Source organism: Bufo bufo, chromosome 2 (assembly GCF_905171765.1).
Source record: "Bufo bufo chromosome 2, aBufBuf1.1, whole genome shotgun sequence".
NCBI classification, from domain to species: domain Eukaryota; kingdom Metazoa; phylum Chordata; class Amphibia; order Anura; family Bufonidae; genus Bufo; species Bufo bufo.
The window spans coordinates 656764208-657035421 of record NC_053390.1 but is presented as its reverse complement, the minus strand read 5'-3'; the positions used below and the strand labels follow the sequence as shown (position 1 = coordinate 657035421).

Here is a 271214-nt window from a genome sequence, read left to right as displayed (position 1 = left end):
CAAGTGCCGGCTCCATTTAAGTGAATGGAGCAAGTATTTGTAATTACATTGCGCTTCCGAGACGACGGACCGTGTAATGAAGAGGAAGCAGTGCTCGCATGGAGCTCTTCCTCCTCTTCAAACAGTTGCTTGGCGGGGGTGACGGGTGTCAGACCCTCGCCGATCGGATATTGACCTATCCTGAGGATAGGTCATCAATACAAACAGGCTGCACAAGCCCTTTAAGTTCCCAGTCCGTCATGTTTGTATCTCTATACTGATCACCGTATCACAGCTGTGCACCCACAAAATGGAAGTTTGATGCATTGAGGGGACTCCTGAGCATGTGCACATGATGAAGAAGACTCCAGGAGCAGGGAAACAGATGAGGATAGAAATGCAAACTATGGATCTGAGCTCAGCGGTGGCAATGCTATTCATACAGTACTGTAGTAAGGTGCCTGGTACCCTCAAGATGTATACAAGAAAAGAATAATACAGTTCTATATGGAAAACGGACACCAGTCAAGCTAAAAGTATTAAGGATATCTCTAGGTCCATTTCATATATCATGAGCTATCATACATCACCGGTTCATAAAAAAATGGTGAAGGAACTGAACAAAAAAGTAGAAAGAGTTTAATAATCACTGAAGGCAATAGGTGAAAAATGATATAGGTGTCAAGGGGAAATGATAAACAGTGTTTAAAAGCCAGTACTTCCCTTTAATTTCAGCTTCAGATCATCAATCCATTCCTTCATGACTCTGTGGGTGACAGGAGATTGACTTCTGCTTGGATCTGTCTATTCTGGCCAGAGGCCACATGCCATAATAATGTAATCTTCTGTCCTCTGTATATAAATCCTGCACAGTGATTTGTTACACTGCACAACAGTTATTCATTTTTCAACCCACCCAGGACTCTTACAAACTTTACAATGAAGTTAGAGGTGTAACGATGTAATAGTTGCCCCAGGTGCTGGGAGCCAAGGGGGTGCAAACTATATCTTTAGCATAGTAGAAGGAAAGCTTAGCTATAAATCTTTATGTCTGCAGTACTTTCCTTATACCTGTTTGATAAGTAAATTTTTTTATTGAGTACAGCCCCACCTACCAATTCATCTATTCTGTAATATGCCCAACCAAAGTACCCAGGAGACAAGACACGGTTCAGTATTCTTGATCCTGGTGGCAGACTTTCCAGTGGCAAGCAGTACCTATTTAATCTTCTCTGTACTCTTGTGCCAGTTTGTTGTAGCAGTAATGGTTTTGGATGCTGGCAGACATGGTGCAGTAAATACTGACTGGGGCATTATCTGTTTTTTCATTTTCATTTTTCACTCCTTGTTTTCCCAGAACCATTTTTTATTTTTTCATTCATATGGCCTTAAGAGGGCTACATTTTTGAATAAGAAGTTTTACTTTATAATGGCACAATCTAATATTGCGTAATATGTACTGGAAACTGGAAAAAAAAATCCAAATGAAGTGGAACTGGAAAACACAATTCTGACACAGTATTATAGATTTCATTTTTACGGCATTCCTTATGTGGTAAAACTGACATGTTACCTTCATTCTCCAGGTCAGTAGGATTACAGCAATACCACATTGATATACTTTTTCTTGTATTTTAAAACTGAAAAAAAAAAAACTTTGTAAATTTCTTTTTTGCATTGCCACATCCTGACCCCCATAATTTTTTTTAGAGTTTTGTCTACGGAACTGTATTAAGGCTCATTTTTTTGCATTGCGATCTGAACTTTTTATTAAAGGGTTTCTGTCACCCCGCAAAACTCATTTTTTTTTTTTTGGATAGTTAGATTCCTCATAGTGCGATATAGCAGAATATAATGCTCTTACTTACTTTCATGCGGCCGATTCTTTATAAAACGAACTTTTATAATATGTTAATGAGGGCTCTACCAGCAAGTAGGGCGTCTACTTGCTGGTAGCTGCTGCAGAAATCCGCCCCCTCGCCGTGTTGATTGACAGGGCCAGCCGTGATCTCCTCCTCCGGCTGGCCCTGTCAGTAATTCAAAAATCGCGCGCCTCGCGTCATTCGGCGCAGGCGCTCTGAGATGAGGAGGCTCGTATCCTCAGCACTCCCTCAGTGCGCCTGCGCCGATGACATCACCGAAAGAGAAGACGTCATCGGCGCAGGCGCACTGAGGGAGTGCTGAGGAGACGAGCCTCCTCATCTCAGAGCGCCTGCGCCGAATGACGCGAGGCGCGCGATTTTTGAATTACTGACAGGGCCGGCCGGAGGAGGAGATCACGGCTGGCCCTGTCAATCAACACGGCGAGGGGGCGGATTTCTGCAGCAGCTACCAGCAAGTAGACGCCCTACTTGCTGGTAGAGCCCTCATTTACATATTATAAAAGTTCGTTTTATAAAGAATCGGCCGCATGAAAGTAAGTAAGAGCATTATATTCTCCTATATCGCACTATGAGGAATCTAACTATCCAAAAAAAAAAAAATGAGTTTTGCGGGGTGACAGAAACCCTTTAATACCATTTGGGAGTGTGTATGATTTTTTTTATTACTTTTTATTCGATTGTTTGGAAGAGATGAAAAAAAGGCGAATTGGCTATTTTTATTTTTTTCTGTTATGGCACTAGCTGTACAGGATAAGGGCTCATGCGCATGACCGAGTGCTGGCCTGGCCCGTGCTGCGGACCGCAAAATTCACGGGCACCGACTGTGGGGCCGCCTAAAGCGGATCGCAGACCCATTCACTTGAATGGGGTTCCCAATCCGCATCCGACGGTCCGCACCGCAAAAAAGTAGTGCATGCACCACACTGCATCTCCCGGATTGTGGACCCATTCATGTGAATGGGTCCGCAACCTTGATGCGTGGTGCACACACAATACGGCCACGGCCGGGCACCGTTTATTTTTTAATAGTTTGAGCATTTTGCCGCGGTGCAAATAAAAAGATTTTTTATAATTTTTAATGTGGGGAAGGGGGTTATTAGAATTTCTATATTTTCAAAGAATTATTTAAATATTTTGTTACATTTTTAACATGCGATCATATGATTACTTCTCCCATAGACAGCAATTAATTACCATTGCAGCCTATGGGAGTTCCATTATGTTCATATGGAGCCCTGCTTCGGATGGACTGAGGCTACCACAGCAAACCAACACTTACCTCGATCGCTGCACGAGGTAGCAGTTCATACTCCCAGGAGAAGCTGACTCAGATGCCATTGTCATAATTGACTAAGGTATCTAAGGGATTAAATGTCTGTGATTTTTGCTGTGCTCCGGAGCGGGCACATCTTTAAAGACCCGTCCAGTGTCGTACATGTATAGCACTGGTCAGGAAAGGTTTAAGACAAGTTTGCTATTTCTCCATTTTATAGATAATTGGGGTCATTTACAATGGTCCCTACTCCAGAATACTGGTGTAAAAAAAAAAAGATTTTTTAAATGCCATTGCATCTAAATTTAGTCACAACTGGCATTTCTATGCCGCCCTTTCCACTGAAAAGGGGGCATGGCGTGGGTGGGGCCATTGGCTGCAGCAGAATTATCATCAGTTTTCTGACATAAATGATTAATTAAATCTACGCCAGCTATGAGATGGCATCAATTTTATTATAGGCGCACTGACTGAAGGAGGATGTTCTTAACTCTGATGAGGCATGTTGTCATAAATTAAGGCTAGTTTCACACTAGCGCTTTTAGATCTCTCTGCGTTCCAGCATTGCTGGAAGCTACCACATCGCCATCCGGCCCCGTTCACTATAATGGGGAGTGGCGGAGATACGGCTGCAACCCAGCAAATATGGCAGTTTTTGTCTGGGCGATTCTTGCCATGTTTGCCGGGTCACGTCTGGATCACCACTGGTCTCCATTATAGTGAATGGGCTGGCGGGTGTCAGGTAAGGTCCAGCTTGCTGGAGATGTCTAAAGCTAGTGTGAACCTAGCCTGAGTGCATCATCCGAAGGCGCAGGAAATATCAAAACCAATACAGCAAATGTAGGTCTTTGATAAATAAGCCCCATTATCTTTCTCACCCTCATGCACCTAAATTCTCTCATCTCCAAGGGAACAGACAAGAAAGGAGTCAAAAGGGGACACCAGAGTAATTTATATAAGGAGTAATTGGCTTAGGCTACTTTCACACTTGCGTTGTTGTTTTCCGGTATTGAGATCCGGCAGAAGATCTCAATACTGGAAAAAACTTTAGTCCTCATACATTCTAAATGGTAAGAGATCCGTTCAAGATGCATCATGGGATTATAGATTATACTGAACCCCATTCACCCAACTTGAACCTACTAATAATAAAATAAAATAAAAACACACATGGACACACCATATAATGGATAAATTTAGGCCACGGACAACTTTATTAAAGAACAGCTCAATATTATATAACCATATACATTCAATTAATAATAACTACTGATTAGACCAGCCATAAGCTCGGCCTAAATACCTGAATCAACTCGTCCACTCGCCACTTATTGGTGAACGACCTTACCCCTCCTTCTAATAAAGTGACAGTGACAAAACAAACAAATAAGGGGGGGCGGGCGGGGCAGCTGAATCCTAAAACACAGCTTGGCAGACAGCCAAACCTCCTTCCAAGTCCATGTGTCTAAAAGAAAATCACCAAACTAGTGGCATAAAATGAGCCATAATCCTGTTTACGCAAATTCTAATTTTGTACAAAAATATTTGCATAAGGCAGCCATAATAATTTCAGCACCATTTCAGAAAAAAACTGACTCGCGTCGGGAAACAGCTGCCTGACTCTGACTAGGGTACGTTTCATACTAGATGCCAACTCAATAGTGCCTACCTTAAACACATCATTACCACCCGCATGAAAAATAATAACATCCGGATCAGGATATAAAGAACGCATCTCGAGGATCACATCTACCACACCTTCCCAACGAAGTCCTCTAACACCGTTCCAAAAAATCCGAACATCATCTGTGGAGCATGAAAGGTTATCACCATATGATCTTCCTAAGGCTCTTCTTTGGGCCCAGTGTACAAAGGAATGGCTGACGATCCATACGGTGATTCCTGTAAAAACTATCAAGAAAACAAACAGCATTAAATAACATGAAGAGATGGTCGAATATAGAGCTGAAAGTGGTTAGAAGACCACCTTCCCAATTTTTTAATCCGTGACTTACTCATCCCCAAACAAGCCGCTGTAGTCACTGCCCCAATCCTGAATGAATAAGACGTGAATTTAAAACCCTCTAAATCCAATTCCTTCAAGTATTTGTACAAAACTGCTCGAAATTGATATTGCGTTACCGGTGAGGAATCAGCATGAATAAAAAACAAAACACTGCTGGTCGACAGTGCCAGTAGCGTGATAGTATACTTACAGGGCAGATGTCACCCGACTGGATTCTGCCCACCTGGATCCACGAACCCTTACCTGCCCGATCTGTCTTAGGATGAGGAAGAAAACACAAAATATAATTACTATGCATATGCACGTTCACCCAGGCAAAACCCAAATCAGATGCTCTACTTTTAGGTAAAATCTCACTGATCCTGAAAGCACCAAAAAACATGCATGCAAAAACTGAAGAGAAAAACAAAGCCTCATATGCATTAGCGTAGATCAACAACGTTACCTAACATAACGAAGACAACAAACTGGGAGAGATAGGACACCTATTATCAGGAGAACAATTACCCACTTTATACCCCTTCAAAACTTGCCTAACCATAAAATAATCCATAAAAGCAGGAACACCCAAGACTCTAAGAAAAAAGGAAACAACTGACAAAACCCGCACAACTGTTGCATGCGCCAAATGCCCTTTGCAAAGAGACAAACAAAAAGAATAAAGCCGAACTTTCATCACCTACAAAAGGGGACCAACCCATAAAATTCACAAAACGGCACCACTTACCCCACGAACGCACATAATCTGACCAAGTAGCTGGGGCCAATGAAGACTGCAAAGAAGACATACCTAGGACTAAATCAGATTCCAAAGATATAGAGGACATAACTCCCCTTCTAGGTCGGCCACCCTCGCCAATGAGCGAAAAACCTGAAACTAAAAACGAAAGCAATCGTCAGCAATAGAGTTATCAACACCCGGAATATTCCTAGCTTTAATCCAAATATTCAATTTCAAAGAGAGCAAAACTAAATGACCCAACAATTTAACAACTAATGGACACTTGGACGACAAACAGTTAATCGCAAACAAAACCCCTTTATTGTCAGTATGCAGAAAAATCCTCTTATTAGCAAAAAACTTACCCCACAATACCAAAGACACCACAACGGGAAACAACTCCAATAAAACAATGTTTTTTGTCACACCATTCGCAACCCATGACGGATGCCTTTTAGATGCACACCAATGACCTTTACAATAAGCTCCAAATCCACAAGACCCCGCTGTGTCTGTAAACAAAACCAAAGAAGGAGCTGAAACAAAATCTTCCTGCCAATACGAACGATCATTATACTGCTGAAAAAATTCCAACTAAATTGACAAATCTTCCTTAACTTCCTTTCATAAACGCACATGAAATACCGGGTTACGTACACCCACGACTTTAGCCACCAATTGCCTACAAAAAACATGAACCATTGGCATAACTCTAGAGGCAAAAGCTAAAAGACCTCATAATGTCTGAATTTCCTTAACCAACAAAATAGTGATAGCAGAACATATTCTATTCACCTTCTGTCCCGGCAGCCGAAACTCACCGAAACAATGCCCAAATACTTCAAACAATTAACCGGAAAAAACGTCTTATCAACCGCTAAAGGAACACCAAACTCAGAACAAATAATAAAAAAGGATTCTAACAGATCTGAACAAACCAAGCGTTAACTGGACCAATGAAAAAAAAATTGTCTAAATAATGCGTTACAGCTCCCCGCATGCTCCTAACCGCTACCACCCACTCTAGGAAGGAGGAAAAAACTTCAAAATAAAAACAGGATAACGAGCACCCCATCAGTAAACAATAAAATGAACCCTGAAAATGAAAACCAAGAGAACTAAAAGCAGATGGATGTACCGGCAATAAGCGAAAAGCAGACTGGATATCCGCCTTTGGCATCAAAGCCCCGTTGCCATAGTTACGCACTAGATTCACCGCTGAATCAAAGGTAGCATACTTAACGGAGCACAATGCCTTATCAATTTCATCATTTAGCGATGCCCCATAGGGAAACGACAAATGATGAATTAAATGATAAGTACCCGGCTCCTTTTTTGGTACTACCCCTAATGGAGAAATGTGAAAATTAGCAAAAGGAGGGGATGGGAAAGGACCAGCGATCCGATCCAATGCCAACTCCTTCCCAAACTTTGCTTGGACCACCAGCGGAAGCTGCGCCACCGAAGATAAATTATTCACCCACATATAACCTATCCATAAAACTGGTAAGTGGAAGCCTACCCCAAAACCCTCAAGGAGCAGATCCGCCATCCTGCGACTTGGGTATTGCTCTAACCAAGGGCGCATGATCTCCAGCTTTACTGGCGTCTGCGCTCTTTGTTATAAATCCCATGGTAGAAGGCTTATTGGGCAAATTGGCTCTCTTAAAACAGCAGACCATGGGGTGGATACCCCCACAAAATGTACATTCGTGTCTGTATTTACAGGATGAAGGCCATCGGCACTACGCTTCATTAAACGCAAAGCACGCGCCCTTCCTCAGCCCAGATTGCTGTCCTGTCAAAGTTGGCTGCTGCTTAGGGGCAGAAGAAGACGTACACTGTGGCACCAATAAATTAAACCACAAACCCATGTCCCCATTGCATACTAGGGTATACCGCCAGCCTTTGCCTAACTCCCTCATCATATGTAAACCAACCAAATCCCCCAAAATTTGTATAGGCTTCCAAAACATTCTCTAAATGCTGAAATAAAGCCAAACATCTTTAAGGGGACTTTTCGCCCATCACGCTGCAAAATATACAATAAGCCTGCAACCAGTTATTAAAAGTCTGAGGGTTCAGACGTCTCCTATCCTCCTCTGCCTTATCATCTCGCTTTTCTAATTTAGCAATAAACTCTTTTGATGCAGGCAGCAAGGATAGGATGTCGACAAATTCATTTCTCCATATCTTTTCTTTAACAGACATGGACAAATGAAAACCCAGAGGTGTGATATCACATGGCAGCGTTTCTTTATAGTAAGTCTCAGCTACCCCTCTACCCCTAGAAGGTAACGGCAAAGGAAGTGAGTCCTCACTATCAGAGTCCCGTCCCCCCCGGTCACCCGAACACCATGCATCAGCAACATCACCCGCCAAAGCAGCCGGACTAACAGGTGAAGGCAAAGGGGGGACCAAACTCTGCAAGGAGGACAAAACTTTAGACAATGATGCTAGCACAGGGGCTAAACCAGCGGTAAACTCGCCCCCAGACGCAGCCACAGGTTGATCCGTAGATAGACCGGAGTCTTCATTCGGCTGGAAAAGATCTTCTTGGCACGCATCACCCAGCTGCTTAACGCCAGAGCGGAGCTGCTGGGCCGAACGATGCCCTGAAGAAACGCGACTCCTGCGCTGCCGGTTCTTCTTACGATGCGGTGCAGTAGAAGCTCTATTGTTTGGACCGCCCCCCTGCAGAGTCGGCTGGGAACTTCTTTTCCTTGAAGGCAGACCGTAACCGATCTTCTGGACAAAGTTTCCGGGGTGCCCTGAATATTGGTGCACAGCCGGACGTGACGTCATCTGCTTGAGGCCACTTCGTGTTCTGGCATCTGACGCTGGCAGCTTCTTCGCCGAGCGCTGCTCCGGTAAGGACATGCAGGGGGAGGGAGAGAAAAATGTGTGCGGCCTCCTCCTCAGACACCGACGACGATCCAGCAGCCGGGACCGCACTGCATGGCTCCAGAACTTCAGGCGCAGAGGTCGAAAGGTCCACCAAGCAGGCATCTAACCAGGCAGCCGTTTCTCCATCTTCACGCCACTTGAGCTCCGCAATAAATTTCTCCATGGTGAGTGAGACGACCGGACGCAGGCAGGGAAGCAGTCTTGACTGGCAGCAGGAGGGCAGCTGAATCCTAAAACACAGCTTGGCAGACAGCCTAATGCCGGCCACCCCATATTATATACAAAATCTACCCCACCACCCCAGACCTACCCTCCAATGCCCTACTTGTTGCTGGGCGACCAAAACTTCCTAGCCTCAGCAACCATTACTCTATAGGATATCCTAACTAGCCAGTCACCTGTATTCTTCCCCCACCCAGCAACCATGCTAAATTTAGCTGACTTTGCCACTGAGTTTTGGCGGGAAAATTCCCGCCAAAATGCTCTACACTAACTATGGGGGTAATCATAATTCACATGTAGATTCCTTTCAAATGGGATTTACGGGATCCTAAGAGGATGTCTTCCGTTCCGGCAGCATTCCGTTTTGGGACCTGCAAGCTGCGGTTTTGTGTCCGGTCATTAAAACGGTTTTGTCACTAAAAACAATATAAGTCAATGGTGACAGATCCGTTTTTTAGGAGCCTAATCTGTCACCCATTAACTTTCAATGTATTTAGCACCAGTTCCATTTTTTTCCGTTTTGATTTCACACAACCGCATCCTAACTGAACCGATGCATCCTAATGTGCAAAATCAAAACTGATCCATTTAATTCCAGCATTTAAGATCCTCTGCCAGATCTCAATTCCGGAATTAACAACGTAAGTGTGAAAGTAGCCTTACTAATAAGAAATGCTGAACTGATATTCTAGCACGTAGCTGTAAAAGATAAAGTGCAGAAGCCCACATTTAAAATAAAATGTAAAAATAAAATTAGAAACGTAAAATAAAAATGACACGCAGTGCAGTCCGTGCAATGAGCTTTATACATACTTTTGATAAACATGTAGGAACAGAAAAATAGGGCAGAAAACTTTTGGTCTATCATGCGCTGTAAAAATACCATGCAGTTTGTAAGTCTTGAAAATTGGTGTTTAATAAACACATATATTTATACTGTATTTATATATCTATATCCTGTATACACATTATATATATATATATATATATATATATATATATTTGTGTAAATTACTGATTTTATTATGTTTTACATATTACCATATGGTTTTCATCTGCAATTATTAAGGAGTTTTCTAATAAAATGTATATTACACTAACTAAAGCTTATGCCACTCAGCATGACCAAGTAAACTATACAAAGTGACACAAAAAGACAATATGAGGCCTGCTGTGCTGAAGCATAGATTGACACTGCTGCACAGATTTATCTCATCACAGTATTATGGTTTGACAAATTAGGTAGAAAATGTGTTTGGCTCATTCCTTTCACCCTGGCAGTGACAAATTACATCCGATATGCTACAAGCCTGTACACGTCATCTACTTAAGGTATGATCCATTGCTCCTTTGATGCATTACATGAATTTCCCTTTTACCGGATGCTGATAATGTGTTTGTTTATAGCAAGGGAAAAAAAGTATTATCTGATAAATGTCTTTGTCAGAATCATCTCCATGCTTCTATTCGAGTCATCATGAAGATGTCACAATCTCTCGCATAAAATATTGTGTCTCATAGCCCATAAAATGAGAACAATATTATAATAAATGGCATAAAAGGCGATGTGACAGGCTATATCTACTTTACCAGCTTCTAATGATGCTTAGGTGTTAAATGGAGCTTTTGATAACAGAAAGGGTTAGGCAAGGGGCTCTAAGATACATTTGACAAGTAAAACCCTTAGTCACTGTATTACTGCATGCAAGATAGAGAACACCATAGAGTCCAGCAGTACACTTTCCTCTGTCAAAGGCCTTCCTAGGCTTTAAAGCAACCCTTCGGATCAAGAAAAATTCCACATAAACACTTATCTGCTGCCCTCCTTATCACCTTTTTAGTTGGAGATCCGCTAAGTCTCGGGCTCCTCTCCTGCCATCAGACTATCTGTGTATCGATAGCCCAAACCGTTTCCTATTTATCCAGCCCTGCTCTTGGATTGGACAGCACTGTTCAGCAAGAAGTGTCTTTGGCTACCAAATGCATCAGGCAGTCTGAGAAGAGGAGGATGCACCATTTCTTTCCTCGGGGCACAGCCTTGTGGGTTTGGTGCGGGTGCGAGGTAGGAGATATAAGTGCTGTGGCCGGCGAGTGGTGCTGGAGTCAGTCACCAGGCCAGTTGTAGAAAAAAGACAAGTCTCTCATTATTAATCTGCATAATAGGAGTTGTAGTACATCCATTGGTATCAAACACAGTTCCAAACAATTCACAGTGCAAATCCTCCCAGATAGCAATGTATAGATAGAGGCCAGAATGGGGATTGTAGTACTCCTTCCCTCTATCTCCCCAAAGTCTCTTTCTGCAGAATTGAAGGCTGACCTTAAGGTTCTTGCAAGCTTGACTGTAATTCCCAGCTGAGGGCCCGACCGTGTCCAAGTGTGAAGGGTGTCTTAGCAATGTCCCTCTCACTGCAGTAAAGTCTTAAACAGCACAAGCCTTACTGACTGACTCCAATGCTCAGCCATGCAGATTCTGGAACTTCTAGTTCTTCTTTTTCTCTCTATGGAGTGCTGTAAAGTAGAGATGGCTTTCTCTCTGTGGATCTCTCAGAGAAAGTGATTTTCTTTGGTGTAGGCATAGTACTCCGAGGAGTGAGCACGTGTAGCTTCTTTTCACTTCCTCAGCTAACACAGTAGTGAACTAGGAGCAGACCTAAGACCATCTCCCAGCCTTCTACAGGGGCAGAGACAGGATTATTAACCCCGACTGATCCATATAGAGATGAGTTGGTACATTACAAGGCATTAACATGTTAAATAAAAATAAATAAATAGCATTGCATAACAATAACAATTTGCAAGTACCCTATTATGGGATACTGCACTAACAAAATTACTATAATTCGTTTTTTGTACAGCGTTAGTGTACGCTTAAAGTGGTAAATCAAATTTCATCCCTACACTCATTTTCTGCAGAAAAATAAACATCCCTTCTTTACTTCTCATCATAATTCACTTCTGTTTCCAGTTCGATTAATTCAGCCTTCTACCTTTTTGTGGTGGTCATTCCACTAGCAGTTACCATAGCAACCATTCCTTTAAACCAGCGATACTGTATGTGCATCAAACATTTAATAATTAAACAGTAGAATATTTCACAGTTCGTTGCAATGTATGCCGTTGCTGTTTTTTTTAAGCAGCTACTACGTAGTTTGGGCTATATGGTGACAATATTACACATACTTATTTCCTGGATTGCCAGCAGTCTGGGCACTAGGGAAAGCTTGCTACATTTGTTTTTATTCTGCTGCCACTGACTCGTCAAACCTAGCAGGCTGCATGGTCTACTGCTGCTCCATTCAAACACCTCCTCACTGCAGTCATGTAATGAGGAGGAATGGGTGGCTTGGGATCCCAGTTCTAGTATTAGACAGACATACAGTATCTCGCTTATCCACTGTAGAGAAAACCTATTTAAAGAGGCTCTCTGGGACTGAACAACTGATGACCTTTCCTTAGACTAGGTCATAAAAATCATATTGGTGGGGGTCTGACTCCCAGCAGCCCCGCTGATCAGCTGTTCATAACAGTCCTGGGGCTGGAAATAAGTACCAATACTACACAGCTTTGTCCTCTGTGGCCGGGATCGGTTACTACAGCGCTGCTCCCTTTAAAGTAACCAGGTACATCCACTGCACTGTGGACGGATTTGTGAAATTCTGGTGCCTGTTTCTAGCACCCAGGAAGCAGACAGGTTGAAACAGCTGATCAGTGGGGGTACTAGGCAGGGGTGGACTAACCATAGGCCCTACATGGAAAATTACCAGTAGGCCTCTGGCATCCTCCACAGTTCCTTCCTGTTATTAATACTATAAAATCTGCAGCAAAGTTAATTGAATTTGCACCTTATGTCAAGTTATCTGCATATTGGATTAAGCAATCAGGTCTCTCTTTTTAAAATGTATTTTACTTACTTAAATAGCACCAACATATTCTGCAGAGCTTTACAGACACTATCATTATTATCATTAAATGTTCAGTTCTGGAGAATTCCTTTAAGGGTCTATTCGCATCAAATTTTTTCCCTAAGTTTGGAAACCTCCCAACATACATGTTAAAGGGAACCTGTCATCACCTTTATGCTGCCCATACTAACGGCAGTATAAAGTAGAGACAGGCGAGTTGATTTCAGTGGTCTGTCATTTATAAGTTAAAAGTAAGTGGTTGCCAAGAACCAACATCACAATCATTGCAGATTGAGCCTGGAAAAGAGTCACGGCCACCTGAGAAGAGTCATAAATTCCTGCTCTCCCTGCCCACCTGCTGATGATTGTCTTCTACCTGGTTTTCTCCTTTTCTCTCTAGGAGAGAACTGCCAATCACCAGCAGATGGGTGAGAGAGCAGGAGATTAGGAATAACCAGGACTCTTCTCAGATAGATTTGACTCTTTTCAAGGCCTGTGCTGCAATGATTATGATGCTGGTTCTCAGCAACCACTTACTTTTAGCTCATGAGTGACACACCGCTGAAATCAGCATTTCTGTCACTATTTTATGCTGCCCTCAGTGAGGTCAGCATAAAGTTGATGACAGGTTCCCTTTAAATGTGTCCATAGGGCTCCATTAGTCAGATGCAGACTAAAGGCATATCTGCATATTGGAAAAAAAGACAGTATGGAATAGCGTAGAAGATTGGGTTATTCCATCCTTCAAAAACACATTTAACAGAAGCAATAGTCTATGAGTGACATGCCACTGTATGGCATCTATAACTGGCCTCCATTAAACGCTCCAGGGTGCTCCAGAGGCAACTATTTCACTTTCTGATGCAGGCAAAGGATAGGCTAGAACCTGCCCCTATGGTCAAATGTCTATAATAGGTGCAAAAGCAATGCAGCCATGTGTCATGGGTGAAGTTTGCAGATAGCTTGAACTTATGAATAAACGAGCGACTGGCTTGATCCCAAACTAAGGAGCTTATAGGTGAGCCCTATAAAACCCTAAGAGCTCTCCCTGACTGCTATGCACATGCAAGGGTCTAGATGGTAGACGATTGCATGCCCACGTACCTAAGTCTGTGTGACACCTGAAAACCCTATAATAGTGAGGGGACACGACCACCGGCTCCCTGCACTTAATACGGACGGAGTCAGGGTCACCTAGAATCAAGCCAGCAAGGAAACAGAATAAAGTAAAGGACTTATCTGAGCAAACAGCAGAAGCAGCCTCCAGCAGTGAACACTTAATCCAGGAAGTAGTATAAACCGCAAAGTGAGGCAGTATGGGAGGGAATATAAAGGAAGACGATTAGTCTAAATAAGTGACACCTGGCAGAAGGAAAGGAGATGAGAAAATGAAACCAAAACAAAGAACATCATACAAGAGGTAGAGAAGAACGTCTGCCAGACCTTCTCACAGAACTGGCGGTGACAGTACCCCTCCCTCTACGGGTGGACTTCGGACACTCAGAACCCACCTTCTTAGGATGAGACCTATGGAAAGCCCTGATGAGACAAGTGGCCTTAATGTCCGCCACTGGGACCCACATCCTCTCCTCAGGACCATAACTCTCCCAATGAATGAGGTACTGAAGAGAACCGTGGATAATGCGAGAATCCACAATCCTAGAGACCTGAAATTCAAGATTACCATCAACAATAATTGGAGGAGGAGGCAAAGAGGAGGGTACAGTGGTTTGGACATAAGGTTTTAATAGGGACTTGTGAAAAACATTATGGATCTTCCAAGTCTGAGGAAGATCAAGACGGAAGGCAACGGGATTGATGACGGACAAGATCTTGTAATGCCCATTAAACTTAGGACCCAACTTCCAGGAGGGAACCTTCAGTTTGATATTCTTTGTAGACAACCACACCAGATCACCCACATTCAGGTCCAGGCACACGTCTCTTATCCACCACACGCTTATATCTCTCACTCATCCTCTTCAGATTACTCTGAATCTTTTGCCAAATAAATGACAAAGGCGAGGAAAATCTCTCCTCATCAGGTAAACCAGAAGACCCCTCTCCAGAGAATGTCCCAAACTGCGGATGAAACCCATATGCACCAAAAAATGGTGACTTATCAGAGGACTCCTGGCGACGGTTATTTAAAGAGGACCTTTCACCGATTCTTACCCTATGAACTAAGTATACAGACATGTAGAGCGGCACCCGGGGATCTCTCTGCACTTACTATTATCCCCGGGCGCCGCTCCGTTCTCCTGCTATGCCCTCCGGTATCTCCGTTCCCTAAGTTATGGTAGGCGGAGTCTGCCCTAGCGCTGGCCAATCGCATTGCAGAGCTCACAGCCTGGGAGAAAATAACCTCCCAGGCTGTGAGCTCTGCGCTGCGATTGGCCAGCGCTAGGGCAGACTCCGCCTCCCATAACTTAGGGACTGGTATCTCCGCCTACTATAACTTAGTGAGCGGAGATACCAGAGGGCATAGCAGGAGAACGGAGCGGCGCCCGGGGATAATAGTAAGTGCAGTGAGATCCCCGGGCGCCGCTCTCCATGTCTGTATAGTTAGTTCATAGGGTAAGAATCGGTGAAAGGTCCTCTTTAAAGCAAACTCAGCAAGGGACAAAAAAGAATACCAATCTTCCTGATTCTCTGCCACAAAACAGCGCAGATATGTCTCCAGATTCTGATTGACGCGTTCGGTCTGACCATTCGACTGCGGGTGAAAAGCAGAAGAGAACGACAACCGAACCCCCAAGCGAGAACAGAAGGCCTTTCAGAATCTGGAAACAAATTGCGTGCCCCTATCAGAAACGACGTCTGAAGGAATGCAATTCCCAGGAAAGGGAATGAAATGTGCCATTTTGCTAAAACGGTCCACTACCACCAGAATCACAGTCTTCCCCGAGGAACGAGGCAGGTCCGTAATGAAGTCCATGGTCAGATGCGTCGAAGGACGGGAAGGAATAGGGAATGGGAGGAGAGAACCCGATGGCCGTTAATGAGGGACCTTGGCACGAGCGCAGGTCTCGCAGGCTGCCACAAAACCCTCAACCGTCTTACGAAGAGCCGGCCACCAGAATCTCAGAGCAATGAGATCCACTGTGGCTCTACTCCCCGGGTGCCCAGCAAGGACAGTATCGTGGTGCTCCTTAAAAACCTTGTGTCGTAAAGCGAGAGGCACAAACAACCTCCCAGGAGGACAAAGATCAGGAGCCTCTGCCTGGGCTGCCTGAACCTCTGCCTCCATATCAGGATAAAGAGCAGAGACGACCACCCCTTCAGCCAAAATGGGACCCGGGTCTTCAAAGTTCCCCCCTCCCAGAAAACAACATGACAGGGCATCCGCCTTCACATTTTTAACCCCAGGGCGGAACGTAACAACAAAATTAAACCTAGAAAAGAACAAAGACCATCTGGCCTGTCTCGGGTTCAGACGCTTGGCCGATTCCAAGTAGGCCAGATTCTTATGGTTGGTAAACACAGTAATAGGGTGTCTGGCTCCCTCTAACCAATGGCGCCATTCCTCAAAAGCTAATTTGATGGCCAACAACTCCCTATCTCCCACATCGTAATTTCTCTCTGCAGATGATAGTTTCCTTGAGAAAAAGGCACACGGTCGCCATTTGGTAGGAGAGGGACCCTGAGATAAGACCGCACCCACACCCACCTCAGAAGCATCCACCTCAACAATAAAAGGTAGAGAGACATCAGGTTGTACCAAAATGGGAGCGGAAGCAAAACTCTCTTTAATACTAGAAAAGGCTTTAAGCACATCTACCGACCACTAGGAAAAATCCACCCCCTTTTTAGTCATATCAGTGAGTGGCTTAACAACAGAGGAATAATTCAAAATGAACTTTCTGTAATAATTGGCAAAACCCAAAAACCGCATCAGCGCCTTCTGATTCTCAGGAAGCTCCCAATCAAGCACAGCGCGGACCTTCTCAGGGTCCATCCGAAAACCAGAAGCGGAGAGAAGAAAACCAAGAAATTGAATCTCCGGAACTGCAAACACACATTTTTCCAATTTAGCGTGCAATTTATTCTCCTGCAGAATCAGCAAGACCTGACATAGGTGGTCCCGATGAGTCTTAAAATCAGGAGAAAAAAACAAAATGTCATCTAGATACACCAGTACAAATTTCCCCATTAAATGATAAAAAAAATGCTGTTCACAAAATGTTGGAAGACGGCCGGAGCATTCATCAAACCAAAGGGCATAACCAAATTCTCGAAATGACCCTCAGGGGTATTGAAAGCCGTCTTCCATTCGTCCCCTTCCCTGACCCTGACTGGTTGTATGCCCCTCTTAAATCCAACTTAGAAAAAAACTTTAGCCCCAACAATCTGGTTAAACAGGTCCGGGATCAGCGGATATGGGTCACGAATCGTGATACGGTTCAGCTCCCTGAAATCCAGACAAGGTCTTAAAGAAGCATCTTTTTTCTTAACAAAAAAAAACAAACAGCGGCAACAGGTGACTTCGAGGGTCGGATGTGTCCCTTTCTCAGGTTCTCAGAGATATAAGTACGCATAGCGACCCTTTCAGGTTGGGAGAGATTGTATAGTCGTGATTTTGGCAGCTTGGAGCCTGGGATGAGATTAATAGGGCAGTCGTACTCCCAGTGCGGGGGCAACTCCTGGACACCACTCTCGGAAAACACATCCGAAAATTCAGAGATAAAAGATGGCACAGTCTTGGTAGAAACCTCTGAAAGAGATGCCGTGAAACAATTCTCTCTGCAAAACTCACTCCAACCATTTATTTGCCTTGCTTGCCAATCAATGGTGGGGTTATGTTTAGTGAGCCAGGGTAGCCCCAACACTAGAGGAGTAGGTAATCCGCTTAAGACGAAACATGACAAATCCTCAACATGAGCCTCACCCACAGTCAAACGGATATTGTGAACTATGCCCTTTAACAATCTTTGAGAAAGTGGAGCGGAATCGATAGCAAAACCAGGTATATCCTTTTCCAAAGTGCATACCTGGAAACCATGCTTTGTTGCAAATTGATTATCAATGAGATTGACAGCTGCTCCACTATCTACAAAAATCTCACAATGTTCTTGCTGTCTAGCGCCACCCTGGCAGGTAGGAGAAAATGGGAACTACAAGCAAACGACAAACCTTTAATTTCCGCATCAACCTTGCCAATAGTAGCAAATGGAAAGGTTTTAGAGTTTTGTTTTGTTTTTATTACCCTCAGAAAACTTCATGAATCTCCTAGAGGGGCAAACTAAATGATTTATACCCCCACAACAGAAACAAACCCTCCTCTGAGAGCTGAATCCACTATCAGAGGCAAGCAAACCCAGCTGCATGGCCTCCTCCTGAGAGGGGATTGAGACAGACTGAGACCCCTGCGCACTGAATGAGACAGCCCCACTGTCCTTGGGCTGAATATGACAGGAAAGAGTAGTCTCCTCTCTCTCTCTAAGACGCCTGTCAATGCGAACAGCTAGAGACATGGCTGACTCTAATGAGGCTGGTCTCTCATGAAAAGCGAATGCATCTTTCAATCTTTCCGAAAGACCATGGCAAAATTGACTTCGGAGTGCAGCATCATTCCAACCAGTATCAGCTGCCCATCTCCGAAATTCAGAACAATATACCTCTGCGGAGTGTTTACCCTGGCATAAAAAACGCAGTTTAGATTCAGCCAGAGCAATACGATCCGGGTCATCATATATCTTCCCCAGGGCTACAAAAAATTAATCCACCGATCGAAGGGGCCGTGACCCCACTGGCAGCGAAAAGGCCCAAGACAGAGCGTTATCCCTGAGCAGCGAGATGATGATCCCTACCCTCTGCTCCTCATCACCAGAGGAATGGGGAAGTAGGCGAAAATGGAGTTTGCAAGCCTCTCTAAAGCGAACAAAATTCTCACTACCCCCGGAGAACGTATCCGGAAGCAAGATCTTAAGCTCGGAACAAACGCCAGCAGAACCGGTCACCTGAAACTGAGACACAGTTTTACGGAGATCTGCTACCTCCAGCGAAAGACCTTGCATGCGGTCAATCAAGGCTGAAACCGGATCCATGCTTAAGACGGTTATGGCGGTTTATAATGTCACAGGTGAAGTTTGCAGATAGCTGGAACTTATGAATAAACGAGCGACTGGCTTGACCTTAAACTAAGGAGCTTATAGGTGAGCCCTATAAAACCCTAAGAGCTCTCCCTGACTGCTATGCACATGCAAAGGCCTCGATGGTAGACGATTGCATGCCACGTACCTAAGTCTGTGTGACACCTGAAAACCGTATAATAGTGAGGGGACATGACCAGGGTCACCTAGAATCAAGCCAGCAAGGAAACACAATAAAGTTAAAGGACTTATCTGAGCAAACAGCAGAAGCAGCCTCCAGCAGTGAACACTTCATCCAGGAAGTAGTATAAACCACAAAGTGAGGCAGTATGGGAGGGAATATAAAGGAAGACGATTAGTCTAAATAAGTGACACCTGGCAGAAGGAAAGGAGATGAGAAAGTGAAACCAAAACAAAGAACATCATACAAGAGGTAGAGAATCCAATCACACCAGAGCTTATTATTTTCCATTCATCCCCAGAACGTAACCCCTTTGCTCCAGTAGTCCACATAGCAATTTTGGCGGCCAAGCGTTGTCTTCTGAGAAACTGGCTGCAACCTCAGGTTCCGACAGCTTCTGAGATATTCATACAAATCAAGAAGTGTTTTGATATGGAAAGAATGGAGGTGGAGCAGGCTGGAGGGTCATTAATCAGTTCGTTCTTTAAAAAATGGAAGACTTTCATGTCAACGGTATACTCAGACAAAGAATTGAAAACACTTATGAAACTCTTCTTGGGTTCAGAGTGGTGCCTAAAGAGTAAGATAGCAGGATCCTTGGGGAGGCTATTGGTCGATTAGGTTGTTAATCTTACCTGTGTTGAAGGAGGGACACCCCATTGTTTAGGGGGGAGGGGGTAAAAGTTGGAAAATTAAGATGACTTATGTGAGGTAACAGTAGGTCAACTTTATTCATATGACTGATTTATTTGATAATGGATGGTAATGATATTGTGTGCAAATCTCATTTGTATATGTTTCATGCTATTATATATGTGATTCTTTGAAACTGATTAACATTAATGGAGGCATTATGTGTGTACTTAAACCCATTACATGGCTATGTACTAATAAATATGAATGATAAATAAAAATTTATATTTAAAAAAACAAAAAAAAAAAAAGAGGTAGAGAAGAACGTCTGCCAGACCTTCTCACAGAACTAGCGTTGACACCATGATGCTATGGCATTGTGAGAAATACAGCTCCTGAAACACCCAATCGGGGCAACATGTTGCAGCAATGGGCATTGGTAACCAAATGATGTGGCAACATTCAGCCACTGTAAACACATATACTAATGTATACTTAACAAAAAGGGCAAAGCTTTTCATGTACATTGTGAAAAGATGAATGTAATGTTCGAGACAAAAAAAATAAAAAAATGTAACATTTCGTATATTGATAATTCTGAATAGAAAGACATTTTTGTATTTTTGATGAGACTACAAGCCACAGTTTGATAGTAGGTCTAAGTGCGGTGTAGTCTAAATGAGTGGAAGCGTTGTTACATAAAGCAGTCAATGGCCTCTCTTGTTTGTCACTTGTAGTGCGCTACGTGAACGCTCATTTGTCTCCTCCAGGCAGTGAATGGGCGCTGACAGTTGCTATGATACCTATTAATATGAAGCAGAAGGCTATAGATAGAACCTGGAAAATCAGAGGAGGTTGAGTAAGCTGATCTCTAGAAAGTAAATTGCGTTGTGTCTTCTGTAGAAGGGGAAATTTAGTTACCTAAGCTCAAAGCAGATGCTGCGTCTCCTGTGCTATATTTAATTAAGGAACAATACTTCAGCTTTAGGATCTGCAGAAACCAAATACTCATCTGTACCTGCACCTACAATGAATTAATGTCAACTAGTTGTGGTGTGGAAGGAAGAAAGACCATCAGAAAACATGTCTTGAATACACATGGTTTTGCAGTGTTTTTTTTTCTTGAAGAAGCTATAGTTTGTGTACTCCATTGGAAAAAAGGGAGGTTCTGTTTTTCATGGCCAATCCTGTATATCCCCATTCATTAGTCTCCCTTTGACAGCCCGCAGTCTCTCTGGAAACATTCAGGAACCTCAGTTTCCCAAAAATCTGGGAGGAGGGGCTGAAGCTTCAGCAGTTCTTCTCAATCAGTGAAGCTGCATGCTGTAGGTTGGGGGTAGGGGAAGACAAGTTGGAAGACATAATTGGTACATGCATCACACCCCGAAATAAAAAACTAGTATATGAGATAGACTCATTACATTCAAAGTGAGATATTTCAAGCCTTTATTTGTTATAATTTGGATGATTATGGCTTACAGCTTATGAAACCCCAAAGTCTCAATTTTGAGGTCCCCTTTGCTCAGGGGGTATGGATTAATTAGCTGACTAGAGGGTGACACTGAGCTTAGAATATTGAACCTTTTCACAAAATTCTAATTTTAAGCTGCATTAATGCAATTCCTTTTAATTTGCATTACTGAAATAAATGGACTTTTGCACAATATTCTAATTTTTCGAGTTTCACCTGTACTGGAGAACCACGAAAGGTATTACTATGCAATAGGGCATTTTAAAGCGAACCTTTCACCTGGATTTCACTTACTAAACTATCAAAAGTACCTTTTAGATCATCCTCATTGTGTTAGCACACGGTCTTGTCCCGCTTTTCTGGCATGTATATGCATGGAAAAATCGCTTTATAAAGTACTCTTCTCCAGCTCCACAAGTCACGGTAGAAGTCAAGGGGGTAGCCCTTCCCTCACTCCAGGCTGTAACTCCCCTGCCCTAACCCCGCCTCTATGCAGTCTAATTGACACCCGGCTTAGTCGCCGGGACCGCGCTTGTACAGGCGGCGCATGCGCCGTCGGACTCAAGCGCGATCCTGTAACTGAATCGCGCGTGAGGAAGAGAAGACAGGCAGGCATCGGGGACGGCGCATGCGCGATTCAGTTACAGGATCGCGCTTGAGTCCGACGGCGCATGTGCCGCCTGTACAAGCGCGTGGCCGGCGACTGAGCCGGGTGTCAATTAGACTGCATAAAGGCGGGGTTAGGGCAGGGGAGTTACAGCCTGGAGTGAGGGAAGGGCTACCCCCTTGACTTCTATCGTGACTTGTGGAGCTGGAGAAGAGTACTTTATAAAGCGATTTTTCCATGCATATACATGCCAGAAAAGCGGGACAAGACCGTGTGATAACACAATGAGGATGATCTATAAGGTACTTTTGATAGTTTATTAAGTGAAATCCCAGTGAAAGGTTCGCTTTAAGTTAAACAATATACATGCAATAAAAATACTGTTAAGCTTTTTATGTAGATGACATGTTCCTCACTGGTAGCACCCCCTGCTGTTTCTCCTGTAGCCTCTTTTCTAGTCCACTTTCTCCTGCATTCAGTGGTGGACCAATATGCTCAGTAGCTTCCCTGCTCCCTTCCTCCTTTGCTGGCATAGTAGTGTCATATTGTAACAGGTGAAGCAGGCCCGACACCTTACATTCATTCAAATTTATTTCTAAATTCACAGAAATATATATAGATATAGGAAGCAGGTAAGTCATCTTTCTTTTACAGCAGGGGCCAGTAGCCTCCAGCACTCCAGCTGTTGTGAAACTATAACTGTGGGCATACTCCATTCACCTCTATGGGAGTTCTTTGAGCAGCCAAGAAAGTGTGCATTGCTGGGAGTCATAGTATAACCACAGTCGGAGTGCTGAAGCTTGCTGATACCTGCATTACAGGTTGGGTAAAATGTGTGTGTGTGTGTGTGTTGGGGAGTGGGGGGTTGCCCCTTTAACATTTGACATACAGAGTATTACATTCAAATTCATTACATAAATACAGTGCCAGAACCAAGATTATTACATAAGTACAACACCAGAACTAAGCATAGTATATAAATCCAGCATGAGAACCAAGCTCATAGTACATATCCAGCACCAAAATCATTCTCAGTATACAAATACAGAACCAATATCAGTACATAAATCCAGCATCAGAACCAAGCTCATTACAAATACAGCCCCAGAACCAAGCTCATTACAAATACAGCCCCAGAACCAGGCTCATAACATAAATACAGCCCCAGAACCAGGCTCATTACAAATACAGCCCCAGAACCAGGCTCATAACATAAATACAATGCTAATCAACTATTCCCAATCCAGTGCTACTCTCCTTGCTCTGGTGATTCTGCTTCCTCTGCAAGGTTTTCATGGCAAGCCAACATCCAGCAATATCATCACGACTGTGGATTATTTAAACCTTCTTCTGACAGCACGACCCCTTCTAATTATCCAGGTGGTCGGCCTTCCTGCTGTCCATTGTTTGCTCATTTGGACTTGCTACTGTTGCTACTCTTTTACACTGATCTTGCTACTGTTGCTACTCTGTTACGTTAGATTTACTACTGTTGCTATTCTATTACATTGGACTTGCTACTGCAGCTCTGCTACTCCAACTGTATTTCAACTCTACTTCATCACGGAACGTACACAGTGTACCATTGTACTGCATTAGTAAAGCTCAACTACTCCAAATCTGTTTCAGCTGTGCTTCATTACTAAATGTCTACAGCTCAGTTTTCTATAGCAATATTACAGCTCTGCTACCCCATGTGTGTTTCAACTTTCATTCATTGCTGCACAGCTACAGATCAAGATCAGCTGTTTCCACTGAACAACTACCTCTCTAAATCTTCTAATTCCATGCTTCTTCCCTACATCTGTATGAGCAGTGTAAAGCGGTGCATGATTTTGTCATGCACCAGACCTGCTCAGCACAGAGCATGTATTATCTTGAGGTCAGGCAGTGGCAGCTCATCAGAAACACCATTTGCATACTCAGGCCCTTCAAAGAGGCCTCCATATTTCTCAATAGGGACAACTACGGCATCAATGATATAGAGGGAGAAGTGGAGGATGAGGAGATACTACTGGAGGAGGAGGAGTCAGTTGTGCAGAAGGATGAGGCTGATGATGACAAGTACAACATCGAGTAGTTACAGCAAAAGCAATACTGCAATAACCCCATCTTATATCCATGTTATTGAATGCATGTTTCACAGACATTTTACAGCAAACATTGCATTGTTATACCTGTGTTAGTGAATGCATTACTGCATCAGACAGTGTAGTTCAAAGAAATTTTACTTAAAAAATGATATTGCTATAACCATGTTAGTGAACACATTACCGCATCAGACCGTGTAGTTCAAACACATTTTACAGCAAAAATGTTATTGTTACTAAAGTAAATTGTCAATACCAGTATGCAGTGTGTTGTAAAAGACACAGGACATTTAATTGTGCCTCTGCCTTTAAACTACAGAAAAAACACTTGCAATTTTGCTAGTGATGTTTAATAATCTGTGTACCAAGCCCATGAGTTTTCATTTACAGGAAATGTGTGCCTTTTCATTTATAGGTCTTAAAATGTCTAGAAAATGGCAAAGTGCAAAACGAAAGATGCAGGCTTTTGGACTGCCATGAGAAGGAGGTTTAGGTATTGATGGGGTACCCCATGCATAGCTGTGTGGGTGGGTGATGGTGGTGGTAGCGGCACTTGTAGCCATGGTAGTGGTTGAAGGGGCAGTGGTAGCGACAGTGGCACTCGGGGGAAATACAGAGCAAGGAATCAGGAAGAAGCCAAGGATCCCGCTATGACATCACAGTCTGATAAAAGTTGCCTCAAAAGTGAGGATGATGATGATGATTGTGTGTTGGACAGGACTTGGGAAACAGATCAAGGTGCTAAGGAGGAGGTAACGTTGAGGAAGAAGATGGTGGCTGCAGCAATGGTAATAAAGAGCAGAGGCAACGTACCACCAGAACCTCTCAAAAAACTGCCAGGGCCAGATCTGCTTCTATGATGGACCTGACACTCTGGGCTTAGGCTAAAACTGTGCCAAACCTAAGCCAAACTCGGTTGCTGCGCGCTATATGCGGAGTGTGCAAGTATCACCCGTCTGGCAGTTTTTCCCACAGTACTAGAAGACAAAAGCATTGCTGTGTGCAAGTTCTGAAGGATTAAAATATGCCATGGGCATGCACACACAAAATTGGGTACAACAGCTTTCTTGCAGCAAATGATGCAGCATCACCAGTTACTGTGGGAAAATAGAAGTGGCTGCCAGCTAGAGGAACAATAGTGTCCTCCTTCTCCTAGTTTCTTTTGCGGCAGCTAGGCTGCATCCACTTCCAGTACCGTGTCTCTGTCATCATCAGGTACTGCTTCTCCCACTCAGACTACTGCATTCCGTTGTCAGCCATCGATAATCAAATGTGTGGTCAGGAAACAATTCTACATGTCCAACAATCCACTGGTGTGCGAGCTTACCTCCCATCTGCAGTCACTGCCATATCACTCAGTGGATTCTGCTGCCTTCAGGGAACTGATGGCGTGCGCTCAGCCTTGCTGGAAGATACCTTGTTGGCATTATTTCTCAAAAAAAACATTGTTGCCTTGTACTGTCACATGGCGGGCCGCTCCTTGAAATTCTCTTTGGGTGGCAAGTTGCACACCACCGTAGACAACTAAAGCATCTGTTACGGGCAGGGACAGTACATGTCTTTCACAGCCCACTGGGTCAGTATTTTTTGTGGTGAAGCAGCACCGCAGCAACAAGGCCAGGTCCTATTGATACCTCAATGTTTGTGTCAGTCTGGTTCTCACACCAGGCACTTCTCCTTCTCTTCTTTGGACATCCCTCCCGTCCCCAACAGCAGCAGGACAGAGCGTCGCTCCCACTCTTCCTCCCTACAATCATATGTGTAAAATTAAGCGTTGCCATGCTGTGTTACAGCTGATCGGCCTGGGAGAGAGTAGCCACATACCCGATTACTTGCTAGAGTGCATCAAGCAACAAACTTCCTTCTGGCTGTCTCTCCACCAACTCCAACTGGGAAGCGTGGTCAGTGGCAATAGCACCATAATACACTTCTATCACATATTTGTTATATTATAATATGATTTTGGTATGTGGGCGTATTTGAATGCTATGTATACACCCCACTTAGGGAACTATAAAAAGATGTATCTAACACCTTATCACTTGCTCGAAACGTCGCTCTGTTATGATGTTACCTGGTGAATAAACACACTTGGTGCTTTGAAACTACAAGTAGTAATGCACATCATTTATGGATATCATCTCTGGGACCATCAAGCCAAGGCCCTATACTGCGTGCATTGACAAATCCCTATGAGAATTATTCCCTTGGAGGATCACCTTTTATGGACGGACTGAAACTCACTGGAATTCCATCTTGTATATGGTAGAGCATCTGTATGAGCAGTGTAAAGTGGTGAATGATGTTGTCATGTACCAGACCCACTCAGTATTATTTTGAGGTCAGGCAGTGGCAGCTCACCAGAAATGCCTGTCGCATGCTCAGGCTCATCGAAGAGGCCTCCACATTATGTCAATAGGGACAACTGCAGCATGAACAATATCATACCCCTGATATTTATTTCAGAGCAGATGCTCTGATGCAACAAGGGACGACGGAACTTTAACAGCTTACGCATCTTGCTGGCCACCCTGTAGTTGTTGGGGACCCACAAGGAGAAAGTCCTATAGAGGAGAGGAGGAAGTGGAGTATGAGTGGCTACCACTGGAGGAGAAGGAGTCACTTGTGCAGGAGGACAAGGCTGAAGATGACCATAACACCAGCCATGATGACCAATCATTTCAGAAGCTGTATGCTTGCTTGCTTGCTTGCTTGCTTACAAAATGACAGGCGCATCCTTACCATCAATCGATCTGATGCTTACTGCATAATCATGCTTTCAGACACTCGTTATCAAAGCAAAATGGAAAATGTTTTTTTCTGTTGCCAAAAGGGAGGCCAAATTACTTTAATACCAGGATACAATGTGTATGCAGCTTGCATAGTTTTCAGTGAGCAGAGGCCTACTGCCCGTGTGTCTGACCAGGAGGCCCTGCTCCACAGAGTCAACCACCACAGTAGCAGCAGCCAATTCAGTATCATCAACATAATGGAATTTTTTTTCCATTGCCACTCCAGGCTGACACAGATCAGAAAACGGAGACGTACCGCCTGAACACCTAGATTCAGTCCTAGCTGGACTTTGGCCTTTCTGCGGCGTATACCGAGTTCCCTGATACCATGGACTTCTGGGTAGGCAGATTGGAATAGTGTCCGGAACTGTCCCAGTATGCTCCCTCTGTAGTGTCTTTGTCCAGCCTCCAGTGTCGTTTCAGAGGGTAGAGAGCCGCAGGTAGCATCCTGACATCCAAAAGGACAAATTTGTCCTGTGCAAATGTACAAAACATCACTTTCATCAAGATGAACAAGGCATGGATTTGTAAAGATTTTCACACACTTCGGCCACTGCCTGCCTGCCATCATGTTCCATACTATATGGCTGCTACTGTTGGCATCATTCCACTGCTGCTGTCTGCCTACTGCAACTGCTAGTTCCTGCTGCTAATCCCCCTACTGCCACTACCATTACTGCTACACAGTTGTATCTACTACTACCCTAAACAGCTGCACATGCATCTACTGACTTGTCTGTTCCATGCTCTGCTGCTATTCCTGCCCCTATTATTGCGGCCACATGCCACTATTACCGTACCCTTTCCACATCCACTATGTACTGCTACTGCTCCCACTTAAAAGGTCCCAACAAGACAGTTTATTTCTAATATGAAAAAGCATATCATATGTGACAGTGCAGTGTTTTTAAACACTCTGTTTAACACCATCAACCATGCGTTTACCCATAGCTATATATGTCAATGTCATGCTTACATTATTTGCTACTGCTGTCATTGCATTGAAGAGCATATTTGATTTGTGTAGAACAGATTCGGACACAAATAAAAAAATAAAAAAAATTCAGAATTAGAATTTAAAAAATTTGCTCATCTCTAGCGCTGACGTTTCTCCTCCTGGTCAGTCAGATAAAAAGAGCAAGATAAAGCATCAGCCTTCGTTAAACAAGATGAAGAAAAATAACCTTCGAGCTTGATGTAGGTTGAGTCGCTAGGTAGACTGTATGTAGGTTAAATTCTTGTGGTCAGTGTAAATCACTACTGGTTGACTGACTGGCCCCATCCAGAAGGTGACAGCACTCTTCAAGTGCCAACTTAACTACTGCATCAGTGACCGGTAGCTATTCGCCATTAAAGCAGTATTCCCATCCCAGCCATGGCTGAGATTGTAATACCGGTCTTACAGTTAAGTCATACATATTTTGACAGAGACAATATTTTTCAAATTTTTGTTCTGTACATTACCACATTGGATTTTGAACAAAACAATTCAGATGCAGTTAAAGTTCAGACATTCAGCTTTAATTCAATGGTTGAGCAAAATGATTGCAGAAAAATGTGAGGAACTAAAGCATTTTTTAAACGCAATCCCTTCATTTCAGGGGCTCAAAAGTAACTGGACAAACTACTTACGAATAATTGTAAATAAAATGTTAATTTTTAATACTTGGTTGAAAACCCTTTGTTGGCAATGACTGCCTGAAGTCTTGAACTCATGGACATCACCAGACGCTGTGTTTCTTCCTTTTTAAAGGGGTTCTGTCACCTGAAAAATGGGTATTAAGCTGGCTGACATTAGCTCATCGCTAATGTCAGCTGAACATAACTATATTAGTGTCATCTCACTGCCTAAAGCCTTTATTGAGAAAAAGAAACTTTTATAATATGCTAATTAGCCTCTAGGAGCAGGGGGGGTGTTGCACCTACTCCTAGAGGCTTCGTTTGCCCACCTCTTTTAACGCCTTTCTTCTCTTGATTGACAGGGCCAGGGCAGCGCTGCTCTCCTCCCGCCGGGCGTGTCTGCAGTGTAAATCTCGCGCCCTGTCAATCAAGAGAAGAAGGGCGTTAAAAGAGGTGGGCAAACGAAGCCTCTAGGAGTAGGTGCAACACCCCCCCTGCTCCTAGAGGCTAATTAGCATATTATAAAAGTTTCTTTTTCTCAATAAAGGCTTTAGGCAGTGAGATGACACTAATATAGTTATGTTCAGCTGATATAAGTACATCGCTAATGTCAGCCAGCTTAATACCCATTTTTCAGGTGACAGAAACCCTTTAATGCTCTGCCAAGCCTTTACTGCAGTTTTCAGTTGCTGTTTGTTTGTGGGCCTTTCTGTCTGAATTTTAGTCTTTACCAAGTGAATTGCATGCTCTAATGGGTTCAGATCAGGTGACTGACTTGGCAATTTAAGAATATTCCACTTCTTTGCTTTAATAAACTCCTGGGTTGCTTTGGCTTTATGTTTTGGGTCATTGTCCATCTGTATTATGAAACGCCGACCGATCAGTTTGGCTGCATTTGAGCACACAGTATGTCTCTGAAAACTCCAGAATTCATCTGGCCGCTTCTGTCCTGTGTCACATCATCAATAAACACTAGGAACCCAGAGCCACTGTGTCACGGTCCCTCCTGTGACAGAGGTTAGAAGATCTGAGAGACTGGCTGCACGTTAGATTATCTGACAGCCTGTTTTCACTTGTTGCAGTGTTGTTGTTGGTAATGACCACACCTCTTGTCTCAGGTGTAGCTTGTGATTATTACTGCTCCTCTATTTAGTCTGGACTCACATTTCATACCATACGGTTGATATTATCTGCCTGGAGTAGGAAGAGCTGGTGTGTGGTCCTCATCTGATTTCCTGCTCATCCATTTTCTATTGAAGATAAGTGTACTTCTCTTTGTATTTTGTTGTTCCCATTTGCTCGTTGTTTACTAGGCTTCAGGGAGATGCTGGTTTGTTCATCTGGGAAGGAACCAGTGGTCTCAGACCCTGTCACCACTCCTAGGGCTATTCAGGGTTACTAGGGCCTAGGTTTCCAGTGTATGAATATTCCCACCTTCAGGGTCTATTCATACTGACAGGAGTCAGGGCTAGGTTTAGGGTTTCCTAGTTGGTGACCGTTTCCCTTTCCCTATCCGTGAGGCCTAGTTTCTGGTCATTTTCCTTCAGTTGTCATTCTATGTACCTCCCCTCCCCCTACATTGTGACACGCTGGCAGTCATGAATGCCGAAGCCATCACACTTCCTCCGCCGTGTTTTACAGATAATGTGGTATGCTTTGGATCATAAACTGTACCATGCCTTCGCCATACTTTTTTCATTCCATCATTCTGGTAGAGGTTGATCTTGGTTTCATCTGTCCAAAGAATGTTCTTCCTGAAGTGTGCTGTTTTTTTAAGATGTTTTTTTTTTTAGCAAAGTCCAATCTAGCCTTTTTATTCTTAAGGCTTATGAGTGGCTTTCACCGTGCAGTGAACCCTCTGTATTTACTTTCATGCAGTCTTCTGTTTATGCTAGATTTGGATATTGATACGCCTATATCCTGGAGAGTGTTGTTCACTTGGTTGGCTGTTGTGAAGGTGCTTCTCTTCACCATGGTAATTATTCTGCGTTAATCCTCCACTGTTGTCTACCATGGGCGTCCAGGTCTTTTTGCATTGTTGAGGTCACCAGTGCTTTCTTTCTTTCTCACGATGTACCAAACTGTAGATTTTGCCACTCCTAATAGTGTAGCAATTTCTCAGATTTTTTTTCCCTGCATAGAGAGCTCCTTTGACCGCATGTTTACTTCTCAGCAAAATCTTCAAAATGCAAGCACCACACCTCAAATCAACTCCAGGCCCTTTATGTGCTTAATTGAGAATGAAATAATGATGGAATTGCCCACACCTGCCCATGAAACAGCCATGTCTGATTACTTTTGGTCTCTTTAAAAACAGGGTGCCACATGTAAAGGAGCTGAAACTTCTAAACCCTTCATCCAATTTTAATGTGGGTACCCTCAAATGAAAGCTAAAAGTTTGGACTATAACTTGAATATGTTTTAGTAAACAGGTAATAAAAACAAAATTTGTGTCACTGTCAAAATATATATGGACCTAACTGTATGTGTCCATAGAAAAAATGGAAAATGCACTCCACTAAGGGGAGGTGCCGTGGTATAAGGGTGTACACCCACTATAGTTAATAAGAATGAAACCACGCACTCTCAAAATAATATGCAAAGGTAGGTTTAATGTAATGCTCCTTTATACCAAACCAGGTATATATCTCAAAATGCAAAAAAGGGGAATTTTTTCAATCAAAAATAAAAGATCCAAAAATCTAAATCTCCGTTTGTAATTTTAATGAAGAACTATATATTGCGATGGCTGGGGGAGATGTTTCGGTCCGTTAGACCTTTATCAAAGCATTGCTGTAAAAAAAATTGTATAAAAATATATTAGTAATAAGAATTGGTAGTAAATTATAGGTATACATAGTAAGGAGGAAGATAAAGTTAAACTAATTACATTAAACCTACCTTTGCATATTATTTTGAGAGTGCGTGGTTTCATTCTTATTGACTATAATGGGTGTACACCCTTATAATACGGCACCTCCCCTTAGTGGAGTGCATTTAAAAAAAATTCTATTTGACCTTATATATTTTTGGGAGATTGCACCCTCATCCTAATGTCTACAGGAATTTTCGCATATAGCGATGATGCGGCTGATACTATACTTTCACAGATAACCACTTCTGGTGAATTTCTGCGCACCCCCACGCATGATCTTCGCTCTCGCGACTTGGAGCGCGAATCCCAAAAATTACTTGGATAGTGCCACATTAGCGGAATACCATAGGCTAAGCAGAATCCAAAGGGGTCTTAGATGCCATTTACGTCCCACATTATTTGCGGACGATAAGGAATTTAGCGACCGTTTTCAGCAGATCCAAAATAAATGTTCACTGGATCTGATTCTACTAAATCTGGAATTTTCGCAGAAATCAATAACCAAAACGAAAGAAACTCTTGTAATAATTGAAACACAATTAAATTCTATTCTTAGTCCCGAAGATCTTACAGCACTTAAGACAAAGTTTGATTTGACTTACTGAGCAACGTAAGACCATCCAGGAGATAAAACTTCCAAAATTCCAAAGTGATGCTGAAGATTACACCACCAATAGGGTATACAGATGGCAGGACTCCCGATCCTACAACTTGGCAAGATCCTCAAGGGATGAACATCACTTCAACTCCAGCAGCGACACCTCATTGAATTACAGACAACTGGCACCTTTTTTACAGGTCCACGCAGAGGACAAGGAAACCGACATGGAGGTCGCAGCACAGCAGACGAGCGCATCAGGAACATTCAGACCAGATCTCAGGTAAGACACCTGATTTAGTCTTTAATATTTTGTCATGTACATTATCACCATCTGAACTGGCCATTCTACAGAAAGGCCTGTCATTTTGCCCGGTACCAGAGTTGGACACTTTCAATCTGAAACAACAGCTACGCAGGTTCTACAGAACCTTGCGGTTAAAAACCCATTTTGGACTACAAGAGTCTCTATCTATCTACACGTAAGGACACAGCACAGAGAACACTACATCACCACAGTTAACCATCAACACACTAGGCTTGAGAATACCTAGTAAATTCAATCCACCACAGACCTATCATGGCGTTGAGACTTACATCTCAATTATTGAACGGGATATACAAGTCATCAAAGAATATAAACACGGTGATTACTCAATTAAACAGAATCTCATCAAACAGGAGAGTGACGCCCTCAAGTCAGTTAAGAGTAACAAAGACATCGTAATCGAGCCAGCCGACAAGGGCAGCGTTATTGTGGTAATGAACCGCATGAATTCCATGGAGGAGATCCACCGCCAACTAGCTGACGTGACTACTTACATTGCATTTCCCCATGACCCTGCTACCAACATACGTTCTAAAATCCTACAGACTTTAGATAAACATCTAACTTTAGGTACCATTGACAAAAAAACTTACGACTTCTCATACCATCACTTCGGTGTTCTATATATTACCCAAAATTCACAAATAACTAGAAAAACGTCCAGGAAGACCCATAGTTGCTTCCACAGATTCCATCCTCGCTCCTCTGTCTGTTTTTCTGGAAAAATATTGACACCTCTCACTCGTAAGGCACCATATTTCATTCTTGATACAGGACATTTCTTGACCATCCTGAGTAACTTAACACAAATTCCTTCAACTAGTTTTCTTGTCACATTAGATTAGACAACAGTCTCTATACTTCCATTAGACACGTTCTGGGTATAGAAGCTACTCATGGAGCCTTAATTAGCAGTGCTACCTTACCCCCTGATTCCATCTCCTTATGTCTTGATCTCCTATCTCTGGTACTCAGAGAAAACAATTTTTTATTTGGGGACACATTTTACAAACAAACGTTTGGCACCGCTATGGGGTCCAACATGGCGCCACCGTACGCCAACACATACATGGCTCAGTTTGAATCTGAATCTTTTTCAACAATACGCCCTTTGTTGGCATCGATATATCGATGACATTTTCTGCGTCTGGACAGGCCCTCCCGATACACTTATGAAGTTCATTGACACCATTCATTGACTATTTCGATTTCATAAGCTTCTTGGACACTCTGATCATTAAAGATGATATAGGTCACCTTTCTACTGATTTATACAGTAAACCTACAGACAGAAATAGCCTTCTCCAATACACCACTTGTCACCCTCTTAACACTAAGAAATCTTTAACACGTTCTCAGTTCACGACAATACACCGTATAGTCTCGGACCCGACACAAAAAGAGAGACAAATAGTACAAACGAGCCACAAATTTAGTGACAGGGGTTATCCAGAGACATTACTCAACACAGAAAAAGCTTGGTTCAATTCTTCAGTCACCTGAACGAGAATGGACAATACCAACAGAGTTGCCTTCATCCACACTTACCATCCCATTGCACCGAAAATACAACAGGCTGTTCGCAAACACTGGCCCTTAATACATAAAGCCTACCCTACGGTCAAAAATTTCGAGAAACCTGCCCTCATGTGCCTCAAGAGACCAAGTAACATCCGGAACCATCTAATTAGGGCTGACATAGGAAGCCAGTCAAAAAGATCCAAACAACTTTTTCTTCTGACCAAAAGACAAGGGACATTCCCATGCTTACATTGTGCGAGTTGCACAAACATATTAAAAGGCAAAGTTTTCCAACATCCACACACAGGTAGAGCATATCCAATTAAGGACTACTTTACATGCGACTCCAACTTAGTGATATATGTAATTAAATGCCCTTGTGGTCTCTTATATATCGGCGAAACCACCCAAGCCATAAGAGAAAGAATCTCAAGCCACAAATCCACGATCAGATGTGGCAAAACTTGGCTTCCTCTACCAGACCATTTCAAGACACAATGCATCACAAATTAAATAGGAGGGAACCATATTGCGTTATTCAAAAAACTCGAATCCTATTGGATTAATACGCTTGGCACACTTTCACCCCGTGGACTCAACCGAGAATACAATAGCCTGTATTGACAGCCTGAGTTGATTATGCTGCATTAAGAATTGATTATTTCTCCATCCCTTTACGTCAGGTAGTATGAGGTCTCTTCCATTCCTCTTTCTCTTCCTTTTCTTCTGTTCTCATTTTCTTCTTATATACATTTATACTTCCCGTTTCTTTCTACCCTTTCTACCGCGTTCCACACTTCACGGCATATTTTCCCTCTACTCCACATATACTTACTACATAGCATACATATTTCAGTTATACATTTTTACCTCTCTTAGTCCTCCTCTATCTTTAGTATTTTCCCTTCATACACCCCCTTCAATTTCCTACCACATCTTTATATCCTAGTATTCCCCCCTCCCCCTTTCTTATATATTTTCCCATATATTTTCTATCATTTATCTTTCCCTCTATTTTTTCCCAATTTTCTTCATTACTATTATTTTTTTCAATTCTCCTTATTTTAGTTTCTTTATTTTATTTTTCTTTATTTCTTTTTATTTTCTTATTTTTCTCATTATCTTTTTTTTTATATTCAATTAATTTTTATTTTATATCCAAAACATAAAAGTTTAACATACATGATGTTACACAGATACAGTAAATATCCACAAATTTGCTTACTTTTTCCTATCATGAATGCAAAATTAGTGTCCGAAAAGAAAAGAAAAAGAAAAAGAAGCTGTTTGGTCCCATCCCCCCCCCCCCCCCCCCCCCCTCATTGTCGTTGTCTCGGAGCACATCCACGCTGGAAAGACAGGTCCTTATGACAACGTCGACCAAGTTCTATCCCATCTGATTTTCTGGCTCTTATTATAGATAGCAAGTTTCTCATATTTCCTCACTTTGTCAACAAGTTGATACCATTCAGATACCGACAAAGGGTTATTTGAGCCCCAGTTCCTAGCAATTATCACCCTAGCCAACATAAGTGACTTCATCCAGAACAAAATTTCCTGTCCCTGGTCATGAAATAAGGAGGCACCTAGCACAGCAGTAATTATATCTACTTCATAATTATATGAGGAGCATCTCCGGAGCTCTGAGAAAACATTGGTCCAGAAATCCTGAATCACAGGACATAACCAGACAAGATGTATAAAATCTGCACGTTGGGCCTGACACCTACGACATTTATCTGAGACATCCTTATAGAACCGAGAAAGAGAGAGGGGTGTGTAGTATATGCGGTGTAAAATTCTAAACTGAATTAACCTATGATTCCCAGATATAGAGATTTTCCGAATATTCCTATAAATTAGTTCCCAATTTTTCTCACTATCTTAATTGCATCAATTATCTTTCTCTTCATCCTACACTTACATGACATACCATCTTCTACTTCCCCTTTTCTATCCTAGCTCTTTCCATACACTTCAGTGCCTTTACTTCCTATATACATGCCCATTCTCGAGATGGCCACCCCTTCATTTGTTGCTACTGCGCTTCTTCCATTCTGTCTGCACCCAAGTGCCCTAATCCAATATGGCCACCGCTAGTGTTGGCATGCATTGCCTATTCATAGGCTGGACATTCGGTCTCTCGCGTCTATTTCTTCCTGCGGCGCTTACCAGCAGCACACTGCTCCCTGTTTAGCGTCCTCCATGTGGGACATCATCGCTACAGCCCCGACCACTCTACCATTTAGGTAAGCCTGAGTCTTGATCTCTTAGGTACTGCACCATATATGCACTTCGATCACATTCTATGTGTTCCATTTTTATTACAACCCTTTCTCCCTGTGAAAGTATTCCAGTTCATTTACTATACATATAATCTTCCCTGTATACCATACATACCCCCTGTATCCTATCTTACTACTATCTTTGCTCTTTATGGCCTCACCTTACTGTTCATACCTCTACTCCTGATCCACCTATACCTCATGACCTGTGACATTATTTTAGCCCTCTAGCTATATATTACCTATACCTTATTGCCCATTGGACCTTGTTTCTTATTTCCCTGGATTTATAGCTAATTTACATGATTTTTATGATTTAGTTCAACTTTATCTTCCTCCTTACAATGTATACCTATAATTTACTACCAATTCTTATTACTAATATATTTGCATACAATTTTTTTTTACAGAGATGCTTTGATAAAGGTCTAATGGACCGAAACCTCTCCCCCAGCAATCGCAATATATAGTGCTTCATTAAAAAAAATTACAAACAGAGATTTGTTTGAGCTTTAGAATTTTTGATAATTTATTTTTTTCTTTTTTTTGTATTCTGAGATATATACCTGGTTTGGTATAAAAGAGCATTACATTAAACCTACCTTTGCATATTATTTTGAGAGTGCGTGGTTTCATTCATATTGTCCATAGATATGGAAACAGCTGAGCAGGCTATGGTAAGCTTTTTTCTGTAACTCCCACATAAGTGAAAGAGGAGTAGCTACATCTCTGAGCTACTTTCCCGATACATCCCCACAAGCACTCTCCGATCCTCACAAGATCTCCTTCTCTCCTCTTATCTCCTCTTCCCACAATCGACTCCAAGATTTCTCCTGTGCATCCCCCATACTCTGGAACTCGCTACCCCAACATATCAGACTCTCACCTACAGTGGAATCCTTCAAAAGAACCCTGAAAACCCACCTCTTCAGACAAGCCTACAACCAGTGACCCTGCTGGCTCTATACCGCCATGACCAACTTCACCCGCACCTACTGTGTCCTTCTCACATACCATGTAGATTGTAAGCCCTCACGGGCAGGGCCCTCTCTCCTTCTGTACCAGTTTGTAACTCGTCTTGTTCATGATTAGTGCAATTGTCTGTATTATGTATGTGCACCCCTTATAATATGTACAGCGCTATGGAATGAATGGCGCTTTAATACTAAATAATAATAATAAGAAAACTGCATAGCACAGCCAGCTCAGCGGTTTCTGTAACTGGAGGCACTGTGGCTGCCACATAAGCACAGTATCCATATCATAAAGAATGGTTGAGATGGCAATACACTTTTATTGGCCAATAGCTACCGGTCACCGATGGAGTAGTAGAGTTCTGCTGGGAAGAAGGTTTTAGAAAAGAAGCCACAGGTATACATCGTCCCTGAATCACCTTTTTTGGGTGAGTACTGTGCCGGCACCTACAGAGCATGTGTCTACTGCCACAAAAAATTGCTTTGAGACAACTGGCTGATAAAGAATAGACATAGAGGTGAAGGCCTGTTTAAAAGACTGATTCAGCCTCAGGAGTTTCTTAGGACCCACTCTCTTCCAAGGGAGACCAGTGATGGGAGCAGTCAGGGAGGAGAAATATGGCATGCACCTTTGGCAAACCCGACAAATCCCTGATTAGCTCACAGACCGGTGGGATGGGGCAACTCCATGACCACTAACAACTTCTCGGGATCCATTGAAATACTTGTGAAATAATATAGCCCAGGAAGGGTAAGGATGTATTGTCAAACACTTTTCAAATTCGGCATATAGCTGGTTTTCACACAGGCACTAGAAGACTGTGTGGATGTGTCTGCAGGGCGTAGTCAAATCAGGGAAGAAGACCAGGATGTCTTCCTGGTAGACCACAACACAAACGAGATCCTGGAAGATGTCATTAATAAATTCTTGGAAGACGGCAGGATCCAGATTAAACTGTAAGCCCCACAGAGATCCAGCTTCGCCAAGAATCAAACAGCTCAGAGATCACCGGCAGGGGATACTTGTTCTTGATGGTTATTTTATTCAAGTCAATATTCAAGTAGTCGATGCAGAGCTGAAGAGAGCCATCCTTTTTTTTGACAAAGAAGAACTTAACTCCCGCCAGAGAAGATTAATTTCCTAAAGCCCCTTTTCCGCTTCTCCTTGACATATTCAGACATGCCTGGGTCTCACCAGAGACAAATGATAGACCTGGCCATGATGAATTTTTCCTTAGAACAGATCAATGGGGCAATCATAGGGGCAAAGTGAGGGCAGCGTCTCAGCCTCCTTCTTGTCAACAACATTATGTATCTGGCGTAAGGAGAAGGCAATCCTTATTTGAGGAACAGGTGGAACACTAACAGACTGTACAGATGTCTGGCAACGAGAATGACAGATTAAACCTCAACAAAGAATCTGCTTTGAGTTCTAAACTAGGACAGGGCAGTACAGATGAAGCCAGGACAGTCCCAGTAGAAGGGGACTAGTAGACACATGCAAGACATAAAAAGAACTCTTCTCCGTGTGAACTGCACTCATCAAGATCCATGATCATGTTGACATACTGGATGGATTCGGGAAGCGTCACCCCACTGACTGATGTCACCACGACTTGTCAAGACCACAGGTCGGTATGCTGTACTGTTTCACCAAGGGCTAATACAGGAAGTTTCCTGCCAAGCCAGAGTCCAGGAAGGCCTGTACAGTAAGCCGAGTATAACAGCTGGACACTAACACAGGTAGGGTCAATTTTGGAGAGAACTTAGCTTCACCTAGGGTCATCTCTTCTCCCGACCCTAGGCTTTGGAGTTTCCATCCATATAGCGAGCTTGGCTCCACAGTACAAGTACAGTTTGTTGGCACACCTGTGCTGACACTACTTCTCAGTCAGCCTGAGTCAATCTACTTGCATGAGTTTCTGGGCTGGAGCCAGAGGCATTAGGGGTCTCTGGAAGGATAGTGCCAGTCTGGAAGCTCTGCTCTAATGGGCAACCTCCTTGGCATGCTCCCTGAATTAGAAGTCAGTGCAGAAATAAAGAGAAATCAGGTCATCCAGTGTAGAAAGTATATCTCGGCCTGCCAGCTCATCTTTAATTCAGCCAGCCAGACACTCCCAGAGCCTTGTTCAAGGACAGTTCAGAAACCAGAATGATGAACTGTATGGTGTACTGGCCAACTGTGAGGTTTCCCTGGCGCAAATGCAGAAGGGAGGAAGCAGCAGATGTAGTCTGACCAAAAACCCTGCAGAAAGTGGTCAGAAATTCCTGCAGGTTGCTGGTCAGAGGATTGCTTCTTTCCCAGAGTGGGGTAGCCCAGGTGAGAGCTTCTCCTGTCAGGATATATATGGACAAAACAAAAACATACAGCTCCTAATGTGCAATATCGCCTTGAAAGATTTGCAGATATAGCAAGGCATATGCGCTTACCAGATGCTGTTGTGAGTAGTCACAACAGCTATGACGGCTTCGCTCGTTTTTAATTCTTACCTGCATAAGGTGATGCTGTGCTGCTGGCTCGAACAAACGAGTAACAGGATGATTTTGTAGAAAATGTGAAGAAAAGAATGGAACCCACTGGTCGGCGCTGCCAGCAATATGAATAGAGAAGCAGTGTTCTTTAAATGTTCTTCTTTATTTTGAAAAAAATACATAATAAACGGACGAGTTTCTGGGTCGGAGCATACCCTTCTTCAGGACAATAACAAAGTGACGTACACAAGGAAATTTAAGATTACACTCACCGGTAATCACTTTTCCATGAGCCCATGACAGCACCCATGAGAGACCGCCTCCATCCAGGACAGGAACTTTCGTGGAGAGCTCTTAAGGAGGGGCACTGCTCCTATACCACTCTTTTTGGATCAGAAACTTTATATTCTCATTTACTGGAAAAACCCTGGTTTTTCTATGTTCAAGATCACCGAACATAATATCCTGAACAGATTTTGGATCTCTGGATTCATCTACTTTCATAGTAGCAAGGATTGCCTTTAGTATAGAATCTGTATCATCAGGAGAAAAGAGTGGCCTGCCTGTGGTTTCTTCATCCGCCGACGAGTCTGAGCGATCTAAGATTTCTCCTAGCTCACTTTCTTCTGAGGAATCTGCTGCCTTGGTAGACATGGCTTGTTTGCCTGAGGTTGTGGAAGGGAGGCTCTTTTTAAACATTTTCATGGAATCAGACACTTTAGATTTCACCATATCCTTAATGCTTTGAATTAGAGATGGGGACTCCTCTTCCACCACTTTGTCGACACAATGCTGACATAACATTTTTGGCCAGGAGGGAGCAAGCTTCTTTTTACAAATAGCGCATTCTTTCCCTCTGGTCTTTGAGATAGCCTTTCTAGGTTTCTCTTTTATTGTCTAAAAACAGAGACAAGAGAATCCCTTTAACTTATTAGAGAAAGAAAAGGTTGGGGAACAATCTCCCTTACCCCACCAGGAGTACCGCTCTGACTTCATGACCCTCCTGCGGTTCAGCGCGCTGACTGCTCTCATCCTCCATGGTAGAAATCCAGGATAGAGCGCTTTCCAAAAGAGAATTCTGGGCTCCCTGTAGGCTGGCTGGTCTGCTTCTGACAGCGCGCTTCAGGGACTACTGTATCCCTTGGTCGGGTCCCTGCTGATGCTCCGTGCGGCCTTTTAGTAGGAGAATTACTTCCTACTTCCGGAACGCACTCTGCATGCGTTCCAAACACCGGAAGTTGTACAGCGTACTTCCGTTTCTAGCCTGCTCACACAGGATTTCGCCTCTCCCCGATCCCTGTAACGTGTCCAGCAGGAAGGAAGGAGAGGGAGGCCACACCTCACAGTGCCGCCGGGAATGCACCTGAACACCAGCCCGAAAGGATTTCCAGGACCCAGAAGGCAGGACCAGACTTTCTCAGCGGCTCCTAGAGGAGGCTTACGCCGAACCAGGTAACCCCCATTCAGAAGTAATCCGGGGTCCTGCAGCCTAATGACTTTGCTTTCCACTAAGTAGTCCTGTCCATAGGACGGAAAACAGGAACTGGTGGTATAAGAGCAGTGCCCCTCCTTAAGAGCTCTCCACGAAAGTTCCTGTTTCCTGGATGGAGGCGGTCTCTCAAGGGTGCTCTCATGGCGTAAGGGAAATTTAAAAACACTTTTGGTGGGCTGGCCAGGGGGCAGGAAGGGGAGGGGAGCAACATAGGCGTGTTCTGCATAATTAACTAAGTCAATAATACATTGTATATAGTCCATGGTGTAAGGTTACTTTGTAGTAATAAGCATTTACATATTTCATGCTTGTTTTATTGGTTTACAATCTTACAAGGAGCGCTTGCAGGGAACAGCTGTAGCGATTGCGTCCAGCACTTGTTCTACAAGGCTTACCCTTGCAAGCTCTGCGCTGTGTTTGTTACAATATTAATGGCCATTATATCTAAAAGATATATACCTAACTGTTACTTGATTAGTTAAAGGTATGTGCAGTGAAAGTGATGATATATCCTTCGTTCCTCAGTGTGGGTCGTTCACTCTGTAGCAGTGTGAGCAGCTATCAGGCGGTGCCGAGTCCCGTTCCCAATAAAAGTGAAATCGGCCCTTTGGATGGCTATTCGCAGAACTTCTTAAGGCAGAGAGTAACAAAGACAAGTAGCTAAAAGGAAAATGTAAAAAATGTATAATATAGGTAAAGCCAGATAATAAAGAAATAACTCAAAAAATTATAATAAATAATAAAGAAATATATTGTAATTTTTTCCCCAACAAATTAGATCAGCAAGTGGATTTGTGTGGTCAAAGAAGAAATACTGAGCTGAGAGTATATATATATATATCTATAAAAAAAACTTGCTTATTTTCTAGTAGGAACAATAGAGGAATGGTCACAAGGGTACAAAGTATGACAAAAATAGCTGGAGATTATAAAATGATTTCACTGATTTCATTAAGAGTAAAGATTTGTCATTATTAGGGTATTGGTGTAATCTATTTTCTAGTAGGAAAAATAGAGGAACGGTCATTGATCCAGGGAGTATTCTGACTGCTTAAATGGAGTCGGGAAGGAATTTTTTCCCCTAAAGTGGGGAAAATTGGCTTTTACCTCACAGGGTTTTTTGCCTTCCTCTGGATCAACTTGCAGGATAAGAGGCTGAACTGGATGGACAAATGTCTTTTTCAGCCTTACAAACTATGGGGGAGATTTATCAATACTGGTGTAAAGTAGAACTGGCTTAATTGCCCATAGCAACCAATCAGATTTCACCTTTTATTTTTCACAGCGCCTTTGGAAAATGAAAGGTGGAATCTGATTGGTTGCTATGGGCAACTAAGCCAGTTCTACTTTTCATCGGATTGATAAATCTCCCCCTATGTTACTATGTAGAATTAGGTGACATTCAATGAAGAAGATTTATAATATACACACAGGACACAAGCACCCAGACCTGCAACAAAACATACGGTGAGTGGAGTGGCGCCCATGCCCGCTCAAATTAGTGGGGCAGCAGCAGTCTTCATTTGTAGTTATGCCACTGACAAGAGCTGACTGCAATGCACTACGGGGACATGCAGGTCACGTGGGATCCCACCCACAAAAAGGGAAGAGACAAGTCTTCCATATATAAAAGGGGGGAAAAAAAGCTAAATAGGTGAAACTCTTCAGAGCAGAATATTTCTGCACTGAAATAGTTAAAATAATTTGCGGGATAACCTTTATAATACACAGCCAGTGATTTTTTTTTTAATGATAGGTGTTACAGCAGTGGGTGTGGAATCACTGTGTCAACTAGCAGATTTGCATTTGGGCTATCCCTAAGGGTGCGTCATGGACATTCCCACGACAGGTGGCTCGAGATCGGTGAGACTGGCAAGACGTGGTTTGATCTGACGTTTTCCATTTGGATCAAATGACGTCTGTGTTGTTTCTGGTGCTTGCCACACTTTCTTTCCCCAGGTGTGGCTATTAGGGTAATTTTACCTTCTCTATTTATAGTTGCTTCTCCCACAATGCTGTGCGGTTTATAGCTTGTGTTTGGACCTTTGGATAGATTGCGGTTGGATCTCGGCTGAGTTCCTGGTGCTTCCATTGCTCCTTTGAAGTTAAGTCTTTCCTTTGCCTTTTGTATTTTTTTGGGGCTCTGTGTGTTACATTTCCCTATTGTTTGTATTAGGCCTGAAGGAGACTCCTGTTTGTCCTTCCTTTTGGAGGAACAGGTCGTCTCGTCCCTGCCATTAGTACCAGGGTCCTATAGGGCTAGATAGAACTATAGGTATTCCTGCATATGAACTCACCTACCTTTGGGGTCTGTTCATATTGGTAGTCAGTCAGGATTTTGGTTAGGTTTTTCACTAGGAGGTGTCCATCTTCCTTCCCTAGTTCTCAGGCCTGATTCCCTCTTTCCCTATGCTCGGTGTGGTGTTTCCCTCCCACACCGAAGCGTGACAGGGTGTTATCCATGCATTCCCATGGTTTTCACCATTTAAGCCCTAAATAGGAATCTGGACTTCACTGCAGTGGAGCCACCAGGTGTAATAGGTGCAATAAGGTAACAGTCCAAGGTCAGGGCAGGCAGTGAGGCGTTACTATGGAGGGCAGGCAGTGGAGCGTCAGAATCTGGAAATCAGGCAGTGGTCAGTACACGGTAGACACATAGATACAGCACACCTTTGAAGGAACTAGCAAGCTAGGAAACCTATTGCGCCAGCACCCTCCCACTGGATTAAGTGCATGAAATACCCCAGGGTTACCAGCCATCGGCTGGTGAAAATTAGGACATATATGAGCTGGCTCTTCAAGACCTGGGGAGAGAGCACACATGTGCCCTATTGGCAGAAGAAAGAGTGCTAGCTGGCGAACGCAGGCTGAGGCCTGCCACAGAGGAGGGAGAAGAGGACATTGGCGGCCAGTCTCGCTGCAAGGAAGCTAGGATATTTTTCAAAGACTGACAGTGAAATTCTGACTTGAACTTCAGGATAAAGCCACTTGCAGGTTTTCTGCTGTGAACCTATTACAACAGATCTGGTGGAAATCCGACAAACAAAAACCCGAAAGGAGCTGGATTCTGCTACAGCATTGCTGTGGGCTGCACTGCAAAAAGATAATGGCAGAACCCACAGTATAACTGACAAGCTGCAGTTTAAAACCAGCAGTGCAACTCCGTTTAGAGAGAAAGCATGTGGATGAGATTTTTAAACTATCATCCACTTGTACTGTAAATGCTGAGAGGCTTCTGCCTGAAATTCCATGGCAGAGAATACACTGCATTTATGCCATGTGTGTTTGGCCCTAAAAGAGATACTGCATCAGTACTTGAAACAAGCAGTATATGTACTAGAAAGTAATAGCAAAAGGTGAACATGATGAGAAACTTAGCATTAAGTATTCAATTTCCCTGCAATGCCACCCCAAGTGAAATGAAGCATTACAACATGCCCTATCAAATCAATGTGCTGTCCGTGTAATGCAAGACAGGACAGGTCCTCCAAAGCAAGAGATATACCCAATGTCCACTATAAGAAATGAGGATCTTGAAATCATGATTCATGAATTCCCTAATGAGGTATATGAGCACGTGTTTTTTAAACTGCACAACCTCTTCAAAATGTCCTAACTCTATTGGTGGTATACAGGTACAATTTACATTGCATGTATTCTTTGACTAGAGAGTAAAGAGCTATACTTGGGAACAGCATCAGTAGTTATGTGTATATATGGTGAAACTTCAGATTAGCATGTGTACCCCACTGCCTTTACGACACTGAAAAGACAAGTGCTGTCCTTAATTCACCAGAGAATAGCAGCGTCCGCCTTAAAGGGGTTCTGCAGTATAAAGTCAGTATAAAACTGAGTCTGCTTATAAAGAACCTACCATTAGCCATTTGGCTCCAGGAGAAGTATATGGTGGGCTCAGCATGCATGTTGGTACTTGCATCCCTGGATCCGATGAAAGCTGTAATGGCACCGGACGGGGTTACAAGCAAAGTGTACTTGGCTGGCATGCTGACCTGCATTCCCTGGACTTTATGTGGCTGTCATGGCCCATAAACTGGTAGGAACAAGAGTTAGGGACCACTCAAATGAGACGACCTTGACGCGGTGAGTGGCTTAAATGCGCTTTGGCCAAAATGTACACCAATGTCTCATCCAGCATGGAGGGCAGAGTGCTGGATGTAGTGTGCGATCACATTTGCATTTTCCGTTTGTATATGTATTTCGCCATAGTGATCTGCACCTACAGGCAGGTTGTGCGGGCTCAACCCCCCACATGGGTTCTGCACTTTGTTTAAACTGATGATCTATCCTCTGGATAGATCATCAGCATCTGATCGGCGGGGGTCCGACATCCGGGACCCTCGCCGATCAGCTTTTTGAGAAGGTAGCGGCGCCGCAGGCCCACGACTAGTATCAACTGGCCTGGGCGGGGCTAAGCTTCATTCAAGGGGACGGAGCTTGGCCCCGCCCAGGCCAGTTAATACTAGGTGTGACGTCACTGGGCCAGCGGTAAACAGTGAGAAGGCTGCAGTGCACCTGGAGCGCCAATGCCTTCTCAAACAGCTGATCGGCGGGGGTCCCGGGTGTCAGACCCCTGCAGATCAGATGCTGATGATCTATCCAGAGGATAGATCATCAGTTTAAACAAAGTGCAGAACCCCTTTAAGACTGGGCAGTGCCTTCAAAACCTGATATTTAAATTAAAGGGGTTCTCTGGGCTTTTAATATTGATGACCTATCCTTAGGATAGGTCATCAATATCAGATTGGTGGGGGTCCGACACCTGGCACCTCCGCCGATCAGCTGTATGAGAAGACGACGCGCGCAGTGTGCATGCGCCGTCTGTCTTCCTGTCCGCTGCTGTATGTCTATGACAAAGACAATAAACAGCAGTGGGGAGCAGAAAGAGAGATGGGAGACGGCACTGCGTGCGCCGTCTCCTCATACAACTGATCGGCGGGGGGATAGGTCATCAATGTTAAACGCTCAGAGAACCCTTTTAAGAAAAGGGCAAGCTGACAGAAGTGCATCATAGATCTGCAAATGCTTCAGCTTTTAGTTTTTTTTTTCAAATGTATAATGAACTAAGACAAATGTCAGCTGTCAATCACTGACTAGGACCGCCCACTTGACTACTGAGCTCAGTTTAAGCAGAGATTTAAATGAATAAATTACGAGTTTTACTATACATGAATTGCTTAGCTCCTCCTGCTCTATAACAAGCTTCCTGCACTGCATTTATATGGTGACAGGTTCTCTGAACATTGGAAAATAAATTACTAAATTATATGTGATCTAAATTCATATAATTACAGTCAAAAAAGTATCAGATTTTACATCATATTTAAGTGTGTTCGCAATTTTGGAGCTCATAGCCACAGCATTATTGCCCATAAGTGTGGATTCACATGTTGCGTACTGTTACATAGATGACAAATCATCCATGAAATCCAAGCAAAGTGGCAAATCGGCAAGAAGAATAAAAAACATGCAAGAAGTGCATTTTTGTGGGCAGAGTTGATCAAGGAGTGAAACTGTGAACTGTATGAATCCACGCTTATTATCACACCTTACCAATTATTCCAACAATCGAATTTTCAGAAACCGCTCAAATGTTGCTCCAGTTGGAGCAACATACATTGGGATAGCTTTAGGGCAGGTATAATGCTAAAGTAATTAAGACATGCGGTTTAGGATCCATGCACATACCATCGCTGAAAAGTTATCACAGACCTATAAGAACACTGTAAGGCACTGTATTCTACACGGGAACATGAATGCATTATTATTTTAATGGGTCCTTGCTGAATCCATGAGAAAAAAAAACCTCTTTGTACCTACAAATAAAATCATAGGCATATGGAGGCACAGTATGACCCCACAACAGGGTACCGGCAGCTCGTTACAGACAACACGGATCTACAATAAAGCCATATGTATGAAATCTTAATGTTTAAGTTCAGTTCTAAAGCAGCTTATTATGGACAATTTTATGTGTCTATGATGAACATGTTTCCCGGCCCGGCTGTCCTGAACTTTCAGCATTAGATCCATGATGTTGTTAGTTTGAGTAAATAAACCCATGGTCGATCTAGGGCTGTGGGTAATGTCCGTGGAGTCTGGGTTTTCTGTACTATCCAGTTTATCTTTCGTTCTGCTCAGTGGCCATCTCAGATCAACACATTAGGGCCGTTTCACACAAACGAGTCCATTGTGGGAATCACGCTCCGTGTGTGAGCGTGATCCTCCGTTCTAGACTTGCAGAAGCGCACGCCATTATCATGATTTATAATGCCGTGTGCCTCTGCATGACCTTACTTCTACAGAATCCCAGTGAAAGCTTTAGGTCAGTATGATTCTGTAGAAGTAAGTTCAAGCAGAGGCACACAGCATTATAAATCATCATAATGCCATGCGCTCCTGCAAGTCCAGAGCAGAGGATCACGCTCACACCCAATGGACTCACACGCCCTAAAATGTCCTTTCAGGCAGTCTCTGCTACTGCCTGTTGTGACATTAAGCGTCCTGATAAATAGGACCCATGCAAGATACTCGTTGAGTGCTGAATGGTTGCTTCACCAACTGTGGCATCAAAACGTGCAATTGCATCACTTCATGCTGCATGTCTGACTGGGTGGGAGAGTATGCCGGGAGGACCACTTTAATATTTTTCACTGATTACATCACAAATACATTAGTTCTTTTTGCATCTTTTATTTTATTAGAAACATTTGTTCACCCATCCTCATCACTGCTGCTCCAGGTATCTTGAAATGCAGGATGAAGATGTACCTGTGACCTTGGATTTTCACTGTCATCATCAGGAAGAGGTTCCCGTACTGCAGGAATCCATGCTAGAACATTGCAGTCTTTGCTGCCACTGTAAAGCTCCTGGAAGTGAGGCTGAAACACACAACAGTTCACGTCATTATAATGCCCCCTCAGTACACTTATCTTTTGACCAGAATGGATGGTATACAAACCAATTGTACTGTCATATGGTACAAAGACAAACTCTGGGCTACAGCCCACTGAAACGGTAAACTTGACACCTTTTCTACTGTCATTTGAAACTTTGCCATAATTGACCAGAGTGTTTTCCCCTGTGGCGCTGTTCCACAGACGCATCCTGTCATCTGTGCCAAGGGTCAGAAGATGCAGCCCGTCACTTGTAAAGCACAACCCATTCACTCTTCCATTGTGGGCAGTGTTTGTAGCTTCTGATGAAGATTTGGACTTTTCACCATTGTGCTGGTCCAACGTTATCAGGCAGCCAGATGCTTTGCGGACATCCCACAGTTTCACCCGGCTGTCGGCACTTGCAGTAGCCAAGATATAGTCATATCTTGGAGACCAGCAGACAGAGAGGACTTCCCCTCTATGACCCTGTAATATATGTGTACTGGAGCCAGATTTCAAGTCACAGAGCTGCACTTTAGGGTTTTTTGTCCCAACGGCTATTAAGCTATGCTTCGTTGCCACTGGAGACATGTGGTGGCTATAAACATTCCCATCGAACTGAAAGACCTCTGCCAGTTGTAAGGAATTGGTGTCCCAGATTTTCAGAGTCTTGTCAAATGAACTTGATGAAAACATGCCAGTGTCATGCGAGTACCACTGGACCGTCTCTACACTAAACTTGTGGACATCGGGATGGCCTTTGCCCACTTTACCAACCGCTCTGCATGTGTAAGAGGGCGTCTGACTCAAACTTTCAAGGTCATAAAGAACAATGATCCCATCCGCGCCCCCGGACAGCATATATCGCCCTTCCACTGCTTCTATGTCAAGAGTGTTAATTCCATTTTCATGCATTCGTTCAACATCTCGGTCTTTATTCAGCTCCAGGCTCAGCACCCTCCGTGTGCATTCTGCCCGCCTGAGACGAACAGGGCTATCTATACCGCAGACTCTGGACCAGAGAAATCCTATCATTTTCTAGAAAAATGTCATGAAATAATACGATAAATAATACAGAGCAAAAGAGACGGAAGCATGCCAGTAAAGCCCAGAGGAGGTGATCGCCCGCAGGCAGCAGCTTCTTCTTGTCCCCTGCAAGAAAAAACAGGAATGTCACATAATAAGAGACCAGACATAGAAATCAGTAACTTCATAACCTACTTGGTAAAAAAAAAATTATCTCCCGAATATTCCAGCAAGTCACATATGTGATATTGATATAGGTCTCCGTCAGTATTTATAAGCCAAAACCAGAAGTGGATCCGAAACACAGAAAAGGCACAAATATTTATATTATACTTTTCTCTGTAGGCTCCACTCCTGGTTTTGGCTTTCAAATACCGACTGTGTGAACGTGGCCATAAGCACCCAGTACACACGAGGAGCCCCCTGCACGATACCTCCTAGAGTCCTGCGGCCACACTCATAGTGAAAACAACGGCAGGCGAACACTCTCCTTTTCCCGCTCCGCTTCCGGCTCCAGTGGATGACGTCACTCCCCCTGCGCCAAGACAGCACTAGTTGTTGCCGAGCGACTGACGTCATCCCGGCGCGCCCTCTCTCCTCCGTGCTTGTGTCTCTCGGCGAGCACCTTCCGCTAAGTGTGCGTGTGCCAGTGTGTACTCCAGCCGCGGCCGGACTCCGTGCTGATACGTAACCCCTAGCAGGTGACTCCCGCTCCGTGCTTCCCGGTACCGGCCAGACTTGCAGGGTGTGTGTATATGTGCGTCCTGTCTCAGTGTGTTTGTGTACATATGTCTGCCCCACGTAGTGTGCGTGTGGGGATACATTCATTGCGTGGGTTACACTCTTCCACGGTTTCGTCTGGTACCACTTACAGGCTGTAGGCATCAGTCCACACACTGCTCTAGAGCTGGGAGTACCGCCGTAGTCAGCAGTGTGGCTTCCATACTCCACGTTTGAGAAGGGGTTGTAAAGCTGACATCACACATGTGCTAAGCCCCCAGTCTACAAGGCAGGGGGTAGGTGGAGACCTCAGGGGATGGGTCCCCTAGCAGTTGGGAAGAGGGTGTGCACATGAGCTCTTAAAGGGGTTGTCCAGGCTTTTTAACATTAATGACCTATCCTCAGGATAGGTCATCAATGTCAGATTGGCGGGTTACCGCCACCAATCATCTGTACGGGGAGATGGCGCGCACGTGCCGTCCCACCTATCTCTTCCTGTCCGTTGCTGCGCTCCTATAGACATACAGCAGAGGACAGAAGGGAGATGGCACGTACCCACTGTGCGCGACGTCTCCTCATACAACTGATCGGGGGTGTCGGAGCTCCGCCAATCTGATATTAATGACCTATCCTGAGAATAGATCCTCAATATTAAAAAGCCCGGAGAACTTCTTTAACAATCTCTGCCTCTGATGCCTCCAGATGTAAGGCGGCTATCCTATAAGTCAGTCTATTGTTGGTGAGAAACTAGAGAGGACATATGAGAGCAGTGATGGCTGTAGCCTTCTGTGTGTAGGGGCGAGTGTCCAGGTCTGTCAGATACCTTCCATGTGTATTCCACATTTGTCTCGCTCCCATCAATAGAAAGGACTATTATCCACAATGTGGAACAAAATAGGACCACAAAAAGTGCCGCCGTGTGCATGGCTCCATGGAAGTGAATTGGTCAGTGTCTACCGGCAGAAAGCACAGAGATGGAAAATACGGTTGTGTGCATGAGGCCTAGGGGCTGCAGTTGTGCATGGTAACGTGGCATGCTGTGAAACAGTGGTGGGCAACCTCGCCTCCTCCTCTTTTGGACAATACTAATTCCCAACATCACTGGACTGTCTCAGGTTCTCTGGGCATGCAGGGAGTTGTGGTTTTACAACAGCTGGAGGGGCAAAGCATGCAGACCACTGTGGTGAAATAAGCCTTTTTGGTAGTACTATGTAGTGGCATGACACTTTAACGGTTCATTAAGACGAACTATAGTCCTAACTGGGTGCTGTCCCAGTGTAGGCTACACTCCGAATGAACACTGACTCAAGTCAATGGGTCAGCTCACAAGTGATTTTCAGCAGTGTATATGAGGTCACTTCACAGGCCAGTGAGCTGTTAGTCTGTAAGGCTGGGTGTCCTCAAACTTGCCCAACTGCAGTAGCCAAATTTTTGTGGCTGTTCGTTGCAGGTGGGCAGGGTCTTGCTGCATGCTGCCGCCTCAGCACAACCACGAGGTGGAAATCATTTAGCTATCCTACAAGCGATTTTTGGGAAGGAAGTGTTCCTTCTGGGCAATCGCCTGCTCGCTAGCAGAGGAGACAGCTGCATTGAAATGCAGTGATCTCCTCCACAGCATGGGGAGGAGCAATCTTTATGCCATCGCTCGTCCCCGTTCTGTCTAGTGGTTTGTTGGCAGCAGACCGTGGTTAGAGAGCACGATCTGCTGCTGGCAATTTTTTTATAATAAGCGTATTGAAAGATCACGATTGCCTGATGAACTAGCGTTTGCTCGTTCATTCGGTAATTGGTGTCAATATTAGACTGCCCTTAGGAAAGGTCATCAGTATCAGATAGGTAGGGATCGGACACCCAGCACCCACGCCGATCAGCAGTTCGAAGAGACCGCAGCGCTTGTAAGAGCGCTGTCTTCTCCATTGTTTACTTGCTCGCTGTCGACATTACAACGGTAAGCAGGTATAATTAAAACTGTCTCATTCACGTCTATGGGATGGTGCCTTCCTATTCAAGTGAATACTACAGAGCCGTCCCAATGGGACAGCTTACTTGTAATAACACCTGCTCACCATTGGAGTTGCGACAGCGAGCAGGTAAACAATGAAGAGAAAGTAGCGTTTGTATGAGCGCTTCGTTCTCTTCAAACAGCTGATCGGCGGGGGTGTCGGGAGTCGAACTCCTGCCAATCTGATGTTGATGACCTATCCTGAGGATAGGTCTTCAATGTTAAAATAGCATACAACCCCTTTAAGAAATAACATCAAGATCACAAGGCTAGGTTCACACATATTTACAAGTTTCACCAGGAAAAAAAAAAAAAAGCATGGCTAGTGACCCAAATTACAAAACCACGGTAAAATACATGTAGAAGTTTCCTTTGCAGCGCACTGTGAACCCTGCCTATTGTGCCAGCAAGTCTTCGTGTAGTTTAGTCATTAAAGGGTTTGTACCAAGATAAAAACGTCTGATCAGTGCGAATCCAACTGCTGTGACTACCGCCAGTTATTAAACCAGGGTTCCTGAGTCTCCCTAACAACTGGAGCAGCAGCTGAGCAGGTGTGCTGCCTCTCTATGGGACTGCCAAAGATGGGTGAGTACAGTGCCCGTGTGTACGTGCTGTCTACCTGCCCTCTGCTGTATGTCTAGTGGACAGGAAGGGAGACGGCACGTGTGCCCTGCGCGCGCCGTCTCCTCATATTGCTGACCGGGTGCTGGACCCTCGCCGATCTGATATTGATGGCTTATCCTTAGGATAGGTCATCATATCTGATTGTGGGGGGGGGTCTGACTGAACACCCCTGCCCATCAGCTCTTTGAAGAGATGTCAGCACTCAACTCTTCCTAGGCCAGTGATGTAATGTTTATCTGTCATGTGACCTAGGTGCAGCTCAGTCCCCTTCAAGTGAATGGGCCTGTGCTGTAATACCAAGCATGGCCCCTATCCAATGAATGCCGCTGTGCTTGGTATGCTGTGAGGAGCCTGGAGTGCCACCTCCTCTTCAAACAGCTGATTGGCAGGGGGTATTGGGCGTCAGACCCCCACCGATTAGATATCGATGACCTATCCCAAGGAAGGCCCAGAAAACCCCTTTCCTTCGCTTTCCTCAGAAGTCACTGGTGCAGGCATGGCAGAGGCTCAGCAGTCGCGTACCGCTCTTCAGTTCTTATCTGGAAGTGGCAGTTATGGGAGCCACAGTATTTTCAAAGATGATTTTTATTTTTTTAAACTGGTTTTTGGGGTTTTGATCAGACAGACAACCCCTTCAATGGGCTTCTGCAAGCAGATGTGTACCTATAAAACTGGCTGACCTGTTCCATGTACGTGGTCACTTTAGTGGAGCTCAGCTACAATACCAGACACGGCCTGGACAACCCATTTAAGATAGGAAACACTGTAAAAACAAAACCCATAAAGCGATTTCAGAATTCAGTTTTTTTTCCTTCTCCGATTCCACCCCGTTTACAATTACTTTCCATCTTGCTACTACGTCCTATGCAATAATAAATTATGCCATCAGAAAGTACAACTTGCCCACAAGAAACAGTGGCACATATGGTTATGTGAACTGGAAAATAAAAAAGTAATGGCTCTGGGAAGCCCGGAAGTCAAAACAAAAGAAAATTGCTGTGTCAGGAATGGGTTAATCTAATCTATCACTGGACCCTCTTGATGGATGCCTGATCAGAGTAATTTCCCTCTACTAGTTTGCTGACCGTTAATGGGTTTTTCTATGTTATTGATGACCTATGCTCAGGATAGGTCATCGGTATCAGATCGGTGGGGATTTCGGGTCTTCCTATACATTTGAATAGGAAGGAGCCGCCTCATTGAAATGAATGGTACGTCTTGTAGTTGCATCTGCTCACTGCTGCGAGGTCGATGGCGAGCAGGTAAACAATGAAGGGAAGGCTGCGCTGGCACGACGTCGGACCCCTGGCAGTCTGATATTGATGACCTATCCTGAGGATAGGTCATCAATATAAATATCCCGGAAAACCCCTTTAATCACTAAGCAATACTATCTGTATCGGTATTTTTCCTGGCCTTTTACTGAGACTGAAAATTCATTTCTCTGCGTTCCTCTTTTGCTTTTTACTTTAACCATCTGCAAGAAGTTTTAACAAGACCGATAGGGAGCTGTGGGCATGTGCTAGACCGCTGAGTCAGCGCGTTTTTTACCTCAAAATGGGTCATCTATTAAGTCTAACCTGTCTGTGGGTCACGGCAGGAAGTGAATCGCGGTCTGTAATAGGCAATGAAGAACATAAAGCCTATGCAGATGTCATCATTGAAGTGATGACGCTAGGAGATGCATGTAGTTATGAGGATGGTGTAGGCTGGTATTACTGTTGTGTAACTGTGACCCGCAGCGTTTGGGTTACGGGAATTGATTTCAGGTTTCTGTCTTCTATGTTAGGGTTGAGTTCAAGGTTGGTACACACCCTCTGATAGCACCAAATGAGGACAGCCACATCATCGTCTGCCACGCCGTTTCTGAGGAGTTGTTACTCTATCGATAGTATTTCTTTATGCTGGTGATTGGAGATGCCATGTGTTTGTAGACATTTGGTGTTCCTCAGAAACTACAGGGAAAGTATGAATGTTGAAAACTGGCGTAGCAGATTTGATATTTGACCCTCAGTGTTAAAAAGGTTCTCTGCTCTGGATAATTCCTACTTGTTAGGAGTCCATTGACAGTCAGCTATTAATGGAGCGTCCCCTTGCTGGAACCCTAATGATGATTTATGTTCAGGGGGAAAACCTAGCAGTAAGTATTCTATTTGGCTGTAGCACTGTGTAGAAAGGATCCATGATGACTCTGGACTTAAGCTACTTTCATATTAGCGGATCAGTCATGGATCTGCAAAAACACTTCCGTTGCAATAATACAACCGTCATGAACGGAACCAGTAGTATTATGTCTTCTATAGCCATGACGGATTCGTCTTGAACACCATTGAAAGTCAATGGGGGACGGATCAGTTTTCTATTGTGCCAGATTGTGTCAGAGAAAACGGATCCGTCCCCATTGACTTAGATTGTGTGTCAGAATGGATCCGTTTGGCTCGGTTTCGTCAGACAGACACCAAAATGCTGCAAGCATCTTTTTGGTGTCGGTCTCCAAAGCAGAATAGAGACGGACCGGGGGCTGTGCAGTTAGGCAGCCTCTGGCCCAGACAGCTCACAACGCTTGAGGCTGCCTGACTGCACAGGCGCAGCGCAACCCCCCATATGTTTTGTGTTGAAGTTGGTCTAGGATCACTTGATCCCTGAAGTGCCCGCAATGGACTTAGACCTCGCCCAATGAAGAACTATACATAATAATAAGTCACTTCTTGTAAGTGTGGGCATGTTAAGAATACAAAAAAAATTAAGAATTAGTGTCCATTCAAATCAGGCTCCGTTCTAGAGAGAGTCATGGTGGGGAGTGGGGGAAACCCCCCACCGTACAATGTCAGGGATAAATAGGATGCCACCAGGCCAGACACCACGGATAAGGGAGCAGGTCACCTCCTAAAGCGTCCCTGATCCTCACCGTATGAGCAGACCTGGATGGTAGGACGGATCATACCTAGGAGCCTGAGTCGCCCTGATAATCCCTCACATAAAAGCAGGGGAGAAGACGACCTGTTCTTCCAAGACACGGAAGAACAGGAGTCTCTGCAGGCCTAACAGCAAAGAGAGGAAGCTAAGTGGAATGGCAGGTAACCACTGAACCAAAAACCCAGGAAGGCTTGGTCACTTACCTGCCGCAGCTGCTGGGCGGTACAACAGAAGACCACACCAAGGTAAACTGGAACCCATACAAACATAATGCAATCCAAACACCAAACGGATGCAGTACGTACTGACACACAGGAACCAGCACTCCAGCAACAGCTCCCAAACTTGACTTTTGGTTCACCCCTCCGGGAAACCATGCAGCAACCATGGACCTTCCAGAGGACACAGCAGGCAAACAGGGGAACATCTAGCCTCCATGCCGGACATAAAACACCAAACACTGACCAGACATGGAACAACAACCCCAGAACATATACCCACACCAAACATAACAACAGGTAAGGTAGGGAAAATGGAGGAGACATAAGGAAGACATCGTTGTCCCACTAGGTGGCCCTTACATTGGAAGATGGAACATCCAGACAAGGAGCATAACTCCAGCACACACCGAGGCTGGAGTACAACTGACTCCTGACCTTAAGCCACAGGTAAAAGAAGCGCCTAGTGACCACACCCATCAAGGTAGTTAACCCCTCCAGCACTAAACAGGGGAGGAACCAGGAGAAGGGGGAAAAAGGCACATACAAGCTGAAATAAATGCATTGCCCATGGCAACCGGCATGCACGGCAAAGTGTCACGCGCACAACACAGAGGCCGTGACAGATAGGTGGGACCTGCACGTATCAGACATTGGGGGCATAAGCTTGCAATATGCCCCCAATGTATGAGATGGGCCAACCCCTTTAACTGCAGATTCCCTAATTGGCTATGTGGAGATGGGTTTTCTTCCACAGGCTGCTGACCAGTGCCCTGCATGGTCATCATGAGCAGCCCCCGTTAGAGAGAAGGGGAACCTGCTGGTAAAGTATACCGTCGGTTCGGGGGGTATTCTAGATGAGATTAGAGTTGCAGCAGTTCCTTATTCTTTATGCTTTGGAAAGTTGATTAAATCTGTATGATTTTTCATTATAGCTGTTTGTTGGGAAATTGGTAGACAGGTACGGTAACCGCCCCCACAGGGATTGATGATGTAGAGCTATTGCGGAAGTGAAGGATGTATCTACAGACCTGCTCTGCCATTCAGTGACTCTCTGTGGGAGTTCTCACAGTTGTTAGCTAGCTTTCATGGAAAAGGATATAACAAGCTGCCAAGTGGAGTTTTTTTGCATGATGGAAGAGAGTCAGGACTTAAGTGTGTGTGTGTGTGTGTGTATATATATATATATATATTTTTTTTTTTTTAAGTTTGGCAGCGTATTAATTTTTCATTTTTTTTCCTGTAAGACTGACTTATTCCTTATTTTCATATGATTTTATGTTTGAATTCTTTTTTAGTTTTTCTTTATATCCCGATTTACATTCCCATGGAATGCATTAAATTGCTGTAGTATTAAATGCTATTCTTTTTTCCCCCCTCCACAGATCCCACCTTATTGGCGGTTTTGTACATCAGCCTCCAGAAGTGAGGAGTTTTAGTCTTAAGATGCCTAAAGAATATGAGCAGAGGTGAACTGAATGAGGGGTCTCTGACTGACATTGTCCAGGTCCTCCACTTTCAAAGCTCCAGATGGGAACCCAGCTTTCCGTTTCTATGTAAAGAAGCCAACTTTTAACCAAACGATAAGTTTCCTGTGGAAAACAGCAGAAGACACTTTGTGAATTTTAAAATCCTGTTTCTGGTTATCCCAGCTATGGATCAGTCCTTATCGTCCTGACAGGAGCACAACTGAAAATTGGTTATATTGAAAAGGGAATTGGGAGCGTCCCCAGCAGCTGCTCTTCACGGGGCTGTCTGCTCCAGCAGGTGAGTTTTTGGAGGGTTCTCTGACTGGCTATCTACCCCTTTATTTAAATTTCTTATTGTCGTTCTATCTATTAGTTATTTGTGCTTGTGTCACATATGTGAGTAACAATTTTTTTTATTGGTGTATTGTTACTTTTGTGTATATGTGTAAAGAATTATTTCCGTGGGTTAGATTTGTGTTGTGTAGCTGCTCCCTGTTTGTCTGGGAGGCACTTAATTACGCAAATGTGGACGAGGCCTAAATGTCGTGTCAGTGACAAGTCCGTGAAAAAAGGATACGAGTTTCATCCGTGAAAGATCCGTGGTTGGTCAGTGTGTCAGTTTTTTACCATACATTTGTCGATCGTAATTCACTGACGTTGCTCAGCTGAAAATTAATTTCCAGAGTCTCTCCTATGATTTTCACAGACCCGTAGACTTCTATGGGCGTGCTTGGTCCGCATCACGGATCAAAGTAGTGCATGTCTCCTTGATTATTTTTTAAGTGACCCATGGTCAGTTAAAAAAATTACTGAAATGTGAACAGACACATTTAGGTCAATGGATACACGTGCTGTCCGTGGGAAATGCAGACAGCACAGTGAAAAACGGAAACGTGGATGAGGCCTTAGGGTACAGCCACATGTTTCATACATACTTTGGATATTCTGCAATAGTATTAGGCCTTATTCACACGTCTGTATTTTTCTTCAGTGATTGTGAGCCAAAACCAGGTAGGGGTCAAAAATACCGAACAGGAGCAGATCTTTCCCTTATACCTTATGTCTCTGTAGCTCCACTCCTGGCTGTGGCTCACAATCACTGATGGAAATCACTGATCAAACACTGACGTGTGAATGAGGCCTTAAGCTTTGGTACTACAATTTGTACTTTGGGTACAAATACAATTTTATACGCCAAGAAACTGTAAGATCTGATTAGTTTATCAATACCACACATCTCTACATTCAGTGCTGCTTGTGTTAAATATATGAAACTTCAGCAGGGTGCTGGATCTCCTCGAAGACCAGTCCTGTGTGGAGTCTTACTAGAAGTACTCCATGGTATGGAGACTTATTGGCAATACGCTATGGGAAAAGGATATGCAAAGAGGTATCTATCCTCTGCATAAACAGGAATGTACCAGCCAACATTCGCATGTATTTTTTGGAAATTGTGCAGTGCCATACGTCCGGTTGTTCCATCCATACCAATACACCGGCCGGCACCCCCATAGAACTGCCTATTCTTGGCCGCAATTGCGGACAAGAATAGGACATGTTCTATATTTTTCCGGAGCTGCGGACCGGAAGCACTGTGTGCTTTCCACATCCATTCCTGCCTATTGAGAATGAAAGGGTCCGCACCCGTTCTGGATATTGCGGAACGGATGCGGACCCATTCCACGGACGTGTGAATGGAGCCTAAAGCTGCCTTTTTGGGAAAAAAAAGACCTCTCCCTGTGTGACAGAGCTAGTATGCTTTCTGATTTGATGGGGAGGTGGATTGATTGCATGCTCATAAATGTATTTTACCCGTACTCCTGTAGTAATGTCCACTTGATATAAATGTATCCGGCCCAACAGATATCGCTGTTATCTCTTTCCCCAAATACCACAATTAATCCAAAGTTCCTTATTGTAAATAAATTAGCCAACCATTTTTCCCTGTGGAAAATCTGTTTTGATATTCAGTTGAGGCTGGGTTTGTTCCAGCATTGTATCTTTGTAATGTAGGATGCACAAGCGTCTTTGGGATGTACAAGGGAGTGGTTCTTGTCACATGTCCTGCTGATGTAAAGACACATATCATGGAAGAGCAGGTACATGATAAACAGAACGTAGGATTGAAGCATGGGAGACGAGAGAAAACTGCAAATGAGGTAGATTTAAAAAAAAAAACAGGGAGGAATGTGAGCCAGAGTACTCGATAAAAAGTAGTCTATGGCACAATGGAGATGAGGATCAAGTTTTCTCCTCTTTGCTGCAGCCTGTCACCACCTCACCTACTGACCCTCCTCTCCTCCTCCACACTGACTGAGACGATAGACTGAAGGGGGGGGGGGGGGTATCCTGTATGTGTTTAAATCGCTATAACATCTAGAAATACGAGTCAGGTCTTGATTAAAATACCAGGGTTGCCTTAGGCCCCTTTCACACGGGCGAGTTTTCCGCGCGGGTGCAATGCGTGAAGTGAATCCGGACCCATTCATTTCTATGGGGCTGTGCACATGAGCGGTGATTTTCACGCATCACTTGTGCGTTGCGTGAAAATCGCAGCATGCTCTATATTGTGCATTTTTCACGCAACGCAGGCTCCATAGAAGTGAATGGGGCTGCGTGAAAATCGCAAGCAAGTGCGGATGCGGTGCGACTTTCAGGCATGGTTGCTAGGAGACGATCGGGATGGGGACCCGATCATTATTATTTTTCCTTATAACATGGTTATAAGGGAAAATAATAGCATTCTGAATACAGAATGCTTAGTAAAATAGGGATGAAGGGGTTAAAAAATATAAAATAAAAAAATTTACTCGCCTCATTCACTTGTTTGCGCAGCCCAGCTTCACTTCTGTTGTCTTCTTTGCTGTGCAGTAGGAAAAGGACTTGTGGTGACGGATCATGTGATGAGTGCAGTGACGTCACCACAGGTCCTTTTCCTTGAAGAGAAGAGAAGCCGGGTTGCGCGAACAAGTGGATTAAGATGAGTTAAATTTTAAATATATATATATTTTTAACCCCTTCAGCCCTATTTTACTAAGCATTCTGTATCAAGAATGCTATTATTTTCCCTTATAACCATGTTATAAGGGAAAATAATAAAATCTACACAACACCTAACCCGAACTTATGTGAAGTTCGGGTTTGGGTACCAAACATGCCGATTTTTCTCACGCGCGTGCAAAACACATTAAAATGTTTTGCACTCACACGGAAAAATTGCGCATTTTCCCGCAACGCACCCGCATCTTATCCGGCCCAAATCCTTGACGCCCGTGTGAAAGAGGCCTTACTGCCAATGTACATCTAGAGATACAACCTTTAGAAATCGGGTCAGGCTTGGGAGCTTCAGGTATACGCGTGTTATACGTAATATTGTTATAAACCTTAGGTTCTTATCTCTGTTTATACTGCCTGAGATGCAGCCATCAGTAGAGAGGACGTATGAGGTATGTCCTTGTCTAAGTGCTACCCTTTAAGGGCATATAGAATACATTCTTGCCAGGGAAGGGGTTAAAAATGTTATTTTGCTGTCCCAGCTCATTAGATTGTGAGCTTCATTGGGGACAGCAAGAGATGATAATATTCATAAGGCTGTGTGGAATATATCAGCGCTATGAGTATAATAAATAAAACCACTTACTGTATTTTGCTGTCTTGTGGCCATTGTTATATTTGTTTATGGAGTTATCTCTGCTGTAATATCCATATTATTTATCCTGTAACTCCTCCTTCTTTGAGCTCCCAACCTGTGTCATTCAGTCTTTTTCACAGAGCTGGAGAGAGGATTTTCCTTTGATCTCTATCATCATTTCTCAAGTTACATTGAAATAATTACCTAAAGACATATCCATTGCATCTCCCTCACTGAAATTTTACATGCAACTGGTGTCTCTAGGGGAATGATTATAGCGAGTTCACTATCCTCCATTGCTTGTAGAAGAGATTGGCACTCGCACACATCAGAGACTAATTTCGCGTACATCGGTGGCAGAATGCATATCTTTAATCAACCTGCCTATTTTTGGTTCTGTCATTCTTCTTGAAACTCTTCATACTACAGTATATAAAGGGGTATTCTGGTTGTTTGAAGTCATCCTCTATCCACAGAATAGGGTATAACTATTAGATCGGTGGGGGGGTCCTGCCGCTTGGACCCCCACTGATCAGAAGAACAGGGGCCCTGTACTCCCTGCAGCCCCCCCTGAAGTGAATGGAGTGGTGTACATGCGCTCATCCATTCCATCCGTTGTACTCGGCTATCTCCAGAACTCCCATAGAAATGACAAGTTTCTCCATTCATTTGAGGGTGGCTTCACGGGGTGGGGGTGCCTGTGGATAGGGGATGACTTCAAGCACCCGCAATACCCCTTTAAGTAATTGTTTGTTTATACTGAATGTGAAGTACTTGTCTGTAGTGAGATATAATATATGATAAGGTAGATGCCTCCGTTACAAGAAAGGCATCGTTTATGTAGGTTACTTGACAAGAAAGAAAGGAAGCTGTGGTTGAGAAATTATGATCTCGAGGCGTTCATGCTGTAAAAGGTTATTTTTGTCCATTCGGTTGTAACAATGTGCTCCATTTGGAATCTTTAATCATTTTCTATTTTGGTTGTATTGAATAAGCAGCATGTAGCTGCTACATGGGGAGTCAGTCCAGGATTCTGCCGGAGAAAATGAGAGAGCGTATAGGTCACCTTCTTTTACTGTTCGGGAGTTAAGCGAGGTCAAAGTTTCATGAAGTGTTACCATGATGTGTTCTGTGTGTCCATCATTCTTCAGGAAGCTCGTTCTGTCTGATCTGATTTACCCATCTATCTAATCCGCCTAGAATTCATTTAGTCCAACCTCCATATACTGTGCATTCAGTTGCTGAATTCCAGTCTTAAAGGGGTTATCCAATTTCACAAACCGTGAAATGCTAGAGAGGCTCGTCCCTGTCTGCCATTGACTGCTCCCCCCGACACCGGATGTTTTCATCCGTGTACAGGGAGAAGCGGGGTAAGTATATTACCTGTGAGGGGCCTGGCACATGGGGAGGCTGTTTGTGAAATTGGATAATCCCTTTAAGGGTCCACATGTGTGCGGTGTGCAGACATGGGTACTGCGTTCCAGATCTCTAACCACTAAGGTGCTTATAAAGAGAGGATATTTCGTACTGCTCTGTTGCTCTTGTCATTGGAGACTTTCATAGGTAGTACCTTTTTGAAGTAGTTTTCTAAAACTTCAACATTGACGACCTATTCTTAGGTCATCAGTGTCAGTGCACTGAGCGTCCGGCGCCGGGCACCCCCACCAATTTAAACTGTAGCTTGAATGGGGAATTAGCTGCAGTAACCCAGCATGGCCCCTACACAGTGTATGACACTATGTATACGGAGTGCACACGGCTGTGCCCATGTTTTATGGACCACCAGTTTGCAGGAAAAAGAATATTGTGCAGCGTTTTCTCCGATCATGCCCATATCGATGGATCCCTAGATCTTTCCCTGCGTGCCTCATACTGTACACTACGTGAACTGATTGTACGTAGGCTGTTTCTAATGCAGTGTCAAGCTGGCCATACACATTAGATGCATATTGTCCGACCCTCTCATTTTGACAGGACCAGCCAACTATCCAATGTGTATCTGAACCTCTGCCAGCAGGGGAATAAGAATTGGGCTGTTGGATTTCATTTTTGGGAAGGTAAACCAAAACCAGTGACTTTTTTTCCCCTTGCATGCTATTGGTTGAGCCTAGAGGCCATGTTTATGGGGGAGGCAGGGGAGAGCTTATGGCCAAATGCGTTTGGTCGACAGTTACCTTGTGTATGGCCGGCCTGAGCTCACTGGTTGCATATTTGGTGCTTCCTACAAAGGGGTATATGTTCCTCAGCACTGAGCATGATACCCATTCATTCATTGTTCTGCTTCCCTTGTACAATCCCTTTTTTTGGAGGCGTTTCTGGTTTAAACAGTGGATAGAAACATACCAAGCAAGATCTCTCATAAGGGGTTTCTGAAGTTTCGTAATCCAACAAAAGGTTGCATTATTAGTAGCTGTAATGAACAACTCGCTGTATTGACAAAGACATACTGGTCGCTTTGTAGGTCTAGGCAGCAAGGAGTCCTTATTTCTATAGAGTATTGTGCTACAAAGGGAAATGATGCTCTTTGGAATGTGCAGTATACGTTTTTCTTCATATTTCTGAGGGATGAATAAAAAAGCCAAGGACTTGTTACCATCTGCGGAACATCTGAAAAGGTTATTGATGAAGGTCACGTCATTTCCTCTCTTGTCGTTCATTCACATTTGATACATTGTTGCATCATCTGCAGATAAGTACATGTCATTTGTTGTCCCTTCCTCATAAATATTACCTTATCGCTAGCGGAGATGAGGTCCACATTTACATGCAGCAGTCACCTCCACTGTATGGGAACAAGCCTGTCCCCATAGAGCAGGGGTGCACAACCTGCGGCCCGGGGGGCATATGCGGCCCTCGATACCATTCTGTGCGGCCCCCAACCATCTGATAACAGACGTGTGTCCGTGTTTTGTGGCTGCTCACATGGATCTTTCATGTACTCTGCCATTAGATGGGAGGACTAGAAGTGTAACAAGACATTTAGGATATATACTGTATGTTCAATATGCCATAAATATAGTATTTCAGTTGATAATACTCCTTTAAGTTATATTTTCGGCTCTTTGAATCGGTTCAGGCTGACAATGTGGCCCCCTAACCAGAAAAGGTTGTGCACCCCTGCCATAGAGAGTCATTCTTCCTGGGAAGCAGATTGCTGGTTACACAGCCTGATCTTGGATGATTTTCTTTATTTTTTTGATGATGCTTTTACCTGTTCATCGGGTGATCATAGGCCCGTTGCATGTACACTGCTGCTGTCTGTATTTTGAGGTTCCGCTGTTTTCAGGCCATCCATACGGTCATGTGTATGCGGCCTTGAAAGGAGTCACTGTGAACTTCACTTTTAAACCAGGCACGTAACCCAGCTAAATGTAATGATGCCTTTCCATTTCTTCATTCTGGAGAAAATGTGATTATATATATTTTTTTATTATTTTTTTTAAATTAAAATTATCTTTTATTTTTCTTTTAGGAACCATACAATTAATACATAAACCAATATCTGTCACAATGGTATATATAATATAGCAATCATATAACATCATTATATCCCCCCCCCCCCCATTTTTAAATGTTTTTTTTTTTTTTATACTATCCCCTGGATATGCAAATAGGCAGTTAGGTGCACAGAGGGTAGGTGTCGCAGTGGGGAGTTGGGGGAAACCCACCACCGTACAATGTTAGGCCTCATGCACACGACCGTCTTCAAATGCTTTCAGTTCACTTGCAGTGTTACGGATCCGGCGGGCACCTCCGGCAAATGGAGTGCACGACGGATCCGGACAACGCAAGTGTGAAAGAGGCATAAGTTGGGGAACAAAGAAGAGAACATAGGAAGACATCGCTAAAGACCTTGATGTTCCACAAGGAGGCCCTCACGGACAGGTGACAAATCCAGAGAGGAGCAAGGCAGACAAACAACTGACCTCACAACTCCAACATAAGAAGACTTATGAGGCCACACCCAGCTCCACCTTGCACACACCAAAATGGGAAGGAACACCAGACTTAAAGGAGAATTGTCCAAACATGCTAAAACAAACTGGCAACAAGCATGCACGGCACAAGTGTCACGGTCCACTACCACCAGACCATTACACAGCCGCGACAGCGGGCCCAAGCCACTCTCTACATTCTTGCCCCTCCTGCTTTCTCTGCCAGCCCCTTCCTCTTGATTGACGGGACCAGATGAAATGACTATGAACCTGGCCCTGTCAATCAAGAAGGAGCAGGAGAGGTTGGCAGAAAAAGCATTTGGAGCAAGGATGCACACAGTAGCTTGATACCGCCCCCAGTGCACTTAACCACTCATTTGCATATGGATAAAGTAACTGAGCTAGCCCTGCAAGGCATTGTGCCTGGTAACAGACCCCCTTTAAATTAATAAAGAAGCTGCCGTAGGCTATAGACGTGCCATTGTATACTTTGAGCTATGCACATTCCTTTTCTTTAGTTACTGTAGCCTGTCATTTTCCCTGTTGTCTGCTCTCCTGAATCCCTCTCAGATTTAACCTAGTAAGTGGATAATTTGTGTCTAAAATTGCTCCATCAGTGGAATATTACAGTGCTCCTGCTTCAGCTGCCTTCATTTAAATTGGCCTCATCTTGCAGAGTATTTTGCTGCGTGTCATTTTCTACATTCAGTGGAAATGAGAGGATGTAATAATGAATGAGATCAGTCAGGAGCCCTGGATTAGCTCGGAGGTCCTGTCTGTATACTGCAGTGCAGACCTGCACCCAGCTGTCCCCACTTCTGTGCTCTTGTAGCAGCAGTGTCTTTTTATGTGCATTTTTAATGCTGTCGGCCCCCCACACTTTAAATATTTGCTAGCAACATTTCTTTGTGATCCATTGCTTTGCCTTCCTAACAAATAAAGTATTATTGCTCAGCATCAGTTCACGGGCAGCAAACCTCTCGACAGTTTGATCTCAGATTAGTTGAATACATTTTTTTGTTTCATTTTTTTTTTTGCTTGGTGTGTGTATGGAAATTGGAAATAATTTTTGTCTGCTCAAATACACGGTCTGTGTGCTCTCTTAGGGCATTCGGTTATTATAGAGAGGAGGTCTGTGCTTGGGAGTACAACTCTGGCAGACTCAAGCCTTTCTTATATTACATGGACGACCAATAATCTGAATGGCCACCACGTAATAGGACATACATTTTCAATGTGGTTGCCTCTGAGACAATCCCTTTAAAGGGGTTTTCCGAGATGTTCATATTGATAGCCTATTGTCAGGCTTTTTTTTTTTTTTTGTTAGTATACATTAAAAACCTCTTCTTTCTCACCATACATATCCCAGTAAGCTACAGATAGATATTACATGATTGAGTCACATTATTATGACCACTTCCCACTTGGCTTTCTGGGTATATAAGGCTGACTGCACACATGTCCCTCATTGCTGTCATCGTGAATGGACAAATGGCATCAGTGTGAATAAGCAACATGTAAGCTGCGGCGTACCACGTGCCATTGATGAGAGGTGAATGTTTGATATGAAGGTGCGTGAGGTTGGATTGACACGCTACAATGGAGCCGCTCACCACCAACGGATGTCTCAAAAACCGTTTAGAGAACCATATGGGGCTCCAAAGCAGATAGATGGTCCCTGCACCTCTTCTAACGAAGTTGCATCTGCAGAAAAGACTTACCTTTTTCGCAACAGTATAAGAATTGGACCTCCGCTGATTGGCAAAAGGGTTACCTTCTACGATGAGTCACATTTTATGCTTCATCGAGTGGATGGACGTTTTAAGTGTCGGGCGAGAAACCGAGAACAAATACCCTGCAACCGTTACTGGAAGAAAACAAACTGGTGGTGACAGCATTATAGTCTGGGGAATGTTTTCGTGGCATTCTCTGGGCCAACTCATCCATGTAGAAGGCACTGTGGGTATGAATCCATCCTTGCAGATCACTTACTCCCATACATGCTTATTGTCTTCCCTGGGGAATGGGATTTTCCAGCAAGACAATGCGACTAGTCACTTGTCTAAAAAATGTCTGACATTGGAAGAGCATGAACAAGACTTCTAATATAGTACCCTGGCCCCTTAATTTCCCATACTTGAACCCAATTGAGCATCTGTGGGACGACCTTGATCAATGTGTTCACTCTCTTGATCCTCCCCCAGGCTCCCTCCAGCAGCAGCGGGATGCTCTGCAGTCAGCATGGCTCCACATACCTGTGACAACCTACCAGGACCTTACTGAGTCACTCCCAACTAGGGTTGAGCGAACCCGAACTGTAAAAGTTCAGGTTCGTACCAAACTTTACGGTGTTCGGCACCAGAACATTTCAGTAAAAGTTCGGTGTTCGGATAATATTAATATACCATCGGATCGGAGTTTTCTCCAATCCGATGATATATTTTAACTTGAAGCGTCCCTATCACCATGGGAACGCCTCTATGTTAGAATATACCATCGGATTTGAGTTACATCATGAAAACTCAGATCCGACAGTATATTCTAACACAGAGGCATTCCCACAGTGATGGGGACGCTTCAAGTTAGAATATACTGAGAACTGTGGACATAACTGCCCCCTGCTTACATCTCTTACAGGGGGCTGTGATCCGCACAAGTAACCCCTCAGGTGCCGCACCGCTGCCGCTCCACTGCCACCAATGATAGGGGGGGAGGGGGGGTTGTTAACCTGTGGCCACTGCCACCAATGATTTTAATTAGGGGTGGGGGGGGGGGGGGCCGCACTGGACACCAATGATTTTAATGGGGGGGGGGGGGGGGCTGCACTGGCCACCAATGATTTTAATAGGGGGGTGGGGGTGGGCGGCCGCACTGGCCACCAATGATTTTAATACTAGGGACGGAGGGGGGTCTGGCCCCTGCTGCCTGGCAGCACCCGATCCCTTACAGGGGGCTGAGATCCGCACAATTAACCCCTCAGGTGCGGTACCTGAGGGGTTAATTGTGCGGATCACAGCCCCCTGTAAGAGATCGGGTGCTGCCAGGCAGCAGGGGGCAGTTATGTACACAGTTCTTAGTATATTCTAACTTGAAGCGTCCCCATCACCATGGGAACGCCTCTGTGTTAGAATATACTGTCGGATCTGAGTTTTCACGATCGTTTTTTCTGAGTGATCGTGAAAACTCAGATCTGAAAAATATAATACTATTTTCCGTTATAACCATGTTATAACGGAAAATAAAGTGAAGTTCGGGTCTCCATTGACTTCAATGGGGTTCGGATCAAGGTCGGGTCCCGAACGCGAACTTTTTTTTTAAAGTTCGGCCGAACTCCCCGAACATCTAGGTGTTCGCTCAACTCTACTCCCAACCCATCTAGCTGCAGTCCATGCTGCTCACGGCTAGGCCTTTTGCACAGGAATGGTGTGCATCCGTTCCGTGCATTGGGGACCGCAATTTGTGGTCCTCAATGCATGGGCAATGTCAATGCGGCGGCCTGGATGGATCAAGACCCATTCAAGTTGAATGGGTCTGTGATCCGTCCCACCGCCTAAAAATAGAACAAGTTCTATATTTTTTTGCAGTGCGGAGGCACGGACAGAAACACTTCATAATGGTTCCGTGGGGTTCCGATCCATGCTTCCGTTCCGCATGAATGAGTCCGCATCCGTGATGCGGAGTGCACACGGGCCGGTGTATTGTGGATCCGCTGTATGCAGGTCGCAATACGGCCACAGGCACACAACCTTCGCGTGCAAGTAGCCTAACTCTGAATATTAACTGGTGACTTGACTGTATATCTCTGAGATATTGACCATTCATCGGCCGTTGATTCTTGTGGTTCTGTGTGACCAGTAAGACCTGCTACATGTTACTGTGATGTAATGTGGCCAGTGGCAGCTCCTGGAGTCCATAACTTATTCTTCCTATTCTGTCTCAATACTTATTACCTCTGTCACTATAATTGAAGTACTACTGTTAATTGATGGGGATGTTGATCTTCCTTTGCTGTCTAGTGAATTCCTTACGGTATTCTTTAGACATTAGCTTCCAACTGTCCCCAATGGGGCTCACAATCTAAGGTCCCTATCAGTATGTCTTTGGAGCGTGGGAGGAAACCGGAGAACCCGGAGGAAACCCACACAAACACGGGGAGAACATACAATCTCCATGCAGATATTGTCCTTGGTCGGATTCGAACCTAGGACCCCAGCGCTGCAAGGCACCAGTGTGCTGCCTGTATCTGTGCTATGGTCCATTTCTAGTCATAGTAATCTGTGGGAACTTTCCCAGTCATGTTGTCCTACATTTAGTAGGGTTGAACAGGAATAGAAAAGCATGTCTGCTTTCTTCTAGAAACCATTCTGCATCTGTCCACAGGTTGTGTGTGATATTGTACCTAAGCCTCTATGCAGTGATCAGCAACCCCTGGCACTGCAGACTACAACTCCCAGAATGCTCTATGGCAATTAGAAGAACAGCGAGCTTGTTTGCATGGCAGAGCAGATTGATATACGGTATTTGGGAAAAGATTCAGTGAAGCTTGTAATTGATAGATTTGTATCTTAGTTTTTTTGTGACTTCAGCTCTTGTGCTAAGAGCTGTTCTCAAGGCGGTCTTAGGCTAGAAAAAGCAGAGATATAAATGTGTAAATTGCAGGTTTTACTGAATCTTTTCCCACAAAAATATGTATTGATCTGGTCAGCTCCTTCTGCTCTATAACATGGTGTTTGCAGATTGCATTTCATTTTGTGGTGATGGGTGCACTTTAGACGAAATCTGTCAGATTGAACATGGTGTTTGAGCTGTAGGCAGGAGGAGCTGAGCAGATTGATATATCGTTTTATAGGAAAATATTCAGTATAACTTTATCCATTCATATCAGTGTTCAATCTAGACTTTGAAGTCAAGGAGGTGTTCCTATCAGTGATTGACAGCTTTCCCTCTATGACTGTGCATACACAGATGGCTGTCAATCACTGATAGGAACACCTCCTTGACCTCAAAGTCTAGAATGAGCAGAAACTTAACCCGTGGGATACCAGCTCTGTACATGTACAGCGCTGGAAACAGGGTCACAAATCCCAGCTGCGCCCGCCCGATCAGCTGCAGGGGTCCGGCAGTCACTGATACTCGGACCCCTGCTGTATGCGTCGGCATCGGTGAAAACACCAATGCTTGCGCATTAACCCTTGCACTGCTGCGGTCAGCGCTGACCGCGGTATCCTGCCGGTTGTGGGGTGTCCATTGGGTCCCTGCGCTGCTGTGATGGGGACCCAATGGCTTGGATGGCAGCCCGATGCCTTCCTTAGGCTTTGTGGCTGCCATCCGTGTGAGCCTGCGAGATCCAGCCCCGTGGGGAAAAAAAATTAATAGTTTCAAGTAAAACAAAAAGTGCGCCCTTTTCCCAAAATAAAGTAAAAAAATAGTAATATAAAAACGGTGCCAAAACAGCCATTTTCTAGTCACCTTGCCTCACAAAAAGTGGAATGCCAAGTGATCAAAAAGGCAAATTTAGGGTACTTCCCCCACTAGCGTTTTTCTTTTCCGGCATTGAGTTCAGTCACAGGGGCTCAATACCGGAAAAGAACTGATCAGTTTTATCGTAATACATTCTGAATGGAGATCATTCCATTCCGTATGCATCAGTTCAGTCCCTCTTACGTTTTTTTGCCGGAGAAAATACCGCAGTATACTGCAGTTTTCTCTCCGGCCAAAAAACCTGAACACTTGCCGGAATGCCGGTTCTGGCATTAATTTCCATTGAAATGCATTAATGCCGGATCCGGCCTCAAGTGTTCCGGCAAAACAGGTCCGTTCTCTCAGAAAATGGCAACACAAAAACAAGATAAAAATTATAGACATATTGGGTATCGCCGTGTCCGTAACCTGCTCTATGAAAATATCACATTATATGCCCCCTCAGGTGAATGCTGTAAAAAAAAAAAAGATATAAAAACCTATGCCAAAACAGCAATTTTTTTCACCTTGCCTAACCAAAAGTGTAATACCAAGTGATCAAAAATTCTTATGTACCCCAATATTGTACCAATGGAAACATCACCTCATCCCGCAAATAATGAGCCCCCACATAAGACAATCACTTAAAAAATAAAAACCAATGGCGCCCATAAACCAATCCTTTAAAATCTGAGCTGCAAAAGCCATATGGTGCTCCTTCCATTCTGAATCCTGCCATGTGCCCCCACAGCAGTTTACCACCACATATGGGGTGTTGCCGTATTCAGGAGAAAATGGGAAACAAATTATGGGGTGCTTTTTCTCCTGTTACCCCTTGTGAAAATGAAAAATTTGGGGCTAAAGCAACATTTTCTTGGAAGAAATGAAACTTTTCATTTTTACAGCCAAGTGTTTCCAAATCCTGTAAAGCGCGTACGGGGTCGAAGTGCTCAGTACCCCCCTTAATATATTCTTTAAGGGGTGTAGTTTCCAAAATGGGGTCACTTTTTGAGGGTACGTCAGGGTCTCTTTAAATACAAAATGGTGCCTAAAAATTATTCTAGAAATCTCTGTCTCCAAAATCCATATGGCGCTCCTTTCCTTCTGACCACTGCCACATGCCCATAGAGTAGTTTACCGCCACATATGGGGTATTTCTGTAAACTGCAGAATCAGAGTAATATATATTGAGGTTTATTTTGCTGTTAATCAATTTTTTCTTGCAACACAGCAAGGGTTAACATAAAAAAAAATCTACCAAAAAAGTGACATCTTGAAATTTCACCTCCATTTTCCTTTAATTCTTGTGAAACACCTCAAGGGCTAAGAAAGTTTGTAACATCAGTTTTGAATAATTTGAGGGTGTAGTTTGTAAAATGGTGTCATTTATGGGTGGTTTACATTACGTAAGCCCCTTAAAGTCACTTTATAACTGAACTGGTGCTTAAAAAAATGGTTTGGAAAATTTTGAAAAATGGCTACTTTTAACGTCCTAAAAAAATAAAATGACATTTACAAAATTATGCCAACATAAAGCAGACATATGGGGAATGTTGATTGATAACCATTTTATGAGCTATTACTATCTGTCTTGAAAGTGGAGAAATTCAAATTCAGAAAATTGTGATTTTTATTTTATTTTATTTTTTTCCAAAGTTTTGGTAAATTTTGGATTATTTTATAAATTAAAGGTGAAATATATAGACTCAAATTTACCACTGTCATGAAGTACAATGTGTCACAAGAAAACAATCTGAGAGTGGCTTGGATAAAGTAAGGCTACTTTCACACTAGCGTTAATATTTTCCGATAGAGATCCATAATAGGGTCTCAATACCGGAAAAAAACGCTTCCGTTTTGTCCCCATTCATTGTCAATCGGGACAAAACGTAACTGAACAGAACGGAATGCTACAAAATGCATTCCGTTCTCATACCAGAGAGTAAACTGCAGCATGCTGCGGTTTGCTTTCCGTCCTGATACATAATTGAAAAAAGGAAACTAAAACAAGGAATTACCAAATTAAAAACAAAAGAAGGAAGGTATATAGAAGACGATAAAGAACTAGCTGACTGCCTAAATGAATATTTCTGTTCAGTTTTTACAAAGGAAAATGAAGGAGAAGGACCTCAGTTAGGAAAGAAGACTAATGAATCTTTTGATGCATGTGTCTTTACAGAGGAAGAGGTTCTAAGTCAGCTGTCTAAAATTAATACAAATAAGTCACAGGGGCCTGATGGGATACACCCAAAGCTATTAAAAGAGCTCAGTGTTGAACTAGCAAAACCATTAACAGATTTATTTAACCAATCGCTGGCAACAGGAGTCGTCCCAGAAGATTGGAAATTAGCAAATGTTGTGCCCATTCACAAGAAAGGTAGTAGGGAGGAATCGGGCAACTATAGGCCAGTAAGCCTGACATCAATAGTGGGGAAATTAATGGAAACCATACTTAAGGAGAGGATTGTGGAACATCTAAAATCCCATGGATTGAAGGATGAAAAACAGCATGGGTTTACTTCAGGGAGATCATGTCAAACTAATCTTATTGATTTTTTCGATTGGGTGACTAAAATAATAGATGGAGGAGGTGCAGTAGACATCGCTTATCTAGACTTTAGTAAGGCTTTTGATACTGTCCCACATAGAAAGCTTATCAATAAAGTGCAGTCTTTGGGCTTGGACTCCCATATTGTTGAATGGATTAGGCAGTGGCTGAGGGACAGGCAACAGAGGGTTGTAGTCAATGGAGTATATTCAGACCAAGGTCTTGTTACCAGTGGGGTACCTCAGGGATCTGTTCTGGGACCCATATTATTTAATATCTTTATCAGCGAAATTGCAGAAGGCCTCGATGGTAAGGTGTGTCTTTTTGCTGATGACACAAAGATTTGTAACAGGGTTGATGTTCCTGGAGGGATACACCAAATGGAAAAGGACTTAGGAAAACTAGAGGAATGGTCAAAAATATGGCAACTAAAATTTAATGTTGATAAGTGCAAGATAATGCACCTGGGACGTAAAAACCCAAGAGCAGAATATAAAATCAGTGATACAGTGCTAACCTCAGTATCTGAGGAAAGGGATTTAGGGGTCATTATTTCAGAAGACTTAAAGGTAGGCAGACAATGTCATAGAGCAGCAGGAAATGCTAGCAGAATGCTTGGGTGTATAGGGAGAGGCATTACCAGTAGAAAGAGGGAGGTGCTCATGCCGCTCTACAGAGCACTAGTGAGACCTCATTTGGAGTATTGTGCTCAGTACTGGAGACCATATCTCCAGAAGGATATTGATACTTTGGAGAGAGTTCAGAGAAGAGCTACTAAACTGGTACATGGATTGCAGGATAAAACTTACCAGGAAAGATTAAAGGACCTTAACATGTATAGCTTGGAAGAAAGACGAGACAGAGGGGATATGATAGAAACTTTTAAATACATAAAGGGAATCAACAAGGTAAAAGAGGAGAGAATATTTAAAAGAAGAAAAACTGCTACAAGAGGACATAGTTTTAAATTAGAGGGGCAAAGGTTTAAAAGTAATATCAGGAAGTATTACTTTACTGAGAGAGTAGTGGATGCATGGAATAGCCTTCCTGCAGAAGTGGTAGCTGCAAATACAGTGGAGGAGTTTAAGCATGCATGGGATAGGCATAAGGCCATCCTTCATATAAGATAGGGCCAGGGGCTATCCATAGTATTTAGTATATTGGGCAGACTGGATGGGCCAAATGGTTCTTATCTGCCGACACATTCTATGTTTCTATGTTTCTAACTGCAGCATGCTGCGGTTTGCTTTCCGTCCTGGGATGCAGAGCAAGACTGATCCGTCATGACCCACAATGCAAGTCAATGGGGACAGATCAGTTTTCTCTGACGCAATAGAAAGACGGATCTGTCCCCCATTGATAATACAACCAGATCCGTTCATAACGGATGCAGACTGTTGTATTATCAGTAACAAAAGCGTTTTTTTTTGCTGAACCCTGCCGATTCCAGCAAAAACACTAGTATGAAAGTACCCTTGAAGCATTCCAAAGTTATTACCACATAAAGTGACACATGTCAGATTTGCAAATATCGGCCTGAGATTTAAGATGAAAAGTGGCTCAGTACTGAAGGGGTTAAAGGAATGAAATAGACGTTTTACTGAATCTTTTCCCACAAAACAATACATCATTCTGCTTGGCTTCTCCTGCTCTATAACATGCTGTATGTAGTTTCTTGACACCCTGTACCCCCACAGCTGGCGCTGGAATTAGCACTTTTAATGGAACATGAAGCACCGCTCCGTTCAGTGTGCCGTGGCCGTGCTGGGTTACTGCAAGTCAGCTTCCATTGAAGTGAATAGTAGATGAGCTGTAGTAACCTAGCATGACAACTACACTATGAATGGATCTCTGACTCCTGTTCCAGAGGCTGCAGGCAACAGCTGATCGGTGGGGGTTTGGGGTGTTGGCAATCAGATATTAATGACCTATGCTGTGGATAGGTCATCGGAATCAGGAGCCCAGAAAATCCCTCTAAATTTACATTAAAGCAGGTTACGGCAGTACTGCTCCCTGTCTCTTCATTTTTAGTAGCGCTGACTTTAGGCGCTGGAGCTACTGCAGAACAGCTGATCGGCGGATCTGGAATCCCACGTATAAGCATTAGATTATCCACTGATATTTCCTCGTTCACATCTGCTCTGTGTAATTTGGCAGTCTGTTCCAGTGGAGGATCAAACTGCCATAGTTCACTGTACCCGGCATAGCTGGATACCCATCGTTCACCGCATATACGGTATGTCAGCTTTCGGCCTGACAAAAAATGCTGTATGTATAATTTTTTTCGGCTGAAAGATGGCATATATGCCGGATATAGTGACCAGATCAGAGTGCTGGAGTTCTTAATGCAGATGTAAACCCGACCTAAGCAGATTTTGACCTAATTTTGTAGCTTTCTATGTGTGATGTTTCTGTGTGATAATTTGTGTTGCCCATGTGAACAGATTAGCTTCTGCATAAGCTTAAAGCCTACCTGCGTTTTAAAAAAAAGTTTGCATAATGGCTGTACTTCTTTTATACAATCATAACTGTGAAGGAATATTTATGCTTGGGCTTCCCTAAAGTCTCTTTCAGCCATATTATTCCCTGTTTCAGCTGCATAGCTAGATGCATTTCTGTTAGAAGCTGTCACAGTGGGTAGGATACAAGATACAATAAACACACAGAAAACCTCAAAACAAGCGTCTAGGCCAGAAGCTGGGGATAAAAGGTCACCTCCTGACAATTCCCTACCAGCTCTCCCTGGACTTCTGTGCCCACGTTCAGACCCTAAAGGTGGGAATCAACGTGCCCCCGTGCCTAAGGCTGAAGATTCCCTAAAGTCCCTAAGATGGTAGAAAGGGGGAAAGAGGCAGCCTGCTTCCTCAGGTCCTTGAGGAGGCAGGTGTCTCTCTAACATAGTGGCCATGACTCTACAGCTTTTTTTTTCCAGGTGGATGCAGGAATATTTTTTAAATGAAGCAATTTAGATATTTGCTAGTTACACCATTCTCTATTAAATGAAATTGGATGAAAGTACAGTGACTAAAGCGGTAGGTAAAGCCCATGGCTTTCTGTGCAGTGCTTTCCAACCATTCTGGTTTTAGTTTTCTCTGTGAATTGATTCCACGCAGTACTTTAGGACAGATGCCTGTGAGATTCCAGCCCAGCTGGCTCCACATCGTGCGTGTGCACAAAGAATGTACACTAACTGGGATCTGTTATTGCTGGACCAAATCCCATATTTATGGAATTTTTTAAAAATAAATGGCAACTCATTGAAGAGTTTCTAATCTCATTCCAAGGATTTTACTTCCTTGTATGGAATTGGAATATGGTTAGTGAAAGTTATCAGTGCCCAGAGCGTACAACTGGTGGCACTACAAAGAATTTGTGTGCTGCCCACATATAGGTATATTGTTGTTGTTGTGTTTTTATTTATTTCTTTTTTTACTTGTTTTATTGAACAAGTAAAAACCAAACAAACTGACAATAAAGTTAAAGAGGGTAGGCCATGATTGATGTAAAAAATGAAAATCGGACATCATATAGTACATGACAATACAAAACTAGAAGCAGCCCTGTAGCTCACATGGGTTCAGAGATCTCCCCATTCATTGCTCCAGCTGTTCTGCTAGAATGGATTATCTTCAGCCTGGCAGCTCAGGGGCGTGTTCTTTCCGCTGCATCTTTCTCCCTGTAACTGACACAGCTTCTAATAGAACCTATGGCTGGTGGGAGTTGAAGCTTTAAACTGAGCACGTTTGACCAGCTCAGTAAGACGGGCAAAAAAATAAGGAACACAACAAACAGCAGGTGGCACTATACAGGTAAAATTTTTTTTTAATAAGTATTCAGATCCAGGCGCTGGTTTGAAAAAATGTAGAATGTTTCGTGACACGACCCCTTTAAGCGTAGATACGTGATGCGCAGTAGACTTTACAGTGGGAGACCACACTAGATCAGTTAACAAAATCACTATGGTACATAGCTATGCTAAATAATGGAAATAAATGTGGAATGTGTACCATGTGAGGGGAAATAGCCAGAAGACCATCTCGTGATTGCGGTGTTCATCTGGACAGGTAGAGTATTAGATTGAACAGTTCACTATCTACGTAAATGAGGACCTAAGGGCATAATGTGAGCAGAAAGTCTCTTGTATGACGTAAAATACCTTGTACCCCCTTTCTCAATGAACTCTGCAGCAAACATCTGAATACTCGTCAGATTGAGAGCCAATTTTGTATTGTTCGTGTTGGATATAGAAGGGATACAATGGCCTCATTTGCCTGACAATTGACAATCACTTTTCTGAGCCAGACCATCTCCGTTATCACGTCTCTTCCTCCGCTCCTCATGCAAAGTGTATTATTCAGTAAGTGGGGTAAATTGAGGGGGTAGTGTGTCTGTGGACAGGCTCCAATGGTTTTCGCTATTCCTATAGCTGATTTCCATTAACATGATATGTAGGTTACATCCTGGACGAGGAGACAACCATCCTACAGCACCGATCCCCCCGGTATTAGTGTTTGGTAAGTGAATTTGAATAGCGAGTGTATCTGGAAGCATAAGCGATACGGGTTACCTCCCTCCCTGCCCCCTCTCATGCTGTCCTTATAGGATACGAGCGTAATACAGTCTAGTGAATGATAAAGAGTGCATTAACTGGTTAAAAGCTGAAGGCATCTATTGGGGCAGCACCAGGAGATGCACCTATCTGTGCCTGCTGGGAGCGGGCATGGATATGTAAATGATCAGTCCTGGAGCTTCTGCAGTCTGTGTGCGGCACTGACTTTGCTGTCATTTGCATTAACAGACCTAACGCTGCAGTATGTGCGGATTTATTAAGCTCCAGTCTCCTTGATCTCATCGGTTATTCCAGTGGTGTGTGCAGTACTCTCATCTATGCCTTCTCGGAGATGTGTTGCTAATTGCTGTTATTGTTTGGATTGGATGCACTGATGGCGCTGGGACATGTCGGGTTTTATCTCTAACAAGGAACTTCATTAATTCGCCACTGTGTGTATGGGGGGGGGGGGGGGGGGCGGCTGCAGTCTGAATGGTGGCCACAAGAAACTGCACCAGCATAGCTTCATTTTTACACATCTCTGTATAGATCTCAAGGAGCATGGATTCATGGTTAGAAAGATCTGTTCTCTGAGCTAATTTTAGGCCAAAATATGACCGCATATGCCCAGGTCTGAAATCACGGGGTCTTCATCAGTTCTAGTGAACCAAACTAGGATCATCATAGAACCCTACTTTGGTGTAAGTTCGCTTCACCTGGGAAGGATGTTAGGGACGGGCATGAGCTACTTTTAACAGCATTTAGAGGTATGCTTTACAGCAACTACATGGACCATAGGAACCTGTAGTCTGAAGATGACACATTGACTTCTATGGGAGAATCTAGAGAATGCAGGGATGGGGAGTAGATAAGCTGTGATTGTCATCTTTTGTTAACGGTGTGATCCTGTGTAGGGTTGCACCAGGTATTGAAATATCGATACTTAGACATTGGCAGTATTTCGATATGAAGCTGCACTACTGCAGGCTGGGGGGGTGGGGGGTGTCATGGACGAGTATGGTGTGACGTGAGAAGGGATGGTTCCACTTGCTTCTGAGGACTTGTTCTGCTAGCAGCCAGTCAGTAACATATAGGAACATTAGGGTTAAAGTGACTTTCATTATAGTAAGTGACCCCATCCTCACAAAATGGGCAACATAGGGTTAATGTGAGGTGCATGATGAGGTTATTTACTATTAATATGAGGAACATGGAGGTCCAAATTGATAAAACAATGTGCCTCACATTAATAGTGACCATCATGTCCCTCCACGTATTCACCCCATTTTCCTCTTATGTCTATTATGTGTGGAGGTACTTGATGAGGTTTTAGCAATTTGGACTTCCAAGATGTGCCGCACATTAACTCTGTACAATGGTACATTTAGCCAATAGAAGAACGTATGTGTGTGTGTGTATGTATGTATGTATGTATGTATGTATGTGTATATATATATATAATATATATATATTTTAGTGTCTAATATTGTGATACTTTACTTGGTATCTAAGTCAAAGTTCAGATTCTGGTATCGTGAGAACCATAATCCTGTGTTATCTGTATAAAGGTAATCCTGCCTGTGAGTTGACTGCTGAAAGTGATTTCTATAGGACAGGAAGTGTTGGGGTCCATTCACACGTCCGTATGAATGGGTCCGCACCTATTCCGCAGACCCATTCATTTCAGTAGAACCGCAAACGATGCAGACAGCACACCATGTGCTGTCTGCATCCGTAGTTCTGTTTCACGGTCGCATAAAAAAGATAGAACATGTCCTATTCTTGTCTGCAGCTACGGACAATAATGGGCATTTCTATCACAGGACCAGCCATGTGCGGTCCGCAAAATGTGGAACGCACATGGCCAGTGTCAGTGTTTTGCGGATACGCAATTTGAGGACCACAAAACACTTGCGGACGTATAAATGACTCTTAGTCTGTTGTGAACCTTAAAGGGGTATTCCAGCATTTACATATTGATGACCTAGATAGGTTATCAGGTCCAATACCTGGCACCCGCACCGATCAGCTGATTGCAGCAGCACGTGAATGGAAGCTAAGGTCAAGTGCTTTATCATGACCACTACACAGTGGTTGGATGGAGCCTTCTACTTCCAGCTCGGACCACTGTTTACTTTCTGGTGCTGACGGTAGCCACACGTAGCCGATTGGTTGGGTGTCGGACCTCCACCTTTCTGATATTGGCAACCTATCCAGAGGATAGGTCATCAGCATCTAAGAGCTAGAATACACCCATAGTGGCCAAAGTGAAAGATTTCAGGATTTCTGTAAATATACACTGTGGCACGGGAAATTAAAAAAATACATATATTATAAAAATATTCTATTAAAAAATATTTATTACGAGAATGTTTGACAATAGGTCATTTCCTGATGATGATTCAGAGGTTTTATGCTCTCTAGTAAATCACGGTGAACTCCAGAATGCTTGCACTGCTTCTAATTCTAGTGTAATAGCCCCATTCTGTTTGGTCATAAATGAGTAATCTTATAATTAGGTTTTTCTTCTCTGTGGACAAACTTGTTTTGGAATATGTAGGGACGGAAGCAATCCTGCCACCATATCGTCACTTATCAGACATATTATGCCCTGGTAAAGGCCCCTTGCAGACGAGCGTGTCCGGATGCGTTCAGTGAAAACTTTGTGATTTTGCAAAGAAAGCCATTCAGTTTTGTTTGCAATCGTGTTCAGTTTTTATCGCGCGGGTGCAATGCGATTTACTGCGTTTTGCACGTGCGTGATAAAAAAAAACCTGAATGTTTACAAACTACATCTCTTAGCAACCGTCCGTGAAAATCGCATCCGCACTTGCTTGCGGATGCAATGCGATTTTCACGCAGCCCCATTAATTTCTATGGGGCCAGCGTTGCGTGAAAATTGCAGCATATAGAACATGCTGCGATTTTTACGCAGCGCAAAAGTAATACGTGAAAACCACTGCTCATGTACACAGACCAATTTAGATGAATGGGTCCGGATTCCATGCTGGCGCAATGCGTTCGTATCACGCATTGCACCCGCACGGAATTATCGCTTGTCTGCAAGGGGCCTAATAGTTGAAATTCCTTTTTTTTTTTAAGTGCACTTACCAGTATATCCTTTTCAGGATGTAAGGACATGTATGTAGGAGCGTACAGTGTACTATGTGTCCCATAGAAGTCTCATAGCTGCACGTCCAGTATATCACTTGGCACCAGCTGACCCGAGACCTGTTTATGAGTAGTACAAGGTTGTAGACTAGATGCCTATTTGTAGGGTTGTCAGAGTAGTACCAAACCTAAGTGAAAAGATCTTGCATGTGTCTGATAAAATTTTTTTTTTTTTTTTTTTTTTTTGCTTACGTTTTTAGTGAGAAAGTGAGTTTGTAGCAGTTTTCTGTGTTGCCTGTTGATATAATCTACAGGAAATCAAACAAGCGTTTGGGCTGTCGCTGTTGTTTTTGAACGTCCTATTCTTGTGATAACCTCAGCATTGCTCCTCTCCTCCCATTTCCTAAGGTTTCCGGAATACACAGTGATGCCTGTATGTGACGTGCATCCACAAGGAAGTTCACACTCTGTAATTTAGTTCCAATCTCACATCCATTGCATTGTAGCACCTGCTGTACATTTGGAAGTATAAGCAGTTGTGGCCCTTTATATAGAGTAGGTATGGTAATTGTTAGGTCTGTGGAGTACTTTCTTTATCTTACTGTACACATTGGGACTGGTTTACTAATACTTTCACACTTTGCATTGTCTAAGAATATGAATCACAGTCTTAGGCTACTTTCACACTAGCGGTAATATTTTCCGGTATTGAGATCTGTCATAGGGGCTCAATATCGGGGAAAAAAATGCTTCCGTTTTGTCCCCGTTGATTGTCAATGGGGACAAAACGTAACTGAACAGAACGGAGTGCTCCAAAATGCATTCCGTTCTCATACCAGAGAGTAAACTGCAGCATGCTGTGGTTTGCTTTTTGTCCTGGGATGCGGAGCAAGACGGATCCTTCATGACCCACAATGCAAGTCAATGGGTATGGATCAGTTTTCTCTGACACAATAGAAGACGGATCCATCCCCCATTGACTTTCAATGGAGTTCATGATGGATCCATCATGAACATGTTAACGATAATACAACCAGATCCATTCATAACGGATGCAGATGTTTGTATTATCAGTAACGGAAGAGTTTTTGCTGAACCCTGCCGGATCCAGCAAAAACACTAGTGTGAAAGTAGCCTTAAAGGAGTTGTACAGTGCAAAGATACTTATGACCTGTCCTCAGGATAGGAAATCAATATCGGATTGGTGGGAATCTGAGCCCCAGCATCCCTGACTATCTATTTGAAGTAACTTTGCTTGTGCAAGCGTTGCTTCTGCTTCAGCATTACCTGTGCGCCATCTCCTTTGCAGTGGCGGTGCAGTGTAATTACAGCTGCTTGTCCCATTCACTAGAATTTGGAGATTTCTGCTGGAATTCTATCCGTGTGTCAAAAATTCTGTCCGTCTGCCCAAAAAATTTGTGCATGCACCCAAAAAAGTCTTAAGTTTATGCCTCCTATAAGTTTTGGTCCAAAAATGCACCAACTAGGGATGAGCGAATCGACTTGGGATGAAACATCCGAAGTCTATTCGCATAAAACTTTGTTCCAGTACTGTACGGGGCAGTACCACTTGAAACCGAATCAGAGTTCGGGAAACGTTGTTTTATAGTACAAATTTATGAAGTTATTTATGAAGCATTAACTTCGGCTCATCGGAGCCAATACATTCTAATACTGTATGGAGCTCCTGCTCTGTACATAATTGGAACAAAGTTTTATGCAAATCGAATTCTGATGTTTCATCTGAAGTCAATTCGCTCATCCCTAGCATCAACATTTTGGCACATACAGGAGCATTTAGGCCATTATTCTGGAAATCCATGCCTCTTGTCGATCAAGGCTTATAAAGCTCAAAAAAAGTGTTTAAAACAGTTGGTAAATGTGATGCAAAGCATGCACACCAATTTACTGCAAAAAAAGTAAAAATGAATAGAGGGAATATTGCACTACTCTCAGTTGTTGGTGAGCAGACCGATTTAAAAGGGGAAAAATCTGGTAGACCATTAGAGGTGGTTTTGGTGTCTGTTTTTTAGGCTGCGTTCACATGTCAGACATGCCTGATCCGCCACAAATGCCTGTTGTCGGCCGGACAGAAAATGTTGCACGAACTTTTTAAAATGTTGGATGTCATAAATGAGACCTAAAGGAGTTTTAAATCTGAAATTCTGACCTACTTTTCCTTCCACTTGTAAAAATGGAGAGGCTTACCAGATGTCACAAAATTTGACCAAATGAGGCACCTGGGCATCACTTTGGGAGTCTTTTATGGCACAGAACTGCCCCCCACAATACCCATCACTCAAAAGTAAAAAGTGAGGTGCAAATCACAGACACTTTTATAACCCAGAGTGAAATAAATGGATATGGGAAGCTGCTCAGCAAAGTCCTGTGTATCTGTCAGAGTCCCCAGTCGTTCCTGCATCGGGTCCAGTGTAGAACGTCAATGTCCTTCACTCAGAGTACCACCTCCAGATAATCTACTCTGCCTCACTTCACTTTCACAAATCTGCCATGATCTAATCACAAGTGGGCAGAGAAAATAGCGCAGACTGCTGCCAGCATAAAAGATGAGTGATTTATTATACTTACGTTTATAGGGACGTAATGTGCATAACATACAACAGTAAAAACGCACTGCTCTGCCCCACCACTGGTTTAATCATTCACGGCTTCTACCTGAGATGATGGGAGTATAGTACAATAGACGTGCGATCACACTATCATAAGTCACTGATGCAGTCAGTTCGGGTCAGGGGAGCCACGACTGGTCCAGGAGATGCGGCTGACTTATGGGCCATGTTTCCCGGACCAAGCTTGGTCGTGTGAATTAGGCCTGACGATAATCATGCCTGGGGGTGACCAAGTCAATTCAATATGGTTAGCTGGTTGATGTAGTAGATTAGTGGGTGACTACGTTCTTACAGGTAGTGCCGAACAGCATTTAGTGATCACCTTATCTTTCTCTAGTTTCACACTAGAGGTAAAATGTTCCTGCATGCTGTTCTGGCAGAGGAGTTAATCGTATGTGACATAGCCAAATACTGCCTTTCCCCGCCGGAGTCCATGGACTATAAGAGGAACCGGCATGGATCTGGCCTGTTTCCAGCATTAGTCCTAGGATTCGGCCAGACATAAAAGACTGCCTGCAGCGGTATTTGTCCAGCAGAATCTTGATGCGAACACCGACAAGAGGCAGGATCCCACCGTAGGCAGTTTCTGGCTATGCCGGATGTGATGAACTCCGGCAGGCTGTTCCCCTACTGGAACATTTAAGCGCTAGCGTGAAACTAGCCTAATAGTTTCTGAAACATCCAAGGCTGGCAAATATGCAAAAATAGCGGCATTTAGGAAGGCAGGAGGAAATACTTTTTCACTACTGTATATAAATGTAGAAAGTAGTCCTCTGTATTTTGTGGACCATAGCGGTCAGTGACATTTCACAGTAGAAGGCACTTCATGTATTGGCTTTGGGCCTACCAGGCTGTGTCTGATGTAGCCCCACTTCTCCCTCCCCAATCTCACCTATCCCTCCACCCCACAGAGATATGCCTGACTGGATCCATCCTGGAGCTTTAGTCTTGTGCAGAATCCCTGCTGATTGCTGGAGAGGTAGAAGCTCCTTTTGACTTTCACAAGCCCCAAATCTGTGGCCACTAATAAGATCCAAATACTATACTATGTGTATATGTTCAGGGGCTGAAACAGGAGCCCCTTTAACACGGCCTGGGTATATATCAGAGTATCAGACCCCTGTATACAGTGTGGCAGGGGCTGCTCCTTTTACTCTATGGAGCTTACTTGAGTTTCTCTTGTTGTCATGGGAGACAGTCAGTCTCAGCCAGGAAACTGGGTGACCACCATAATCATCAAAAAACTGAGGCGAAATTGCAACTCGGTCAAATGGAGCATGTGGTGTGTCACTGAGCGGTCCTGTATGTACATCGCTGGAGGTGAGAACATAGCATTTTGTTATGTAGCTTCAGATGGGTAGGAACCCCCTCTGCTACAAGAGGGATGTGGCATTAAACCGTTTCTTCTACAATTGTATTTTGAGATGGAGCAGAGTTTTTTTTGTCTATCTTGCCTGTGACATTGTCATGGCAGAATATAAGGCAAACCCATGTCCGCCAAAAAGCTTCTGTGAGCCTCCAGGTGGACAAGCCTTCTGCTCTCTGCTGCTTGGTCAATAACCACAGCCTATAAATAAGTGCAGTTTTCTGCGGTTATGCAGATGCCGTTACTGTGTCCTTGCAAAAACCTAGTTAATAAATGTCCTCCGCCTCTGTTGTGTATGATGACTATTGCAAAATGGGCTGCGAGTGTGTTAACAGTGCATGTAACATATGCATATTGGGCATGCAAGCATGCTGCTGGTACTATTCAGTCTTTTTCAGGCATTGTCCAGGACTAGAGAAGAAGGTCTGTGCCCATAGGTTGTGTCTGGTATTGCAGTGCATGGAGCTAATAAAGTATTATTTTTTTTAAAATTCTGGACATCCCCTTTAATATCCTTAAATATGACCCAAATGTTCAAAGTACTCCGATATATGGTATATACCAGCAACTATCTATAAAAGTGTAGACTAGGCTACTAAACCTTCCATTATCCCCATGTTGTACCCCAAATCATAATGCAGGTACCATATAGAAATGTTACTGCTGCCTCTTTTAGGGTCCATTCACACGTCCGTTGTTTCTTTCCTGATCTGTTCTGTTTTTTGCGGAACAGATCTGGACCAGTTCTGTACCCATTCATTTTCAATGGGTCCTGAAAAAAATAAAAAATAAAAAAATCGGACAGCTCAATGTCTGATTTTTTTTCAGGACCCATTGAAAATGAATGGGTACAGAACTGGTCCAGATCTGTTCCGCAAAAAACAGAACAGATCAGGAAAGAAACAACTGACGTGTGAATAGACCCTTAGTCTAATGCTGGCCATTAAGCATCATGATATAACCATGAAATAGACTAATATACGCAAGGGAAATGTTAAATGGTTGCATGATATTTTGGTTCTGTTCCCCTAGGGTTGTGTCACAGTGGGGAGTGTGGGAAACTCTCCACCGCACAATAAGGTGGGTATACAAGAATACAAATAGGCTGGGATAAAGTAGCAGGTCATCTCCCATTGCATCCCTAATCCTCGCCGTATGAGCGGACCTGGATGGTAGGACGGCTCCATACCTAGGACCCTGAGTCGCCCTGATAATCCCTCAAATTAGGGAAAGGGCTGAGATGACCGGTTCATCCCAGACATGGATGAACAGGAGTTTCACCCGGCCTAGATGCAGGGAAAGGCAGGCAGTGCACAGCTACTGCATCGGCAGGTAAGAGCCCTGAAACAACTCACACTTACCTGCCGTGGCAACAACAAAGAACGGACCCCCATGCGGACAGAATGCATGGTGGCCCCAGCAGAGCTGCACGCTGACTTGTAATTCCCCCTGCGGGGAACCCTGACCCCCCCCCTTCCAAAAGGTACAACAGACAGAGGAAATGTCTAGCAACCTTGCTGGATAACAACACCAAACATACCAGACATGGAACGTCAAACTAGACAGTACTAAACACCCAAAACATAAACCCCCAAATATACCAAACATGTAAGGAAGGGTACAGAACAGAGGGAAGAAAGGGAAGACATCATGGTGACGATGTCCAACTAGGTGGCCCTCAAATTGGATCGATGACATATCCAGGACAGGAGCAACTCCAGCACACACCAAGGCTGGAGGACAACAGGCAATATGAACCCAGTGGCCACACCCAGCCAGTTAACCCCAAAGACACCATACAGGGGAGGAACCAGGAGAAGGGGAGCAAAGCACATACATGCAGCGACAACAACGCATTGCCCCTCGCAACCAACACGCACAACACCGAAAATTCTGATTAGATTTCGATACCATAAAAAAAGGATTGCGATACTAGATACCATTCGATACAATGCGAAAAAAAAATATAACCCAAAAAAAAAAAAAGCCGCGTGCATTCTGCATTTTATGGAACGTCCGGCCCATAATCGAACAGTCCTATCCTATTTTTTTGGGACAACAGGATGACTAAAAATATTTTAATAGTTTTCGGACGTGGTGATATGTAATATGTTTATTTATTATTTATCTATTTTATATGTAAAATTGGGAAACGGGGTGATTTATACTTAATATTTAGTTTGCTTTTTTAACTTTTATTTTAAACTTTTATTTTAATAACTTTTAGCCGTTAGGACTTTACACTGTCCCTGCTGCCCTGGGCTTTGTGCACACAGCAGCAGGAAGCTTACCATGGCAGCCAGGGCTTCAGTAGCGTCCTGGCTGCCATGGTAACCGATCGGAGCCCCGCGATTACACTGCTGGAGTTCCGATCGGAACGGCCACTGCACCACCAATGAGGAGGGGAGGGGACCCTGTGGCCACTGCCACCAATGATTTAATACTGAGAGGGGGGGGGGGGCGCGCACTGTGCCACCAATGACTTCAATACTGGGGGGGAGGGGCACACTGCGCCACCAATGAAGATAACTAACGTTTAATACAAATACAGGAGGCTATGTTATTCTGCCGCCTCCACCTGACCTCTATGACAGGGAGCTGCGATCCGCGGCATTTAACCCCTCGGGTGCCGCACCATGATACGCACCTAGGAAGAAAATATGAATTTTTATTTTTTTCCAAAAGACTCTTAATGTTCATCAGTTCCTCCCACCAAATCAGACCCTCAATCCTGATCAGACCCCCCTTCCTCATTAGACATCAGATCAGACCTCCATCAGACAGTAAAATAAATAAATGAACTTGCTTCTCCAGCTTTGGACTGCGCCGCCACTCTGCAGATACAGCGTCGCTTCCTGCACTCACTGCTCCATTGTCTCCTCTGGGCTGCACTGTAACATGACGTTGCACAGCGTCACTCAGGCCATAGTGTGTGCACTACTTCCCGACTCTGTACGCAGTCAGGACAGTGCAGCGTAGCGCCCGGAGAAGACCAGGGAGCTGTGAATGCAGCCAGCAGCAGGAAAGCTATATTCACTGCTACTGGTCCTACTGTGTTCTAGTGAGCACTTCTATAATGGAAGTGCTCACTAGTATTTGCTTAATAAGTTGTACTGCCATTCCCCCCCCCAATTTGCCATTTTGAGGGGGGAGGGGGGGGGGGAGTGCATCTTATGGAGCGAAAAATATGGTAATATATAATTTTGTAGGGGAAGATGATAAATAGGGATGAGCGAATCGACTAAGGAAGAAACATCCAAAGTCGATTTGCATAAAAGTTTGTTAGAATACTGTATGGAGTGAGCGGGCCGTACAGTATTAGAATGTGTTGGCTCCTATGAGCCAAAGTTATTACTTCGCAAAGTTTCGCAAGACTTCGGGTAATATCTTCAGAAATTCATTTCTACTGTTAAAAACCTTTTAACGAACTCTGGTTTGATTCCAAGTAGGTTTTTAACAGTAGAAATGAATTTCTGAAGAAATAACTTCAGCTCATAGGAGCCAATACATTCTAATACTGTACGGAGTGCTCAACGAATGCGAATAGACTTTGGATGTTTCATCCGAAGTTGATTTGCTCGTCCCTAATGATAGAGGGTCCCAGGCCCTCCTGCAGTGTGTGTTCATCAGGCTGTGCTTGTCAGTATAGCACTGACAGTATGATACTGTATTGCATAAGCCAGTGTTCCTCAACTCTAGTTCTCAGAGCCCACCTGTTGGTCATGTTTTCGGAATTTCCTTAGTATTGGGCAGGTAATAATATTAGTGTCAATGCATCAGGACTTACCACAGGTATTCATTCTGTGGGATACTCTCAAATCTTGACCGGCATGTGGGCCCTGAGTACTGGAGTTGAGGAACACTGGCATAAACAAACAAAGAATAGGCACTTCTCATAGGGCCTGTTATGTGCAGTCTGCAAAATGTGGAGCTCACGCAGATGGTATCTGTGTTTTGCGGATCCACAATTTGCGGATGGGCCCGAACACAAAATGGTGCCGCAAAAAACAAGCACTCAAATGGCTACATTGTCGGAAAAAGAAAGTTATAGCACTTGGAACGCGATGATGAAAAAAATGAAAAATTGTGGTCACTAGGGCACAAAACGGGCTTGTTACTTTTTTGGTGCAATGAGGTAGTCACTGTTGCTCTTGTTACATCCAAGCTCCTCTCTGTTCTGTGGCCCGCCCCTCCCTCACTGCTTTTCCACTGCCTGGTCTTGTTAGTCAAAGCGGCAAGGGAGCGGCCAGCCACATAAAGGAGCGGAGCCTGGGTGCAACAAGAGCGGAGCCTGGGTGCAACAAGAGCAAAATGTGATTTACAGGGTGCTTGTGCCTTGTGACTGAGCGCTAAGGGTAACACCAGATCATTAAATATGGATTGTGGATTGATTGTTCATTGTTAATGGACGCATAGTTTTGAACGTGCATGGGATGTTCACGTGGAAGATTCTCAGCGCAGATTTTGGCGTGTATTCTGCTTGTATTCACTCCTGTTTCTCAATCTGCATCCATGACTTATTTTAGAAAAAAATTACACGTCAAATCTTGACCACACTTTCTGTGCCGAAACCACATCAGGCGTCCGCACGTGAATCAGTGTGCGGATTCATGGCAAATACAAACGGCAAATCTGCAGGAGAAATCCAAGGGGCATTCCGGATTTCTGCCTCAGCGGGAAAATCTGCGGTGTGAGCATACCCTTACCTGCAAGGCCGCCTAGCCATTAACAGTAACTGAGCAATCAGCCCCCCCCCCCTTTTTTTTCTTTTTGTTTTGTTTTTTTGGAACGAAGAGTTCCTTCCCGATAATTGCCTGCTTGTCATTGAAGAAGACTGCTGCAATTACATGCAGAGATCTCCTCCACAGTATAGGGAGCAGTGATCACTAATACCATCACTCGTCCCTATACAGACTCGTCGTTTGCCGGCAGCAGAGGCTGTTTAGACGGCACACTTTGGGTAACTGGCGGCACCTTTAAGGCCTCATGCACACGACCGTTGTTGTTCTGTTCCGCAAAATGGGGTTCCGTTGTTCCGTTTTCCGTGTGTCTTCCTTTATTTTTGGAGGACCACCAGACATAAAGGAAAGTAAAAAAAGTCTAAGTCAAGTTTGCCATGCAAATGATAGGAAAAAAAACGGACACGGACGACAATCTTGTGTGCCTCTGCGTTTTTTAGCGGTCCCATTGACTTGAATGGGTCCGCGAGCCGTTTTCTGCGAAAATAATAGGACAAGTTATATTTTTTTGACGGACTGGAATCACGGACGCGGATGGCAAACGGTGCATTAGCAGAGTTTTCAACGGACCCATTGAAAGTCAATGGGTCCGCAGAAAATCACGAAAAACGGCACAACGGACACAGAATAAAACAACGGTCGTGTGTATGAGGCCTAAACAGGCAGATTATCGCTAAAGAACGTTTGTATGGACACTTGTTAGCGAGTATCTCCCTAAATATCGGCCAGTGTAACGGGGCCATTACAAATGTATGCACAGATGTGGAGGCTCTAGAAGTCAGCACTGTTCTGCCTTTTCAATGATAACCATTTTTGCTAATTTATTTCCAATGGTATGTAATTATATCTAATATATAAAGCTGAGTCTATGTATGTATGTCTGTCCGCTAAAGGAATCCGCACCGTCTCATTTACAATCACAACATTTTGCACAGCGGCCTCCTGTGACTCGGGGAACATCATAGACTGTTTTTAGTGGAAATTTACACCCCCTGCTTTCCAATTATTTGCCAAAAAATGCGCTTAGTAACCTAACCGCCAAACTACAGGAGCCATTGTCTGTTGTGGCGGTTAGCCTGGATATTCATCAGGTTGCATATAGTAACCAATCACAGCTCAGCTTTATTTTGCTACAGGTCATTAATATGAGCTCTGATTGGTTGCTATAGGCAACGAAGGACATTCTTAGTATAAGACCGCTTATGTGTGAGGTAATGATTTCGATATATGATGTGAAATGTTTCTATTACTTTTAGATTTTTCATTATAAAATTTCTGTCTTTGGCGGGGCAGGCCGCTGTGGAGGTCACTGTTAAGGGGGCAGCTGCTGTGGAGTTAACTGTTTAGGGAGCGGGGTACTGTGGCAGTCACTGTTAATGGGGCAGGCCCCTGTGAAGGTTACTGTCAAGGCGGTGGGTGCTGTGGAAATCACTGTTAAAGGGGTAGACTGCTGTGAAGGTCAAAGTTAAGGGGGTGGGCTGCTGTGGAGGTCCCATTTTAAGGAGGTGGGGCACTGTGGGGGGGGGGGCAGTGTTAAGGGGAGGGGGGCTGTGGAGGTCACTGTTAAGGGGGCGGGGTACTGTAGATGTCACAGGATGCTGTCTGTCTTTTAATGACACACAAACATTAATTGAAATGGATGAAAAAATTATATATATATATATATATATATATTTCAATTTTTGATTTGCTATAAAATGTATTTCTGCAGGAGCAATAAAATGTTCACCTCGTTCGCAGTTTTCCCAGGGGGTAACTTGAAGATGTTGCCTGCCTTGTGTCTTGGTAACCCTGGCCTTCGTGAGCTGTGTTTGAAGGCACAGGTGGTGAATGTCGTGCATAGATGAGCAGTGGAGCAGGACCTCCGATGATTGATGCCTCGCATTCTCCCTCACACCATACGCCCCTGTGATCTATCCTAGTGTTAAATTGCTGACTGCAGGGAACGCTGCTCTGTCATTCTCAAAGCAGAAGCCGCTTGTCTTTTGATGCTCCTCATACAGTGTAGTGCATTGCTTTTCTAATCGTGATGTGTAGTGAATAAGAGCACCTCTTAGCAGAATGTACCCCATAAAACCACACACACTTGGTAGGGTTGATGCTGCTAAGAAAAATGATACGTCTTATGAATATTGGTTGCGGCATTCCTGAGTAAGATTGCTTTTATGCTTTATTCAAATGAGGCCTTCAGTGCACTGAGGAGCTGAACTGCCCTTAAAGGGGTTGTCCCACAAAAAATATTCTACAGTTTCCAAACCAGCACCTTGTAATTGCATATAATTAAAATTTCTATATAGCAACTGAGTTATTAAATAACATTTATCTGTATAGCGCCACCTGCTGTTTGTTCTTTTGATTTCTTTGTCCGGCTCAATGGGATGGCCGCACATGCTCAGTTTCATCCTTCAACTGCCTCCTGAGCTGTGATAGGGAGAGCTGAGACACGCCTCCTTAACTGCAGCAGAGAAGACACTCCCCTGAGCTGTCAGCTTGATATAAATCTAGCAGAGCAATGAATGGGGAGATCTCTGGATCCATGTGAGGTACAGGGCTGGTTAGCTTTATTATGTATTATTTGATGTCTGATTTTCATTTCTTACATTAGTCATGGGGTAACCGCTTTAAACCCCATTTCTTAAAGAATTTCATGTCTTTTAGGGCTCATGCACACGACCGTATGTATTTTACAGTCCGTAAAACACTTAACTGCAAAAAATACAGATGACGTCCGTGTGTATTCTGTATTTTTTGGCCCCTAATAGAACAGTCCTGTCCTTTTCCGTAATGCGGACAATAATAGGACATTTTTTTTTTTGCATACCTATTGAAATAATTGGTTCCGCATACGGTCCGCAAAAAACCCCAGAACGGACAGAGAAAGAAAGTACATTCGTGTGCATGAGCCCTTTTTCTCGGGAACACAACAGCGATTTCTATAAGACAGGCATCGTTTTCATTAGGGATGAGCGAATCGACTTCGGATGAAACATCTGAAGTCGATTCGCATAAAACTTTGTTTTAATACTGTAGGGAGCAGGAGCTCCGTACACTTGGAACCAAACCAGAGTTAGTTTTTTTTACAGTACAAATTAATTTATGAAGTTATTGCGAGACTTCGCGAAGCAATAACTTCGGCTCATCGGAGCCAATACATTCTAATACTGTACGGAGCTCCTGCTCCCTACAGTATTAGAATGAAGCTTTATGCGAATCGACTTCGGATGTTTCATCTAAAGTCGATTCGCTCATCCCCGGGTTCAACTTTATCAGGCAGTATGTCTGGTTCAATAGGGTTGATTCTACTGACAGGTGGTCTTTAAGGACACCATGTCATTGCACAGAAGAGTAGTGAATAGTACCTCCCACCTTCCAGGACCACCTCAGCTGCAGGAGTTGTACATCCATTTTTTTATGTTCAGGATGTCTGTTATGGCAGAATCTATGGCTTGATGGTTGCTCATTGTGATTATGTTGTGGTGTTGACCTCCTTAAGTAATACTGCGCTACCTTACATGTATTCTAGTGTGGCATGCCCTCCGTTTATTACTAGATTGCTTGATTTTATAGATCCTTTACTACAAATGCAGCTTTTGAGGAAACCTCAGTGAATCTAAGCGAAGGATATCTCAACCTGTAGTTCACTCCTGTGGCCATAAAAAAAAAAAAATCTTGTTATCTTAGAAAGGTATATATGAACACTTCTGAGCTTATTTCCCTGGAGAAGAGCGCTGCTACATCTGATAGCATTACAGCGGAGCTCTCATTCTATTCCGCACTTTCACGGGAAGATGTTCTGTTTATGTTGCTTTTGTATATATGTATGTATGTATATGTATGTATATATATATATATGTGGGGTTTCGCTCTGGTAGATAGGGTAAGTGACGCAGTACAGACTTGAGGCAAATGCACAAAACAATGCGTTAAGCCTCTTACACACGTCCGTGGAACACCGGCCTGGATTTCTACTGAGTGCAGGAGCGCACGGCGCCATTGGTTGCTATGACGCCGTGCGCTTCCTGCTGCCGCCACCGCAGTATAGTAATACACTGGTATGATCTATACCAGTGTATTACCGTACTGTGGTGGCAGCAGGAAGCGCACGGCGTCATAGCAACCAATGACGCCGTGCGCTCCTGCACTCAGAAGACATCCAGGCCGGTATCACACGGTCCGTGTTTCACGGACATGTGCATGAGGCTTTACTTTGCAGTCTTGGTGTTACTTCACACAAATTGGAAAGTTCATATAAGACAAGTCACCTTGATGTCTGTTCTGCCTCCAGCAGTCCACGGCAGGCTTTAGGGGGCCTGTTTCCTCTGCCGATGGGTCTGAGCCCTCCAACCTGGCACCAAGCCTCAGATCCCAACACAGAGATCCTGCTGCTGAGCCCAGCTGCCTATTTAAGGACAGCCAGGTGCTGCCAAAAACCCGGACCGGCAATTAAAATCCAGTCCGGTATTTAACCCCACCTGGCTTTAAATCAGCCCAGCAGCACAAGCTGGGAGGAAAATACCTGTTTTCCCAGACTATTCCCCCCACTGTGTCACAAAATATATATATATATATATATATATATATATATATATATATATATATATATATATATATATATATATATAATATATTTACGTGTTGATTGTATTTTTGCCCCTTGATTTTTGGTGCAAAAATAAAAAACGCTGCTGTTAATTTTAATCAAGTTTATAGGTCTGAACATGTCATCCATCCCAAATGTGGGTATTTTAGAAGTATTGTATGACATTAAGCATGGCAGCAGAAATGTCTGACTTTCTGGCGGACATTTTCTTCTGGCTCTATGTAGCACGGATCTCCGGTGTGTGTATCTTCAGCCCTATGTATATACATCCTCTTAATCAATATTACAATAAAGTAGCTGACACACAGAATCCAGATTCTAAATAATTGATTACAGACTTTTGCTCTTCATATTTCCTTCCTGCTACAGGCCAGCAGTCTGCTCTCTCAGATGGCACTTCTTAATGCAGAGCTTTTTTTTTTTTTTTTTTTTTGTTCTGCTACTTTAACAGTTTGAGAAAATAGTAAATTTGTAGTTTTTTTGGCAGCTGTTAATATTATAATAATATCATGTACATCATTTAAGTAAATTTTTTTTATTTTTATGCAAGTTTTGATGTACATGTGATGCTGCAGAGCCATGGTTGTTTTTTTTCCCCATTGAGGGCTCTGGGCATGAAAAATAATTTTGCTAGTTTAAAGCTGACCATACTTGTTCGTGCGCATTTCGCCTTTTGCAATGGAAGGGTGAGATCTGCAGCAAATCTGCAACAGAAATTGCAAGTAACACATAGGGAGATTTATCAAGCTGGTGTAAAGAAAAAGTGGCTTAGTTGCCCATAGCAACCAATCAGATTACAATCTGATTGGTTGCTATGGGCAACTAAGCCAGTTCTCTTTTACACCAGTTTGATAAATCTCCTTTGTGCAGGTAACCTAACACACACACACATACAAGGACTGCCATAGATGAGCCGAATTTATGACGAGGCACACACACCTAGTCATAAATTAGACGACTCTCGCGGCAGTGCAAGGGGGAAACGAAGACCCTCGTGAAGAAAAGCCGGTCTTAGTCAATGTGCCCCACAGAGTATTGTTCAGGTAACCACAATGTGGCGTTAATACCTCTATTATTTAGGAATTAACAAGAAGTCGTCATCTGTGTTTGAGATTAATAGTGTGTGGCGCCATGTGAGGACAACTATTACTGTATGGCAAATGTTTGTTTTCTGTACAGCCCCAATGTGCTTTGTGTCCGATAACAATGATCTGTCTGACCTTCCTAGCGGTCGAGGGTTGATGAATGGATCTTTGTGAGGGTTGTCGGAAGGCACAGGTATACTAGCACTTCCTGGTCCAAGGGTGGTTGGTATGGATGTGAGCTGGAGAAAGCGCTCTAATCTAATATATAAAGCTGAGTGTGAGTGTATGTCTGCTGAAGGAATCCGCACCGTCACATTTACAATCACAAAATCTGGCACACAGGTACATCAGGTGTCCGGGAAGGTTTTAGACTGGGTCTCGGCTCTCTAGGACGTACCGTTCCTGAGATATTCCCCAAAAATGCATTAGCCAATAGCAGCTTGGTCATATGACCCTTATCAGCCAATAGAAGCTCGCAGGTCCTCCAGCCTCCACATACACCGTTTTACGCCAGGTTTCCAGAACAACACAGCCATTTTTCTTCACTACTGTAGGAGAGCTTTAAAGGAAATCTGTCACCAGGATAATTGCTATTGAAGTAAAGCCATGGCCTAATAGCACTTAGTACCTTATTTCAAGATGTGCCTTTGTTTCAGCAATAGATGTTTTTATCCTCTGAAAATCCAGTTTATTTGGTATGCAAATGAGCCAGTAAGGTGCCCAGAGGGGCGTCACTCTTGCAGGAAGGGGCCCAGACACACCCCCTGCCACAATGTGTCCACCCTCAAAAGACTTAAAACCCAGCCCCCAGGTACCACTAAGCCACTCCCCTGATCTGGGTAGGCCACGTCCCCTCCCACTCCTGAGCCGACGGGGGTTGAAAAAAATGAAGTTAAAGCGTTTCTACAACCAGATTTTGAGATTTTTCGCTGACTGACACTAGCGATCTGCTAGTGTCTGCACTACCTAACAGTGCTCTTGTATCACCTTTGTCTGCTGCCGTTAAGCTTAAAAACATACTTTTATTGATATGCAAATGAGCCTCTAGGTGCTATGGGGGCGTCTTTTCAGCACCTAGAGGCTCAGTCTACTCACTATTTCCGCCCACCGCGTCCTTCCAGCCCGCCCCGCTCCTCTTGATTGACAGCCAACCTCGCTCCATCTCGAATTCCAGCACCTGCGCCTTGCGCTTCTATATTCGGTGCAGGCGCAGTGACTGTCGGACCGCAGTGAAGATGCCGGCGCAGGGAGCGGCTCAGACAGCACACTGCTGCTGTCTCAGGCTCCATTCACACATCCGCAATTTCGTTCCTGAAATGCGGACCCGCACTTCCGTGTCCGCATTTCCGATCCCGAAAAAAATATTACATGTCCTATTCTTGTCCGCAATAGCGGACAGGAATAGGCATATTTTATTAGTGCCGGCGATGTGCGGTCCGCAAAATGTGGAACACACATTGCCGGTGTCCGTCTTTTGCAGATCCGCAAAACACACACGGATGTGTGAATGGACCCTTAGGCCGAATGCACACGGCCGTGGAACACGGACGTGAGCGGTCCGTGGTATCCCGGCCTGGCATCCTGCTGACAGCAGGAGCGCACGGCGTCATTGGTTGCTATGACGCCGTGCGCTTCATGCCGCCGCTGCACTACAGTAATACACTCGTATGATCTATACGAGTGTAAGTTAAGGTCTAAGTTAAGGGGGTGGGCTGCTGTGGAGGTCCAATTTTAAGGGACGGGGCACTGTCCGGGGGGGGGGGGGGGGTGTCAGTGTTAAGGGGTGGAGGTCACTGTTTTGGGGGCAGGGTGCTGTGGAGGTCACTGTTATAGTGGATAGCGTTAATATCTTTTAACGACACACTCAAAAATTAAATGAAATAGATTAAATATACCCGGGTCCTTCAGCTAGTATGTATGTATGTGTGTGTGTGTGTATGTATATGTGTGTAATAATTTTGTAGTGTAATATGTTTGTGTGTATAATATGCACTGGATACATCCATCTCCGTGTTTCCCGGCGATGGCGGCGTTTGATATATGGCCCCTTCCTACACATGTTTACATTGGTTCTCATGGCTGCTGCCGCCTGCTCAGTACAAGGCAGAAAACATCAGCCACATCTCTGCTCATAGCGCAAGCGACAGAATGAAGCCAGCTGCGCCTCCTAAGAAGTTGGTTAACCAGCTCGGCATATCCAAGTTATTTCACCTGGTATTACTTTAAATTTTCCACGCAATCGGCACTTTTCCTGAGCAGCCCCTGTACAAGCAGCTCAGGGAAGCGAGGGAGAGAAAAGCCAAGTCCTTGGCAAAAGCAGCTGAATTGCATCTGCAGATGAATGACGATTTAGCATTCTGTGCAGCAGACAGTACCTCCGGCAGGCGAGTAAAAGGTTACTGCATTATTTTGCTTGTTTGCAACCAGAGTGCCAATTGTCAGAGTGCCTCAGTCTCTCATTACCTCTGCCTGCCCTGGTGATAGATCCTCTGAAGACTGAAATGAGCTCACATTTTAATATCAAAAGGGCACTGCAAGGTGGTGGAAGAGGAGAGATTTTTCTGGATCACATCACAATGACTATTTATTTTGGCCGCTTCCATTCATTCATTCTTTTTTTTTTTAATCGCTCGCCCTAATCTTTGGCGCGGGTCTCTTGGTATGCGATTGCACAGTTTTCGTTTTATTGTGAATGTAGATATTAAAGGGGGCTGCTCCGGCAGTATTACTGTGTGACTGTAGCTTGGTAGGATACAAGGCGATGTAAAATGCACCTTTAAGCGGGCAGCTTGACAGGTAAGGCGTGATTGTAGTGTTTTGTAGGCATGACTGTGTGCATTGCTGTGGATGTATAGGAGCTACTGAAGCACAATCGTACTTGCCAAATGCTTGCTGCAGATTGACGTGCGGCTGAGTGCAGAGCCCGGGACCATGCTCGCTCAGTGTAATTGGCAAGTCCCTTCTCAGCGCCGGTGTCGGGAAAGGTCAATTGCTGTGATTGGCAAGCAGATGAACACCTCTCGTAAGCCTTTCCCTGTTTTCTGGCTACGGGAGGGCAGAGTAAGAGGCAGGTATTGAGCGTTTCTCCGGCAGGGTACTTGGGGACATCGGAGAGGGGTGTGGCTGATTCCCGTTGGCTGTGGCGTACAGGGAACCATAACCAAAGGGGAAACAGGTTGGATAGGTTGCAGAGCTGTGACATCTGAACAGGAGCGAGCAGCTGCTGTGCTCACTATGTACAGTACTACCAAAAGCCTAACCCTGACACTGAAGTGAGGACCATCACCGTGCACGTTTAGAAAAGCACTATAGTGACCAGCGTCGTTTTTTTTTTTTTTTTTTTTTTCTTCCTCTCCCTTTACATTTTTCTTTCTCCTATTGATCAGTGCAAATTTCAGCCAGGGAGCTCCGTAATGAGGCAGCCAGATAGCTGCGAGTGCCTGTGGGACAATAGCAGTGGTGATTTCCTAAGGAAAGAACTCTTCTCCTGAGCAAGTCAATGTGTGGCTGTGGCTGCAGCATCATTTCTTCTTTAATGAAGAGGCTGGGCCGCTCGACCTGCTGCTCCGATTTGCTTTCTTGCAGCTATCCGTCAGACCCTTTGCAGTGGCTCTCCTTCGAATGCCTTAGCCAGCCAAAGGTAACCGTCCAGATTTCTTTACTCCTAAAGGTCCAAGTTGGTCTTTTGAACTTGCGCTTTAACTGTATGCGGTCGTGCGTGCAGGGGCAGTTGTCTTGACCTTGTGAGAAGTATCCAATATCTCATGCCCATGGCCAGGGTTGCAGCTTAATTCGGCTCTGCGGTAATTGATTTGTAATAGGATCCTTGATTTACTGGCAGCCCAAAGATGCAGTAACATGCTTGGAACGAGCACTCTCTAAAGGATGCTTTCATTGCTGTTGCTGGGACTGTCTAAGGGGGGATAGGTCCTCTTTGGACCACTGAGGACATTGGAACATTTTTAGTTTTGTATAGAAGAATAGAATTTTGTGACTTTTATGATTTTATACTAAACTTATTTTAACCTGAACTGCAGAACTTTTTTTTTTTTACTTTTAGGTATGTCGTATGTAGGAGCAACTCAAGCCAGGCTTCTGGGAATAAGTTTACAGTATGATGTGTACCGCACTGCGGGGTATCTAAAGTTACATAAGTCTCTTATAATAAGTCCTTGCTAGACTGCTTTCTATGTTCCCATATGTTTAGTCTGGATATTTTTTTTTAGAGTTGGTCCAGTCTGTGGATAAGGCCACGTTCTCATCTCCGGCAGCAGATCTTGTAGGCCTTTCTGGAAGAGGACATTGCTGGATTCTGTACTAAACTACCGGATCTCTATTGACTGTAATGAGGTCTGGCAGTGATCTGACCGCTTGCCGGCATAACCGGCAACGGTTTTCAGTCTGGATGATGGCCAGAGATGTAAATGTGGCCTAAGTGGATACCTGGTCATACTTGGTGCCATTTGGGACAAGTTTGGACAGAGTTGTGTACTATTTGATAAATGTCTAGCATGTTGAACTAGAAGGAAGCCTGTATAACAAGCCTTGTGAATGGCCGTCTACACTTGTATTAAAAGAACTTGGCTTATGCTAATAAGATGCATAATGTATTCTCCTTTTTTGAGGCATTTACGCTATTTTTCTTACATGGTAGTGGGGATTTCTTAAAGGGCATTTAGACGCACCAGTAATCGTACAGATTATTGAGAAGGACCATTCCTGTGAAGGTCATTCCCGATCATCTGGCCATCTAAATGTACCGCAGTGAAGTGCTCATTCATCGGGTGTTCCTGTCGCTTGTGCTGGCACCACCATTCATGGCTCCTGAGAAGCAGATTGTGCTGTCTAAACTGTGACCTGCTTCTCCAAAGCCATGATTCTGTATGAGGACGAGGAATTGCTATAGCGATCCCCCCGTACAGTGAAGGAGATTGCTGCATGCATGCGTGGTCTCCTTCACTGAATGAGCAGACGACTGTTGGAACGCTTCATTCCTGACAATCGGCCTCTCAGTCGGCCCGTCTAAATCCACCATTGGCTGCAAAGTTTGTGAGATCCCAATGAAAGTCATCCATGCGATAGGCAAAAAAAATATCCATGCTGACAATGTGCGCTGCGGATTTAAGGATATGTTCCACATGGCAAGTCCGCTAGTGGATCTGGCCCAAATCCTCACAAATCATGCGGCTTAATTAGGGTCCATTCACACGTCCGTTGTTTCTTTCCTGATCTGTTCCGTTTTTTGCTGAACAGATCTGGACCCATTCATTTTCAATGGGTCCTGAAAAAAAATCTGACATTGAGCTGTCCGTTTTTTTTTCAGGACCCATTGAAAATGAATGGGTCCAGATCTGGTCCAGATCTGTTCAGCAAAAAACGGAACAGATCAGGAAAGAAACAACGGACGTGTGAATGGACCCTTAGGTTGTGGAAACGCTGTGGATCTGCCACAGATTTCACCGTCTGTAGAGAAATCTGACATTAATTGACATCCTCACTGCATGTTATGTGCGGCTTCTGGATGAGATTTATTGAAATCTCATTCACTTTGCTGCTACTGTAAAAGTTGCAGATTTCCTGTACGCTATTTCACTGCTGAACATTTGTAGCATTTACGCTGTATGTGTCCATAACCTAAAACTGCAGAAGGTCTATTATGTTGCGGATTTCCACCATGGAAAGCGAAGGGTGAAATCTGCTGCAAATATGCACCAAATGTGAACTCTTGTGGACATCCACTTAAAGGAGTTGTCCACTTTTTACTATTAATGATCTATCTCAGGATAGGTTACCAATATCAGATTGGCGGAGGCCTGACTGCCGACACCCCCTGCAGCTGTTTAAAGAGAAGGCAGCGCTGCCTGCTCTGCTCTGTTTACCTGCTCACTATAATACTCTATAGCTGCTGTAAAGCTACAACTCCCAGCGTGCAAACCTGTTTGGCAGTTGTATACCTTTCAAGTGAATAAAGCATTCTGGAAAGATGAAGTGCTGGAGGTTGCTGATCCATGCTCTATAATATTCACTTGACCAGACAGAGCCATCCCATAGAAGTGAATGGGGACGCCATACTTGTAATTACACTGCTTACCACTGCAATTGCTGTGGCGAGCAGGTATACAGAGCAGAGCAGACAGCGCTTATCTGACCGCTGCCTTCTCTTGTTTGGCGGGAGTCGGACCCCCGGCGATCTGATATTGATGACCTATCCTGAGGAAAGGTCATCAATAGTAAAAAGCGGACATCCCCTTTAATGTCTGTGTTTTGCATATATACTCACGTTTTTGTGTGTTACAATAATTTGTCATACAATTTTCTCATGGTATTCTATCTAGTTTTTTCCACCCACAATCAAAGCTATTGCGTTTGCCTGTTTGCAGGCTTGTGTTCTCTCATAGCCACCTCTTTAGACCTGTGAACTGCGGTTATTATAGCATCCGTGGGTATCCTTCAAAAACGCTGCAATCATTGCTCTTGTTCAGCTTGCTTTTTGCACCATAATGTCTAATTGTCTACCTATCCACAGAAAAGTGCATCTGTGACATGCTATAATTAGGGGATTGTGGAGCTCCCAGCGGTACGCTTTCAATATTTCTTTTTCTCAGCTGCCTCAGTTGGTAAGCAGAAAACACGCACGCAAAAAACACATTTTAAAGCCTGGTGACGAAAAAACTTTGATTAGCTGAGAAAAGGTTGTAGTAATCTGAGAGTTTGTTTCCCCTGTGGGTCTGGATGCGCACATTCAAGTGATCCCATTTCCCTATATCCAGTAATTATCCTTGGGATTATTATCGGACTTGTTGGATGAGAAGATAACTGCAGATGGCTTCTGTGAATCCAGGCCCAACAATGGGGTCCTGTGGTGCCAAACATTGCTCAGCTACCATAGTTGCCTGGTGCCGCTTCAAGCAGCTGATCTAACCAGTATGTTGGCAGTGTTAGCAACACCTTCTGGGGCTCTCTTAAAATATTATTTTTTTTACTTATTTTGGGCTAAAAATCTGTTCTTGAATTAGTCTTTATTAAAAATATTGAGCCGTTCTGTCACAAATGGGTTAACTGTCTAGCTGGTTGAATCTTACTTTCACTTTCACATTGTGCTGGTCATCTGATAAACCTTGGGGCACATTTATTAAGACCGGCATTTTAGACACCGGTCTTAATAAACCCCTGTGCTAGCGGTGGTTCCTCTGAAGTTATGAAGAAGTGCCGGTGTAACGTTACATTACCCTACTTCGTGAGCCATGACATCTCCCTAGGCAAAGTGTGGATAAATTTATAGATAAATAATTATGGATTTATAAATATATATATATATCTATTTAACAGAAAATATGGCCATGAGATCTCCCTACCCCCACACTGCGCAGGCGCAGAGATCGGATGGATCTTCTGGAGTTAGCCGCGCTTGCGCACTGGGCCGTAATATTTCCCTACTGAGGATCTCCGGCGCATGCGCAGTGTCCCGGTGTGCAGCTGAACTCTGCTGTGAGATTTTCCCTAAACTGTCCGTTTGCGCACGCGCAGATCGTCAAAACTCAGGAACGCCTCCTCACGTCATTAGCGGTGTGACCGGAAGTTAGGAGGTAGGGAAATCTCACGAAGTAGGGTAATGTAACGTTACAGCGGCCTCTTCAAAATGTCGGCGGATTCTCCGCCAGTTATATATGTAAGACAGCTTCCTAGCTGTCTTACATTTAGATCTTTTTCTATGCCTGAAACGGGCATAAAAAATGATAAATGAGATGGGCCTACTGGCCCTTCTTCTTTCCTGCCGAAGTCACTCCCACTTTTTTTTAGACCTGCCGTGAGCAACCTGCGCCTGAAATGCGTATTTCAACTTAATAAATGACCCCCCTCCTCATGTCTAGATTACAATAAACACTTATTTTAGCCACATTCTTATCAGTAAAATAAGAATTGAACTATGAGTGTTTATAAGATGAGAGATAAGGAGCCGTCATCTGAGCTGCCTGACTGAACAAAGTAAAAATTCAGATCCTGCTACTTAAGAATCTCAAAGCTGCACAATGAAAGGGGCTCCAAATTTTGAATAAAGACCAATTGAAAAAATTATTTTTACCTCAAAATGAGTCCAATGTAATAATAAAAAAGAATTGCCCCCAAAGGTGTACATAGCCTTTAAAGAATATTAAAATGTATATCCTCTTCAGCAGACACAAACCTTTTGTTTCTTTCTTTGGCTGTCTAATAGCATGAAGTAAGCCTGGTACCCAGGGTGTGTAGTCTTTGGGTACGACTACACTGTGCAGTTGCGCTGCTACTGTGATGTGGATGTGCTGCTGTCGGATACCGCTCAGTCATACTGGTGGCAGCAGGCCCTAATTAAACCAATGAGTATTGCAGTATTTAGTTGGTTTGTATTGGCAATGGCTGCGTGGTGCCCCCAATACCACGTAGCCATTAAAAACACAGACCAACTAAACAGTGTGCCCCTCATTAGTTTAATTAGGGCTGCTGCGGCCTGTGTGGTTGTACCCTAAGGCTGGTTTCACACGGGCGTTGCGGATTGGGGCCGAATGCATTCAGAGTGCGTTCAGTGAAACTCGCACTATTTTGCAAGCAAGTTCAGTCAGTTTTGTCTGCGGTTGCGTTTAGTTGTTCAGTTTTTTCCGCGCAGGTGCAATGCGTTTTGATGCGTTTTTCACGCGCGTGATAAAAAACTGAAGGTTTACAAACAACATCTCTTAGCAACCATCAGTGAAAAACGCATCGCACCTGCACTTGCTTGCGGATGCAATGCGTTTTTCACGCAGCCCCATTCACTTCTATGGGGCCAGGGCTGCGTGAAAAACGCAGAATATAGAACATGCTGCGAACTGATGCGTGAAAAACAACGCTCATGTACATAGACCCATTAAAATGAATGGGTCAGGATTCAGTGCGGGTGCTATGCGTTTACGTCACGCATTGCACCCGTGCGGAAAACTCGCTCGTGTGAAAGGGACCTTAAGATATTGGTATGTGGGCCTTTTGAGTGTAGTTATCAGTGGGGGGATCTAGAAGGCCTACAATCCCTAAAGGCCCTTGGGCCTAAGAACGTTTGTTTGCCAGCTGATTGTCGGGACCTTTACATGGGGCGGTGATCGGTAACAATCATTGATCGCATCTTTAATGCAGGCATTGATATGCAAACAATCATATTAGCAATTGTTTGTCCCCTTTAAAGTTGGGTGATTGGTACTAGTGTTGAGCGAATCTGGTTCGGATTGCTGTATCCGAACCCAATTCATTTGAAAACTTTGTTTACAATATCTCCTCTGTAGCGTGCCAAAATATACAGGCTCCTCTGAGGCCTTGAAAATCTTGCTGCAAATAACGCAAAACATGCTTTGTCTCGCGTCTGACGTTACACTTCGGTTATGCGCAGGAATCACTTCGCTAATGAGATTTTGAAACGGTGATTTATATAATTTATATAGACAAAGCAAGTCTCGCGTTATTTGCAGCAAGATTTTCACGGCCTCAGCGGAGCCCATACAGTTTTCAAACTGATCGGGTTCGGCTAGAGCGATCGATTCACTCAAGCCTAATTGGTACGTTTAAAGATGCTAAACGAGTGCTGATCAATATGCAATACTGTGGTTTGGCACTTGATTTAAGGATCTTTAATCAGACATTTTACCGCATATCCTCTGGTTATGAAATTGCATTCTAAAAATCATTATTAGTCCAGGATGAATATGCAATAATGATGGTCCCAATGGTGTCCATAGCCTCTAAAGGGGTTATCTGATCCTGTAAACAACCCCCAAAATGACCGTGCCCCCTTGCATCACGTGTGACATCACTTATGACCCTAGAGGAGCAAAGTCACCGTTACGGCCTGCTATTGGCTGCACCCCCCATCGCCGGATGTTGTGATCTGCACAATGGGGAGATGCAGTGGCGGCTATGCAGGGTTACGGACGGATGCAGGTGTCGGGGCCAGGTAAGTATTTTCTGTATGAGGGACCCCGGGGGGTGTTGACAGGATCGGATAACCCCTTTACCTCTAAAATCTTTGGTCTCGGGCTACTACTGATTTCCAGATAAAAAATATTAACCGCACAATCCCCTATGGCACTACTCAGAAATGTTTCTTCCATTAAATCCAGTGCAGCGTGAGGAGCACACTGTTACTTTGAAGATATCACTGCTTAGAATAATATGTGATGTTTTCAGTAACAGAAATCTCTGAGCAGTGCCAAAGGGTGTAAGCAGACTGTTTTCTCATTATGGAAATCAGTGGAGGTCTGAGAGTACTCCCTTCACTAAAGTGATTTTCGCTAATTTCACACAAGCAAGGTTAATCCGGAAAAAAGCCTACATGTGACGGTCGCATCTCCTAGACCAAACACTTCTCATCTGACGGGAACTCCCAGCATCATATTGATTTATGATGCGATGGGTTCCTACCCTACTGCAGGTCTACTGTACTGTACTCACAGCATTATGTACTGTGAGTACAGGAGCTCGCTGCCATGATGTTGTGGTCCAGGAAATGTGGCCGTCACAGTGAGTGTATTTCCTGGTCCAGACTTGCTCCAGTCTCTTATTTATCTGATGCATCAGAAGATCATTTTCACTAGATACCTAAATCTTTAGGCTACGTCTACACGACGACATTTGTTGTGCGACAGATAGGGCACAACTACATTGCAACAATTGTAGCGCAACATTTTGTTGCACTAATGTCGCGCAACAATTTTTATAATGGCAGTCTATGGTGCCGCACTGCAACATGCTTTGACTGCGACGCAACAGTCGCAGAAAAATCCTTCTCGAATGGATTTTCTGCGACTGTTGCGTTGCAGTCGCAGCATGTTACAGTGCGACACCATAGACTGCCATTATAAAAATTGTTGCGCGACATTAGTGCAACAAAATGTCGCGCGACAAATGTCGTCGTGTAGACGTAGCCTTAGTGAAAGCATGGAAGGTGCAGCAGCGCTTCTCAGAGCACTCTCCAAATTCTGCTTACATCCACTCTGCTTTTTCTGGTCCTTTGCGCCGCAATCTGTGACTTTTCCCCTTTCATGCCAGGTCTAAAAAAGTGGACGGGGAAACCATTTTCTATGCCTGGTTTTGGCGTAGAAAATGGTCTAAGTTTAAGACCGCTAAGAAGCTGTCTTACATTTAGAAGCGGTGGTGGATCCGCCAAAGTTATTTAGAGGTCGGCGGTGACGTCTAAAACGCCAGTCTTAAGAAACGACCCGCAAAGTGCTTCCATTGTTTAAGTGTACAAGCATACAGAGTTGAGGGGGTTCTCTGCTTTTCCTAGATTAACGACCTGTCCTCAGGATGGGCCCCCCCACAGTTGTCATATTGATGGCCTAACCGCCGACACTGCCGCTAATCAGCCTCTCTTTAAGGCCCTTTGCAGACTAGTATGAGCGGAATAGGTCCGGATGCGTTCAGTGAAAAATTTGTGATTTTGCATGCAAGTTCATTCAGTTTTGTATGCGATCGCGTTCAGTTGTTCCAGGTTTTTTTTCTCTCGCGCGGGTGCAATGCGATTTAATGCGTTTTGCACTTGCCTGCGGATGCGATTTTCACACAGCCCCATTCACTTCTATGGGGCCAGCATAAATTGCTGAATATGGAGCATGCTGCGACTTTCACGCAATGCACAAGTGATGCGTGAAAAACAACGCTCATGTACACAGACCTATTGAAATGAATGGGTCTAGATTCAGTGCGGGCGCAATGCGTTCGCATCACGCATTGCACCCGCGTGGAATACTCGCTCGTCTGCAAGGGGCCCTACTGTTTACCTGCATGCTGTCGACCTTGCTGCAGCGAGCAGTGTAATTGCTGCGCCGCCATCTTGATGCTATCATCTTGAGGAATCAGTCGGAACCGAACCTGAGTTTGGATCCAAGTTCATGGGACTTCGTGAATAACTTACTTCGTCTTATCGGAGGCTGTATATTTTAATGCTGTACGGAGACGGACCTCCGTACAGCATTATTCCGAAGTTTTGCGCAAAGCGACTTCCGATTTTGGATCTGAAGCTCGCTTCGCTCATCACTAGTCATCATCAATATAGTGACCTGGCCAACCCCATAAAATTGAATTTTTTTTTTTTTTTTTTTGCTGAACCCTATGTTTAGTATTCAGGCCTATCGGATGCCATTTTCCCCCATAGAAATCACTGGAGCTTTTAAACCTAGACATGATTTCTATGTATATTTCGGTGTTTTCCAGCGCTGGCAGGGCGAGCGCAGGAATATGGCCTCCAGCCCTGCCCTCTGTGAGATGCAGACGACTGGAAACGCCTATATAGATGGGCAAAACGTTCAGTATTGGTTCCGTTTTTCATTGTGATCTTCTGACTAGGGCCTTGGGGTGTGAAAATCAACTTGGTTGGCGATTTGTATCCATGCAAAATCCCTGAGGCCGAGTAGACAGGAAGGGTTGTCATGGGGACAGTATCCAGTTTCTTCTTGTAGGTGATTCTATGCATTTATGCGTCATACACTTTTTAGAGCACCACTGGTTTTACATATAGTAATCTTTTATTTGTGGAAGAAATGTAGTTTTTGAATTAAATACCATTTTCCCTTTTTTCTTTGCTTGGACGTGAACTATTTCCTCTATCTTTCCTGATTATATTGTATCCCATAGCACAGTCCCAGCCTTGTCCCGGTGTCTTAGCTTAGAGTATACCCTCTGTATACATACTATGGCTGTACCGGGCTGCCCTCCTGCACATGAATTGGGATTTATATACTTAGAACAACACAACTAGAGCAAGCTTCATTTTAGGTGGATTTTTCTATATGATAAAATCCTTATTTCATGCTATCAAAGGGTAGAATGACCCGCTGGTGGTCATGGTATGCGAGTTTGAATGCTATGGAATGAGCTGTTCTCCTAGGGTCTGTGTACGCGTTTATTTTGTGGCATTGTCATGTTATGCATCCTTTACTAACAACAAAAAAATCCAGATTACGCAACTTAAAAGCGTTTTCGGAGATTTAAATACTGATGACCTATGAGGAGTATCTGATCGGTGGGGGTCCAACACCCAGGACCCCCTGCGATCAGCTGTTTGAGTCAGCAGAAGCGCTCCTGTGAGCACCGCGGCCTTCTCTCGGCTTACCAAGCACAGCGTTGGTACAGTTAGTTTTATTACTGGAACCATTTTTGTGGTAAATATGTGTATTCAAATATCCTGGTAACTTTAAAATCTGCATGAAATCGCACAAAAAACGCACCAAATTCCGCACTACATGGCTGTTTTGGTGCATTTTTTGTGGACTTTTGGGGAGATTTATCGATCTGATGTAAAGTAGAACTGGCTTAGCTGCCCATAGCAACCAATCAGATTCCACCTTTCATTTTTGACAGCTCCTTTGGAAAATGAAAGATGGAATCTTTGGTTGCTATGGGCAACTAAGCCAGTTCTACTTCACACCAGTTTGGTAAATGACCCCATTTATGTTAACAGCCTAATTAAAGTCTATGGGGAAAACCACTCTACAGAAGATACAAGTGGTCTCTCAAGATACAATATTAATTGGTTCCAGGAGGACCATTGTATGTTGAAACCATTGCAAGTTGAGTAATTGGTTCCAAAGCTCCAAAATGTCATCCAAGATAAGAGAAAATGAAGATTTAAGAAAAATAAGCAGATAACTAATAAGACATTGTCGTTACATATAACAGTCAGGAATAGCTGCTATATAATAACAAGTGGCCTTGATTGGTTGGATCTGAGTCTGAGACATTGTATGTATAGTCTGGTTTCAACTGACGATGGGTCAGAAAAGACCACTGTATCCTGAGAATATTGTATCTTGAGGGAGCACTGTAATGTGGATTTTAAAATCGGCACAACAGGTCAAATTCTGCACCTAAGAAAAATGTATGTCTAATCTCATACACTTTGCTAGTACTGTATTACGCTGCGGTTTTTCGGCATGACATCTGCACGGAAAAACCGCGAGGAACAAGCACAGCGTAGTACAGTACCAGCAAAGTGTATGGGATTGCACAAATCTCATGTGCACTTTGCAGATTTTTTTTTTCCCATGTGGAAATTAACCTGTATTGCGGATTTCCAAATCTGCAGCATGTCAATTATGTTTGCGGTTTTAGTTGTAGATTTCACCCTGCAATGGAAGAGTGAGATCTAATCTGCACCAAAATCCGCAATTAGAAATTGCGGATTTTGGTGCAGTTAAGGTGCAGAACGGCTCAAAAATCCGCATGGAAATTCGTGTGGATCTTATGTGCGTTCACCTGTACTCATGTGCAGGTGGCCTTCGGTTTGTGCTACTGAAAATCAGGTTATTTCATCGAAATGAGGATTGCAGAATTTCATGTGCTTGCAGCCAAGACAGCCGCAATCGGATAAATACAACCAATTTTAAAGGGAATTTGTCAGCCTGATTTTGGACATGCGTAGTACTGCAGTTAAGGAGTGCAGATCACTATTTTTCTTTTCCTTCTGCCCATTGCCCCCGCTGTCAGCACACAAAGCTGCACTGCAGTACACAGTCCGGACTGCTGCCATGTTCTAATACATGCACTGCAGTCCAGACAATGTACTTCAATGCAGCTCTGACAGCGGAGGAATTGGGGAAAGGGGGTAGTAGGGAAATAAAAAATAGTGACCTGGACTCCATATCTACAGTATTAGGGCTGGCCGGTCCCGTGCTGTGGACCCACAAAATTGTGGTCCGCAATGCACGGGCACCAACCGTAGGGACACCGTATGTGGACGCAGGACCCATTCACTTGAATGGGGTCGATGGCACTCTGTAGTGCTTCCGATCCGTGCCTCCGTTCCGCACCGTATCTCCCAGATTGCGGACCCATCTGTGATATGGTGTGCACACGGACGGTGCCCATATATTGCAGAACCGTTGTTTGCCCGGCAGTGTACATAAGCCATTACTCATATTACTGTAGAAAATAGTCCAAAATCAGACCTTTAAAGGGAACCTGTCATGTGGATATTTGATTATAATCTAACTAATTATATACAATTATTAACTACTAAAAAGTGCCTTAGATTTGTGTATGCCCCAGACTGCTTGCCTAAGGATCCTCCAAACCTGCATGATTTTGACTTCATGTAGAATAGACTTTTTTAAAAGGTAAAAATAAATTAAATCTGTTTCTGGAACTAAAAGTACATATCCCTTTTAATTCTCTGTGAAGGATATCACCCAGCGTTAACTCATTGCATGATAAAAGTGGATATCTGTTTGTAACAAACCGAGCGAACAGCTGCTTGTTATTAGATGGCCCTCGCATACGGCAAGCAGTGTATTACTGACGTACTGGTTCCTTCTCTGCTTTTATGTTGGAATTGTACATCTGTAGCTCATAAGCTTTTTTTTTTTTTTTGATAAACAGTTATTAAAGGAACCCATCTAGCTAGTAGATATGAGCATTGTCATTTTGGTTTTAAGATTGACGGTCTGCCCTTGGTATCTCAGTTTCTATTTATCTTGGGAAATATTAATGAGGCAGGCTCTACAAAATATAGGAATGGGGGTGCTAGTCACATTTTTCATCTCTCGGGTTCGCTTTCTTATACATGTGGCCTTTGTTCTTTTTTCTTCCAGCCATTTATGTTTTCATGTGTGTTTGTGGGTGCTCTGCCGTAGTATCCAAAAGTAGAGTTGGAATATTATTATTATTTTTTTTTTGTTAAACTTGGTTATAAATAGTAAATTGTCTAAATGTAGAATTTCATTAAAGGGTTTTTTTTGAAATTATTTATTTAAAGGGAGTCTGTCACCTCCATATGGCCATATACAGTGCTTACATGGCTCTGTAGCACACCTATACAGGATTGTAACTGTACCTTTGTTCTTTTCTTTAGACTTGCACCAGCAGGAAAAAACGAAGTTTAATTCATATGCAAATGAGTACTCTCAAGTGCCCAGGGGGCGGAGATCAGTGTGTAGGTGCCAAGGCTGCTCTGCCTTCTTTTCACTTTACTCCTCCCCAGCCTCTTCCTTTGTCCGCCCTCCAAGTCCGGACCTATCCATGAGGCAAGAGACTTGGAGGGCGGGCAAAGGCAGAGACTGGGGAGGAGTAAAGTTACCGTTACAATCCTGTATAGGTGTGCTACAGAGCCATGTAAGCACTGTATATGGCCATATGGAGGTGACAGACTCCCTTTAAAGCTTACCTGAGTTTAAAAAAAAAAAGTTTTCATGATGCTTCTTTGTACAATCATAACTGAAGGTACAGTTATGTTTAGGCTTCCTTTAATGTTTTTTTCAGCCATGTTATTTCCTTTTTCAGCCGCACAGCTAGGCGCATCTCACTCGCCAAGGGGTGTCTTCCTTCTGCCAGTAATATACTGCTGTGACATCCTTTCCCTTACTTCCCACTTTTTTTTTTTTAAGCTCTGGAGCTCATAGAATGGATAAGGAGGGCCCATTCACACGGCTGTATATGTTTTCTGGAAGGCACACAGCCATCCCTATGGTAGAAATGCCTATTCTTGTGCGCAATTGTGGACAGGAATAGGACATGTTCTATCTTTTTTGCGGGGTACTGTCCTCTTTTGCAGTCTCGTTAAAATGATGGAGTCTGCATTTTGTGGAATGGATGCGGACCCATAAATTCGGTTGTTTGAATGGGCCCTTACAGAAAGGCAGAAGGCTCCTGTGATGGTCAAAATGAGGCTCAGGTTTTCAGCTAGCTCTGACACACCCTCACTTGCTCTCAGCCGTCTTCTGTGTCTCTTTTACTAGGGATGGGCAACAGGCAGTGGACTGCAACTTAGGTGGAAGTGAGACCCCTAGTGGCCATGAATAGGGATGAGCAAATCGACTTCGGATGAAACATCCGAAGTCGATTCGCATAAAACTTCGTTAGAATACTGTACGGAGCAGTATTTGTTAGAATACTGTACAGAGTGAGCACAATCAACACACACTGGAACAAAATCAGTTACCTGCCACAACAACTGGAGATGTGAACTGGAACCCATGCAAACGGACTGCAATCCAAACACCATCCCGGACTCAGTACGTACTGACATACATAGGAACCAGCACTCCAGCAACAGCTCACTGACTTGACTTTTGGTTCCCCTTCCGGGGAACCCTGAGACCCCCTTCCAGAGGACAACACACAGGGAAACGCCTTGCATTCATGCTGGACAAACAACACTAAAAGACCAGACATGAAACAACAACAAGACGTACACCACACCAAACATCAATGCAGATAAGGTAGGGAACATAGAGGATACAAAAGGGATGGCAAACTATGTTCAACAAGGTGGCCCCCAAGCTGGACAGATAGAAAGGTCCAGGATGGCAGCATAACTCCAGCTCAACCAGCTGAAGTCAACTAAAAACCTCAGGCTCCAAACACCAGTACTATAAGAGCCAAGAGGCCACACCCAGCTCCACCTTGCTCACACCCCGAAATGGGAAGGGAACCAGACTTAAAGGAGAAGTGTCTAAACATGCTACAAACTACACTTTGCCACCAGCAACAAGCATGCCTGGCTAAAGTGTCGCGGTCCACTACCACCAGACCATGACACAGCCGTGATAGTATATATATATATATATATTTTTTATAGGGGTGCTGGGGGTCAGACCCCCACCAATCAGATATTAATGGCCTATTCTCGGGGTATGCCATCAATAGTAAAATCATGCATAAACCCTTAAAAGGGTTGTACCATCTCGGACATTGTCTGATACGTGCGGGTCTCGCCTCTGGGACCCACACCTATACTTGCGTGGCCGCCCTCCATTCATTCGTATGGGACCGTTGAAAAGCTATTTTCGGAAGTCCCATTGAAATGAATGGGAGGCGCACTGAGTTAAGCACAGCCACCAGACCATTCTTCTCTTTAGGGCTGACGGAAACTGGCTCTGCTATTTTCGTCGCTCCCATTTGAATGAATGGTGGCCAGCCATGCATGCGTGGTGCGCCCTCCGGGACTTTGTTGGCTCCGTTCTAAGTGTAGGTGTGTAGGGATCCACACCTATCAGACATTGGGGGCATATCCTAGGGATATGCCCATAATCTCTGAGATGGTACAACCCTTTAAGGGCGGTTCCCAAACTTCATAAGGAAATAAATTCAATATATATTGTAATATATTTTATTTTACTAACTGTAGATTATTATTTTTTTTATTATGTGTTTTCTGTATAATTATGATGGTGATCAACTTGTCTGAGCTTCTGTTCTGTACTTTCACACTTGCATTTTTCTTTTCCAGCATAGAGTTCTGTCACAGGGGCTCTATACTGGAAAAGAACTCATCAGTTTTATCCCCATGCTTTCTGAATGGAGAGTAATCCGTTCAGGATGCATCAGGATGTCTTCAGTTCAGTCTTTTTGAGTGATCAGGCAAAAGATAATACCGCAGCATGCTATGGTTTTATCTCTGGCCAAAAAAACTTAAGACTTGCCTGAATGCTGGATCCGGCATTTTTCTTTCCATAGGAATCTATTAGTGCCGGATCCGGTATTGAAAATACCGGAATGCCGGATCCGGCATGAAAAAAATAAATGCCGAATCCGTTTTTCCGTGGATGCTTGCGATTTTCACGCAGCCCCATTCACTTCTATGGGGCCTGCGTTGTGTGGAAAACGCACAATATAGAGCATGCTGCGATTTTCACGCAACGCACAAGTGATGCGTGAAAATCACCGCTCATGTGCACAGCCCCATAGAAATGAATGGGTCCGGATTCAGTGTGGGTGCAATGCGTTCACCTCACACATTGCACCCGCGCGGAAATCTCGTCCGTGTGAAAGAGGCCTTACTCTTTTTATTGGTATTGTTACTCCTTTTTATTGGTATTGTTACTCCTTTATATTGGTATTGTTACTTCTTTTTATTGGTATTGTTATTCTTTTTATTGGCACTGCTACTCTTTATATTGGCAGCGGTACTCTTTATATTGGTATTGTTACTCTCTTTATTGGTATTTTTACTCATATTATTGGTATTTTTACTCTTTGCTGATTCTGTGTAGATTGGAACTGCTGCTGAGTAATTAGTATCACAGGTCAGATCCAATAAGCTTGTTCTTTTGCATGTTTGGAGTAGATTTTACAATTGTCATGTGTAGGTGCAATAGTCTGATGCCGGGAATAGAATTCTAGGAATGTGCTCTCTCTCACTGCAGTTTTCCCAGATTGTTCAGCTAGCACAAGGAAGGACGTCAGAGATGTTACTATTTTAGGTAGTAAACCATTCAGATATTTTACCCCTGGCAGGATATGGTAATTTCCATAAAAAGGGTCAGCAATGCCATATGTGGCCATTTAAAACGTGCAGTTTATTTGCATAATTGTAGGTATGACGCCAGCCAAGATATGTGTGCATTCTTACTAGTTCCCCGATGCCTTGCCCATTGGCACTGCATCTTAAAGGTCAAATTGCGTACTTTATACTTGTAGCAATGAATTCGCTGCTGTTAATTTCCTCTATGCTGACCTGATGATCCTCTCTACATTGGGCCTCCCTTACTGTATATCTTGTTGCATGATGACAGGTAGGCAGTTGAACTTTCCTGGGTTGTAGGTTTGCGTCAAACCTGCATGTAAATGGGAGAAATGACAAAAAATAATTTGGTAGGGAATTGCTAGTTCAATTTTCCTGGATATTTTGGTAAAAAGTAGCTGTGTAGTTTGAGTGCTCCTTTAAGTTGTTATTTGAATGAAAAAATGAATGAAATATATGTGTCGGGGTACTTTTTAGGCAGGCATTGCATGTTTTGCTTTTATTGGTTTGTATTACTTAATATTGACTTTTTATTCTTCTTTTTTTTTTTTTTTGCTTTTCAGAATGTGAAGACATTTGCCCCTTCATATAGTCTAGCAAATGTCCATGAAGTAGCAAGCTGGCTTTTGGAAATGAATCGGGAACTGCTGTCTGTGGGCAGCAAGAGGCGACGTACTGGCAGTTCTGTGCGAGGTAATGCTTCTTCAAGCCAAGCAGATGAGGAGCAAATGAACAGAGTAGAGGAGGAGGAGGAGGAACAGCAGCAGCATTCAAGACAGCAGGGGGAAGAGCACATAGTGGTGAATGGAGAGGTGGATGGCCCCGGAAGTGTGGAGAGGAGTGACCTGCAGCAGGAGCGCTTGGAAGAAAACAATAACAGCTGTATGGTAGCCGATCATGAGTGTGAAGACCATCCCGAGGACAGCGAGCAACAGGAGGATGAGGACGACGATGAGGAACATGTTTGTGATGTGGAGGATGAGGATGAAGAGGAGATGGACCAGGACAGCGATGACTTTGATCAGTCTGATGACAGTAGTAGGGAGGACGAACACAGAAACGCCAGCGATATTTCCAATTCCAATAGTATAATGAACATTTCCCTTCAACAAAAGCCTAGCCCTTTCGAAACGAAATCAAAGGTGAGTGTCCTTAATGTCCTGCATGCATCAACAGTCTACACTTTTTACTTATGCATTTTCATTTTATTAATGAATGTGGTTTCTCTGTAGCTTTTCATTGCCAAAGGTAGGCTGACGTATTTCTCACTAGTTGGCAGTATATCTGTCTTCCCAAGGTGTATACTAGATAGTGGATATAGAATTGGGATTACATTTGGAGGAACTTTTTCTTTTGTAGTAATCACAGGACGTTTTCTTGGTTGTGCACTTGATGTTTGGATTGTTCTACAAACCATATTGCCTCCAATGATTAATGCTATAGTATAGGAGCTTTGCAGCATGAGGGGATCGTAGAAGACCGCGTGAAAGACAAACCTCTCGTAAGAGAGAGACCAGGTTATAGATCTCAACCTCTCAGACCTTACAGTGTATTGAGAAGGGTGGGACAAGAGCGATCTCCCTATCCAGCTGTTTGCACAGACACATAGCTGTGGTTCACCTGATGAAAACGCCTTTTGTTGATCCGAGGCTCTGTGCCTAAGTTAAGATACTTTTTCGTAATATGGATTAGACATTTGGTGCAATGAGGGTGTTGCCATTGCTCTTGTTGCACCCAAGCTCTTCTCATTTCTGCCGCCAGCACCTTCCTTGCTGCTTTGATAGACACTGCCAGGCAGTTGCAGAGCAGCAAGGGAGGGACTGGCCACAGAAAGGATCTAAGTTTGGTGCAGTAAGAGCAAAGGTGGTGCCCTCGTTGCACCGGAGGCCTAATTTGCATACAAAGAAAGTATCATAACTCGGGAACAGAGCCTGGGATCAACAAAAGAAAAATAGCATTTTAATAAGGTGAACCACGGCTATGTGTCTATGCAAACAGATTGGGAGGTTGCTGGTGACATTCCCTTTAATACGTTTATCATTATAAATGGGCTGCCAAATCTATAATTGGAATAATACCTTAAAGGTGTTGTCCACTCCTTTATTATTGATGGCCTCTCTATTTAGTGCTATGGGTCTGCTGGAAATAGCCAAGCCAGCACTCAGCTATTTTCGGAAATCTCATAGCGGTGAACAGAGGGTGGCTGCACATACGTGGCTGCTCTGTCACGTTGGGGGGGCCTGCTCTGGAGAGAAGTGTGGGTCCCAGAGATGGAACCCACATCTATCGGACATTGATGGCATATCCTAGTCCAAGCTGGTTGCTAAAGTCTAGAGTAATCCCTGCCTTAGGCCTCATGCACACAGCCGTTCCGTTTTTTGCGGTCCGCAAATTGCGGATCTGCAAAACACGGAAGCCGTCCGTGTGCCTTCCGCAATTTACGGACTGGAACCCATTGTAGAAATGCCTATTCTTATCCGCAAAACGGACAACAACAGGACATGTTATATTTTTGTTTGCGGAGTGCTTTCCGCATCTTTTGCGGCCCCATTGAAGTGAATGGGTCTGCACCCGAGCCACAAAAACTGCGGCTGGGATGCGGACCAGAACAACGGACGTGTGCATGAGGCCTTAATCTATTGAGTGGTAGAAGAAAACACTTTTTCTAACTTGGGGTTATTCCTCTCTTGCGCCTCTGAGGATGAGCAGGGGCAGCATGCTGTAAGGCAGAAGAAACCTGAATTCCCCCATGACAGCACCACAGAGAGAGGATCTGCCCCCAGGGCAGGAAACCTGCAGAATAAAAACGTGGAGCCTCTCTCCAACCTTAGTGGTTTCCTGTCCCTGGAGCGGGAGACCTGCAGTTTTCATTTCAGGTACCGCTAGTCTGGAAGTCCCAGAAATGTTCTGGAGGGCTATGTGGTAATACCTGCTGGGGTCTATCGCCCATAGGTTGGGCTGACAGAACCCTAGGAGCTGGGGGGTTTAACCCGAGCCCTCTGTCCAGTTCTTGCAGCAGGTGCCTGGGCCCCTCCAATGGAGTAAGGCCACATGACGTTTGGAGCCCAGATCCATGGGGGGAACATGTATTCCGGTGCATTCTCCGGCGTGCGGCTCAGAGGAAGAAGGAGCCTAGATCATTACACTTACCGGTAATGGCATTTTCCATACACCACGACAGCACCCTTCCTATATCGGAGTCACTCTCGGGCTCTGTAAACCACTATGGTGGGAGAGAGGCTCCACCTTTTTATTCTGTAGGTTTCCTGTCCCTGGGGGCAGATCATCTCTCTCTCTGTGGTGCTGTCGTGGGGTCTGGAAAATCCGAATACCGGTAAGTGTAATCATCTTTATTCTCCACCTAAATTGTATAACTAATAAAGGTAACCAGCAGGTTTTTCCATGTCCTCTTCTGTTTAGCTGGTAAGGCTTTATTCAGATGTTTCTTGGTTACATCTGCTTTTAGTATATTTGGCAGATAGTATGGCTGCCACTTTTCATGATGTTTGTCTACTTTCCAGGGGGTTTTCCCTGTATATCTGGCTAGTTTTGAGAAGACTGTGGTTGAATGTGATGGCATCTGTGTCTGTTATCTAATTTGTTCCAGATATATTGTTTCTGAATTGGTAATTTCTCTGTTGAGCTTTGACTGCAACCTTTGTATATCCTGTTCCTACAATTCCGGTATTAGTGTTAGGAGCGGACTGGGAACTTAAAGTGGCCCTGGAAAAAAAACTAAAAGTTTCCCCATGTTTTAGGGGGGGTCTAAATTGACAGAAGTTGGGGCAACACAAGTAGGCGGGGTCATAAATATCATAGCGCAATATACCGTCCCAGCAGAACGATATACCATAGTGCAGCACAATATATTGCCCCAAAATCTGTCCTTCTGTGGTGGCCATTAGGGATGAGCAAACCCATGGAAGCTCATCCTTAGTGGCCATCACCAGATGCCATTTTCTGCCCTCCTCCTCCTCCATTTGTCTCTAATTTAGGCCTCTTGCACACAAAAGTATTTTTCCCCCGCTTTTTTGCATTCCGTATACGGAACCATTCATATCAATGGATCCGCAAAAAAAAATGGAAGGTACTCCATATGCCTTCCATTTCGTTTTTTTTGTTCCTTTCAAAGAGGGAACATGTCGTCCATTCACACGTCCGTATGTGTGCAAAACACGGACACCGCAATGTGCGTTCTGCATTTTGGATCAGGAAGTGCAGATCCAAAAATGCGGATGTGGACAGCACATTCCGGGCCCATTGAAAATGCATGGGTCCGCACCTATTCCGCAAAATTGCGGAACGGTTGCGGACCTGTTTTGCGGCCCTGTGAATGGACCCTAAGATATAGAGCAGGGGGCTTAGGAGGTGAGATGCGGCAAGAGCAGTGGAATTCAGGAGGACATGTGCACTGGCCGAGAGTTAATTACCGCTGAGAGTTTATTATGTACCTGGCCAGCAGCAGAGAGGAGGGCTTGGGCGGCCCCCTGGGGCATCGGCCCTCCGGGAAATTCCCCTGTTAAGGTCTATGGCCAATCCGCCCCTGATTAGTGTGAATACTTAGTAATGCCTCATGTACACCACTGTATTTTTGGTTCATGTCTGATCCGCACTTTTTGCAGATTCCACACAGGCCCATTAATTTCTGTGGGGTCTCAAAAAATGTAGAAGCACACGGCTGTTGCCTGTGTGCTGTCAGCATCCATGAGGTCATGCTGCAAATCATAGAACATGTCCACAAAATGGACGAAAGTAGGCATTTATACAGTAGGGCCGCAGATCCCATGGAATGCACATGGCCATTACTTGGATTTTGCAGATCCGCAGTCTGTGTGTAGGAGGCCTAAGATGTAGGGAAGAGAGTACAAGTACAGGAGTATGCAGGGTTTGTTTGAAGACTGTTTCCATGTTGGCCACATTGGTGTCCATAGAAGCTTGAGCACCAAACCGTAGTCTTCATTTTAAAATCCTCTGTTTGCAGAGTTACTGCATTTTTTAGATTAGATGTGTTGGAGAAATAAAAAAATCATTGCCAAGTCTTGTTTCCTTCCTAAAGTCAAATCATATTTGTCACGTTAAATGTGTGTTTCCACCTCAGACAGCTATGAGGCATCCACAGGATATGCCATAATTGTCTGATAGATGTAGATGTTTTGGCCAGGGATTTCCATCAGTGAATGGGAGTCAAAACCAGGAGTGGATGCTACAGTGAGATAGGGGGAAAGACCTGCGCCTGTTCTGTGTTTAGACCTACACCGGGTTTTGGTTCACAATCACTGATGGCATTCACCGACTGTATGAATAAGGCCTTAGGGTGAGCCAGATTTATGAAGGTGGCCGTTGCAGGGTGTTACATTTGGTGCACCTTTAGTATTGCTTAGTCTATGTGTGTACTGTCTAGTTGGCTACTTTCCGTCAGAAGGTTGCATCAATACTTCAGCCATGTGCCCTCTCCAGTGGACCACAACTTTTCCCGGTAGCCCTTGCCTCATGGCCTGTTTGGAAAAAAGTGTCTAAAACATGTAAGTGTGGTGTAAAGTGTGTTCATCAGTTTTTGGAGGCAAATTTAGTAAGTGATGTCCAATCTTAATATAAACCTCAGAGCATAATACTAATGTTCAATTACAAAAGTTGAAAGTGTCTCTTGTAATCGGCTCACCAAGGCCCAGGGTCTTCGGCTCGTGCAGACAAAAATCCTTCCTCTGCCTCTTCAGCGTCCTAGTTCAATCCTCTCTGTCCATCTTCTCCTCAGTCACCATTCGGGCAGCGCTGGTGATCAGATTGACCTATATGTTTTTAGGTGCAAATGGACAAGACGTGTGTCTTGTGAACATAATAAATGAGCAGATTACTAAGGATTCTACCCAGCGTGCTCTTATGTCCTCCTTTTTGTCTAACCTTGTCTTTGGTCCTGCCTGAATTTTGACTGAGAAGAAGGTGGAGTAAGGGCTAATGCACAGAAACGTTTTTTTTTTTTTTTTCCAGTGTCCGTTCCGTTTATTTTTATTTTTTTGCAGAAACCAGTCACTTCAATGGGGCCGCAATGACTCCGTGTCCGCATGGCCGTTCTGCAAAAAAAAAATAGAACGTCCTAGTATTGTCCGTACTACGGACAAGGATAGGAAAGTTCTATTATGGGCCGGACGTTCTGTCCTGCGGAATGCAGTATCCGTGTTTTGCGGACCTCAATACATGCAACGGTCATACACATGAGCCCTAAAGAATAGGCTTTAAACTAGGATGCTGAAGTGGGAAGAGGCAGGGGCAGGATTTAGATTTGCTAGAGCTGAAGACCCTGGCCTTTGGTGAGCCGATTACTAGAGACACTTTGAAGTGTTGCAGTTGACGTTAGTATTATGCTGTGCGGTTTATATTGAGACTGGATTTACGAACAGCTGTGGTGTCGACACGTTTTACCTCGTGGAAGCATTTTAGGGTTTCGGGAGCTCCATACATATATGCACAGCTCTCTCCATTATGTTTTGTGGAAGTTAGCAAGCCAGAAATGGGAAGCATTCTGATCTTTCTGATATAAGATGCAATCCCATACATATCAAATATTAAGGCCGGCTTCACACATGACTGAATAGTTGCAGATTTTTGTGTGGCAACTCCCCAGTGTTGTACAATACCAGCAAGGTGGATGAGATTTTAAGAAATCTTACCCGCACACAAAAGCCACAGTGTAAAATGGCCTGCGTTGTCCGTTTATGCTGTTGATCGCTCATGCGGATTTCACCTTTTGCATTGGAGAGGGGGAAGCCCGCTGGCTTTTCCGTGGCAAAAATAAATAAATATGTAGGACTGTAAAAACATGTATGTGGATAATACCCTTCTAGTTTACCCTTATGTTACGCAAGTACTGTTTTGTAACTAATATAATTCAGTTTTTCTGTCTGTTTTCCCTTTGCTGGAAGAAAATGTGAAATAACCGCAAAACCCTGCAAAAAAAGCATCCTGATGGTGCTGCCAAAATCAAGAGTGATTCATAAAAGGAAGGCAGATACGACTTACTCTTTTTTGAATTCACTCCTGGTCTTAGCTTCAAAAACTGCACTAAAAACCCTGAACCTGTAGCGGCACTCTCCGGCTTTTTGCACACATTCAGGTTTTGATCAGGTTTTCTCATGCAGTTTTTGAAGTCAAAACCAGGTGTGGATCACAAATGGATCAATAAAGGGCTTATCCTGTAAAATGATGACTTCTCCTCAGGATAGGTCAATATTAGCACATTGGTGGGGTCCCGGCAGCCCCGCCGTCAGCTGTTTCAGGAAGCCGTGGCACTCGCCAGAGCACCGATGAGCACTGTAGCCCTCCCGGCAGCTTACCAAGTACAGCGCCGTACATTGTATATAGCGGCTGTGCTTGGTATTGCAACTCAGTCCCATTGACTTGAATAGGACTGAGCTGCAGCTAGGCCACATGACTGATTATGGTGACGTCACTGGCCTATGAAGAGTCTGCAGCACTCAAAGTGCCCGGCCTCTTCTAACAGTTGATCGGCGGGGTCCTAGGACTCGGACCCCCGCCGATTTGACATTGATAAGCTATCCTGAGGATAGGCCATCAATGACTTTTCCTGGATAACCCCTTTAACAGAGAAAGTATGAAGTTGCTGCCACACGTGCATGTTGTTAGGGCTGAAACAATTACTCGATTGAATAGAGTAATTTTTGCATCGAAGATTTGTTTGTGTTACGTGACCACGGAACGGGAGTGAAGAGTTTGCTATTACTCCCGCTCCGTGGTCTCCCGCTGGCCCGCAATACTCACCTTTCTAGCAGGGGCCACCGGACACTCCACAGCACATCCATGGTCCCGCGCTGTACTGACCTCCTGACATACGCACGCCGTGACCTGACGCGCCGTGTGACGTCAGACGCAGAGCAGCGCGGAACGATGGAGTGTCTGTGGCGCCCCTGTTGGAAAGTTAAGTTGGTGTGACTAAGTAACCAATGACTCTGTGCACTCCGGGTGTCATGGGGGGGGGGGGGTATTAATTCACGTGGGGGGAGAGTTGCTGGCACAAGTGGGGGGGTAGAGCTGCTGGCACAAGTGGGGGGGTAGAGCTGCTGGCACAAGTGGGGGGGTAGAGCTGCTGGCACAAGTGGGGGGGGGGGGGGGGTAGAGCTGCTGGCACAAGTGGGGGGGTAGAGCTGCTGGGCACAAGTGGGTGAGAGAGCTGCTGTCACAAGTGGGGAGAGAGCTGCTGGCTCAAGTGGGGGAGAGAGCTGCTGGCTCAAGTGGGGGAGAGAGCTGCTGGCTCAAGTGGGGGAGAGAGCTGCTGGCTCAAGTGGGGGAGAGAGCTGCTGGCTCATGTGGGGGAGAGAGCTGCTGGCTCAAGTGGGGGAGAGAGCTGCTGGCTCAAGTGGGGGAGAGAGCTGCTGGCTCAAGTGGGGGAGAGAGCTGCTGGCTCAAGTGGGGGAGAGAGCTGCTGGCACAAGTGGGGGAGAGAGCTGCTGGCACTGGGGTGTGGGAGAGCTGAAGGCACTGGGAAGAACTGAAGCACTTGGGCTGATCACACATGGGGGAACGAAGAATGTTGGGGTCTGATGAGTTTTTATAAAGGAAAACAGTCTATTAATTTGTTTTTTCTTATTAGAGTACTCGATTCATCGTAAAAATATTTGATAGAATACTCGTTTACTAAAATAATCGTTTACTGCAGCCCTACATGTTGTTAATGCAGTTTTTGAAACCAAAATCAGGTGTGGATCATGAGATAAGTATAAAGGGCAGATACGACTTCTCCTCTTTGTTTGATTCCGCTTATGGTTTTGGCTTCAAAAACTGCACCAGAAAACCTGAAGATGTGGCTGCAGCCTAACAGGCAGTTTACCGTATACGTCTGTTCTGTGGATCCACACCTGGTTTTAGCTTCAGACCTGCATCGGAAAACCTGATCAAAACCTGAATGTTTTCAAGTAGCCCTAGGGTCCTTTTACACGTCCGCAGTGTTTTGCGGATCTGCAAAACACGGGGCCGGCACCCCACTAGAAATGCCTATTCTTGTCCGCAGCTGTGGACATGTTCTAGTTTTTTGCGGAGCTGCGGACCGGAAATGCGGATGCGGACATCACACTGTGTGCTGTCCGCATCTTTTCTGTCCCCATTGAAAATGAATGGGTCCGCCCCCATTCCGCATAATTGTGGAACGGATCCGGACCCAAAGTGCGGACGTGTGAATGGACCCTAACACATAGCTGTCAGGGCCATACTGCTACCAGCCGTAATCAATAGATATGAGCAGCCCTGGATGTATAGCGAGGTGTGAGGAGAGCAGCGGGAAATGCTTTTCTTAGGAAAGGAAATCTCCTGGGGTTTAAGAGAAATGTCCCCTCTCATCAGGATGAGAAAGCATGGGAGTACTGCTGTCTGAGGAGGGAAAGGTCACAGCAGGCTGCATGCTTCACATTCATACATGTGCTTTTGTAGAACCCATTAATCCTTTGTATGAGCATTGTGATGGCGGTATGTAATAATATTCCTGGTAATTACATGCACAGATTTTACCCCTGCTATCACTCGGCGGTATTGCAGGTTGCACTCTGCTCTCCAGTCACCTGTTTGGTTTATATTATACTGACATGCCTCTTGAGCTGTGCTTCTTGGGCCCAGTCATGCAGATTCAAGGAAATCCCACTTGTATATATGGCCACATGTGACAGATTCCAACATTAGAGAAGACGGTCAGAGTGGAGATGATGGGGACTGGGGTACTTCAGAGTCAGGGCCCCTCCACATGACCGCAAATTGCGGTTCTGCAGAGCACTGGCCGTGTGCGTTCCGCAATTTGCAGAACGCAACTTCCAGCCCATATTAGGAGATTCCTATACTTGTCTGTAAAATGGAGAAGAATAGGGCATATTCTATTTTTTTGCGGGTGCCACAGAACAGGCATATGGGTGAAGATGGCACATGCTGTGCTGTCCGCATCTTTTGCAGCCCCATTGAAGTGAATTGGGCCCCATCTGACATGCAAAACATGTGGATCGGATGTGGACAAAAAATGTTCGTGAGCACGAGCCGTGAATGTGTATAATCTTTATATTTTCTCCTCCATTTGTAATTCACATAGGGTAAGTAGTTGTGCTATTACAAGTATTATGAAGGGCTTAAAGGGAACCTGTCATCAACTTTATGCTGATCTCACTGAGGGCAGTATAAATAGTGACAGACATGCAGATTTCAGCGGTGTGTCACTCATGAGCTAAAAGTAAGTGGTTGCCGAGAACCAACATCATAATCCTTGCAGCCCAGGCCTTGAAAAGAGTCAAATCTACCTGAGAAGAGTCCTGGTTATTCCTAATCTCCTGCTCTCTCGCCCATCTGCTGATGATTGGCAGTTCTCTCCTAGAGAGAAAGGGAGAAAACTAGGTAGAAGACTGTCAGTCATCAGCAGGTGGGCAGCAGAGCAGGAATTCATGAATAACCAGGACTCTTCTCAGGTGGCCGGGACTCTTTTCCAGGCCCAGTCTGCAATAATTGTAATGTTGGTTTTCGGCAACCACTTACTTTTAACTTTTAAATGACAGACCGCTGAAATCAACTCACCTGTCTGTACTTCATACTGCCGTTAGTATGGGCAGCAGAAAGGTGATGACAGGTTCCCTTTAAAGGGTTATTTCCATGTGGACATTAATAGCATGTCCACAGGATGTCACTAAGAGAATGGGATGCCGTCTCATGCTGCTGGGAACGACGAAGTGACTGCGCATGTGCTCTTCTCTCCATTCACTCTTAGTATAAACTGTTAGGGACTGGCACAGCTTTGCAGTACTATGTTGTTTCCATAGCTCCTATGTACCGCAATGGACCTGCCTGCTCCACTGTTTACCGCCCACCCGGTGGTCGGGGTATAGTCCCATCTCACCGTGGTAATGGCAAGAGGAGACAACCCTTTTAGCTCTTTCTATGTGTTCCTTTTGTCATTTTCTGGTAGTGTAGCTGAACACTCTTACACTGCTATTTTCATAAGTTTGGAAACTATCCCCTATGCACAGGATAGGATATTACTGACTGATTGCTATGCCCCCAGTGATCCCAAGAATGGAAGTCTCATTTCCTCAATCTGATGGAACTGCAGGTCAGGCATGTGCCCTGCTGCGCCGTTTATCAGTTAGTTATCCCCTGCTCTGTGGATAGAAAATGACTGCACACGTCTGTAAAAACAAAATGTGAACGAGGCCTAAGTGTGTTCAGGGATAACTTCTAAACATGACACAACTCCTTTAATTCTAGAATTTGCATCTCTGCTGTGATCCCATCTTAGAATGGATGGACAGACTGACACTCGGAAGGACCACAACAGAGCATAACTGCACGACTATTTACCCCATGTCAATAACAAATGGAGGAAATTATAACACACTGTGTACGTGTGTGTGTGTGTGTGTATATATATATATATATATATATGTATGTGTATATGCTATAATATACTGATTTGGTCATTTATAATTTCTTCCGTTTTTGTGCAAACTATTGGTACTCAGACTAATGGCACTTTTACATGGATGGATGTTTCTTAAAGACACATTGCTGTTTTAAAGGGAACTTGTCAACAACTTTATACTGACCTCACTGAGGGCAGCATAACTAGCGACAGAAATGCTGAAATCAACTCACCTGTCTACTTTATGCTGCCGTTAGTATGGGCAGCATAAAGTTGATGACCGGTTCCCTTTAATATATGCAAATGAGCCTCTAGGAGCAACGGAGGCGTTGCCCTTACACCTAGATCCTCTGCGCTCTCTGCAACTGTATAAGGCTACTTTCACACTTGCGTTCAGAGCAGATCCGTCTGGTGTCTGCACAAACGGATCCTCTCCTATAATGCAGACGTTTGGATCCGTTCAGAACGGATCCGTCTGCATTATAGTCTAGAAAAAATTATAAGTGTGAAAGTAGTTCAGACGGATCCGTCCAGACTTTACATTGAAAGTCGATGGGGGACGGATCCGTTTGAAAATTGAGCCATATAGTGTCAACTTCAAACGGATCCGTCCTCATTGACTTACATTGTAAGTCTGGACGGATCCGTTTGCCTCCGCACGGCCAGGCGGACACCCGAACGCTGCAAGCAGCGTTCAGGTGTCCACTTGCGGAGCGGAGGCTGAACGCTGGCAGACTGAGGCATTCTGAGCGGATCCGCCTCCCCTGAGAATGCATTGGGGCCAGACGGATGCGTTCGGGGCCGCTCGTGAGACCCTTTAAACGGAGCTCACAAGCGGAGCCCCGAACGCTAGTGTGAAAGTAGCCTAAACGTCATCACGCCTGGCCCAGGATTCTCCTAAAGTGCAGAGGAAGTGGCAGTTGTAGAGAAAGTGGAGCCTCTCGGGGGAAATGGCAACGCCCCCGTTGCACTTAGAGGCTGAGTTACATATCCTGAAACATATTATTTCTCAGCAATGTGGGCACTTATGAACATGGGACCAAAACAGGACGGAATGCAAACCAGAAGCCTTTAAGAGGCATTCCGTTTTGATCTGTCACAATAGAAGTCTATGGACAAGCATAACTGATCTGTCTGGTTTCCGTCATGCAGGATGGAAACCAACGTCCTGTCGACAGATCGATCCGGTACGCTTGCCCATAGACTTCTATCGTGACATCAAAACGGAAAGGCTTCCGTCTTGCATTCGGTTATAAACGGGACCTGCCATAACGCAAGTGCGAACCCACTCTTACAGGTCAGCCAGTGTCATAGGTACAAATGTGATGACAAATGCCCTTTTAAAGAGAGTTCTGCAGCATTTTGGGGCCATACGGGTGATGCCAATGTTTTTCTCTTGTATACTACAAAACCTTTTCTTGTAATGGATGCTATTTTTCTCAGGACAGAAAAGTTCAGCCTGCTACACATGCTGTCCTCTCACAGAACAGGCTTCCACTGTATAGACATTGTGTTGCATCCCCTCCCTGCAGTATGGAAAATATGAGCCATGTCCAACCTGCGGCCCCCTAGATGTTACAAAACTATAAGTTCCATCATGTCCAGACAGCCTACAGCTAACAGCTGGGGGGCGGCAGGTTGGACATCCCTGATGTCTTCTCTCCCAGAACATTGACTAGTCTTCACCACTAGGTGGCGCTTATGCCCATCTTTTGGGTGAGCAGCGCTTGGTCCTGGTGTATTGCAGACATCTGTGTTTTCTTGTTCTTGCTATGTCACTGCACATTTCTGTCAGATGGAGAGAACAAATGGCTTCTTCCAAGTCGCTGCAGGAATGCTTTGTATTTTCTGATTCCACAGCACAAGTGGGGCCTGCTGCTTAGGAAGGAGCGCTCATGTATTAATGTGGAATTCTGCAGAATGTCGGAAATAAATTGTCTTCTCTTTACGTGACCGGAAAGAATAAGCCACAAATTTCTGTTGAAGAAAATAATTTTTATTGTATGTTAAGTGCTCTAGTTATGACTTCTGTGTAGGGAAAAAAAACCCATATAATGTGTCAAACATATGGGGAAGATTTCCCATAGCAACCAATTAGATTCCACTTTTCATTTTTCAGAGCTCATTTGGAAAATGAAAAGATTAATCTGATTGGTTGCTATGAGCAAGTAATTCAGTTTTCCTTTGCACCAGTTTTGATAAATGGGACTTAAAAACATGTATGAAATTCATGGCATAATTAAAAGTACCAAAAAAGGCCCCCCAAAAAGTGTGTGTGAAGCAGGTGGTCATGTTCTCGCTCAGCCAAGAACGGTTCCCTTTGAGCCAATCCCTGTCTCCCTGGTGGTGGCATGGAAATCCAACATGGCTGACACTCCGGTCCCATACCTGCTGTCATGTGTATGAGGGCACCTCGCCCCTATCATTGTCTGGTCAAGCAGAAATGAATGGAGGATGAATCCAACGTGTATGACCACTTACAAGGTGGGAAGGAACCTTAGCACCTGAAGGAAATCCATGCAGACGTGTCGGAACATAAACTCCTCCATGTAGAGAATTAGTGATCTCCAGTCATTGCTTACTTGATTGCGAAAATCGGCAATGTAATATATTCACAATAAATTCATGATTAGAATATTCAACACTATTCGCGAATACGAATATATAGCACTATATTCTGAATATTCGTGAATTCTCGAAGTGGCGATATTCGCAATTAAAATTCGCGATTCAAATATTCACGCTCAACACTACCTATTACATGGCCAGCCTCCGTGCCACCAAGCTATATAACACATTCTCCCAATGCTTGTGCTGTTTTCTAAGAAGTGAAATCCCTTCATCACTTGTGCCATGACAGCAGCTTGAGGACACGGGGCAGTGCCAGCACTCCACCAATTGTCCTACTGAATAAGGGAGAAAGGGTTGCTTAGAATATTTTATAGCTTAAGAGAAGAGAACATAAGGGTATGTTCACACATGGTGGGGTTGTCACGAGAATTGTGTGTCTATTTAGCAGAAATATGCAGGTGCTATCTCCTAGCCCAGGGATGGCCAACCTGCGGCCCTCCAGCTGTTGCAAAACTACAACTCCCAGCATGCCCAGACTGTCTACAACTATCAGCCTACAGCATTGCATGGTGGGAATTGTAGTTTTGCAACAGCTGGAGAGCCGCAGGTTGGCCAGCCCTGTCCTAGCCTATTGTTTTCAATGGGAATCCACATATGCAGATTCCATGCTGAAATCTCAGCAGCTTTACCACTGAATGGAGCTGATCCAGATGCAGAGCTGTGACCGTTCAAACTGGAAATCTGTGGCGGAAATCCAAAGGTGCCGCTTCCTTTAGCACGTAAAAAAATTGCACCCCAACTTTGGCGCAAAATTCCATCTCAACCGAAGAGAACAAATAGTATAGAGTGATAGACGAAAATCTCTAGCCTTGCAAATGTATCATCCAGCCTGAGCCCTGTGATAATTTTGGTGCAGGTCTAGACAACCTGTCTCTGTTTACGTCATTTTTAAAAATGTTTATTTTTTTTTTTTAAATTTGATGATGCAACTTATTCTCGGTATGGCACACTTTCTCGTGTGTTTCCTATAGGCTTTTCTATAGCACCTGAAAAGTGCATGCGCAAAATGACGCCAGATGGAAAAAAAAATGCCGCAAAAAATTCAAGTTGCATTTAAAAATTATTTTCATGTGGAAAATAAGACCATGTGAAGGAGCCATCATTGAAAATTTTTTTTTTAAAATAAATAAATATATATATTTATTTATATATTTTTTTCTTCTTTTTCTTAGAGACCTCCAACTTTCCTTTAGGCTGGGTTCACACGAGCGTGTCCGGATTAGTTCCGGATGCGTCCCGGTGTGTTGCGGCAAACCCGTGCGAGTAGTAATGCAATTGCAGTCAGTTTTGACTGCGATTGCGTTCCAATGTTCAGTTTTTATCGTGCGTGTGCAATGTGTTTTGCACGCGCGTGATAAAAAACCGACTGTGGTACCCAGACCCGAACTTCTTCACAGACGTTCAGGTTTGGGTTCGGTGTTGTGTAGATGTTATTATTTTCCCTTATAACATGGTTATAAGGGAAAATAATAGCATTCTGAAAACAGAATGCTTAGTAGGTGATCAGTTGAGGGTTAAAAAAAATAAAAAAAATTAACTCACCTTCTCCTGTTGTTCGCGTAGTTCTCCCGGTCTTTAGTTCTTTAAAAGATAAACTATGGGCTAAAGGACCTTTGGTGACGTCAGATCACATGCTCCAATCACATGGTCCATCACCGCGGTGATGGACCATGTGATTGGAGCATGTGATCTGACGTCACCAAAGGTCCTTTAGCCCATAGTTCATCTTTTGAGAAGTAAAGAGACCGGGACTTACGCGAACAAACGGAGAAGGTGAGTTAATTTTTTTTAATTTTTTTTAACCCTCAACTGATCACTTACTAAGCATTCTGTTTTCAGAATGCTATTATTTTCCCTTATAACCATGTTATAAGGGAAAATAATACAGTGAATAGACTGTCACTTAGCAACCATGCATGAAAATCGCACAGCATCCGCACTTGCTTGCGGATGCTTGCGATTTTCACGCAACCCCATTCACTTCTATGGGGCCTGCGTTGCGTGAAAAACGCAGAATATAGAGCATGCCGCGATTTTCATGCAACGCACAAGTGACGCGTGAAAATCACCGCTCATCTGAACAGCCCCATAGAAATGAATGGGTCCGGATTCAGTGCGGGTGCAATACGTTCACCTACCGCATTGCACCCGCGCGGAATACTCGCCCGTGTGAACGCAGCCTTAAGTTCAAACCAGTTTTTTAGACTTTGAACTTGGTTCAGTAGACATGACTTAATCATTTCTCAGCGCGGCGTGCTTGATTTGCTCCCTGTCTTTTCTGTTAATGTTAGAATAGTAATTGGCCCCCCAAATCATGACTCCTCCGTTGCAGGATGGGCGCATATCAAAGGCCTCGTGGATGTTTGTGAGCTTTCATGGTGTGCCAGCAGAAGTTTTGTTGGCGGTGCATTAATCCATTTCAAGTACGAATGAATCCAAATCTTGCATTTCATGCCTGGCACTACCGGCTGTGTTTGTCATGGCGGTTCTACTACTTGGCTTTGAGGCTTCATGCAGCCTGTGTGTTTATTGCTGAGCCCTAGCCGTCTAACGTGTCACTTCTTTTAAATCGGGGTCTTTGAATGTACCGTCATAAAGAGGAGCTGTCACCGCTCCTGACATGCCTGTTTTAGCAACGACTTGCCTTCTCCATTTAAGCAGAGTTCTGCCATTCCTTTATTATTCTTCCTGGAAATGGGTGAATACATTGACAACTGGGTGTTACCATTTCCCTGCACAGTCTGACAGTGCCAGCACTAACTGGACAGTTTCAGTATGTAGGGTAAGGGGACACTGTCAGGTCCTCTTCAAATAGAATGTAAAAAAATGAGGGTCCAGGATAGATAGATAGATATATTAGTGATTTAATATATCCTGGTTTCCAGTCCAACCAATTATAACATATGCATGGAGTTTGCATGTTGCTATGCCCATAGGCAAAGCTTTGATATGCCACCAGTGTCGGATGTGTGGGCTATCACCGCTGTGATGCCCACTACTGGCTAGAAGGAAGCACAAACTGCGCTAGCTGGGCACTTTCTCCGGACAGTCGTACCTTCACATGGAGAAGCCTAGTGATTAGTAATGGGTAAGATGGTAAGACTTTGTAGTGATAAGTAGTATGCCATCTGTGACATATTCCAGCTTAATTTTACCGACCTACAACTCTCTCCTGGAAAATACCGGCAGCCCCTATAAGTTTGTCTGTGATGAGCTATGGAAGACGATTCTTGAGTTGGTTGGGGTCTGTTATTTGCTATGGCCTACTGATCACTGTGAGCGTAAGCCCTTAATCTGGGGCGGGGGTCCTCCTGTGTTTCCCTGGAATACTTGGCTGTGTGACCATGTAATGTGGCATTTGGGGAATGAGTGACCTACCTGTTGTGCTTTGCCATTCTTGACATAGTTCAGTAAGAAGGTGCTGCTGGGACACAGTCGCTTAATGAGCAGCTACATTCCTCTGGGAACAACTGCGGTCTTTTCTGCCTTTCCCTTCCGATCTCCGACAGCTGCTCCAGTCTGCGCAGCCACCGAGCTGATCCGTGCCCCGTATAGATGAGCCAAGCATTTCAAAAATCTGCCAAAATGCCAGTGCCTGACCATATACAGCATAGCTGGAATAATTTTAGGTCAGATGTGTGAATCTCCATGTAATCACATGGTCCCTATAGTGTATTCTACTCTATATGGTGGATGAGGCATAGAACCAACCTACTGTTACAGTCTGCTGCATCATCTAATAAATCACACACTATAGAAAGTGCGTCATCTGTCTGCAGCCAGAGCCTATCAAACGTGGATGTGGGACATCCATACCGCTTTCATAAATGTTTTTTTTATACCTAGTGCATTATTAATAGATAAATGAATTTGATTTAAATTACAAATGTTTTTCTGTATGTTACAATATTACATAACCAAATATGTATGTGATCAGCATGCTGATAGGATTGGTGCTAAATTCACATCTGTCCGAGAACAGCCTACCAGATTTCACTGTATTTGGTAATGCTGGGATACCTCAAGTTCAATTGACTACCTCTGTATGCGGTTTTTGTCCTGCCGAATTCAGCCATTTATGCTGGAACAGGCTGCCGGATTGCCTAAGGCTACTGTGATATCTGCCATATCTGTCTGCAGTTAGAATAATGAATGGAGGGTTTAGGTTCCTATTTACTTTAGTACTCTATATATACAGTACTGCAGGAAGGTGCAAGGGGTCGTCATTGATGGTAGGTATGTGTCACTGAGGTTCCTGGCTTTGGTGAAGTAAGAGACGGTATTTTCATGTGTTAGCGGAAGCTAATGCTGATTGACAATCTTGCTATTTAGTATGGCTGTAAATAGCTGATCTGAGACTGCTCTTATTGGGAGTAGTCAAAGTGCTGGGTGGGTGACTACTCCCGACGTTCCAGGCCGGGTTTTGACAGTAAATGGCTATCCTTAAAAAGGCAGTTGGGCTCAGCAGCAAAAAACGCCCTGTGTGTTGTGATCTGAGCCCTGTGCTGGGATGAAAAGCTGAGACCCGTGTGTTGGGAGAGCAGGCCACCTAAAACCTGCATTTAGACTGCTGGAGGCCGATCCGCCCACAAGATTACGTTTTTTTGTTGTGCATGAACTTTCTACTCTGTGTGAACAAACACCAATCCTGCAAAGAGTGTTTTTTGTTTGACCTTATGTGTGAAAAAACATGGAAATTTGAATTACGAACTTGTACTTTGCCTCTGTACTGCACCCGCTTATCCCAACTACCAGAGCAAAACCCCACAATACTTATATACTTCAATAGATTGTAGGCATCGTTACCAAGTTTAACCACAGGAGGGCAGCAGCAGCTAAGACCCTGTGACCACATCCATCTTTCTAAAAAAAAATCTTTTTCTATTATAAAAGTTATCAACACTTGGCAATTGCACTTAAGACAATGTAATACTGTATATGTATATAATAAATATATGTGTGTATTAGGCTACTTTCACACTAGCGTTTCTATTTTCCGGTATTGAGATCCGTCATAGGAGACAAAATGTAACTGAACAGAACTGAATGCTCCAAAATGCTGCGGTTGGCTTTCTGTCCTGGGATGCGGAGCAAAACGGACTTTCAATAGAGTTCATGACGGATCCGTCTAGGCTATGTTAAATATAATACAACCGGATCCGTTCATAACGGATACAGACGGTTGTATTATTAGTCACGGAAGCATTTTTGCTGAACCCTGCCGGAACCAGCAAAAACGCTAGTGTGAAAGTAGGCTTATATATGTAATATATTACATATTAATATAGATTTGTGTTAACGCACACCGATATGAGAGAGTATATGGAGTAGTCAGTAATGCTAATGCTGTACAGTATTATACTGTACAGTAATTGCTGCTCTCTTGGCATGGGAGGGACTATCAGCTGTTTGAATGACAGGAGCAGTCTGCTCCTCATTTGGAGTTTATAATTCCTTGCTATACTAGGATAGCATGCACTTCAGCGAGCCTCACGTAGGTCAGGGCTTCGCAGGGACAACTTGAAAGGCAGAGCGAGAAGGCCTTGGGATTTTGAGACCCTCTTGGGGCTCATCCGAACATCAAACTGGTCAGATGACGAAGATTTGGGTTTCTGTATGTTAGTCCCAGCAGTTTTGTGTCAAGGATGTCAAAGTATGGTAAAGCTGCCCTGAATTATGATCTGGTCTCCATCGATCTTAAAAGTACTAAAGAAGCATTGCCACCCCAAACTGTGATGAAGACGTTTTGCATTAGCATCATCGCCCACGGCCTGCCTTTCTGCCGTAGACGGGTAAGTCCAGTCTTTGCCATGTCTTGTATGTACAGGAAAATTTATATTGTCCTGTTCTAAAGTTACAACCTTTATAACCTATTCCTGAGACTGTTTGAAGGACGGGGACCAGTTTTGGGTTTGTCTTTCAGTGCTATCCTGTGAGGATTTCATGTTACCTTGCTCACTGGTTGACCTCTTTACAGCCATATACATAGAAATAGCAAGTCGCCCTGCGATATAGGTTAAATATAGGTAATCCTGGGCACTTGGTCTATGACTTTGTACTGTCATACCCAATATTGTAAAAAGCTGCATTTGCTCATGTGCTGAAGCATGCGGCGCACAATAGATGTATGTGTGCACTTAGTTTAGTCACCTCTTTCCCTAATTGTATACCAAAACGTATTGCTGCTCTGTTCTCCTGAATTGTCCTCCCGTGGGCCCAGTATGAGGCTTTTACTGGTATGCTTGAGCGTCTCTATTGCCCAGAATACTGTAAGTACGTCACAATCCCAGATGCAGTAAGTGTGTGCTGTGCAGAGACGAAACGTAGATTTTCTTTGAAGGTCAATGCAGATTTTGACCCAAAAAGGTGTCTTGAGGGACTAATGCCTTCTACCATTGCGTCTCCTACTACACCGCAACAGTATGGATATCTTGAAAGATGTATTATATCATACATTTCCCTTTGTATGGTTTTGGGCCTGCTTGTCAGTGCAGATTGTCCTCATGCAACTTTTCGTTTTAATCTTCTTAAGTCTTCATCCGTCATGATAAGATGGTGTGATATACACCACCGGTGAGCTGCCGCGTCTTCTAGTATTGGTGGTTTTGGATCATTGAGGAGTATTACTGCTCTGTGCCAGTAAGTTTGATTTCTGGATTCTATGAACCATATGTTCTCCTTGAATCTAGGATTCGATGGCCACTATATGATGTGACATGGCTTACAAATCACCACAATTGTTGTTTCCAGTAAGAACATAAATTGAAGGTTGCTCAGAAACGTTTAGAAAATGTCTGGAGCGTGATCACGAGGAGTAAAAATACTTCCGCGTGGATCAGTTATATTGAGCGTCCATCAGGCTGATGACTATACATGGTCAGAGGACACCAGGCTGGCCATGTGAATTTTGTAGGTCATTAAAGTGAAGGAACAAATAAATGTGGTGCTGTTATTGTAGACAATGAAACCAGCAGCCTTTCTACATGAGCACATGCAATTATCTGCTGGATTTAATTAACATTTTATGGGCTAATTCAGTCGGCTTATTAGGACATTTAGGACTATTCCACCAAATGAACATTATAACTTTGCATGTGCATGTTTTTTTTAAATTTATTTTGGATTGTGTGAAAGTAGAAGAACCCTTAAAAAGGGACATATTGTGATCACCACGTCCCCAGTCCACAAAGAGAAACCTTGTCTCTCTGTCTGTAAGAAAGGGTTTTAGTCCCTTAGCGATGACCTTGCAGACTATTACACACCTTGCTTTTGGCATGATCTTTGTTGGCTGACCACTCCTGGGGAGGGTAATAATGGTCTTGAATTCCCTCCATTTGTGGATTGGTGTAGTTCAGGGATGCTCAACCTGCAGCCTTCCAGCTGTTGTAAAACTACAACTCCCATCATGCCCTGCTGTAGGCCGATAGCTGTAGGTTGTCCGGGTATGCCGGGAGTTGTAGTTTTACAACAGCTGGAGGGCATGACTGATGTAGTTAGTCCAAACTCTTTAGCGATTGTTTTGTAACCCTTTCCAGCCAGATGAGCATCAGCACCTTCTCTTTTGAGGTCCTCAGAAAACTCCTTTGTTCTTGCCATGCTACACTTCCACAAACGTGTTGTGGAGATCAGACTACATAGATCCCTGTTCTGTAAATAAATCAGTTCGCCCAATCACATCTGATTGTCATTCCATTAATAGAACACCGCTAACTTAAATTTTACTTTCAAATTATCTGTTAAACATAAAGGTTCACATACTTTTGCCAGTCACTGATGTGATGTTGGATAATTTTCCTCAATAAATAAGTGACTCATTTGTTTGTGGTTATTGTATCTACTTTTAGGGCTTGTGGGAAAATCTGTTGTAGTGTTAGGTCAAATTTATACAGAAATAAAGAAAATTCTAAGGGGTTCACAAACTTCAAGCACCACTGTATTGATCTCATATCTGTCTGTCTATCTTTTTATGTATCTCATATCTGTCTACCTCCCTTGTGTCTATCCATCTCATGTCTATCATAGCTGTCTGTCTCTATCTATCTGTGTGTCTCTCATGGCTATCTTTCCATCTATCTCATATCTCTCTTTATCTCATCTATCTTTCTCTCTCTCTCCCTCATATTTATATCTTATCTTTCTCATATATCTATAATTTATCTCTCTAATATATATATATATATATATATATATATATATATATATATATATATTAATCTCATACAGTGGGATGCGAAAGTTTGGGCATCCTTGTTAATCGTCATGAGGATTTTCCTGTATAAATCCTTGGTTGTTACGATAAAAAATGTCAGTTAAATATATCATATAGGAGACACACACAGTGATATTTGAGAAGTGAAATGAAGTTTATTGGATTTACAGAAAGTGTGCTATAATTGTTTAAACAAAATTAGGCAGGTGCATAAATTTGGGCACCACAAAAAAGAAATGAAATCAATATTTAGTAGATCCTCCTTTTGCAGAAATTTCAGCCTCTAAACGCTTCCTGTAGGTTCCAATGAGAGTCTGGATTCTGGTTGAAGGTATTTTGGACCATTCCTCTTTACAAAACATCTTTAGTTCATTCAGGTTTGATGGCTTCCGAGCATGGACAGCTCTCTTTAAGTCACACCACAGATTTTCAATTATATTCAGGTCTGGGGACTGAGATGGCCATTCCAGAACGTTGTACTTGTTCCTCTGCATAAATGCCTTAGTGGATTTTGAGCAGTGTTTAGGGTCGTTGTCTTGTTGAAAGATCCAGCCCCGGCGCAGCTTCAGCTTTGTCACTGATTCCTGCTGATACTGAGTGGAATCCATGCGTCCCTCAACTTTGACAAGATTCCCAGTCCCTGCACTGGCCACACAGCCCCACAGCATGATGGAACCACCACCATATTTTACTGTAGGTAGCAGGTGTTTTTCTTGGAATGCTGTGTTCTTTTTCCTCCATGCATAACGCCCCTTGTTATGGCCAAATAACTCAATTTTAGTTTCATCAGTCCACAGCAGCTTATTACAAAATGAAGCTGGCTTGTCCAAATGTGCTTTAGCCCACCTCAAGCGGCACTTTTTGTGCTGTGGGCGGAGAAAAGGCTTCCTCTGCATCACTCTCGCATACAGCATCTCCTTGTGTAAAGTGCGCCGAATAGTTGAACGATGCACAGTGACTCCATCTGTAGCAAGATGATGTCGTAGGTCTTTGGTGCTGGTCTGTGGGTTGACTCTGACTGTTCTCACCATTCGTCGCTTCTGTCTATCCGAGATTTTTCTTGGTCTGCCACTTCGAGCTTTAACTTGAACTGAGCCTGTGGTCTTCCATTTCCTCAATATGTTCCTAACTGTGGAAACAGATAGCTGAAATCTCTGAGACAGCTTTCTGTATCCTTCCCCTAAACCATGATGGGGAACAATCTTTGTCTTCAGGTCATTTGAGAGTTGTTTTGAGACCCCCATGTTGCTTCTCTTCAGAGAAAATTAAGAGGAGGGAAACTTACAATTGACCCCCTTAAATACTCTTTCTCATAATTGGATTCACCTGTGTATGTAGATCAGGGGTCACTGAGCTTACCAAGCCAATTTGAGTTCCAATAATTAGTTCTAAAGGTTTTGTAATCAATAAAATGACAACAGTGCCCAAATTTATGCACCTGGCAAATTTTGTTTAACCCCTTAAGGACGCAGGGCGTATCGGTACGCCCTATTTCCCGAGTCCTTAAGGACTCAGGGCGTACCGGTACGTCCTAACTTGAAATCAGTATTCCGGCGCCCGAGGGGTTAAACGGAACGGGATTTCGGCTGAAATCCTTCAGCCGGCATCCTGTGACAACGCCAGGGGGGGTCATGTGACCCCCCCGTGTCGGCGATCGCAGCAAACCGCAGGTCAATTCAGACCTGCGGTTTGCTGCGCTTTTTGCAGTTTCTGATGCCCGCGGTCCCTGACCGCGGGGATCAGAAACTTTTGAGTGCCTATAATCAATATTTTTCACCCCCCCCCTGCACCCCTGCACGATTTGATGCCGGCGGGTGGTGCGGGGGGGGGTGTCGCATGCGGTGGGGGCGGTGCGGGAGGCGGGCGGTGCGGCAGGCGGGATCGCGATCCCCCGCCCGCCTCCCCATGAATGATCGTTGGTGTCTAGTGGTTATTCCAGGGTGCCAGCACATTGCTGGCATCCTGGTATAAACGGCTGACATCTGTGCAGATGTCAGCCGTTTAACCCTTTCCATACCGCGGTCCGTACGGACCGCTGTATGGAAAAAGTTAACTGTCGTCGGTCAGGGAGCTCCCTCCCTCTCCATCGGGGGGCTGCTGTGCCTTTGCAGCCCCCCGATGGAGAGGGAGAGAGCCCCCAGAGAGCCCCCCTCAGCCCTGTGCTTACCCTTCCCCGTCTGCGAAGTTCTGAGCAGACGGGGAGGGTTCCCATGGCAACAGGACGCCTGCTCAGGCGTCCTGCTGTCCATGGTGCTGAACAGATCTGTGCTGAAAGCATAGATCTGTTCAGTGTAAGTAAAATACAGTACAGAACAATATATATTGTTCTGTACTGTATTATACAGACATCAGACCCACTGGATCTTCCAGAACCAAGTGGGTCTAGGTCAAAAAAAAAGTGAAAAAAGTTAAGATAAAAAAAAAACATTCATCACTGAATAAAAATTAAAAAAATTAAATACACTACACATATTAGGTATCGCCGCGTCCGTAACGACCTGATCTATAAAACGGTCATGTTACTTTCCCCGCACGGTGAACGCCATAAAAATAAAAAAATAAAAACTATGAGAAAATTAAAATTTTGCCCACCTTACTTCCCAAAAAAGGTAATAAAAGTGATCAAAAAAGTCATATGTACGCCAAAATAGTACCAATCAAACCGTCATCTCATCCCGCAAAAATCATACCCTACCCAAGATAATCGCCCAAAAACTGAAAAAACTATGGCTCTCAGACTAAAGAAACACTAAAACATGATTTTTTTTGTTTCAAAAATGAAATCATTGTGTAAAACTTACATAAATAAAAATAAAGTATACATATTAGGTATCGCCGCGTCCGTATCAACCGGCTCTATAAGAATATCACATGATCTAACCCCTCAGGTGACCACCGTAAAAAATAAAAAATAAAAACGGTGTAAAAAAAGCCATTTTTTGTCATCTTACGTCACAAAAAGTGTAATAACAAGCGATCAAAAAGTCATATGCACCCCAAAATAGTGCCAATTAAACCGTCATCTCATCCCGCAAAAAATGAGACCCTACTCAAGATAATCGCCCAAAAACTGAAAAAACTATGGCTCTTAGACTATGGAGACACTAAAACTTTTTTTGGTTTTAAAAAGGAAGTTATTGTATAAAACTTATATAAATAAAAAAAATTGTATACATATTAGGTATCGCCGCGTCCGTGACAACCTGCTCTATGAAATTACCACATGATCTAACCTGTCAGATGAATGTTGTAAATAACAAAAAAAAAAAAAAAAGTGCCAAAAAAGCTATTTCTTGTTACCTTGCCGCACAAAAAGTGTAATATAGAGCAACCAAAAATCATATGTACCCTAAACTAGTACCAACAAAGCTGCCACCTTATTCCGTACTTTCTAAAATGGGGTCACTTTTTTGGAGTTTCTACTCTAGGGGTGCATCAGGGGGGCTTCAAATGGGACATGGTGTCAAAAAAACCAGTCCAGCAAAACCTGCCTTCCAAAAACCGTATGGCATTCCTTTCCTTCTGCGCCCTGCCGTGTGCCCGTACAGCGGTTTACGAACACATATTAGGTGTTTCTGTAAACTACAGAATCAGGGCCATAAATAATGAGTTTTGTTTGGCTGTTAACCCTTGCTTTGTTACTGGAAAAAAAATATTAAAATGGAAAATCTGCCAAAAAAGTGAAATTTTGAAATTGTATCTCTATTTTCCATTAAATCTTGTGCAACACCTAAAGGGTTAACAAAGTTTGTAAAATCAGTTTTGAATACCTTGAGGGGTGTAGTTTCTTAGATGGGGTCACTTTTATGGAGTTTCTACTCTAGGGGTGCATCAGGGGGGGCTTCAAATGGGACATGGTGTCAAAAAAACAGTCCAGCAAAATCTGGCTTCCAAAAACCAAACGGCGCACCTTTCACTCTACGCCCCGCTGTGTGGCCGTACAGTAGTTTACGGCCACATATGGGGTGTTTCTGTAAACGGCAGAGTCAGGGCAATAAAGATACAGTCTTGTTTGGCTGTTAACCCTTGCTTTGTTAGTGGAAAAAATGGGTTAAAATGGAAAATTAGGCAAAAAAATGAAATTCTCAAATTTCATCCCCATTTGCCAATAACTCTTGTGCAACACCTAAAGGGTTAACAAAGTTTGTAAAATCAGTTTTGAATACCTTGAGGGGTGTAGTTTCTTAGATGGGATCACTTTTATGGAGTTTCTACTCTAGGGGTGCATCAGGGGGCTTCAAATGGGACATGGTGTCAAAAAAACAGTCCAGCAAAATCAGCCCTCCAAAAACCAAACGGCGCACCTTTCCCTCTACGCCCTACTGTGTGCCCGTACAGTAGTTTACGGCCACATATGGGGTGTTTCTGTAAACGGCAGAGTCAGGGCAATAAAGATACAGTCTTGTTTAGCTGTTAACCCTTGCTTTGTTAGTGGAAAAAATGGGTTAAAATGGAAAATTAGGCAAAAAAATGAAATTCTCAAATTTCATCCCCATTTGCCAATAACTCTTGTGCAATACCTAAAGGGTTAACGAAGCTTGTAAAATCAGTTTTGAATACCTTGAGGGGTGTAGTTTATAGAATGGGGTCATTTTTGGGCGGTTTCTATTATGTATGCCTCGCAAAGTGACTTCAGACCTGTAGTGGTCCCTAAAAATTTGTTTTTTGTAAATTTCTGAAAAATTTCAAGATTTGCTTCTAAACTTCTAAGCCTTATAACATCCCCAAAAAATAAAATATCAATCCCAAAATGCTACAAACATGAAGTAGACATATGGGGAATGTAAAGTCATCAAAATTTTTGGGGGTATTACTATGTATTACAGAAGTAGAGAAACTGAAACTTTGAAATTTTGCAAATTTTTCAAAATTTTTGGTAAATATGGTATTTTTTTATGCAAAAAAATTTACTTTTTTGACCCAATTTTAGCAGTGTCATGAAGTACAATATGTGACGAAAAAACAATCTCAGAACGGCCTGGATAAGTCAAAGCGTTTTAAAGTTATCAGCACTTAAAGTGACACTGGTCAGATTTGCAAAAAATGGCCAAGTCCTTAAGGTGAAATAGGGCTGAGTCCTTAAGGGGTTAAACAATTATAGCACACTTTCTGTAAATCTAATAAACTTCATTTCACTTCTCAAATATCCCTGTGTGTCTCCTATATGATATATTTATCGTAACAACCAACGATGTATACAGGAAAATCATGACGATTAACAAGGTTGCCCAAACTTTCGCATCCCACTGTATCTCTCTATTTCTCTCATATCTCCTTTTCATATATCTATCTCTTATATCTCTCTCATATATATCTCATCTCTCTATGATATATTTCTCCTATATCTCATCTCTCGCGCTCTCTCTCATATATCTAGATCTCATCTCTCTCCCTCTCTCATATCTCTATATCTCCCTCTCATCTCTCTCTCCTATCTCTATATCTCATCTCTCTCATATATCTATATCTCATCTCTCTCCCTCCCTCATATCTCTATATCTCCCCCTCTCTCTAATCTCTCTCTCGTATCTCTCATATATCTATATCTCCCCCTCTCTCTCATATTATATCTCATCTCTCCTCTTTCTCTCTCTCTCTCCTATCTATATCATCTTTCTCCCTCTCTATCTATTCCATATTTATCTATCTATCCTTCCTAAAGAAGGAATTAAAGTATTCCCTATTTTTTTCAGTAACTGTAATGGTAAAATATTCCAGTATATAATAGTCATGTCATTACTAGAGATGAGCGAATTTCATATTTTGAAATTCGTTCACGCTTCGTTTGGTGGTAAAAGCAGAATTGCGTTATGGATTCCGCTACGACGGCTGCGGAATACATAACGGAATGCCTTTAGAGGCATTCCATTATTCATTCCATCATAATAGAAGTCTATGACCTGCATAACGGATTTTTCCCGTTTCCGTTATGCAGGAGAGGACTCCCCTGCATAACTGAAACGGGACTGATCCGTTTTGCAGCCCATAGACTTCTATTATGATGGAATGAATAACGGAATGCCTCTAAAGGCATTCCGTTATGCATTCCGTCATAGAATTGTGTTCTGGTCCGTCGTAACAGAATCCATAACACAATTCTGCTTTTACCACCAAACGAAGCGTGAACGAATTTCAAAATATGAAATTCGCTCATCTCTAGTCATTACTGAAATTACAAGATAACCGTGATTGCAGTCTAATTATAAAGGATAAAAGTCCATGAGGTCTGGATTTTTTGCTCCCCGCTTGTGACTTTTCTGTGGCCTACATTATTACAGCCATATCACAGCTGTACAATAGTCATGTGACAGTCTTTTTGTTGCACCACTTCTTGCAGTGCGGCACCCTGCACTCAGCAGTCACAGGGTGCTTGGCAGCATTTCTTATACGTGTAAGGCTACAGGGCTACAGTCACACGGCCGCATAGGTTTTGGGGTCCGCAAAACACTGATACCGGCCTGTGTGCGTTCCGCAATTTGTGGACCGCTCATGGCTGTCACTCTCATAGAAAATGCCTACTCTTGTCCACAATTGCGGACAAGAATAGAACACGCTCAGTATTTTTTGTCGGGCTGCGGAACAGAACAACAGATGCGGCCCCATTAAAATAATGGGTCCGCACCCTTTCCGTAAAAATGCGGCCGTCTGAATGAACTCTTACCTATAGATATCCTCCTTTTAGCAGTACAGACAAACTTCTACTTTTCTGCTTGATTTTACAGCTACTAGAAACTCAAAACCCAACTTGCGTCTCCACCCGTAAATGCACAGGAAGGACGATTACTTAGCCGGTGTTTGTTAGCATCCCATATGGGTACACGAGCCTTGTCATTAGACATGTGTTGTGTTCATGGTTGGAGGAGCTGTGAGATATGTGATGTTGATGGCTTATTGACATACTGTGCTGGATTTGCATTTTCCACTCTTTCAGCTGTCGGCCTGACTTCCATGTACAGATGGCAGACTGATCGCTTCACGTCTCCGTACAGAGAATACCTTAGGAATAAGTACTCTATTGTGCTGGGACAATCTGCACATAAAATGCACTTGCTGAGCAATATATAACCCATTGCCATGACTTTGCTGAGCATGTGTCTGCTTCTTGACATAAAGATCTGCTGACATTTCCAGAAGATCCTTTATTATACGTACTTAAATTGTGTCCCCCAACGATTTGAACAGGACCTGCCCCCTCTCCTGATATGTCCGTTCTAGAAACTCCTTACATCCTCCATGTAATAAAACTTCTGGAGCATCTATTCTTATGACTCCATGTTGTGCCATTCCTTTATTATTCCTGCTAGAAGTTATGAATGAATTGCTAGCAGTCTGCAGTAAGGGTCCAAAGAGGAGGTAACCAGTTGGGGGGTGTTTGCACAGTCTGACGTTATCCAATCAGCAGGGGTGGACACAGGCAGCTAAGGATGTACCTAAAAACCCCCCCCCCCCCCCCCAAAAAAAAACCACACATACAAATATAAACATATATGTGCAAATAAAACTAACTCTGCCCAAAGCATAACTATACACACCCAGTCCCCTTAATGCCCCCCACATAGTAATTATTCCCCCTTTGTGCCAGCACATAGTAGATATGCCCTGATATGTGCCCCCTCACAGTAATAATGGTCAGATATGTGCCCCTTTCACAGGAAGTAAAAAAAAAATATACTCACCTAGTTCCTCATGATCACAGTTCAGCCGCTGGCGCTCCACAGCAGTAGCAGAATGTAGTGTCACACATTGCTCTGCTGGTCTGTGCAGGCATCCTCAAACTGCGGCCCTCCAGCTGTTGCAAAACTACAACTCCCAGCATGCCTGAACAGCCTACAGGTATCTGCCTACAGCAGGGCATTGTGGGAGTTGTAGTTTTACAACAGCTGGAGGGCCGCAGTTTGAGGATGCCTGGTGTAGGAGAAGAAGCACAGCAGATTCCTGGGCGCACCGCTCCTCCTCATGCACAGACCAGCACTGTGACACTACATCCTGCTACTGCTGTGGAGCCAGGTCCATATTTAGATTTGATGCTGCCCTAGGCACTTTAGTGCCAGCTCTCTCCCCCCAATGAAGTCCATAGCTGACGGTAAAATGCTCCGTAGACCTTCACTTATCCCTCAGGACTCCCTCATACACTTGGACAAATAAAGGACTGACCTGTTACATGTGCACTTGGCAGCTGAAAGCATCTGTGTTGGTCTCATGTGCCTGCATTGCTGAGAAAAATTATGTTTTATTATATACAAACGAGGGCGTTACAATTACACCCAGAGGCTCCACTCTCTCTGTAACGGCTGCGCCCTCTGCACAAAACATGGCCCGGTGGGATGACATTTTCACTGCCGGGCCCTGTCAAAGTAGAGACAGCAGAGCCTCTAGGTGTAATGGTAACGCCCCCCGCTGCTCCTAGAGGATCATTTGCATATATTCAAATATTCATTTTTCCCCCCTCAATAATGCAGGCATATATGAACATGGGCACAACACAGACCGGCACTGATGGGTGGCTTTAGCGCTGCCCTAGCCATTTTACAGGCTAAGGCAGCGCTAAAGCATGTCCATTAGTGCCAGTGACATCACCGGGCTCACTGCCAGGTGGAAGCCACCCCCAAATAGTATCCCCAGTGGTAATAAGGCTCCCTACAGTGCCCTTAGTACTAATAAGGCCTCCCTTTAGGGCACCTTTTGTAATCTATAAGACACTTCTATAGAGCCCTCAGTAGTAGTAATGCCCTTCACCACTGCCCACAGTATTTAAAATGTTCCCTGCAGTGCCTCCTGTAATTATAATACCTCCTGGTGTACCCCCCGGATTTATAATCATCTCTGTAGTGCCCCCATAAATTATAATGCCTGTCTTCTCCCTCCAGTCTTCTATACCATGCAGTCCCATGTAAATAACACCAGTCCTCTCCCTCCAGTCCCATGTAAATAACTTCTCTTCCTTACAGTTCTCTATAACACACAGTCCCATGTAAATAACTTAAATCCCCTCTTTCACCCCCCTCCAACACACAGCCAGCATTTCTCTGACACTCGCATTCATTCCATGGCATCACAGGTCTCCACTGCTGAGCACTGCCTTTTTCTGCACTGGTCACATGACTGTGACCTCATCACAGGTCCTACCTCCACTTCTGAAAAGATCACATGACTATGATGTCATCGAAGGTCCTTCAGCTATAGAGTGTAGACACAAACGGGCATCAGATTCGCAGTAAGTGCTAATCGTGCCCCCCCCCCCTTTCCCCGACCTCCACACCAAGGTGCCCAGGTTACCCTGTTGGCAGAGGTATGGAATGAAAAATATGATAAGATAAAAAAATTAACGCCTCTGCTGACACTGGGATAGGCCCCCTTAGCTGCACAGGCGGTATGTCCGCCCCTGCCAATCAGTGCCGCTAGTGTCACAATGTGCAGGGACACCCATCTGTACCCTTACTTCAGAGCTGGAAATGAATTTATAAACTTCGACATAGCACAGAGCCATAAGAATAGGCGCTCCAGAATTGTTATTACATGGGGAATGCAAGGAGTTACTGACAGACATGTCAGGAGAGGGGACAGGTCCTCTTCTCTTAATCTTGTTCCTTCACAGTTTCTGTTAGTTCTGTTTTTGCACAGCTGAAGTTTGTTACAGTGTTTTAGTGCAGTTGTTGGTTGGAGTTTAGAAATGAAAAGCTTTGCGATGGTGTTCAGCTTACAGAAGATCCCCTAGACTGGATACATACCGCCATATAACCATCTGTCTTTTTACCTTCAGAGGGTCAGGCCATGATGCTGCAATATGGCATCTAGAAACTGGGGAGAATATTACACCAGGCAGGTTTGACTTGGGGTCGGGGGTATAGTTAGTGGGTTGGGCTTAAATTACCTGCCTAGTTGTTTTTTTTTTTTTTGTTTTTTTTTTACAGCTGTTGACGGATCCTGTGCATGCAGACTCCTAACCTAGAGCTACCAATCCATGGTGTGCAGCACGAAACCAGAAAATTGTGGCGATCACTTCTGTCCTGTTTTGCCCTCTGCCAGCACGTATGACATGGCACGATGAAGATGCGGTTACCAGAAATGTCTAGTCACTTTCTCTTGACGGTGTAATCGCTATTCCCATAATTCACATTAGCCTTTTAGCCTCATGGGTGCTCTGCATTACTGACATGACCTTTTATTAAGCAAATGAAAGCTATAAATGCTTGTGCGGCCTCAGCACCATATAAATCATCCGCAACGTGATTGCCCTCCAGATTTGTGTTGTCTTACAGGTTTTATGCGGCTTAAAGAGGACCTTTCACTAGAATCAAAAATTTAAACTAAGCATGCAGACATGGAGAGCGGCGCCCAGGGATCCCCCTGCACCTACTATTATCCCTGGGTGCCGCTCCGTTCTCCCGGTATCTTCATATGTTCGGCTCCACCCAGTGGAGCCTACCGGCATCTCCTTCTCCCAGGCTGTAGCGCTGGCCAATCGCAGCGCTCAGCTCATAGCCTGAGAGTTGTTTTTTTTCTCTCAGGCTATGAGCTGAGCGCTGCGATTGGCCAGCGCTACAGCCTGGGAGAAGGAGATCCCTGGGCGCCGCTCTCCATGTCTGTATACTTAGTTTAGATTTTTTATTCTAGTGAAAGGTCCTCTTTAACGTGTGCTGGTAGATGTCAGGAGTCTCCTTATGTTCGGGTGGTTATAAGGTGTTATGCTGCCATGATGACCCTATTACAATGGGCGCTGGGCATAGTTTGGAAGCTTTTGGATTGACACCTCTAGCACCTGGGAAAGCCTCATGGTTGATGAAGGATTTATTTCTTGTTTCACCACATGTCTAGTGCTAAGAATAAGTGCAGCCAACTGCTGTTATACAGTGCTTATACTCAGATCTCAGTGGATGCTTAAAGCCTCACTTCATCAAATGGCATTTATCATGTAAGGCACTTACTAATGTATTGTGATTGTCCATATTGCCTCCTTTTTCCATCACACTAGAAACTGCACTTTTCCATAGTTATGACCACCCTGAAATCCAGCAGCAGTGGTCGTGCTTGCACTCTATAGGATAAAGACACTGGCCTATGTTGGTGTGGTCCCCTCCACCAGAGAGGCCTTTGCAGCTGTGGTCCCCTCCACCAGAGAGGCCTTTGCAGCTGTGGTCCCCTCCACCAGAGAGGCCTTTGCAGCTGTGGTCCCCTCCACCAGAGAGGCCTTTGCAGCTGTGGTCCCCTCCACCAGAGAGGCCTTTGCAGCTGTGGTCCCCTCCACCAGAGAGGCCTTTGCAGCTGTGGTCCCCTCCACCAGAGAGGCCTTTGCAGCTGTGGTCCCCTCCACCAGAGAGGCCTTTGCAGCTGTGGTCCCCTCCACCAGAGAGGCCTTTGCAGCTGTGGTCCCCTCCACCAGAGAGGCCTTTGCAGCTGTGCTTGTTGTAATCGTGGATACGAGCAGTGTATAATGTGATGGGGAAATGCATCAAGCCAGCAAAGGAGGCAATATGGACAATCACAACACATTAGTAAGTGCCTTGTATTAATTTTCTCTACATGATAAATGCCACTTGCTGAAGTGACCCAACCCCTTTAATGCCTTAGTCACACGTCAGTGTTTGGTCAGTGATTTCCATCAGCGATTTCGAGCCAAAACCAGGTGCGCCTGTAAACACAGAACAGGAGCAGATCTTTCCCTTATACCTTGTGTCTGTGGCGGCTCCAATCCTGGTTTTGGCTCACAATCACTGATGGAAATCACTGACCAAACACTGATGTGTGAGAGTGCAGGAGCGCACGGTGTCATTGGTTGCTATGACGCTGTGTGCTTTGAGCCGCCGCCGCTGTACAGTAATACACTGGTATGATCTATACTAGCACAATGGGCATTTATCACCTGTCACGGCTGGGAATCCCCATTGCGCAGTAGAATTGGTTCCCAAGCTCCATTTCTCCTCAACCTTGGCAAGGAGCATATTTAATGGAGTAATGGTCGAGCATGTGCAGTGCCCTTCTAAGTCTGTGGGGCTGATTGAGACAGTTGAGTACAGAATACAGAACTCAACATATTTTTTATTTTATTTTTGTCCCCCCCCCCCTTAAATCTCCCTTGTCTCCCACAAATAGTGGTGTTCCTTTTAATGCTAGATAGGCTAATTAATGAATACATCTTCACCAGCCAGTGTTAAAGTCATTGTGAGCAGTAACCTGCATGATTGTGCGACCATTAGCAGTGAACACTAAATAGATAATGATTTCTGATTAATTGTAGTTCATAGCAGGGGCGTAGCTATAGGGGTTGCAGAGGTAGCAGTCGCTACCGGGCCCAGGAGCCTGAGGGGGCCCAAAGATCCTTGTGCCGCATTAGAAGATACTGGTATTATAGAAAGTCCATGCTGGTCAAGTTACACCTCTTGGTGGAAAGAAGGGGTTAGGTCAAGAATTTGGCACGGGGGTACTGTTTAGATTTTTGCCTCAGGTAGCACGAAGGCAATGTGCTTCTCTGCTCCTGGCCACAAAGGGAAGGGGGGGCCCAACTGAACTCTTGCACCAGGGCCCATGAGCCGTTAGCTACGCCCCTGGTTCATAGAATACCGCCACAGCTTGCATGGCCGCACTGTTCAGTCAGATGCATCGTGATCTGCAACAAATACCAGAAAAGGATGCTTTCTCACTCACTTTGACATTGTAATGATTGATGGTGCCAGAAAGGGTGCCCATAGAGTTTAATTCTGACTGTTTGCAGCTACCACTAGAGGGCGCATACTGACTATGGATTTGTTATTACATTCAATGGAAGTGGTGTGTGTGAAGGAAAGCAGAGGATTTGCAGTTCTAGCAGACGTTGCAACAGTAGCAGTTCAATAAAAATATTTTCATAAAATAGATGAGTTAATCTAAAAAAAAATGGTCATGTACATGAGCCCTTACATTTTCTGCACCAAAATCCATTAATATAACTGCCTATTCTTGTCCGCAAAACGTGGAGAAGAATAGGACAGGTTATATTTTTTTGCGGACTACAGAACGGATGCGGACAGCACACTGAGTGCTGTCCGCATCTTTTGCGGCCCCATTGAAGTGAATGGGTCCGCATCCGAGCTGCCTAAACTGCGCCTCGGATGCGGATCAAAACAACGGCTGTGTGCATGAGGCCTAAGGCCTCTTTCACATCAGTTTTTGATGCACTTTTCAAGTGAAAAAAAACTTAAGTACAACTTAGATCTTCTAGCCACCATCAGTGAAAAACACATTGCATCTGTATTGCGTTGAATTGCCCTCCGTTTTTCATGCAAGCCCCATACGTTTCTGTGGTGTCAAGCCTGCTTGAAAAAACGAACATCATAGAAAATGCTGCAATTTCTTTTTCTTCTTCCCTGAACGCAGAGATGATTAGTGAAAAACGTGCACATACCCATTGAAATGAATGGGACAGAATTCAGTCCGGATGCTGTCCATTCACAACACACATCGCATCAGGATGGAAAACTCGCTTGTGTGAAAGAGGCTTTATAGAGAGTGTAATTCTGTGGTTAAGATGGTTAAAGGGAACCTGTCATCAACTTTGCGCTGACCTCGCTGAGGACAATATAAAATAGTGACAGAAATGCTGATTTCAGCGGTGTGTCACTCATGAGCTAAAAGTGGTTGCTGAGAACCAGCATCATAATCATTGCAGCCCAGGCCTTGAAAAAAAGAGTCAAATCCACCTGAGAAGAGTCCTGGTTATTATAATCTCCTGCTCTCTCGCCCATCTGCTGATGATTGGCAGTTCTCTCCTAGAGAGAAAGGGAGAAAACTAGGTAGAAGACAATCATCAGCAGGTGGGCAGGAGAGCAGGGATTCATGAATAACCAGGACTCTTCTCAGGTGGCCGGGACTCTTTTCCAGGCCCAGTCTGCAATGATTGTAATGTTGGTTCTCGGCAACCACTTACTTATAAATGACAGACAGCTGAAATCAACTCACCTGCCGTTAGTATGGGCAGCAGAAAGGTGATGAGAGGTTCCCTTTAAACATACTCCAAAGTAATCTTTCCAGTCGTTAAGCTTCATCATTGAGATCAATGGGAGCGTAAAGAGGACCTGTCACCACTCCTGACATGCCTGTTTTAATAGTTTCATGCATTCCCCATGTAATTACAATTCTGGAGCATCTATTCTTATGTCTGTATGTTGTCCCATTCCTTTGTTATTTCTACTAGAAGTTATGAATTAATTGCTAGCAGTCTGCAGTAAGGGTACAGAGGGGTGGTGACCAGTTAGGGGGTGTGTGCACAGTCTAAAAATGGCAGCACTGATTGGACAGAGTGAATCTGTGCAGGTACACACCCCCAACTGGTCACCACTCACTGTACCCTTACTGCAGACTGCTAGCAATTCATTCATAACTTCTAGTAGAAATAATAAAGGAATGGAACAACATAGAGACATAAGAATAGATGCTCCAGAATTGTTATGTCATAGGGAATGCATGTAGCTATTAAAACAGACATGTCAGTTTTGCTGTATGTTACATTCGCACAAATCCCATCCATGGTGTGAGTCAACTTTTATTTTTTATTTTACAGCTAATAGCTTATTGTTCCCGAAAGTTTTTGCGTAAAAGCAACACTTTTTTTTTTTTAAACTAATAATCTTAGGGTACTTTTACACTAGCGTTTTTTTTTTCCGGTATTGAGTTCCGTCCTAGGGGCTCAATACCAGAAAAAAAGTGATCGCTTTTATCCTAATGCATTCTGAATGGAGATCAATCCGTTCAGTATGCATTAGGATGTCTTCAGTTCAGTCACTGTACGTTTTTTGGATGGAGAAAATACCGCAGCACGCTTCTGGAAAATCAGAACTTTAAAAACGTGAAAAATATAAATACCTGATCCGTTTTTCCAGATGACAACCGGAGAGACGGATCCGGTATTGCAATACATTTGTGAGACGGATCCACATCAGTCTACAAATGGTGTCTGTTTGCATACAGATTGCCGTGGAAGGCACATGGAGGTGCTCTACCCATCTTTTACGGCCCCATAGAGATGAATGGGTTTATATCTGATCAACAAAAAGTGCGGATCGGATTAGATTTTGAGCTCTATGTCAAGTAGACACAAGATGGAGCTGTTGCAGTTAATTTATCAAATATCGGATTATTCTCCTGTTCTCACTTAGTTGACTGGGTAATGCGCAGAACTTTTGGTAGATTAATAGATACATGGTAATATAGAACATTTATAAAGTTTGTTGATGTCTACCTGTTGGTCATTTTTAGCCTTCAATGTTTGAATGCTGCTCGTATTTTGATGCCTAAATTATTATTCTTAGGGCTCATGCACACGGCTGTTTGCTCTCTAAGACATACATGAGCGGGCTATATGTCCCGGAGCGGCATACATCGTGCGCACGGGATGGCACAGCATCATAGGTTACAATGATGCTGTACGCATCGGGCGACCCGCGGGGCTATTGTCCCGCACTCATAAGATCATACAAGTGCAGGACAATAGCACCGCGGGCGGCCCGATGAGCACAGCATCATAGAAACCTATGATGCTGTGTGCTCCCGAGCGCACGATGTATGCCGCTCCGGTACTGTATGTCTTGGAGGGCATACAATCGCGCGCATGAGCCCTTAAAAACACCCTATAATATAAATGATCCAATCTCTGGCCTGACATGTCTCAGATCCTGGTAGTAGAAGTGCATTGGTTTCCAGGAAGTGAAGGAACATACCTGTTCTAGACCTTACCAGAGAAGCAGTTCTGATGGGGGTGAGCCGTGCTAATGGTGGATTTGTAGTTGTCACAATAAAGTTTCCCTTGGAGGTCAGGTAACCTGTAGAAAAAGCTTTTCAAGCATTTCTTTTGATTTAAGCTTTCTAGGCTTCTCCTTCTCTGTGGGGTCTTGGAAAGATCACTCTTGAAGATGAGAACAACTCTGTCACTTGGAGCTTTTCAAGTACGTGGAGAATGACCTTACAGCTGCGGGACAACATGACATCCTTCTTTCTAAACCTCCATTATCACACACATCTGAAGGACTGTCTGCTTCCAGGGACTGACTGATCACTTGTCTGTGCTCTGGACTTACTATTAGAGATGTAGTAAAGGACTCACATAAAATGCGCACATAGTAACTAAGACTGGAATAGCTTTCATCTTGTAATACGATCTCTTTAACGGAAGACAAGGCACAAAAAATAACCGCCTCCGATCCTGGGTTACGTTGGTAAAGCTGTCTGTAGAAGACCGATTATAGAACATCTCAATCATACGTGGTTTCCGTATCTGCAGCGATTACCTAAGCCATCCCCTGTGTGGTCTGTTGGCAGTGATTTAGGTGCTGAGCAGAGATTGCTGGAAGGAGACGGCCTTTCCCGCAGCTCTGGCAGATGCTTCACATACAAGGAATATTTCACAGTCTTGTAACAGCCATTGCTTCGTCTTTGAGTGCATTACTGCTGCATTGGCAGTACGTGGCAGGGGCAGGTATGCGGGTGAATATTAGCAGCTGGGTTTAGTCCAGGTCTGCTTCTTGGATTCACATGCCAGTTGACGTTGAGACATGCTGTCTGAAGGCGAGCTGCCAAGAACCTACTAGCTTCAGGTGCTGCATTTCACAAGCGGACATGTATGCAGTCCTGTAAGAGTGGGGCGCGTATGATAACGCTGTATTATGTCTTGTCTGCTTATGGCATAGCAAATGATAGACTTTGTCCAGAATAATGGCTTTATGTGATTTATATATAATGTTGGGGGTCATTTACAAAGACCGTTTTTTTTTTTTTTTACTCCGGTGATTGCTTCCCCTCAGTGCTGCCAGAGGATTCGGCTAATTTATGATGAGGCGTGCATCTCGTCATTAATTAGGTGCACTTTGAGTGAAAAACTTCTCCAGCCCTTGACTTGGAGTAATTGTCATTCCACTTAGGCCTTATTCACATATACGTGGATTTTCACGGAGCACGGTCCGCGAAAGCCCCGTCCTGCTGAGTGCACAAGCATACAGCGGCATTGGTTGCTATGACGCCGTGCGCTTCGTGCTTCCGCCGCTGTACAGTAATACACCCGTATGAATGAGGCCTTATAGCAGTTTCCAGGAGTAAAAAATGAGTAAATGTGTCTGGCCCGATGCACTGGACCGATCCACGTCCCCATCACTCCCTCACCACTTCAAAGTGGCGAGCATGGCGTAAAAACACCCATGCAAAAAAATCCTAGTAGGTGACAGTGTTTCATACCAGGTTTTACCGAATCTCATCCACATACCGGGCAACATTTGTGTGCAAAAATTGACCTGTGGAACAGGTTTTTAAATCGGATGAGTCAATTTTTGTCACAGATTTTCTGCATTGAATTAAAATTGAGGAGTCTAAATCTGCAACCAAAGCAATTGGCAACTGACCTGCACCATTTGGTCATTTCCACCTTTTTTGCTGTAGACATTACCAGTTTACGTGGATACCCTAATGACTTGTTCAGATTGTAGATTTTTCCTTAGGACACTCTTCACACAGAATAGCCCTCGCTTATCTGATCTGGATTGGCAATTGTACAACCTGCAGATACGGATTTAGCCTCATTCACTGGTGCTAATCCACATGTGGTCTCCCACAGCGGTTTCCATGTGAAGGATTGCCACGTCAATTCCTTTTTTTTTTGGAAGATGAAAAAAAAGATGGAGATGCCTCAGTGGTTAACTGAAAAGCTGATGAAAAAATTGAGAGACGCCTGACGAAGATGCCAGAGTAGCCTCAAGAGCTTGCAATTTTGTCGTCAGTTTTTTAGTTAGCCATTAAAAGATATCGACCACTTTTTGATCTTCTATTTACTGGCTAACACAGTACAAATATATATATATATATATATATATATATATATATATATATATATATATGCACAGATTTCACATTGAAGTCATTGGCGCACGTCTTGTTTGTGGATTTCACATTTTATGTGCTCCAAAAAATTCCCTTTTTCGTACAAAGTGGCAGAAGTGTAGAAGCTAACCATACGGTTCTTGGATTGGGAGCTGTTGGTTTGCAGTGGAAGATACTGCTACTTGTATCCAGCGACAGTACTGCTTTTATTCTTTCTGCACATTTTTTTGTTCGGTCTTTATATGAGGTTTTCTCGGATGCACTTTTTTCAGCATTTGGTCGCCGTGTTAGGGTCTTTTGGACGCACACATCAATAGAGCACAGTACCAGAGATCTCCACACAGGGGCAGTATAAGAGAAGAACATTTGTGCTACTCTTCAGCAGCCCCAGATAAGACTAATGCAAGATTATGCACTTTACAAAATATGGCCACTAGAGGGCACCAGTATATTTAACAAGATACTAGACAGCATTTGTTTACTTCATCTCCAATAAAGCTCTATGTAAAGATTTTTTTGGTTTTAGCGAAATTCTTCCCTGCAGATTTTGGATCCATTAATCTTTTTATTTTATTTTATCACGTGATGGGATAACTGTGCATTTGCTGCAGTCAGAACTTTAGCAGAAGCTGTGCTGTGAGTGCGATCAGCTCTGAAGGATGGTACATCCACATCCTAAGGAGATTTTGGAGAATGCCACCTCTCATCGAGTGTTTGCAGCGTGCAGAGCTGGTGCCCACGTAGGAGATTTGAAGAGAACGTTTGGACTTGGTTTGTCTGGTGTGTGCTAACAAGGCATGTGATGGTGGCTACTAGCTTCTACCAGCCTTTAGAGCCGGCTTGCCAGACAATTGCAACCTGCTTGAGCATTACTAGTCATTGTACTTCATAGCGGATTTAACCCCTACACCATTCACACCCCTAAAGAAAGAAACCCATGTATTGCTGAGTCAGAGATACTTGGGAGATGTGACATTTGCAGCTAGCATTGTCTCTGGCATTACCCATGTTTTTTATCTATTAGAATAACTTAGTCTATGGGCAATTTTTGGAGACAATTTTTTTTTTGTTTACTATTGCTTCCTAAACCATTTTCCAATTTTCAAGCTTCTGTTCTGCAGCCTTCAGTTTTTACTGCCCTGCAAACTGTTCTTTCTGCTTTTCACTGAAATCCGTCAGAGAGCAGCTCTGATGGCTCCATCTGGAGCCCGTATCTTTTCACTCTTGACAGCTCACAAACGTCTTTTAATGCAGCATCATTGAGAATGAACATTCCTACGAATTTTCATTCCTGATAACCTGTCTGTCTAAAAGGTGACGCAGGTCGCCCAATGAGTGAGCGAAACGTTGATTCATTGGGTGAAATGATTGTTCATGCAGACAGGGCTGTGGAGTCGGTAGATAAATGTTCCGACTCCGACTCCTCAGTTTTATGTACTTCCGACTCTGACTCCCCGACTCCTCTATTAATATGCGTATTATACATTCCTTGAGGGAAAGAAACGCAACCTACCACAGGACTACTGGCTGGGAAGCCAACAGTCTACTGTATTGCACAGTTTAAGCAAAAGACAAACACTGCTGCTGAAGATAGGGCAGTGGGAGGATCCAGGAAGGGGCATTTATTCTAAAACATGATTTCCCTAGTAGAATCCCATAGTCATATTTAAAGTTTAAGCTAACAATCGGAGTTTACAAGTTTTTATAGCCTTAGCTAAATGACAGCAGTTTTTCCAATGGTTTACAGCTTCAGTCTTGAGCTATTGGCCCTCCATTCCCTTCACTTATACAAGTGTCTCTCTCTAGTCCTGCAAAAAACATATTTATTTAATCCCTTATCAGTGAGAGGCGAGGTTACACATGGACGCTGCGTTCCCTGTAAAAGCAGAACACAACACAATGGAAAGTATAAGTATTGCAGCTCCTAATTGTGCGTTGCGTGTCATATAGTGAAGCACATGAAAAGCATGAAACATAGAAACATAGAATGTGTCGGCAGATAAGAACCATTTGGCCCATCTAGTCTGCCCAATATATTTGGCCCATCTAGTCTGCCCAAGTCTGCTTCTTCACGGTCACTCAACGTGTTCGTTTTGTGGTTACGTGAGGCACTGCATGCATTGGTCTTTATTCTTAAAGTAGAGAAGTCATTAATTATAACTTTTTGTGAATTGGGACATTTAAATTTTTTTTTTAAATTCCAATCTAAATTTAGTAGGAGTCGGAGTCTGAGTCGGTGCATTGTTTGCCGACTCCGACTCCAGGTACCCAAAATTTCCCCCGACTCCGACTCCTCGACTCCGACTCCACAGCCCTGCATGCAGACACCTTAGTCATCATTTCTGGGCTGCAGACTGTGCTGTATGAACAGCGATCTATTGCCCAGAAACTATGAATATGTATGAGGACAAGCAATGGCAGAAGGAATGCTTCTTTCCCTACAGTTGTATGCCTATTGCTCAGAGTAAATGCACCTTAAAGGGGTTATCCTCAGGATAGGTCATCATTATCAGATCGGGGGAGGGGGTTCCAAGTCCCGGCACCCCCACATATCAGCTCTTTCAGGGAGCCACCGTGTTCCCCGGAGCTCTGGTGAGCGCAGTCTGCTCCTGGCAGCTTTCCAAGCACAGCGCTGTACATAGGCTATGCTTGGTATTACAGCTGTACCTAGGCCATGTGACCATTGTACGGTGTTGTCACATGGGCTAGGAAGAGGCCACAACGCTCACCTTTTCTAACCGCTGATCGTCAGGGGTGCCGGGTGTCGGACCCCCACCAATCTGTTATTGATGACCTCTCCTGAGGATAGGTCATCAATATATATCATTGGATAACCCCTTTAAGCTGTAGTTTTGTTCGTTTGATAAGAATTTAGCTTAAATGAACGTTTAAGCTGTTAGGAAAGCACAGATAAGGGCTACAATTCCTGCCAGAGCAGGTCTCTAATTGATTTTAATGGATTTCTGTGAAGGGAAGGACGAACAGTCTGCAGAGCAGGGAAAACTGAAGGCTGTAAAAGGTTTTAGTATATAGACCAATTGGAACAATGAAAAACACATACCCCCAAAGGTGTTCAAAAAGAGGTATTCAGATTTATAGAAATTTATCCCCAATCCACAGAGTAGGTGATCACTATCAGATAGGTGGGGTTCCTACTGCTGGGAATGGATGGAAAAGTACGCCGCCACTCCATTCATTTTTACGGGAGCACTGGAGATAGAGTACAGTGCTCGACTGTCTCTGGTGCTCCCATAGAAATGAATGACCAGCCTATTTCAGCGGGGCTCCACCGGGTAGGGGGCCCCTGTTCTTGTAGCTTCAGTAGTGCCCAAGCATCCCAGTCAGCATTGGTTGCTGAACATCCTCTTTTCTTGTGTAATGTCATTTCATTTTTCCTCTGGGTTTCTCTTGTTCCCAATTCTTCAGAGCTCTGATCTGTAACTAAACAGCGTCTGCCGCACTCGTGGTAATTCGGCTCATTATGTTCCCTGAGCCGTATATTGAGAATGGAAACAAGAGCACTTGATAGATATTTCTGCCTGGGTAAAATCATGGGTAATAACAGGATATCATTTAGTGTTTTGTGTGGCAAGGTGACATTGAAGGGATGGAGCTGATGTAGACGTTAAAGTACAGCACCCATTTTTATTAGCTTGGAGTTTTAAAGGGGTTTTGTGGGACTGTAATATCATTAGTAGGATCTCACACTGATCAGCTGCGCTCCAGAACAGGCAAGGGAAAACCGCGCACTAGGTACATTGGGTGGTGGTACTGCAGCATTGTTCCAATTCGCTTAGAGGTGATGCGTCATCAGAAAATGACCTATTGTTTAAATTATGTTTTTTGGTTATTTTGTTTTGTTTCCTTGTTGCTATCTATTTGAAAAAATACCTAAAATCGTGCAGTTTTCACACTGGCCACTAGGCCTAATATGTTGAAGCTTCCTGCTCTGTATAGATAACTTTTCAGTAGCCATTGCATTATCACAGGCAGGATTCCAATGAAAGATATCACTTTTGTATAGATAGCACAGGACCCACACGGTCACATTAGGTGATATTACAGCTTATCTTCTTACCCCTGACCTCTGCACAGGTCACAGAGCATGCCTAGAAAACGGTCCCCTAGAAATCATTGAGGTCCCTCCCTGTCCATTGTGGCGGCTGTCAAGGAACAGGAAGTCTTGACGTAGTTTAGGCCTAGTGGCCAGTGTGAAAATTGCATCATTTTAGGATTACTTTTTAAGTATAATGAAAAAAAACACACAAAAAAATGTGAGGGCGTAGCTTTCTTTCAGGGGATCATCCTCACAGGTACGGCTTCAGGACACCAGGTTTCAGGTCCAAACAGTTCATTTATTGTGATACACCAGCACAAGCAAAATGACAAAAATAATAAACACTCGCCCGTCCAGGCTCTAACTAAACATAATATTCCTGACTCACCTAAGTCCCTGTTCACACCCTTTGAACACATGCGGCTTTCTGAGCCAATGTCCCACAGCCTCCTGGCTGTACAGAGCACAGTACGCCCACTGTCTCCAGTCCAGTGTCTCAGCCCTCCTGGCTTGGACCACACAGAGCCTCCAGGCCTCTGTCCACAGGTAACACACTCCCCCTTTCTAACACCCTGGGAGGTGCTTTATGCCAGCCGGATTACTTCCAGCTGGTCTCACCTGTGGTGGAATAGGGGTGTGGACCGCACTATCCACCCCTTCCTTGCCTCTACCCTGTGTGAGACCTGTCACTGTCTCACAAAATATTTAACATAAAATCTTGGTTTAAACCATAGGTTATTTTGTGATGACACATTCCCATTACCTAGTGTTTGACAATTTCATGATGCGATCAGTTTGGATCATTAGCGCTAAAGTAGGGCCGGGACTTGCTGCTCTAAACAGGTGAAGAATGTGACCCTATTTTGAGTCTGTGAAATTGACCAAGTGTTATTATATTCATCATTCATTCCTTCCTTCACTCCTTTAGTTTTTTAGCTGGTTGGCAGAAGGCAACCCTTGCCAGTCAGATCTTTATACGGGTGACAGTGGACCTCTCCACCATTTATGGTGCTAGCGGATAATCATAGATGAAGGCGTTCTTCTTTGTGGCTTTATAGTACTCTTTCTCTGGCACACTTCAATGTATGCTACTTTGGCATGTCATTTGGTTTTCTCTGATATCTAGGCACCTAGGTTTGTGTTTTTTGCCTTGATGTACAGACCAGTGATTAACCCTTTGTGCCGTTCCAGTGCCCTTTTCTTCTGTCTCCCTTTTTAATGTTTTTTTTCCACCCAGTTTGGATTTTGCACACGTTTCCATTCATTTTAGGACCCCGGTTGCTGTCCTAAATCCCCTACTTTATTTTGTATTCCTCTCAATACTGTGCGTTTCACAGCGGTAGGGGTTAATAGAGTAGTGCTTTGTACCCACATCTGACTTTAAAGGCAGACTTGTGGCCAACCCCATAGAAGCATGCTTAGTCACAAAAGCTGATAATCTTTCTTCTGCCAGAGGGTCAGTAATTAGATATACGCTTCTCTAGACAGAAACTGCCCATGGGCCATGGATCAATTTACCTGTGCAGGGCTTATACAGTAGCGATGTACTTACTATGGTTTTTGTTTTTCTAGTTCAGTTTCTTTCCTTTTTTTTTTTGTACTTAAAAATGCTAGGAGCTAAAGTTTAGGGCAATGAGACATGTGAGCTGTGGTACATAAATTCTTTACATTCTGTCCATTGAGATCCCAGGTTTGGTCCGATATTGTCACACAGAATGTGTCTCACCAGGTATAAGGAACTCTGTTCTCGCTTTTTATTCTAAGCTTCATAACCCGCAAGTTATTAATGGACAGTATTCAGATTCTAGCACTATGTATCAGTGGGAAAAAAGAAGCGGCATGCCCTATCACGTCATGTAATCCGCTCTGAATCGCCCATTCAAATGAATGAGAAGTGGCAAAAAATGCAGCACAGTTGTCCTTGCGTTTCCCCCCCCCCCCCCCACCAAACCACAAGCAGAAATACAGACTTTCATTGAAGTCTTCAGGCCCCCAAAAATATGAGCTTCAAAACCGTGCAAAAAAACCCCCCCCAAAAAAACGTGGAGGAAATATGCCAAGAAACCCCTAAAATCAGAATGGATTCTGTTCGGATTATAAAAGCTTGTTTTCAAAATCCGTCATGTGAACGTACCCTTAGGGCTCATGCATATGTTGTTGTTTTGCGGTTCGTTTTTCACTGATCCGTATCTGAGGTTTTTTTCCCTCTGATTTAAGTCTTCTTCTGTTCCGTTATTTCACAAAACATATCAGTATGCGATCCGTTTTTTGCAGATCGGAAAAGGAAACAGTAACTTATTAATCACCAAACACATGAGCAATGTGGACTGGGCATAGCATTTCTACAATATGGATCCGCAAATTACGGATGTGTTCCCTATTTTTTGCGGACCCATTGACTTGAATTGGGCCTCAGACAATAATAGGACATGCACTACTTTTTTGTGGAATGGAAATACGGAAACGGAATGCACACGGAGTACCTTCCGTTGTTTTTGCGGACCCATTGAAGTGAATGGTTCCGCATACGGTCAGCAAAAAAAAGAGGAACGGAAGCGGAAAGAAAATACGTTTGTGTGCATGAGCCCTTAGACTCATTCAGATGCCAGAAACCAAGGCCTTTTAAATGGTGCTCATCACCAAGACTGATTCACTGTGCACAGGACCATTAGAGGCTATAGTGTTCCAATTTCTCCAGTCCTCCCTCCCAAGCCATATAGTCACTAGTATACAAGATCCATCACTACTGTTGTGTCATTGACCAGGCAAGTATTCTGTGCAGAAAGGCAGAGCACAGGTTCTATCTAGCATATTGCACTACCTATGGAATTATAGGGGTTATCCAGGAGTTAAATATCGATGACATATATCCTCAGTATAGGTTATCAGTATCTGATTGTTGGGAGTTCCTACACCGTTCGTATACCAAGCCCACGCCGTATGTTGTATAGTGGCTGTGTTTGGTATTACAGCTGAGACCCATTCACAGAGCTGCAGAATAAACATGTGACCAATGGATGTAACGTCGCAGGAAGAGGCTGCAGCGATCACCTGAACACAGCAGCCGCTTGCATCAGCTTATGGGTGAGGTTGCCAGGAGTTGAACCCCCTCTTCAATCTGATACTGCTGACTAATCCTGAGAAAAGGTCATCAGTATTTAAAGAGGACCTTTCACCGATTCTTACCCTATGAACTAACTATACAGACATGTACAGCGGCGCCCGGGGATCTCACTGCACTTACTATTATCCCCGGGCGCCGCTATGCCCTCCGGTATCTCCGCTCACTAAGTTATAGTAGGCGGAGATACCAGTCCCTAAGTTATGGTAGGCGGAGTCTGCCCTAGCGCTGGCCAATCGCAGCGCAGAGCTCACAGCCTGGGAGGTTATTTTCTCCCAGGCTGTGAGCTCTGCAATGCGATTGGCCAGCGCTAGGGCAGACTCCGCCTACCATAACTTAGGGAACGGAGATACCGGAGGGCATAGCAGGAGAACGGAGCGGCGCCCGGGGATAATAGTAAGTGCAGTGAGATCCCCAGGCGCCGCTCTACATGTCTGTATAGTTAGTTCATAGGGTAAGAATCGGTGAAAGGTCCTCTTTAACTGGAAAACCCCTCTAAAAAAGACAGAATTTAGAAACTTTTTAACAAGCCTTTACTTATTTGCAAAGCATTGGATCACATCATTGCACAGCGCAAACAGGATGAACATTTCTGTAACGTATGGGCTGCCTGCAAGAGTTTGGCGACTGCAGAGAAATGTTGGCGGCCTTATCCCTTTCTACCCAATGAAGGCTCATTTTTATCATTAGTGAAACAGACCTCACAGCTGTGCTCCCTGTTTCATCTCACTTCCCTTGCATTGGCTTCTATCACAGGACTCCTACTTTCGACTGTAGGCAGTTCTTGTGCCTTCCCAAGCTGCATCTTATGCCACGCACTGCTCCGTGCCAAGCTCTGACTTTGTCATAAGGTCTTCAGATGAGACAGCAGAGCGCAAGGTGCACCCTTAGACTGCACAGGCACAACGCAAGCAATCCAGCTCCTAAATTCTTACTAGAAGGCATTCTGTGTTTCATGATGCAGAATACAGTCCCTGTTGCCAAAGTAACTAATAAATCTGGCAAAAATCCTCGGCTTTCATTTCTATTTATAATCCCGCATTCTGTGCACTGGGGTTTTTTGACATGCAAGATTCTCCACTACAATTCCTGCTTACCCCATACCACCTTTACTGCTGCTGCGGTGGTTTGTCGCCCTCCACCTCGACACTTCTCAGGGAAGGGTATGAAGCATCAGTGTATATTCCCATGCATATAATATAGGTGGACTCGTATTGCTGCCTGCAGGGTGTGGTGTTTGGGCTCACACTGCGACTTTACAATCGGTCATCGAACACTTTTGAATGTTGGAAGTTGTCCATGCTGCAGAAAAAGATTTTCTAATAGCTTCAGAAATATCTCTGCAGTTATGTAATCCTGAGGGTTTTCTCCTGAGGGAGTAGAGTAAAAGAAGAAAAGCTGAGAAGGTTTGGATATGCCACAAACACCTGCTGGTGTGCAGGTCCCACCTCTGAGAACATCGCCTGTTGAGAGAATGGTGGTCACTGCACAGGCTCTTTCCATAACTCCCATAGACGTTAATAGAGGGAGCCACGTTCAACTATGGATGAGAGCCCAGAGATCGGACCTACACCTACTGGAGATCTTTATCCGTTTTTTTTTTTTACTCATCCTGTAGATAGACCACAGATGCCTCAGATCTCATGCACACAGAAATACCCTGAAGTGTCTACAGCCCATTTTATGGCGAGAGGCGCCCTGTTTTCATTAGTCAGTGGTGCTCCATGATAGATCATGATGCATAGGTTGGCCCACAATCCTGCCACACTGTTTCACATGGTGAAGGTGTGTTTCTTCTGATCCTCCTGGAACCATAACTACAGTGCACATTACTGTTCTAGGAGGTTGAGCAAATGCAGATTTAAAGAACTTTTAAGGTACATGGGAAACCGGCGCCTGTGGGCACACTATAATGGATGGCATTAGTAGCTGTCCGCCACAGGTCCCCGTGTAGAAGACCAAGATATCTTACATGCTAGAACTACGTGTCAGCCCCTATGGGCATGCTAACATGAATTCAATTTGTAGTTGCCACTCAAAGTAGAAGACCTAGATAACTCAGAAATTGCTGATTTCACAGTTTGGAGAAATTTTCAACATCCTTTTTCTTTCCTTTAAAATTTAAGAAAAAATTCAGGTAAATACAACTGAACGTATATGAGAGTATATGCCATCCATTTTCTACCCAGAAGTTACAGGAACTGTAAGGGTACCTGCACATGGTGGGTGCATATTTGTATGCAAGAAATAAAAAAAACGCACATATCATTTTACCACGGTCTTGTGTTTTCTTTTTTTTTTTCTTTTTTTTTTTGTGTGTGTATTTTCTGTTTGATATCCCCATTCAAGTCTATGGGGAAAACAACTCTACCGAAAGTTCAAGTCGCACAAACAACTGACATTTCTTGGAATTCTGTAAATGGTACTGTATTACACTGGGTTTTTCGCACAAAAATCTGCAGTGTGTGCGGTTTGCCTAAGGGGTCACACGAGGCTTGATGTTTACTTGGAGATGACGGCAGCTCTTTGCTGTGTAAAGGGTTGCAGGTACGTTTTCTGCTGGCGTTCTTGCACATTCCCATAGGGTTTCTCCTGGCTCTGGGCTCCGCACGCCCCTGTGTTTAGAGAGCCAGGTGTATGAGGAATGATTGTACACATGCCCACTCCTTTACCGTCCTCCTACCCATTGTCATCTAAGAAAAGGATTAATACCGCAATGTATGTTTATAAAAAGATGGAGCACTCCCACACTCCGGAGAGTCATAGCAACAGGCGGAATTATCCTGGAAGAAGAAGCCATGTGTCTGCTGCTTGTGTGGAAGACGCTTGGATATTTGCTGTAAATTTACATACGTGTCTACGTGGGGGTGTGCGTACAGTATAGTAAAATGTATATGTACACATACTGTATGCATTTATATAGTACATGTTATTTCTGAGCTGGCAGCATGTAAGGCTTTCCATACACATTAGGTAACTGGGTCCAGTCAGCCTACAACTATCCCTCTTGGCTTCCCCATACACGAGTGGCGTGAACCGGCCCCAGACTCCTCTGGTGGCGGCTTATCCCCCTTAAGAACAAAAGAATTGAACAAGTTGAAATCAAACATGCCCCATCTTTTTCTCCCCCGACATCTTCTTTGGGGGACTGTAGAGAGGCCCCCGTACACATTAGGTGTACAGCCAGCTTTAGTCTACCACATCACGTTTAGGCTTCATGCCCACAGCCATATCCGTATTTCAGTCCGCAAACAACTGATCTGCAAAATACACGTACTTTCTGCTCTTTTTCACTCCCATCAATAGAAAGGACTATTCTTGTCCACAGTACAGGACAGAATGAGACCTGTTCTATAATTTGGTGAATGGCCACATGGTAATAAATGGATCAGTGTGCATTTCTCATTGGCAACAGGGTGCAAGCCCGGATTCAGCTCTGCTACATCTGAATATCATTTTTTTTTTGCTGCACATTGAAGCGGACGTTGTTCAAATTGACTACAGTTATTTACAAAAAAATCTATGTAATAGATTGTTTGGTAGAAGCGAGCATGAAGGGGGGAGGGGGTTAATGGGAAAGTGTAATGCCACCCAGATTTAAAATCAATGTCTGTATGTATGTTTTTTCAGTAATTTTCAGCCCAGCAGTCATTTGATAGTGGTAGTTAAGACCTGGCGTATTATTTCATGTGTGGGCATATGTTTTTCAGTGGGCAGAAAGGTCGTTTTAAACTTGAAACTTTCTTCCCCCATCTCCTCTGTGCGCTAATTACATGTTCACTAATGAGCAGTGTGGCTCCATATCTCGCTTTACTTACTTTATGGAACTGACATTTGCTCGTGGCCTTTTTAGATGCTGCTATATGATGCTAGGCGCTGTGAGTCACTCATCAAATTCAGCCTCTGTATCTTCCCACTGTTTCATATTTGTTTCATACCATGGAGGAACTGGATACCGTATTCTTGTTGGTCAAATTCCTTGTTGTTGTTGATGCATCTGTTATATGTGGTTAATGGAAAGAAAGGGAATGCTGAAATGGGTCCTCGATGGGCTATGCCTATGGAAAAGTGGCCATTCCAGCATTGCATGCCGAGACCCTTCATTCCAGGCGCCTACCTTCTCTCCGCTATGTCTGAAGATGACTTTACACTGCCAGGTCACTCACTGACATTCTGACATCTCTAGTCTGACCTCACACCGTGTTTTCCAAGGCAGCCTGTTCTGTAACAGGGGTGCAGCACCTTGTCTGGTCCGAGGGCCACACTGTCATATCCGGAACCTAAATCTTATATGGGTATTACCATCTGAAATATCGAATGCATCTCAACAGTATATGTATAAGATGCCTGATAGATGTGGGACCTTCTTCTCAAACACCAACTTATTGGAGGTTTGGGTGTCCCCCCCCCCCTCCCCCCTCAGCAATTCAGAGATGAGGAGACCAGGTCAGCTGTCTCCATTGTAGAGTTCTTTCACAGCTTCCATAGACTACAGTGGAGAGATGGCCATCACATCTACTCCCTACTGAAGTCCAAACAAAGGAGGAGTTAATATAACCAGGGCTGGAAGTAAAATTATATAGGATATTTACATGTAGGCTGTTAATATGGGATTAAAAATGTTTTGATGGTAGTGATGCAGTTGAATATTTTTTAAAATATATTTTAAAAGGCTAGACCATTGTGTTTAGAAGCTCTCCTGAAGTCCGGTGGAATCATCTTCAGAGGTGCTCCAATCCTTCCCTTTGCTGTGACACAGTTGCACAGATATGATATGAGTGATGACTATCCATTTACTGTAGATTTCCCAACCAACTATCCAATGGGAATTTGTTCCAAGCCTCGACTACTCTTTTGGTGCAATAATATCTATTGACAATGGTTCCGTTCCCCCCCCCCCCCCCCCCCCCCCCCCCCCCAACAGCTAATTTCAGATTGTGCCCCCTTGTTCTTGTGTTTTAGTTTTTTTTAGTTTTTATTAAGGCACTTACCTCCTGAACCTTATTTATAGCCTTAATATATAAGGCCCCTTTCACACGGGCGAGTATTCCGCGCGGGTGCGATGCGTGAGTTGAATGCATTGCACTCGCACTGAATCCGGACCCATTCATTTCTATGGGGCTGTGATTTTCACGCATCACTTGTGCGTTGTGTGAAAATCACAGCATGCTCTATATTCTGCGTTTTTCACGCAACGCAGGCCCCATAGAAGTGAATGGGGCCGCGTGAAAATCGCAAGCATCCGCAAGCAAGTGCGGATGCGGTGCAATTTTCACGCATGTTATAAGGGAAAATAATACAATCTACAGAATACCTAACCCAAACCCGAACTTCTGTGAAGAAGTTCGGGTTTGGTTACCAAACATGCCGATTTTTCTCACGCGCGTGCAAAAACGCATTACAATGTTTTGCACTCGCGCAGAAAAATCGCGCATGTTCCCGCAACACCCGTGTGAAACCAGCCTAAAGGTTTTCCATCATGTCCCCCTTTCCCTTCTTTCCTCAAGGCTATGTAGATAATGTATCACCTGATATGTGTCATGCTTCAGACCTCCCACCATTTTCATAGCCCGTCTCTGTACCCGTTCCATTTTATCTATGTCTTTTTGTAGGTGGGGTCTCATTTGGGCTCTATACACCAGGATCACAATATCTCTTCCTACTGGTTATACATCTAGCTATACAGCCAAGCATCTGAATTGCTTTCCAAGCCACCAGACCACACTGTGCACTCATAGTGTCACCAATTGGATGGCTACCCTATAAGTCCATGTCTTGATTGTCTGGAACAATGACTTGGGATATAAGCCAAAATCAAGGTCTTTTCCATAAGAAAGACGTCTTTCTGCAGACAACTGTTCTGTGGTTTTTGCGCCTTGCCTGTGCAGAGCAGGGTACCTGCTGGGCTGTGTGAGAGGTCTTTGATGTGGGTCTGAGGGCATTGAAACAACACTCTAGAAAATTCACATTAACTAGGGAGCGCACAGACTTCTTACATGGTGACCTCCTTTTCATCTTTTTAGTTGCAGATCACCAATTCTTGGCCTTCCCTTATGTCGTTCAAGATGTCTGCACCGCATCTCATACTACCTGAAGTACACTGTGCATCTATTGTCCAAGACTCTTCCTACTGTACTTGTCCAGCCCTGCTCTTACTTGGCTAGCATCGCTCACTTGAGAAGTGCTAGCAAATCTGAAGGGAGCTGGAAATGTTTTGGGCTACCACATGCACAGCATGCATCCGGTGGTCTGAGAAGTGGTGCAGCCATCTTGGATGGCTGAAGAGGAGCCAGAGAATTGGTAGTTCTGCAGCTAAAAATATGAAAAGTAGGGCACCAGGTAAATATTCTGTTCGTTCCGCAGCTAATTATTTCTTTTTTTTTCCGTGCATCAAAGGGTCACTTCTTTAATTTTCCTTGTGGAGACTGCCAACTTGGTGTAGGGAGTCTTGTTGGCAGAACTAGTAATATACGACTCTTTCCAAGTAAACTATATAAAACTGAAGCAAACTACAGTATATTTGTACAGAAGTGTATGAACTGGAGTGGGGTTTTAGAGAGAGGTTTTTTTTTGCCCAGTCATGTTCATTTTAGGATGTGTCATTCAGCATTAAGTGATGGGACTTGTTATGGCAGGAACATGTTTTTCTTTTAAATCCTTGACTTCTGCTCAGAAGCGTGTGGCAGCGGAAGTATTACAAGTAGCCGCATACAGCACTCTACCAGAATGAGTCCCGAGGACTCCTAATACTTTTCCTTTAAAGTAATGGAGGTTAAGTAGTTTGTGACCTGCTCACTCTGAGATGGAAGATGTCTGGTGTCACCGGCATCAGTAGGACTTCAGATCCAGTTAACACACAAATACTTCTCCTCCATGATTTTTACCATACTCGTGTGTGATTGTGAAGACTTGAAGAACATTTCCTCCAAAATAATGTAAAAATGAGCAGTAAGTTCAAAACAGCCAACAGAGTCATTATTACTTTCTGCAAAAGTGACCTCAATTTGGTTTGAGAAGTTTCTGTGGGTCTCAGGTTGCTCCCCAAACTTCTGTAGTTTCTTTCAGGTTTTCTCCAATACTCCAAAAAGATACTAATCAGTTAAATTGACTTTCTAAGAAAGGGTTTCTAGGCAAATTAGACTGTGAGCCATATTAGGGACAGACATGAGCAACCACTCAGGCTGGCCATATAGATGGCAATCATTGGAACAGCTATTCCCTCTGAAGCCTTCCCCCTCCCAATCACATACATCTGTTCTTAAAGGCCGGCCTTTTTACATTTCGACATGTCTGATCCTTATGTTATCACTAGAGATAAGCCGCCACCAGAAGAGTCTGCTAGCATTTTATTCCCGTCCTACTATTAAAGGGAGTCTGTCAGAAGTTTTGCCCATACAGAATTGCTGAGGAGGCTAGGTATGGGCTGAAAAGAGCAGGAGAAGCATATCTTTTGCAGAGCTTTTATTATCTGTAGTGTGCCAGGCTCTTCTCCTGCAAGGCCATGACAGAGCTTCAATAGGATGTGCATTTAGCATTGAGCTGCTTCACAGCCCGTCCCCTCTGCTCTGAGTGACAGCTGGAGCATCCAACCAGCGACTACTACAGCCGTCATTGCATCCCAGTGCAGAGAGCACTTCACCGTGAAGCTCTGCCTCCAGGGCACTTGCAGGAGCAGAATCTTGCAGAATAAAACTTCATGTTCTTACTACTGAAACTTAAATCTCTGCAAAAAGGTTTATCCTGCTCTCCCAGCCCCAGCTATTGCAGTCAGCAGTTCTACATGGTTGGTCAAAACTTCTGACAGACTCCCTTTAACAGTAAGAGGGAAATAACTTAGATTGTGAGATGTGTTGAAGACGGCTTGATGCTAATGTCTGTAAAGTGCTGCAGAATATAGTATCGCTATATAAGTGCATAAAGTAAATAAATAAGCCTCTAACATATAATTCTGGTAGTGGCATATCTTCCTTGAGATCGAAAGGTCCAGATATATTGAAAAATAAAAAGCCCAGCCTTTCCTTCCCCCAACTGTTTAAAATTTATGAGTAGCAAATCTGACCAGTTAAGAGTCCGGTCACACGTTTCGGTTTCCCAGTGCAGTTTTGGGGGCCAATACCAGAGCTGAGTTTAAAGGAGTTGTCCGGTTCAGAGCTGAACCCGGACATATTCCCATTTTCACCCAGGCAGCCCCCCTGACTTAAGCATCGGAGCAGTTCATGCTCCGATGCTCTCCTTTGCCCTGCTCTAAATCGCTCAGGGCAAAGGCATTTTCAGGAGTTCCGGTGACAAACCGGGCTCTCCATGGGGCTGCCAGAAAACACGGTGACGTCACTGGCACTGATGGGCGGGCTTTAGCGCTGCCCTAGCCAGTAAAACGGCTAGGACAGCACTAAAGCACGTCCATCAGAACTGGTGACGTCACCGAACACACTGCTGGGTGGAAGAAGCCTCCGCCCGGCAGTGTGTTATTGTAAACAAAAGAGCCCGTGCCCTATGCGATCTAGGGATCTAGGCAAGGGAGCTCATCGGAGCATGAGATGCTCCGATGCTTACATCAGGGGGGCTGCCTGAGTGAAAATATGGGTATGTCCGGGTTCAGCTCTGAACCCGGACAACCACTTTAAGAGAAATCATATATGTCCTTTATACTGTCTCTCTTTTTATGATCCTCTCCTGATTTTGACGTCCAAAACTACATCAGGAAATCGGGCTAAAACAAATGCAAAATGTGCATTACTGAGCATAACGGATGCTTAAAATACAGGATTTGTTGTTTTTTTTTTGTTTTTTTTCTGTTGTTCTGACGGATCAGAAGGCGGAAGACTAAACGGTGATGTGAACCCGGCCTAAGTTTTTCTTTAGTTTGCTTCAGTGTTTTCTGCAAATCTGTCTGTCTCAACCCAGACACAACCCAATCTGCACTCATTCACCATGAATGAGTGGAGCATCGGAGCTTTTTACGCCTCCCTGCGATACATTGCGCAGGTCAAGGGCTGTTTGTTTACTTTTGGACACTGCTAGACGGAGACTTACGCCCAGCAGTGATCCCGGTGACATCACCGACTCTGATGGGCAGCGCTAAAAACCACCCATTAGTGCTAGTGATGTTACCGGGCTCACTGCTAAGCAGAAGTCTCCGTCTAGCTTACCCATGTCACCGGATCTCAAAAAAATTCTCCTGCGCAGGGCGAGGGCGTGAAAAGCTCCTATGCTCCACTCATTCATGGTAAATAAGTGCAGTGTCTGGGTTTAAGTCTGAACTCGGACAACCCCTTTTTAAGTTCTTGCGTTTTCTTCTGCATGGATGGAATCAGTTTTTGATGTGTTTTTCACACGCTTGAAGAAAAACTGCCTTCTGTTTTTTCACGCAGCCCATTCACTTCTACGGAACCAAAGCTGCGTGACCAACACAGAATATAGAAGGTGCTGGCTTATTTTTTTTATATATTATTTTTTTTATTTTTCCCTTTTCTTTTTTTCTTTCCTGACCACAGAAATGATGTATGAAAAAACAATCCTCATGTGTACAGATATATAAGGGATCAGTCCGGATGGTGTCTTACAACATCCAGATGGAAAATTTACTTCTGCAAAAGAGGCCTTAGCCGCTTTTCCGGCATGCGGAGTACAGATCCATAGAAAATACACTCACCTAAAGAATTATTAAGAACACCATACTAATACGGTGTCGGACCCCCTTTTGCCTTCAGAACTGCCTTAATTCTACGTGGCATTGATTCAACAAGGTGCTGATAGCATTCTTTAGAAATGTTGGCCCATATTGATAGGATAGCATCTTGCAGTTGATGGAGATTTGACGGATGCACATCCAGGGCACGAAGCTCCCGTTCCACCACATCCCAAAGATGCTCTATTGGGTTGAGATCTGGTAACTGTGGGGGCCATTTTAGTACAGTGAACTCATTGTCATGTTCAAGAAACCAATTTGAAATGATTCGAGCTTTGTGACATGGTGCATTATCCTGCTGGAAGTAGCCATCAGAGGATAGATACATGTTCTCATTCTGTTTACGCCAAATTCGGACTCTACCATTTGAATGTCTCAACAGAAATCGAGACTCATCAGACCAGGCAACAGTCTTCAACAGTCCAATTTTGGTGAGCTCGTGCAAACTGTAGCCTCTTTTTCCTATTTGTAGTGGAGATGAGTGGTACCCGGTGGGGTCTTCTGCTGTTGTAGCCCATCCGCCTCAAGGTTGTGCGTGTTGTGGCTTCACAAATGCTTTGCTGCATACCTCGGTTGTAACGAGTGGTTATTTCAGTCAACGTTGCTCTTCTATCAGCTTGAATCAGTCGGCCCATTCTCCTCTGACCTCTACCATCCACAAGGCATTTTTGCCCACAGGACTGCCGCATACTGGATGTTTTTCTCTTTTCACACCATTCTTTGTAAACCCTAGAAATGGTTGTGCGTGAAAATCCCAGTAACTGAGCAGATTGTGAAATACTCAGACCGGGCCCGTCTGGCACCAACAACCATGCCACGCTCAAAATTGCTTAAATCACCTTTCTTTCCCATTCTGACATTCAGTTTGGAGTTCAGGAGATTGTCTTGACCAGGACCACACCCCTAAAATGCATTGAAGCAACTGCCAGGTGATTGGTTGACTAGATAATTGCATTAATGAGAAATAGAACAGGTGTTCCTAATAATTCTTTAGGTGAGTGTATATAGGATCCATATACCCTGTGCTTTCATTAAAGCTTTCATCCTCTAGGCCGAACTTGAAATGCTCTCCAGCAGGATGCATTTTTCTATACAGAGTGCCACTATAGAGCAACAGACATCTTCCCGACATGAGGCTTAGAGCCTTGTTCACATATTGCTGATATAGTCAGTATCTTGCATCAGTATTAGGCCTCCTGCACACGAACGTGGCCGTGCTGTGGCCCGCAAATTACGAGTCGCAGTGCACGAACAACGACCGCAGGGCAGCCGCAGCGGATTGCGGACCCATTCACTTAAATGGGTCCACGATCCGCCCATTCCGCAAAAAGATAGGACATGTTCGTTCTTTTTGCGGAACGGAAGTACGGGACGAAATCCCACGGAAGCACTCCGTAGTGCTTCCGTAGGGTTCCGTTCCGTACCATTCTGCATCTCCGGATTTGCGGACCCATTGAAGTGAATGGATCTGCATCCGTGATGTGGAATGCCCACAGAATGATGCCCGTGTATTGCGGATCCACAAATGTGGTCCGCAATACGGCAACGGCCAGCACGGGCATTAGGCTACATGCACACGACCGTATGTGTTTTGCAGTCCGTAAATTGCGGATCCGCAAAAAAAATAAAACAAACAGATGGCATGTTTTATTTTTTTTGCGGGGCTACGGAACGGACATACTGATGCGGACAGCACATGGTGTGTTGTCCGCATTTTTTGTGGACCCATTCATTTCAAGGTTTCTTCTCCAATGATAACGTAGTGTTTAGGATGCAGTCCTGGTTTTCGCTTTTAAATATTTCCCACCTCTGCCTGGTGTGAATTAGGGATCGACCGATTATCGTAGTTACCGATATTATTGGCCGATATTCATGATTTTCAAAGTTATCGGTATCTGCATCTAACCTTGCCGATAATGCGTCCAGCGCGCTATCACAGAAAATGACCGTACTGCTGTCAGTACGCTCATGTTCCATCAGCAGCACAGGGGAGAAGGAGTCACTCTCTCCCTCCCCCTGTGCTGCGCTGCCAATGAGGAGAGGCAGGAGGAGGAGGGGCGGGCGCACTGCGCCACCAATGACAATTAACGTCTAATACAAATACAGGAGGCGGTGCCCAGCCTATATGACAGAAAGCTGCGATCAGCGGCAGTTAACTCCTCAGGCGCCGAGACACCCTCCTCCTGTATTAAACGTTAATTATCATTGGTGGCTCAGTGCGTCTCCCCCCCAAGTATTAAAATCATTGGTGGCCAGTGCGCCAATCCCATCCCAGTATTAGTCTACTTTAACACTCGCGTTTTAGCTTTCCGTTTGTGAGATCTGTTCAGGGCTCACACAAGCGGTCCAAAACGGATCAGTTTGCATTCTAATGCATTCTGAATGGAAAAGGATCCGCTCAGAATGCATCAGTTTGGCTCCATTCCATCTGACACCATGGGGACGGATCCATTTTCTCTGGCACAATAGAAGACTGATCCGTCCTCCATTGACTTTGAATAGTGTTCATGACAGATACATCTTGGCTAATACAAGATAATACAAACGGATGCAGACGGTTGCAGTATCTGAATGGATCCATCCATGACAGATCCGCACAAAACGTGAGTGTTAAAGTAGCCAAAAAATCATTGGTGGCAATGGCCACAGGGTCCCCTCCTCTTCATTGTTGGCAGTGGCAGCTTCTGATCGGAGCCCCAGCAGTGTAATCCTGGGGCTCTGATCAGTTACCATGGCAGCCAGGATGCTACTGAAGCCCTGGCTGCCATGGTAACCTCCCTGCTGCTGTGTGCACAGAGCATAGGGAGAGTGTGAGATCCTATTTACCCTAATAGAGCTCTATTAGGGTGAATAGGACAAGGGATTAAGTTATTTGAAAAAATAAAATAAAAAAAGTTTAGAAAACCCCACCAAAATATAAAGTATAGATCACCCCCCTTTCCCAATAGATAATTAAACATATCACATATTGCCACGTCCGAAAAGTCCAAACTACACTGCTCAAAAAAATAAAGGGAACACAAAAATAACACATCCTAGATCTGAATTAATTAAATATTCCTCTGAAATACTTTGTTCTTTACATAGTTGAATGTGCTGACAACAAAATCACACAAAAATAAAAAAATGGAAATCAAATTTTTCGACCCATGGAGGTCTGGATTTGGAGTCACACTCAAAATTAAAGTGGAAAAACACACTACAGGCTGATCCAACTTTGATGTAATGTCCTTAAAACAAGTCAAAATGAGGCTCAGTAGTGTGTGTGTGGCCTCCACGTGCCTGTATGACCTCCCTACAACGCCTGTGCATGCTCCTGATGAGGTGTCGGACGGTCTCCTGAGGGATCTCCTCCCAGACCTTGACTAAAGCATCTGACAACTCCTGGACAGTCTGTGGTGCAATGTGACGTTGGTGGATAGAGCGAGACATGATGTCCCAGATGTGCTCAATTGGATTCAGGTCTGGGGAACGGGAGGGCCAGTCCATAGCATCAATGCCTTCGTCTTGCAGGAACTGCTGACACACTCCAGCCACATGAGGTCTAGCATTGTCTTGCATTAGGAGGAACCCAGGGCCAACCGCACCAGCATATGGTCTGACAAGGGGTCTGAGGATCTCATCTCGGTACCTAATGGCAGTCAGGCTACCTCTGGCGAGCACATGGAGGGCTGTGCGGCCCTCCAAAGAAATGCCACCCCACACCATTACTGACCCAATGCCAAACCGGTCATGCTGGAGGATGTTGCAGGCAGCAGAACGTTCTCCACGGCGTCTCCAGAGTCTGTCACATGTGCTCAGTGTGAACCTGCTTTAATCTGTGAAGAGCACAGGGCGCCAGTGGCGAATTTGCCAATCTTGGTGTTCTCTGGCAAATGCCAAACGTCCTGCACGGTGTTGGGCTGTAAGCTCAACCCCCACCTGTGGACGTCGGGCCCTCATATCACCCTCATGGAGTCTGTTTCTGACCGTTTGAGCAGACACATGCACATTTGTGGCCTGCTGGAGGTCATTTTGCAGGGCTCTGGCAGTGCTCCTCCTGTTCCTCCTTGCACAAAGGCGGAGGTAGCGGTCCTGCTGCTGGGTTGTTGCCCTCCTACGGCCTCCTCCACGTCTCCTGATGTACTGGCCGGTCTCCTGGTAGCGCCTTCATGCTCTGGACACTACGCTGACAAACACAGCAAACCTTCTTGCCACAGCTCGCATTGATGTGCCATCCTGGATAAGCTGCACTACCTGCGCCACTTGTGTGGGTTGTAGACTCCGTCTCATGCTACCACTAGAGTGAAAGCACCGCCAGCATTCAAAAGTGACCAAAACATCAGCCAGGAAGCATAGGAACTGAGAAGTGGTCTGTAGTCACCACCTGCAGAACCACTCCTTTATTGGGGTGTCTTGCTAATTGCCTATAATTTCCACCTGTTGTCTATCCCATTTGCACAACAGCATGTGAAATTGATTGTCACTCAGTGTTGCTTCCTAAGTGGACAGTTTGATTTCACCGAAGTGCGATTGACTTGGAGTTACATTGTGTTGTTTAAGTGTTACCTTTTTTTTTTTGATCAGTGTATTAAAATATTAAAAAAAAACGTGTGGAACGCCGTAATGGAAATTTGTTTATTTTTTTTCAAAAATAAAAATGCACAGAATATTGATATAAGCTATCGGCCTGAAAGTTCACAGGTTATCGGTATTGGTATCGGCTCTAAAAAAAATAAAAAATCAATATCGGTCTATCCCTAGTGTGAAGAAAGCTTCAGGATTGGGCATGGCGCTTGTGCTCAGCGTCTGGGACGGGCATGCAGCACAATAGTCCTTATTCCCACCGAAGCCGGCAGAAGCTTAGTTAATATATGCACGCCCACTTAACACCCCATATGGCTGCATTGTCGCCTTATTGACCTCAGTAACATCTGGTATATACGCCACATTAAATTGGAAGCATTTTAGGGAGGAGGGGAGCTGAAAGAAGCTATAATTAATGCCTGTGATGTCTGCTTCGTTTTTTCTAATCTAGTATGAGAGCAAGCAATCATCCCGCTATGATAAAAAGCACTTGCTGGACCGCTTTCTGGGTTTCACCCATGGAAATTCTCCTTCACTTCTTGTAGCCCTAGTCTTTACGGAAACGTTTCTCGGAAATTTCTCTCTATGCTCCAGAGCCGTGGTCAGGGATCATTAGAGAGGAGTCCTTGACTGAAGAGCCTGGCAGATTTATCTGCTCAGGGTTACGCGCTGATATTGATACATTTTGGAAATAATTACGGATTTAACATTTAGATCCGTAGAGCCTGGTGTTTAGGATAAGTTCAGCCGGCATGGGATGGAGGAAAATCCACAGCGTTTACAGTAGCTGCTCAGTGTCTTGTCACTTTTTATTTTGCCAAATTCCAGCACAAATTTCACCGTTTGCTATGCATATCCACAGCAAATTCCTCCATAAATCCTCATGTAAATCAAGTGGATTTTGTCATCCATGCAGAGGGTCTGTTGAAAAAGGACCTGTCTCCTCACCTGTTTCAGTAAAGCATTGTATTCCCCATGAAAAAAACAGAGCTGCTGCATCTTTTCTTGGGGTACTTTCACACTTGCGGCAGAGGATTGCGGCAGGTAGTTCTGTCTCCTGAACTGCCTGCTGGATCCGGCAATCCGGACTCAAACTGATGGCATTTGTCAGACGGATCCGGATGCGGATCCGTCTGACAAATGCATTGCAATACCGGATCCGTCTCTCCGGGGTCATCCGGAAAAACGGATCCGGTATCAATTTCTTTTTGCATTTTTAAAGGTCTGCGCATGCCGGAACACTTAATGCCGGATCCGGCACTAATACACTTCAATGTAAATTAATGCCGGATCCGGCATTCCAGCAAGTGTCCAGTATTTTTGGCCGAAGAGAGAACTGCAGCATGCTGCGGTATTTTCTCCATCCAAAAAACGTAAAAGGGACTGAACTGATGCATCCTGATTGGATTGCTCTCCATTCAGAATGCATTAGAATAAAACTGATCAGATTTTTTCCAGTATATAGCTCCTGTGACGGAACTCAATACCGGAAATGAAAAACGCTAGTGTGAAAGTACCCTTAGTACCCTCTGTGTGGTAATGTATTATGTGTAATGTATCTGTTATTCCTCCTGGAAACTTGAATAAATTCACAATAATTTACCACATCCAGGTGTGTCCCTACACAGCCCGACGTGGTTTAATCAGTGCCAGAGTGTGTAGGAAAACTTCCCTTTGACAAGGGGAATGATAATACCTATCGTAATTGTCTATTTATAAATATTCAGGAGGAATAACAGAGGAACAACACAAATAAAATAGTATGAGAAAAGATGTTCCAGGATTATTTCTTGAGACATACAAGTATTTTTTTTAGACATGTTAGGAGTGGTGACAGGTCCAACTTGTACGCCCTAGACTGATGATCTTCAAGTCATATTGGAGATGTTGTTTTGCCTGGACCCTCAGATATTACATAGTGGATATTTTTTTGTTTTGTAACCTCAGTTTTTTTTTGTTTTGTTTTTTAAAGATCTAGAATTACTTGTGAATGTGAAGTCCTGAGGGGTGAACATTGTATGGCACAACAGTGTAGAAAGTAACAGTAGCCTTGGCCATCTGCCAGCCTCTATTGTGGTGGATTACAATAGGAGACAATGCTTGGTTTATTTTGTTTTGTAGAAGAAGCCAAAAGTTGTGACCACCTCATTTTATTATTGAGGGCAATAGGGAATTGTATGGTTTTAATCCAGAAGTATAAGTTGACTGTAAGCCTTGACCTAAAACGATAGGAAGGAAAGGATCAGTGCCAGCATGGTTAAATATCAATGATAATCTACGTGGAGGGATGATGCCCTGGCACAGATCACAGTCCACACATCTCTGAGCTAATCTGGTGAACTGTAACCACCAGCTTCGGACGGACAAAAAAAACGTTGCATGCAATGGTTTTTGGCCGACTGAGGCTACATGCACACGACCGTATGTGTTTTGCGGCGTGCAAAAAAACAGATGCCATCCGTATGCCACCCGTTTTTTTTTCCCCAGATCCATTGTAACAATGCCTAAAATAGGACATGTTCTATTTATTTATTTTTTTGCGGGGCTACGGAACGGACATACGGATGCGGACATTGAAATGAATGGGTCCGCATGCTACCTGCAAAAAAAAACAGAACGGACACGGAAACAATCAATGTTCGTGTGCATGTAGCCTGACAGACGGCATTTTCCCGGTAATTAGCTGGGTCCAGTGAGGCTGCTGCTCTGTGCTGGAACATAGATCTGAAAGAAAGCTGTCATTCAGCTGTAGGAGGGGGGTGGGTTAAAGCAGCCGCGGCTTTAAACCGCCTCTCTGCGATCCTCAGCGCTGCCTCCCTAAGAAATGAATGGGAGTGAGAAACCACAAAAAAAAAAAAAAAGCTTTGCAGTCACCAGCAAAATATCGGTGCTGGTGTCCTGCGAGCAATCGCTAAGGATTACAGGGAGTAAGGGTGCCTTCACATGCAAATTTTGTGGCAGAAAATTCTGCAACTGAAAATCAGTTCCATTCATTTGAATGCAGCAGCAAGCACATGGATTTCTGCAAGCCCCGCTGATCACTAGAATGGGGGCCGTTGAATGGAGTGGCAGACACACATGCGCTCCATTCAACTCTATTGGGCTGCAATAGAGGGTTTGGCTATCAGTGGTCAGACCCAACCCCTCGATCAGTCTCCTCCCCCCCACCCCTCGATCAGTCTCCTCCCCCCCACCCCCTTGATCAGTCTCCTCCCCCACCCCTCGATCAGACACCTCCCCCCCCACCCCTCGATCAGTCTCCTCCCCCACCCCTCGATCAGACACCTCCCCCCCACCCCTCGATCAGTCCCCCCCCCCCCCCACCCCTCGATCAGACACCTCCCCCCCTCGATCAGTCTCCTCCCCCCCACCCCTCGATCAGACACCTCCCCCCCACCCCTCGATCAGACACCTCCCCCCCACCCCTCGATCAGACACCTCCTCTAGAGGTTAAGTTGTATTCATAGGACAACCTTTTTAATTTGAATCCAAAAACGAGACATGTAAAAGGTCATTGCTCATGGATGGTGTAGGGCCTCCATCAATCGTTCACGTTGGCTTTTACTCCAGGATTTTGGAGTACCTGCTGCTGGTTGTTACCTTCCATATGACTGTCCTTTCGCTGTCTGGAAGGTTTTCAGTGCTTTGATGAAAAGCGGTCTGGCGGTTGCGCCCCAGCTTTCGCACTTTGCACGATTTTTCAGCTGCTTGTGCTGATTACCATACAGCTGCCCAGTGGAATAGAGAGGGAAGCAGGCAAAATCTGCACTGTCTGCAAGTATAAGAAGCGGTCTTGCAAATGGGACACTGGCAGATGGGACATGTACTTGAGCTGCTTTTTTTCCTTCCCTTTCCTTCTAACAGTTTGCATTAGAAATCATCCTGAAAGTCGTAGGTCACCCCCATGGATTCAGGCTGAAGAGGTATTCATCGTACTGATTCCCTTTATAGAATACTAATTAACCTACTTAGACAGAACCATAATGGTATCCTCCAAAAGTTGGCCGTTTAAAAGTGCATGGGTTTTCTGCCATCTTTGTAGAGGGCAGCACATGTTGCATTCTGTGAACTTTGTAGTAACTATGAGAAAAATTCCTTTAGGCTGGATTTACATTCCTTTGTGGTATTTTGGCTGACTTTTTCAGTTTGGCCACATTTTTATTTATTTTTTTGCTGTGTTTCTTGCCGCCTCCAAATACCAGCTGTAAGTTTGTGGCTTTTTATTCCTTTACGGTGTGTTTTTTGGGCCCATGTGTTTTTTTTTTTTTTTTTTATATATTTAAAAGCAGCACAATCTAGCTTCCTAGAATCCGCACGGGTAGCGGTATATCATTAGCTATAGCACTAGCTTCTCTGTTAATATTTACGGCACCTCCATAACATGCGACCATTTTCTTTCAGGGGGTGGGGGGCCCTCCTTTCATAAACTTTGTGTTTGGCTGGCTTTTCTCTCATAAAATATTGAGGCATTTCCTCTCTTTTGAAGATCTTGGTTCATTGATGTTTTATGGTGTAACAGGAATACAAGGCAGAGTATTCCACTGAACGTACCTTTTGCTTGCAGACATTTCCATAGTGATCATTTCTGAGAGAGATGTGAACAGCGCTGGAGGTTATTAAGTTTGCCATGCTGTTTTAACCCCGTGGAACGCCGTATCCGTCTCCCATAGCCGCTGTCTGCTTTGGCTGGAAATTTGTGATGAGTTAATTGAGATTGAAATCTCTTGGGCTGCTTAAAAGAGCCTTCTGTGCATTCTGCCCTTAACTCCCATGTTGTCGGTGACTCATGCCAAACTTTGATTAGGTCATTGAACAAACACGTCAGGTTTTTCCATCCTATGCATCTGTGCTGATCTCCTTTTATGTCAAGGCACTGTGATGTAGAATCCCGAGCCGCCTTCTTAAAAATGCATTAGGAAGGTCTTACATAAACTGCATTACATTTATGTCCTATTTATTAATTTATCTGCAACATGACTTTAAAAATAAAAACTCTTACTGCTTGTGACAGGTAAGGCTAAAATATTAATCACATCTACGGTAGTTGGGGAAGACCAGGATATTTTTGGCAGTTTCGCCACTTTCAAAATGAGGAGAAGGAGGTGTAGTGGGTTACGTCTGATGACCTATCCTCAGGAGTAGTGCTCGCACAAGCGCCAGAAGTTGGACCCCGCCATTCAGCTGTTTTTAGAGGGATAGCGGCCAAGTGAATGGGACAAGCAGTTGTAGTTACACTGTGCTGCCTCTACCAAGGTGAGGGCACTCAGGTTATCGTGAAGAGGAAGTAGCACGAGCAATGGGGGTGCCGAGAGTCGGACCCCGCCAATCTCATGTTGACCGATCCTGAAGATACGTCATCAATATTAACAGACTACACAACCCCAAAAAAATTGTACAGTACTTCCAATAGCCATCCATCCAGAACCTCAGGCCGGACTGGGAATGAAGAGCAGCCCTGGCTCCCAAACGCTGCCAGCCCTCATACAGTACAGCCCCCATTAAGATGACTGAAAAATAGCAGCATGCAACACATGCAATGGCACATTTTGGTCACATCTTCTCGACTCATACCAAATGATCCCTTTGTCACACACTGCTGCCCATGCCCCTCCCCCCCCTCTATTCTGGCCTACAGCTCCCCCCCCCCCCTTATTCTCACCTACAGCTCCCCATGGCCCCCACCCCTTTCTTACATACAGCTCCCAATGGCCCCCACCCCTTTCTTATATACAGCTCCCCATGGCCCCCACCCCTTTGTCACACACTGCTGCCCATGCCCCCCCCCCCTATTCTCGCCTACAGCTCCCCATGCCCCCCCCCCTATTCTCGCCTACAGCTCCTCATGCTCCCCCCCCTTATTCTCACCTACAGCTCCCCATGGCCCCCACCCCTTTCTTACATACAGCTCCCAATGGCCCCCACCCCTTTCTTATATACAGCTCCCCATGGCCCCCACCCCTTTGTCACACACTGCTGCCCATGCCCCCCCCCCTATTCTCGCCTACAGCTCCCCATGCCCCCCCCTATTCTCGCCTACAGCTCCTCATGCTCCCCCCCCTTATTCTCACCTACAGCTCCCCATGGCCCCCACCCCTTTCTTACATACAGCTCCCAATGGCCCCCACCCCTTTCTTATATACAGCTCCCCATGGCCCCCACCCCTTTCTTACATACAGCTCCCCATGGCCCCCACCCCTTCGTCACACACTGCTGCCCATGCCCCCCTATTCTCGCCTACAGCTCCCCATGGCCCCCACCCCTTTCTTACATACAGCTCCCCATGCCCTGCTCTATTCTCGCCTACAGCTCCCCATGCCCCCCCCTATTCTTACATGCAGCTCCCCATGCCCCCTATTCCTACAGCTCCCCATGCCCCCCTATTCTCACACATATAGGACCTTTCACATGTGACTATAATATCACAATAGGTCCTGCATTCATAAGATTTTGTCACAATGTTACAGTGATTTACATAGAGCCACATTATTTCTAGCATGGTTCTTCACAAATCACTCCAGATTTTCAGTTATTTTTGTCAAATTGTGGTAAAAACACACTTTCACAGTGGCAGCCAAGGTGGCGCACTATGTTGCCGTCCCGCCGGGAATATTGTGAGTACGGGCCTGCAGAGCTCCCTATAAACTGCGGCACAAACTATTGCTATAATACTGTCCACTCCTCTAGGATGATTTAGAGGGTGTCTGTCAGCAGATTTGAACCCCAAAATAAATCCCCATTATTGCGATCATGAAACAAGCGTATTGGAGAAAGTGTTATTTTTTTTATCTCACATGCTGTATGCTTATGAATCTTTAAAGACCTGTCCCCTCTCCTGACATGTCTATTTTAGGCGGGGCTGCACGGCGACATTTGTTGCGCGACAGAAAGGGTATACTACTTTGCAGCATTCATGTGGCACCAATGTCACGCAATATTTTTTGTAATAATAGTCAGTGGTGTCACACTGCGACATACTGTGACCTGACAGTCGTACAAAAAATCCAACTTGGATGTTGTGCGACCTTTCTGCGACAAATGTCGCCGTGTAGCCCTAACCTTAGTAACTACTTCCGTTCCCCATGGAATAACAATTCTGGTGCATCTATTCTTATGACTATGTTGTGCCAATCCTTTATTATTCCTGCTAGAAGTTATACATCAATTACTAGCAGTTTGCAATTAAGGTCCAGCTGGGTGTTACCAGTTTGGGGTGTGTCCCTGCACAGTCTGATACTGGCAGTACTGATTGGATAATGACAGACTATGCAGAAACACCCCCGCAACTGGTAACACCCTGTTGGACATGCTGGCAATTCATTCATAAATTTCTAGAAGGAACGGCATAACATGGAGTTGTTATTAAAGGGGGGATGCAAGGAGTTACATGACATCAGAGGGGGCAGGAGACTATAATTAAGAGTAGAGGGGTGGCATTGCCGATGATGGCTTCACCAAGAACACCCAACAGATGCTTAGCGGTTCATTAGCATATTGTGCATAAATGAATACTCTTTCTCCAATACGCTGCCTTTATGATTTGAGCCATGCCTGGTTAAATGAGCGATTAGAGTGTTATCCTATAAAGAATGTGCCTAATGGGCAATTACAATGGATACCGCCCTATGGTACTGCAGTATTAGGCGAGTTATTAATATCTTATGAGCTGTCTGTGTCACATGCCGGTAATGTCTTCCCGAACAGTTTCCTGACCAAATATCCTTTGTCATTGTTTTATGGCCAGCGGGGAGTTTACTAGTCTATATAAAGTAAGTGACGACATAACTTATTCCGCGTTCTCGCTGTGCATCCGTGTACAGAGCTCCAGGTACAGGGAGTAGATCGGACAGCTTCTCAGTATCTTATCATTTAATTTAATTTTTTTATATCTGTATAAAACGTCATACAAAGCATCCCAATATATACTTTTACTCCATCCTTTTTAATATTTGTACTTTATTAATAAAGTTAACAGTACGTCTTGTGGTGAACGTCCTTAGCATTCCTAGGTGTGAACGTTAAGCGGGTGACATCATAGAGTGCATGTTCTTTATAGATCGTTATATTACTGGGTGTATATTATACGGTAAGCTGTAATCCCCCAGCATGCCTTGCTTGTGTGTAGTCTTAAGGCCGATAATTGCTAGCGAGAATCTTAGTGTAATTCTGCCGGCAATTTTTAAGCGCGCTTAAAAATCAGCACTTGCCAGTGGCAGATCATCCTGTCTAATCGCGCTCTGCCGCTGGCAAACCACTAGACAGTATAGGGACGAGCGATGGCATATCGTAGCAGCTGCCTCCTCCGCTAGCTAGCAAGCGAGCGATTGCCGTTCATTCGGCAATCGGCAGCATTGATGATCGGTAACGAGCATTCATGCAAACGCTCGTAAGCAATTATCGGCCAATGTACTTATTAAGGTATTCCACTTTGTTCATGTCAAATGTGGTTCACAGGTTCATATAATGAACCCTGATATCACCATTATCCAAACTATTCTCAATATGGTCTCCTCCATCTGTAAAGGGATTGACCCATTACATCAAATCCCCTGCCCACAGGGGTAAGTAAGGGATTTGATGTAATGGGACTGTTGAGGCCCCTGACGACACGAGAACAGAGGCCTATGTTCCCCTGTTTGAATGGAGAAGCGAACATGAGAGTGCATACTGATGCTGCGCTGCCTGCTTCGGCAGTCCTATAAAGCCGAATGCAGTGGTGGACATGCACATTGTTCTTGTGACTGCCGTGGACCCCAGTAGTCAGACCCTCACCATTCAGACTTGAGGGTTTGACTACTGGGACCCCCGCCTATGGATAGGGGATAAGTTGTTGTAATGAAACAATGCGTTGAGACCACCTGCACACATTGCGGAATACGCATGGAAAAACCGCAGCGTAGTAGAGTACCAGCAAGGTGTAGGACTTTAGAACATGTCATCTCACGTACACTTTGCAGATTTTTTCTGAGCTGAAATTGACCTGCTGTGCGGATTTCCAAATCCGCAGCATGTCATTATGTTTGTGCTTTTAGCTGCAAATTTTACCCTTTTCCAATGAAGGCGAATCAATTCTGCACAAAAAAACACTGTTAGACATTGTGAATTTTGGTGCAGAAACCAAAATAAATCCGTACGGAAATGAGTGCAGATCTTATGTGCGTTCACCCACACTGGAGGGCAGGCAGCCACAAGTTGGAATAGCACTGTGTGGCTGATTACAAGTATGTTGGGAATCCTCATCTACATAAACATTATTTAGAAGACATGGCCACTCCCTTAGGGCCCTTGCACACGACCGTATGCCCTCCGAGATATACGGTCCGTTAGCGGGCCATATGTCCCGGAGCGGCATTGATCGTGAGCACACAGCATCATAGATTACAATGATGCTGTGATCGTCGGGCCGCCCGCGGGACTATTGTCCTGGACTCATAAAATCATATCATGCATATCGTGCATCATTGTAATCTATGATGCTGTGCGCTCCCTTGCGCACGATCAATGCCGCTCCGGGACATGTGGCCCGCTCACAGACCGTATATCTCGGAGGGCATACGGTCATGTGCAAGGGCCTTTATGTTTATAAGGAATGATGACAGATCCCGCTTACTGTAGAATTGGGAACCATGCTAGGGGTAGGAGACATGATGGTCAGATTGGGTGGTGGAGGAACTTCTTTATTTCAGGTCATTTAAATGGGCGCTAGCATCTTTTAAAGAGCTCTTAGCAGCGTGTACGGCATTTTTCGCCTTGTGCTGCACAGATATGGAGAGTCGGTCGGTAATCTGTAGAAGAGCTGGATGCAGAGGCTATCACGTGGCTCCAAGTGCTTCCCTTTCCATGTCTTGTAGTGAGGGTAATGGCACGCTGTACTGCAGCTGCGATACACATCCCTAGGTGACACGACGTGGGGACATTCCTGCACCATCTGCGGTGACAGCAGTTAACCTGAAGAAACACATTATTCTAGATCCACCCAGGGAGGGAATGACATTTCAAAGCCCTCTTTGAGGAGTTCACATGTAATGGATCTGCTGTTTAGACAGTGACCTGGGCATTTATTATACCGCTCTATCCCCAGTTTTCTTTCTCTGAGGTTGAACTGCTGGACTGCGTTTGCTTATCAGACCTTTCTGGCTCCAATAAAGAATTAAGAAATGTGGTGATTAAGGGCTCATGCACACGCCGTGGTTTTGGTCCACATCCGATTCACATCTCAGTGGGGCCACAAAAGAGGCAGACGGCACACCCGTGCCATAGTGAGATGCACTTTATTTATTTAAGAGGCAGACGCATCTCTGGCAGTCCGTGCACCAGAAACTGTTGGCTTATGCCAGTTTCTTGAGTGAGTTAGGCCACTTTCAGACGAGCGAGTGTCACTCTCCAGACTCGCAGCAACCATCCTGAACTTCTAGCACTGCTATGTAACCCTTATAGGCCTCTTTCACACGGGCGTTGCGGAAAAATGTCCGGGTGCGTTGCGGGAACACCCGCGATTTTTCCGCGCGAGTGCAAAACCTTGTAATGCGTTTTGCACTCGTGTGAGAAAAATCGCGCGTGTTTGGTACCCAAACCCGAACTTCTTCACAGAAGTTCGGGCTTGGGATCGGTGTTCTGTAAATAGTATTATTTTCCCTTATAACCGAAAATAATAGCATTCTGAATACAGAATGCTAAGTAAAACAGGGCTGGAGGGGGTTAAAAAAAATAAAAAATCATTTAACTCGCCTTAATCCACTTGCTCGCGATGCCGGGCATCTCCGTCTGACTCTTTTACTGTCTAGGACCTGTGGAGAGCATTAACTATAGTTTAAGGACCTGGGATGACGTCACTCTGGTCATCACATGGTACGTCACATGATCTTTTACCATGGTGAATCACCATGGTAAAAGATCATGTGACGTACCTTGTGATGACCGGAGTGACGTCATCCCAGGTCCTTAAACTATAGTTAATGCTCTCCACAGGTCCTAGACAGTAAAAGAGTCAGACGGAGATGCTGGCTACGCGAGCAAGTGGATAAAGGTGAGTTAAATGACTTTTTATTTTTTTTTAACCCCTCCAGCCCTGTTTTACTTAGCATTCTGTATTCAGAATGCTATTATTTTCCCTTATAACCATGTTATAAGGGAAAATAATAAGGTTCGGGTCTCCATCCCGATCGTCTCCTAGCAACCGTGCGTGAAAATCGCACCGCATCCGCACTTGCTTGCGGATGCTTGCGATTTTCACGCAACCCCATTCATTTCTATGGGGCCTGCGTTACGTGAAAAACGCACAAAGAGGAGCATGCTGCGATTTTCACGCAACGCAAAAGTGATGCGTGAAAATCACCGCTCGTGTGCACAGCCCCATAGAAATGAATGGGTCAGTATTCAGTGCGGGTGCAATGCGCTCACCTCCCGCATCGCATCCGCGCGGAATACTCGCTCGTGTGAAAGGGGCCTTACAGTTCTGGAATGCATTGTACATAATGCTGTCAGTGCTATACAATACATTACAGAACTGTAAGGGTTACATGGCATCATAAATCAATATAATGCTATGCGACCCCAGCAGTGCTGGAAGTTCAGGATGGGTGATGCGCTGCGAGTCCGGAGCGTGACATTTCCTAGTCTGAAAGGGGCCTTATAGTAAAATCAGGTGGTCCATGTAAAGCCCCACCCTTTTTGGCACTTTAGAAAAGTGTTGAAGCGCAAAAAGTTGCAAATTATGTGCAATTATGGCATGTGCTATAAGTCACAACTTTTGTACGCCACAAAATAGTGGCGTAAACACCTTAGTCTCTCATTATATTATTCGTCATCTAGGTTGTTACTGTTCCCACATGATGTCCGGTTTGGATTTTGTGACTGGTTGCTTCGTTGAAACGCTGAGGATTTGCTGCAGATTTTTGCCTCTGCATGGCACAGTGCGATATGTGACCAATATCTGCAGCATACATTGACATACTGCAGATATAAAATCTTAATCACATATCAAGTTATATGCAGAGAAAAGACATTTTCATTTTGAGATCCGGAACCCTGCACCCCATGGACCCCTCCCAAAGTAATGGATCGGCAGGTTGAGCACTTGTACTCGGCTATCTCCAGCAGTCCTATAGAAATGAATGGATCGGCAGGTTGAGCACTTGTACTCGGCTATCTCCAGCAATCCTATAGAAATGAATGGATCGGCATGTTGAGCACTTGTACTCGGCTATCTCCAGCAGTCCTATAGAAATGAATGGATCGGTAGGACGAGTATATCCCTGGCAGTCCCATAGAAATTGAGTGGAGTGGCAGATTGTGCACTTGTACTTGGCTATCCCCGGCAGTTTCCTAGAAATGAATGGAGTGGCAGTGTGCATGGTCAACCTGCCGCTCCATTTCAGGGGCCCCATCGGTTGCAGGGTCTCCATTGGTGGCAGTCCTTGCAATCTGACTCCCGCCGATGTAGTAGTTATGGCCTTTTTTTGTGGATTTAGGATTACTTGTTTGGAATTTAGGGGATATTCTGCAATAACAGCACAGAGTTAGAAGAAAAGATGTTCCTGAATTATTTCTTGAAGAATACAAGTGTGCACCAAAGCAGCCATGTCAGGAGAGCAGGCAGATGTGAGGGGCCATGCTTTTATGTTACTCTTATGCTGGTTTTATATGCGCATAGTTCTTGTTACTGATCTGGGAATACTTACTGTTCTGTGACTACTAGATAAGTAGCCAAGATCCAGCGTGTATGTGCCTTGAACGGAGCCCGTTTGTATGCTTGTAATCGCTTTGGTATAGTTGAGTGGCTACTTTTGCTTACAGCGTTCACCATTTTCCCGATTCTGGCTGCATTGCCTGAATGGACCACCATTATCTATGCTATTGCTAAACCAGTGAGAAGCGATGCCAGGCCAGTCCAGGATAACAAGTTAAATTCTATTTTGACAAGAGACGAACACACAAGATTTCTGTTTGATAGAAAACCTGAAATTGCCGCTCTTCCCTGAAGGTAGCCTAGTCCTGTACGGCAGTGATCTAATTAACTGCTGCTGCCGCAATCTACATCTGCACTACAATAAACGGACCAAATACAAGCTTTTCTCCTTCTTTGTGCTTTCGGTGTATTTGATCTAGCTCTCATAGGAAGTCTCACTCTTCTTTTTTTACATTGCTGGCTTTGTACATGAGAAGTCTAAGAGAAACGTCCTTCACGTTACTTTTTCCGCCTTTCTAATGTATCGACTGCTTTTTCAACCAAGTTTAGAGTTCATTTTCGGTTAAGTATATCTTTACTATAGATTGAATTATTGAGGATGACTGGAGTTATCCTACAAGTTACTTCGTTTAGTGAAACAGTATGCATTGGCTTTTGACCCTTGATATACTGTAAAAAAAAACTTTTACCGAAATCTAGTTCAGTTCCAAGGTACCACTTGGAACCGAAACAGAGTTCGGTAAAAGGTTTTTAACAGTAGAAATTAATTTCTGAAGTTATTACCCGATAATAACTTCGGCTCATAGGAGCCAATACATTCTAATACTGTACAGAGAGCTCATAGGAGCCAATACATTCTAATACTGTACGGAGTGCTCGCTCCATACAATATTCTAATGAAGTTTTATGCAAATTGACTTTGGGTGTTTTATCCTAAGTCAATTCGCTGATCCCTACTAAAGATGGTGTAAGTTTAGACTACAGCAGATTTATTACAGGGGCTTGGGCTGGATGATAAACCTGGTGCCAGGATTTATACTTTATGGCAATTATTGGTTGGCTTACTTTCAGACAGATTTTCACACCAGAATTGGGTTGCAATTTTGGTTCAAAATGGCGCATCTTAGGCCCCCACCTCCTTTCAACCGAAGCTTCCACCCTCACGCTAAACCCCAATCCCTCAACAAGCATGTTAGACAAAAGTGTAGAAACCTTCAGGAGGGTTCAGATGCTTTCTCCAGGAAATGTTGTGAAGGCCCATCTGGCATATGCTATATATTTTAAGAAATGATGACTCACACCGGGAGAGCAGAAAACTGTCACATTAAGACATTTTTGGTGGAGATTCGTGTCACACATCTCCATGAATCTATAATCCTTAAAATAACATTGTTTGCTCATTAAGGAAACCAGACCAGCGTGACGCGGTGATGTTTAACACGTAGTGGAGACCATTGCTGGTCTAATCATTATCCTGGTAGTATGAGAGCACCACACCAGCTCGCCACTTACCTTACTTTATTACATTGAGGTCTACCTAACAATTTTCTGTCTTTTTTTTTAAGCCATTGTCGTCATTCAGCCACTTCATCTAATATTTTTTTCACAGATCTGGTTTCGGCAGGGGACAGATTTTCATTGAGCCTATATAGTAGACGTTGAAATGTAGAACTGTACGCGATAGATTGGAGAATTGGGCCACTTGTAAAATCTGACCATTTAATTAAGATGTGGCTTCAGACGAACGATCCAAAAGCCAATGAACGGTTTATGTCTAAACTGGTTTTACAAGGACCACAATTAGTGCAAAGTAACTGACTACCCCATAGGGTAAGTACATATGTACTGTTTCAGATATCGGGCCTCCTACAGTGGCTTGATGTTACATTGTAGTGAAGGTTTTTCCCCAATGCCTTCAATGGTAGAAACTGGAATCCTAGCGATAGCGACACACAGTATTTATCATGGAATCCATCCCAGGAACATTTTCCTAGAGGTACTTCTTTAAAGGGCGTCTCATGATTTAAAGTTATCCCTTATCCACAGGATAGGTGTCTGATCGGTTGGTCATAAGAAAGGGGTCTTGTGCCCCCTCCCCAACAAATTTAGCAGTGGTCATTGTGCACTGCTGCTCCATTCCTTCTCCATGGGACTGCTGAAGACTACAGTCATCGGCTATCTCTGGGGACAGCATACTCAACCACCAGTCCATACAAGGAGTGCAGGATTAAACATTACTCACCTTGTTAAATCCCCTGCAACTATAGCGCCGATGCTCTGCTGGTCCCGTCAGTCTCGGTTTACTTTCCTGCAGTATCGGCAGATGACCACTGCAGCCAATCATTGGTCACATGTCATACATGCTGGTGTCACCACTGAGGACAGGGATTGACTGCAATGGTCAGATGTTGGTATGGCATGTCATCGCTGCAGGAAGCAAGGACGACCACAGGATCAGCGCTGTAGTGGTAAGTAATGCTTGTACTATAATTATTCCAACTCTTGGACATGTGTTGAAAGTTCTGGTCTTGGACTGTACTGTGGTACCTTTACAGGATCAGATAGATATGCACTAACGAACGGATGGTTTACAACACTTTCTACCAAAGCAGACTAAACCCAGTGAACTGTGTATGCCTTGCAGATGTCAGGTATATGAATAATCTCTTCCTGACACATGCAGATAAGGGTGTGAACTTGAGTGGCCTGTTGACACCTGTTTAGGGTTAGACTACACCACTAATTTTCCTACAGTAGAGGAGGACCTCGCTGGTTGGTAAGTTTACACCACAAGGTTAATGATAAGAGGTTAGCTAGGCTTCAAAGAGCATGGCACGACCTCTGCATGCCTGGCATTCCTTCCCGTTCTGAGGCTTTTCAGCCTTCTCCAGACAGCATCCCTAGGGCAAGAATGAGCAGTATGTGCTAGCTGGCCCTGCCTTGCGGAGAGATGAAGAGGGATAAGTTGAGGATCATTTCATTAAGAGAGATAATGTTGTCAAGATGTATACATCCCATAGATGCGGCTGCAGTGCAGACAAAGGTTAGCACAGCACGGCGCTCTTTGTATATTTCTAGCCTAATCCTCTTTGTCTAGATTGACGAGGACATTTTGTCAGTGTTGGACAGATATGTCATAGTACGCTGTGTTTAGTAGCCCAAAGCAGTCACCTCAGGTTTCACCAGTACAGAATGGATGGATGCTATGTGTTCGTCCTAATGATAGTGTAGTGCAGGGATGCTCAACCTGCGGCCCTCCAGCTGTTGCAAAACTACAACTCCCAGCATGCCCTAGTAGGCTGCCCAGGCAGGCTGGGAGTTGTAGTTTTGCAACAGCTGGAGGGCCGCAGGTTGAGCATCACTGGTGTAGTGTATTTGTTTTACGGCTATCCGCAACACATGGAAGAAATGACAGATACTTGTGCGCGATATTTGAGGTAGTCTTTATGCTTCGGGGCTTGTGGAACTTCAGCTAGTCTTTCATTTGGTAGGAGCAGTCTTAATTATAACCTACCTGAAAACACTGTTTAGAGTGCTAGAGTGAGATTGCCAGAGGAAAGACAAGTATTGCCTCCAGAAATTGACCCTAGCACCCCTATCAGGTTTACAAGGCTGCCGTAACAGACACATAAAGCCACGGAATAGGCATTTTTAAGATGGTAATTCAATTAGTTAGGATCTGGTTTTGTGGGTCAGTGTGGTATATTCCTGAAGACTCTTTCTTCTAATCATCGTTGGATGGTCACTAATGAGAAGCAGGGTTATTCTCATGGGCCCTGGTGCAAGAGTTCAGTTTGACTCCCCTTCCGTCCCCCCCTCGCTATATTTTGCACATGCGCCAGTCACAATGTAACTTCATGCCTTGACGTGCCCTCAGTGTGGCATGGTTTTCTGTTGTATTAGGGACTGGATTAGTTCTGGTAGACCTGGTCACTGGCATGGTCTATCACCTGTGGCATTAGCGCAGAGGCTCTGCTGCTTATATCGGAGCAGCAACTGTGCATGAACAATCCCTGCTCCAGTATCAGAGCCTGCTAGGCACGAGATTGTCCAGACAAGATGTCCAGCCCTGTCAATTAAGCTGCAGACAGCCCCTCGCAGCTGCAGAACAAATCAGTTCGCTCATCACTGGATACCAGGCTTGTTCTACCCATCTGTTAGGCGTGGCACCCAGCTACTTAGCACAATTACATGAAGTAGTAGAGGGTTGCAGGTGTTCGGTCTTACTCTCAGGTCCGTGTGTCTGTCTTGTTCCCTCCATGTGTCATCTGTTTTCCACTTGCACTTCTAGCTTGAAAATGCACCTCCTGCCAGTGATGAGTGAAACCACGGACAGATCGCAGATGCTCTCCGTGTTCTGTCAGCGGTTTTCATGGACCCATGGACTAAAGTAGCGCATGTGTCCATGGTTTTTCCATTGACCCACGGCTGGTTGAAAAACAAGGATCTGTGAATGAACACATTGATGAAGAACATGGACCGCACTGACGTGTGAATAAGCCCTTAGCCGTCCTATCCTAAAAGATCTGCCTGTAAGAATCTAGAAAAATCCTTCACCTCTTCCCAGTCTCAGCAATGCTCTGTAAACTGTGGACTCTGTGGAAGGCAGACGTCGGCCACCGTGGGAATCCCTGATCACTGATGGAATAATTAAGCTGCAAATGCAATTATTTTGCTTAATGATTCTCTGGCCTTGCTCACCATAAGCAAGATCATATTCATTAGCACCTAAGGATATCTATTATCCAGTGCCCGTCACCCATGGATGTTACTGTACAGGGGTAACCATGCCAAATTGAGGTGCTAGTTGTAACCCAGTCCTGTGGTACGTGTCATTGTACCAGAGAGACAAAAACCTTTACCCTTGTGGTCCACTTTTGAAAACTTTTTTCTTCTAGGCACATCCCCCCCCCCCCCCGTGACTACCTGGGGTAAAGGCGTCCTGCGGCAAGACTTCTCAACGACAGTCCCACAAATGTGCAGAAACCCTGCAGACTAAAACCAGAAGAAGACATTTATTGACTCTTTACTTGTTTTAATCTTTTTTTTTTTTTTTACTGTAACTTTAAAGGGATTCTGTCGCCAGGTTTCACCCCTGTCGGCTAAACATATGCTGATGTTCAGGGCCTCATCAGGATTCCTAATGTGGGCTTCTAAATGTGATCTGTAGCCTTATTTTGCTAAAAAAAAAAACAGTTTTTACTATCCTGTCACTCAAAGAAATAAGGTGCCCAAGGGGATGTCAAGGGATGCAAGGTGCCGGCCGCACCCGCCGCCGTTCCAGACTTCTGCACCGCCTCCTAATCCTCTGTGCCGCCTCTCGCTCTCCCTCCATCCCCCCTCCTCCTGCTGTAAGATATTGCGCGTGTGCACAGGGCTCTGAGAGGCTGGCGCCAGAGTCCAGGTCATACCTGGGTTGAGCGAAGTGCCGGCGCATGCGCACTTCGCTTCAAGAAGCCAAATCGAGAAGTCCGCACGGGCGCATCAGGCAGAGCCCTGTGCGCACGCGCGAGATCTTAAAGCAGGAGGGGGGATGGAGGGAGAGCGAGAGGCGGCATAGAGGATTAGGAGGCGGCGCAGAAGTCTGGAAAGGCGGCGCTGGGCACGAACGGCAGTGGGTGCACCTTATTTCTTTGAGTGACAGGTTAGTAAAACCTGTTGTTTTTTTTTTTTTTAGCAAAATAAGGCTACGGATCACATTTAGAAGCCCACATTAGGAATCCTGATGAGGCCCTGAACATCAGCACATGTTTAGCTGACAGGGGTGAAACCTGGTGACAGACTCCCTTTAAAGTGCCACTATAACCAGGGATAGCCAACCTGAGGCTTTCCATCTGTTGCAAAACTACAACTCCCAGCATGCCCAGGCTACCTACAGCTATCAGCCTACAGCAGGGCATGGTGGGAGTTGTAGTTTTACAAGAGCCGGAGAGCCGCAGGTTGGCATTGCCTGCACTAACCCTTCAGTAAACTTTTGATGTCATAGAGCAGAGATCAGCAACCTCCGGCTGTTCCGAAACTACAACTCCCAGAATGCTTCATTCACTTCTGCTGAAGAACAGCCAAGCATCTTTGCATGCTGGGAGTTGTAGTTTCACAGCAGCTGGTGTGCCTAAGGATCCCTGTCATAGAGAAATGTCAGACATTTAGAATGGTGAGGGGTCTAGGTGCGGAGACCCCCATGATCTCTATAACACTTGCTTAGGGCGTTCTCTCTCCTCGCTGCAGGAAACAAGCCCATAGACTGTCTAAGGAGTCCATCGCACTTCCTGTCCTTGCTGGACGCCCTAGGCGAGTGCTTCTCTCCCCTTTTTCTAGAGATCATGGGGGTCTCAGCACTCAGACCTCCCACCAGTCTAAACTTTTGGTATTTCTCTATGACATCAAAAGTTTACTCAAGGTACAGTGCCACTTTAAGATTAGGTTCACCACGCAGAGTTTTTTGTAGGAAGATTTGAGGCAGATTTTCCTGCAGGATCTTCAGCCAACTCCTTTATATTTCCCATTCCTTAAGAATCTCCTTCTGGCGTTTGCTGAAAAACGTACAGGTAAATCTGCATCAAAAACAAACACAGCTCAGGGTGAACCTACCGTAAAGGGTTTTTCGGCACAAACTCACAGGCTAGGGAATGTGTGTGATCAGTGGGGGTCCTACTGATAATACTGGGTGTTCCTCCAGTCATATGATGCGGGGGTGGCATATGTCCCCTGCCACTCTGGGACTCCCAAGATAGTGGGGTACAGCGCTCAGCCGCACCTTTCGAAGTGGAGGCATCTCATGGACATGCTGATTACTGCTCCCCTGTAAAGGGGATGTTCCCATGTTTGATAGCCCTGGTACTTCTGAGGAGGGTGCGCAGTCTGCCCCAGGATTAGCCCCCTCCTCATGAACATGTCATTTATTTGCCACAGATCCACGTGAACTGGGTTGCAAAATCCACATTCCCTGCATTGGAGGCAGATTGTCATTGAATGAGCGCCAAATCCTACTGCAGGGAAAAGAACTGACATGGCATCCACGACACAGTCTCTAGTTTGGGGCAGCCATACCCCCACAGGGCACTACTTGTATGCAGTCTTCAGGCCATGGGTGTGCACAGTGCCATACCCCCTAGATACACAGGTAGGGATAGAAGCTGCACGGTTTTTCCCTGTGTGAACATGGGCTACCTGTGCTGTCAGTCACCATGAGAAGCGGGAGGCTGTCTGCCGCCTGTCAGCCCCGTGTGCAGCGGCCGCGTTCCTCCCTCCGCTCTGTGCTGACAGGCTCCGTGATTCTCCACATAATTGATGTGTGGGCTGTGTGGAGCTAGAGCCCGGACTGCACCATTGCGGCTCATTAACGGGGGGGAGGAGGAATCCTATCTTTTCTGAGCGGCGCATGTAGAAATCAGTGCAGCACTTCCACCCGCCCCCTCCCCCGTGGTACGACCCTCCCGTGTCGACTCTGTGGAGTTGCTGTCAGCGCGGGGATAGTGGCTGTGCGCGCGCTGGGAAGCGCTGCTGCCGTGTGGAGCTCCGCCGCCGCCTCCTCTCCTGACGTGTCCGAGCATGTCCACAGCCGCCCGGGCGCTCTCACACTCACCTGGATAATACGGGCTCTGCTCTCCCCCAAGCGTCCGGCCGCTCAGGAGCCGCTGAGCAGGGATCTGTCGCCGCCACGCAGCGCTCCACCGGCCGGCATCATGGGCTTCTACGGCACTTTAAAAATGATCTTTTACAAAGTAAGTACGGAGCCGTGTCGCCCTGCCCGGGGGATGTGAGGAGGTGGTAGGGATTAGCCAGCCTCTGCAGATGGCACATACACTGGCATAGGAGCTCGTCTGGTCACCTTCAGCCCTCTAGTGCTTCTGCCTGCCGCCGGGATCGCTAACCATGCCCTCTGCGGCGTTACAGTATTGTAAACTTCCAGGATGGGAGCGGTTCTCCAGCTATCTGCCCACCAGTCTGGTAAGATTCCTGCCAAGGTTACCCCCCCGACCCCTCTCCCGTTTCCCCCCTTCCTCTGTGCTGGTGGTGAGCCTGGGCAGCGCCTCTCCTTGGCTCCCACCCTGGCTGATGCCATCCCTATGATCTAGGACTTGGGAAGTTTCAGCCCAGACAAGGTTATCCGGCAGCAGAGCATGGTGCTGAATATTAATCCTGTCCTGTAGCAGCTGTGGCGTCATAACTTCACAGGACAGGACTCTCCATGCCCCCCCACTGTATGGCATTTGTCTAGCCTTATCACTGTGGCTTGCACCATGGATGCCGCCTGCGCAGGTGGATCATGTATGGTGTTTGCTTGCCCTCCTCCTGAAACATCTCAGCCATGTTTTTGTGGTCATGTTTGATGGTAGGTCCCTTGGAGTTGCTCCCAACAAATCCAGATTGTAATGACTTGCAGCGTTAATGACATGGGAGACTTGCTCTGGAGCTTGGCTAGGCGAGCCTGAAGGAACCAGCTCATTCCTAAATTGAGATGAAAGCCGCGGCTTCCTCTTTTCATCTGCCTTAGAAGAGCCACATGTTGGCAGAGCATGGTTAAACATGAGTCCTCACAGCAGTCTCATTATGGCAGGTCACATTCATGGAAATGGCGGGCAGCCCGGCATTGTGTTTTTTCTTGTCCGCTCATTTGATATGTAAATTGTAAATCACTTGGAAGTCATTAGCTTTCCTTCCCTGTACCGTGTGGGCTTCATGGGGTTGAGGAGCACGTACAATGAATTGCTAGAGCTCCTAGACCATTGTCATGGGGAGAAAAAGCAACAGGTCCTCTGATCGGGGATGGTGTTACGGCAATAGTCGGTAGAGGGACTTGTGTAGCCGCTTCTAATAAAATGAGTGATGAGATTTTGGTGAATAGGATCTTTTTAGGGATTTTTTTCCCTCCCGTTTCTCCATCTTCTGTGTCATATTACTCATATACAATGAATATCTTCTGCTGACATCCAGAGACGCTCAGAAATCCACCAGGATGAATTTGCATTTTGTTTTCCATTTTCCTCGTTTGACACCTCATTTGTTACACAAGACTTTGATACATTGTTTCCATCGTTTTATGCCCTTTTTTTTTGTTTTTTCTTTCTTTTTTCAGATGAAGAGAAAGTTGGACCATGGATCCGAGGTCCGTTCTTTCTCTTTGGGAAAGAAACCCTGCAAAGTCTCCGAGTACACAAGGTAATTAACTTCAATAATGGGCGCTTTGGTCATGACTGGAGTGTACATCCTGTCTCGCCAGCTGCTGAGCTGCTTCTTTAATTTGGACACAGCTTTGCTTTCATTACTGTTCCAGAGGGTCGTCTCTAGCCGTGAATAACAGCGGATTAATTGGTGGCTCTGTCGAAAATCCACGTTTGGGAGATTGAAGCAAAGCCATGGAAGGGGGAATCACAAAATACAGCTTTCTGTTCCTCAGCGCTTTGTCTCTTATTTCATGTGAATTTGAGAAACTGAAGAAATAATTTTATTTATTTATCATCTTTCTGTCCTGTAGTTTGGCTTTTATGTCAGCGTTTTACCTTTAGCAATCAGCCAAACTGCTTTCATCTGAGAAGTTCAAATAAAAATGCTGCAGAAGATGTTCTTTGCCAACTCCTGGTGGTCATAGTATTATAGAAAATAAAAATGTTAGTAACTTAGAGCCCTTCTACATGGACCGTTCTTTGAATCTATTAAACATTCCCAACAATTGCATGATTGCCAGCAGAAGTGACTGCTGCCTTTTAGATGCCCAATCACTTCCACTGTATGGGGGCAGGCATCAGTATAGAGAGCAACCGTCCCTAAAAAAATTCCTTGCTCCTATGCAGAAGACCGCACGTTCTGTTGCACAGGAACAATGTTTTTGGTGCCAGCAGAACCCCACAATCGCCCAATGAACACTTTTACACGAGCATATTGTTGGGAATGAGCTCCTCCCCGATGAGCTGCCAGATCACCAGTCTGTGTAAAAGGACCCTGAGATGCATTACTCTGTGAAGACCACGTTGGTTGCAGATGTTTTTTTGTTTGTGTTGGGCTGAAAATGAATTGCCTTCAAATGGCTACAGGTTGACATCTCGGGTCTTTATTGAAGTGAGGTCCCTCTCATTGTCTTAATGCTCCCTAGATTCTCCAGAGGCCCCCCACATTTTCTACATTGAGGTTCCAGATTCTGTTCAGAGTCCACCTATATTTCAATAATAAACCTCAGGCACTGTTAAAGGTTCTTCTATGGCTTATCAGTAAGGCTTCGTTCACATTACCGTTCAGCCTTTCCGTTCTCGGGTAGGAAAAAGGAAAGGACGGATTCGACACATAACTGAGCCGAATGGAGCCCATGAGCCCCATAGACTATAATGGGGTCTGTTAGGTTTCCGCTCAGAAGAAGATTTTGGAGCGGAGACAAAAGTTGTGCATGCAGGACTTTTGTCTCTGCTTCAAAAATCTTCTTCTGAGCGGAAACTTAACGGACCCCATTATAGTCTATGGGGCCCGTGGGCTCCGTTCGGCTCAGTTATGTGTCGAATCCGTCCTTTCCATTTTCCTGCCTGAGAATGGAAAAGCTGACCGGTGATGTGAACGAAGCCTAAATTCAAAATTTCTTGAGTATTTCCATGCCTAGAAAGTCAACCCAAGGTTTTACCACTTTCTATTGAGATGTGCCTCATAGCCAGGCATCAGCTTCTGAGCATGCTTGTCCTTGCAGTAGTTTCTGTTAGGGCTTCTCACATTTCCTAAGAATGTGCCTGAAGTTACTTTGCAGCTTTCCCAATGTGATTTCAGTAAGCCTAATGCCGTTGGCCCTAAGGGTCTAGTGAGGCTTTCTCAATGTCCTCTTAGTAGACCTCCGTTTCAGTTAGGACTTCCCATATGTGTTAATACTAAGCCTGAGGTACCAGTAGCTTCTTCATGTCTTAGCTGTGGACTTGAAGGCATATTTTAAAGAACCTGAGGCAGCAGCCAGTACTGTAATACGGAGAACAGCTATTCTTTGATGCATTTTGCCTTGCCGGCTTCCTACTGTCCTACTGGCACTTCACACAGTGGTCCTCTATAGTCACGGTTAATCACTTCAGTGAAATTTGCATGACCTCACAGTCCCCCACGGTGGCAAGTTCTAACACGGTCACATACATGGTTGATTTAACCATCAGGACGCCAGTGGAGTTGTACAAGCAGCAGTGTATACACACACACACACACACTCAACCAGCGCTCTCGCTCTTCTCTTCCAGCTTGGCTCTTATGTCTTCCCGTGACTTGATTTCCATTTAGCTCTTCCCTATTTGTTTTCCGAATGAAATCCCACATCATATTCTGAGTGCTGCTTTATTTATGGGCTTACAAGAATGTGACCACTTGATACCCCCAGAGGAGCAATCATTTTAGCATAATTCATTAAGGCTTTCACACTGCGATTAAAACCAGAAGCCTTTCATAGGAATCTTAGGAGACCCCAGAGGATTCCTCTGCTCTGAAAGGTGGCGCAACACAAAGCTATTATTGTCAGAAAAGCTCTCCGTCTGAAGATGTCAGAAGGGAATCCCTCCACTAGTGTTAATCACTGCAAAGTGGAAGGACCACGGGGACGTCGTAAGGCTCCGAGGCATGGAAGGAGTCACGGAAAGATCCGCCATCTTTGAACTGATATTTGAAAACTTGCCATATGCAAATAGTATCTACGCCAGTCATCTCTCTATGAAATCAATGACCCAGTGGCTTGCCTAGTCATTAACTGAATTAGCTGTGCCATTAACCCCTTTAGAGTCTGCAGCGGGTCTGACGGTAATCTGTGACTCTGAAGTGGAGAGTGTTAAATTAGAGAGCGTGCCCAGTGGGAATGTTGCCTATAAATGTACGTGCCTGAGAAATTGATTACATGCCTGACTAGCGTGACATCCTCGCAGTGCCACCGACTCTGAGTGACAACGGCCTCTATCAAGGCAGCAAATGTGTATACATGAATTTCAGGAATACATTTCTGTGTTTTTTGAGTGGAGAATAAGGAGGATCTGCACTGTCACACACCTTATTTGCTGCCTTAGGGTCCATTCACACGTCCGTATGTGTTTTGTGGATTCGCAAAACTCGGACACCGGCAATGTGCGTTTTGCATTTTGCGGACCGCACATCGCCAGCACTCTCATAGAAAATGCCTTTTCTTGTCCAAAATTGCAGACAAGAATAGGACATGTTCTATTTTTTTGTGGAACGGAAGTGCGGATCTGCTGATGCGGACAGCACATTCCGGCCCCATTGAAAATGAATGGGTCCACACCTGTTCCGCAAAATTGCGCAACAGATGCAGACCCATTTTGCGGACGTGTGAATGGACCCTTATAGGGATATGCCATGAATAATGTAAAAAATAAAAGTCCTACATAATCTAGTACATGACAACCCGCCCTGTACCACACAGGAATCCAGAGATCTCTCCATTCATTGCTCCAGTTGCTCTGCTAGATGTATTTCAAGCTGGCAGCTTAGAGGGCATGTCCTTTCTCAAAGGATGGGGCCTGTCCGCTGCAGCTAGTGGCAGCTGAAGGATGGCATTGAGCATGTGCTCCTGTCTGAGCAGGGCAGAGAAATTAGAAAAGGAGCAAACAGCAGGTGGCGCTATACAGAGAGCTTTCATTGAATAACTCAGTAGCTATAATACATTTTTTTTATTACATGCAATTACTAAAGTATTAATTTATTATGCACATATATTTATTATGCACTTATATAGCGCTACTATATTCCGTAGGGCTTGTACAGACATTAGCATCAAGCTGTCCCCAATGGGGCTCACAATCAGTATGTCTTTGGATATTCTGTAGCATCTTGTTACCGCATCTGTTGTATTGTGCTTATTAAAGGGCTTGTCCAGGATTAGAATAAGGCTACTTTCACTCTCGCGTTTGGTGCGGATCCGTCATGGATCTGCACAAACGCATCCGTTCAGATAATACAACCACATGCATCCGTTCAGAACTTATCTTTAACATAGCCAAAACGGATCCGTCTTGAACACCATTGAAAGTCTATGGAGGACGGATCCGTTTTCGATTGTCAGTGAAAACGAATCTGTCCCCATTTGACTTGCATTGTGTGTCAGGACGGATCCGTTTTGGCTCAGTTTTGTCAGACGGACACCAAAACGTTGCAAGCAAAGCGGAACGGAGCCAAACTGATGCATTCTGAGCGGATCCTTATCCATTCAGAATGCATTAAGGGCAAAGCTGATCCGTTTTGGACCGCTTGTGAGAGCCCTGAACGGATCTCGCAAACGGAAACCAAAACACCAGTGTGAAAGTAGCCTTCTTTCTTCCAAAAACAGCACCACCCCTGTCCACAGGTTGTGTTTGGGGTTGCAGTTCCTGACCCGCTAATCCAGTGGAGTTGACCTGCATTGCCAAACACAACCCATGGAGAGAGTGGTACCTGTTTTTGAAAGAAAGCGGACATGTTTTTCTAATCCTGGACAACCCTTTTAAGAAAGAGAGATTTTACTCTGGTTCTCACAACCTATTTTGTCTATAGTATACCAGGTCTTGTGCCATGTGCAGCCACACCTACAACATTTGGTGACCTACGGGCAGCAAATGGGCAAGGTCAGCAACGACGTCGAATCACATCAGTGCAGCCACCCTCAGGCCTTCAAGAATGGCTGAAGATGTTCCAGGTAGGCTTTTTCCTGTTTTGTTTTTTTATCACCTATCCGCAAGATAAATGTTTGAACAATGTGGATCTGAGTGCTGGGACAACCACTGATCATGAGGGCAGTCCCCCCCCCCACAAATCTCGTATGTAAGTGAGCATCAGCAATCCATTCACTTCTATGGGACCATCGGCAGTCCTACAAACAGAATATTTCTAATACGTTCATGCAAGATGGGTTTTGGTTAGCTGAAACGAGAGAAAAAAAAAACAAACACATTTTTAACCCCGTACATATTGAGTTTTCCACAGTAATTGCTCTTAGTTGCCTTTCTTGTATGCATAATAGGATCTTGTGTTGGTCTAGTTCGTCACAGCCGTGGGGGATAAGATATTTTCATGGTTGAAAGATTGCAATACAGTACACACAAGAATCCTTGGTTCTGTAGAATTCCTCATTTCAGAATAAACTTTGTGCGCGGAGGCTGTCAGGGGTTAAATGGCCTCATTGTTCTTGCTGCAGGTTCCCTTCGTTTTCTGCCTCATTAATTTCTGTGTCCAGATCTTGAGGCGGCCAGGCAGTACTCCTTTTGTAAACTGAATGAGAGCAAACATCCCTGTACTTTTCACAGAGTGTACATTCAGAAGGTCACAGCAAGATTGCTTTCTACAGGGATAATGTGTGTCATGGCTGAGAAGCCGGGGCGGATCTGTGATAGAAGCGTGCTCACTTGTTAGCTTGCTGTAGCAATACAGAAAGTAAAGTACAGCTTATGTCAAGAGGAGTAGCTTGAAATGTGTGGTCACTGTGGCCCGGAGACCTTGCCCCTTGGGTCTAATAATGGGAACGAGGACTACAAAACATTTGGTGTCCAAGACCACCAAATGGTGGATTGTCTCAACCTGTCTTAGGACATCAACGCTGAACATCTAGAGCTTGAAGGCAAAAGCTTGACTAAGTGAACCACGTCATCCGGGAGGTTTCCACTCACGGTTTAAGGCTGTTTTCTTTTATCTGTGATAATTGTTTCCCTCCTGGGAAAATAAGAACCTTTCATGATTGGGGAAGCTATGATGGAGATGAATGGTTTAGTAGTTTCTCGAGCCCCAGCATGTTATCTGAAAGGAGGATGTGCAGGTAATTACCCAAGGCATCTGGGCTACGTGCCAGGTGTTCCTCCATTCTGTCCTGGAGGAAGTCTGACGTCTGTCGCCCAGAACCCTTCACCAAAATACTACTGTTTTTACTTGCATGATTTGTTCTTAGCGGTTACTCTGCATGAAAAGGCCTTGCTTATCTTCCTCCTCCACTCCCGCACCCTCAAGCTGTAATTGCTGGTTCCCATTCATTTAGGTCATTTGGTGGAGCTCTGGTATGCAAATTTACATTACAGCAGATAATCAACCACTGCATTGGAGGATTACAGGGGCATTCATGCTCCAAACTGGGACACTGTTCCCATGAAAAATACAGTAACCAAAAACAGTTCTATTGTTCAGCTGATTACGGAGTACAGAATATCTGCAAGCTGTCACAGCCCAGCGCAAGCAGGGGAGGTGGAATGGTATAACATCTTCTGACAACCACTACAAATACAAGCGGGATACAAGGCTTCTGTATGAATTAAACGTGTTAGAACTAGGTCTTCATAGCTTCTGGCGTGGGAACGCTTGGAGCAGATGACTGTTGACAAAGCGACGACAAATATGTACACAGAGTCCGTGCGATGGACTATGCTTTATGCAGTACTAATCGGTGTATGTCTGGGTAAACTAATCTGCACACAGTTTTTTTTTTTTTTTTGCTTAATGTGATGATCCTTTTTTTGTTTTTTGATACAGAGAGCTGAAGTCCACACCACTGTATGTACAGGATAATTCCTGTAAACCTCATTTATCAGCTATCCACAGGATAGGTGATGAATGCATGATTGTTTGGGATCTGACCTCTGGGATCCCCACTGATCATTGGAATGAGGGTCTCCAAATGGAGATGGTAGTGTCCGTGGCCAAGATAGCAGAATCCCATAGGACAGGGCTGGCCAACCTGCGGCTCTCCAGCTGTTGCAAAACTACAACTCCCAGCATGCCCAGTCTGCCTACAGCTATCAGCCTACAGCAGGGAATTGTGGGAGTTGTAGTTTTACAACAGCTGGAGAGCCGCAGGTTGGCCAGCCCTGCCATAGGAAGTGAATGGAGTGGTAGTCACACATTAGCACTACCGGTCCATTCACACAGGGGCGTCTTAGATCCGTTCGAGTCCCTATGGACTATTCTTTGTAGGTTTTTATAACCTACACAGGATGGTATTCAATATTGACTAGTCTCTGGCTGTAGACTATGACTTTTACATTCATGGAGGTCTCCAGGCTGTATTTTTTATTTAATTTTTTTAATCCAAAAGGCTTCCTCAGTACTTGCCTGTCCATCATGCTGCCATCTCTGCTGCTCTCAGACTGTTTGCCTGTTCCTCCGCTCAGGTACCAACCAGACGTGTTCCCGAGTCTTTCTGTTCAGTTGCATATACTGTATATGCACCTAAACAGGGAGATTCAGGAACACATCCAGTTGTGATCCTAGCACATACGGATAACACGGATACTGGCTGTGTGCGTTCCACTTCTCACAGAACAGAATGTCCGGCCCACAATAGAGTAGTCCTATCCTTGTCCGTGAAACGGACAAGATTTGGACATGTTCTATTTTTTGGGGGGCGGAGCCACGGAATGGATGTGCCAATGCAGTGCTGTCCGCCTCTTTAGCGACCCCATTGAAGTGAATGGGTCCGCATTCGACCCTGCTAAAAAAATGTGGCATGGTCGTTGCGAATGAGACCTTAGCTGGCAACTCTGCCTAATAATACACTGATGTGAGAGCCTGGAATATGTATTACTGTGTAACCACGTTTCACATTGAGCACAGATTCTCTAAGTTGTAAAGGTGGTTTTGTTGGCTGTCATCAAGCATTTCTACACAGATTGGACTCTGTAGAAAGTGGAATAGTTCATGAAAATACAGTGCATCTGGAAAGTTTTCAGACCCTTTCACTTTTTTTTTTTTTTTTTACATTTTATGTTCCGGCCTTGTGCTACATTTAAAAAAAAATCTGCATTCAATATCCCATAGTGAAAAAGGGAAAAGAGAATTTTAGAAATGTTTGCAAATTAAGAAAAAATATGAATTTGTATACAGCCCCTTTACTATGACACTTGAAATTTAGCTCTGGGCCCTCCCATTTCTCCATCATCTTTGAGATGTTTTTCTACCTTGGTTGGAGTCTACCTGTAGTAATTTCAGTTCATTGGACGTGATGAGGAAAGACTCTCCTGTCTATATAAGGTCTCACAGATGACAGTGCATTTCAGAGAACGAAAGAACTGCCTGTAGAGCTCAGAGACATGATTGTGTGGAGGCACAGATCTTGAAGGCCACAAGAATATTCTGCTGCACTGCAAGTTCCCAAGTAGTGGTCTCCATAATTCTTAAATGTTAGATGTTTGGAATAAACAGGACTATTCCTAGAACTGAATTCTCCAACAAACTAATCAGGGAGAAGGGCCTTGGTAAGAGAGGTCACTCTTGCTGAGTTCCGAAGAACCTGTGTGCAGAGGGTAGAAACTTCAAGAACACCAACCAACACTCCACCAATCAGGGCTTTATGGCAAAGTGGCCAGAAAGAAGTCTAATGTCAGTAAAAGAACAATGAAAGCTTGCAATAAAGCACCGAAAGGACTGACTGTGAGAATGAAGCTTCTCTGGTCTGATGAAACCAAAATGGAACTTTTTGGCCTCAGTTCTAAGCGTTATGTTTTGAGGAATCCAGACGTTGCCCAACACCATCCCTACAGTGAAGCATGGTGGTGACAGCACCATTGGGGTGTTATTCAGTGGCTAGGACAGGGAGACTGGTCAGAGTTGACTCAAAGCTAAATGGAGCAAAGTACAGATATATTCTTAATTTAAAATCTGATCCAGAGTGCTCTGAATCTCTGAAGACTGTGTTGAGATTTACCTTCCAACAAGACAGTGACCCTTAGCGCACACAGCCAAGACAACACGAGTGGCTTGAGGACATTTCTGTGAATGTCCTTGAGTGGCCCAGCCAGAACCCTGACTTGAACCCAGTCGAACATCTCTGTAAAAACCTGAAAATGGCTTTCCACAGACAATCCCCATCCAACCTGACAGAGTTGGAGAGGATCTACAGAGAAGAATGGCAGACAATCCCCAAATCCAGGTAAGCAAGCCTGGTAGCATCATACCCAAGAAGACTGGAGGCTGTAATCACTGCCAAAGGTGCTTCAACTAAGGCTGCATTCACACGTCCGTGGTGTTGCGGACCTGCAATTTGCGGGTCCGCAACACACCAGCCTGGCACCCCCATAGAAATGCCTATTCTTGTCCGCAAGCTGCGGACAAGAATAGGACATGCTCTATCTTTTTGCGGAGCTGCGGACCCAAAGATCGGGGCCGCGCACCGCAGATGCGGACAGCACACTGTGTGCTGTCCGCATCCATTCCGTCCCCATAGAGAATAAATAGGTCCGCACCCGTTCTGCAAAATTGTGGAACGGATGCGGACCCATTTTGCGGACGTGTGAATGGAGCCTTAGGCCTATTGCACACGACCGTATGGCTTTTTCATTATTTTGCGGTCCGCAAAAAACGGTTCCGCAAATAATACGGATGACGTCTGTGTGCATTCTGTTTTTTGCTGAACAGCTGGCCCCTGATAGAACAGTACTATCCTTGTCTGTTATGCAGACAATAATAGGACATGTTCTATCTTTGAACGGAAATACGGAAACAGAAGGCATACGGAGTACATTCCTTTTTTTTTTTTTTTTTGCAGACCCATTGAAAATAATGGTTCCGTATTCGGATCGTAAACGGGGAAAAAAAGTTTGTGTGCAAGAGGCCTAAGTCCTGAGTAAAAGGGACTGAATACTTATATCTATACAAGATTTTAGTTTTTCCTTTTCAATAAATTAGCAAAAGATTTTGAACATTCTGTTTTCACTATGGGGTATTGACTGCAGAATGGAAGGGAGAAATTTGAAATGTATTTTTCTTTTTTTCCTTTTTTTTTTTCTTTCACACACATGTGAAAGGGTCTGAAGACTTTCTCAACGCACTGTACCATGCAGCGATTTGTTTACAACATTTATTTTCAATTTTTTTTCCTTTTTTTTAATTTTTTTTTTTATTTCACCAAGCATATTTGGTTTGGGTCCAGCCTAAGGCAGACCTGCACCTAAACCAACTCACCTTCTCTTATTCTCCTGTTTCTGTTCTCTGTATTTGCATAACAAATTGAAAGCCTTTGATGATTCAAGCTCTGTGAAAATAAAACCCATTCAGCAGATGCGGAACATTACCAGATATTAATCTTTATGTCCATTAGCTGACCAGAGTCCACAGTTACACTATGTTCTGCTCCTGATTAGTAATGTGTGGCCAGATACTTTGTCTTTATTTTATCAACTCACTGTTCAGTTTCCTGCTTGTATTAGGCTCTGTTCACATTACATTGGGCACTACATTCTGTGTGCAATAAATGGTTTTGCCAAATGTATGCTGCGGAGCTGAGTATTCTAATAAAGAGATCGCCCAGGATTTGAAGAAATTAACCTAACAGGAAGAAATAACAAAAATCAACCATTAAGCTACCTGTCAAATCCCCTGCCACTCCAATACCAGTGCTATAGTGGTCCCGCTGGTCTTTGTTTTCCAGCGGTGAATTGCTGTGTATCCACTCGACTGCTGCAGCCAGTCACTGGCCTCAGAAGTGATGTGCCATATTTTCTAGCATTACCACTTAGGTTAATGATTGGCTGCAGCAGTCATGCGGGTATATGGCACCTCATAAAGGTAGGAAAACGAGCATTGACTGATGGGGATCATTAAAGCATCAGCTCTGGGGGCATTTAACAGGTAAGTATATATATATATATATTTTTTTTTTTTGACAACCCCATTTAGTTTCTGTACAAGATTTACCCAAAGAAAAAAATGTTGGTGACTGCATCTCTTCCTACAGAAGGTCAGGTTGTATTTGTCCTTAAACAGGTGCCATGTAAGGAACAATGCATGCACTACGGCAAAGTTTACACGACGACATGTGTAGCGCGACACACAGGGCACAACTACACTACAGCATGTGCGCGACAATTTTTATAATGGTAGTCTATGGTGTCGCACTGCGACGCGACAGTCGCAGAAAAATCCATCTTGAATGTTTTTTTTTTTTTGCGACACCTAGACTACTATTATAAAAACTGTCGTGCGACAAATGTCGTTGTGTAGACCTAACCTTACCCTACATACCCCATAGTTGTTAGCAGTAGTGATGTGGTTCACAGTGTACAGTCGTAGCCAAAAGTTTTGAGAATTACATAAATATTGGAAAGTTGCTGCTTAAGTTTTTATAATAGCAATTTGCATATACTCCAGAATGTTATGAAGAGTGATCAGATGAATTGCATAGTCCTTCTTTGCCATGAAAATTAACTTAATCCCAAAAAAACCTTTCCACTGCATTTCATTGCTGTCATTAAAGGACCTGCTGAGATCATTTCAGTAATCGTCTTGTTAACTCAGGTGAGAATGTTGACGAGCACAAGGCTGGAGATTATTATGGCAGACTTGACATGTTAAAAGGAGGGTGATGCTTGAAATCATTGTTCTTCCATTGTTAACCATGGTGACCTGCAAAGAAACGCGTGCAGCCATCATTGCGTTGCATAAAAATGGCTTCACAGGCAAGGATATTGTGTCTACTAAGGATGCACCTCAATCAACAATTTATAGGATCATCAAGAACTTCAAGGAAAGAGGTTCAATTCTTGGTAAGAAGGCTTCAGGGCGTCCAAGAAAGTACAGCAAGCGCCAGGATCGTCTCCTAAAGAGGATTCAGCTGCGGGATCGGAGTGCCACCAGTGCAGAGCTTGCTCAGGAATAGCAGCAGGCAGGTGTGAGCGCATCTGCACGCACAGTGAGGCAAAGACTTTTGGAAGATGGCCTGGTGTCAAGAAGGGCAGCAAAGGAGCCACTTCTCTCCAAAAAAAACATCAGGGACAGATTGATCTTCTGCAGAAAGTATGGTGAATGGACTTCTGAGGTCTGGGGCAAAGTCAAATTTTCCGATGAAGCCTCTTTCCGATTGTTTGGGGCATCTGGAAAAAGGCTTGTCCGGAGAAGAAAAGGTGAGCGCTACCATCAGACCTGTGTCATGCCAACAGTAAAGCATCCTGAGACCATTCATGTGTGGGGTTGCTTCTCATCCAAGGGAGTGGGCTCACTCACAATTTTGCCCAAAAACACAGCCATGAATAAAGAATGGTACCAAAACACCCTCCAACAGCAACTTCTTCCAACAATCCAACAACAGTTTGGTGAAGAACAATGCATTTTCCAGCACGATGGAGCACAGTGCCATAAGGCAAAAGTGATAACTAAGTGGCTCGGGGACCAAAACGTTGACATTTTGGGTCCATGGCCTGGAAACTCCCCAGATCTTAATCCCATTGAGAACTTGTGGTCAATCCTCAAGAGGCGGGTGGACAAACAAAAACCCACTAATTCTGACAAACTCCAAGAAGTGATTATGAAAGAATGGGTTGCTATCAGTCAGGAATTGGCCCAGAGGTTGATTGAGAGCATGCCCAGTCGAATTGCAGAGGTCCTGAAAAAGAAGGGCCAACACTGCAAATACTGACTCTTTGCATAAATGTCATGTAATTATCGATAAAAGCCTTTGAAACGTATGAAGTGCATGTAATTATATTTCACTACATCACAGAAACAACTGAAACAAAGATCTAAAAGCAGTTTAGCAGCAAACTTTGTGAAAACTAATATTTGTGTCATTCTCAAAACTTTTGGCCATGACTGTAGATGGAATAGAATGGTATATGGACATAAGCCATCTGTCTGCTAGGTCTCTGATTCAGAATGTTTTTTTTTTTTTTTTTTTTTTTCCTTAATAGACTGTATATTGGCATATCTTAAAGGGAACCTGTCACCTGGATTTTGGGTATAGAGCTGAGGACATGGGTTGCTAGATCACCGCTAGCACATCCGCAATACCCAGTCCCCATAGCTCTGTGTGCTTTTGTTGTGTATAAAAACCGATTTGTTACATATGCAAATTAACCTGAGATGAGTCAGAGCTTGAAAATGACTCTTCTGTGGTCACACAAGTAAGATATGACTCTTTTATGTTAATTTGCATATGTATCAAATCTGTTTTTATACACAATAAAAGCACACAGAGCTATGGGGACTGGGTATTGCGGATGTGCTAGCGGCCTAGCAACCCATGTCCTCAGCTCTATACCCTTTAAGTCCTCACTGTCACCACTGGGATCTAGTCATTTGGTTTATGAGCCACATTGAAGTATATGAGAATGTCATTAGTCCCAGTTAAATTGGTGATGTCCTAGTCATACTTCACGTAGCATTTCCATATCAAGCATATGTTACTAATTTGCTCCTTAACACTATAAAAGTTTTTCAAACACACAGTAGCCCAGGTATACTAATGTGTCTGTGCCAAAAATCTAAGTGGCACAATTTGGCGCATTCAGGGTTTCTTCACTTTATTCCCGACATTCTTTGCAGGAAAGGGATGGGATCGAAGATGCACCTTATTGCGCCAAAATGATGCCACGATTATGGTGTAAAAATCTATCTCAAAGTAAGTCAACCAGTAGTTGGTATGCTGGGATGCTCAACCTGCGGCCCTCCAGCTGTTGCAAAACTACAACTCCCAGCACGCCCAGACAGCCTACTGCTATCAGCCTACAGGAGGGCATTATGGGAGTTGTAGTTTTACAACAGCTGGAGGGCCGCAGGTTGAGCGTCCCTGGACTATAGAGTTAGACCTAAGTGTCCATTCCTGCCTATGCCACTGTGGTGCAGGTCTAGAAAGCCAGTGTAAGCCTACGCCATCTTTAGGAGTAGTAAATCCGGGCCAGTGTATGTACAGTTTTGACAGTGTTCTTCTAAGAATGACTCTTTAAAGTCAGTGATATCAAGAAAAAAAGGAACACTACGAACAGAAGCTGCACCAAATAAAAACCCTCCATCTTCTCCTTCCCCATTGTCCTATCTCAAATTACAGTTGAAATTGAGAAATATATAAATTAATATTTCTTTGTGCCCCCTTCTTACTGTAATGTGCCTGGCTATAAGACAGCTGGCTGGTGCAGCAGCCTCCCTCCTGTGGCCTGTCTGCAGTAGGACAAAGATTAAGCCCTGTCCCCATGCTAAATTCCAACCCACTCCAGATTGAAGAGATCAGCAAGAGATTAACCCATGTTCGCTGCAGAATTTCACTGTGTAAGCATCATGCAGAAAATGCAACAGACTGGCAAACAGCGCAACTATTTTTTACATTTTTTGTTTTCAGTTAGTGTGCAATTCTAGGTTTACTGTTACTTTTAAAGGCAAACAACTCAACATATAAATATTATAGGAGCATTTCAGTTATCAGCTATCCATGGGGTTAAATCTTTGGAGTATCCAAGCACTGGGACCATCACCAGTCACTAAGACCAGAGACCCCATACCTTCCCCTTCAGCAGAGAAAGGAGCTGAAATGTGTGGTGCTGGGGCTGTTAGCCAATTGAGTATATTACTGGATGTACTAACTGTAGATATGGTCCAAGCTAAGTTAACCCCTCAGGGACCCATGATGTATCGGTACGGCATGGTTCCCGAGTCCTTAAGGACCCATGACGTACCGGTACGTCATGTGGTGTTCCGATCACCGCCGCCCACCGGGCGGTGATCGGAACAAGGTGCCTGCTCAAATCATTGAGCAGGCACCTCGGCTAAATGCACGGTGGGTCTCCCCGAAGCCCCCCCCCCACCCTTCATGTCGGCGATCGCCGCAAACCGCAGGTAAATTCAGACCTGCGGCTTTCTATAGTGCGGCGGGGGTTGTGGGGGGGACCCGATGGCATGGAAGGCAGCGCGATGCCTTCCTGAGGCATCTGCGCTGCGTTCCGGTGACGAGCCTGGAGGATCCAGCCCCCTGGATCTCACAGGCCGGAAGCTGTATGAGTAATACACAGTATTACTCATACAGCCAATGCATTCCAATACAGAAGTATTGGAATGCATTGTAAAGGATAAAAAGTTCAAGTCCCAAAGTGGGACAATAAAATAAAGTGAAAAAAAAAAAGTTTTCCCCAAATAAAGTAAAAAAAATTTGGTAAAAAGTATACATATTAGGTATCGCCGCGTCCGTATCGACCTGCTCTATAAACATATCACATGACCTACCCTATCAGATGAACACTGTAAAAAATTTAAAATAAAAACTGCTAAATAAACCATTTTTTGTCATCTTACATCACAAAAAGTGTAATAGCAAGCGATCAAAAAGTCACACGCACCCCAAAATAGTGGCAATAAAACCGTCATCTCATCCCGCAAAAATCATACCCTACCCAAGCTAATCGCCCATAAATTGAAAAAATGATGGCTCTCAGACTATGGAAACACTAAAAATTTTTGCTTCAAAAATGAAATTGTGTAAAACTTACATAAATAAATAAAGTATACATATTAGGTATCGCCGCATCTGTGACAACCTGGTCTATAAAAAATACCACATGATCTAACCTGTCAGATGAATGTTGTAAATAACAAAAAATAAAAACTGTGCCAAAACAGCTATTTCTTGTTACATTGCCTCACAAAAAGTGTAATATAGAGCAACCAAAAATCATATCTACCCTAAACTAGTACCAATAATACTGCCCCCCTATCCCGTAGTTTCTAAAATGGGGCCACTTTTTTGGAGTTTCTATTCTAGGGGTGCATCAGGGGGGCTTCAAATGGGACATGGTATCCAGCAAACCAGACCAGCAAAATCTGCCTTCCAAAAACCGTATGGCATTCCTTTCCTTCTGCGCCCTGCCGTGTGCCCGTACAGTAGTTTACGACCACATATGGGGTGTTACTGTAAACTACAGAATCGGGGCCATAAATATTGAGTTTGGTTTGGCTGTTTACCCTTGCTTTGTAACTGGAAAAAAATTATTAAAATGGAAAATCTGCCAAAAAAGGGAAATTTTGAAATTGTATCTCTATTTTCCATTAATTCTTGTGGAACACCTAAAGGGTTAACAAAGTGACTTCAGACCTGAACTGGTCCCTAAAAAATGGGTTTTTGAAAATTTCTGAAAAATATCAAGATTTGCTTCTAAACTTCTAAGCCCCTTGTATCATCCCCAAAAAATAAAATATCATTCCCAAAATGATCCAAACATGAAGTAGACATATGGGGAATGTAAAGTAATAACTATTTTTGGAGGTATTACTATGTATTATAGAAGTAGAGAAATTGAAACTTGGAAATTTGCAATTTTTTACCAGTGTCATGAAGTACAATATGTGACGAAAAAACATTCTCAGATTGGCCTGGATAAGTCAAAGCGTTTTAAAGTTATCAGCACTTAAAGTGACACTGGTCAGATTTGCAAAAAATGGCCAAGTCCAGAAGGTGAAATAGGGCCGAGTACTTAAGGGGTTAAATAAGGTAAATGTGAACAAGGATATGGATCCAGATGGATTACACCCAAGAATGCTTAAAGAGCTCAGTTCAGTCATTGATGTGCCCCTGTGTATTAATTTTTAAAGATTCTCTAGCTACAGTGCCAAGTGATTAGTGCAAGGCAAATGTGTTGCCCATTTTTAAAAAAGGATCTAGGTCCTCCACAGGTAATTATAGACCTATAGGCTTGGAAAGTATAGTTTGTAACTGGATTGAAAACTGGTTGAAGGACCGTGTCCAGAGAGTTGTGGTCAATGATTCCTATTCAGAATGGTCCCGGGTTATAAGTGGTGTACCCCAAGGTTCAGTGCTGGGCCCTCTGTTATTTTATTTATTAATGATATTGAGGAGGGGATTAATACCACCATTTCTATTTTTGCAGATGACACTAAGCTATGTAGTACAGTGCAGTCTATGGAAGATGTCCATAAACTAAAAGCTGAATTGAATGCTCTGAGTGATTGGGCATCAACTTGGCAATTGAGGTTCAATGTGGATAAATATAAAGTTCTGCATCTTGGTAGTAATAATCTCTGTGCTTCATATGTCCTTGGTGATGTAGCACTGGGAGAGTCACTTCTAGAGAAGGATTTGGGTGTCCTTGTGGATTAAATTACAGCATACAATGTCAATCAGCTGCTCCTAAGGCCACCAGGATATTGTCATGCATTAAACGAGGCATGGACCCGGGGGGCAGGGATGTAATATTACCACTTTACAAAGCGCTGGTGCGGCCTCCTCTGGAATATGCAGTTCAGTTCTGGGCACCAGTCCATAGAAAGGACGCACTATAGCTGGAAAAGGTACATAGAAGAGCGACTAAACTGATAAGGGGCATGGAGGGTCTTGGTTATGAAGAAAGATTAAAATAATTTAATTGTCTTGAGAAGAGACTTCTAAGGGAGGACATGATTAACCTATACAAATATATAAATGGGCCGTACAAAAAATACAGTGAAAAACTGTTCCATGTAAAATGCCCTTAAAAGACAAGGGGGCACTGCCTCCGACTGGAGCAGAGAAAGTTCAGTCTCCAGAAGTGTCAAAGCTTCTTTACTGTAAGAACTGTGAATCTGTGGAATAGACTTCCTCAGGACGTGGTCACAGAAGGAAGAATGGACAGTTTTAAAAAGGGTTTAGGCTACTTTCACACCTGCGTTTAGGTCGGATCCGTCTGGTATGTGCCCAGACGGATCCGCACCTATAATGCAAACGTTCGGATGATGAATTCTTAAAAGTAAATTACATTAATGCTTATGAAAACGTGTAGTAATATGATTCTCACTTCCTTCTGGGATTCGCGCCCCCACCTATCCCTTGGTTGAACTTGATGGACTTGTCTATGTAACGATGTAGCATATCGGTGGTGGTGGACTTCCATTGGTAGCCAAACTTGAGTACGACTATGGGAGGTACAGAAACAGCAACGTGATTTTTCTATTAAATCTCTAGTGATTCAGTGTGACACAATTAGCCAGTCCTGGGTGAATACTCTTTACAGGCTCTGCTTGTTGAGTGAAGCCTGTTTTATAGTGGGCAGTGCTATGGCCATGGTGACACTATTGACAAGTGTCTTCATAGTATTCAGTCACTTATGTCATAGTTCTTGTAATTGCTTTTACATTTCTTTTTTATAATCCTGTTACACAGAAGGGTGGTTTTGTTTGTCCCCGATGTTTCATTGACAGACAAGACACAGGTTTTGTGGTTTTTTCAGCCTGATATTTGGGAAAGTTCATACGTCCTTGTAATGGATGCAGCACCAGTTAAGTTGTGCTGCTTCCATTATACAGCTTTACATGGGTTTCATTTCCTAAGCCGAACTTATTACAAAACCAATAAAAAGGCTTCAGAGAAGCTCCAATTTATTTTTCACTTTATTGTTTTGGCTTTATGAAGAAAGACCCTTTGCCAATAAAGTGGCCTCTGGGGCAATCTATTGACTTTCTATGTGTATTATTAGGTGTGTGTTGTGAATGGCCCAGGTTGTGACAGTCAAAAGACAGAAAACCATTACAGTTTAGCAGGTCCATCTCTGCTGTAATAGATGGCCCTGTAACCAAATCCTTTCGCTTGGTCTTTTGCTATATATCAATGATTTGCAACATGATGCAAATGTGTGACTGACGGCCATCACTTACAGTAGGACCACGCGGCGCAGTTGTGATGCGGTCACGCTGCAGTTTGGAACCACAGCATCTATTTCCCAATGGAAGTCAATAGGGAAATAGGTTTCTGAGAGAGACCGGGCACTTTGCAAGTTGTGATAATTTGCACGTGTGTGTGCAGTGAACCGCATGGAAAATCTGCCCGCTGGCTTGCAGTTGCTGACCGCATTGGCTACATAATTCATCAGCTGCTGGCAGTATATGTTTAACATATTTTACCACATGTATCACTATTTGAAATAAGTCAGAATGCTAAAGAACCACCAAAAATTCACAATAGCTCAAACACAAGTCTATAAACAATCGTGGACAAAAAATGCACTGTAAGGGTCCATTCACACGTCCGTAAGTGTTTTGCGGATCCGCAAAACACTGACACCGGCCATGTGCACAGGGCCGGCACTATAATAAAAAATGCCTATTCTTGTCCGCTATTGCAGAAAAGAATAGGACATGTTCTATTTTTTTGCGGGGCCGCGGAACAGAAGTGCACCTTTTTCGGCCCCATTGAAACTGAATGGGTCTGCATTCGTTCCGCATAATTGCGGAACAGAATCGGACCATTCATACGGACGTCTGAATGGAGCCTAAAAGCATGGTTATGTATGTGGTAACCGCATGCATTACCTAACTGCAGCATAACCGCGACACGACCACGCCGCGTGGTCAGACCCTAACAAAGAGAATGGTGTTGATCACTGATAACCTACCCCATGTACAACTGAAGTCAAAAAAAGCGTAGATTTATATGTGTAAGGACCCATTGACTCGACCGTATTTAAGAAGCGGACAGTAATATCCAGTCCATTCACCATGAATCTGTTTAATGAGACAACCATGGAATAGTTATATGGATATTTATAGGGGAAGTCTAACCAAAATGTTCCTTATTCTGTTGCTTTTTCCAGAGAAGATGCTGGGTAATATGTATATTGTTTGTTCTTCTACAGAGCTGGAGTGGACCAGAAAAGCTTCTCGCCCTAGATGAGCTCATCGACAGTTGTGAACCCACCCAAGTGAAGCATATGATGCAAGTTATTGAGCCTCAGTTTCAACGGGACTTTATTTCCTTACTGCCTAAAGAGGTGAGATGTGTTAGAGGGCACAGCTAGTTTCCCCCCGCAGCGCCCCCATCTGCCCCTTTTAGAGCTGCTAGGCTAATTACCTTCCATAAAGTCTCTTGTGTTGTGGTAATGGGTGTTTAAGGGGAAGGCGCTCAGACACATTTATGTGACTATGTACAGTAATTCCCACATTATGTACGCTAGATGCAGAAGCGCTGTGGAAATTGAGATGGATCCCATGTCTGGCGTGTCTCGGCCACGGCATCATGTCTGTAGAGGCCTGTTGTTCAGGAAGCTGGGAGTTCTCTTGTAGTGCACGTACTGTTGCTGTTTTCCAGCGTTGCTGCATTGTGGAGATTTGATTCATACGACGTATCGTCTCCTCTCTACAACACATTGATCCACACTGCATTGCAGGCTCCTCGTTCAGCGGCGCAGCCTGTTTTCTCCCCGTATTGCATTAATTACGGAGTGTGTCCCAGCATTTTGCCTACACTCTTGCTTCTGCAGAAGCCTGCCATTGTCTTGCCGTAGTGGCAGATACCCTGGCGTTCCTGTGATCTCTTTGTTTAGTTCTGTGTCTGTTGATGCCCCCCCCCCACACCCACACCTCGAAGAGAATTATTCATGTAGCGTGCAGGTTTTTGATCTTTGCTTCCTAATGCGGCACTGTTTGTCGAACTCCACATATTGATCTTGGTATCATTTTTAATTGTGTTAAAAGGTTGGCTGTGAAATCCCATTAGAGGTGTTAAGTGCATATAATTACACGCTTTTGTTTGTTGATTTTTAATTTTAGCGTTCCGAAAGGTTGATAAGATGATGATGATAGAATGGCGTAGAATAATTAAGGAGAGCGAACACCACGTACTGAGCATTTCCACCTAAACACCAAAGTTACCTTTTTATGTAGAAGTCCTTAAGTTGTCCTTTTTCTGTCTAGCCATTTCTTGGTGATTAGTACATCTCAGTTTTGTGTGGGACTGTAATAGGGCTTTCATTTCAGTGCATTGGACCTTAAAGGGGTTAGCCATTAAAGTTGATGACCTATTCTCGACACCTGGGACCCCTGCTGATCAGCTGTTAGTAGAGGCTGGCCCTCCGTGAGCACTGCGGCCTCTTCCTAGGCCATGTGACGTCACAGTACACCGGTCTCGTGGCCTAGTTGCACCATAGAAGTGAATGGGGCTGAGCTGCAATACAAAGCATAGCTGCTGTACTATGTACGGCGCTGTCCTTGGAGAGCTCCTGGGAGTCGGCTGCACTCATCAGAGCTCTGGTGAGCGTAGCCGATCAGCGGGGGGGTCCCCGTCAATGTTAGAATGATGATCTAACCTGAGGATTATCAATTCCTGGATAACCCCTTTAAGTTTACGGCCATGCGCCTCCAATTTCATGAAATGCACACTCTTCTACAAGTTTTGGGGAGAACAGCTCCGTACAAATGGCACTTTACAGAGCCTATATGACGGTTGTACAGTCTCGATGCATGCCGCTCATCCGTGTGCTTGGGGCCTTAGTCATACTGCTTTGTTTCTTCTATTGGTCATCATTCTAGTTCCTCTTGTCACACTGCTACAATTTCCAATTTGCAGATCTATCTAGTTATGTAGCAGTATGATAGCGGGGGATGTTTGTGCCTAAATTTGCAGATTTGCGTTTCACAATGCTGAATGACCACCCCTTTGGTTGCTGGGATGGTGGTCATGTTGGCTATTCCCTAGTTTTCCCTAGGGACACACATAACGAAGAAGGTGTTAAGTGGACAGCAGTTATTTTCTGTTTTGTGTGGGTGTTTTAACTTCGGTCTCGATTTGACACGGCAGGACATATATTTTGTAGACCGTTCTGCTCCACTTGCAGGAGAATGAAAGGACATGGTGTTTCACACAAAGATCACCTTCCCTTATACTGGAAACATTTTGGAACATCTCTTGCCCCCTACTTATCACCGTGTCCTTTCTGCCCGAGCACATATCTCACATCCATTAACGCTCTGACATTGGATATTTGAGGTGTGGCTTTGACCATAACACCAACCATCCAATGGCTGATTTATCTCCTGCTTCCTCTGGTCACTATGTGACCTGTAACAAGGATGTTGCACAAGGTATCTCTGGTGACCTTTTCTACATAAATCTCCACGCACACGTCTTTAACTCTTCTATAAAGGTTTGTTTTCTGCCCCCTTATGTAAAAGTAATTATAGCCCTCCCCCCACCCCACCCCTGTGTATCGGCTCAGTAAAATTTTGAATCCTTTAGCACTAAAACCTCAAATAGTTGACTGTGATTTTATGTTTTTAAAATTACCTTCACAGAATTTTTTATTTTATTTTTTATTATCCTTTTTGCGTTAACCTCAGATTTTCCGGTCTTGAAATCCATGTGAAACAATCAGTGTTTAATGGTTGACATGTTTAAGAGGATTTTCCAGCAGCAGTTTAATTTAATCCATTGGAAGATTGTGTCTTTGGAGAACTACACTTAGAAATAAGTCATTTCCTTCCTGATTTGATATGTCTCATTTAGCAGAGCCAGCTGTTAGTTGCAATCTGGCACTACACCATGCTGCAATAGAGGAAGCCTTATACCTACCATGTAGACATATAGAGGAAATCAGAGCGTCCGGAAGGGAGACTGCAAGGAAGGCCAAGTTAAGTCATCCAAGTCCTGATGGGTTATATAACAGCTAAGGGTAGACATTGCTGTTCAATATTTGCTATTAATGTAGAATTTTAATCATGGGAACTCTACAATTTACCGTAGGTAGTCAGAATAATTTTTCTACTTTGGTAAATTGCCTTCCTTGGTGGACCCACTAACTATGTAACGGCACACACTTCATTTCACTTTGTTCACATCTCCTTTTCCCTTTCGGCCTGTATGCCATGGAAGTCTCTCGACATGTGCTGTATGCCCATGTTAATGTAAGAAGGTATACCGTGTGAATTTGCATTTTTCTTTTACTTATGTTGATTTTAATTGGTCCACAAATGTCTGTCTTTTCCAGTTGGCGTTGTATGTTCTTTCATTTCTTGAACCTAAGGATCTTCTCCAAGCAGCACAGACGTGTCGGTACTGGAGAATACTAGCCGAAGACAACCTTTTGTGGAGAGAAAAATGCAAAGAGGATGGTAAGGGCCGTTAAAGGAGTGGATTTCCCTGCATTGTCAGTTCTACATATGTCCGTTAACTTCCCGCATGGCTTTCTTTAGGTATCGATGAACCGTTATATATAAAAAGAAGAAAAGTATTAAAACCCGGATTCACACACAGTCCATGGAAAAGTGCTTATATTAGACAACACAGAATCGATACAAACTGGCGACGAGGTGAACTTAAATCCCCAAAGGTACGGTGACAAAAAGTTGTGGTGTCTAATAATGTAAGAAGAGAAGTTTTACGTTGAACATCTCCACTGTTACTAAATTTAAGATATGACCCTCAAAGTATATATTTATAGTGTCACATTACAGCATAAAGGAGTTGGCTGGTCACTGAGTTCATGTTCTTATTGATATCTTCCTCATGTATGGTGCCATTTTTAAAGGGAAACGGTCACCATTGAAAATGCAGTGCAGAACTTTAAAGGGAGTCTGTCAGTGGTTTTGACCATGCTAAACTGTTGAGAGCATTAGGTAGGGGCTGGGGAGAGCAGTTCAAAACATACCTTTTGCAGAGCTTTTCTTGTGAGGAGTAGTGAGAATATGAAGTTTTATTCTGCTAGATTCTATTTTCTCGAGGTCCTAGCACAGAGATTCATTGTGAAGTGCTCTGTTTTGCTGCTTCACATCCCAACCTCTCTGCTCTGAATGATGGCTGTAATGGTCTCCTGGTTGGATGCTTCAGCTATCGCTGTCTGCAGACTGCACTGCACTTTCCTTATGACAGGTTTACTTTAAAATGTCAGACTCTGAAACTAATTTCTTGTTTTATATGGTAGTCTCTTAAAGAACTTATCCATGGGTTATTGTGTGTTGAAACTGGGCTAGGATCACGTGCTCAATGTACTGCACATGATCCAGGTAGTGCCCGCAACCTAATTAGACCGTGGTGCGCAATGCTTGCCCGATAGGGTAATGTTAATCATCATAAGTCAATACCTGTAATACACCCAATGAGCGGAGGAACACACGGCTATATGTACCACCTAGTCAAGGTCGCCTGTGGGAAAGGTCTGGCAGAAGTGCACAAGAATTACAATCCCAAGATAAAATTGAATGCGCTCCTATCTTATCCTGGGAGTAGCATTCATGTGCACTCTTGCCCCGCCTATCTCAGAGGCGACTTTGATTAGGTGGTACATATAGCTGTGTGTTCCTCCGCTGATTGGTTGCTTGATGCACACAGAGGTATCTAGGAGCAGCACACTATATGTGCAGGGTCTGCTCTTCTGAACATTAATGCCCAACGGCATATGTAGGTTCAGAGTAGGACTTCCCTGACTGAGACCACCTTGGCGCGGGTGGAGGGGCACAGATGTGTTTTAATCAAAATATATTGGCTGAGGGTCTTAGATTTTATCATATCAAAGTGAGGGCTTAGTTCATATAGAATGTTTGCATCTATTTGTATTAGTGCCCTTTTAACCACCTCCGGACCGCCTAACGCAGGATCGCGTTCCGGAGGTGGCAGCCCTGCGCAGAGTCACGCATATATGCGTCATCTCGCGATGGGCGAGATTTCCTGTGAACGCGCGCACACAGGCGCGCGCGCTCACAGGAACGGAAGGTAAGAGAGTTGATCTCCAGCCTGCCAGCGGCGATCGTTCGCTGGCAGGCTGGAGATGTGTTTTTTTTAACCCCTAACAGGTATATTAGACGCTGTTTTGATAACAGCGTCTAATATACCTGCTACCTGGTCCTCTGGTGGTCCCCTTTGTTTGGATCGACCACCAGAGGACACAGGTAGCTCAGTAAAGTCCCACCAAGCACCACTACACTACACTACACCCCCCCCCGTCACTTATTAACCCCTTATTAGCCCCTGATCACCCCTGATCACCCCATATAGACTCCCTGATCACCCCCCTGTCATTGATCACCCCCCTGTCATTGATTACCCCCCTGTAAAGCTCCATTCAGATGTCCGCATGATTTTTACGGATCCACTGATAGATGGATCAGATCCGCAAAACGCATCCGGACGTCTGAATGAAGCCTTACAGGGGCGTGATCAATGACTGTGGTTATCACCCCATATAGACTCCCTGATCACCCCCCCTGTCATTGATTACACCCCTGTCATTGATCAACCCCCTGTAAAGCTCCATTCAGACGTCCGCATGATTTTTACGGATGCACTGATAGATGGATCCGATCCTCAAAACGCATCCGGACGTCTGAATGAAGCCTTACAGGGGCATGATCAATGACTGTGGTGATCACCCCATATAGACTCCCTGATCACCCCCCTGTAAAGCTCCATTCAGATGTCCGCATGATTTTTACGGATGCACTGATAGATGGATCCGATCCTCAAAACGCATCCGGACGTCTGAATGAAGCCTTACAGGGGCATGATCAATGACTGTGGTGATCACCCCATATAGACTCCCTGATCACCCCCCTGTAAAGCTCCATTCAGATGTCCGCATGATTTTTACGGATGCACTGATAGATGGATCCGATCCGCAAAACGCATCCGGACGTCTGAATGAAGCCTTACAGGGGCATGATCAATGACTGTGGTGATCACCCCATATAGACTCCCTGATCAACCCCCTGTAAAGCTCCATTCAGATGTCCGCATGATTTTTACGGATGCACTGATAGATGGATCCGATCCTCAAAACGCATCCGGACGTCTGAATGAAGCCTTACAGGGGCATGATCAATGACTGTGGTGATCACCCCATATAGACTCCCTGATCACCCCCCTGTAAAGCTCCATTCAGATGTCCGCATGATTTTTACGGATGCACTGATAGATGGATCCGATCCGCAAAACGCATCCGGACGTCTGAATGAAGCCTTACAGGGGCATGATCAATGACTGTGGTGATCACCCCATATAGACTCCCTGATCACCCCCCTGTCATTGATCACCCCCCTGTAAAGCTCCATTCAGATGTCCGCATGATTTTTACGGATGCACTGATAGATGGATCCGATCCGCAAAACGCATCCGGACGTCTGAATGAAGCCTTACAGGGGCATGATCAATGACTGTGGTGATCACCCCATATAGACTCCCTGATCACCCCCCTGTCATTGATCACCCCCCTGTAAAGCTCCATTCAGATGTCCGCATGATTTTTACGGATGCACTGATAGATGGATCCGATCCGCAAAACGCATCCGGACGTCTGAATGAAGCCTTACAGGGGCATGATCAATGACTGTGGTGATCACCCCATATAGACTCCCTGATCACCCCCCTGTCATTGATTACCCCCCTGTAAAGCTCCATTCAGATGTCCGCATGATTTTTACGGATGCACTGATAGATGGATCGGATCCGCAAAACGCATCCGGACGTCTGAATGAAGCCTTACAGGGGCATGATCAATGACTGTGGTGATCACCCCATATAGACTCCCTGATCACCCCCCTGTCATTGATCACCCCCCCTGTCATTGATCACCCCCCTGTCATTGATCCCCCCCTCTGTAAGGCTCCATTCAGATATTTTTTTGGCCCAAGTTAGCAGAATTTTTTTTTTTTTTTCTTACAAAGTCTCATATTCCACTAACTTGTGTCAAAAAATAAAATCTCACATGAACTCACCATACCCCTCACGGAATCCAAATGCGTAAAATTTTTTAGACATTTATATTTCAGACTTCTTCTCACGCTTTAGGGCCCCTAGAATGCCAGGGCAGTATAAATACCCCACATGTGACCCCATTTCGGAAAGAAGACACCCCCAGGTATTCCGTGAGGGGCATATTGAGTCCATGAAAGATTGAATTTTTTGTCCCAAGTTAGCGGAACGGGAGACTTTGTGAGAAAAAAATTAAAAATATCAATTTCCGCTAACTTGTGCCAAAAAAAAAAAATTTCTATGAACTCGCCATGCCCCTCATTGAATACCTTGGGGTGTCTTCTTTCCAAAATGGGGTCACATGTGGGGTATTTATACTGCTCTGGCATTCTAGGGGCCCCAAAGCGTGAGAAGAAGTCTGGTATCCAAATGTCTAAAAATGCCCTCCTAAAAGGAATTTGGGCACCTTTGCGCATCTAGGCTGCAAAAAAGTGTCACACATCTGGTATCGCCGTACTCAGGAGAAGTTGGGGAATGTGTTTTGGGGTGTCATTTTACATATACCCATGCTGGGTGAGAGAAATATCTTGGTCAAATGCCAACTTTGTATAAAAAAATGGGAAAAGTTGTCTTTTGCCAAGATATTTCTCTCACCCAGCATGGGTATATGTAAAATGACACCCCAAAACACATTCCCCAACTTCTCCTGAATACGGCGATACCACATGTGTGACACTTTTTTGCAGCCTAGGTGGGCAAAGGGGCCCATATTCCAAAGAGCACCTTTAGGATTTCACAGGTCATTTACCTACTTACCACACATTAGGGCCCCTGGAAAATGCCAGGGCAGTATAACTACCCCACAAGTGACCCCATTTTGGAAAGAAGACACCCCAAGGTATTCCGTGAGGGGCATGGCGAGTTCCTAGAATTTTTTATTTTTTGTCACAAGTTAGTGGAAAATGCTTATTTTTTTTTTTTTTTTTTTTTTCATACAAAGTCTCATATTCCACTAACTTGTGACAAAAAATAAAAAGTTCCATGAACTCACTATGCCCATCAGCGAATACCTTGGGGTCTCTTCTTTCCAAAATGGGGTCACTTGTGGGGTAGTTATACTGCCCTGGCATTCTAGGGGCCCAAATGTGTGGTAAGGAGTTTGAAATCAAATTCTGTAAAAAATGACCTGTGAAATCCGAAAGGTGCTCTTTTGAATATGGGCCCCTTTGCCCACCTAGGCTGCAAAAAAGTGTCACACATCTGGTATCTCCGTAATCGGGAGAAGTTGGGGAATGTGTTTTGGGGTGTCATTTTACATATACCCATGCTGGGTGAGAGAAATATCTTGGCAAAAGACAACTTTTCCCATTTTTTTTATACAAAGTTGGCATTTGACCAAGATATTTATCTCACCCAGCATGGGTATATGTAAAAAGACACCCCAAAACACATTCCTCAACTTCTCCTGAATACAGAGATACCAGATGTGTGACACTTTTTTGCAGCCTAGGTGGGCAAAGGGGCCCACATTCCAAAGAGCACCTTTCGGATTTCACAGGTCATTTACCTACTTACCATACATTTGGGCCCCTAGAATGCCAGGGCAGTATAACTACCCCACAAGTGACCCCATTTTGGAAAGAAGAGACCCCAAGGTATTCGCTGATGGGCATAGTGAGTTCATGGAAGTTTTTATTTTTTGTCACAAGTTTGTGGAATATGAGACTTTGTATGAAAAAAAAAATTAAAAAACAAATCATCATTTTCCACTAACTTGTGACAAAAAATAAAAAATTCTAGGAACTCGCCATGCCCCTCACGGAATACCTTGGGGTGTCTTCTTTCCAAAATGGGGTCACTTGTGGGGTAGTTATACTGCCCTGGTATTCTAGGGGCCCAAATGTGTGGTAAGGAGTTTGAAATCAAATTCAGGAAAAAATGAGGAGTGAAATCCGAAAGGTGCTCTTTGGAATATGGGCCCCTTTGCCCACCTAGGCTGCAAAAAAGTGTCACACATCTGGTATCCCCGTACTCAGGAGAAGTTGAGGAATGTGTTTTGGGGTGTCTTTTTACATATACCCATGCTGGGTGAGATAAATATCTTGGTCAAATGACAACTTTGTATAAAAAAATGGGAAAAGTTGTCTTTTGCCAAGATATTTCTCTCACCCAGCATGGGTATATATAAAATGACACCCCAAAACACATTCCCCACCTTCTCCTGAGTACGGAGATACCAGATGTGTGACACTTTTTTGCAGCCTAGGTGGGCAAAGGGGCCCATATTCCAAAGAGCACCTTTCGGATTTCACAGGTCATTTTTTACAGAATTTGATTTCAAACTCCTTACCACACATTTGGGCCCCTAGAATGCCAGGGCAGTATAACTACCCCACAAGTGACCCCATTTTGGAAAGAAGAGACCCCAAGGTATTCGCTGATGGGCATAGTGAGTTCATAAAACTTTTTATTTTTTGTCACAAGTTAGTGGAATATGAGACTTTGTAAGAAAAAAAAAAAAAAAAAAAAAATCATAATTTTCCGCTAACTTGTGACAAAAAATAAAAAGTTCTATGAACTCACTATGCCCATCAGCGAATACCTTAGGGTGTGTACTTTCAGAAATGGGGTCATTTGTGGGGTGTTTGTACTGTCTGGGCATTGTAGAACCTCAGGAAACATGACAGGTGCTCAGAAAGTCAGAGCTGCTTCAAAAAGCGGAAATTCACATTTTTGTACCATAGTTTGTAAACGCTATAACTTTTACCCAAACCATTTTTTTTTTACCCAAACATTTTTTTTTTATCAAAGACATGTAGAACTATAAATTTAGAGCAAAATTTCTATATGGATGTCGTTTTTTTTGCAAAATTTTACTACTGAAAGTGAAAAATGTCATTTTTTTGCAAAAAAATCGTTAAATTTCGATTAATAACAAAAAAAGTAAAAATGTCAGCAGCAATGAAATACCACCAAATGAAAGCTCTATTAGTGAGAAGAAAAGGAGGTAAAATTCATTTGGGTGGTAAGTTGCATGACCGAGCAATAAACGGTGAAAGTAGTGTAGGTCAGAAGTGTAAAAAGTGGCCTGGTCTTTCAGGGTGTTTAAGCACTGGGGGCTGAGGTGGTTAAGGCCCCTTTCACACGAGCGTGTTTTCCGCGCGGGTGCAATGCGTAACATGGTTATAAGGGAAAATAATAGCATTCTTAATGCAGAATGCATAGTACAATAGGGCTGGAGGGGTAAAAAATAATTTAACTCTCCTTAATCCCCTTGTTCGCGCAGCCGGCATCTCTTCTGTCGTCTTCTTTGAGGAATAGGACCTTTGACGTCACTACGCTCATCACATGGTCTGTCACATGATCCATCACCATGGTAAAAGATCATGTGATGAGCACAGTGACGTCATCAAAGGTCCTATTCCTCAAAGAAGAAGACAGAAGAGATGCCGCCTGCGCGAACAAGTGGATTGAGTTAAAAAAAAATTATTTTTTTTTAACCCCTCCAGCCCTATTGTACTATGCATTCTGTATTCAGAATGCTATTATTTTCCTTTATAACCATGTTATAAGGGGAAATAATACAATCTACACAACCTTGAACCCAAACCTGAACTTCTCTGAAGAAGTCCAGGTCTGGGTACCACATTCAGTTTTTTATCACGCGTGTGCAAAACACATTGCACCCGCGCGATAAAAACTGAACAACAAAACGCAATCGCAGTCAAAACTGACTGCAATTGGGTACCTACTCGCGCGGGTTTGCCGCAACGCATCCGGACACGCTCGCCTGCGAGGGGCCTAAGACTCTACTAAACCCAGATGTTGAAGGAAGCGATAAATGAAATAATCTAAAAATGTTTTGTTGTCTTCTCCTAGGTGCTTAAAGGTCATGATGATCATGTGATTACTTGCCTCCAGTTCTGTGGGAACCGGATAGTTAGTGGTTCTGATGACAACACTTTGAAAGTGTGGTCAGCGGTGACTGGAAAGGTAAGAGGTTCATGTTTGTGATTCCAGCATTTTTTGGGGTGCTCAGTTTTTCTATGTGCTTTTAACTGTTGAAGCAGGACAATATTGAGTTTTTGTGTGTTTTTTTTCTCCTTTTGCCTGGCTTGGATGCTTCTAGACAGTTACACAGTATATTTATGGCCTCTTTAAAAGTAACGTCATATCGTGTCCTGCTTGCCCCCTGTTTTGCAGCAGTAGGTAAGGCAGCCTAGTTCAGTAATTAATTGGGGAGGGGGAAGCTGAGAAAATTCTATTTTTGTTATCTATGTAAATAGTGGCTAAACTACTCAGCTTTTCAGGGCAGTAAAGTTTTTTTTTTTGTTTTTTTTTACTTTTCTATTCTGACCTTCACTATGGCAGTTGTCTGAAGGCTGTGACCTTATTACTTCTACATTTTGCTGATGCTTTCATCAAGCTGCTCATTTTGATTTGTCTATTGTCTGAATTCTCCACTCATTGATCAGGCTATACAAGATGGGTGTACTGTTTATATGCTTTAAGGCAGCGTGGCGTCCTTGTAAGAAATGCCTTCAGGAGATACGCCGTGCTGCCACTCCCTGTTTGTTCACATTCTTTAGCGCAGGCTTTTCCCATGATGATGTCTCAAGATTTTCATGCTGTATGAGATTGGTTTACTGATCCCTCCCCTAAAACCAACATTGGGATCTTTAGTTTACCAGAGCACAGTACCCTTTGTTGATTATCATCTGTACTGGATACCTGTGCCTCGCTTCTTCAGGAGTAATGTATGGCATACAGTGGGGAAAGGACATCTGAAGAGTTTTTTTGCGGGACCCAGCCACAATAATAATGGATTCTATAGCAGCAATGATCCCATTATCAATTTATTGATGCTCGCCTAGGGGACAGCTACACGGCGTCATGTCATACCACACAAAATGGCATGGCTACATCACGCCATTTTTCTGTGCAACATTTCATATAATGTATTTCAATGGTGGCGCACTGATGACACGTCACCGTACTCTCAATGCCAAAAAAGGCCGTCAAAGGGCCTTTTTTGATGTGCAGATGATCATGTTGGGAATGAAAGAACCCTCGTTTCTGATAATTTGCCCATAGAAATGTGCCCTCAATCAGCTTACAAACAAGTCTCCTTTTTTCGGATGATCCCATTGTTTATGTGGCACTAAAAAAAAAAAAAAATCGTCATTAGTCAGCAGCGCATCGCCCTGTGTAAATGGGGACGTGCTGCCAACTAACCATGAAACTGTATTAGGGATGAATGATCATTGGGTGCAGCGGCTTACTTCAGAGCTTGACAGGTCCCAGGCGGTGCTCCGTGTGCCTACAAGTATGCTGAGGGCACCTTAGGTTTTTGGGTTATTTTCCGTATATTTTTTTTATCGACTACCATTGGATTGTTTGTCCTGTTACTTGGGCAGGCTGAAGCACTTGGAGTCTTGGTGCTTTTCCTATGTCGGTACTGCTAAATGTTATTATTCATCATGTTCTGCAATATCTGCTTGATTCAGCCCGACAAAAGCGTGCAAGAGAAAAATGCATGCCTTGGGCAGTTAGGTTTTACTGAATGTGATAAAACTCAATCATTGACGTCTCCACCCAGTCTGGTACATGTAGTAGTGTTACAAATCGCCCAAGGCGCACAGGGCAGCAAGGAGACCATACTACCTGGTTTCTGCAAATAATATCCTTTGGAGTCACAAGGTCTGCTGATAAATGTGTTTGATAATATGTTAATGGAGAGTAGTCTTACATCATGTCGGTCATGTGCAGGTGGGAAGATTTGATACTAGAGCTCAGTGCCCAATCATATGCCAAGCGCTCTTCATTCGAGGCCTACAGCTAAGCGTAAATGGCTTTTTAATATAGATGTTATCCCTTTCTTTCTTTGCCGTTGGGTTTTTTATTAGTTGCTTTGCAATGTGACATCTGAAAGTGAATTATGGTTTACAGCTGTATTATGCGCTGCATACTGTAATATATTGCACATTGTTTGTACTTATTGACTGGACCATGTTGTTGAATCCCACTGAAGTTATGAGATGTTGTCTGGGCCTTATTTTCTTGTCCCAGTAAGGACTGGTATCTTTTAGACCATGGCTGCCAGGCCGGCAGCCTTCCAGCTGCTGCAAAACTGCAATTCCCAGCATGCCTGGACAGCCTACAGCTATCGGCCCACAGCAGGCCATGGTGGGAGTTGTAGTTTTCTAACCGCTGGAGGGCCCCAGGTTGGGCATCCCTGTTTTAGACTGGTTTTAATGCACATGTTTTTGCCTGATTTACTTTTCGTGTTTTGTCTTTTCTTTTTTACTGTCTGTTGTAGCAACTGAAGCCTGCATATAATTTTTCAGATAAGTTTTCTAAACCAAAATGATCTCATTCCAGTGTCTTCGAACTCTTGTTGGTCATACGGGTGGAGTGTGGTCATCTCAGATGAGAGATAACATAATCATCAGTGGTTCTACAGACAGGACGTTGAAAGTATGGAATGCAGAGACTGGGGAATGTATACACACTCTTTATGGACATACCTCCACCGTGCGCTGCATGCATCTACACGAAAAAAGGTTAGAATGCAGAACATTTTGTATTACGAAAACCGTAAATATGTATCTCTCTTCTAACTCCCTCTTGGCCTCCTTTCACCTTTTACTGAAGCAGTGTAGTTATTGCACAGTATAAGGCTACTTTCACACTTGCGTTCAGAGTGGATCCGTCTGGTGTCTGCACAGACGGATCCGCTCCTATAATGCAGATGTTGGGATCCGTTCAGAACGGATCCGTCTGCATTATAGTTCAGTAAAAATTCAAAGTGTGAAAGTTAGTCAGACGGATCCGTCCAGACTTTACATTGAAAGTCAATGGGGGACGGATCCGTTTGAAATTGCACCATATTGTGTCAACTTCAAACAGATCCGTCCCCATTGGCTTACATTGTACGTCTGGACGGATCCATTTGGCTCCGCACGGCCAGGCGGACACCCGAACACTGCAAGCTGCGTTCGGATGTCCGCCTGCTGAGCGGAACAGAGGCCAAGCGTAGCCATCCTGATGCATTCTGAGCGGATCCGCATCCACTCAGAATGCATTGGGGCTCTACGGATCCGTTCGGGGCCGCTTGTGAGCGCCTTCAAACGGAGCCCACAAGCGGAACGCCAAACGCAAGTGTGAAAGTAGCCTAAGCCATATGACGTATTAGTGGTCTGTGGGCATTTGCAGCAAAGCAAGATTCCTGCCATTAAAAATGCCAGTTGCACATGTTTTATTAATTTTATGTATTATTTGTGCTTAAAGGGGTTGTTTGAGATAATTACAATTTTCTGATAAGTCCTGCAATTGCTTTATTAGCATGAAACATGATATACTCAACCGTTTCTCCACACTGGTTTTCTGTTGCGCTGGTCTGGTACTCCTGCCACTGTTTGGTTACAAACAGCAGTTATGTGGTTGGATATGGCGCATGACTAAGGTTACTTTCACACTAGCGTTTTCCGGTATTGAGTTCCATCATAGGGGATCAATACCAGAAAAAAACAATGGGCACAAAACTAAACAGAACGGAATGCTCCAAAATGCATTCCGTTCTGTTTAGTTGCGTTCCCAGACCGGAGAGCAAGCCGCAACATGTTGTATTTTGCTTTCCGTCCTGGGGATGCGGAGCAAAACAGATCAGTCATGACCCCAATGCAAGTCAAGGGGACGAATCGGTTTTCTCTGGCACAATCTGCCACAATAGAAAACTGATCCGTCCCCATTGAATTTTTAATGGAGTTCATGACTGATCCGTTTTGACAATGTTAAAGATAATACAACCGGATCCGTTCAAACTGATCTAGATGGTTGTATTATCAGTAACTGAAGTGTTTTTGCTGGACCCTGCCGGATCCAGCAAAAACGCTAGTGTGAAAGTAGCCTTAGCCAATCGCCGTCCCCAATGGTTGCAGCTGAGGACAGTTATTGGCTGCAGCAGTCAAGTGCCACAGGTCACTGACGTGGTTTGTGAGCAAACATCGGCAGGAGGAAAACTGGAGAAACAAATGAGTATGGTGGTTTTTATTTTAACGTGGTATTCGGTTTTAAAAAAAAATTTGTTTACATAATAGGAAATCATACAATTTTCTTATATACAAATATTTTCAATTCTGTACACATACCTTTCTTATGTTAGGCAGTTGACCCCTATATGCAGAAGAATGGTATAGCCCATGTATCAGTTCAATGTAATACATCCATGGCCTAACTGAAACATGGCGTTGGTCATATGACACTCTTTACACCCTGACATTCAGTAAGCAGCAGTGTTACATGACATACATGTGCCGGGTCAGCGCATAGGACACATCCATGTGATATGTAAATAGAACTAGTGGTTAGGGGTGGGCGATATGGCCTAAAATCTATATTGCGATATAATTTTAAGCATGTGCGATATATATTGCGATATATTGTTTTCTATATTGGGGGGGGGGTGTTTAAATTTATTTTATTTTTTTTACTTTTTATTTAATAACTATTAGCCTCCTTAAGGGCTAGAACCCTTGTCATATTCACCCTAATAGAGCTCTTAGGGTGAATAGGACTTTACACTCTCCCTGCTGCCCTGTGCTTTGTGCACACAACAGCAGGGAGCTGACCATGGCAGCCAGCCTCTGATCTGCCCCCCCAGCCTCTGATCTGCCCCCCCGGCCTCTGGGGCAGTGGGCAGGTCCGATCGGAGTCCCAGCAGTGTAATGCTGGGGCTCCGATCGGTTACCATGGCAGCCAGGACGCTACTGAAGTCCTGGCTGCCATGGTATGTTAGTGAGCAGCATTATACTCACGTGCGCCGTGGCCGCCGTTCGCTCCTTCTTCTCATAGGTCTGTGCGGCGCATTGCTAATGCTATAATCATTAGCAATGAGCCGCACAGACAGAAGAAGGAGCGCCCGGCGGCCACGGCGCACGTGAGTATAATGCTGCTTACTAACATACCATCGCAGCCAGGACTTCAGTAGCGTGACTCCTGGCTGCCATGGTAACCGATCGGAGCCCCAGCATTACACTGCTGGGACTCCGATCGGAACTGCCCACTGCCACCAATGATGGGGGGGGGGACCCTGTGGGATATGGCCGGCACATTCATTGGTGGCTCAGTGGCCACAGTCCCTCCCCTCCTCCTCCTACTCTGTCCTCATTGGTGTTCAGCGGCAGCCGCGCACAGTGGGGAGGGACTCCCTCCTTCTCCAGTCTCCACTGTGCCGGCCGGCTCAGGAGAAAATAGTTCGCGCAGAGAGCGCGATCATATCGCGGTCCGGCGATATGGCGGAAATCCATATCGTGGCCCAAATTTATATCGCCTATACAGCCCACCCCTACTAGTGGTAGAATCATGGTTTTTATTGTGGTTATTACAGTAACTACATCATTATTTGCCTGTTGTGATTTGTAAAATGGCTGCCTGTCACGAAGTGATGTCACCACAGAGATCTGCTTCTACACGGACGATGATGCAGTGCTGCTGCAGATAGTAACACTGTATATAGTGTACATGTTCTGCTCCTCACTGCACTACTATTCACCTGTTAGATACCTGGGCGGGTCACATGACTAACGCCATGTTTAGGCAGATCTAGCACTCCTATGGATGCATTTCACGCTACTAAAATGGACTGTACCATTTATTTTCTTTAGGGAGAGGCACGGATATAATAAAGGTCTGCAAGCAGAATTTTAAATAGATATAAATGAGAGAATTGGTCCATATCTTATTCTCTACATAAATAAATGTAATCTTTAAAAGCAGAACGCCTCTTCAAGTAGTGATTGGCGGTGTCCGATATTTTAATTCTCGGAGTTCTCTCTTCACACACTGGTGGTTCATTGCTCGGATATGGGGCAAGCTTTTGACCAGTGGTTGTCTGAGCACTTTCATATCTAGACTCCACTGTGCCGATTTTAGTCTCCTGTCAGCAGGAGCCCCATAAAACACCATAAATTCATCTCAATAGATACATTACTTGCATTTGCCCCTTTTCTGTCTAATCTCCAGATAGTATAGCGGTATGCAGATGGTGGTAGTACACGACTGCAGGATCAGGCAACACGTTAAGTTTGTTTGTAGTCTGTAACCATGGAGATGGGTAGGTCTGTATAAAATGATATACCTATGCATCTGTAGAATTTTAAGTGCCCAATTCAACTTTAAAAGGAAACTCTACCACATAGCTGTGGTTCACTGTTTTTCTTTTGTTGGTCCGAGTCTCCATTCCAGAGTTATGATACTTTTTCTTCATATGCAAATTAGAACCAATCAGGCTGCCACCATTGCTCTTGTTGCACCCAAGCTCCGCTCCTTTTTGTGGCCAGTCCCTCCACTGTTTTGCCACTGCCTGACCCTGTCAATTGAAGCAACAAGGGAGGGGCTGGCCACAAAAAGGAGTGGAGCTTGGGTACAACAAGAGCAATGGTGACGCCCTCATTGCGCTAAAGGCCTAAATTGCATATTAAGAAAAAGTATCATAACGAAGCCTCAGATCAACAAAAGGAAAAAAAATTAACCCTTTCACCACGCGGCCACTTTTCGCCTTAAATCCCAGGCCGATTTTTGCAAATCTGTCGTGTCACTTTATGTGGTAATAACTTTGGAACGCTTTTACTTATCCAGGCCATTCTGGTTTTGTTTTCTTGTGACACATTGTACTTCATGACAGTGGTAAATTTGAGTCGATATATTTTACCTTTATTTATAAGATAAACCAAAGTTTACCAACAATTGGGAAAAATTCTCAATTTTCTACATTTCAATTTCTCTACTTTTAAGACCGGTAGTAATACCTCATAAAATGGTTATCAATCAACATTCACCATATGTCGTATTTATGTTGGCATCATTCTGTAAATGTCATTTTATTTTTTTAGGTCGTTAGAAGGCTTAGAAGTTTAGAAGCCTTTTTTCAAACTTTCAACAAAAATTTACAAAACCATTTTTAAGCACCAATTCAGTTATAAAGCGATTTTGAGGGGTTTATGTAATGTGAACCCCACCCATAAATGACCCCATTTTAGAAACTAACCCCCTCAAATTATTCAAAACTGATGTTACAAACTTTAACCCTTGAGGTGTTCCACAAGAATTAAAGGAAAATGGAGGTGAAATTTCACTTTTTTGGTAGATTTTTTTGTTAAACAATTATTTTTTGCAACACAGCAAGGATTAACAGCAAAATAAACCTCAATGTATATTACTCTGATTCTGCAGTTTACAGCAAAACCCCATATGTGGCTGTAAACTGCTCTGTGGGCACGTGGCAGTGGTCAGAAGGAAAGGAGCGCCATATGGATTTTGAGGCAGATTTCGCTAGAATGGTTTTTAGGCACCATTTTGTATTTGAAGAGATTCTGACGTATCCCTATAGTGGAAACCCTCAAAAAGTGACCCCATTTTGGAAACTACACTCCTTAAAGAATATATTAAGGGGGGTACTGAGCACTTTGACTCCCTAAGCGTTTTATGAAATTTGGAAACACTTGACTGTAAAATTAAAGTTTACTTTCTTCCAATAAAATTTTGCTTTAGCCCCAAATTTTTCATAGTCACAAGGGGTAACAGGAGAAAAGGCACCGCATAATTTGTTACCCATTTTCTCCTGAATACGGCAACACCCATATGTGGTAGTAAACTGCTGTGGGGGCTCATGGCAGGACTCAGAACGGAAGGAGCGCCATATGGCTTTTGCAGCGTAGATTTTGATGGATAGGTTTATGGGTGACATTGGTTTTTGATTTTTATGCGATTGTCTTATGTAGGGTCTCATTTTTTGCGGGATGAGGTGACTGTTTGATTGGTACCATTTTGGAGTACATAACTTTTTGATCGCTTGGTATTAACATTTTTGTGAGGCGTAGGTGAAAAAAACTGTGGTTTTGGCATAGGTTTTTTTTAATCTTTTTTTTTTTTTTTTTACAGTATTCACCTGAGGGGGTATATAATGTGATATTTTTATAGAGCAGGTTGTTACGGATGCGTCGATACCTAGTATGTCTAATTTTTTAGTTTTACACAGGGAAATCTTTTTTTAACAGAATCAAATTTTGTTTTTGTGTTGCCATTTTCTGAGAGCCCTATTCTTGTTATTTTTTGGGCGATTGTCTTAGTTTGGGGCTAATTTTTTGTGGGATCAGATGACTGGTACCATTTTCGGGTACGTAAGACTTTTTGATCACTTGGTATTACACTTTTTGTGAGGCAAGGTGACCAGAAAATGGCTTTTTTTGACAGTTTTTTTTATTTGTTACGGTGTTGACCTGGCTGGGTGGATCATGTGATATTTTTATAGAGCCGGTCGATACGGACGCGTCGATACCTAATGTCTACTTTTTTCTTTTTTTCTTTATTTTTTGCAATTTTCTCTTTTACTTTATTTTTGGAAAAGGATGCCTACTTTGAAACTTTTAAAAATAATTTGTAAGGGGGCTGGATCTCAGTCTGTCATGGAAGGCAGCCACGATGCCTAAGGAAGGCATCGGGCTGCCTTCCCTGCCATCGGGTCCCCGTCACAGCAGCGTGGTTACCACACGTGCCGCAGTCAGCGCTGGCTATGGCAGTGCAAGGGTTAATGTGACTGCATCAGTATTTTCACCGATGCCGGCGATACAGCAGGGGTCTGGCTATCAGTGCCGGACCTCTGTAGCTGATCGGGCAGGCACAGCTCCTGCGCCCACCCGATCAGAGCGCCTTAGCTGTACGGTGCTGGGATTTCTGTCCCAGTTTCCAGAGCCGTACATGTACGGCACTGGTATCCTACGGGTTAATCAAGTGAACTACAGCTATTTTTCTGTGCAAACCGTTTGATCGGAACGTCGATGGTGTTAGATTCCTTTTTAAAGGGGCTGTCTCACTTCAGCAAATGGCATTTATCATGTAGAGAAAGTTAATACAAGCCACTTACTAATGTGTTGTGATTGTCCATATTGCCTCCTTTGCTGGCTGGATTCATTTTTCCATAGCTTTATACATTGCTCTTATCCAGGGTTTATGACCACTGTGCAATCCAGCAGCTGTGACTGTGCTTGCACACTATAGGAAAAAGCACATATGTGCACTCCCACGGTCCCGGCCACCCGAGAGGCCAGTGCTTTTTCCTACCGTGTGCAAGCACGACCACTGGTGCTGTATTGCGGAGTGGTCATAACCATGGAAACCAGCCTTGTATAATGTGATGGAAAAATTAATCAAGCCAGCAAAAGAGGCAATATGGACAATCACAATACATTAGGAAGTGTCTTGTATTAACTTTCTCTACATGATAAATGCTATTTACCACCGGGAGACAACTTCTTTAAGGGCTTTACTTCTGTGTTCAATTTTTTGTCTACCAAAAAACAAACCATGTATTTGTGTGCATAAATATTTTTTTTTTCTCCCTCCCATCAATAGAATGGGCTGTTCTGATCCACAAGAATCAACCAAAATGGGAAAGGCACTGTGATTCTCGGATCAGGCTTTATGGGTCAGTTTAAAAAAAAAAAAGACCAAACAGGCGTATGGGTCTGTGTGCGATCTGTTCCTGAAACGGACTGCACATGGAAGCAAAAAACAGCCGTGTGTGTATAAGGCCTAAGAATGACCTGCGTGCCCTTGGCATTTAGTATCTAATGATTTTATTTTTTTATTCCCATACCCAGGGTAGTAAGTGGGTCACGAGACGCCACCCTCAGAGTCTGGGATATAGAGACGGGACAGTGCTTACACGTTCTCATGGGGCATGTAGCGGCTGTCCGCTGTGTTCAGTATGATGGACGGAGAGTGGTTAGCGGGGCTTATGATTTCATGGTGAAAGTCTGGGATCCAGAGACCGAAACCTGTTTACACACACTGCAAGGCCATACAAACAGAGTCTACTCCTTACAGGTGAGGATATTAATTTGTGGAAATGTTTATTCTTTCTGCTTCTGTGTCTTAAGGGATCAGCCCCCCCGAATGTATCTGTATCTGAATGTGTGTGTCTGTCTGCAAAAATATATTTGGCGCTGTATGTGCCTTATTATAAGTGTATGTAGGTCAAATGCCAATCCGATTTCTATTTACTTTGCTCATAGCTCATTACACTGTGCCCTTACCATCAGACTCCTTGCTCTTCTTCCTCTGTCTGCACAGATGCCCTCTGGTTATATGGAACATCTGATTTCTGGAAGTGATTGGCTGTACCATTGTAGGTCACTGATTATCTGCCTTATTTTCCATCACATTACTGTAGAATGCTTACATGTGACCTAATTTTGCAATCTAGACAGCCGAGGAGCATCTTTTTTTTTGCGTCATCAGTCATGCTATTTTGATGTCTGTAACCAGGGAGTATACTCGGTATATTGACGTGAAGGCTAGTCCTGTTAAGGACACCAAGGGTGCTGGCCTAAGCCACTTTTTGCACCCTTGCTCCTCCTGCTTCCATGACCCACTGGCTTCACTAACTCCTTGCCCTCACCACATCTCCTTTTCACAAAGTGTAGAAACATCCCTTGCGTCAAAATTTGTCGCGTCAAAACGTGAGGTTTGTGACTTTTTGTTTTACACCAAAAAAAAGAGGTGCAGGTTGATGATAAATCTCCTCAATAGTGTTTGAGATGGTCTGAGAGATGAGCTCCTAAAGGATTGAGGTTCTCTGCAAAGTGCCATTGCCCCTGTATGTGCAGTCTTGTTGGAATTCTATTTAACCAAGTTGTCTTTTCATGGCAGTTTGATGGCATTCATGTTGTCAGTGGATCTTTGGATACCTCAATCAGAGTCTGGGATGTGGAGACTGGGAATTGTATCCATACTCTTACCGGGCACCAGTCGTTAACCAGTGGAATGGAGCTGAAGGACAACATTCTTGTGTCTGGAAACGCAGATTCTACTGTTAAAATCTGGGACATTAAGACAGGACAGTGTTTACAGACATTGCAAGGTAATTAATAATGTATCTCTACTGTGTAAGGCAGACGTCAGCAACTGGAGGTGACACATCATCCGGGAGCGTAATTAACGCTAATTGCTGAATCACTGACCTTTATTTGATAAAGGGGTTCCCCAGTCATTTCTTCTAATCTGTAATTAGCAATAACCTGTGGAAGGAAGTTGTTTAATACTTACCTGTCCCTGGATCGGCCGATGCCGCCTTCCCGGCTGTGGGCTCTTCCACCCAGTTTCAGACAAAATCTGGTCGCTTCTTTTCCTATTCAGCTGCATTTGCTGTAATGCAGCTGAACAGGAAAAGAAACGCACATGTCTGGTCGGGACCCGGGTGGAAGAGCCCGCAGCAGGGACGGTGGCTGAGTGAGGGATTGTCAAGTACTATGTAAAACCTCTTCCTTCCACAAGTTATTGCTAACTACGGATTAGAAGAAATGACTGGAGAACCGCTTTAAATAAAGTGGTCCATTATATGTAGCAATTTTCTTCCTGTATTTAGCAATACAAGGTGCCACCTTCAGTTCACAGAGCTGAAACAGGTTAATACATTAGATCTGCAACACCATAATTTATGTTTGAAGATGTCAGATCTGTTCACGCTCTAGAAAATATGCTGAAAAGCGTCTGTTCTGAAACTTACATTAATATAGTTTAGAATTTAGATGCAATATCAAATGCATGGAATGAAGTCATTGAAAGTGCCATAAAAATAGTCAATTTTGGTTCAGAAGGAAAATGTTTGCGGTGAAATAAAAAGCTCCATTGTCCCCTGCCCTGCGTCCTGCAACTATTCTTAGAAGAGGAAATACTTGCCATTCCACTCACTTGATTTATTGGACTGGACTGCTTATGCTGCCTCCCAGTCTAATTAAGTCATTGCGTCTTGTATGGTACTCTTAAGCAAGGATTGATTTTTGATATGTCGTTCTTGAGCTGTTGTTTTTTATGGTCTGCTACCTAAATTTATCATTATTATAATGATGTTCTTTGTATAATATTTCCTTGAAGTGCTTGCATCTGTCTCCTATTTCTACTCTTTAGAACAGTTGCAAGAAAAAGTATGTGAACCCTTTGGAATGATATGGATTTCTGCACAAATTGGTCATAAAATGTGATCTGATCTTTATCTAAGTCACAACAATAGACAATCACAGTCTGCTTAAACTACTAACACACAAAGAATTAAATGTTACCATGTTTTTATTGAACACACCATGTAAACATTCACAGTGCAGGTGGAAAAAGTATGTGAACCCCTAGTCTAATGACATCCCCAAGAGCTAATTGGAGTGAGGTGTCAGCCAACTGGAGTCCAATCAATGAGATGAGATTGGAGGTGTTGGTTACAGCTGTCCTGCCCTATAAAAAACATACACCAGTTCTGGGTTTGCTTTTCACAAGAAGCATTGCCTGATGTGAATGATGCCTCGCACAAAAGAGCTCTCAGAAGACCTACGATTTAAGAATTGTTGACTTGAATAAAGCTGGAAAGGGTTATAAAGGTATCTCCAAAAGCCTTGCTGTTCATCAGTACACGGTAAGACAAATTGTCTATAAATGGAGAAAGTTCAGCACTGCTGCTTCTCTCCCTAGGAGTGGCTGTCCTGTAAAGAGGACTGAAAGAACACAGCGCAGACTGCTCAATGAGGTGAAGAAGAATCCTAGAGTGTCAGCTAAAGACTTACAAAAGTCTCTGGCATATGCTAACATCCCTGTTAGCGAATCTACGATATGTAAAACACTAAACAAGAATGGATTTCATGGGAGGATACCACAGAGGAAGCCACTGCTGTCCAAAAAAACATTGCTGCACGTTTACAGTTTGCACAAGAGCACCTGGATGTTCCACAGCAGTACTGGCAAAATATTCTGTGGACAGATGAAACCAAAGTTGAGTTGTTTGGAAGAAACACTCAACACTTTGTGTGGAGAGATAAGAGAGGCACAGCACACCAACATCAAAACCTCATCCCAACTGTGAAGTATAGTGGCGGGGGCATCCATGGTTTGGGGCTGCTTTGCTGCGTCAGGGCCTGGACGGATTGCCATCATCGAAGGAAAAATGAATTCCCAAGTTTATCAAGACATTTTGCAGGAGAACTTAAGGCCATCTGTCCACGAGTTGAAGCTCAACAGAAGATGGGTGTTGCAACAGGACAACGACCCCAAAGCATAGAAGTAAATCAACAGAATGGCTTAAACAGAAGAAAATATGCCTTCTGGAGTGGCCCAGTCAGAGTTCTGACCTCAACCCGATTGAGATGCTGTGGCATGACATCAAGAAAGCGATTCACACCAGACATCCCAAGAATATTGCTGAACTGAAACAGTTCTGTAAAGAGGAATGGTCAAGAATTACTCCTGACCGTTGTGCACGTCTGATCTGCAACTACAGTAAACGTTTGGTTGAAGTTATTGCTGCCAAAAGGAGGTTCAACCAGTTATTAAATCCAAGGGTTCACATACTTTTTCCACCTGCACTGTGAATGTTCACATGGTGTTCAATAAAAACATGGTAATATTTAATTCTTTGTGTGTTAGTAGTTTAAGCAGACTGTGATTGTCTATTGTTGTGACTTAGATGAAGATCAGATCACATTTTATGACCAATTTGTGCAGAAATCCATATCATTCCAAAGGGTTCACATACTTTTTCTTGCAACTGTATATAGGAAAATACAAAAATTCAGGGCAGCACACCTGATGAAACCACCAGTAGAAAGGGGTGCCAGCGGTATTGCACCTTACCAAGGTGATAATCAATAAAAAAAATAAATACACCGCAGCACTTCCAGTAGGTGAAAATAGTGCGATCCTTTTATTCACCCGTGCAACGTTTCGGTCCACTCGATGGGACCATTTTCAAGCCGAAAAAGCTTGAAAATGGTCCCAGCAAGTGGACCAAAACGTTGCACGGGTGACTAAAATGATCCCACTATTTTCCCCTACTGGAAGTGCTGCGGTGTATTTATTTTTTATGTATATATATCTTTCTATATACATAGATGAAGTGTGTGTATATGTATGTATATGTGTGTGTGTATGTGTATATATATATATATATATATATATATATATATATATATATATATATATATATATATATAATTTATATTAATATTATTTTGGGGTCCGATGGCCAGTGTTTACACAAGGCTGCGGGCACTGTTAAGTATCGTGCATGCGCGATCCCTCACAGGAGCCGGCTGGCTGTAAGAAGCAGAGGGAGGGGGGCGGGCACTCCAGTGGATCCGGGTGATGCTCTTTTCACAAGGCTGCCAGCCCTGGATAAGGATCGCGCATGAGCGATCCCTGACAGGAGCCGGCCCGGCAGCCAGACGCAGAGGGAGGGGGTGGGCACACAAGGCTCTGACGTTTCGTGTACAGGCTTATTCCTGCCTTAGGGAGTGGCCCGGCTGTACACAAAACCTTAGCACAGGGAGCTGGCTGGATGACTTCGCGGGTCAAGATATTATAGATGGAGAGTAATTAACAAAGGTATTATTAGGTATACTATAAAACAGATTGGCCTATATTTATATAACTCGGACAACCCCTTTAATGACATGGGAAATTAGAAATGAGGTAATTAAAGATTGTGAAAAAATATGTTGAGTGTAAAAACAATAGGCCTTTTTCAGGTAACAGTCTTTTTAAAATACACCATTGTCTTGGTACAAAGCCAGCCAGCTAAAAGACGGCATAAGCAAAAATGTCTAAAGTGTCTAGCAAGGTGCACCAAAAGGATCACATCGCATGTGCCACAGTCATGAATTTGCTGTAGTTTCTTACAATCTGGTTGAGTTATGACTAAATTGAGGAAAGTAACAAATCTCCCCCAACTGGGTGTTCTTTGTGTACAAATAATGCATTTACTGTGTGAGTGCCAGTGATGGAATGTTATGGTGGCTCCATTTTTTTTTTTAATATTGTTTCATTATGAAAGCATTAACCATGTAAATGCCTTCCCCCCCCATAGGTCCCAACAAACATCAAAGCGCTGTGACTTGTTTACAGTTCAACAAGAATTTTGTAATAACCAGCTCAGATGATGGGACTGTAAAGCTATGGGACTTGAAAACTGGTGAATTTATTCGGAACCTGGTGACATTAGAAAGTGGAGGAAGCGGAGGAGTTGTATGGCGGATTCGAGCCTCCAACACAAAGCTTGTGTGTGCTGTTGGAAGCAGAAATGGGACTGAGGAGACAAAGCTGCTGGTGCTGGACTTTGATGTGGACATGAAGTGAAGGCTGGGGAAATTTATTTGTCCAAATTTGTAGACTGCATAATCCCCCCTCCCCCCCCCCCCCCCCCCCTCCCACTTCTTCCCCAGTCCTTCCCTCCAAAAATATCCATTGGCCTTGGTGAAACAGGATCTAGGCTTGGGACAACATGTTGCGAAGACCTACACATGGTGAATCAGAAGACATCTTGTCACAAAATGACTTCCCATTTTGATGTGGGCTACCTTTTTCTTTTGCAAAAAGGAGGACTCTCAAAATGAAACCAGGTGCAATGATTTCTAGCAGTCTCCTATTGGTCACAGGGGGCAACCCAGTAGCTGGGCTGTCCGGAAAGCTAGACCCTAACTAAACGCTTCAAAAATTACTGGTTGACTTCAGAAGAGAGCAGTTGCAACAAAGTCATTTTTTTTTCTGGTTTTTGAAATGCTGAAAAAAAAACTGTGAAATGTTTTTTGTTTTTGTTTTTTTTACAGTTTTATCCCTTTTTTTTTTTTTGTGGACTATTGCCAATGTCAAACAATCACAGTATTAACCTCTGTTTCTCTACTTATTGTTGCTTCCATCTACATGTTTCAATGTATATGTTGCTCTGGGGTGACAAGCTTGTCTTTACGTTCTCAGATGGATCTAAATCTTGATGCTGGTGCTAGCAAGTAGGTCTTTTATCAATGGGATTGTTGTCCCATAGCTGTACTGTATTCCCAGTGGCCAAACATATTTATGCTGCTAAATGAAAGGAGAGGAAAAAAAAAAGCAATTTTTTTTTTTATTATTATTTTACTGCTGTGACGTTTTAGTCCCAGACTGAATTCCAAATTTCTTCTAGTTTGGATACAGAAAAAGACTTTTTGCCACTGAAAATTGAATCCACTGTGCCTCTAAGAGGCCGAAAGTGGGACAGTTTCAGACAATTAAGAGTGAAGTTTGCTTGCAAAGAAAAAATGGAAAAGATTTGAGTGTGTAAAGCTTATTTTCTTGTAAATGTAAAGACATTCCTTAGAACAGAGGTGTTGTGGCCTGTTCTTTTGGGAACTTTTTGTTGTGAGGCTGCGGTGAATGTTAAAAAATAAAAATAAAAAAATAAAAGCATAACACAACTGACAAAAACAGCAACTGATCAGACTCAATAAATAACAGTATTTTGGGAGGAAAACAGCTGTTACAGTTAAACAGGGCAAGGTGACAAATGAAGCAAGGCAAAGATTTTTTATTTTTTTTGCAGCGCAAGCTTCACGTGCAAATACCGTGTACAATTGTCAAATACTTTGCCTCATGTTCCAAGAGTCACAACTCAAGCTGAACTGTGAAAAGTGGTTTAACACTGTATCCTATGCGACCTTTTGAATTTTTTTTTTTTTTTTTTCGTTCCTCCTCATTCAAATTTTTTTTTTTTGTTATTTATAGTCTGGTTTTAAAATCAGATTCCATTTTGTTCATTTTACAGTTCTGTAACAACATGATGTGATGGAGGTAAACAATGTTTAAAGGGATTGTGTCTATGGTTTGATTCACTTAGAAATTTTATTTTCTTATAACTTAAGTGCAATAAAATGTGTTTTTTTTTTTTCATGTTACAGACTTTTATTGCTGCCTTTTCAACGTGAAATGTGCAATTTTATCTGGAGACGTTAATCATACATTGAATCTTAATAGTGTCTACATGGCTGAATTGATAACACATGGGAAGATGTCCAGTTTTTTTTTGTGTGGTATTGCAGCTGCTGGGCTCTGTTGAAGTGAATGGGCTGTGCAGCAATGCCACACACAACCTGTGGACCGATTTGGCCTGCTTTTGAGAAGAAAGCAGACATGTATTTTTCACGCTGGGTTCACACCAGAGCGTACTGAGCGTACGCTCTGTATGCGCGATTGTACGGGCGTTTACAATCGCGCATACAGAGACAAGCGAACGCCCAGTGTCGCGCGTTCCCGGAAGTCTATGTACGGGAACGCGCGACACTACGCCCCAAAGAAGCTCCTGAACTTCTTGGGGCGTCGGGCGTTTTACAGTGCGATCGTACGCCCTGTAAAACGCCCAGGTGAGAACCATTCCGATAGGGAAGCATTGGTTTCTCCTTGTTGAGCGTTTTACAGCGCGTAGGAACGTGCTGTAAAACGCTCGGGTCTGAACTGGCTGTAAAGGGGCTGTCCCATTACACCACAGAATAGGGGATGGGTGTCTGATCAACAGGAGTCTGACCAATTGGGCCTCCAAAGAGTGCAAGAGTGGGGACCATGTGTTTTCTCCCATTTGAATGGAATGGCTGTCTACAGCAGTTGGACCCCAACTGATCAGACATCCTGTAAATAAGGGGTAAATGCTTGTACTGGGACAACGCAATTAATACAATATTTGCTGGCAGCGGAGCGTGACTTGATGGCACAATCTGCTGCCGGAAAACGATGATTTGTCAGACTGCTTAAAAATTGTGATGACTCGATGAACGTGTGTTTGCTCGTTCGTCGGGTAATCGGCGGCACTTTTACACAGGCAGATCATCGCTAACAAGCGACTATCTGCAGGACTAATACAGCCTTTGTTCTTGAATCTTTCACATTGTAAGGCTAGTTTGACATCGCCGGAATTGTGATCCATCAGCCAATTTTGGCAGAGAATGTCTGGAATCGTCCGGACACAAACCACAACATACAGCACTTTCTGGCTGGCTGATTCTCAGCATATTTGCCGGATTTCGGTCAAACCCCGCCAGACCACGTTATAGTTAGTGGGAGCAGCGGGCAGTCCGTCTTCAGCAGGCAGTGCCAGATCCAGAGAATTCAGGCAGGCTGTTCTCTGCCGGAGAAGTGAAATTAGCCTAAGCAAACCAGTGGTCCTTTGATTAGATTATGTTCCATTTTTTTAGGACAGAAAACTCTGAGCAGTGCCAAATCCTCTATATAACACCTCTGTTCTAAAAATTAACAGTGGTCTGGGATCATCCCTGTATCTATGGCATATCAGAAGATCATTTTGAGCAGATAGAAGGCTTAAGGTCCATTTACAAAGATCAACACAACAGGCAATTATCAGGAATGAGCTGTTTTCTTCCTGATAATTGCCTACTGCCCAGAAATGATTACGGTATTTAGGTGACCAAATCACTGATGCTTTCACAAGATGAACAAGTGTTTGCTAGTTCATGGGGTGATCTCCGACACCTTTACACTGGGCAGTTATCTGGAAGGAGTGATCCCAGTAACTCTTCTTTCCAATAATTGCCCCAACAATTAGTCCATGTAGAGAGGCCTTTACTATCATTACTGTTATTGTAATTCCCTAGTTTAAAGATTTTTCTCAATCTATAAAAACACAATAGTCCGAGAACAGGATTGTATATGGTTTCAAATGCACAACATACAATGAGTCATAGACATATGAAACGTGTGTGTGTATGTATGTATGTATGTATGTATATGTATATATATATATATATATATAATATATTTATAAAGGAAATTGTATTATGTCTGACTTCTCCCTTCCCAAATGATTTTTTTTTAATTAAGTGATGCAACACCTGGCCATTGTAGCAAAAAAAAATTGCCCCCTCTAACTGGTTTGTTGAGATACTTCAAGAGGACCTGTCACCACTCCTGACATGCCTGTCCTAGATTCCTCATTCTTTTTTTTTGTCATTTCTCTGCTATTCCTCCTAGAAATGTATGAATAATTTAATAACAGGATTTTAGGATGTTTCTTTACTGTCCAGTGTGAGACTGTACTGATTGACCCCTTTGACATGATGAATATTATACACAGTTGTCAATTTATTGATCAGTTTAAGGAGTGGTAATAGAGGAATGGTATAACCTAGAACTCTAAGGAATGATGCTCCAGAATTGGAGAACTGACAGGTCTTCTTTGAAGCCTTGCACCTTAACAGCTTTGTGTAAGACTCGTTCCAGCATGGTAGTGGTCCCCAGGTAACAATCTACTGGTTACTTCCACCCTACAGACTACTAGATGCAATCTACTACATGTGCACCAGTGACTAATATATTTTCATTTTGGTAGTGACAAGCTCGACATCGTTAAAAAAAAACTAAAATGGAATGCTCTAAAATAAAAACAGCCTTAAACATTTGTAAGTGGGTTGCAAATAAAAATGACATCAGAGAGAGCTGAAAACATTAATTCCCTTTCTTCACATCTACATCTAATTGCCCACTGCTTTGCCTGTCCTCCCACAAACTACATCTGGCTCAGGCCACAGCAATTGCTAATTTCAATCATTCTATGTAGTACGACAGGAAAACAAGAGAGGGAGGAAGACATTTGAAGACTAGTTCAGCAATAGGAGGAAATGGCAATATCCAAAATACTTCAGAAATGGATTAAATTGTCACTTTTATAGATTTCCTTTTAAAAGGGCTCAGTCTTCTAAGATGCCTATTAAGCTAGACAGGAGTTTGGTGTCTCCTGAAAAGCACTTGGAGAGTGGAGAGGCTTACCAGTCAACATAGCTGCTGAAAGGCCTATCCTTTCCTGTAAGACTGTAAAAGCTGAACCTGAACTCCTTGACTGCTTTATGGCATTGTCTCATGTCTGTTTAAAGAAGAATGACGTCTATAAGGGCCCCTTCACGTACAAATTTGTTCTATTTTTTTGCTCACTAAAAATGACATAGATCAAGTTTTTTAATGGTGTTTTTAGCAGTATTTTTCACCAAAAGTTTTAACATGCTGCATTTAAAAAAAAAAAAAAAAACTTGCGTCCTGCCTTTTTGTATTTCCCATAGACTTTCAGATAACATCCGGAGCTGTTGTTTTTCCTGCAAAAATGCCTTTAAAACCTGTGTGTGAACCCACTGTAAGATAAGGAAAATTGGTTACTGCCTCTTAGCCCCCTTTCAGGCGAGCGAGTGTCACACTTTGGACTCGCTTCTGTCCTGAACTTCAAGCACTGCTGGGGTTGCACAGCATTATATTGATTTATGATGCTATGCAACCCTTTCAGTTCTGGAATGTATTGTATAACACTGACAGCATTATGTCAGTGTTATCCAGTACATTCCAGAACTGTAAGGGTTACATAGCATCCTAAATCAATATAATGCTGTGCGACCCCGGCAGTGCTTGACGTTCAGGACGGGTGCTGCGCTGCGAGTCCAGAGTGTGACACTCGCTTGTGTGAAAGGGGCCTTGGGGTTTACATTCCTCTCTTTAAATGCTGCATGAAAATAGCCTAAGGCATCTTGCATATAGCCTTGTGCCGGCCACATTTTTTATTTTTTTTGCGAACCCATTGACTTCAGTGGGTCTGTGGCCCCCCATTTCATCGACATACCCTAATTTTTTGTGGAATGGACATACGGATTCAGAAAGCACATGGATGACCCATTTGCTTTCCACATCCGTATATCTGTTCCACAAAAAGATATATTATGTCCTATACTTGTCCGCAAAATGCGGACTGCATGCCCACTGAAGTCAATGGGTCTGCAAAAAAATGCAGTTGAAACATGGACTGCACCCTAATTTTGGAGATCCACGATTTGCGGCCCACAAAACAGATACATTTCTGTGCATGGGGTCTTATGCATAGTTGTTCTACCCTAGGCTTCGGTAGGTTTATTAACATAAATAGAAAATCTCATAAAAACTGCACAAAAGAAGCACAATAACAGTCATGAATAGTGCGGATTTAGCACAAACAAATCTTAGACTTGTGCAGGTACCTAAGAGTCGCACTTAAATACAACAGGCTGTGTTTCAACAACATTGAATATAAACTCCGTTTAAAGGGAGTCTGTCATCAGCATTTCACGTTTGTAACCCTTCCCATAGCTTTCAAGCATGCTTACAGTTAATAAAAGCATTACCTTTAGCATCAATCCTGGACTTATAAAACCGTCAAAAAACATCTTTGAAGCATATGCAAATGAGGGCTCGCAAGTGCCCAGGGGCAGTGTTACGCTCATAGGTGCCCTGCTAGCTCAGCCTTTTCTTCGCTTCCCCCCTCCCCGCCCATCCTTTCCCTTTGACCGCCTATCTACTAACTTGTTGTTTCGCCGAGATCCTGCGCACTCAGTCCATCGGCCTTGTACAGCATCACAGTAACTATTGCGCATGCGCCGGCTAACGATGCGAAAACACAACAAAGGAGGCGGTCCATCGGTGCATGCGCATTAATTACTGTGATGCCGTACAAGGAATTGGCATCGCAGTGCGCATACGCTGGCCGACGGACTGAGTGCGCAGGTGCGGGGGGGAAGCGAAGAAAAGGCTGAGCTAGCAGGGCACCTATGAGCGTAACGCCGCCCCTGGACACTTGCGAGCCCTCATTTGCATATGCTACAAAGATGTTTTTTGACGGTTTTATAAGTCCAGGATTGATGCTAAAGGTAACGTTTTTATTAACTGTAAGCATGCAAGAAACCTATGGGAAGGGTTACAAACGTGAAATGCTGATGACAGACTCCCTTTAAATAAACGGTGATATTGCTGTTAGCCTAGTGTTAATTGACTGTAACATGTTTTGTTACATTGGTGACAATTTTCAGTAATGCTATGGTCTCACTGCAGAGAGTGCACAAATAGAGCCTGCAGCAGCTAAGGCTTTTTTCACATTTGTGTTTTCAATTCGTTTTTTTTTTTAGATCCAACAGGATCTCAAAACTGGAATTAAATGGTTCATTGTCAACAGGGACAAAACTGATCAGGATGCAAACGTTCCGTTTTTTGCGTTTTGGCACCGGCCACAACATTGCTGCAAGCTGCGGTTTTGTGTCCGGTTTGCGAAACTGAACAAACTGGATCCATAATGTTAGTCAATGGCGCCGGATCCATTTTTTTTTGTTAGTGAATCCGGTTTGTTCAGTTGATTTAACACAAACGGATCCAGCCGAAACGGATGCATTAAATGGCACGGATCCTTTTAATCCCAGTTTTGAGATTCTCTGCCAGATCTCAAAACTGGAACTAATGCAGATGTGAAAGTAACCTAAAGAGCCATGTGTGACTAAACTGATTGTACTTTGCAGACTATGCTGCAGAACACTTCTACATACTATAAAAAGTATTTTCTACCATTATTAAATACTTTCATTTGGCAATGCCAAAATCTGTTTAGGCAGTTGCCTAGCAACAGGGCGGGTAAGTCACCATACAGTCTTATCAGTGCTGGAAGACGAGTTATGATCATACACTAGAAGCAATTCTGTAATCTGAGAATATATCATGGAAGAGGTGGGTATTGGGTGTGAGGATCAGTCTTCATTGTCCCTACCTAGTGGGTCACCTTCCTTTTTTCCTAAGAAGGGGCAAGAAAACCCCACCACACCCTAAGGCAGATAATTAAGAGTTTCCCTGTTGATGACTTGTGCAGACCCCAAGCATAGCTGTGTTGGTGGTAGTGGCACCCATAGCCATGGTATTGGCATTGGGGGAAGAAACCGTGGCAGTCAGGGCAAATGGGGAGTGGGGGGGGGGGGGGGGAGACCAAAGAAGCCACCATGATATTTCAGTCTGATAGAAGTGGCAGGGAGGGTGAGGACTGATTGTGTGATGGACCGAATCTGGGAAACGGATCGGGGTTCTGAGGAGGAGGCAACATCAGAGGAGGAGGGCGATGATGGCAGCAATGAAGAGCAGAGACCACATACCAGGGCCACGTCTCCTTTGGGATCTGGTGATGCTGCTGACACTGTGGGTGGGTTAGGCCCAACACATGCCAGAGCTAAGCCAAGCTCTACTGCATCTAGCTCTTTGCGAGTATCTCCTGGAAGACAGAAGCATTGCGCTGTGCAAGAACAAAATAAGACGAGGGCAGGAAAACACAAACGTAAGCACCACAGTTCTATTGAACCACATTAAGCAGCAGCACCCCATCCCGTGGTCAAGCAAAAGCTGCATCCATGAGCAACACAGAGTCTTTCACATCATCATCCCTTTCCGCTTCTCCTTCTCAGACTCCTCCACTTCATTGTCCGCCATCGGTAACAGAATGAGTGCCATGAAACATCTCTACATGCCTAGCTAGCTAAATTGCTGGTGGTGCAGTTGTTGCCGTACCATTTAGGATGGGTTCACATCACGTTTTATGCCTCCATTTGATGTATACGTTAGCAAAAGAAAAGGTTACAAAAACACAGCACACCACGTTATTGTATCCTGCACAGTCTGGTAAAAAACAAAAAAATTTTTTTATTTTTTTTATTTTATTTTTTTTATTTTATTTTTTTACAATGGAATTCTATGGTGAACGGATGCCTCTATATGACATCATGTATTCACAGTAATGCCATTATTCTAAAATATAACTTTTATTATTTATATATAAAATAGTCAATGAATCCCTCTAAATAATAATTAATCAATAAACATAGAAACAAAAAAAGGGAAAAATAAATTTGAAAACTAGGGTCAGAGTGGTATAATAGCCAAGGATTGGTTATAGGTTAGTAAATGTTAATAAAGCCTATTTAGGGAGGTAATAGCCCTATTATTGACCCTAACGTAATAGCCCTACCTAGTACGGAATGGCCGCCCCGATAGGGGCGATCCCGTTTCTCGTGCCTCCTAGTGTCCCTGGTTGGCCCTATAGGGATGGATACCTAATTAAGGAGGGACCCTAATGAAACACCTGGGCTAAATTACACAAAAAATAATAAATGTATATAGGTAGCAAAACCCGGTGACAGACTACACCCAAATATGAAAAGAAATATATAGAATTACAAAAAGTGAGATGTCCAAAGTTGTCCCTACGCGTTTCGCCTGGTTGGTGTCAGGCTCATCAGGGGACATATTTGACAAAGAATACCTATCACCATAGAATAATACAAATATTACTGTATATATATATAAAGATTTTTATTTCCTTTTTATTTATATATATTTATATTCCCTCCGTTTGAGGGTACATAAAAAGATATTAGAATTAAAGATAAGCCACTACTTAAACCAATACTGATCGATAAAGTCAATAAAATGATCAGATCAATTACCGACAGCAGGAGATGAATTAATTTGTGAATTAATTTGTGAGCAAGAGGAAATAACGGTATTGATATAGATATAAACCCCCAGCTCATTCATCCATCTCATGCTTAGGGCTGTGACCAGACTCAGATACACCAGACCATATGTTTAGATGTACGCTAGTCTGTCTGTTGTGTTGGGACTATACCTCTATATTTTCACATCACCAAAAAATTATGCAAATAGCAGAGATCAATCAAACGATATAGATGATTCTCTTAGTGAAATGGCACAGCTATTTACATAGCTATAGATAGTAGCTATCACATCAAACGGTATATGTATATATACCAACACCATTCAATATATACTGTGGACTATTAGCAGCTGATTTGTATCGATAGTACTTGCATGCCCATTTTTGGCTGGGTAGATAGATGGTGATGTCCGCAGCTCCAGGTGTTTATAGCGGTGGTAGCTTCAGGGAGAGACCTGTGGTGATGGCGTCCGGCAGGTAAGCGGCGAGGTATTCTCGGCGTTCCTACCTTTTAAACCCTAACTTCCGGGTATCGGGTCACATGAGTGACCACGTGATTGTGGTAACAGAGAGCGTCCGACGTAAGACGTCAGACGCCTACAACCACGCCTCGTTTGAAGATGAGGAGGATAGCATCTGACATAGGACGCACCCAGGTAAATACTGCAGGTCTAATATTGAACCGTGACTTCCGGATCACAAAGGAGAGTCACGTGATCGCAGTGCCGGGCAGCGTCCGACGTCATGCTAAAATACATAGACTTCAATAGGAGGAAGATCTAATAGGTCAAACGCACCTCAGTAACTGCTGTGCCGGTCATATAACTGGCATAATGGGGCCAGACATTTAGTTAATAGGTCAGGCCAACCACAGAATCTCATGGCCGTTTCAAGAAGACAGAATTAGTAGCTACTATATATACCACATTGAATATATGGTATTAGTAGATAGGTCCCCTTAAGGGTTGATAACAGCCATATTGATCATAGCATTATATAGTAGTGGCCCATATAAACTTTATCAGACAGTACCCATCCAGATATATTCGGTCTATGACATCATAATTATATATGCCCAAATTTTATTATACACTGCTCAAAAAAATAAAGGGAACACAAAAATAACACATCCTAGATCTGAATTAATTTAATATTCTTCTGAAATACTTTGTTCTTTACATAGTTGAATGTGCTGACAACAAAATCACACAAAAATAAAAAAATGGAAATCAAATTTGAAACCCATGGAGGTCTGGATTTGGAGTCACACTCAAAATTAAAGTGGAAAAACACACTACAGGTTGATCCAACTTTGATGTAATGTCTTTAAAACAAGTCAAAATGAGGCTCAGTAGTGTGTGTGGCCTCCACGTGCCTGTATGGCCTCGCTACAACGCCTGTGCATACTCCTGATGAGGTGGCGGACGGTCTCCTGAGGGATCTCCTCCCAGACCTGGATTAAAGCATCTGCCAACTCCTGGACAGTCTGTGGTGCAACGTGACGTTGGTGGATAGAGCGAGACATGATGTCCCAGATGTGCTCAATTGGATTCAGGTCTGGGGAACGGGCGGGCCAGTCCATAGCATCAATGCCTTCGTCTTGCAGGAACTGCTGACACACTCCAGCCACATGAGGTCTAGCATTGTCTTGCATTAGGAGGAACCCAGGGCCAACCGCACCAGCATATGGTCTCACAAGGGGTCTGAGGATCTCATCTCGGTACCTAATGGCAGTCAGGCTACCTCTGGCGGGCACATGGAGGGCTGTGCGGCCCTCCAAATAAATGCCACCCCACACCATTACTGACCCAATGCCAAACCGGTCATGCTGGAGGATGTTGCAGGCAGCAGAACATTCTCCACGGCGTCTCAAGACTCTGTCACGTCTGTCACATGTGCTCAGTGTGAACCTGCTTTCATCTGTGAAGAGCACAGGGAGCCAGTGGCGAATTTGTCAATCTTGGTGTTCTCTGGCAAATGCAAAACGTCCTGCACGGTGTTGGGCTGTAAGCACAACCCCCACCTGTGGACCTCGGGCCCTCATATCACCCTCATGGAGTCTGTTTCTGACCGTTTGAGCAGACACATGCACATTTGTGGCCTGCTTGAGGTCATTTTGCAGGGCTCTGGCAGTGCTCCTCCTGTTCCTCCTTGCACAAAGGCGGAGGTAGCGGTCCTGCTGCTGGGTTGTTGCCCTCCTACGGCCTCCTCCACGTCTCCTGATGTACTGGCCTGTCTCCTGGTAGCGCCCCCATGCTCTGGACACTACGCTGACAGACACAGCAAACCTTCTTGCCACAGCTCGCATTGATGTGCCATCCTGGATAAGCTGCACTACCTGAGCCACTTGTGTGGGTTGTAGACTCCGTCTCATGCTACCACTAGAGTGAAAGCACCGCCAGCATTCAAAAGTGACCAAAAAATCAGCCAGGAAGCATAGGAACTGAGAAGTGCTCTGTGGTCACCACCTGCAGAACCACTCCTTTATTGGGGGTGTCTTGCTAATTGCCTATAATTTCCACCTGTTGTCTATCCCATTTGCACAACAGCATGTGAAATTGATTGTCACTCAGTGTTGCTTCCTAAGTGGACAGTTTGATTTCACAGAAGTGTGATTCACTTGGAGCTACATTGTGTTGTTTAAGTGTTCCCTTTATTTTTTTGAGCAGTGTATTTTATTTTCATTATTAGAGAGTAATTGACAGGATAAAGATGTATTTTCATATATGGGTTCCTTGATGCAGGGGTGGATCCCTCCCCCAATATTTGATAAAAATTATGTTACAAAGGATATGATGATCCTATAAGATAGATGAAAAGCCTTAAATAAAACACGCAAAATCTATAGATTCGTTTAAACCAGATGGAATGACCGTATTAAGCCTGTGAATCCACCTTGATTCTTTTTGTTTCAGCAATTTATCTCGGTCCCCACCTCTTTTGGACGTTTTTATGACTTCGATCATTGAGAAGTGTAAAGTTTTGACGGATCCTGCATGTCTACTCCAAATGTGTCTTGATACGGGTTTATCCCGTTTATTACGGATATCCCCGATATGCTCTAGGGTCCGTTTTTTTAAAATCCTTTTGGTCTTGCCTATATATTTAAGTCCACAGTCACATTGAGCCATATATATTACCCCAGATGTATTGCAGTTAGCAAAATTGCGGGCATGGAGGACTTGATTTCCCGCACTATCAGAGAAGGTTTTACCTAGTGTTATAAATGCACAAGCTTTGCATTTACCGCACTTGAATGTGCCCATCTGTCTATTGGACAACCATGTATTCTTGTCTGGGGGCTCAAAGTGACTGTGTACTACCGTGTCGCCAACATTGCGCCCACGTCTATAGGTGATAGATGGATTCTCAGATAATACCTGTGTTAGATCAGGATCTGTCTTTAACAGTGCCCAATAACGGTTTAAGATATTCCGAACCTGGTGGGATTCTGAATCAAAGGTGCCAATAATTCTTATTGGATCAAGAGAGTTTGTTGTCTTCATTTTTGGGCGTAATAAGGCAGTACGATCCTTTGATTCAGCCCAATCCCATGCTTGGTACAGGCACGGGCTTGGATAGCCCCCCCGGTTTGAACCGGTCATAGAGTTTGGATGCTTCATGTGTGAAGCTTTTGTTGTCTGAACAATTTCTCCGGACTCTCAAGAACTGACCCTTGGGGATGCCCCTTTTAAGTGGGATGGGGTGAAAGCTCTCCCATCGTAAGAGACTGTTAGTAGAAGTCTTTTTCCTAAAAAGGGTCGTCTTGATGTTGTTGTGTTCATCTCTTTCTAAACATACATCCAAAAAATTGATGGTATTATGGTGTATTTCAGAGGTGAAAAAGAGTCCAATATGGTTTGAATTTAATGTATCCATAAATTGTTGGAATTCATTGATTGTCCCAGACCATAGAAGAAAAATATCGTCTATGTATCTGGACCAGAGTGTGATAAATCTGGTCCAAGATGACATAGATTCAGTAAAGACAACTGTGTCCTCCCACCAGCCCAGGAGTAGGTTGGCATACGTTGGTGCACATGGGCTACCCATCGCAGTACCCCTGAGCTGGTGGTAGAAGCGGTTCTCAAAAATAAAATAATTGTGTGTTAAAATAAAATTGAGGAGCTGGAGGGTAAATTGATTATGTTGGTGTAAGTCCACAGATCTGGAGTCCAGAAAAAATTTAACTGCTGACAGGCCCTTGTTATGAGGGATAGAGGTATATAGAGCCTCTACATCTATAGAGGCAAACCAACTCTCAGGTTCTATAGTAACACCCTCAACTCTTTGCAGTAAATCAGTCGTGTCCTGTAGATAGGAGGGGAGTGTGGATACAAAGGGACGGAGAATTTTGTCAATATATACACCGGCATGATGGGTCAGACTGTCGATCCCAGAGACTATGGGACGTCCCTTTAGGGGATTCGTACCCTTGTGTATCTTTGGGAGTCCATAGAAAGTCGCTGTTTTAGGGAATGTTGGTAATAAATATTCAAATTCTTTACGATCAATACATTTGTTGTCCAGACCTTCTTGTAATATCTGAACCAGTTCCCTCTGAAATCTGTCAGTGGGATCCACCGTCAGGACTGTATAGCTGTTTTTATCTAAGACCAAGGAGAGGCACATATCTCTATATTGTTGTACTGAGAGGACAACAATATTCCCCCCCTTGTCCGATGATTTGATAATGATGTCCCTATTTGTGCTCAAATTCTGTAATGCAGTCATTTCTCCCGTAGTGTAATTTCTTACAGATGTGGTATAAACTATTTTTTCAAGATCACGTGTGACAGATTTTAAAAAGATGTCAATATTTGCGTCATTTAATGTTTTGGGTGGCATCTTGACGCTCTTATTTCTCAAGGTGGTGAAGGGGCCCTGACCCCTAGGTCTTTCCCCTTCCTCTAGAAGGTATACTAGGGTGTCAATGCCCTCAAGATCACCCAATTCCATGCCCAATTCCTGACATCTCTTTTTATCTGATGAGACAAAAAGTTTATGCCAGCGTAATCTCCTGGCAAAAAGTTGTATGTCTTTAATCCAGTTGAAGCAGTTAAATCTTGTAGTTGGCACATAAGTGAGTCCCTTCTTTAAAATGGACATCTCTTCCACAGACAAGATTTTCCCTGATAAATTTAGGATTAAAGTGTCATTTGTAGATGACCAATCTATTTTTTGTTGACATGTGGTTGTGCCGGTTGACGGTCCCTTAGCATATAGGTGTTGGGCTGGATTTGGTCTAAAAAAGCTGCAGTTGTAGTCGTGGGGGGAGGCACCTGAGTATAGGAGGAAGATGACGGCCCAGATATATATCCAGCCTGTTCTGGTTGTTCCTGACCTGTCTTTTCCCTGTCCCCTGGTGCTCCTCTGTTTCGGGGTCCCCATGATCCAGATGGGTAACTACCTGTAAAAGGTTTGTTTCTCCAATTTGATCTGGGGTTTGAATACCTGTTACGTCCCCTATAGCGGCCTCTACCTCTCCAAATAGATCTTGGGTTGGAATATTGTGGTCGATAGGAGGAGGACTCAGGGTCCGAGCTGTCTGGTTCGGAGGCTGACGTATCAGTATTAGAGCCCCTTTGACCAACTCCTGGAATGATATATGCTGTGTTATTTCTAAATTCAGTCAAATCATTGGTGAATTGTCTGTGTTTTCTTTCCACTAAACTGGTTCTGAATTTTTCAATGTTATTTTGTAATTCAAGTTCTTTTTTAGAGAATTCAGTAAGATCCTTGAATTTAAGTGCTGTCTCTATTAGAGCTGTTTTTTTATTATCCAGCTGAATGTGCTGACAGATTCCCTTTAAATCTTTCAAGTCTAGCAACCTGGCTTAGTCACCTCTGACTTAATTGCTTTATCTAGCAATAATTTATACTAAGTTGACTCCTCATCATGGCCTCTGTGCCTGGCGTGTGCGCCTCATGGCCACTGTGCCAGGCTTGCCGCCTCATGGCCCCTGTGCCAGGCTTGCCGCCTCATGGCCCCTGTGCCAGGCGTGCCGCCTCATGGCCCCTGTGCCAGGCGTGCCGCCTCATGGCCCCTGTGCCAGACACGGTCTGCTGACACCTGCCTGTGGGCGTGGCCGGCTGACACCTGCCTCTTGGCAGTGGCCGGCTGACACCTGCCTCTTGGCAGTGGCCGGCTGACACCTGCCTCTTGGCAGTGGCCGGCTTACACCTGCCTCTTGGCAGTGGCCGGCTGACACCTGCCTCTTGGCAGTGGCCGGCTGACACATAAAAGTAACAAGGTAGGAGGCAGGAAGTTAAGTTAAAGCTATAGGGGTCCTAAGGTGAAGTCCTCAGGTAAGGTCCCAGTGTGACAGACAGATTAGGGAAAGCCTAGTGGAGATGAGTGGTAGTTAAATTTACTCTACTATCATTTGGTGAGTGGAGTAGCCTACAGTGCCTATCCATGATCTACAGTTTAGCGCAAAGCTGTATTTGCAGACACATTCCTCCATGGAAGATGTGGACAATATTAATGCAAATTGTATGTAATTCGAGTGCAAGACATGTATGTATGTCTTTCCCCCATCTACTAACTCACCTAAACTTGATATTTCAATTTCGGTCTGCAGCACTATCATATCTCCTGTGAAACATGCCCGCTATCTTGGGGCCACTTTTGACTCTGTTCTTTCCTTTGTTCCCCATATTCAATCACTTACATGCTCTTGTCGTCTGCACCTTATGAATATCGCCAGAATCCACCCTTTTCTTACGGTGGAAACGGCAAAAACTCTTGTTGTTGCCTTGATTAATTCTCATCTAGACTACTGCAACGCATTACTAATCGGTCTCCCTCTCACTAAACTCTCCCCCTTCAGTCTGTCCTAAATGCTGCAGCCAGGCTCATCTGTCCATCCAACCGCTACACTGATGCTAGTAGTCTGTGCCAGTCACTTCACTGGTTGCCCATCCACCACAGAATACAGTTCAAACTTCTGACCCTCACCCACAAAGCTCTCCACAGTGCTGAACCTCCATATATCTGCTCCCTCATCTCCATCTACCACCCTACTCGTGCTCTCTGTTCTGTTAGTGACCTAAGATTAATAACCTCCATAATTCGTACCTCTCACTCCCGTCTTCAAGACTTTTCTCGAGCTGCACCTACTCTCTGGAATACTCTGCCCCGGAATACTAGGTCAATTCATAACCTCTCCACCTTCAAACGTGCCTTAAAAACACATCTTTTCAGGCAGGCTTATCAAGCTAGGCTTCAAGCACAGGCTTCCAGAATCCGTAGTTTCAGGTGCTGCACATCTCGTATCATCTGAAGGCAATCGTCTATGCTGTGAAGATACGAGATGTGCAGCACCTGAAACTACGGATACTGGAAGCCTGTGCTAGCATTTCTCCTGCGGTGTTGCTATCAGTGTTTGAAGAGTGGGAGAAGAGGGTTGCATTGACAATCCAACACAATGGGCAGCACATTGAACACATTTTATAAGTGGTCAGAAACTTGTAAATAAATCATGAAAGAATAAAGTTACATTAACCACTTCCCGCAACTGTAACGCCGAAAGGCGTCATTGCGGCGGCTCCCCCAGGCTACGCTAATGCCAATAGGCGTCATCTCGCGTGAGCCGAGATTTCCTGTGAACGCGCGCACACAGGCGCGCGCGCTCACAGGAACGGAAGGTAAGAGAGTTGATCTCCAGCCTGCCAGCGGCGATCGTTCGCTGGCAGGCTGGAGATGTTTTTTTTTTTAACCCCTAACAGGTATATTAGACGCTGTTTTGATAACAGCGTCTAATATACCTGCTACCTGGTCCTCTGGTGGTCCCCTTTGTTTGGATCGACCACCAGAGGACACAGGTAGCTCAGTAAAGTAGCACCAAGCACCACTACACTACACTACACCCCCCCCCCGTCACTTATTAACCCCTTATTAGCCCCTGATCACCCCATATAGACTCCCTGATCACCCCCCTGTCATTGATTACCCCCCTGTCATTGATCACCCCCCTGTAAAGCTCCATTCAGACGTCCGCATGATTTTTACGGATCCACTGATAGATGGATCGGATCCGCAAAACGCATCCGGACGTCTGAATGAAGCCTTACAGGGGCATGATCAATGACTGTGGTGATCACCCCATATAGACTCCCTGATCACCCCCCTGTCATTGATTACCCCCCTGTAAAGCTCCATTCAGACGTCCGCATGATTTTTACGGATCCACTGATAGATGGATCGGATCCGCAAAACGCATCCGGACGTCTGAATGAAGCCTTACAGGGGCGTGATCAATGACTGTGGTGATCACCCCATATAGACTCCCTGATCACCCCTCTGTCATTGATTACCCCCCTGTAAAGCTCCATTCAGACGTCCGCATGATTTTTACGGATGCACTGATAGATGGATCGGATCCGCAAAACGCATCCGGACGTCTGAATGAAGCCTTACAGGGGCATGATCAATGACTGTGGTGATCACCCCATATAGACTCCCTGATCACCCCCCTGTAAAGCTCCATTCAGATGTCCGCATGATTTTTACGGATGCACTGATAGATGGATCGGATCCGCAAAACGCATCCGGACGTCTGAATGAAGCCTTACAGGGGCGTGATCAATGACTGTGGTGATCCCCCCATATAGACTCCCTGATCACCCCCCTGTCATTGATTACCCCCCTGTCATTGATTACCCCCCTGTAAAGCTCCATTCAGACGTCCGCATGATTTTTACGGATCCACTAATAGATGGATCGGATCCGCAAAACGCATCCGGACGTCTAAATGAAGCCTTACAGGGGCGTGATCAATGACTGTGGTGATCACCCCATATAGACTCCCTGATCACCCCCCTGTCATTGATTACCCCCCTGTAAAGCTCCATTCAGACGTCCGCATGATTTTTACGGATCCACTGATAGATGGATCGGATCCGCAAAACGCATCCGGACGTCTGAATGAAGCCTTACAGGGGCATGATCAATAACTGTGGTGATCACCCCATATAGACTCCCTGATCACCCCCCTGTCATTGATCACCCCCCTGTCATTGATCACCCCCCTGTCATTGATCACCCCTCTGTAAGGCTCCATTCAGACATTTTTTTGGCCCAAGTTAGCGGAATTATTATTATTTTTTTCTTACAAAGTCTCATATTCCACTAACTTGTGTCAAAAAATAAAATCTCACATGAACTCACCATACCCCTCACGGAATCCAAATGCGTAAAATTTTTTAGACATTTATATTCCAGACTTCTTCTCACGCTTTAGGGCCCCTAGAATGCTAGGGCAGTATAAATACCCCACATGTGACCCCATTTCGGAAAGAAGACACCCCCAGGTATTCCGTGAGGGGCATATTGAGTCCATGAAAGATTGAAATTTTTGTCCCAAGTTAGCGGAACGGGAGACTTTGTGAGAAAAAAATTAAAAATATCAATTTCCGCTAACTTGTGCCAAAAAAAAAAAATTTCTATGAACTCGCCATGCCCCTCATTGAATACCTTGGGGTGTCTTCTTTCCAAAATGGGGTCACATGTGGGGTATTTATACTGCCCTGGCATTCTAGGGGCCCCAAAGCGTGAGAAGAAGTCTGGTATCCAAATGTCTAAAAATGCCCTCCTAAAAGGAATTTGGGCACCTTTGCGCATCTAGGCTGCAAAAAAGTGTCACACATCTGGTATCGCCGTACTCAGGAGAAGTTGAGGAATGTGTTTTGGGGTGTCATTTTACATATACCCATGCTGGGTGAGAGAAATATCTTGGTCAAATGCCAACTTTGTATAAAAAATGGGAAAAGTTGTCTTTTGCCAAGATATTTCTCTCACCCAGCAAGGGTATATGTAAAATGACACCCCAAAACACATTCCCCAACTTCTCCAGAATACGGCGATACCACATGTGTGACACTTTTTTGCAGCCTAGGTGGGCAAAGGGGCCCATATTCCAAAGAGCACCTTTAGGATTTCACAGGTCATTTACCTACTTACCACACATTAGGGCCCCTGGAAAATGCCAGGGCAGTATAACTACCCCACAAGTGACCCCATTTAGGAAAGAAGACACCCCAAGGTATTCCGTGAGGGGCATGGCGAGTTCCTAGAATTTTTTATTTTTTGTCACAAGTTAGTGGAAAATGCTGTTTTTTTTTTTTTTTTTCATACAAAGTCTCATATTCCACTAACTTGTGACAAAAAATAAAAACTTCCATGAACTCACTATGCCCATCAGCGAATACCTTGGGGTCTCTTCTTTCCAAAATGGGGTCACTTGTGGGGTAGTTATACTGCCCTGGCATTCTAGGGGCCCAAATGTGTGGTAAGGAGTTTGAAATCAAATTCTGTAAAAAATGACCTGTGAAATCCGAAAGGTGCTCTTTGGAATATGGGCCCCTTTGCCCACCTAGGCTGCAAAAAAGTGTCACACATCTGGTATCCCCGTACTCAGGAGAAGGTGGGGAATGTGTTTTGGGGTGTCATTTTACATATACCCCTGCTGGGTGAGAGAAATATCTTGGCAAAAGACAACTTTTCCCATTTTTTTATACAAAGTTGGCATTTGACCAAGATATTTATCTCACCCAGCATGGGTATATGTAAAATGACACCCCAAAACACATTCCTCAACTTCTCCTGAATACAGAGATACCAGATGTGTGACACTTTTTTGCAGCCTAGGTGGGCAAAGGGGCCCATATTCCAAAGAGCACCTTTCGGATTTCACAGGTCATTTTTTACAGAATTTGATTTCAAACTCCTTACCACACATTTGGGCCCCTAGAATGCCAGGGCAGTATAACTACCCCACAAGTGACCCCATTTTGGAAAGAAGAGACCCCAAGGTATTTCGTGATGGGCATAGTGAGTTCATAGAAGTTTTTATTTTTTGTCACAAGTTAGTGGAATATGAGACTTTGTAAGAAAAAAAAAAAAAAAAAAATCATCATTTTCCGCTAACTTGTGGCAAAAAATAAAAAGTTCTATGAACTCACTATGCCCATCAGCGAATACCTTAGGGTGTGTACTTTCCGAAATGGGGTCATTTGTGGGGTGTTTGTACTGTCTGGCCATTGTAGAACCTCAGGAAACATGACAGATGCTCAGAAAGTCAGAGCTGCTTCAAAAAGCGGAAATTCACATTTTTGTACCATAGTTTGTAAACGCTATAACTTTTACCCAAACCATTTTTTTTTATCAAAGACATGTAGAACTATAAATTTAGAGCAAAATTTCTATATGGATCTCGTTTTTTTTGCAAAATTTTACAACTGAAAGTGAAAAATGTCATTTTTTTGCAAAAAAATCGTTAAATTTCGATTAATAACAAAAAAAGTAAAAATGTCAGCAGCAATGAAATACCACCAAATGAAAGCTCTATTAGTGAGAAGAAAAGGAGGTAAAATTCATTTGGGTGGTAAGTTGCATGACCGAGCAATAAACGGTGAAAGTAGTGTAGTGCCGATTTGTAAAAAAGGGCCTGGTCTTTAGGGGGGTATAAACCTGTGGTCCTTAAGTGGTTAAAACCAAGCACACCATTGTTTTTTTTGTGAAATTCCCAATAAGTTTGATGTGTCACATGACCCTCTTCCTATTGAAAAAACAAAAGTTGAATTCAAAATGTCTGACTTCAAAATGGCCGCCATGATCACCACCCATCTTGAAAAGTTTCCCCCCTCACATATACTAATGTGCCACAAACAGGAAGTTAATATCACCAACCATTCCCATTTTATTAAGGTGTATCCATATAAATGGCCCACCCTGTACTTTCTTCTCCCTTGAGTTCATACCAACACCTCCTGGTACGGGATCCCAACCATGTCCTGGACTGGTATGAAGTTAATGGTACAGTTTCAGTTGCCTCATCGTTGGATGTCCATGCCAGCTGTGTGCCAGTGCTGTCAGCTTGGCTCGGTTTCTTACATATATATACCTTGTAGACATTCCGGAGTTAGTTGTTTATCAGATTATAACAAGCTCTTGGGAATAAACTGCAATGGGGGTCTACAGTAAATCTTTATTCTGTGTAGTGGTTATAGATGATGTTATAATATTTTATCTAGTTTTAGAGCAAGACGCTTTTACGCAATGGTACCTACCATATAGACTAGGCTTAGAGGTAAAGGGCATCCCTTTTATGGCCGATGTCTAATAAGACAATTTATTCTTTATTCTCAATTTATTATTTTCTGGCAGAATCAAAAAGTTTCTGTCTCAGGTTTATTCCTTAAATGTTTTTTTTTTCTAATGATAAATATCTGACAAATTATAATTTGGTACGTATCCTGTTGTGCTTCTCATGACATGCTCCGATGCTAACATCAGAGGGGCTGCCTGGGTGAAAATATGGGTATGTCCGGATTCAGATCTAAACCCGGACAACCCCTTTAAACACTGATTACAGAGCCCATAAACTGCTGCGAAAATAATGTGTTTTGCTAGATTAGGCACAGGAAGTGGGAGCTAAAATTAATGACACCAAAAGTGAATAGAGAAAACATATATATATATAATTTCTTTTTCTTTTTTTTGTGTGTTTTGGAAAACCCCTTTAAAGTACAATATGGCAGCTGTTGCACCTGGGCTCTTTGTTTCCCTCCAAGCTTCTATCAATACATGTCTATCATCATTTTTATGTTGCATACGGTGTAATGATTTCTCCATGAAGAATGCATTTGTTATGTTAAGGCTCCTTTATATCACAGGGATTGTGACAATGAACTGTATTAGTCTACCTTGTGAATGAAGTCACATATGACAGGATTGCACCCAGTTAGCTTGGAAAGTTAATCATCCAGAACCAGGGATAATGAGCCTGCAGCAACAAGTTGGAGAGACGCAGTCTATCAGGTCAGAACAGCATACAGATTGACTGCAAGGTTTGATGAGCTTTAATTGAAGAAAATGCTTTTCTTAACGAAGAACCAGAATAAACTACATATCTACGACAGGGGACTGACCTGTCTTACAGATGTTGGATGCTATTCTGAGCGGATCCCTTGTGAGAGCCCTGAACAGATCTCACAAATGAAAAGCCAAAACCCGAGTGTGAAAGTAGCCTAAATCTGCTACTCAGTAACACAAAAAACACAGAAACCTGTGCATCCCATTGAACTCAATTTGATCAATAGATTTCTGTATTGTTTAAAGACAGGCAGGATAGTGGCTAAGATAGGAATATTAGGAGGTGAGTCTGGGGGATAAGGGTAGGTTCACACCTACGTTTAACTCATCTCCCAGCTTGTTCCAGTAGTCAACTGGAGTTCAGTAGCTGTCTACTGCCATCCACCACTGGACCCCATTGACTATAATGGAATCCAGCTGCTTTCTGGCATAATGTATGTCACGGTTTTGTCTGTCAGAAAGCCTGCATTTTGCTGAAAAGCAGTCGGATCCCATTATAGTCGATGACATCCGGCAATGAATGACAGTACCCGGCTAGGCTGGATCTGGTGATCTCTGGCAGGCTGTTCTTTGTTAAATGGAACTGTGAACGTACCCTAAGGAGACTGTATGGGTATTTTGCTATCTCCTGCTCCAAACTACCTATTTACCCTCAAAATTATGCTCTCAAGAAGCGCCTACGTGATGCCAACTTCAACTATTGCTTGACCCATGCTGCTTGCATCCAGATTGTGGCAAGATTTACTTATATAACTATCTAGAAGATGTTTTCTCCTAGCTCGAAACATGCTTTGTCCACTTATCCTGCTCCCCCAATCTTCAAAGGCACAGATTGCACATGACTAGGTTATGGATTTCCTGAGCATCCACTTCATGCTTCTGTTTTTATGTCATTTATCATGGGACTTCTGGGCTTTTGTGCCATATCAGCTACCTAAAACCTTTTGTCTACTTTGCAATCTAGTTGTTGTTTAGCTTTAATTCTCCACAGATAAGGCTTGTAGGGCAGGGAGGTAGGTTTTCTTCCAAATCTTTGCTCTGCTTGACGGCCTACAGTTATGCTATATTTTCTTGCACACTTGTGGACCATGAACTATCATTGCTATACCCATATACCTTTTGATCGTGGCTAATCTGTCTCTTAAAATTTCCTACTGCCTTTCCTTACAAAAGATCAAAAATCTCAGGTCAGCTATCTGACTCCTGGCACCCCATCTCTCCATGGCTCCTACAAATATTGGTGCTGAGAGTTGATCTAATATTGATGACCTGTTCTACAGATAGATCATCAGTATTAAACTCCCAGAAAAAAAACTTTAATGATAAGAGTAAATGGTCCATAGTTATGCAGTATTTGAAGTCTCTTAATTTTGATAATGTCTGCCTCCAGGAGCTCTATATCGAGGACAAGTGTTCACTGGCTACATAGACTCTTAGTTGGGCATATTACTCAACTTTCATGGTCATGGCTGAAGTTTTAATCAGGAGGACTGTCCCTGAATTTATAATCTTCATGGACAAAGTGGACCTCTATGTTCTTTTTAAAGGCTTTATTTCCAACTCCCTTACTAATCCTTGGCTGGTATGTACACTCATTGACACAAAAATAATGCGCCAAGGAGTTGTGGGAATTGATTGAAACTTTATATGTGTGAATGTTTTGATGATAAATGTGATTCAAATATTAGAGCTAAAAGGATAAGTTTATTTGGGAAAACATACAAGATACAGGTTCCATATAGTATCCTTTGATCTTTTTGCCCACAGTTCTTGCAGATGAGCCTGTAGATCCTACATGCTCATAGGTTGCTGAATCTGGTTTATCAGCTGGTCCCATAAATGCTCGATTGGCAATAAATATGGCTTTTGGGCAGGCCAAGAAAGTGTTGGAATCTGACAGACATTCCTGGGAAACAAAATATTTAATTTAGCGGCTCCCCCCCTTTCTTGCTCTGGATAAGGTGCTCTGGCTTTTCAACTCACTCCGTCAAACCTACAGTATATGATTAAATTATAGAGATAGACAGGCACACTTCATTTGGAGTAATTCAGAGATATTGAGTTTGTATCATCCATATATTTATTTATTAGTCATTACAAATATAGATAAAGTTAAAAATATAAAATAAAAAGATAAACACAGCAACCAATGAGGGACTACAAATATGGTCTCTATCTGCTACTTATATTTCTTTTCCTCTAATTGAATCCACTTTTTAATGTTTTGTAGATAGCACATCATCTTCACCCGATAGGGAACACTTGGAAACAATAGAAGGCGATAAAGAAGTAGTAGAAAACAATAGGATAAATTAGAACAAGAAGAAGATACCACATACACAATTAGTATGTTCATTTTCTCATCAGAAAAGTTAATATTTTTTGGATATTTTCCCCTTATGTTTATACCTCATTAGAAAAGTTTATTTTCTCCACCAGAGACGGTATCCATGTTTTATCGTTATGTTTACATACATACTTCTAAATTTATATACATTTTTTTATTTTTTTATGCATCATTTGGGCAAAATAAATGAAAATTGTTACTATATCACAGGAAAGGCAACCATATCCCAAAACACGCATATGTAGATGAAAAAAAAACGCATTAAAAATTCACCAAAACTGCAATGCGTTTTATTTATATGTTTTGGATGGTAATAGACAATGTATTGTTAACAATCAAATAATAATAAAATACTATATTTTAAATCCTTTGGAAAAAAGACAATGAAATCTGCCTTAAAAAATATGTGGACAATATGAGACTTAAAGGCTATGGACACCTTTGTGCACTAAAAATCAATAGCCCCATATCCTACCGTAATGCAGCACATAATAATATTGCACTTGTTTGTTTACTGGTATCAGCTTTGCTTCACATGCACTCTTCTATGATCTTTGCTCAATGCTGTCATCTCCTGTGAGGTTCTGTGGGTGTTTCTGTTGATTTCACATGCACCAGTAAGATTTAATTCCAATCCACAACATGGTGAGTCTTAAGGCTCTTTCACACGAGTGGATGTCGTGCGTGGAATCCGCTGCGTTAAAGAATGCCAAACCCTGCTCCGGTCAGCAGAGACATGGAGCATTAACATGATTGATAATGCTCTTTGCCTCTCTGTGATCTTTTTACTACAAAATCAAGGTGACAACTTTGTCTCACTGTGATTTTGTAGTAGAAAGGTCACAGAGAGGCACGGAGCATTATCAATCATGTTACTGCTCCATGTCTCTGCTGTCCCCAGCGGGGTTTGGCATTCTTTCACGCAGAGGATTCCACGCGCGGCATCCGCTCGTGTGAAAGAGCCCTTACAGTATGCTATAACCTGTAATCAGCAGATCTATTTCTCACTTTCCATTCTGTAGAAAATCTGTTATTTTTTAGACACAATAGATATTTCTGCTGATAATGTTAGTGCAGCGATATACAGTCAGAACCATGGTGTTCTAAGCAGGATATAGGTCTCATTACTGACAGCTCTCACTACATGCGCTCTCTTCTGAATACAGTATTGTGTGCAGTCCGCACAGTGAGCGGTCACTTTTCCCACACATATTAGAAATTGAAAAAATTTAATTAAAAATCAACTTCTAGGTCCCGCTAAGCCACGCCCAGATTTGGTTAGACCACGCCCCTCCCACTCCTGAGCCGACGGGGATTGAAAAGATGAAGGTAAAAATCAACTTCTGTCAGCTGCAGAGGTGGGAGGGAGGGTGACTGCTATCTTAGAGTAAGCTGTTCAAAAGGACTTGCCCCACTGGTTAGGACACACCCCCTCCCACTCCTCAGCCAACTGAGATTGAAAAAATGAAGTTAAAAATCAACTTCTAGGTCCCGCTAAGCCACGTCCAGATCTGGTTACGCCACGCCCACTCCTTAAAATCAATTTCTGTCAGCTGCAGAGGTGGGAGGGAGGGTGACTTTCTCCCTGCAGCTCACACTCAGACAGTACAGTGCTGCTGTCTTAGAGTGAGCTGTTCAAAAGGACACGTCCCCGATCCAGTAAAGTCCACTGTTAAGGGTGCAGGCCCCTGTGGAGCTCACTGTCAAGGGGGGTGGTATGTTGTGAAAGTCACTGTTAAAGGGGAAGGCTGCTGTAAAGGTCAAAGTTAAGGGGGTGGGCTGCTGTGAAGGTCCAATTTTTACGGGACGGGGTACTGTGGGGGGGTCAGTGTTAAGGGGTGGGGGGCTGTGGAGGTCACTGTTTTGGGGGCGGGGTGCTGTAGATGTCACTGTTATAGCGGATAGCGTTAATATCTTTTAACGACTCACACAAACATTAAATATACACGAGCGAAGCAGGGTCCTTCAGCTAGTTCTGTATAGTTACATAAATGACGCCAACATAAGCATCATCTCTTTGGCATTTCTGTTTTCATCACTTACTATTGCCTTAGGCACAGAACGTTTCCAAACACTGATAGGTTTCCTCATTCATTCAGTCTTTGCTGCATTAGCCAAAGCTGAACTGAAACTACTCATTGAAAAAAATATAGAAAAATTTAGTGATTTCCTTATACTGGTGTCAGAAGGCAGAAAACCCCCCACCATATAACTATGCCTAGAACCTCTGTGTCAGAAAAACAGCTCCAACCCCAACACAACGCTGAACCAAAAATGACATGGTTTTGGAAGGCAAGCATTTACTTTAAATGGAAAGGAACTGCCTACATTTAATTTTTACTATTTCTGATTGAGGCATAGAACCCTCCTCAGGGAAAAAAACTGCACTTGAATGCATGACTAACCTAGACACAGGTGCTAATCTTTTATTAGTTCTCACGCGGACAACTAGGTATTGTCAGAGATAGGTACATTACATTTTAGTTTCATTAATTAGACTTAAAGAGGACCTGTCACCTCAAAATGCAATGCAAATGCAACCTGAAAGCACCATGTTATAGAGCAGGAGGAGCTGAGCAGACTGATATTTAGTTTTGCATCTCTGTATGCACACTTTATACACACAATGCTAGGAATCAGTGATAAACCCTCCCTCTTGAACTAATGCTGTTTTCAGGAGGTGGAAAACACAAAGATATAAATGTATAAATTATAGGTTTTACTGAATCTTTTATCACAAAAATATTTATCAATCTGCTCAGCTCCTCTTGCTCTATAACATGGTGCTTTCAGATTGCACTGCATTTTGTGGTGACAGGTCCTTTCAAAGTCTATGGACTCATCTGGGGGCAATCTTTTTAATTTATTATTGCATTCTAGTCATTTTGGGCTAGAAATACTTTTTTTTTTTTTTTTCAGTTGGTCTTTATTAAACATTGGAGTGTTTTTTGCTTGTATAGCTTTCACTTCCAGTGCATTTGCAGACTAGCAGGCTATCTGCTTCACCCTGAATCACTCAGAGAACTGCTCTGTCGTCTGGATCTGTAGTCCTTATCTGCACTTTCCTAACAGATCATAAATACTCATTATAGTTAAGTTCTTATGTTTAATAAGAATTTAGTTAAAATTAGGGGTGGGCGATATTGGCGATATGATATGTGCCACGATATGGATTTTGTGTATATCGCCTATATCGCCGCCCCGCGATATGACCACTGAGCGGTAGTGAATGATTGCACAGAAGCTTCTGGCTCACCACTCCTCTTGGCCTCCCGACTCCGCACCGCGCTGTACTGGCCAGGGCCAGCATGCACACAGCGTCAGCCAGCTTTGCTGACGCTGTATGTGACGTCCCGCCCAGTGCTTGAAGAAGACGCCACATCTGCGGACTCCATTAGCCGGTCGCTGCCAAGCACCCTGCAGGAAAGGTAAGTATAATAACAGCGACTCTTGTGGGGGAACGGGGACTCTTGCTGGAGGATCGGGGTTGGGGGGGGGGTGGATAAGGAAAGGATCTTTTTGCAAAGGATGGTCAGAACCTGATCATTTTCTGATATCACTGAGACCAGCTGCTCTGTCTGAATATATAGCAGGGGGGACACATGGAGTCTGATGATGGCAAATGCTGGGGGACACATGTCTAATGATGGCAAATGCCACATGGGGCTGATCTGATGGCACTGGCTCACTGCTGGGGGACACATGTCTGATGAATGCAAATGCCATGGGGCGCTGATCTGATGGCACTGGCTCACTGCTGGGGGACACATGTCTGATGGTGGCAAATGCCATGGGGCGCTGATCTGATGGCACTGGCTCACTGCTGGGGGACACATGGAGTCTGATGATGGCAAATGCCACATGGGGCGCTGATCTGATGGCACTGGCTCACTGCTGGGGGACACATGTCTGATGGCAAATGCCACATGGGGCTGATCTGATGGCACTGGCTCACTGCTGGGGGACACATGTCTGATGATGGCAAATGCCATGGGGCGCTGATCTGACATGTGTCCCCCAGTGAGCCAGTGCCATCAGATCAGCGCCCCATGGCATTTGCCATCATCAGACATGTGTCCCCCAGCAGTGAGCCAGTGCCATCAGATCATCGCCCCATGGCATTTGCCATCATCAGACAGTCTGATAGATGATGGCAAATGCCATGGGGCTGATGGCTCTGGGTCACAGGGGGACTTGTATGATGATGATGGCAAATGCCATGGGGCTGATGACACTGGCCAAGTTTTGTAATTTGTATTTTTTTGTATACATACAGAAGAAAATAATATATCGCAATATATATCGCATATCGCACATGCTTCACATTATATCGCAATATAGATTTTAGGCCATATCGCCCACCCCTAGTTCAAATAAGTGTTTAGAAGCTGTCAGGAGGGAGAAATAAGGGCCACAGATCCAGCTGACGAATCAGTGTGAGGCAAAGAGCCTGTTAGTCTGCAAAGGCACTGAAAGTGAAAGCTGTAGAAGAGAAACTGTTGATTTTTTTTTAAATAAAAAGCAATTGAGAAAAATGATTTCTAGACCAAAATCAGTAGAGATGCTGCGGTTTGCTCTCCGGTATGAGAATGGAACGGAATGCATTTTGGAGCCTTCAGTTCTGTTCAGTTACATTTTGTACCCATTGACAATGAATGGGGACGTTTTTTTCCGGTATTGAGACCCCATGACGGATCTCAATACCGGAAAATATTAACACTAGTGTGAAAGTAGCCTAAGTTGTACTTTCTAATTGCATTAACCACTTCAGGATTGAACCATTTTTCACCTTCATGACTGAGCCTAATTTTTCAAATCTGACATGTCTCACTTTATGAGGTAATAACTTTGGAA

The 271214-nt window shown here is 44.0% G+C and overlaps 2 protein-coding genes and 1 long non-coding RNA gene across 8 annotated transcripts; 2 read left to right on the top strand and 1 right to left on the bottom strand.

Annotated features, from left to right (window-relative positions):
- Positions 1-47366: 47366 nt before the first annotated feature.
- ERCC8 (ERCC excision repair 8, CSA ubiquitin ligase complex subunit) lies at positions 47367-49378 on the bottom strand. The gene is made up of 2 exons (XM_040418549.1): positions 49305-49378; positions 47367-48996 (listed from the first exon to the last, which is right to left on the bottom strand). The coding sequence occupies exon 2, from the start codon at positions 48877-48879 to the stop codon at positions 47680-47682; it is 1200 nt and encodes a 399-aa protein (XP_040274483.1). The 5' UTR covers positions 48880-48996; positions 49305-49378; the 3' UTR covers positions 47367-47679.
- Positions 49379-49456: 78 nt separating this feature from the next.
- Positions 49457-243718, top strand: FBXW7 (F-box and WD repeat domain containing 7). 6 transcript variants are annotated; one of them, XM_040418545.1, is made up of 13 exons: positions 49457-49557; positions 56736-57117; positions 114271-114849; positions 196974-197056; positions 201386-201527; positions 216187-216321; positions 219313-219436; positions 219518-219654; positions 226887-227000; positions 229389-229570; positions 236666-236891; positions 237717-237927; positions 241912-243718. In XM_040418545.1, the coding sequence occupies exons 3-13, from the start codon at positions 114340-114342 to the stop codon at positions 242178-242180; spliced, it is 2133 nt and encodes a 710-aa protein (XP_040274479.1). In that variant the 5' UTR covers positions 49457-49557; positions 56736-57117; positions 114271-114339; the 3' UTR covers positions 242181-243718. The 6 variants fall into 6 exon arrangements, with proteins under 6 accessions (XP_040274479.1, XP_040274478.1, XP_040274477.1 ...); XM_040418544.1 differs by having other exon boundaries at positions 49465-49571; XM_040418543.1 differs by having other exon boundaries at positions 49478-49615.
- Positions 153666-173052, top strand: LOC120990044. The gene is made up of 4 exons (XR_005776361.1): positions 153666-153676; positions 155179-155184; positions 171979-171987; positions 172919-173052. It is a non-coding gene; the product is annotated as an uncharacterized LOC120990044 (long non-coding RNA).
- Positions 243719-271214: the final 27496 nt, after the last annotated feature.

What these genes read in the sequence shown, in the direction of transcription:
- ERCC8 (XM_040418549.1), bottom strand. Translation starts at nt 48,879, where the DNA reads ATGATAGGATTTCTCTGGTCCAGAGTCTGCGGTATAGATAGCCCTGTT.
- FBXW7 (XM_040418545.1), top strand. Translation starts at nt 114,340, where the DNA reads ATGAATCGGGAACTGCTGTCTGTGGGCAGCAAGAGGCGACGTACTGGC. An exon ending in AAAGTCTCCGAGTACACAAG is followed by an intron (nt 197,057 to 201,385) that starts GTAATTAACTTC and finishes TTTTGTCTATAG; the next exon opens with TATACCAGGTCTTGTGCCAT. An exon ending in ACAGAGTCTACTCCTTACAG is followed by an intron (nt 236,892 to 237,716) that starts GTGAGGATATTA and finishes TTTTCATGGCAG; the next exon opens with TTTGATGGCATTCATGTTGT.